A 260,401-nucleotide genomic window follows, 5' to 3' on the forward strand; every position below is an offset into this window, starting at 1 on the left:
AGCAGCAGCTTAAATCACAAGAAAGCACGCACACACATACAAATGATTCCTCCTTTGATCTCTCTTTCAAGCACAAGTATAGTGAGGCAAACACACACCTGAGTGATTAAGGCAGCATGGGGCCAATCGGAGCATTTCACAATGCTCATTTGTTACTTGCCTTCAACTGATGCATGTTACTGTCACAGATAAGGGGCTAAGATTAGTTTTTGGCATGGGCTGCTACCGTAGCCTCATTTTTATCAGCCGTGGCGATGATTGGCTACAACAGCTCTCTGCAACCCTTTTTCCCACTCTGGGGGCTGTAGAGGTTTGAATCTTTCAGCTGTGTGACACAACCAGATACTGGCTGGGAAGATGCTGACAGGAAGCTGTCTGAGGAGGAATGTCTCCGATGAATCTCTAGCAAGCACCAGAAGATAAGTACAAATACAATGGTTATTTTTGTCATGTGAGATTTATTGAAATAGTTAATAATGAAGTTAATCACCATAACATTTCCTGACATTATATCTGTACCACCATTTTTAAATGCTTCATGCGGCCAGAAAAAAATGGGGTGTTGTTTCGGGCAATATCAGGGAGATATTGTTTTTTTTTTTTTTTTTAAACATTATTTACATACAAACATTTTGGATATGGATGCCACAAATTAGGTTTTTTTTATTTGTGGCATTTTTGCATTTGAAAAATAAACAGTTTGGAAAACTGATATTTCTTTTGATTTATTGGCTGACATATGCATTATTTATCTGTCATGAGCAAATATTAGTAAATATATGAGACTTATTGATAAAGTTGTCTACTCTGGTCATAATTAATTAATTTGTTGCCACAGCTATTGCAGCTGAAAGGTGACAAAATAAAAAAGCATTTAAGAGAAGAGTTGAAGTGATGGCTAATAGCAGCACAGACAATAAATATTGTCAGCTTCAATTCCTGTCACATGAACTTTTAACTCGGCTAAAAGAGCAACTGTCAGGGCTGAAATCTTGCAGTCACATCCTCCATGAATCAGACAATGAAATTCATTATGGAGTTTTTCAGAGAGATATGCTCACTTATTTCTTCAAGAAACATCACATAAATGATTTTATGAGGAACCCAGTAGTATCATCCTGAAATTTCAGAACAAATTCCATCTGGTTTCTAAATTTAACAAACTGCTTGGAAAAAAAAAGGGCTCGCTGCTGCGTGCCAAATCAGCTGCCTGGCATACGGCCGACACTGGGTACGCACCATGGCTCCCTAGCTCGAATTCTGTCTCTCTCCTTGCCTCTATTTTGTGTCAGAGATTAAAAATAGCAAGTGGCCTTCTGCAGAATAAGCAGTTCATGGATTCTGGCTTTGGCGCTGTGTTTGCCTGGAGAGGCCAGCTGTCACCTGCACGGAGGAGGAGTGGGCCTCACCACTGATTCTCAATACACAGTGGGCTCTGGACTTTGGCTGCAGGACAAAAATGGTGTGTCTATGCATCCATTTTACACTGCTGGAAAACTTTTACAACTTTGTTTTTCCAAGCAACACAACACAGCAGTGCTAGCATGTGTTAGCAATTTAAGATGAGTTTGAATATTCCTGTGACAATTTGTTGTAGATTTGTCATGCTGGAACAATGCTCTCCCAAGGCTGGAAGGAAGAGAATCAAGTTAAGCTGCTCTAATCTGTAAAACAATCAAAGGCCAAGGCTGCTGCTTTTAGAATTAATGAGAGACCAACCTTGTGAACACTTAGAAATTAGTCAGAGTGATTTTCTGCGGATTGGGCCTCATTTTCTGGTTCATAACATTGCCATCAAACAACCCACATATGTGTGTCAAAGCTCAAACAAATGATACACCCCGTTCACAAAGTCAGCAACTATGACTGAGGAGAAGTTTTGATCAGATAAAAGTTCATCTTGTGTGGTTTCGAGCTTTAGGAAAGAGCTGACGCAAACATCAGACTTTCAATGTCACTAGTTTATCAGTTGTTTTACCCCTTTTTAGTCAAAGAAAAGCTTTCTTGAACTACTGCTGGCTAAATTCCAAATCCTAGAATTTATTTTCAATTCATTTAATGTTCTTAATTACACAAAAGAGAATATAGTTATATTATGTTCTGATACAACTGAATAATTTATCCATTACATTTATTTCAACCATGCCTCTCACTTTTCTTCCACCGTCTTTCCAAGTGCATCCTGTGCAACTCCTGGCTGAGATTCACTCCACTAGAAACATTAGTTATTTTTTCTGTGCTCAAGAGTTACTTACCAGACATGTCTGTGCCAGTTTGAATACATTTGCTCGAAAGAAAAATATCACCAAACAATACTGTAGGTTGTATATTTAGATTTATAAATATAACTAAAGATTTTCACATATAAGGCACATGTAGTCTCATCTGAATATAAACTTCTAAATGAGGCAAAAAAACAAAACAAAATAAACAAAAAACCACTGAATGGCTGGTATAATTCACCCACAAAGATAAATAGACTTCAATAGATTCCAAATTATTACACACTTTACACATTCACTACAAGTTTTGGTGGACCAGTTAAAATCCCTTATGAGAAAAATGCAGTCCTCAATTTATTGGCATTCCCTAGGAAGAGGAAGAAAGCAAACAATTGGGATTATCTTATCACATGGGAAAAGAAGAAGGGCATATTGGGACCTGGAGCCGTGGCTTCCATATTTGTTATTTTCAAAGCTACATTCTTCCTGTAGGGCATGAAGTTTCCAACTCCACTGATTTCAAGATTGTCTGTTCCTGCGCAGTAACAAGCCTGTCTAGATATAAATGCACCTCCGGCTCTGTCATCGCTGGATGAAAAGTGAAAGTGTTTTCTCTGTGTTTTATTGACTGAAACAGAGCTGTCAGGTGGAACGAGGAGCTGGTGAGCAGTGGCTACGTTGTGAGAATGCAACTAGGGATGATTAATGCAATCATCAATAATGACACAAGGCATTTAAATAAACGGCATTCTGTGACTTAAACTCATGCCACATTATCACTATGACAGCTATCACTCTGTGCACTTTCCACTGTACATGTCACCTCTGTGCCCTGCTGCTCCAGAACTGACAAAGATGCTTCTACATGTTCAGGTATGTTAGAGTCACTGTCCTGGGTTTCACAGGACTGACACTCCACCTCTGAATGATTGGCAGAGGCTTGTTCGATTGGAAGCCATGGAGGCTCTGATTCAGTGGGCAGAATGTCCAATGCCAGGGCCGCCTCTTCTCCCTCCTCCACTGTGCAACCTAGTTCTTCAACTTCGGCCCCTTCTACCTCATGGCCCGCCTCTTCCACAGGACTCCGCCCCTCCTCTAAGGCAGCTCCATCTTCAGCCAGGGTCACTATGTCTCCTCTTCTCCTGTCAATCCCATTCGTCTCCATCCCTGCAAAAGGCTCCAGACTGCTGAGCAGGGCAGGTGTGTCTTCCCTGCCATCTGTGCCAATGTCGCTGCCAGCGGAGTGGCATTCCCATGGTGATTCATGTGAACTCCTGTCGTCTGACACAACTGGGAGATGGGAGATGAGACAACTGGTCAATGTAATTGCTCAGTTGATCTGTGGTCATTAGAAAACAAGTGCTTTCGCTTTTTTCTGTGCCTCTAAATGTAAGACTCAGGGAAGGTTAGCATGTTTTCCTGTTAGCTTACAATAACAACAACCATACATTGTATTACAATCAGGGGAGCCCTTCAGGGTGAAGAATGAATATGTCTCTTATGACCTGAATGATAATTTAGTTGATGAAATATCAGAAATCCCAATTTCACACAACTCCAAGTTGACATATTAATGATTGAACAACCAACAAAAACTCTAACTTATATTATTTTTAGAAATATCAAGGTCAATATTTGCAATTTTAGTTGACAATTAATATACTTGGTTGACAAACCGACTGTAAAGGTTTCCTAATAAAACAAGAATGTGGGGTGTGGGATTAAACTTTACTCTGTTGGGGCTATACCAAGGTTTCAAATTTCAATTACCCATGTGACTGAAGTGCTTCCATGGCAACAGGCTAAATATAGAAGCAGCGTCCCAGACAACGGGACACAAGACAAGTGTGATGCCCTGCATCTCAGCAACAGCTTAGTTCTGCTTCTTTCTGCCAAAATATGCTCTCACTTTGGTGATTACTGACCCATATTTGTGGATGTGCAGGCAAAAAGGTTAAAGACCACACACAGAGTCCCAGCCATGGCCCCCCCTCACAAACACACTCGTGTTCGCACACGCACACACATGCACACACAGCAAACACGCAGGAAGAAAGCAACATCACTTGAACTGGCATCCATATTTATGCTACCCCTGCCCCCACCCCCATATCCTTTCAAAGAGAAGATGGCAGAAGTTTGTGAATGTCAGCGGGCGAGAATTTGCTTCACATTTCCAAAATGCCATGGCATTTGGGCAGCTTGAACCAATGAGAAGCAGAGTGGAGTGAAGATGGGAAGGGAAGGACTTGGGTTAAACATGGAACAAGGCAAGGAGCGTTTAGCACATACTGGCTAATTACAGTGTTTACGCTATTAGCAGTGGGTGCTCTTATCAATGGGAGAGTCTAGCTACAGACAATTACACACTCACCTTTGGGTGGCTGCACTCTGAGCTGATTGTTTGGCTGAGATGTGACGCGTGTTGGATGAAGCTCTGGTTGAAGGTTTTCATTCAGTGTGACACTGTCTCGTGTTCCTGTAAGAGCGCCAATAACACAGAACGTACAGTCATTGTTACTCTCACTTTCAAATGACAGAAAAAAGGCAAAGTTAGTAAAAGGAAGAGTTTTCAATGGTTTGCACAAATATGATGCTGAATGTGATGGCTTTCATAGAACAACTAAACACAGGAAGTGGCTTCAGTTCCCTGTCATCTGTCTTCATTAGTGATGACTGCATGCCTCTTAGCCTGACACCATATGCTACTGATAGGAGACTGTGCACTACAACCAGACATGACAGATAGACACACAAAACTATATACACAGAAGCATGTAAATCTGTAGCATGCACATCAGCCTTTGCCTCAGAGAAACCCTGTGAGCAGGCGAAACCCAGCCTGTTTCTCTGACCATCCAAGTGTGAGGCACAAAAACAAACAGATGAATGAAAACATGAATGACTGTGTGATATGAAGCATGAGAATCATGAATGGTGAATGGAAACCATATTGCTATGAATGTAGTCCATACTGTTATGGATGCTCCGTGTTGACACTGACGTGGGAACAGTGAATAGGAGAGGGGGTTGGAGAAAATTGCTATAGGTAAATAGGTATCTGTCAATAATTTCAACTGTTCATAAAAATCACTATACAAATGATTGTGACAGCTTTATGCCATAATGTCATGAAGCAAGTATCTCCTTCATTAAATTTTGAGAGCCTGCTGATTGCATTCAGACTATTCTAAGACATCCCAACCCGAATTTTAAGTTATAAGACATAGCCTGAGGGTAGTTCTGCAGACTAATGGTCAAAGCCAATAATAAGGTGGTGCTTGTTATCAGGTATGCAGAGCAAGGCCTAGACTGGGCATAGCACTGTATTTCCTACAGAGCGGAAGCACAGCTGGCAGGAAGCAGTGATCATTTGATCAGTTATCTTACCATCTCCCACCTCTCTTACACGTAATGTATATAAAAATGCAACAATCCTTCGGAGAAGCCAGACCTTTCTGCTCAACACCCCAACATACCAGATCTTAAACTATACATCATAAAAACTAAGACTGCCACTGAGACAAAACAGCTTTCCAGTGCATTCTGTATCCATCCCTCCATTTGCAATAGCTGATGCTTCATTTCAGCTTGCATTCACTAAGCATCAGGAGTGGGGTGAAGGCAAACTGGGGGGACCTATCAATTACAACTTTATCTGACTCACTGTTTCAATTTGAATATTATTGTTTTTCGTTCTTCTCACCCAGAGACAATGCAGTCACCTCTCGTGTTCTCCGGGCCTCAGGTAGCCAGCCAAGGCCCTCGATCCTATCCTGTTTGCCTTTAATATCCATCAGCCCAGGCTTCATATCACATGAAGGCCACAGACACTCACATCTCTCTCGATATCTCCGTCTCCATAACTGTGGTGGACAGTGTAGTCGTCAGGCTCACTGGGACCTCGCCTACAAATTCCCTAATAACGGCACATTCCCCTAAATGTGTTTGTAATGTGGGCAATCATTTTCAGTAATGGATGCTTGTCAGTTTTATGGCAGTGAGAATGACAGTCTCATGACAGGGCACCTCTATTCAGCTGCAGCTCCTGCACCTGACTGTCCGACTCATATGTGACACAACATCTCCCTCCAGTGGGGCGAAGATGGAACTGTTTTGTCTATTTATTTATTTATTTTTTTTTTCTTTAGATGGACTCCTGTGTCCTGCTTGAAATTGGAAGGAGTGTTTAGTTTTTACATTTTCGTCTGGTTTCCCAGAGGGTGTTGGGGGGGGGTTTGTTTACAGAAGGGGAATAGTCATGTCTCTTTGAAAATGTGAAGCATGCTACAGACATTGTACATCAAAGTGTTTCTTTTACAGACCCATACAAATGCATGAATGCGGATGCAAAAAAGTAGATGTTGAATATGTTGATGTTGAATACTGATATTTGGGTCATAAATGTGATTTTGCTCTGCAAATTCTAAAAGTATTTTTCCACTGTCTCACATACAACAGAAATATGCATCTCATTTTTATTTTGTTTGGATTGACTACAGGGTCTTGAAAAATTAAAATCAATTTCTCTTTTTCTCTCACTACACAGTCTATGATGTATATCAGTCTATTTTCTTTTCGACCCTTTTCGAAGATAACTGATGATTCAAATTCCTGCCGGTGAGATTCTGAATGAATTTTAAATGGACAAAAGAAACAGCAGTCTGCTTCCTTAAAAAGGTCTCTCTGTCCTTTAAACATTCCCAACCCAAACATTCAAATCAAATATTTTTTTTCCCTGGGTGTAAAATTTAAGACAGATCCGATGGACCAAAAGTACCAATGTGTGATATTCAGGTAGCTTGGCTCATCCAGTGGTGTCATGAGCGGACACATGAGCGGGTGGTCAATGGAGTCGACAAATTGCAAACAGTGGGCATGAGGTGACATGCTTTCTGGGTGTCTGCCCAGATTTGTCCTGGCATGACATAGCGGAGGGCATGGATGGGCTAAGTGGGGCAGAAGGAATACATACTCCCAATTCCCACAGATACACGGTAGGTCAAGCCTGAGACGCAGCGAGAGAGGAGAGAAAGAGACACTGTTATGAACATAAAACCTAATTAATGAATTTAGATTAAAAAGAGAGAAGAAGTGAAATAAAGTTAAACCAGCATGCAACTAGAATGATTAGATGAAACATCCTTAGGTTATTATTCAATATCAACTAATGAGAAGTGTAATGTTGGGAAAAACATTTCTTCTAAAATTTCTCGAACAAATTATTAATTATAGAGGCAGATAATTGTGGCACTGCTTATTATGAGTTAACCTCAAGTCTTTTTTAATATTTCCCCTACAGTGTGTAAAATCTCTTTCCCCTTCTCTCATGCACACAAATGTGCATCACGCCAATTTTGTGAATGGTGTGGAATGATTCTTCTTGTGTTATGTTAAGTAACAATCAGGTCAAAGAATATGCAGAATGATTCAAACTGAGTCTCTTACACATGGAGATTGTGATTGATGTAGTTAAACAGTTAAACAGTCATTTCAGGACAACCCACCGTTATAATCTTTACTGATGAAGGTGCATTTCCATATTCTTAAAACCCAGTTTAGTGACTTGAGAACAAAAAATGTACATTACTGTCAGGTGATTGACAAAGATTATCATTGGATACACAAACCACAGTAATTTGCATCCTTGACAAATTACTGTGCTGCTGGAGTACAGCTCGTTAAGAGAAAATGCACTGAAATGAATCACCAGTTGTTTGTTTGATACTTTCATAAGCTCTGAATGACAGATTAATTACTGTTATTACTTTGTAACTGTTTAAAAACTGAATGCAGCACAATGTTGTACTGAATTATGGAGTGATTGTTTCAATAGGGATACCGCAGTGTCTGTGTTTGTGTTTTTGACAGAAGCTTTAACACTTGGACTTGTGACGCACCTGGAAGGCTCCACAGTCCCGAAACCTCCAATGTCTTCAACTTTCTCTCTAAATCTGCAACCCTGTTTCCAAGGATCCTGCAGACCAAGGAGAAAGAGTCAGGTTATTCAGGACTAATGAATAGTGTGTGCGTGAGGAGTGTTTGCCTTGGAGGTGGAGGAGGAACAGGTAGGCAAACACTGCAAGTCTAAGGTTGTTGAATTTAAATGCTGACCCTGATGAAACAATACTTTATGCATTCAGCAGAGCAGCAGCACCATTATAATGTCTTTTGTCAGTACCTGTTGGTGTGCCTCTGGTGCTGGATGACTAGATTCTTCTCATGGATTGTCTCCAGCAGAGCAGTGGCCAGGGACTTGAGGTCAGAGATGGACTGAGGTGTGGCTGGCAGGCTGCAGCCCTGCTCTTCCAAGAGCATTTCTTGAACTGAAAAAAGGAAGGAAGGAGAGTTGGCATCAGAAAAATACAGATGAAACAGAAAGGGATGTGGGAAAGAAACGGTGGGAGAAAAGGAAATTTTTACTGAAAGCCAGAGCTGTCAGCAGGAATAAGGCCTCACATACCGAGCGTATGTTGGGTCCTAACTTGCACTCTGCCAATAAAATGCACCAATAAAACTTTCACACACACACACACACATACAAAAAAAAGATAAGAGCAACAGGAAAAACAGCATGACATGAGTAAGACAGAGAGTCAGAGAGAACAGCTGTCTACTTGGTGACACTCTCCTAACTTTAACTCCAGAGCCCACTGTGCTGCTTCTGCCAGCAACTGTCAGTCATCATGGCAGGCTCATTTCCCTGCCAGTGGTGCTCTCTACCACACAGAATGTAATTAGTAACCCAGCTGGTGACCAAGCAGTGGCTTGAAGGATTGGCAAAAAATAAAAAAAGTTTAATTCAATAATGCAGTGATTGGATAGAAACAAAGGTGGTTTAAGACAGTGATTTGTTAAAGTGAATAAAAAAAAAAAAAAACTTGATGAAAAACTAACTGATGTACTCTGAAAGCTTTTGAATAGCTTTCAGATCCGCTGCTCTGGTTTCTTGCTACGTCTAAGTTTAAAGAGAATTCAAAGTAAACTGAAGCATTTGTGTTTTCACCTTGTTTGGCAGAGAGGACTCCAGTGAGGGGACTGCTGTTTGATTTCCCATATGTGCTGGAGTTTTTTCTCCTCTCAAGAGCTGTCTGTGTGGAGGGAGAAATGAAAGAATGAAGATGGCCTTGCCATGTTTGATGAACATGTGAAATAAAAGCAGCCCCTTTTACTCTGAGTGCATTTTAATGAGAATAAAAATTTTGCAAAACCACAAAGATTCAAGACTCAAAAAAAAAAAAAAAGACTTGCCATCTGTACCTTGTACTTCATGATGTTGGATTTTAGCAGATTCACCTCCTCCTGGAGGTGACTGAAACGCTCGTGTAAGTACCTACAGTCACATCAGTGAAATTCACATCTGGTTAAATGAATTTTAGAATCTTTACAAACCATCCTCCGTGATCATTTCAGATCATAGAATGTGCATAAAACTGTGCATAAAAATAAGAACTGTTATGTTAGTGGTTTAAAAATGATTGTACCAAGACACGATAAATATTAGTAATCCATCTTTGTTTTTCTCTCACTTGTTCTCCATACAGAGGGCGTCCACATCAATGATTCGAGCATCCCGGTTGCCCAGGATGTGGTTGAGCTCTACGTTGAGTCGGTCGGCCTTTTCTCTGAACACATTGCGCTCTGCCTTTACATCCTGTAGCTCGTCTGTCAGAGCCTTCATGTTGTGCTCCATCTCCTCCATCTAAAAATAACAGGATCAGTCAAAAAGTGCTCTAAGGTAACTTGCTAAAAGGTTCAAGTGACAGATATGCTTTGTTAATGGTTTGCTAAAACAAACAGTATTTGCTGAGCGTGCATACACTGTTTTCAGCATTCAACTCTCAACTCTTCAACTGCTTTCAAATAAGTGGTACCAGCAGAACACATAGAAATCATGTGTCCTGTTGAGGAACACCTCAGCAAGTTTAAATGAGGTGAAAGTTTCACCAAAATAACACAATCCCATCCATAGTGTTAAAAAAGCAAATATGAGTGTCATAGGGGGTACATACTTTTAATACATACTTTTAATGTCAATAAAAACCACCAGAAATCTTTGTCATATCTAAACATAAGAGAGACAACCAGTCCGGTCTTATTATCTCCTCAAAGTTGCTCATAGGTCGCAATGTTCAACATAGCATATATTAACCTGACGCCCTGCTCCCTCTAGCTGGCGAACCAGGTCCTCACGCTCATGGGCAGGGAAGTGTCGCACCCCCACCTCTTCATCCCCAAGCCTTTGTCGAGTAATGGCCATTCTCAGGAGCTTTCAAAAAAAAAAAAAATCGTAAAACAATCGTAACACATCCAAGAGAGGCACTCGACTAAGTGAGGGGTAAGGTCAAAAGAGTGGTATTTAAACTGCTTCTACATCAATCTGTGTGGTGCCACTGGTAACCTCACCTTATTGTCCCCCTGGGCCTCCGCAAGCCTCTGAGTCACTTCCTTCAACTCCTCAGCATGTCGCTTCGCTCGCTCTCTTGAGTCCCTTAACAGCTGAGCTAGGTTCACCTGAGGAGGAGGATGAGTAAAACTGTTCTCCTTTTTCTGATGATAAATTCAAACTGAACATTACCAAAGGTCACAAAATACAATATTTCATGTAAGAAAGAAAGGTTGGTATAAGCTGCATGGAAAGTGATTTTTAATAATCAGAATCAGAAAACCCTCTAAATTTAATCCCTGTAAAAAGCCATAGATTAGATATATTTACCAATGTCACTGGTCAATTATTTATTGTAATTAAACAACCAGTTTACTTGAATAAATTAAGTGTACAGAAAAATAAGTTTGTGTGCATTTACTTTCCACAACACTGACATTTACTTGATGTGTGTCCTCTTAAGAGTCCTATTCCAGAGACATTTTTTAAATTATTTTTGGGAAATACAAACTTACCTGATTGCGTTTTTCTGGTGGTAAAGATGGATCACCATCCTGAGGCATTAAAAGAATTTAATAACTGGAATAAGTTTTATCATGAAACACAACTAGCATATACTTCATTATGCATAATATTAAGAGGTTTACATTATATTATATTAGGTTTATTATTACAAGTTAAAATGATTGAAAGCTTCATCTGCATAAATAAGAGCTTGAAAGGTCTGGTTCAGAAAATAAAATACTGTGCACATGCACAAATAAATAGCACCTTTAAGGTTGGACCTACTCACAATGAGCTCTCTGTACTTCTTCTTGAGTCCCTGGTGACGCTCCCTCAGCTGGTTGGCCATCAGCTTGTACTGGTCTCGTTCCTGCTGACAGGTATCCAGCTCTTTAGAAAGAATGAGCAGGGCTTCTTTCTTACTCTCCAGTTTACGCTTACACACCAGGAACTAACACAAACCCCACACACAAGGACAGAACAGAGAGCAGAATTATTATCAGATATGTTATGAAACAGTTAACTGTCGGTGCATGCTGCTTTTTAATTAACCTACTGTGCTCTTCTGTGGGATGCAAACACTGTATATTGGATAAGAATGGCCAAAATTACTCAACTGTAATATAACACCCAACCCAGATTAGTTCCCTACAGGTGGAAGAACAAACACTGGAGTCAGCTGTTTCAAGAACAGATAAAACCCAGCAGATGGAACAGAGCTAACCCTGTCAGGCCAGCTCATAACCAAATTAAACACCAGCTGGTAAGTGTGTATTTGTAGTCGTATTAGTAGTAGTATGTAGGCTTGTACATCAGCCATGATACTCCCTTATGTAAAGTTGCAGCTCATGATTATTTTGTGTATATATAGGTCATTTCACATTGCTTTTTTCCTCTAACAACTAACAACTGAAAACCTACAGTATATATATATATATATATATAAAACAAAAGCAAATATCCAAAATAACACCTCTATCAAAGCACTGATTACTATTATAGCACACTAATGTGTTCTATTATAGAGTCAGAAAAGTTAATCCAATGGAAGAACAGCCTGGATTGGATTTCTCTCCTTGAAGGGTGCTGGCTGCTTCTCGACAACAGTTAAATAAACACTCCCTGATGAAATCGCCCTTCCGTCCTGCACTGCTGACTCCTGATGTTTAATGTGCAGTGAAACTGGTCGAAGCAGGCTGATTCGTGCATAAATGTTGACGGCATCATAGCCAATGTACGGCCTTATTTGTGTTTTTAACACCCAAATGATGATCGGATCTTTTCCCACATCCCAGTCGACGTGCTCCCACAGGTGGCGTGGAGGAGGATGCTGTCGGCCTGGCAGGGGGGCGGGTTACTTGCCCCCATCAGGAAGGGTTGAGTTTGCTCTGAGGTGATGAGCAGCTCCGTCCTCCTCCAAACGACTGAGGCTGCTTCCATATGGAGCCGGGGAGCGTCCAGGGGGGCAGCCCGCCTCCCTGGACGCTCCCCCCGGCGTCCGCAGCTCACTCACCTCGCTGACGAGCCCCTGCCAGTCGCTCTCGCTCCTCTTGGAGGACTGCATGATCCCAAATATCCCACACAATGTGGACGGCAGGCCGCCTGTCTGCCTCCGACCGGGCCGCCACACCGACGCCTGCTCCGTTTGTTTATCCTGCTACGTCACTCTACGTGGCTCCGCTGTCAAGTCGCGCGGGACGAGAGAAGAAGAAGAAGAAAAAAAAAAAAAAAACTTCCGGGAGAATTCTAAAAAAATAAAAATAAAATAGAAATTTGGTTCTGCGTGATCAGTCTCGGGTAACATTCAAATAATTTCAGTATGGCTGCAGTGACTTTCAAGTAAAGTATAGGGAACGCTTTAGAAGAGAAAGTACTAATCGCAGAACATAATTCAAGTTTACTTCACAATAAAAGCCCAGTACCAGTCGGAATAAACAAGTCGAGAGCAAGCATTTGGAACACGAAAAATCAAAAGTTAAACAAACAAACAAACAAACAAACAAACAAACAAAAAAAAAAAAAACAAACATGAAAAACCTGTGGGGTCTTCCCACCATACTTAAACCTAACACTAACAGGAAGTACTGCTGGAAATATTAATCACGATTTAGTTTCAGTTGAGTAGACACGTGTAATTGCATCCATTTGAGTTGATTTTTTTTTGTTGTTGTTTGTTTTTCATTTGGTTAAATGAGATAGGGGTCTCTTATACTAAATTAGAGGAGACTTTTCCCTGGAGAATCTACTTTGTATCATCAGCTTAATGAGCATCAGTAAGTGCTAAATATGTAGTGTTGACCATGTGTTCGTTTGATGAAGAGTGCAGGAGACGTCCAAATCAATTACATATGTTTTATTTGAACACTAACAGTAAAATAGACTATAAAAAAGAGATCGTTTACAGAGCTCTGGACCAGACTGTGTTTCCCTGACCAGCAGACAACTCCAGCATCAGTTCACAAAGTCTGATGCTCTATCTTTCCCTGGTCCAGCTTTTGTTATGGTTACACAAAGGAAATGAGGTATGTGGGTGTGACTTCTTCGGGTTGCACACTTCCTCCTCATATTATCTAGCACCATTGCTGCAATCAGCCCCTAATTGCTGTTGTAGGTCCCTGTTTTCTGTGGAAGAGAAAGGAGAACAGACACAAACCATGTGTGTCCACAACCCCAGTGTATCTCCATTCAGTAATAAAAAGGCCATGATTATAATATACTGTATATAGATATTTCATATAAAACATGTAAGGGGTATAAAATCAAATATTAAAACTATATGTGATACATTCTGATTGTATTATTCATTATAAAACAGCATGATTATCAACTGTACAAAAGTATGTAAATAACATAGGGTGAGAGATCCCAACAGTAGCAACCAGCATCAAGCATTACTCTATTTCGCTTCAGTTTAAAAAGGCTGCGGTGATGAATCTGATACTGGGACTCCGAGTTTGAGGTCTTGATTTGGCATTATATCGCCGGTGGTGTCTGTGGTCTCTTCTGATTCGGACATTTCCTCCATAATGTCTGAATGCCACTCCTTGACTTTAGTGCCTTTATATACACACACAAAGAGATCAGGAAAGAGTGACATGACAGGAACTTTCTTCGCTTCGTCATCGCTGCAAACAGAGAAATAAAGTTGTATTTCAATCAAAAAAAAACAAACAAACAAACAAACAAAAAAAAAAAAAAAAACCCAATACAGTCAAAATTTGAATTTTAATCAGTTGCATCTCCGGTAAGTTGATGTTTAAATAAATGAAACAGGTATAAAACTCATAAAAACAGTATTTGTAATTAGTTAGACATCTATATTATTTTAAAAATACTTGCTTGGGTGATTGAAACCATCAACTGAAATTTACAAACTAAATTTAAGAAAAAAAGGTTTTTACTAGTGCACATAGAGGTTTCGTATGAAGCGAAGTAATGCCAGTATGTTTGCAGCGTAGGCTTTTTTGCCCTCCACCTTCTGGAGTACCTCTTGTGGAATCTATCACGATAAAAATAACAAACAGTTATATTGATGATTGAATAGATGGATGGTTGGATTCCAACAAAGAAGAAGAAGAAGAAGAAGAAGAATTCAATGACCTTTTCCCGCCAGTTATTGTAGGATCCAGCTCCATTTTTTTCCAATGAAGACATTAACTCTTGCTCAGGGTTTCGATAGTTTTTCACCTCGTCTTTGTCTCCAACCTCTCTCAAGAATGAAAGTCTCCTGAAAAAAGATTGTACATTTAGGGTGCAAGCTTGTCAAAATACAAACTTGACCTTTTTGTAAAAGGAATAATAGATGGTGATGCAGTCAAATTACAGCATTTGAAGAAGATTTTTACATTTTCCTGGTCGTAAGGCACTACAGATGGCAATCTCAACAGCCATTTGATAGATATTCATGACATTTTGTTCACACCTTCAAATTATATATCCTAATGATGCTCATGATCACAACCTTTTTTCTCATGCAAAACTGATGGTATTCTCATCATCCTCAGCTACACTGTATTTAGAATCAATTAGAAAATATGAGTATGGTAACATGCTAAACTAAGAAGGTTATATGTGATTGACCAGTCAGATCAGTGAAGAGCCTTATAAGACAAAATTGATTTTATTTCGAGTGGACCAGAAGTGAGGATGACTCAAAGAACTATAGAACTCTCAACCATCTCACGAAATAAAAATATATATTTCACCAAGAGCATCAACTGGACTCTTACTCACTTTCTTCTGGACCAAAAGTAAGGATGACTCAAGCATTCTTTCACTTTAGGTCTATTCTTTGGTTCTGCATCAATCATCCACTCGATGAGATCTTTTGCCATGACGTCTTGAACATGGTCCAAATTGTACTTTCCCTTATAAATGTTGCTTTCACATTCAAAAGGATTGCCTTCAAATGGATGGTGTCCTCCAGACAGGATATAATAAATCAGCATCCCAGCCACCTTAAAAGGTACAACACCAGTTTAACAATTACAAACAATTTTCCACCTCATCATCCAAAATTTGGATAACAGACAAACTAACCTGTATGTCACTGCTCGACTTGTATCCAACTTTATCTTTTTGTCCTAAAGTTTCCTTGGCCATCCAGTCTTTTGTTCCGGCACACCTGGTGTGATAAGTTGTTTGGCCTGTGGGCAAACGTCTACTGATGCCAAAATCAGATAATCTTGCCCTTTCTAAGACATCTGCAGCAGAAATAACATTAAGAAAGAAAATGTGCATCATAATTACAAGTAATTGTTCTTTTTTTTTTTTTTTTTTTACTTGAGCCCAGTATTTTTGTTGCACATCTTGTCTTACCAATTAAAACATTTTGTGGTTTGAGATCTCTGTGAAGAATTGGAGGAGTTTGACGATGGAGCACATGCAAACTGCTAAGAACCTCCTTGATAAGTTTCTTTTTTTGTTCACTGTTGGGGGCTGTTTTGAGATATTCTTCCAAGGTGTATTCACAGAGTTGAAGACAAAGATATCCAAAGTTCTCATCCTCTGCGAAGTCGATGTATCGCACAATAGAAGTATCATCGAGCTCTGGAAGTCGTAGCAGATCTTCTTCATTCTTCAGCAATTGGTAGTCGCTTTTAGACATTCTCTTGATGGCAACTTCAGTGCCATCCTCTCTCAGTCCCAAGAAGACTTCAGTACCTTCACTTCCCCTTGCTATGCGAAAAACTACATCATTTACATAAAAGATGCTATTAATATGGATGAGTTTACTGTCATCAATGGTCACAAGTTTCTCGAATTCCTTCCTCCATCGCTTACTGTTCAATACCCATCTTAGGGAATTACTAGTTTTCAAATGAGACAGATTTCCACTTGAAGCGGATTCCGCAACAGGAACTGCCTGATCTGCTGAAGTACTTGAAACTTCCTGATTTGGGTCTTCATGCATTTCTGATGCCGCTCTTTTGTTCTCTGCTTTGGATTCAGGTAAAGCAGTACCATCATCACATTCCCCATTGTGTTTGTTTAAGTGATTGTTCAATTGGCTGAGCTTGTGATTCAAAGTCTGATCTGCAAATGTCAGCACGTTCTCAGGCACTGAAGTTATTTTTACAGATGCGAAAATGTCAACAGCCTGCTCAACTGAAAGCAAGTTTGCAAATATACCATATGTGTAGACTATAATTTCTGGGGAGTGCTGATTGTCCACAAAAGGAGCAATTGTTTTGCATAACTTGGTAATAAAACTGCGATCCCATTCCTTTTTTCCATTTGTTTTCTCTGTTATCACATATAGTGATTTCTGAACAGCTTTCCGAATATGAGGTCCGTTGTTTGTGATAAGTTGTTCCAGTAGTTGGGGGATTACAGCCAAAGCTTCCTTAGTTGAGATTTCTTCCATTGTATTGAAAATTGCACACAAGCTCTGAATTTCACAATGAACACGCTCCTGAGGAATCTGGACAACGAAATGATCAAAATCTGTAACAGGAGACATTGTTGGAGATGCACCAGCAGATTGGAGCTCTTTAATGACATCCAACCTTCCTTTGACGGCAGCAATTTGCAGAGGTGTCAGCGGCTGTTGAGCATCTCCATTTGGATGAGCTTTTGCTTCTAACAGTTTCTTCACAAATACCAATGGTGCTTCAGAAAGTGAGACATAATGCAAAGCTGTCCATTTTTTTTCAGACTTCATGTTTGGGTCTGCACCATTTTTCAGTAGGAAGTCAAGAATGTCTTCCCTGTGATGAACAACAGCAGCAATCAGTGGAGTCATACCATCCTGCCACAGTGGACATCGGTAAACGTTGTTTATGTCATGGTTGTTGAGTAAATCCTGGAACTCCTGCAGGTTGCTGCTTCTTATACATTCTAAGATATGTAGCATTTGGGACATGATTTCTTTTTGTAACTGTAGGATGATATTCAATTCACTGGGAAGACAAACATGAGACTATTGTTAGACATTCAAATATGTAATGCAAAATTCCAATCACTATATGGCCAGTATTCATGCCTTTGATGAACATAGTTTACGTCTTACAAAACGCACCTAATTTATAGAAAATATTATGAAGTCATGTTTGTCTTAATAGATGACATATTTGGACATGTTTGAACATTTAATGTGGGAAAAAAGGCTTTACCACTGAAAGCAGAAGCAGCTCTTTGGTACCTGTCACATAGTTATGGCAACACCTCGGAATACACGGTAAGCTACATGTAACCGGAGGGAAACAGAGAGGAAGTCAACTATTCAACACACCGAAGTTCACTGTCAGACACCAGTGAGGAGATTAGGATGTCCAAAATCTTCAGTGTAGCCGATAAAACAAAGACGGATTCATAGATCATAAATGAAGCAACCTGACTTCCGTCTTCAGTCTGTAGTCGTTTGCCAACCGGCATCATTAAAACTGAGCCACATGACATATTTCATTCAATTCAACAACTAACTGGCACTGAACTTGAGTAAAAATCTTTACGCCTGGAAAGTAAAACGTATAAAAACTTACACAATGCCCAGATGATAAGATGTCTTCTGTGGGTAAAGAGGACCTCTTTTGAAAAAGCTTTGCTTCACCCCTGTCTGACTTCTATCAGCATACAGGAAGTGCAGTACTGCGCCTGCACATCTTCATGGAAAACCCTGATGAGCAAGTTTGTACTGGTTATAGTTGGGCCGTGACTAATCACTCACTTTTTGCATACACAACCACAACCCTCATAGTGAAACCTACACCCACAGAAATGTGTGGATGCTAACTATAAAGGGTGTGTGTTTTGAAAAGTACAGTTTCAAACTGAAGCAGCCTCACAAAAGCAACTGAAAACCTTGAACAAAGTGAAACGCTTTTTGAAATACTCCTTTATCATACTGTGACCAATTTTGATCTCTAGTAGTCTTTTACTCAAATCTGGGCTACTGGAGATACAGAGAAAACTCATAACAGGCTGAGCAGAAATTAAGATGTGGCTTACACCCTTTTTTTTTCATGTAGTGCCAAACATTCCAACCTTAACCAGACTGCATTCTTAAGCGCTTGCTACACTGTGCTACCCCTAAACATGATTTAATCTAGGCTGGAAACCCTAATGCGGAAATAGCTGCTATGTGAAACGCACAAAATGCAATATCAGGATAGATCACAACACAAAAACTATTGTGAAATGAATTCAACTTTGAAAAGTGTAATATAATAATTAATCTGTGGTCTCTGATGTCCCCAATTCCAACAATCTATTTACACACCACACAAAACTGGGCCCTGAGCACAAAGATATGAAATTTGAATGGGACTCCTATTCTCTCAACCTATTCTATCACCTATCCTTGCAAGAAGACAGCACCTGCCAAGAAGCCCAGCCGATGTAGCCGTGGTGAGGAGGACACGCCACCTACCCTACCAGTGCCCGAGGTAAGTTTGTGTGTGTACATGTGTATGTAAGGTGATCAGGATTCTGGCCCTTGGCTGGTGAATCACAGCATACCAGAAGACATCTTTTACTTTTTATAACATTCACAAATTCCATATTTTCTACTTAATTATACTGTAAAATTTAAAGTTATTTACTGTTTCAATTTACCGTTTTAATTTACAGTGATTCAATGTATTTACTACAGTGATATACTGTTTTTGATTTTGACATTTTCTACAGTGTATTACCACATTCTTCAAGTGCAAAAAAATTATTTGCACAAAACATTGTAAGTTCATTATGACCACATACAAGGTCAAGAAAATAATATTTTACACTTCAACCTCAAGGTGAATGTCAAATGAATACTGAGAAGTTCATTTACATTGTAAGGCCCACTGTGTTCATCTGTACAAGAAGGAAGTGATATGAGCCCGTCTACAATGTTTTCCTTTTTCATTCTGCATTCATGATGCACATTGCTCTGTGGGTGTTCTTATCTGCATGCAAGACAACTAATATTTAAATATTTCATAGTTTATAATGAACATTTTATTTCTAAGATGTAAAACAGGCCTTAGTATTATGAGGTATATTCTTAAAAACATCGGGAGAAATAATTATCAGCAAATGATCTCACAAACATACTTTCACACATTTATTTTGATACACAATTGATTAATCTTACAGTATATTTTAGAATAACATTCAATATGCTTAAAACAAAATCCTAAAAAAGAATCTGCATGTTGCAAAGCTTGCATGTTCCATTGGCCTTTTTTTTTTTTTTACATTTGCAATAGCATTCACATGGTTGGCTAGGTTCATTTAAAAAGAATTTGGCAAACACCTTTTTTTTTTTGAATGTCATGCTCTTGCAAGCTGCAACATTTTATTTATAAGTGCAAGGTTCTGTTTGCATTTTTCTGTGACAAATCGCTAATGGCATTGTTTTCTTTGTTTTATATACATTTTGTAGCTTGTTGACATTTAACATTCATTACTTCAAAGAACAGAAAGATTGAAAAAGTCTCTCATCTTAAGTAGACATATTTACATAAACCTTGTTTCGATCAGTTTTGGACAAATGATGTACTCCCTCTTTCAGATGTATTTATATGAGCTCCCTGATCCACTGATTCAGCTATGCCTCTTTTAGCGAGAGCCTAAAACATAGTTAAATTCTGTTAGTAGTCCAAAAAAAAATGGTAGTTGGTATTATTTTTTTCAAACAAAGTAGTTTCCCTGACATCACCTAAACGAAGGTCCTTTTCCACTCAACAAATAAAAAGAGTTTCTATCTACTTTGCCACTTAAAGTACCTCTGAACTGGAAAGGGTATCTAACTGGGGATTTTCTATCGATATACATCCGTCTAAGAAGGCATCCGCTACATCCAGTCCTGAATAGTTCACTTCCTAAAACAGCCACTTTTATTTACTGTATGCAATATAATCTATAGCACCTACAGTAACACTTCCCACTAAACAACTACGCTAAGAAGACTGTGATCTCAGGTCTTAGAATTAAAGGTTTGTGCTTTCAAAACATTCCCTGTAAGAAAGAAGCAAGTGGGTGTGATACCTTACCGCAGCCAGAGGGAGGCACTGTGGGTCCATCAGAACCCAGAAGGCAACAACCTGTACATTTCAACAGGGTATGAGGCAACCAAAGCTGTTATGTCCTCAGTTGCCCTAAATGAGAACAAAACAAAACTTGAAATATGATCTTTCTTTGAGATCCTGGTTAATCTTTTTGGGGTTGAAACCATCAACATTTGGGGAAATTAAACCAAAATCTATACCACAAAAATTCTTAAATTGTATTTACCTTCCTCCCTCAGGAATGTCAGCTAGATTAGCCAGGATACCATCTGCTTTTTACAATTTCCAACACTAAGGAGTTTCCCCATCAGTCTTTCTGAAATGCTCGTATCCTCTGAGTCTGAGAGGCCATGAGGATGGGTGATAGGATGAGACCATTGAGAAACAGTACAGACAACTTCAGATACTCAAAGGACTCCAACACTATTTGACCCAGCTCTTAATTATGACGGAAAATTATGTGAGAATTTCTATGCAACAGTTCAAAAACTCTGCTCTGGTTTGTTCTTTTCCTTTTGTATCTTTATTTAGTGGAAGACGTTCGATTGCAGTCGGGGCAATAAGGCACAGACCCTCACAAACTCAAGTCGATGATGATGTGCTCAAAGATCTGTGTATTCCCCTTGAAGCTGGAGGCAAAGATGAAGTCCCTGCGGTCAGTGGAGACCACAGTGAAGGAGCGTGGTGCCTGGATGTACACCTCTTTGAAGCGGTCAAACAGTTTCTGTTCCTCATCCCATAGGTAGATCTGTGAGAAGGTGTAGTCACTTCCCAGGGCCAGGTAATAACGGTCCTTAAAAGAGAACGGCTGCAGAATCATGGAGCCCCTTGAGGGCAAGGCCTGGATCTCTGCAAACTGTTTTGCACCCCAAAGCAGAACCTTGGAGTCTCCAATATAGCGGGTCATTGCCAGGTAGAGCTCCCCTTTGATCCGGAAGTGCTTCACAGCCACTACATCCTCCATGTTGGGGATCTCGCCCTGCAGGACAAACTTCTGGTTGTTACGGCTCCACTGGTAGATCACAGGCACCTGTGAGCGGCTTGCCAAGATTAGGTGGGCCTTCCCATCCAAGTCTAAGAACTCTGCATCTGTGTCACGGTACCACTCATGCAGTGACTGGTAAGAATAGAAGCCCTTGTCGTTCCATTTGTAGAGTGTGGACAGGCCCGCTTTTGAGCTGTCAGCAATCACAAAGAACCAGTCGGAGCCAATCTGAAACGCCTCAATGTCATTGGGCTTGGAGATCTTGGACACCTCAATATCCTGAAACTTGCTGAACCTGCTTTGGTCCTCATCAAACCTGTAGATGTGGGAGCCACCAAAGAGCTGAGCGACGATGACAAACACCTGGTTCTGGATGACAACTGACTTGCACCCAACAATGGACTGACCTAAAAGGTTGTGGGAAAAAAATTAGGCTGACAATATGAGTAAAAAAGTCAACAAGGGTATTTTGAAAGAGTTTACTGAGGTGATTTCATACCTGTGATGTTATCATAAGTTCTGAAGTTCATTTCGATATGGTCCCATTGGAACACCATACAGCTCTCTATGCTGGGAGCAGCGATAGCCACATATACGTCATTCTTATAACTGAATGTGTCAAGAGACAGAGACTCAGACGCCACTGACTGATGGAGGACAAAGTCTGTGAAAAGGACATAGAGAAACAACATTTTTTATACTTTAACAAGTTCTTCAAAACTGGGTTGGACAAGTTCGAAGATCAAACAGGGGAATCAACCCCTCTGCCCTCTCTGTGGAGTGCTTACTGTGCACTATGTTAGTCAGGGCTTAGTTGGCTGATGCTGATGCCAGTCAGCCAAGAGACCAGGCCAGCTGGCTCAAATGTTTCTCACCTGTTGAGATGCACTCATTGTGCAGGCTGGTCAGATCATTAAGGCGCTTGTCCTTCATGTCCTCTGGTCCAACACACACAACATCTGACACTGTGGCATTGGTGTTCTTCAGCCACGTCATCAGCCACTTGGCCCGGCAGTCACACTCAAAAGCATTGCCTCGCAGGTCCCTGCAGGGGGGAGAACCGTACGTCATTGCTACAAAACAGAGCAGCCATAGTCGAAGTGAAGAAAAAAAGAATTACATTGGACAGAAGATAAAATCTTGGAACTATTAAGGCCATTTATACTGCATCTCATGTATCGAAAATCAAACTTACAGCTCTATCAGTGAGTCCAGGTCAATAAACAGGTCCCTGGGCAAGGCTTTTATGTTGTTGTTTGCCAAAGACCTAGAAACAGCATTCATTAATTATTATGACTAAAACTACTGATGAACGCTAATCATCACTCCTTTCAAGTAAAAGGAAAAAGACTAAATTTAGATATAATGTGCAAAAGTCACTTTAATATCTAAATGCATATATACTCAGCATTGTTACATGTGCTGTACTCTGAGTAAAACAGATTCACTTCCTTCATGTCATTATTCTCTAATTATTGTCCTCTAATAAAAATCACATGAAGTAGCTAAATATTACATTTACTACATGAAACAGTCACATACAAGTGAGTCAAGTCCCTGAGTCCCCTGAAGGCATATTTGGATGCGGTCTCTATCTTATTACTCTCAATGAACCTGTGGAAAATGACAAGAAAATACAGTGAGTTTTGTGATCAGGCTGAAGAATGTCACATCTGCACCAGGTTTATATGATTTCATTTTCAGTAATGTTGGTCATTTGATTTGAAAAAGAAGTCATACGTTCCTGTCATGGAGAATGAATGTCTCAGGTACAGACATTTAAGCTTTTATGAAAATTATATGATTTATACTGTTTTGACAAAGCCATGTTGCCCTGAAAGTATATGTATTTGTTGAACAGTAAAGGCAGTAGTTGTTCTTTGAATTTCTTTTAAATACATTACTGTTAAAGCAATTTTTTATTTTTTTTGCCAGTTTTACTTAAATCAGGTTTAGAGATTGTTAGAAACTGTAACAAATACAACTCTATCTGTACTGATTCGTCACTAGAGGGCATACTGCCACAAACGCTCATTCCCCAACATCCAAACATAATCTCATGCCCGTAACAACATTCTAGTAGTCTGTTACGTTTTATTCAATGTGCAGTTTTATCCAGCTACAGCTCATTGGTTACTAGCTTACATAAATATGTCTTGAAGTTATTACAATTTATTCACTCCATGCATTAAAACAATCAATCAATGCAATAGAACTTACAGGTACTCCAGATGTGGAAGGCCTGAGAATGCATCATCCCTTATAGTTGTTAAAGAGTTTGAATTCAAAAGCCTGTGATAGAAAATTTGGATTAAATATGTTCAATCGCGACTTAGTCTGCCTCAGAACAACACAAGCAAAAAACACACCTTACCACACAAATGCAAAACACACTGACAGTGTCACTAAAAGATTTTCCTGCACAAAGGTAAGACTGCCTTTACATGAATGTGTAGCAAAGGGACCGTTATGAAGCCCCCCAAAAACCTGCTAAACACACAAAACAGGATGGAATTCATTGGGGGTGTCATCACTTTGGTTCTGTGCTCTGTAACTGCCACGCCTTTGTTTGTGCTGACATCCCAGCTATCACTCGTGGAGTATTGAAGCAGACTGACGGCCTTTGTTCAGTCCAGGACAGTAGTAGAGAGACTGCACTCAAAGCCCAAGACTTGGTTTTTATTATTTATTTGCAGGTGTCCAATCCGTTTAAAGGCCCGACCCCGACTAAACAGACTCATATGTTGCATTACTCTGTGCACATCAGCAGAAAGTATTCATAAGTAGCAGACAAACTTCATTTGTGCATGCATGTATAATGAGTGTCTGGTTGTGTGTATTGCAGCTTCATATTGTCTAATATTGGGCTGCACTGAGAATTTGCAGTGTGAAACATCACACTAAATATATTCAAGATTACAAAATTGCCAATTTGAAATGAGCTTTTAACTAAATTATTTTGACTTGAAAGGAGCCCTTGCTAAAAGTTAAAAGGAGCTAATGAAATCTTAGAGGAATGACAGGTGATGTAGTTACAGTTCTTACAGGAGCTGGAGGGAGGACATGTGAGCAAACATAGCCTCCTTAATCTCAGAGAAAGTCCCATTGATGATACTCCTGAAAGAAAGAAAAAAAAAAATGTCGAGCCACCAAACTGAAATAAAATACTGAGAAGTGGTTAACTGCACTGGCTTTCAACCTTAGCTGTTATGATGATGGTGTGCATTAGGAAATGCGGCCAGAGGCAGCTGGAATCAAACTCAATGGGACAATATTGCAGCATTTTATACGCACACTGATTGTTCCGTGCGGACTGTATGGTGAAAATATCACACGGGAAAGATACTCACAATGAATTGATCTCGTTGGGGGTAATTCTCGGGACATAGGAGGACCCGACGCAAATGATAGACTCCTTGGAGCAGCTGCATGTTGAAGGGCATCGGAAACCCTTCTTCAAATGAGCCGGTTGCGACAGGCAGCACAGCGACACGGTAAGCAATGCCCAAATCTTCAGAGTTGGCAGCATCTTCCTTGCCGGGCTCGCATGTGTGAGGTTTCGCTGAGAGCACCGATCGAGGCAGATGGCACCGCGCATTTCCACCCTGCACCATGAAATGCTGCACTGGCTCCCTGACATCAGCAAATCAGCTGCAGCTCCCCTCCGTCCACTTTCATTATTTATTACGCCAGAGCTCCGGCTCCAGTTTAACTGTTGGTTAAACAACCAACAACCAAACATGACAAAAACACATCATTATAAAGCTGCTTGCGGTGGATCTGCTGAACTGGATGTGTATGTGTTTGAACATAGCAGGCATTTATGCACACGTGGTATCATGAATGAATCCTAAGAAGTAAATGAGAAAAACCTCAGTTATAGACACAGATGTGCATTTTCTTGCCATTACAAACATGAATTGAAACGCATTTGTTCATTCTGAGCGCGTTTCCCAGCATGGGTTTGTTCGACACATGTCTAATCAGACACATCTCATAAAGGTCTCACGATTCGGGTCAAACAGGCTGAGACAGGATGTGTAGTTCAGGTTAGTATCAGGTAACATCCACATACAGTCAGCTGTACAGTACGGCCACTGCTGCAGCACCATGGACAGCGCCTCCGGGCTCTGCTGGTGCTCCCTTTAACGCCAAATCCACCGACCTGCTGAAAAATGTGTGTACATCTACCAAACTGTAGCAGATACAAACATGGGAAAACAACTCATTTCCAGCCTTCATAAATATTGTTTTCATGCATCCTGTCAGACAAACTGATATTCTTTTTGTTTGTATTTCAAACAACTTTCTGTCTTTTAATCGCCAAAATTCGATATTGTACACACGTTCAGCTAATTTCTACTGGAGATCTTAAAGATTCCATCAAAATGTAGTAAATTTCAGAATGAAATGTTCAGAGGTTTGTAGAATATAGGCCTATTATTATAAATTAAAAGCAGGCAGTAGGTTTGTCCCTACTTGAGCCAGCCTGGTAATCCCTGTTCTTTCAGTGTACTGTGGTCCTTCTTAATATGTGCTATACAAATAATTTTGCCTTACCTTCCCTCTGTGGTCCTGTTAGTGCCACTCCGGCATTCAATCATCACTGGCTGAACTTTACCTGGCAGATTCAGAGAGCCAGACGTGGAGGGCCATTTGTCAAGCAGCAACATCCCTGGGGTACTTACAGTTATGATTGAGTGTGGTGAGTGCAGATTCAAGTGGCATAATTCGACATGCAGCCTACGTTGGTGAGAAACGCTTAAAGTAAACAAGAGACAGCAACATTTACCATTTCAACGTGAAACAAACAGTAACCATAAAACTGATAACTTGATCGCATAAAAAAAAGGCAATGCAATATCTTGTGCAAGTTTCTCAGTGGAAGCCATTTTCTGATTTACACACTGCAGCAGTTTTAATCAATAAAATGATCCTTTAAAACTGTCCAGCTCAGAAAAGTGTGCCTGGCTCTCTATCCTCAACACATCTCTGCTATATCAGCAAAAGAGGTGGAAAATACAAAAAGCTGGTGACAGGGAATGGGGATGAATCAGAAAGATCAACAAACACCATTCGCTCAATATGTCTCCACATTTGCTCCTGTACAACAAATCTGCTGTTTGTTTAATTCTGATTAAAACTGGCCAGATGCAACATTTGCCTCAACTCAAAAAAGCCACCGTAAGAGAAGAGCACTTTTGTTATAACCGCCTCTGCTTTTCAGAGAGCTGCACTGTACCTGCTCTGCCACAGTGCACAGCTCTGTTAATGGATGGTGCAGCTTGGGAACCGTCAAAGTGTGCTGATACAGCATCCTTATCTGTCTCACTCCAGCTCACTTTCAGAGGATGCTGTTGCTACACATGTATTCCAACAATGACCAAATGCATTTGAAAATCCACACAGCAGCAGCACAGACACGGCAACTACAATAGTCCTTACTGTAATTTCTGCATCTGTCATAGAGTGTAGCTGTTTCAATTCCCAGAAAACACACAGCATCCACTTCATGTGTACAATGCTTTTCAAAGCAACTTGATAATACACAGCAGATGAAGGGGAGGTCACAGGGAGAACTTGGACAGTGCAGTGTCGAAATATAGATTAGTCATCAGTGTGAGCGGCTTTAGTAGGAGTCTATTTCTGTGCCCTGGGGCACTACTTTCACGACTTCCTAATGACTGAGACTAGAGTAGTGGGAATAAAACCAAAGATGTAAAAGAACAAGTCCCCTGAAATCTAAGTTCATTTGCTCTTCTTAAAATACAAATTAGCAGTTAACTACCAATCTTTTTCGCTGTTAATAAGGCATAGAGTATAAGCTAGTGAATATTTCGCTCACTCAATACACTAAAGATTTATGTTTGGTGTATTTCATTGATTATCTGTTACTTACTATATCTACCAAGCATGGAAATAAACAACCAAATTCAATGCACAGGGGTTGAGACGGCGTTAATGGATCAACTCCACTTGTATCGCATTACAATACGCAACATAAAACATGGGACAATATACTGCAGTTAGCTTAATGTATTCCTAAAATGGCATGCAGATCAAGTATGCACAGATTGGTTTCCATCAGCCAAGAGTCTCAGTTCATCTCACACTGAAAGGCTGGCTGTTTTACTGAATATTTCATCCAATAACTGCAATATGGAGGCTTTAGATGGTTTTAATTAGGAAAAATGACACTCATGAAGTGAAGACAATTTTAAATGATAGACCCATAATCTATTTTGACTTCAAATCCATAATAAATTAAAGCATTTTGACATCTTTGCAGATGCTTTCGTCTGGCTTGCTATCAGAGACTTATAACCATATGTTTTGTACGCAGATTATCGCCTCACACATTCACAGAGGAGGGATATATTCAGTGATATCAGTTTGTGTCATTTTTTCTGTAATGAACACCTGTGCACAGTTTCATCACCAGCTGTTAGAGGTGAGCTTGTGCCTTTGACCTTATTATAGCGTCTGGATTGGTAATTCACGAGCAAGCATAAAAAAAAAAAACAACAAACAGTTCACGTCAGGTAGGAAGTAAGGAACCTTAAAATCCCTCGATGTACTTCCTTTGGCTGTTGAAATATTTTATTTTGTTGCATCATTCTCATCCTCCTGGCTCGATGGCGACACTGGGGAACTGCTTTTAGCCACATTCAACTCTTTCCTCAGCGTCTTAAGGCACTTGTCAAGCCGTTTGATGCACAGTCTAACATCCTCTTGAGTGATGCCCACAGCTGAGGCAGCATTGAGGTAGGGGCAGGGATATATCTCTGAATGTGACATGAAGCCATGGAACGTGTGCCCGCTGATGGTCTGCTCCTTGCCCAGTGGTACTACCCTGGAGGGATGGAAGAAAAACAATTGAATTAATTATCTAACCTGGAACGTTTCATGATTTTAAATATGTTTTTTCCCCTCAGACTATCCAAAACGTAATTCACTTTATTTAATTTAAACTGTCTGCAGAAATATTCACCAAGTGATTCAAAAATCCCAGCAGCAAGCACTGACAAAATGTCAGCAGGTTCTCTCATCCATGACTGACTGTTCATTGAAGTTAGCTGGAATAAGCCTTCTCCATGATGATCTATTCACAGATGTTACGGTGAATGATATAATACAATGTGCACTACAAATGCTGTGCGTTAAAAGTCAAACATTAATCTGCAATTACAAAAACAACCAGTTCATACAACACCAACACATTACCATCTCTTGAGTTATTATGCCTAACTATCACCTGTTTCGGCCCAAACAGTGACTGCTAGTTTAATATTGCCCTCACCTTTTAGTTTTGTTTTAGTCACCATCAACCTCGAGGAAAATGCTAAATGCTTTCACTTGATGAAGTGTAAATACAAAGACTAATGTGTGTCAATGAAATATAAACTTGTGAAGTCAACGGCTCTAATTTTGGATGCTACAAAGACCCAAGGCCTAAACCGCAACCAGAAAAAAAAAAAAAAAAAGCTCAGGAGGATGGTAGAAGTGTGGAAGCTATTTCTTTGGTTCTTTTATTATGTAATTGAGCAAAGAGTGCATTGAAATCTGAATTGGGTTTTTAACTTTTACATCCCACATTTGGTCAAAAACTATTGAAGGGAAACAGATGAGCAAATGACCCATAACATGAAATCTCCATTTATACACAAGATAACATGGCTGTCTGTGTTGCATTAGAGTTTGTGATGATGTGGAGACAACATCGCTCTGTGGATGGTAATGGAGAAATCCAGTTAAATTAGGAGGCAGCCCTGATAGGATGGGCTGTCTAATTATCTAAAGTACTTTGTCTTCCACCATATTCAGCAGATCCATCTGCTTGATTAGTGATTTCATCTGGCCATTTTGTTGAGCAACACACAACTCATCCCCTTGTGTTTGAGGACACAAGCAAACTCAACTTATGGGACACACTTGATGTCTGTGTCTTTCCAAGCTTTGCTCATGTCCCCAACACAAACACACACACTTCCTTGCCATTGTTTTCCCTGCACCCAGCCCCCCATATTACCACAGGCAGGCCATTTATTTTGGCCATGCCCTTTTAAAGCTCTCATACCTGGCTCCTGACACTTGCCGAGTGAACAACATGGAGCCCAGCTGGGTCACTGCCTTGTCGCTGTCAGCTTGGAGACCGTCCAGACTCATGGCTAGAAGAAAGCAATACCGCGCTATTATTCCACGAAACACTTTTTTATTTCTTTTCTTGATCTGCATTAATCTTTCGTTAACTTGATACAAAAATCCGTTGCATATTGTGCATTGAAAGAAATATAGTCTTTAATATTCAAAGAAATTGAATTATATAGACAAACTATACAATTTGTGTGGAGCCAGCACATTAAGCTTACCCAGTGAAATGGGGTTATGTGGGGTGTGAAGCAATCTCTCCCCATGAGCAGAGGCCAGACTCTTGAGCTCCTGAGCCAAGAAAAAATAAATCTCCTGCAGGAAAAGCAGGCAAAAAGAAAAAAACATGAGAAGACAGAGTAAGAGACAGCAAGGGGCTTACAAAAGAACTATAAATAGAAGCACAATGCTCTTTTCACACACTGCCACAGCCTTATTTTAGCAGCAGCAGCCTTGGTTTTATTGCTAATCAAGCAAATCTCCCCAGCACACCGGTGCATGTCAACCCCCCTCCTCTCCTTCCCCTGCCTGTAGCAGACTTTAGCAGAAACTGCATGAACTTTCTCTCCATCCCTGACCAAGATCTTTCCTCACATCACACATCAGGCTCCCCTATCAATCAGGGAGGGATGTGAACATGAATGCATTCTTTTAACTTAAGCATCCATGAGTTTGAAATATGCAGAGAGAGTGCGTTGCACAGCGTTTCAAAGCAGTGTGTGGATGACTGATCAAGGATGACAGACTTTTGAACACAGACCAGTGGAGGAAGTGAAGCTGGACAAAAACAAAACCCAGCGCCTTTGTTGTTGACTACTGGCGCCAGATTCCCTGGTGAAGCGTTGCACATTAGAGGATCTGCTCTCTGCAACACTGGGGGTGTGTGTGTGTGTGTGTGTGTGTGTGTGTGTGTGAGTGTACTCTGCTGACTCATACTTTCCTAATTTGAAAGCATCAAAAAGAAAAATATTTTCTCTGTCACATAACAAACACAAACAGCCTTTTCAATGATGTCAAGAGTCTCCAAGTGTCCGTTGTTCTCTAATAACAAAGGACGACTTTATTATCCTTAGGGGAGGGGTGCTCATGGTGTAGAGTGTGCATGGCTACGACTCTGCAGACAATAAGTGTGTGTGTGTGTATAACAAAAACACATCATCTGTTGGTCCTTTTCAACATCAGGACATTTTTGAAAATGCTTACATGAGGCTGTAAATGAACCTCCGGAGATGAAATGCTTGAATTATTTAAAGCTTTTGACCCCAGGGGAGATGTGTGGAAATCACTCAGTTCTCCACACGCCATGGAAAACAGGTCCGGGACATTAATTATGCATAATTTGGATGAAGTGCAATCAATAAAGCCCTGCTGGCATCGGGTCATGTGAGAGGCCAGAGGAATTTCCTAAATGTACATTTCTTCAATGGAGTCAATTTTACAGTGTGTGTGATCCTGGAAATCACTAATAGATATCAGCACTACATTTGAGATGATTACATTTCTATTTCTGTTATCTGTGGCATCAGATGAAACATTTAGTCCAGAACATTTACAGTACATTTATGGCACAGCAGTTTGGAGGTGTGAGAATACTGCAGTGCCTCCCATTTAAAGAGGGGGATGCTGCATTGTGAGCAACTCTGCTTTAAAGCAGGGAGCCACCAGGGGATGTTTTCTGAAACTTCTGGATCAATTTTATCTTGCTATAGCAAACTCCTCCCTCTACAAAGCCCATTGCTGGTTCAATCTGAAAGTCTTTCCTCTTTAGTGAGACTGCAGGTGAAGCAAAGCTGCACGCAGACACATACAGGCACAGTCATAATGTGTGATCCTGGAATTCAATACAACTTATGTAAGCTGCTCTCTGCTCTTCAGGGGAAAGACGTTGACCTAGCATGAACAGAAGTCACTGTGCAGAAACATATCTACATTGTTCCAATCAGACCTTGTGAGAAGATCAAGCAGATACCCCACCAGATGTGTACATGCTCTCACCTTTCTTTCTGAGAGGAGTTTCTTATAACCGCTGGCTCCCAGAGACAGGAGGGTGATGAGGACATCAAGGGAGGGTGAGGCTGAGGCTCGACCTGGACACAAAAGGCCAAGAAGTGACTTTGTTTAGCAGTATCAGAACCTAGTATGGACAGTCCAGATTTCACTGTACTCTCACTGTCTGCATGACTTTTACTCAGAATTGACCTGATAATTCTTGATTTTAAGGACAATGTTGATGCTACTCTTTAATTTTGCTGATGGTCAATGATTTAATTGAATGAACACTTAACACTGTAAAAGAAAAATGAACCAGTGAAGCCCAGTAATGTAATCAAAAGGCAAAATGCAGAATGTGTGTATTCCAATGCAAATACAAATCTGCGGAAACATGCATATGCAAAAATAGAAACAGAACACAAATCCACTCACCTGGATACATTTTACTGATCTCCTGTATGAAGGCCTCATCAAAACCTGCGATTATGGCGCCACCTACTGGAACCATAAAGTTCTTGTCCAAGCTCTGGACAAAGGCATCGATTCTTCCAACACGAGCACCCTAATCAAAGACATGGAAAGACAGATTTCACTCACCTGTCACCTGTCGCAGTGAGGGGTGTTCATTAAGCGCTGTATTCAGTTACATGAGGACACAATAACAGATGCTGCTTAAAGGTGGATTGAGGATGAGAGGTACACACCTGTTCTATAAGGTGCATGCATTTGGACGACTGCACACCATACGCGTTGTTTACTATGTGGGGAATGTTATATTTGGCACACAGAGAGGCCAGCTCCTCAAGCCTTTAAGAGAAGATATTTGGCAAAATAAAAAAACATAGATTACTGCATTATTATTAGAGCTTATTGAAATCATTGTGTCAAGTATTCATTAAAAACTTGAATGACCTGTCCGGGACTCGCGGCGCAAAGCAGGATGTTGTTGAATGGACACACAGGATGCTCTCAGCTCCTAAATCCTTGATCTTGTGCTCGACCGCTTCCAAATCTGTTCGCAACTCATCACCCTCAAGAATGTTCTCCACCACCACCGGTTCAAAACCTGATCAGACAGTAAAAAATGAGATAATACAAAGGTCAGACAAGAGGCAGTGGAAGCTGTTAGATATGATTGTGTTTTCACTAGTTAAGATTATTAAAAATTCTCCCAACAGTACTGACGCTGCCAAATACTAGCCTGAGTACGAGACTTAAAGGCAGCATGACATTAAAGTGATATTACCTGCTGTGATCATGGCCTTGAAACAGGACTTCTGGTCAATGCGAGGCCAAATGATGTACTGAGCCTTTGGCCTCCGATGACGAAGGGTCAGGAAGCAGAGAGTCAAGCTCATTCCTGTTGCCATGGGAACTACAAAGCAGCTCACTACACTCCGTACACCTGTTACCCAGAAGAAACACAGCATGCTTATTTTTTTTTTTTTTTAAGACCACACATACAAATGAATGAGAGATTTGAAAGACGCTTCTATTTAGGAGACAACTAATGTCTGGAAAAATGTACGATCCTGCATCTTTGATCTTTAATTTTTGTCTCTTATGAAGCCCCTTAAACATTCTTCAAGATTTATTTTTTTTTTCTTCAACGTCAAAGCACGTTATTCTTCATCAGTCCATATTTAGCACAAACATCATATATCCTTCTGTTTATTTATTTTTTGGTTTGATAATACAAACCTGTACGCTTCAGGATGTCCAATACCACTGAGTTGGTCAGCTTGTTGAGCAAACTGGATCCTGCCGCTTTGGGCTGAATAGCAGCGATGTCCCCTGACCGTCCTATGCCATGGATCAACCTACATAAAAAAGCTGAATGTCACAACAGGTGCCATTAAACAACTTCCTAAATTTAGGGATTAGAAAAGATTTCTAGGAGTAATATATTGAGTGGAGCCTGACTGATACACAAGGTGATTTTACCTTCGAAAAAATTATTTTGAATCATTGCCTACATCAGTTGGCAAGAATATTTTTTGCATAACTCTAAAATTTATCTCTCCTGTACATCGTCCCAGCCTTTCCAAAGAGCCATTACATGCTGTAAATGAATTACAATGGAATCACTTCTCAAAATTTAGCAAATGAAACAGTAGCTGAAGATAAGTAGGAAATCCTTTGCAGACCAAACTATCTCCTCTTTGTCTGGAGTTATATATTTATTATTAGGCCAACCATGACTCCATATTTCCTTATTTCTTTAATTAGAAAATGTATTGGATCCTTATCAAAAATATTTGTTTGTCTTAAACTTGTTATTTCCTCACAAAGGTAATCATTGGTTCAGAAAACATAGATTTTGAATACAAATGTGGATAAAGTAGAGTTACTGTGATTTAAATGTAATCAGGCTGATGTTGAACACGGACCTGTAATGTCGTCTCGCCACAAGACTGGATACCACCCGGCCCTCCCTCTCCCCGACACCACAGTTGCCGAGAAAGTTATTGCTGTCCATCACAGCCAGCTCATGCAGGAAAAGCTCTATGGTGCTCTCACTCCATCCCTCCTCTGGACACTTCCCCTGCAACACACACACACACACAATGAGAAATGTAGATGTGTCTGCAGAGACCTTGAGGAAACCTGATGTCTGCAGTTGCCTTTACCTGCTCCAGTAAGTGTCTGATGAGCTGCTCGTGACTCCGACGTGCCTGAGAGCCCTGCCGAATGTAGGAGGTCGACACTATCCTTTCGCTTAGGGTGAAGTTTTCACTGTTCATTTTTTTACCTGTGAAACACAAAACTGTTAACATTTCCTAAAAATTCTCAAATATAAAGCACAGAAACAAAACTGTTTACACATTAAAATACACATTAAAACAATAAGGACTAAAGTCTGTGTATTGCCATTTTTATATCTATTGTATTTATTTCTTTTTCAAATCTGTAACTTTATAAAAGCCCAATACTAAATTGGCTGGGTTTTCCCTATAGCCTTCTCCTTTCCACAACTACTTCATCATCAGAAATGACAATGAAATGAAAATGGTTTTAGTCTCTTTGATGAGAAAGGATAGCTAGACGGGTTGGAGTTGACAGAAAGACTCCAACAACTTTGGAGAATCCTTTCTTGGCACACTTAGTTATAAATAATAGTTTAAGGCGCCAGTTTGTCGAGCATTATTGTTGATCATGTGCATCCCTTCATGGCCACAGTTTGAGAATTTCTACTGGATGCTTCCAGCAAGATAACGCACCATGTCACAAAGTAAAATCCTTTGAAAGTCATCTGAAACTGGTTGCATGATTACGACAGCGAGTTCAATGACCTGAAGTGACCTCTTCAGTCACAAGATCTGAATGGAGCACATCTGGATGAACAGGAAATATGTAGGGTCATTGTGCAGATGTGAAGGAAACATCTCAAAGGGAGTTGCCAAAGTTTCAAACAAATCAATGACATGAAGATCTGAGTGCCGTTTTAGGAGCAAAAGGAGTAAGGTACAGTGTTCCTGGTGTTATTCTGGTGTCCTTCAGGCTTTGTGCTGTCTGTTTATATCATTCCTTTTCTATTTGAACCAAGGCACACACAAGTTGTGTCACTCCAGCTTGTGTATGTATACAGATGTGTGTAACTTAGTTATCTAGTAGTAGTCTATCCCATGCCCACCCCCACAAAAAAAAATAGCAAAAGAACTGATACAGAAAAGGCCCAACTACACTGTTTCGTGCTTCATGTTTTGTCATGTTGTGCTGTTCCTGGTCAGGACAGTGTGTCCGTGATGCCCTCTCCTGGAGAAATTATGTCATTGATTCTGTTCAACTTTCCTCCTCAGCTGAGTTTCAGGAGTCTGTCGGCCTCTGGCCTCCAAACAGACACGGTTAAGGCAGTTAAAGTCCTCCCCGGCCGCACAGAGTGAGCTGGGAGCTGCTGTGTCCACCAAACAGGAGGTGCTCCACTTTAACACACTCCTGCTCGCTTGGAAACAGCCTGTTAGCCGCTCGGCTAAGCTAACGTGCGCACGCGGCCGACAGGTTTTGGATGTCATCTCTCCTACCTGACGTGTCTCCGTCCGTCAGACGGAGTCCAGACCGCAGACAGACGTGAGACAGACAGCGGGACCAGGACCGGGACCAAGACCGGGACCGGGATCAGGTCCACGACAAGCAGCAAGTTCAGCGACCACACTACGTCACATGACCGCTGAGTCGCCGATCACGTGACCAACAAAAATAACGTCATACAGCAAAGAGTCTGTGAACGAGAAATCCTGAAATACTGAATAAAAAATATCCTCAACGCTATTTAATGCGGGAAATAAAATAAAAGGTGATATTTCCATGCAAATCATTTTACTAGTTTTACGAATAAAAAAAGTGAACTTACTTATTAGCATTTTGGTTTCATTTATTAGGTTTTAGTTCTTTTTATTTACTTCGCTGGAAAGCAAAGACAGAAATAAGGAAATAAATACATACAAAATATTGAAATAAATCACAAACAAAAAGTTTTATTTTGCATGTAAATTGTTTTATTAAAATGTTCATGTAAATTTAAAGCCAGAATTATCTTTAATGTTTTTCATAAATTATATTTTTTGATAATTGATTCACATTTATTAGTAGGGAGGCTAGATTACATTAGCAGTATTGGAAGTGCTAACATTATGCAGATTGGTTGTGTTAAAGTAATTTGTACTAAAACAAAGTATTATAACACACTACAGTGCTCTGTTAAAGAAAAGTAAAGAAATACCAACTGTCAAAATTGTGTAATGAAATAAATTCTGTCCAACATTTCTCTCTGACCTGTTGAGGAGTAAAGAGGAGCATGAAATGGAATATAAGAAACCTCATTTTTTCCAGAGTAGCAGTTCAGTAACTGTTCTTTGTTAATTTGCACCAGTAAAGAGATTACAGCAGAGTATTTTTTAACATGTTGCTCTTCCAGGGAAAACTACTGGCAGCCATCAAACTCTTGAAGTTGTCATTTCTCAACATTTGATAGTTGTGCGCTCTAATATGATTCTATGAGACAGTTGGATTTGGCCATGTGGCTCAAAAGAGTGAGAACACTTGTGAAATATCACAGTACTAAATTTATGTTACAGTCATTGTTTCACATTGTCTTATGGAATAAGGTGTAAAACAAAAACTCAGCAGCACATTTTGCCAAAAGTAGGTGCAATTATTCAGAACTATTCATTTAGATAAGATCTTTAAGAATAGATCTTTTTAAAGTATGATAATAACATCTTTCCTTCAAAATTGAAATGTCCATTCATGTTAAAGCAAATGTTAAAGAAGGAACATCCCAGCTAAACCATGAAGTGTTTAACTCTTTCAAAGTTAGCCGATAGTTTAATTTCACCCTTCTGGGCTATAACTCCATCAACTTTAACTACACCCAGTATTCCCACCCAACCTTAAAATTACATTGAGCTGTTTTTTTGAACTGTTAGATCCACCATCTGTAGATGGTCTTTAAAATGACCAATGGCTAATGTGTAAGGACACAGCAGACAATAAACTCTCTGGATGTGATATTTGTCAGAGTCTTGGGGCTTTTTGCAGCAAAGGAGAGAGAAAGATGACAATTTGATGGCATAGCAGGGATTTGTACTCAACAGCTATGCCAACATCTTGCCTTCCTTCCTGGACCCATGTTCAGCCGCCGATGTGTGGATGTTTCCCATTATTCATTCATAAATGGAGGCTCATCTGCTGCCACGAGTGTCAGGGTGGAGAATCCCAATATGGCCATGGTCAACCAAAGACCACCTCGATCCAATAAATGAGGAAAAGAAAAAGAGACGTGGTTTGTTTTGTGTCAACAATGACACAAACACGAGCAGAAAAGCTTCAGGTACGGCCTCCCTACCAGGCGGAGGGCCGCCAGCTGATCCAGCCGGTGATGGTGGAGGAAGAGCGGAGCTGCCTTCAGCCCACAGGCCGATCCACCTGTGGAGGTGTGTGGGAACGGAGACCTCCGGTCCGGATCTCCCCCGGCCTAGTCGCAGATCCGTGTGTGTTCAGTGTTCATCAGACGTCAGCAGAATAAAAGTAGGCTGAGGGTGGTGGAGATAAGTCTGACTTCCACCGCCCACTGACCGTGTCAGCGGAGAGCTGCCGAGCCGAGCAGGAGGTGTGTTCCTGGGGCTGGCCTCCTGCACCTTTGGGTGCTGTCGAGGAATCCCATTGGTCAGATTTAAAGTGGGACACCACGACTTTGAACACTCTTTGTTTTTCTTTCCAAAGCATGGGAACTACAATTCCAGGTCTATACATAATTAAAAGTTAACGTATGAATTAATTTAAACGATCAATCATTGAACAGTCGAATAACAACTATTATTATGTAATCTGTAGAACTGAGCCATCTTGAGATTCTCTACTCCAGAGTTCACACACAGTTTGGCTCTACTGGTAATGTCCATGAAGCCCAGTTTACCAGAACTGTGGTCTGCTGGTCCACACCAACGGAACCATGACTTCAGGATCTGCTTCATTAGTGAGTCACACACGGTGATTCAAAACCTGTCTAGACCAGCGAGTGCTGGCCATTCAGGACAGGAAACATTTTCTGGGAGAAATCTTTTCGATTCCTCATTATAAATATATTATCCATGCAAACTATGTGTAATCTTCAGGACCACTCACTGCCTGGCAGATAAATCTGATGAAAGGGGAGTTTTTCACAGATTTACAACTGTTTAGAAAAATGATTCATGATGGTGAACTGTCACTTGGCACTAGAAAACGTCTGAGCTGTCCCACCAGAGCCAGGAATCAAAATCACCCCATTCATATCTGAGGTACAAGAAGTTTGCCATTTTATGCTGCTATAGACTTCTAATATAGGACCACAATCCCTGTATCAGAACTTCACTGGGCTAATCTTACTATAATATAGTTACATTGCCACCTCAACCAGTGCAGATAAATGATCCTCAATTACGCAATAATGTTGTCTATGATATTTTAAAACATCAGCCAGAACTGGATTGATGTGAAGACGTGTGACATCGTAGTTATTGTTTCCGAAGTTTCACTGATCAGCACACGTGAGGCCATTCCACAAGTTTTTTTTCTTTTGAAACTATTTGACTCATTTCCGAAGGTGTCGACATTTGCCACACCTGCCAACTCCCACAGAGCAAATATGTTAAAGCTGACCTGACAGGGTTAATATTTCCACTACCTACAATAGGTATTTGTTTGTAAGTATCATGGTAACTGCATTGTTTAGAGAAAAGAAAGAGTTCTAATTATTGAGATGAAGTTTAACCTGGTCTTCATTCAGACAGGTAGGCCAATAACTGACAAACTGACGGCAATGAATACAAACTCCAAGACCTATTTATTAAATCTGTCAGACCAAGCCACAGAAATTCTGCCACAGACATAATGGCTCTTAGATGGATTTGGGTCCGACAACCCCAAACAGAACAGTGTAGTTTAAGTCTGGTCATTGTAACAGTAACCAGTGACACAAAAAGCAAAGAGACATTTCTAAATCAGAATGAGGTTGATGTAAAAAGCCAGAGATGTAATCATAAAACATGGAGGCAACACAAACATGAGACAAATCATCTTAACTCTGGAGAGAATGCATTGTTTTCAGTCCCTTGTGACTTGGCTACGGGGTAATAGTAAAGGTGTGCCTTTTTAAACACACACCCAAATAACAATTACAAACATGTGATTGGATTTTTATGTACTTATTTTTTATTTTTTGGTTTAAAATATGACCTCTGGCCTGTAATCAGAATGAAGTTTCAACTTCTTACACATGATGCCACAACATTTATAGTCAGCCCCTTGTTTTGTGCTGTCCATTTGTACAAACACAGACAAAACAGGGTGCACAAAGCAGCACAAACAACATGATGAGCATACGATCTGTGGACAAGCACCAGATCACCCACAGTCACACTTGATTGGTGTGACCGATCAAGTTTTTCTTTTTACTTTGAAAGGGTCCAGATTAATATTTAATATAACGAGTAAGAAGTTCGATGTATTGAGAGACCAGATATTATTTCTATCTGTGAAACATTTGGTGTCCACCGAGGCAACACATGACAAAATGAGGCAATAATGATAAATCTGTAAAACCTTTTTAATTTAAAATATCTACTCAGAAAGGTTCTGCTGCTCAGATTTCTGCTCTTCCACTACGTTTGGTTTTATTCCTCGGTTTGTGACTCAGAAGTTGTCACAATGACCGTTGTCTACTTGCATGGCTATTATTGTGCATAATTTTTTCTGTGCTTCAAACCAAAACCCCCATCTCTCAGACATTTCTCCCGCTGAATCTGAATCACACAGCCACATGTGCAGCAGTTACTCTTCAGATCAACGCAGACCCTCTAATGAGTCATCACATGGCCTCAGGTCCACCGAGGCCTTTTTCAAAGGCTCATGAAAATAACTTCCCACATGAGCCTCCAAAAAACAGCTAAACAGGGCAGTTTTGGTGATGACTCGCCCAGTTCTGAGATATTTTTTGAAACTATATTCTCACTTTGGTGCCAAAGTCTGCCTGAGACAAGCTTCTCTGCTGCCACGCTTATAAAAGGATCAAATGAGTGTGCAGGATTTGGCCAAGAGCCTCCTCTGAGATGATTTTTGCTGAGTCAAATGCAAGCACACCCAGTAAGTAAGTCAGTGAGCAAAGTCTGGCCGATAGTGATCTGACTTGCTGAACAAGCCACCCTCGGTGCCACTAACCTTGCCCTCAGAAGCATGTGGAGTTTATCAGCTGCTGGAAATGGGCTAGAATGTCAGTTGGACTGGTAGCAAAATGAGAGCTGGAATAGGAAAAATCTGAGTCCTACATAACTCCACGTTGCTAAATATATCAAGCTGTATGCCAGAAAAAAAAAAAACAAAAACAATAACAAATAAACACACAAAAAAACCTCCTCAGTGTGTGTCATACAAAACAGATGTGTTGCTTATATCTCACAAACACCCTTTATATGTAAACTGTGCTGTTAAGTGGTGCTCTGAGGGGTAAAGGAAGAAAAAGCATGAATTGTTGCTAATAAATAAACAGAGAAACTCTGGAAGCTCCTTGATTTTATTCAATTCAATTTAATGTTTGTGAAGCATTACTTTGTAAGTATTTTTTGATCTGTGAACATTTACCCCCATTATTTCTTTTACTCAGACAAAAAAATGGTTTGGTTAATGATGAAGGTCGAGTTATACTTAAGTCTGAATCTGAATATCACTCTTTCCATGTATATATATTTCTGTGAGGACAAAACAGCTACTGTTCAAGGTGAAAGGTGACTAGAGATGATTAAAACACATACAGTCAGTCGAGGATGAAGTTCTGAGATACTTCAGCTGAAAGCTGTAAAACCCAGTAATTATCCCATTTCAACTATCAGACTTAGTAAAATAAAAATAAAGAAATATCAGCTCAAAGCATTAAATATTAGAAGACCCAGTGTTGATATTAAAGAACCCTCCCTTTCTCAGTGTTATGTAATTTTTTGTTATTAAATTTTTAATTGTTGAACTTTTTTCAACTTCAACTACACACACACACACACATGTACTGAGTCCATTTAATGTGAAATCATAAAGTGCACAGTAACTGCAACTGCCAGATTAACACAGTGAGGTCAAAGTACAATTTGTGTACATAGTGAGCTTTTTACATTTACCTGGAGCATTTTTATAATTGTATTTACACTTGATGACTTTTTTATTTACTACAAGCTTTACAGCAGTGACCAGTATCCATAACTCTGACTCGTCTTTTAGAGTTTGCCACTGACATCAAAATTTAATGTAAACACAATGAATAACGAAACGCTGAAAATTAAGCTGAACCAAACATGGAGACCTGCATGAAAATAGATGCATGGAAACAAAACGCTGATTGCAGCCCAGACTTACTATCAAACTATATTGGTTTACTGAGACATGTAGGCCTTTGCTGTCAAGTGTGTGTGACATGTCAAAATGGCTGCCGAGAAGAACGGCCAGAAGGTTTGACCTCTGCACCCACAAATGGTAAAAGGATGCACTTAAGACAAAAAGAAAAAACAATTATGTTTAAAATAACGGCAGTATTTGTAGAAAAGAGTAAGGATTCTGAAATAATTAGAGATATTTTGCGATTAATGCAGGTAAACAGTTCATTTAGCAGCTAATCATTCACAATCATAGGTTAATCTAACATAAATAAAATAAAAGTACAGCCACGATTTATTAAAGAATAACAAAATATTTTTCTGATTTGCCATGGAAGCAAAATGTGAACCTTAACTTTAGCAATAGAGCTTCAGAAATAAACCTCTTCACTTCAATTAAGTTTTGGTCATTTCAAATAATTTTAACAATATTTCAACATTTAATTTGAGTAATATCAAAACTCATAACCAAATGCTTAACTCCAGCTTCTGTCAAGGAACTGAACTATTGTTCTACTTTTATGTGTACATATTTTTATCTGTCTTCATATTTTCTTAGAAGTTCCTTCAACAATGTGACCTGATAATAATTCATTTGAGAAATATGTTTTATTTCCTTGATTTACATTTGGTCCAATGTGTGAAGTATAATGGATACACAATTCTACTTCAGTGTTTACATGACAACATCAGACTCACCTTATCATGTGTTCTAAAACAAAGCACCATGTCCACCCAGCAAAAAAGAAGACTCCAGAATCCAGGAGAAATGTGATTTAGTTTGTCATTGGTGACCAGGAGAAAACAGCTCTGCTCATTTACCTCCTTACACGCTCAAACTGGAAGGTCTTCATGTGTGTAATGATGTGATGAACCCAATTGTGATTCAGTTTGACTCACTGTTAGCAGGGCTTCAGCCGAATCAGTTTCCAGAGAAAGCCAAAGAGAAGTCATTATCAGAGTTTACGTGAAATAACATAATACCTGGAAGGGTATAACTCAGTTCTGAGGAAATACCTCCAGTAGATAATTTCAAAACCTCTTGAAAACTTAGTTGAAAAGATAAAATAATTCTGGCAGTTTACATAATGAAGAGAAAATGATTTTTTTTTCTCTGGAATACGCAGTATCAAGAGTGCACAGGAAATTACAGACCAAGTCGGGGAAATCTCAAGGTAAGATCTTAGTGGAGTTATCAGGAAAACTCTTTCAGTCCTTCTCCGGGAGTTTCTACCAAACTCCCACAAACAATACTTTGGGTCTGTTAGCACCAAATTCTTAATAACTCCATCTTGTGGAATTTCATACGTGTCTTGTCATGTTCAGAAAAAAAGCTAGCCTGACATCTAACTCACCCAAATGCTACAAGCCCCTGTGGGTTTCTGTGATATTTAATCACTGTGATCTGCTGAGTTTTTTTTTTAAATCTCTGAATGCCCTATGAGAGTTTGCGGTCCAAGGGATGACAAAGTATGGCTGGAAAATCTGACACTTCCTGGTTAAGGAAAAAATACATATAATAATAACAATAACAATAACATCTGTTATCTCACATTAATCAGAACATTTTCTGCAACAAAACAGAGTTTTACAGTTAACTGTGAAATTTTGACTAATGTACGTTCATACTGTGAGTAAATTTTAGGGAAAATATTTTCTAAATAAGGATTACAGAATTCTATGGAAGGATGTTCCAGGGATGTTTGAAGAGGCTGGAGGGCACATGTAGGTGGATCGACTGCCAGGACTGCCTGAGTTATTGCAAAATGATTGCAGTGAGTCACAGGAAAGTGTCAGTATTTGGTCTGAAGGGGGCGCCGCACTCCACAGCTCTGCATGAACTAAAGGAAGGAATTGCTGAAATGAGCAGGCAGTGAGGATTTGCCCTGGTATTAACAGGAAGCACAACATGGAGGATGTTTTCCTCCCTCTTCTGTGTCAAAACATTTATGTCAATGAACAATGGGATCATTTTCATTGAAGAAATGTTTACAGTAGATGTCTTACTCAAGATCCGGGCCGGTGTGTGTAACGTGGCACATTTGCTACAGACAAAATACTGTACGGGAAATGACAATCTGCTGTACAAGTACAGACATTATGAAGAAACAGATGATGTTGCGCAACACATGCTTAGTATTTTGATGTGGGTGATTTATCATTTCTAAATGGTCTGTATGTTGTTTTGTGATTTGTGATTGGACGTTGAGATTTAATGATGAGTGCTGGTGTTTATTAATCGTATCTTTGGGCTCACAATGACATATTTTTCATAAGCACCTTTGAAAAATTCCACAGTCTAATTGTGTCATATCTATAGATACGCATATGGTTTTAGTTTCGAGATGAGTTATCACTTACAGCTGAAAACTATTTCAGAAACACTTCACATGGGGGCTTAGAGTTAAAAAAAAAAAAACTAACTTAAAGAGAAATGCTGACAGTGACGTAAAACACGTAAACGTCTTGCATATTTGAATTATCATCTTTATTTGTTTTATTATATACTTTGTTTTACATAAAGAGACATATTTCTTTTACACATATAGATTATATGGTTAATTTTTATCTGTATATATGTACACCTTAAATTAATCTTACATTAACACCAAGAAAATAAAACATTTACAGTGCAAGAATGTTCGTCAGCGATCAACGTTCACGGTGGCTGACACTGCCACAGCCTATACCAACCTCATGTGTCAAACCAGTTCTTTTTCTTTTGTTTAATTCAACTCTCACCTTTCAGGCTCTCACACAAACATATCATGGGAACTGTGGAGAAAGAAAGTGAAACCATTCTATTATTTTTGGAAACAAAAAGTTATATCCCTACGGCAGGCCAACCCAAACTCAAGGAAATGACCGCTTAACCTGTTCACACATGAGTTTGACAATTTGGAAAACTTGCTTATTCACTTTCTTGACGAGACTTAAATGAAAATGTTGAAACCACCGGTCAACATGGTGAATATGGAGCTACGTGGTTAGCTTAGCTTAGCAGACTGGAAACAAGTAAATGGCTAGTTTGGCTACATTGGCTCACACATAATCCACTCGTTAAGCCACACTTGTTGCTTTTACTCTTTAAACAAACAAAACATTAAAAGTTGTGTTAGTTTCAGAGGTTCTGGTTTGCAAATGCCATAATCTTCAACACAGCTAAACACGCTCTTTGTGTTTCTGGTCTGTAGGCCAAGCTAAGCTAACCAGCTTGCTTCATATTTGCTGTCCAGATATGAGGCCTCACTTTTTTAGCAAGAAACTGAAGGAAAGTATTCTTTCATCTGAGCTGTGATCATTTTTGGGAAGAGCATAAATGCTCAAACACAGGAGAATCAATGCTGTAAATTAGTCTCCATAGATAGGCCTTAAATTGAATTGTTGCAATTTGGTGGTGGAAATGTACAATATGTGAGTACACCACGCACAACTATCTAACAAATCGGGTTTTTTTCCCCTGTGTATTTGTAACCTGAACCAAATGTCCGAAACCAGCGTGGCAATTTCAGTGAACACTATATTGAGGCAATGTGGTATTTAAAGCCACGTTTTCTTTCCAGAGACAAAACAGGCATGTTTACAGTTTAATCTGTTCTCATCAGTTGTCGAAAAATAAATGCTCTTGGTGCTCTGTAATATGACACAATAGGCTACCAGCATACTTCCAATGTCTGTTTCCACCCACTACTGCAAAAAAAAACAATTAAATAAGTTGAAGTGAATGAAATACAAGTGTGATTCATTTGGTTATTGCAAAAACAAGACTTCATATTTACAAAGTAAAACCAATGAGTTCTTGGTGTTCCTCTTTGAATTGATGCATAAAAGTGAACATATATATAGTTGGATAAACTCAGCTGTACAGTCGGTGGGTAGCCAGCCCAAATTCCTTGCATGCATTTTTCCTCACACATTCAGAGAATCTATTTACTATTATTTTACAGTTATTTCCTACGAAGCTGCTGTACAGGGGCTGTGTTGAGGTAAAGCGGGTGTTTCTGGCCAGCTCGAACAAGAAGGGGTGGTGGGTCTGTTTAGGATTAATAATCCCCTGTTTTTTTAGTCTTTTTTTTTTTTTTTTAAACTTGTGGGGGTTTTGGACCAGTTTGGGCAGCAAGGCCAGCAGGAGACAGACGCATGGTTGGGAGTGGTGCAAATTCTCAACACTGACACACACGGTATATTGCTTTTAAATCTGTGGTTTCCACATTCTATGTAGCTTAAAGAGAGTTTGTGATTATGATTTCTATTTCCAGTGTAAAACACACACTGGTGTATATTTTCTTTTGCAGTTAGTTGCAAAATACTGGTAGTATTACCTCTATCCATAGATAAATTTAAGGAATGGTCATTGTGTGATGACTTCAAATGCAGTTTGCACACATGCACACAAAAGCACCTTTGATTCAAAAAGAAAAATTGCACAAGTTTGATAGATATCATTGACCACACATGTTGACATTTTCTACATTGAGACTGAGCACGGGTTTGCATTAAGAAGTTATGAAACATATTTGAAAACATTTTGGTATACAACTTCTTAAATGTTGATTGGTATTATTCACCTTCAAGTGTCTTTTTTTTTTTTTTTTTTAAATGACATGCAGTCTACTCCTCGAAACTATGACCCCAGGAGCTTGACTAGCCGGTGAGTTGAGCCCAGTTCTACTGTGAACAAAGCACTACACATTGACTAATCTAAAATCAACCATGACGCTTAAACACTGTGAAGTTCTTTTCAAATATATTATTTTGACATTGACTTCATTACGGAACTTTAATGAGCTTAAAAGACTCATTCTTTTTTCCCCCAACCACTTAAAGATATTGAAGGCTAGCATATGTTTTGAGAGGCTAAACTTCAGTTAGGCTTGTTTTTTCTTGCCTTTATCAGTCGGTGCTTGTGAAGCATGAAAACACCTTTACAATCAGAACTTGTGTTCAGTGGTGAACGAAAATAAAGAGGAGCAGATTGTCAAGTGGAATCCACACCAGCTAATACTGCTAACTGTACTTCTCTATATTTCAGGAAAATAAAAAAAAACAAAAAAAAGAGGAATCTTCTGAAGAAAGATTCAGTGTTAAAAAAACCGTTAGGGGAGAGGGGACGCTTAAACCCGTCGCTCAGACTGGGCACAGGTGAATTTACAGGAAAAAAAAAAAAAAAAAATAGGACCTCGTCTGCCCAGCAATAGTCTTTGAGAAACAGCATCCCTTGTTGCTTAGGTGCAAAGTCCAAAGGAAAATCTTTCCATTCCATTCCATCAGACAGGAAACATGTTGGGAACAAAATCTTTGTCCACACTGTCTGCCATTTCCTGTCCACAAATTCCTCCTTGCTGCTGGTGACAGCATTCAGTCTCTTGAAGTACTTCAAATATGCTTGCAATTTCAGCTCAGTCACTGCATTTATTATTCAGAGTTTTTTTTTTCAGTGTATCTTTAGTTTTTTTTTCCCCCCTGCAGTTCACAGGAGGTTGTTCTCCTCAACCTATGCGGCGTAGCCTCGATTTCAGATCGTCTAGTGACAGTATTGGCATGCATAATTTTTCTATATTTGGCCGATACACCTATAACTCCCCTCACCGTCCCATTAAATAATAATCATGAATAAAAATCCGCTCAGGTTTCCGTTAACCTGCCAGGGTAAAGTCTTATGCCCTTGTAGGTCTAACTGCTCCCTGCCACCACCTGCTTACTGAAAATATCAGTAGAATCTTTTTTTTTTTTTTTATACATTTTATATTATTTCTTCATTCAGTTCTTCTTTGATTCCAGGGGTAAGAGATCACAAAGATCAGGTGAATCCGGTGGCAGACAGTAAGGATGCTTGCAGAGGTGGTGGTGACGAGGGAGAAGAAATAAGTCCTCAGACGGACACGGGACAAATAATGGCCTTGTCCTCCAGCATGACACTGACCACTAGGAAGACGAAATACAGCATGAACATGATGAAGCCGAGCAGCTTGCTCATGCGCCACTTGCACGCAGCGATGGAGATGATGACAAAAATGAGCATGAGAAAAAGGAGCACGATGGCACAAAACAGGCCGTTGGAGCTGACTTGCACTGATTTCAGGCCATTGAAGAAGGTCCAGAGGAGCCAGGGGAAAGGAAGTCTGCAAATACACAAACATGTATCATACTTCTTATTTACACAAGAGTCATTTAGCAATATATACGTACTCATCACTTAGACACATTTAGTCTTATTACGAATGCAATTCATTGCAGCAACATATTCCTGAGACCACTGAATAATAATATGCAGATAATATAATGCATAATATGACCAAAATGAGTCTGTTTTGCTTAGAGAAAACCAAAATGAAAGAGCAAATGCGGCAGCAGATGAGAATCCTATTTATGCTTATGCTGTGTACGCACATCAAAAATCAAAAGAGATTACAACGGATTTAGCTGCAGAAACTAACCAGGATTCATCTTCCGCATATTTCCAAAATAATTCTTACATTGTTGACCTGGAGCCATTTTGCCTGTACACATGCTGCTGGATTTGTTTTTAAAGTATAGATCCAGGAAAGACCGGCTTCTTTTGATAACTACAAATCTGTTAGCCTGAACAAAAAAAATAAGACCCTTCACAGACTCAAATAACTCTTAGATGGCATACCCAACAGTAATGTCGAAGATGTTGGAGCCTACAGAGCTGGATACAGCCATATCACCCAGCCCCTTGCGTGCCACAATAACACTGGTGATGAGGTCAGGAATGGAAGTTCCAGCTGCTAATATAGTCAGGCCCATAATCTCCTCTGTAATCCCAATGGTCTCTCCAACCTGTGAAAAAAGGAAAAAAAGTAAACTAAGCTTTGGGGTAAATAAAACCTAATCTTTTGTTCAAGCTATTTTCAATTTTATTGTGAAGCTTAGGGGCTGTTGGAGGTGATAAAATTTGTCAGACTCTGCTTCGAATAGGGCAGTTGTAATTATTTATGAGTAGATGGACCGTAGGATATGGTTTCATTTTAAATGTCAAGGACAGGAAATTGAGAGAAACGGTGTCTGTAGCTTTCCTTTATTATTTGACAATGATTATGTATATTCAATTATTTTTACATTGCCATGATGACCTAAAAAATAAGCAGCAGGCCTGTGAGAGCCCTTTGTACCTGATGAGCCCACCACACCATCAGGTATGAGAAGCCCGCAATCCAGCAGATGGCTCCCAGGAAGGTAATGGGGAAGAACTTCTTTGATGCCTGAGAGAAAAGAAGGAAACTAAGTCAGTTGAGCAGCTAATGCAGTCTTATCCAGATTAAGCTGATGACACACCGGTTTCCGAACATCCGGCAGCGTGAGCCACAGCGGGAGAACAATGGGCATGATGAGAAGGTAGGTGAAACGCTTGCGGGCGGATTCGGGCCATGACAGGCTCAGGGGCTGGTCCTCCTCTTCCTCATCCTCAGCCTGGGGGTGGGGGCAGCCAAGAAAACATGTAAAAATCTGATAAATGATCAGTACTGTAATGTTACAGAAATGATCCTGATAAACAATCAGGATGGACAATACTTCCTACATTTATTATTTAAATTTGACTTTTTATATTTAATTTTAAGAACATTGTGACCTGGGCTTTGTGTGCGGGTATCAGTTCAATTGTCGCATGTGAACAAATAACAGGCCATATGAGGCTGAGCTCTGAGTAACACTGAGCTGAGTCATGCTTTTGGCATGTATCTACAGGAGGGCCTGAAAAATTCATACAACCCAAGTGTCTGTTTTGCGTGATAACTTGTCCCACTGGGACCCACATCTCCAGAGAAGCTATCCAGAGAGTCAGGCAGTGGTCCTAACACAAGCACTCGGAGAGACAGAAAAGAGGAACAGAGGTCTCCAGAACTTGGTGGCAGAACTTAGATGTGCACATGCCTTCACTCTGCAGTGACCTTAAGACAGAGGAGACTGATGAATGTGATTGGGGAGATTGCACCAAGCCTGAAGGGCTCTGCCTTTGCAGTCATCAGGGGCTCATCACTACTGACTGCTGGTTCTTGCTGCACCGGCAGAACCCTGGGGTTTGGTTGGACCTGCCACTGGAATGCCAAGTGGGTCTAAGACTGTCACCTCTCTGTGGATTGCTATCAATGAAGTGTCAGCCTGACAGCCTGGACTTATATGCAAGAGTCAAATCAAAGTTCTGGTTCTTGTGAACTTTAATGGTACAACAACAAAGCCAACTGAGAATGGAAAGTTGTCTTGGGTCCCTTTGTATCCAATTATAGATAATGCTAAGCAGCCACTGGGACCTGCTGAGAACAGGTCGACACATGCAGATCTCAGCAGAACACACTGATGACTTAGAATCTATCACTTGTCTTTTTGGGTGTGACGTTAACAAAGTGTGGTAAAAATGCCAGTAAAACAGGATGGAAGACATACAGTGGGAGGAAAAACTAAAAGCAGGACAGATGTTGAAAACAGATGATGCTCAGTCAATAATCATTTTTTAACAAAAGTCATTAGCACATTAACAGCTTTAGTCACGTCAGCGAAGCGGGCCCTGAGAGTGGAGCAGAAATCTTTGAAGATGGCCACTGCACGAATCATAAATCATATGGAGCTTATCCTGCTGTGACAGCAACTGCTGTTGAGTATTGCCTGGTAACCTTGGTAATCAGAGCTGCCAAACAAAAGGCAGTGCTCGCATCACTTATGTTCAGCATCTTGATTTCTCCGCCTCTCAATATCCAGATGGCTGCATTGTTGTCTGCTAAGAGGCCTAACACCAAAAGCCTCAGGCTTTGTGAAGATCAATTCTGAGCTTAATTCATTACTTTTCATAGATGTAAAGATATGAGGTTTTCATTAGTCATACTATCTGCTGACTTCAGTATTAACCCGATATTTATAACAGTAATGGCTCCTGATGATCTAACAGAAATTCTTTCATTATGTTACAGTTTTCCCAGCAGCTTTCATGGATATGTTGACTGCATGTAGGCAAGTCCAGGCTGACATAGATCTGTACATCTGTCATTTGTCTATTTATGGTTTGCTTTACTTGCTTTCTGGACTAAAATGCCCCATAGATCTGGTTCTCATTCCTCTGACTTGGTTCCCAAATGCCAACCCTTTGTGGCCCTTCCTGCCCCGTGGTGCCTCAGTTGGCAGCGCTCCCAACTCTGAGCTTAAAGGCGCTGACTTTTAGCAGAGCTGTGAGGGTAGTAGTGACATTTGCTTTCCTCCCACCCACCCCTCCTGGGGGGAAGCGTTCAAGCTGCCCTCCTACTGTGAGGCAACGAAGCAACAAGTGTTAGAAAATGGTTAAAAAAGTGTCCATAAGCAAAACTGCAACAAGGCAGCAAAACTAATACATTAATTTGTTGATCCAACCTTTAACAGTATGAAATGGACAAATACAGCTCTGTCTGAAATCACTGTATCTTTTCTAATACTCATTCTCAATATGCTATTCACACATAGCTGAGACAAAATACACAGCAGGGCTCTAGGATGCACACAGAAGAGAGAGAGAGAAAAAAAAAAACATCACTGCACGATTCCCAAACCATTTAGAGAAACAAAGTCAAATCGATAAGACAGATAAACATATGACGCGTACAATATCTTTTCTAATTCTTTCAACTGTGACAGAGTATGTAATATGAACCATAAAAACCCGTCAGCTACATTTTCCCACTGTGATATTTAAATGATTACAGGAACTTTAAACTCTCATAAATATTCCAGTGTTCAAAGTAGTAAACAAAATGAACAAGTATTTATAGAAAGGCAATCTGCTGTGAGTCATGGACTGAATGTTCTTATCATTCATTTTTATTAAAATTAAACCCTTTAGTTTCTGCTGTTTTGGGAAATGTGACAATATATTATGATTATTATTATAATTTGTGTCACATAGCTCTCAGGGGTTTAACAACGAAAGGGGAGCTGGGATTGTGCTAGAATTCAGCAGCTGATTTTTGACCTTAACTATCCCTTTACTCCCCAATCTTGGTTGCCACGGTATCCAGGAGGAATTGAACAATTAGCATGATGGGGCCTCTGGCGGCGTATGAAGGTGTGAGCTGTTTTCAGCTCCTTCCTGGCTGACACAGACAGGTGCTCTGTGAGACAGATCTCTAAAAATAGCAGCATGTGAGAATTTGGCATGCCAATAAGCATTCAGCTCTTCCAAATTCTGTGAATCGCCACCTGGAAAAGGTGTTTCTGTTTCCATCTTTCTATCGACACATTTTGAAGCGTGTCTAAAAATTGCCTGCGTTTGAATTGTCTGTTTTTACACACAAAAAAATGTCAGCTTCGGTGGACTGATGACAGTTGATGACAGAACGATTATTAGTAATGCTAGAGTGGGATCATTCTGAGAACAACTTGGTGCAGAGGAATAGATCAATACACAAATGGACATGTTGCAAGTTGGAGCTCCTCTGTAGCTGTTCATTGTGCAGCCTTTTCCTACATGTGTCTGCATAAGTTTATATTTATAGACTGACATATAGCATTGCTCTTGGCAAGAGCTAAGTGCGACAGTATCAGTAAGTGATTGGAGAAAGATCTTGTTCTTTGAAGAGTTTTTGCTTCCAACAACACAGTGCAGTAGAAATGTTTTATTCATAGACTGGGCTCTGATACAAAGATGGATAGTGTAAGATTAAAACATGTCCCTATGGTATTGTGAAGGCCTTTGTATGAAAAGCTACTGGTCACATGGCAGCTTCTTTGCAAAGCCTTAGCAAATTCCTGCAACCCCAGATCATTTGAAAGAAAATAAAGTAAGATAAAACAGCAAGTTATGAGCCTGCATCAAGGTAAGCATCTGATTGATCCGGCCTACAAAATTTGTTTTTATCCTAAACAAAAATAATTGGGATGAGCCAGTGCATCCAACTCAGAGCTGAAAACCATTATGCCAGATAAAAATCTATTCAAATTCTGAGAAGTGGACATATAAGAAAAATTGGTCACCCTCAAGTGTGCAACTGAAAGCATCAAAACCAATTTTTCTGGAGTTATTGGCTAAAAAGCCAAATGATTCTGGCTGTCTCTAGTCTGGAAGCATCACGAAAACCTGAGTGATTCACCTTCCTGTAAAGCACTACCAATTACCATAATATTACAACAGCAAGTGATTTGTTCGTCCTATATAGTGCTAAAAACGAAATATTGGAGTTTGTCTTGGGGTTACTCTTTGTCATGGCAATGTCACGAGTGACAATGGCCAACATGTCTGTCTCTTCTGCCACCTTCCTTCTCAGTGTGCAACTTTGAATTGCTTCCCCTTTGCTGCAGGACCGTCTGCTGACCTCCCAGGTCGCCGTGCTCCACCCTCGTTGCTCACACCAGCAAAACTGCTGAAGGTGCAGGTTCTGAGACTCTTTGTTCCTGGGCCGTATGTCAAAGACTGTGTGTGTTTGTGTTGGGGCGTGTGGGCGAGTGCGTTTGTTTTGAGCTCCCATTGGCGGGGAGCAGCAGGTAAATGAGGAGTGTGATTACAGAACTCAGCGGGAGAAGGCGGGTTTTTGGCAGGACGAACTGAAGATGGGGGAACTCGCCCAAATGCATGCTGGGAAATTATCAGCAGTAGTGACCTGTGCCATAGTCAGCACAACCTTTGCATCAACTCACACTCAAGGTGAAACACAAGCACAGATGAGAGGCATAAAATATTCCCAAATAACTCTCTGACTTGGATGTCAGTTTCTGAGCCACCCAAAACAAAGACCCAGTTTGTTGGCTCAGAGACATTACAGGTGGAAAAGTTATTGAGTTTGATTACTCACTACAGTTTATCAATCTGGTGTTGTGTGTGCTCATGTAAGCGTGTTTCATTTCTTACCGCCTCCCCCTCTTGTCCTGCTGTTCCATTCATGGGCGGTGTCACCTCCACTTCCACACTGGAGCTGTTGGGCAGGTTCTTATCTGTTGGACATTTAAATAACAATGAAAGGAAAAATGACTATTTTTTTCCAGCAACAGCTCACTCGCTGGTTTTCCAAAAAAGTCATGACTTTTACTGGCAGCATTCAGGTCAGTATGTATGAATACAATTTGTACTGTAATGTTCACATCAGTGAAAGGCGGCACAAGTTGACGACCCTGCAGCTGACCTATTGGCACTGGCAGATGTGTGTGAGGCAGTGATGCCAAAACAGGAAACAACATTTCACCTGTGGAATGATCTCAACACTCAATCAGCCCTGCAAAAGGGCTGGGAAAGACCAGAGTGGGTAGTTAGTCACCCTACCCTCTGGCATTCTAGATGCCCCAGGAAGCACCCTGTTTGACTACAAGGCAACTAACAGCCCACATAACAGCCATAACATGACCGCAATGAACACTGCCAGTTTCTTCAAGTTGCAAAAATGTCGAGGGCAAAGCTGCCAGAGATGAGGGAGTGAACTACTGGCTGTAGCTCCAGAGGCAAGATAGTGGTTGGTGTTTAACACCCCTGTAAAGGCAGCTGTAGGGGGTGGTGGGGAGATAGCCCCCCCGTGAACAACATGTGAAAGGCAGCACCAGCAAACAGCCCTGCAGCTGGCCTACTGGCACCAGTGGAGGTGCACCAGCCATTATGACAAAAACACAGAACAACATCCCACCAACGTTCCATTAACATTTATCTTCAAGCTTAAAACTAATTATGACAGCAATTTAAAGCTAAATAGGAATCATTGTCATGTTTGGAGTTTCCTTTTAATATTGACTGCAATGACCAGGAAGCGTTTCTTTTTATGGTGTCCCTCTGTTTGTGGACATGAATGTGAATGAATGAATGTCGGAGGCCGCTTCTATAGTCTACCCTCATCATTTCCTGGTGGCTTATACGACTCTATTTCATTTGAGGCCAGACTTATTTAACAGCCCTTATTAAAGCACAAGGAGCCGAAAGCCATGTAATCAGGTGATAAAACTATAATTGCCGTGGAAATTGCTTTAATTGGAATGTGGTTGTCACATAATTAGAAAGATTCACAGATGGATAATATGACTTGATACAACTATAACCCAACACATGACCTCAATCCTTTGCTTGGATGCTGTGATATTACAGATAAAATGGGATATGAATCCAATCAAATGCTTTATACACTACCTTTCTGACATTAAATCTTCTTTTCCTACAGGCACCACAGACTAAATTTTTGAGACCTGAAAGACCAGTCATGCATTTCCATTAAGATGGTAATATGTTAATACGGTTCCGTTAGCATAATTTTTGCCTTGTTGATAAACATCTATGTGTCCCTTTGATTCTGCTGAGCTGACTACATTGTGGCCATGAAAGCGCTTCCTCTGGCCTCCTGTGTATCCTTTGGTCCAGTGCTCTTTGAAGTGAAAAGCACACATAAATAACACTTGCCATCGACTATGATTGATCTAAATACTGCTTGAAGACAACACTTGCAATCAATTTGGCAGTCACTGATAATGTCATGCTTGTTTAACATCAGATGAGATGCTCATTAACCATTTTGGTGGAAAAACCACATGACTAACATAAGGTATATTACATTAGCTCATGCCAAATCCTAATGTTTCAGAAACAGAAGTTTGATCACTGTGAAAATGATTGCAATTATTAATGAAAGGAATAGGTTATTATTTCAACAGTTTATATAGTTTAGATTCTATGAAACATAAATGCAGCTACGATATTTTTACCTGAACGACTTGCTACTCCATTGGCCTTCTCACTGTCCTCCACTTGGCATTTCTTTTTGGCGATCTTGTGAAGGATGGATGCCTTCTCTCGAAATTTGCCTGCAAAAGAGTAACTGCAGTTATCAAACAAGGAAAAAAGCTCTGAATGCTGCAGCGTCTCCAAAGCCTCTGGGCCTCATCTGAATCAGAGATCCTCCTCTGTCGCCTTTGACCCCAAAAAAGGTCACCTTTCAGAAACACAGGCAGGGCAGATGCTATACACGCAACTGCCATTCAAACAAAATCAACAGTCAACACGACATAGCATATCATATATTAATGATCTTGCTATGTCCTGGTCCTTGGTGGAGGCAAAGCCAGCAGGGGGAGAATCTCTTGTAAAGAGAGATCTCCCTTATGGAGGTCAGATACACTGTTATGGTTCAGTCCTCGGATCAAAAACTCACAAGAGATGTCAAATGATCACAGAAAAAAAAAAACAAAAACAAACACTTGTTTTAGCTACTTGTCAAAAATAAGTGCTTCATTATTTCAGCTGAGTGAAAAGGCTCAGAAAAAAACAAAAAAATGTCATTTAAGACATATCTGCCAGTGGTCAGAGAATTTGAACAGGTCACATCTATCTTTCCTGATAATGTTAATAAAGATGCTGTGATGCGATAGACTGAATTGACGTCAGCCATCAATTGGATGACATGACCTTATGGTTCACATAAGCAACCTGTTCTTTTGACATGATAAATAACAGCTCACAAAAGGCAATTCTGTCCATGTTAGAATGGACTAGAGATGACGAGCCATTCGCTTGTGGAAAAATTACTTTCTTCAAAATCCCTGCAGCCTGAAGCCACCTGAAAGACGAATAAACATGAATAAAACATCACAATCCAAAACACACCAAAATAGTGAATGTTTTCAGGTTTCTGTGTAAAGGATATTTAATTGTTACATTTGTTAGTGGTCCAGCCCAGGCATATTCAGCAGCTGTAACTTTCTAATTTTGATCCTGATTTGTGTCCCCGACTCCTCTGTCAAGTTGTTTTGGTCTAAAACTTCTTGTGCATCATTAACTGTGTTACTCTCGTGTATCCAAATTCAATTCCAATGACTTCCTGTGCCTGCCAGCCTTTGTATGTCTGTCCAGCCCAGTCCTAATCAACCCTCTACAACTGCAATCAATCTGAAAGATTTTTTTTTTTTTTTTTCATTTTTAGAGGGCATGGCTGATTTGTCAGTGCTTGACACAGTGACGCATCAATACATACTCCACCCACCCATGTCAACACTGTCTGTGACCTTCTGGCTAAATCATTAACCAGCCCAAGTCCCCCTCTTTCTCAGACACACACATGCTCACGAAAACACACACATGTAGTCTGGACAAAGACGGCATCACACACACTCCACTGCCTTGACGTCACTCACCTTTGGCACAATTGTCATTGACAGTTGGTTGTGTATGGTAATAAATGTGCAATTGTTCGGCTGATCCTAATGTGGGTGTAACAGCACTGTCTCTACTTAGCAGCAGGATTGGGTTTTTTGCTGCAAGAAGTCCTGTGATGCTGAAGAAATGCACACTGGAATTAATGTTTCACTCGTGTCTGTGAAAACATTTCCTCAACGACCGACAAAAGCAGAGCGCATCCACCAAAAAAGAAATGTTAACAGAAAAAAATTGGTTTAGCCTTCCGACTCGGGGGGGTGAATCACAGATTTTTTTTTTTTTATGCCCAAAGTTTAACCACTTAATACAATTAATGTATTTACAATTAAATACATTAAGACATGTAACATCATCCCACCAAATTAGCTGGATTACTGCTGAATTATGTTCTGTTTCTCGTAACTGAAGCCTAGCTGCTGTTACGAAAGCTTATCTCTTTTGTTGGCTGGTTATTGGAACTGTATTAATACAGGAATTATGCACTCCTATGGTATTGTCATTTTATATTCAGTTAAACTGGTAAATTATCTAGTCTACCAGGTTTTGCCTGCGTAGGTATGGTGTGAAACGTAATTATGCAGTCATTGAAAGGGTAACAACAAAAAAGCTTGTCACAACCTCATACTTCCCTAAGGTGCATCAATCATAAAGAAGGACCAGCTGCCTCTGTTCAGACAGAGGCTCTCACATTGACAACAAATTAAGATCTAGTTTTTCTTGATTAAATGGCTGTGTTGAGTCAGTCGGGCTTGATAAAAAAAATCCCAGGAAGTCAACTGAAGGTGCACACGCTGACAAAACCATACAATTTGCATAATGGTGAAGCAATTGCAGAGTCTTTAAAGACGAACCAACACCAGTCCTTCCCTTGCCATCTTTGAACGCTGCTCATTTTCTCTGTCAGCTCTGCCTGTTACACAACCACTGGGTGGATGAGTCACTTCAGCTTGCCAAATTCAGCAACATAAGTCTTTCGTGTGTGCACCCAGTGCTGGTGCAAGTGGAACCTCCAAGTGAGTGCTGAGGCATGAATGATGTATTTCTCTGAGATGCAGATGGGTAACAGGCCAAAAGAATAAGAAAGAAGAAAGCCTTGTGTTTTCACAGTGCGAGTGTGTGTGGCAGGGGTGGTATGGTTTCCATTTTGTGTTAAGTGTTTGTGCGTGGTTTTTAACAGCCTGTACAAGAATACATGTCTGCAGTTAAAATTTTAACCCATAAAAGCAGTTGTGGTTCTCTCAGAGAATCAAACAGTAGCACGGTTTCTTTTAAATATCTTGTTGATAAATGGAATAAAAATCCATGAAAACACTGCACACAGTAACACACAATATGTATGTACATATTCTCTGTGCTGAAATAAGAAATAAATCAAAAATAAAAATGAGAGTACAACGTAAATTTAAAAAAAAAAAAATGGCATGGCCATGATTTGCACTTATGTCAGTGAAATCTCAGAGAGGTTGTCAAACAAAAAGCAAAGTTGCACAAAATGTATGTCACAAGCAAACAGAAAAAAAATTATAACAAGCTTGGGGTGTTATTTTGTGATCAAGATGGAGAGAAAAAAAACAACAAGAGGGATGGCAGGAGCTGACTCAAAGAATCAAGTATTGAAAACTTTCAGGCTTACCTTCCTCAGTCATTGAGTGATAATATTTTAGTTTCCCATAAGTCCCAAGCTCTACAACATCACAGCAAAAGACAAGGGTAAGGCAACGAACATACAGAGAAAAGGAAGAGTAAACATGACAGAACAAAGACAGGTCTGCTGGTTCTACATCACATACTGTACAATTACTCACACAGGCACAAGGTGACGGACAGAAAGACAAGGTCTTTCAGAGCCATCACTGCATAAGTGCAAAACAAAGTAGCAAGGATTGAATTACAAATAAAAAATACATGATAGTCTTACAGTAATTCAGTCTGATAAAGAGTCTGCCAATGGTACAGACTAAGGCTGCTAGAGAAGATTTGCGAGAAAAGGGAGGGGGAGGGGGCGGTCAATACACCACTATAAAAATATAATAAAAGGTTCATTCAATGATATATTAAAAAACAAACAGAACAGTCAGAAGAATATTTACTGGGTCAACATGCAACAAAAAGATGAGTCCTCCTCTCCTCTGCACGCAAGCTTATTCAAAAGCTGGATAAGTCAGCATTTTATTTCCACAATGAAACTAGAACAATTAATTTTATTCCCTGACTCTTGCACTTCTTTGCACTACAGGAAATAGAAAGTCAGCACATCTGCACGATGAATTCAAACCTGCAACAACAGCTGAACATGAAGCAGCAGGACAGAAGACACCAGACCACAATACTCATTTGGCCGTACTCCAATTTGTCAAAGAAGAGTAGCTCACAGCTTGGGGCTTTGGCCAGTGATGAAATTAAGTATCATTTGTGCATTAACATTATCATCATCATTGGTTTTCTTTCAGTGTATTGCAGAAACAGTAGTTCAGTACAGCCTTTAGATCCCTCACCTCTAATGGGCAAGATGGGAGAACCACGCGCACGTGCCACAAACTCAGTGTAATTTGTGCTAAGTGGATGCACGTCACTGACAATGTGGAGGCAGAGATGATAATAACCTTTTCATCTTTCTTGGTAAGCCCCCTGTCGCCCTCCTTCAAAAGGTTTCTCCTGTGTCATCAGCACAAACCATCAGTATGGATAAGCCTGATGATGGAGCACTATGAGGCTATTCTCAACATGGTAAACACTAAATTTTACATCCATGCAATAAAACATGCAACTTTTTAATCCAGCACTTTCATGTCTGCCTCTAAATGTGTTTTAGTGTGAAACTCTCATCTCAAGCAAGACATTTCTAACATTGCACATGTAGTCTGTTATTATTTATAATAAACTAAAGCCTGTCTACGCCCACATGTACTGTGCTAATATTCAACACTGTGTAACAGTGGGCAACCACTCCACTCACATGTGAGAGGATTATGGCGCGAATCTCATGCCAAATGCGAAACTTGGCAGTGCTGAAAACACAATCTAATGAGATGAAAACACATCCCTTTGCAGAGTGTCTTGCTCATCTGCTGTACGACCAGACAAGTGCCTCAATCCCATATGATTAGGCGATTTGAGTTTGAAGTGCACTATCATTGTGGGCCTGCCTCTAACTCAGACTACTCTGAAGGCAATTAACCCACAACAAAAATCACACACTTGCACAATTGTATTTTGTTCACCCTCTAAGAGCAGAGAAAGAAGGAGGCTTGTTGTTGTTTACCAGGAGCCCTCTTCTCCTTGTAGTGTGACCTCTAAACCTCTGATGAGCCATGTGCACGACTGTGTGTGTGTGTGCATGCCTCTTTTGTCTGTTGGGGGTTGGGGTGTCAGGGAAATTCACTGTCTGTGCTAAGGCAAAAAGGCTTTTAACATTGATTCTTTCATCCACCCAGCACAGAGTGGCTCAGAGGGGGTATGACGTGTGTGGGTATGTGTGCGTGTGTGTGTGTCTCTATAAGTACGGTTAGAGGGATGATGGGTTAATGAGTGTGGTTGTCTGGTAACAGTTACATAACATGCTGGAGGTGTTATCATCTATCAAAACAAAATAAATGGGGGCTTTTTAAAGGCAATATCTGCTAAATATGAACCGGTCCTGATACTTGGTAAAATATATTGAAAGAATTCATGAGAAAAACACTTAGAGAATACCCTTGCTCTCTTGAGAAGCTACAACTCTTATGAATGAAAAATGTGAATTAATGTTAATTTGGAGCCAGCAGATATTAGCATAGCACAAAGATAGGAATCAAAGGGGACAGTTATCCTGCTCTGTCTGATGTAAAGATACCCCCAGCTCTTTGACTCAAAACAAACTGAGCTAAGTGAGCCCTTTCTCCCAGTTTGAGCTTCTATGCTAACCTATGATAAATAAAAGGGTGGTGTTGATGTTTTGCCACAAGTATTTACTAAAAAAAGAAAAGGAAGAATACAAAAGGAGTCTCTTTTCCCTACTGTCTCATTGCTTCTGAAATTAGAAACCTAATGTGCAAGATTTATTTACAGACATAATTCTTAAATTATATCCAGCAAAATATGACTGTACATCGATATTTTTCATGGTCATCATGAAAAACAAAACAAAACTGCATTTGCAGTATGTATCATTTTACTCCATATGTTGGGAAGGGCATAGGGCTCAACATCTTCAACAAGCCCATATCATCCTGACCCCAATATTACAAGTAATTTATTGTTTTAAGAGCAGTGTTAGACTGACAATGAAATGATGAAAACCCTTGAGTAAAGTGCTAATATATTATATCTACATAAATAGAAATTATATTTCCATTGCACAATGGGTGGTAAGCCAATGACAGTGAATACATTATTGAACCATGTGATCAATGGGGCCATGGGTCACTACACAGGCAGTACTGCTGGCAGGGCAGCAGCAACAATAAGGGGTAATTACTTCTCACACTGTTAAATTAATGGAAAGTCATGGGATGGGAAGCTTAGATTTTAAACATGGTGTAGACTTCATATTCTTTGTTTATGCACACTTAATATGACAAATAACCAGACAATCATAAGTCAACCCATACACCCAGAGACTGCATAATAATAATAATAAAAAAAATAAAAAAAAATTCACCCAGTTAAACCGTCGGACGTCACACTCTCTACTGCCTCATCAGTCTGCCCAATAACTGTACTGTTCTCCCATATTGTGTACCCAACTGACCTTGTCCTTTCTCTCTGTACAGTCCACGTTGGACTTGCATACAACGCTGGCTCAGTGAATATGGCCTAACATCAACAAAGATGTTCAAGGTCACATTGGTGCTGTGAGCAATCTCCAGTGAAACTGAGAAAGCAAATGATCTGCAGAAAAGCATCTGATGACATAGTGGGTCTGCCATCACACAGAAGTGATGTAATGTGAAAATGGGAGGAGACTGTCAGATATTGAAATGAAAAAAAAAACAACAAAATATTAATTTCATGAATTTACCACAGCTGTGTTGTGGCATTCAGAGCTCAAATCTTTGGGGGACAAATCTTATTGAAGGGCTTATTGAGTGAAAGACATGCACACAGCCGGAGCTCAAAGTGCTGTTTTTGGAGGATTGTTTCAGGCATTCAGCGAGGGCTCAGACAGCAGAGTGAGAGCCACTCCATCCTTATCCCTCCCCATCTCTTTTTGTAGTTCAATATTTGATGCTGCTCCTAAGCGATATTGTTTGTAGCACAGTGATGGAAAAAGAGATGCAGCACTTGTACCTGGAACAAACTGTACCAGACTATTACAGTGTTCCCTCCAAGAAAAAACAAAAACAAAAATGTGTGGCATTAAATGTTTATTATTAAACTGAAAGACCTTCACTTTACAGGACAAATGTTGGATGACGATGAATCTACAGCATTCCTTGATTTTACTCCATTGCCACAAATCACTCTGTCAAGCTCTTACTGATTCCAAGTCCTGACAAAAAGCACAAAAAGAAGGCTGGGGAAACAGCTCACAACTCCCAATCCTTCCAGTACACAAATTCATGAACTAAGCACAAGGTTTGCAAGTTGAGACAGTAGTAGGACACAATACTCCATCGTGTTCCTATCTGCAGCTTTAAAGCCAATCCACATTCCTCAAATACGAGAAGGGAAAGGACAATGTTAGCAGGAAAGCCCAAACCACTCATATTTATCCTCTACCTTTCACAGAGAGCAGTAGCACAAAGCAAGAACTACAAGCAGTTCACAAGAGGAGAGAGAGGATTAGGTATAATGGGGAAAACAATGCAGAAATGGTCACAGAGGGTTGATTTCCAGGGATAATACATCCACAGAAGAGAATGAGATATTTGAAGGAGTCTGCAGGGATGGACATTACAGAGTTGACATACAGCACAGCGGCGCTTGGGAAATGTGTACATATGGGATACGTCGGGCAAGAGATTTGCCTCCGGCTGTGGGAATGAAAACAGACAGATTTTTTTTGCGGGGAGGGATACAGAAATTAGAGGAGTAACTCACCAGAGTCAGCAAATTCTGAAGGGACAGTAGAAGAGAAATAGGAAGACAGAAACAGAGAAAAGATAAATCCAAGTGATATTTACTCATTGATAGGTATTATTTCAAGATTAGAAATGGTTGTTATTTCAACAGAAAGAGCCAACAGCCCATGTTAATATTATGGTTACATATTTTTTTACTTTGAGGAGTAATTTGACATTATGAGAAATATGAATATTTACTTTCTTGCTGAGAGTGTTTTGGCAGGGAGACAGGTGAGCTTAGGATAGAGATGTAAACAGTGGAACTGGGTTGACAAAGAAATCTGCTGTTATTGCACTAAAGAACTTTATATAGCATTCCTAAACATTAGCTATATATCATATTAGTTATAAAAACCAAAAATACAAATGAAGCTATAATAGATCATTAAATGTTCTGACCAGGTCTTATCCCAACATTAAATCACAGCTTGTCACTTTTAGATGTTGGGTTTCATAAACAAAGAAACAAAATAAATGCTGTAATCCAAAAATGTTAGAGTCACTGCTGGGCAGATTTTCTGACCTTCAATCAGAACTAGTTGAGCTGTTTCTTGTCTTATTCTAGGCTAAGCCAACTGTGTCCTTCCTATTTAACATACGACCATCAGATTGGCATAAATCTCCTTGTCTAATTCTGTGCAAGAAAGTGAATAAGTATATATTTCACAAACTGTCAAACTGTTAATTAGAGAGAGAATGTTATGATGTTACAAGAACTAAACCTACTAATGTCACAGCCTCTGATGACACTGGATGAAGAGACATCATCCGATAATACAGTGAAAACTGCTTATAGTGATCACATCCGTCCAGTCTACATTTAATCACTTATTGCAACAATTTCTTTATTTCTTGTGCAGTACCAGCTAATTGAAATGCATATTTATCACATGAATATAGAGTAAACTGCACTCTGTTAACAAGACCAGTTCGAATGGCCACGATGAAATCTTTAGATTCATGTAAAATACCTGCTGCAGTTACAGAGCAGGGATGATAACTGCTCACTTCAAAAGTCAAATGCAAGCAGAAATCAAAGGCACAGAGAGTGACCAGTAACATCTGTCCCTGTCTGACACAAGTTGATTGTGTGGCAGTTCATAAACTCTCTATGAATAATTTAATAGAGTGCCTATGACAGGTTACAAATTTTCTGTGAAAGGATGCAAAAATTACACAGTAAGAAGAACATCAATGAATGATTTCAACAGCATTTGTAGAAAATGATTCTGTCCAAAGGCTTTGATCCATTTGAGCAGTGGATCACTCTCACTATGATCACTGTAAAGAATTCCACTGTAGTGTGTTACAGCTGCCCATTGAAAGCAAAATCAAGTCTGTTTGGTTTGGCCACAACGCAGACTAAATGCTGCAGGAAGACGGGACCACTGAGGGAGAGAGGAGCATTTAAGCCAGGAAAGCCCTTTAAAGACCGACACACTGACAAAGTAAAAGTAGCCCTCACACACGCACACTCACACAGATGCAGGAACAGATGCACACAGAGACATGCGCACATACACACACTCACGCTACACACACCTGCCTACACTTTTAATCATCCCCACTCGTAAGTCTAACAACCCCCAGCACTAGCAGAACAACCTTAGACTTTCTCTTGAATCAGATGAGCGGAAGACCTTATTTTGAGAAATGTTGAAAAATGTATGAACGGAGTCCTGCCAGCTCCCTGTGGCCCAGCACAGCTACACTTAGAGGCTAAGAGCATACAAGGACATGCAGCACAGTCTCTGTCTTTGATGGATGCACCTGTTCACCTCTCTGCATGCTGTAAGCTAACCAACAGTGTTTTTTTGCATTAAATTTATCAATAAATGTGGACAGAACTCAGTCACTCATTTCTGGATGGGGTATAGGCCCCTTATGGTAATGCCATCAATAAATGTATTTAAGACTTAGCTTGCGTAAGGTACAAGCAGCTGAAAGCCTTCCATTATGCTTAATATAACTTTCGAAAAATATATTCAAATCAAACTGAGAACCAAAGTGTCACTCTTGTTCTCTGAGGTTATAAATTCAATTCTCACTTCATATCGTACTAGTTGTTAAGTGCATTAATTTCCTGGCAATAAATAGCCAAAAGACTCAACAGTAAAACCTAATGACCATCCGCACATTTTTGTTTTCATACCAAAGCAACATTTGCTTTGTTAACCATTCTATATCCACTTATAAGAAACAAAATATTTAGTAACAAGCAATGAATAGTTAGATGACTAAGACCAAGCCACAAACAAAATAAATGGACTGCATCAGTCTTCCGCATGCACATCTTGTTAATTTGTATGACGTCAAACAAGCAGTAAATCTTTCAGCTTACCGTCATTAGTGCATGTTGATGTCCAACTAACAAAAGGCTCTGCAAGGAGCAGCAGGGTGGAGTATGTATCACCTTCTGTTGCACATTTTTAACCGACCTTCCAACCCCCCAGAAGCTATGATTTACATTTTAATCACTGAGATGGAAGGATGAATATTCTGAGATGGGACACCTTGGATTCAATGAATGAATTGATGCATGTTAATGGGCACTTCAAGGCCTGTCATGGCACAAATTATTTTCTAAGGTGATTCATTCTAGGTTTGTCTTTCAAGGAATGTAGTAATTTCAGTGAAAACTGAAATGGTCTGTTTTTGTCCACTAATGGCAAAAGGGAAATTTCTTGTCTCATTTTACATTGTTTTACATTTAAATAGCTTTTGGATCGTGCAGTCCATCAGAACACACATTTTGGGGGAAAAAAAGAAAGGAAAAACAGGAGGAAACATGATACAAGACTGTAAAATGGCTTCAGTATTTAACAAAATATTTTATTACAGGCTGGGATACATCATCCTCCCTTCCATCTCTAATTCAAAGGGATTTCATCAAAGCGTAAAAAAATTCTCAAATTCTTCAAACCCTCTTTAAATCACCATTTTGTCCCTATCAACATGATGTTTTCCTTTTCCTTCATCCTTTTCTCAGGGTGGGTTCAAAATGAGATGGCACCGCACCTCCCTTGCTGTATTAACATATTCATCCCCTGTGCCAAGTACTGACACTGCCGTTTCACGTTCCCTTTGGCTAAGCTAATAGGCCTTCATCTTGGATTAAAGGAAAATGATCTTCCACCTCAGCTGTGCTCTGACACAGCACTGATCTTGCCTTGTCTTGTAGGGACTATTTTTAAAAACAAATCAATTCAGTCTAGGCATACAGCATGGGGGCTAAAGATGTAACTTGACATGTTCTAAGGGGCACCTGGAGGAGATATGCAGAATATTCAAAAAATGGATAACAACTTGTATTTTACTCGTATTGTTTGCTCAATGTGCATTTATTTTTTCCTAATCAAGGTTGTATCAAGGTGAAAAGTGTCTTGAATTTCCTGCATTACCAAACCGCATTTATGTAATTTCAAGACTGAAAACAAAAATGATTAAAAGTTCTTAGCAAGGTAAACGTCATAATCTACAGACCGTAATATAGGAATGTGTACAATATATTCGTGCTTCTTAGTAGGTCTGAAGACTTCTGTCTGCGTGCAGTTTGTCTGACTTTCTTACCTTCACTTAAAGGGTCTAATGTGTGAATCATCAGCTGGAAAATGCTGTTCCTCATCAAGCTGTTGTGCAGAGAGGCAGAACTACCCCCCCTCTGCAGACGAGGCCTTGCCTGTAAGAGGAGAAACAAGGCGTGAGTCGAACATCCTGCTGCCTGAGATGGGACTGAAATTGCAGAATGTTTACTCCCCATCCAAGTCCAGTAACTGGCTCTTATTTTTGTCATAAAGCAAATGCATCGGTCTAATCTAATGTAAGCACTACAAAGCTGTTTCTAATCTAAGCTTATTTAAGCAAGCACTGAAAACCATGCTGTGTTGCAAGCTTCTTTAATTTTACATCATAAATTATTATTTCAGGTATTTTGTGTTTGATTCTTGAGCATTTACAACCTTAGAAGCTTAGATTGCACGATTCATGCTACTGCAATTATTTTTCATGCGTATATGATGCTCCACCTTTGGTTATGCTACCGAAGAAATATGATTCTGTAATCCTCTTTTGCATAAAACCCTGAAGCAGAACCTGCAGCCCAGTCAAGCTATCATAAAGTATCCCAGCATCTTAAAAATATAAACCCCATGTGTTTAGGCAGGCAATCACAGTTTAAGCAACATTTGAGTTCTTTTTCCCAAACCACCCTTGCCAAGGTCGCTTCAGCTGTTCGAGCTGAACTTGAAAACTGTGGGAAATTAGGCACCGTTGCAGGTGGCAGCTGTTTTGACGTGTCTGCCTTTGGCTGCCTACAGGTGATGCATTGGCACAGGAGCTGTCAGGTGCTCATTCACAGGTCCATGTGGGTGAGAGCAGGAGGCAAGGGAGATGTGTAGACTGGCAAGGCTTGTGTAAAATCTCGGAACTCTCTGTGTGACCCTGAAAATTCACCTTCAGCTACTTTGTCAACTCACTTTCTCTGCAATATGGATGAAAACTTACCACTCTTTTGTACTTTTTGGAGGCATAGAAGCATTAGATGAGTCTCAAGCACATGCTACGTCATTGATTGTTTTTGCATGCTGTGTATAAACTGTGACTGTAAAAAAGGCGCAAGAAAACAAAGCTCTGCTCTGCACAAAGTGAGGCTGACGGTTAGAGATAACAATTGATATGTCTTGTACATAGTATGGTGGGATAAAAACAAAGTTATGCTACATCTACACAGAAACAGGGACAAACACTGAAGCAGACAGGAAGAGTGTCCATCAGACAGAACCTACCGACAGCTTGCCGTCATCCTCTGGTGCCCCAGGACTTGCCTTCTCATCCAATACAAAGAGAAGAGGAAGTAAATAGGGGGAGAGGGAAAAAAGAGAAAACAGGACATAGATGTGAAGCATGCCGCACACAACCACACAGACAAGATGAAGAGATGATAAAGAGAGACATTACAACAGAGTTAAAGTGAGGGTGATGCAAGTTGACAAGACTTGATAGACATCTTTTTCCCCACTGCTGTGCCTGCATACTCTGTCAGTCTGAGCAAGAATAGATTGTGCCTATTTGAATTTCTTAGATATTCATTCAAAAATTTCCATTTCACTCAGTTGAATGAAGAACTTTGACTTGCATCAGACTTTCCAGCATATCTGACTAGCTACACCCTGTAAGAGGTAAAAAAAGGATAAAAACAGAAAATATAATTTCACCGCAGCTGTAAAAGAAGGAAAATAAATGTCTCCCCTTGTCAGGAATAGATTATGTTTTTATAGTAAATGTAAAGCTACAGACATCATCCAACTAATTTACACACACACACACACACACACACAGTTGTCAACTGCTTCTTAAATCCAGCCACTTTTTTTTCGCGTCAACAAAACTACACTGTCAAAATTCTAAAATCGATCCCACAGTTGAGTTGTTTCATGCACTCCTCATGAACAATATATGTATATATACAGTATATATATATAGCTCAGTTTAGCAAAAAGACTGTGAGCAGGAGGAAGTGACTGTCCTGTGCAAAACTACCATGAGAAGCGTTGTATTGTGTGGAACCTTGAAATGACGCCATTGTTGCACTTTCTTATTTGAATAGATTAAACATCACTAATTTCCTTTGGATTAAGGAGCCAGGTTTTCCAGTTTTCATGTAACGCTAAAGCTCCTGGCTCCTGACACGCTCATATTCAATGTTGTGACATGAATACGTGTATAATCTTAACTGTCAGTGGCTTGCCTTGACCTGAGGGCTATAAAACGCTGAAGTGTTGCCTTGCAGGCCCAGTTTTGAAGTGCTCTCGTCCTTTGACAATCACACAGTTTTCAGCCATCATTCTCTTTTTGCCATGTGCAGGACTGTAACACAGTCTGAAACAAATGCCACTCACCAACTGTCTGAGTAGAACTTACTTCATTTCAAGAAACACTAAGACACACGTGTCAAATAACAGCTGCTTAAGGTCTATGTTTTCAACTGCAATGGAACAAATGCAAAGCTTTTGTTCAAATCTTTTCACATCCAGGCTTTCTTGCAAAGCCTATATGGGTTTCATACTGAAATGTGTGGGACATAAAAATGCAGGGAAAACATACTAATTTTAGGATGCAGCCTTCAGGCTTGGCATGCCAGTAATTCGTTCGCCTGTGAAATGACACTGCATTGGATTGAAAATCACATCCCTTGATAACTTTGCTGGTGTTCACAATCTTTCCAACAGATTTTTTGTTTTTTAAAATAAAAAATAAAAAAAAAGAAGAACATTGTTTCAGTGCTCACAAAGCGATTAATTAATTATTAGAAATAAAATCTTTCACATAAAAAACAAACCACCGTTATCATTGGGAATTTTAGCTTCCATTGTTTCAGTTTAACAGATCATAATTTACCATATATTACATTATGCTTCTGTACAGCCACATAATAACAACAACAGAAATGTTGGAGCTGAAATCAAACATTTGTGAAAACTGAACAGAAGCTGAACTAATCCTAAGATTTCCTACACATCTGTTCAACTATAGCCTGTTTTTCGCCCTTGTTTCATATCTTCAGGGCAAACCCATGCACACTTGAGGTATAATTCATCTATTTTATTCCCTATCACCACTCCAAAAGGTGAGTCAGTAGGGTTATTGGAGAACCGGTGAATGTGCCAGATAGAGATTACACAATGGGTTGATCATTAAGCCAGTGTTAAATATTATGACTAATAATCACATAGGGAGATTAGTATGTTCTCTGGATTTTGTGTGTTCTCTAATACCAGCAGCTCTGCCTTTCAGTTCTTACATAATGTCACATCAGGATCATTCTTGGAAGCGGATCAGCTGAGGGAGATAAATGTTCCTCTGCAGCCGCATGCATGTAACGATGCGCTACAGGGGCTTATCGATGAATACTGTGACATCATTCAAAAATACTTCTGCTTTCACCATTCAAATTGCCCACAGCTTAAAAGGGAGGGGGGCATGGGGACATTTGGAGGAATCTGAGCACACTGGCTAAACACTGAAAGCAGAATCTTGACTTTCGAACATTAGTAGTGGATTATCAGTCTTCTCATATGCAATCTTAGAACACAAAAACAGTCTGTTTCCAAGGGAATTTGATTTGCATTTTCTTTTATGCTCTGGCATCAAGGATAATTTATTTTTCTTTTTTGAAGCACACACTCAAGGCCTGATCCCTCAAATTCTTAATTTACTCCAGACTATACCCGATATGTACTGTCAGATACTGCTACCAGCAATTTTTAAAATCTAATGAGCCACTCTTTAATCATTTTCATCAAACTTTTGCAGTGGCTCAAATCAAAGTAGGGTCCATTACTGAGGGTGCTCACTTTAACTGGAATACAGGCAACTTTACGGCACACCACATCCTGTAATTTCGACAGCATTATTTACATCACTTGATGTGATTCTCATAAGTAGGTTTTAGAGTGACTGGATTAGCAATTAAAAACAGTAAAGTTAAACGTAAATTTCAGTGCTATAGCTATAAAGACCAACAGCTCCAGAGCTTTTTAGACTTACTTCCAAACTGTGATCATGTTCCTATAAATCAAATATTTGTACTCATTTTGATGTGGTCAGGGATGCTTTGACACTTAACCACAAGTTTAAATGTACTATAATTTTTTTTAGCTTAACTGGTACAGGCGAGTTTTGGCAGAGCCAGAAGATCCCCTTCCTGCAGTCTTTATGTTAAGATACATTCAGAATATTTATAAATAAAAGTGCAGATATGTTTAAATATAGCTTCCGGTTTATCGCTCAAGAAATAAAAAAGTTAGAGTGTAGATAAATTTACATAAAGGCCTCTTTTTTTTTTTTGACTTGCGCAAGATACACAGAGGAACCAGACTACGATTTCCACGGCTAAAGAGGGCCTTCAATTAATTTTAATTGTACCTAAAAGCTCAGGTAGAAGAAAAAAAAAAAAAACACAGCTAGATTTAGGCCGGGCAGACAGGCTTATTCAGACAAAAGTTAAAACACAGTACACCTGATGTTGGATGCAAAGTAAGCATGGTTCAGCCTGTAAAGATCAGTGAAAACTGTGCCAACAAGCTTGTTAAGCAAACTTGAGAAGTGGAATCTTGCACAGCTCCAGGCGTTTGCCTACACGTGCTTACAGTAGGCAGCCTGTCTGTCACAGCATGACAGAATACCCTTTGAGACTAGTCCGTCTAGATTTATCATGCTAAAGCAAAACTGTTGAACAGTGAGACTGAGCAGCATCTTTTTCTCTCTCTCTTTCTCTCTCTCTCTCTCTCTCTCTCTCCCCTGTTTTGCTTGGAGACGATAATGATGATCTTCAAGGAAAGAAGGGAAAAGATGCACAACAAGTCAAGAAGCCATCCACTTGCTAATTAGTAACCCCTTCATTTTTCTAACAAGCAGAACTAATTACAGGAGCTGACACTGATTTCCCACAAGGCAGTGCTCATCAAGACTAAGCCAAAATTGCTTCCTCTTACTCCCCCCTCCAATGAACCAATCAGACTCAGGCTTTTGGGAGTCAAATGCAGAAACCAAAACTGCTGTGTCATTTTTGCAAGTGAATGTAATCCCCCAAACCTGAGTTTGAACAGGCAAGTGGCACTTTCCATCATGTCCCTGTCAGTTCTTTTTATATTGTATTACAATGGAAATGTTCTCTTGTGTTAAGTGAATATTGAATTTTTGTAGCAAGAACTATAGAATACATTTAAATAATAAGTTGAACAACATTCACATCTTCCCAATGGAGTGAGACAATCATTTCTTGCAGACCTGACTCACTCTGTAGTCAGTGATTGCTGTCAGATGAGAGCTAGTTCTGATCTGCAGATGCAGATGTTCTGAGCAAAAGTCTGAATTTATTTTCTGAAGTGTGTGTACTTAGCTCTCACTGCAGCACCATCTGCCGCATTTTTTTTCAGCTCATCTTCATGCCCTGAAAGTTTTCTTGTTAAGTTAGTTTGTTTTGGGTTTAGATGTGTTAGTCCTGGTTCTGCTGTAAATGTTGAATGCTGAAATGTTTCTCAACAGTGGAAAACCAGAGCAAACTAATTGTTGACAGTATTCCGAATCTAGTTGCCCCAGGGTTATTGGCCAGTCCTGCATTTTTCCCCAGGTATTGCTCATAGGGATAATATTACAATGGTGTAACAGCCAAAGCACTTTCCAGCTTTCTCAGTATGCTGTAGCAGCCACTGATGACATTTTCCTGCATACATTGATGAACACAAGAAAAACTAGATTTGCACGAATCACCCCGTCATATCATATCTTAGTTCTGTTTTAGTTTAGCCGAAGTGCACCAATTAATTGGCTGGCGATGAGTTTTTATTCCATCTATGATAATTATTATTATCCATTGCGGGTAAGATGTCTAAACAGTTTCATAATGCTTCCTAACTCTTCAGAGAGTTGTCACACAATTTGTGTTTGTTATGTAATTGTCAATGTTGGCAAAATATCGTCAAAATGTTTGAGAGCAGTCAATCATTGGCATTTTAAATGAAAGCAAAATCTGCTGAAATCAGACATTAAAAGTCAGTGCAATTCTATTATTCAGTTTTGAATTGCGTCCCATTTACATTTTTAAAGGCAAAAACTTGCTGACAGTCACCTCCTATGTGAGGCATGGAGCAAACCCAGAAGACCCTTCTCTTGGAGAGAACCTGGAAGTGGAAATAGAACTAGCATCCTGTGTAGTCACGTTTCATTTGATTTGACGGAGTGAGTAATAAACTGACAAGAGTCTTTTCAGATGACCTTGGTGCGCCTAATGGGGGTGGGGTTGGGTTGGAAAGCAGCTTCATGCATCATTCGTCCACTAGTGATGGACATAAGTACTAACCCTGTTAGATGAGAACAGAGGGGAAAAGGCTTTAAGATAATTCCGTGTGCCCAAGAGCATTTCATAATTAGCTCATTAGAGACCGCCTGATTGCAATTACTTCCAATTTAAGGGTTTACAGTCTTAAATGTGGTCTCTGTAGTTATCAATGTCAGGTCCATCTGCAGCTGTGAGATCTATACACCAGATGATGCACAGATAGAATCGCTTTGGATTTTACAAATTACGGGCATTACATGAACGACAACTCTCAGAGCTGATGTAATGTTCAGCTGCTGCAGCTTAGTGAAGTCGATGTTCAGGGTCAAAAATCCCCCCAAGGAAGGAGTTAAGTATGTACGGGCTGCCAGTCCTCTGCCGCATCCACCCATATGCACTATTTCTATCTCATGAGGCTGTTTGTCATTTCATACACCCATGAGATAGGGATCTTGGTGCCCTTCACATGATGCTTTTACAGTGGAGCTACATTAGCTAATTCGACCCCGCTTTCAAAAATAGCTCATGATCGATAATGCTTTCAGTTTCTTGCAAGCCTCATCATTTCACCTTCAGGCCCTCCCTCAGAACATAAAGACATTCTCATTGTGAGCTTAAGGATTTCTTTACATGAGGAGTTAGCATAAAATAAATCTGGATGTATGTGCAGCAGTTTGGGGGGGGGGGGGGGGGGGGTGATGTATATCCTTAACCCACAGATCTCTTCAGCTCATATCATATCTGATGATCTTAAAGTACCTTAAGGTCCAAATGATGGACAAATCTTACAGAAATCACCTCCAGTGAGGACAGAAGTAAAACCTAGAGCTAAAGCCCCTTCAGGCTGTCTAGGCCACATCAAAAAAAAAAAGGTCACATGACTGGTCCAACTGAGATGAATCTGACACTGTTCTGTGGGGGCCAGTAGCTCTCCCTGTGCAGGATAAGGGCATCCTCTTTGAACAACAATCTGTATAATCTGTTTCAGGAAGCTACCACTCTCTCCGTTTCAGAGTCTCTTTGAATTGCTGTAAAAGAGAGACCTGGTATGTAGTACTATGCCAGTCATGGTATGTGTAAGTCGCCAAAAAGTTGGTTCCATACAGGGAAATGTAACTGGAACATGAATACTGAATCAAACTGTCCCCACCCTCAACATGAAAAGTACACACATCTGCCATCTGGGTTCCTTCTCAGATTCCCATTACCCAAAACAAATAGACTACTGACTATTTTGTAACCATCTCCCCCCTAAATTCTAAAAGACAAAAAGTAGATATAACACTTATTGTCCTCTAATATCATGTTTCTGTTTTTGTTTTCATTAATGTATGGTATGTTTATATTTATGTCCTTCTATGTTACGGTCATTTAGTGCCATGCCTTCTCTTATGCATACATCTGGTGCAAACAGTGGCCCACAGTGGACAAAGTGGTAGACTGCGCTGTCTCTCTCTCACACACACAAAGAAAAGAAAGGGTGATCTAGCGGCTCACAGTAGTACAAAGCTGAAGACCAGTGAGATGGATGAGGTGCTGTCCGTGTTGCTGCACTGAAGACACGGATTGGGTTTCTGGGGAGTGAACTGGATTTTCTCTGTATCAACTAATTGACTAAATTGATTAAATTGCTTCAGGCTCTCGATTCTGGGAATCATGGCATTAAAGTTTGAAGCACTCTTTGACATGAAAACTCAATAAGAGGTCTTTTGTGAGGGCAGAATTAATGTCGGAATCATAAAATGCTGTGAAGATTAAATGGAGTACATTTTGACCTTGGCTTCCACATTTGTTTTGCTTGTATAAACATCTCTGAAGAGGACAAACTAACAATGGATCGACTTTGTATTGATCTTTTGTGGGGCAAAAATTTTTGCACATAAGGCTACATAGTGTTTTTGATAAATGCACAGCAAATGTAAAATGTGACAGGGTGACCTTCAAACCATTAACACTGAAGGGGCAGTGAAAAGCCAGACAGTCCACTCTGATACCAAGGGAGGAAGCAAATGGCACAATAATCAATTGAAGACCTCATAAAACGGAGCCCCACCAGCCCATGTGATGCAAATGAGAACGTCATCTGTTCAACTATTACCATCGTATATAATTAAAACATATTAGTACAAAAGCAGGTCTCTGGCAAGGAAGAACAATACAAAACACAAGAGAGCGCGAAGAATGAAGACAATAGAAGAGGAACAGACGCAGCTCTGGTTCAGTCAACCCTCCACTCCAGATTTTGCAAACTCAACACTTTGTTTTGATTGGTTTATTACTTTACTCTGAACAATACCTCTATTGACTGGTCTAATGGCGCAACAACAAGGTAAAAAATAAGTACTGCCTCTACAGCAGCCGCCCCCCTTCAACAAGAAGACACAGCTGGAACAGAGGATAAAACTTGGGCTGCTCATCATCATGGTGCGATCAAAGACAAGCTTTCTGTTTTTAAAATATTGGCCTCTGGCTCCGTCTTCACTGGCCATGCTCTAGGAGATGAATGATTCTGTTTGTGAGCAGGTACAAAATTACAGCACTGCCAACAAACATAAATAAGAGAGCTCAGCATTAGTTTTTTTTTTTTTTTTTTTTTTACAAGAAAACTTTGGTTAGAAATTTAAGAATCCTGCCATCAATAAAATTTTTTTTCATCTAGTTTCCTCTATTTTTTCGCTTCTGTAATTCTTTTAACCCTCAGTGACCTTATGTCTGCACATAAACACTAGACCATTTTTTAAGCCAGTTTTATGTTAACTTTAAACTAAGGTCACTTTTCTCACAATTTGTCTTTTAAAAAACAGGATACAAACATGAATACCCTCTCTGCTTTAATACAAATGCGCAATACAAAGGAAGGACAAGGTCATATCGGATGATGCCAAAAAAAGGAATCCTACACTGAAAAGCCACTGTAATGTTTCTGGATACTGCTCAAATCACTACTTTTACAGTAATTAAAACTGAGTATTTCAACAGGATTTTCAGATAGGCTTGACGGCCATTTTTATTATCCATTCAGACACAAAGAAAATATCTGGAACAGATGCAGCTTATGATTTGGAAGGTATTTAGCAGAGCACATTTAGATTTAGTGAAAATTAGCTTGACATCCGTCAAAATGGAAGATAATCCACAAACACGTTACTACCATACTCAAAATAAACAGTTCATGCCGTTTGGCCATTAGAAATGCACTCAGATTTCAAAATCTACAGAAACTTGCTGCTGCCTGCGCAGACCCTGCTTTGTGTCCGATCTTTTAACCAAATCCTAATGGAAGATTTCGCTTCAGTGCTGCTATTTATAGCTTGGTAATGCATCTGAGATCACACCTTGCATCTCAGCAGAACCAACATCTGCCTTGATCCATACTGGCTTATCCACCATTGACAGCAGAAATCCAGTCACTTGCAGTTTAATATCCTAGAATTAACAACAAGGGTCTGAGGCTGTCTCCTACTTTTATAAACACTCTTGAAGATTTTGGCATTACTTGTCTGAATGAGCGTAAAAATACTGAAATACAATTAATTTTACTTTGGACAACAGTAGCAACTCTCCAGGTACTGATTGGTTAGTATGTTATCCCATGTGACCATGGGCCTCCTTTAAAATAAAATTTTATAGCCATCAGTGACAAGCGCCGACATCTGGTTCACAGCAATTATAACATGTAGTAGTGGAGCTTTTCACTCCTCTGTCTTTAATAAAGCCATGGGTCACAGAGAGCTGGCTAATCAGATATGAGCCTGCATCTTAAAAAGCAGCCAGCCAGTCCATCAGCGAGAGGCCGCAAACAACAGGATAAGCCTGGGCCAGCCCAATGAGGTGCTCCTGAGGACGGAGTTCTGCTAATGCTATGTATAGTCCTCTTTTAAAAAATACACAAATCTGCAACATTATAAAACTGTATCAAAAAGGTGTAGGTAAAGTCCAAATTGGAATGAAAAATAAGACTGTGAGAGTGAGGTTTAGATGCCAGATTGGCTTGGAGTAGTGTGTAATTTTTATACACAGAGAGAAAAAGAAAAGAGTTGGACAAATGATCGTATCAGTGGGACACCCACAGTATGCAAAGCCAACTCTAGTACTCACACATCTTTTGCCTCTCCAGTGAGAAGTGTTTGGAGCAGAGAAAAGTGCTACTGATATTCATATGCCTCCATCTCGTGCTGCCATGTGTGGGGGTGCATTCAGATGGGCAGAAAAAACATCAGGCAATGGGTGACCTCTTTTGGCGCGCGCACACACACACACACAGTGACCCAGTGTTCAGTCATCAGACCTTTGTGTGTTGGCATGAGTTAGCTCTGTTCCATTAAGTCACAGCACAACCAGACGGAGAAGCTTAAATGGAACAGAATGTGCAACAATTAAAGGCAGCAATACAGCAAAGTGATGTCAACTTTGACCTATGATGTCTGCTGTCTGACACTTTAGTCACCCTTTGGCATTCATGCAGAGAAGGCCGATTTGTGGAAGACATGCCAAAATAACAGAAGCACACTACAAATACTGCAAGGCCTGTAAAACTCCCAATATTTAAAAGCTACACAATAAGGGAATATTTATCCAGAGATATTTTGTTTCATATTACACTGCAATGTATTATTGTTCTTTTTTCCAGACAGACGATAGGCATTCTTGATATTTGAAGTAAGTGAAGTAATCAATACTTTACAGTGATAACAATTCTCCTAACTTTGTATTTTTCAATGGGTGTAAAAGGGATTAAATAAACTGCTAGGCCCCTATGCCAACAAGAAATTATTTTTACAGGGGTAAACATAGGCAGAGGCTTGAGTGATGTGTCACAGGAGATAGAAGAGCAGAGGTGGCAAACTAACTCACGGGCTAAGGCAGAGTGCACTTCAGATTAAGCAGAAGCTAAACACTCGTTAGGTAAACAAAGGTATTAGCCACCAATCAGGCCAGATTTAATAGATAAATTGTTCCTTCCACCATCTGTTTGGGTCAAGCATGAACAAGTGAAATCACATCATGCATGAGGATTGACTGAACTGACAAGTGTGAAGCAGGATTACTGTGAATCTGATTTATTGGGCTATTGAACTATTAGGCCTGGTGTTGGGATTTTAAATGTAATTTAGCAGTTCCAATAATTGAGACACTTCAGTACACATTAAACACTAAAGCTGAGGATTATCAACATATTCTGTACTTCATGCCAGACACTGCTCACCCGTGTTTGTCCACTATGCCCTTAATAATCATAATATGGATCTTTACTGATTGTTGATTACTGGTAGCATCCAATAATAAATATCTTGATTGTAAGCAGAGTTCATCTTCCACCTCAGATTGATTAAATTACAGATTGACATTAACTAAATTGCCAAATTATCATCATCTGTGCATTGATTTTCTTTTCTATATGCAGCAAAGAACATAAAAAAAAAACAAACAAAAAAAAAACACATCTTTTAAACCAAACTGTGTGGTCTGGAAGTTGTTGAAAAGAAAAGCCTCTGCCAGCACATTTTGCTGTGATTAAAGGCAATCTAAGCAGATAGCATTATGGAGTATTCATGGTTGTTTTCACTGGACTGAAATATGATGATGCTGACTGTTGAAGTGCTGATAAAACAGTGGCTTTAAATAGACTTAGCATCCAAAGCATAAAACTGAGCTCTGACATTTCTATTTGTGCCATATTGATAATCTTAAAATTTACCCCAGAGGTAAAAAATAAAAAAATAATACTACTACCATGGCACCTTTTACCATCAAATGTACAAGAAATAGGTCCTGCTCAGTATTTGTCATTCTGCCTGGGAGCAAAATCTTCTAGAAAACAAGAGAAACAAAGCCATCTATTTTTATGTTACCTGCAGTAGAATAGACAATATGAAAGAAACTTTTTATGTCAGAAAAAGAAAAGAGCACAAGACCAGTAGTTACATAATGAGATGAAAGTCAGTAAAAAAACTGATTGATGACTTCTAAATGCAGAACATTCCACTGTTACTCTCAGAATATCGTTTACATGGTATTTCATGGCATAACTGCCTATCGACACCACAGCACCACATTTAGGTGGGTGATTGCCTGGACTTCTGTTTGTGTCAGCAATGCAGCATACAACTGTCAGGACATCCCAATGTCATAATGCACTACGTAATCTCAGACAAGCACATTTTAATCAAATGTTAAGGTCAGGGGCATATCATCACATGACACCTAACTGTACAAACAATGCAAAACCTCACACTTGAACCGTACAGCAGGGAGGATTAAGGACACCTTGGTGCTTTCGCATGATGGTGAAATTATTAACCTAAAGAAGAGCTGCTTTCAGTTCATCATTTAAATCTAAAGACAGTTGAGACAAAATGCTCCCACAAGGTCTCTGAACTTCCCCTCAAAAAATACCTCTACAGTTTAGAAGTGATTCTAGGAGTTTTCTAGTCGTTTCAGAACCTTGAATGGTTGGCCTCCTGCCTAAATTTGTGATCTACCAACTCACTATGAGCCTAATCATTACTGAGATCCTTTGGCAGGCCCTTCAGTGTTCCAAAGCTGGGACTTGTCAGTAAAGGTGACCCCTCAGCTGTGGAACTCAGACAAGCAAACTGAGTTTCCTCTATTAAATCTATCAAGTTCCCTTTATTTAATGGCTTTTTTCATGACTAATGAGTTTTGTTGAATTGTTTTAATTATTTATCTTTTTTAATATTCATGTTTGATTTATTACTTTCATTCCAAGTTTTTGTACTGTAGGACAATTTTTTAATTTTACGTGTTACTCACTCATCCTCGTTTCCCTCCTATCAGATTTTATTGTCTTTGTATGACACACACATGCCAGCGAAATTGCCAATTAAAACTCAAAATAGCACTTGTGCCTTGAAATATACATGTCCCCAAAATGTCAAAACTTGATTAAAAAAGGTGTTTAGATGATTGTGTTCTAATAATATTTGTGCCTTTCCTGTTCTATTAACCCTGTATCCCTAAACTGCAAACTAAAAAGAGGTTAAGTGACAGTGCATTTCTTGTAAAATAATAGCTTTGGGCTAATTTCATACACTAAAGAATTCATTTAATGTTTTTTTATGCAGGTAGAAGAGAGGTGGGGTCATGGGATCTTTTCCATCAATGCAAGAGAATGGAGAAGCTATATCTGGTGTAAGCGATGTGGGAGGTGGAACATTATGGTAGGGCCTGATCAATTCTTCTGCCTTGCACTATTTTTCCCCTCATCAAAAGTTGTTTGCGCACAATGAACACACACACACACACACACACACACACACACACACACGCCTCTCTTGGCCAAAGTACCCAGAATCCATTGCTCCTCAAGGTCACCTGAGGCTTCTCTGTGCACCTCAGTTCTCCCTCCTCTCTTCCATGTTAGCTCCACAGTGAAGTAATACAGAGTTTAAGGGACCAGCAGAAAATAATTATTTCTGTGTCTTTCCAAATAAAAAATGTTATTTTTAGCATTTTGATTTACACATTGTGTGACAGAGAGAACTTCTTCCTTCCTCAAGAGTTTCTCCCAACATTGTGCAACCTGCCGTTTAAATATCCTTTATGTACTTAAAATAAATCCCTGTTTAATGAAAGCTTTACAATACAACTCTCAAAATTTCATTTCCATCTCATGTCACAAAGAAATCTAAATCTGTCTGGATAATCTCTACACCGGTATCAAATTGCACTGCAGTGTCTTTTGCCCTCAAGTGTCATTGAGGGGGTGATTGTTAAGTGAAGTAATGTACTGATTTGATCTATTTGAGTATTTTCTGTTTATGCTAATGAGCAGGGTAAGGGTTAAACCTTAGTAAAATAGGGTAGTAAAATACAGCACCCACAGTGTGGAAATAAAAAAAAACTTCCTCACAGAAGACATAAGTAGGAAGGCACAGGGCAATCAAGAAGTGCTTGAACTATTTACTACATGTGGCTCAGTCCACAAAGTTGTATGTGGTTTGTAGTTAAATACAGCGTTTAAGAGAATTCTTTAAGTAGTAAAAAAAAAAAATGGCGTCTGAGATGTCCTATGGATTTGTTTGTCAAACTGGGATGCAATTTGAAGAGTTTAACCCTGAATTACACATTTGATTGTTTTATTAATCCCACAGTGGAATACTGTATGCCATCGCTACGCAGTGCTGCCTCAACCATATTAATGTAAAACGGTTAATTTAGCTGTCGAAAATGACACAAGACTTTCTGTTATTTGTTGCATCCTGATATAATGAACATATGCAGCAGTCTTGAACCATATTTGGCAAGTGTTGCACACTGAATGATCTAAAGGGGCAGGACATCTGTGAGCACTTGGTTTCATTTGAAAATAGTCGTTGGCTTGATTAGAAAAAAAAAAAAAAAGGAAATGTAGAATTTAATGTTAATCTTGACCAACAAACTGGTTTCATTTTCATTTTTGGTTGAACTGAAGTAATTGTCTTTTTTTTTTTTTAACTGAAATTATTATCAAAGCATGTCTGACTTCATTTGAATAACAAATTAGCTGCATGATATGTGTAAAGGGATGTGTGTGTGCCCATGCTAGAGTTGACATCAAAAGTTGTTTCTATCAGCCAAAATACTAAAACTGTAATATTGCACACCTGCTGAATCTTCCACAAGGTCTGAAATTATACACAGAACTACATTTTATGTACAGATGGTGGTGGAAAGATGTGTGAAAAATAAATGCATTCTACAGTTCAAGAATCCAACTCACCTTGGGCTGTACTGCAACTTCTACCACTTGATTCCTGTTCATGCAATCTTTGACGAAGCCTTCAACATTGCCGTTGAACTTCATGAAGATCACATAGGCAGCGTAAGCCATGAGCAGTGTGATACTTTCCCACATGGAGATGAAGTTATCCAGGAAGAAGAGGATGAGCATGATCAGATCCAGGATGTAGAAGGAGACATCTCGGAAGAGTGGCCACCATGTTAAGTTGAGGATCTCCTTGGAGAAGATGGCACACATCCCAATAACAAAGAGAATATTGAAGACGGCTGAACCCACGATGGTCCCAATGCCTACATTGCTGTGTGAGATGAAGACACCAATGATGGAGGTAAAGAGCTCTGGAGCTGAGCCGCCTGCCGCCATGAAGGTGGCACCAGCGACATCATCTGAAATAGTCAGCTTCTCTGTGATGACTGTGAGTGCTGGAACAAAAAACTCGTCACACACTATGGCTAAGGCGATGAACATGTAGATCATGCCAAACATATGAAGAGCCACTGCTCCTTGGCGCCTCTCCTCAAGGGTGAAAATGTCTGGTGGGTACTCCCCCTGGCTCTCGTTGCGATCTGCTGTAGATTTCATGGCAATTGGCATGTCGGCTGAGACATTGGGGTCCCTCTGGTGTTGGGTGAAAAGTAGAGTCCTGTGGGGGGCTGACTGGGGGAGGCTCTTCTGGGGATGTATAGGCTCACTGTGACCATCTGAGCTCCAGGTCAAGGCACTGACGGAGACAGCACTAATCGCCACCAAACTGAGGACAAACCCTACGATTCGCACTGGCCTCAGCTTTTTCCGCATATACCGATAGCCCTGCCGCTTACAGCCAGGTTGATCTGAACCCATCTTAATGGAGCTTGTGACGTCCTCACTCTCAATGGTTAGGTCAGAACAGGGTGCAGGGAGCAGGTTTTACTGGAGAAAATGCATGGTGTCGTCTTCAGTTTTCAAATATGTTGAAAAGATTGTAGGTGCTTTCCAGGGTCTGGTTTGCCAAATGATGTCTTCATATTAGCCCCTGCTGGGAAATATCAAAAGAATTCAGAAAAATATTATTATTAAATGACACCTTAAATTTGAAAACTGGCTTTGAGAACCTAGGTTTACTTAGCAGATATTGACAGTGTTTTAATCGGTGACATGGTCCTTACACACTGACATACCTGAAAAGTAATTTACAAAAATCTAAATAATGCGATAAAAACAACCATCAACTACCATCAAAGAGCCATCAATATTAGGCATGTGTAACCAGGAAACTCCAAATTCTGTATGAAATGTTCACCTTAAAATGCATATTTGTATATTAAAGGCCCAGTTACTGTTCTAAAATCATCCCATTGCTCCAGCATTATCACTCTCTCAGCACACCGAAGTAAATCTAACACACCAACATACTTAATGAAGAATTTATGAAATCTTAAACCTGCTGACAAGTGTCCTCACCCTCTTAGACTTCATTTAAGTAAGCTTTGCAGCCATTTTATAGCCTTAATACTCTCAAGTTAGCTCCATATAAATATAGTAATTCACAATTTGAAGTAATTAACGCTAAATGGAAATCTCGACAGATGCAGAAAAGACAAACTTACTGGGTAGATGATTCTGACTGATGCTGGTTTAGCCATTTCAATATTCTACTCGTTTACATGTTAGACAAACAACTGGCATTCAAAAGGCGAAATCTGCTGCTTTTACCTGGGAAAAGCCCATGAAACGTGAAGGCCCCTGGTTAGCGGACATCACTTGGCTGCAGTCAGTCAAAAAAAAAAAAAAAAAAAAAAAAAAAAAAAGGTCAAACGATATAACGCTGCTGTCAGGCAGCAGCAGCAGCCACAAACACGTCCCGTCCTGTTTCACTTCTCACACACGACCAGCCTGCTGCTGCCTTTAAACCGGACGGCTCGTCTGGAGCCAGCTCCTCTGACAACTCTGTCTGCCCTTCACTGATGCCTTTGCCCTTTCACAGCAGTATCAGCGCACAGTCAGCAGCCGAGCATCCTCCCCGATCAAAACAGCCCAACATTAGTTTCCCCGGCGAGGCGCATGACGCGCGGACGGGCAGCACGCAGTGTCGCGTCTTACCTTTGACAGTGGCGAGAAAACCGCAGCAGGTCGAAAATAGGAAACCCACGCCGGTGCCCTCTTGCTCTCAATGGGCAAAATGTGACAAGTCTCCGCTCTCCGACGACAGAGGAGGAGCTTTTGGAGGAGGGGAGGAAAAAATAAAAAAAATAAAAAAACCCAACTGCTTTTCCAACTGCGCTCACCTCTCTCCGTCACGGCGGCAGCATCCCCGCCGTCTAGGATGAAAGGAGAGAAATAATAATAATAATTTTAAAAGCCAGTTTAAAATAGCTTGCTAATGTGGCAAAATGTGGTGGTGGGCTGGGCTGACCACGTAAACCGGATGGTTTATTAATAAAAGCAGTTAAGCGGCAGAGAGCGCATCCTTCCCCGCTCGGCTCACCCGGTGGGGGCTTTGGTGATGTTGCAAAGGTAGGAGTTGCCGTGGTTACACAGCAAAGACACTATTCCTGCTGATTTCTTTCATTCCTCTGATAACGGAACAGGTGGATGAGTTCCAGCTCAGCAGCTCATCTGTGTGCACGCCTTAGGTCATTTCAAGGTTAAATGATCAGCATCACTGATATTGTTCTCAAAGCCCCCAAATCATCTTCGCAATCGCAGGTCACACTAAAGTAAAGGGGTTTATTTTTCCATACATTTTTAGAAACTCACACGTTCACTTGAATGTTCTATGGTTTCTATATGAAAGTATCTCTTGTCAGCTTAGCTTCCACTGGAGGAAACAGCATGCTGGATTCTCTGTAAGGGTGTCAAAATCCAACTAACAGTTCTCCATTTAGCACCAATCTGATATTTTTGATCTGCACAAAACCCCAGTGTAAATGACAAATGGCATGGCTTTTTGGAGTGAATCCTCTGTTTGTGCAGGGAGTTCCTGGTGGCATCAGTAGAACTTGGTTGGGTTAGGAAACATCATGGTGTGGGTTCAAACACGCCCTTTTAGATCAGTAACCACATGCAGAAAACCGTTAAGGCAAACTCTGCCCATGTCGCCTCATACATGGCACAAGCAATATAGCTGTAGCAATATTATCAGTGCACTCTCCCTAAGAATTCCCAGAATGTTCAATATTTATTTAATATTAATATCAATTTCTTTACATTTTTGAACTTTCTAAATTACCAAGGGAGAGGCCAAACTAATTTTTTATATGCCAGTTTCGCTCATCTTGAAAATGCCACCAACACCTCCATCTGACACGATCATCACCCTTACACCACCCCCCAGTTGCAATGTTTCTACTAATGTCAAATGAACCCAACCCAAAATAACTTAACAGGTCAAACCCTGTCGGACACAAGCAGACATATAGATAGTCAGACATAGTATGTGTGACACTAATGGCCTGGCTCTGTATAATAAATCATGAATCATTGCCCTCATGGATTTCCCCCTGTGCCCTCTGCTCCTCTCCTCTCCTCCTGTTACCTAACTTGAAACACAGTGGTCTGAGAGCATTAACTTGAGTTACCTCAGATTATCAATAGATTTGCAAGCACTATTCACTGTACTTCATTAGCTGATATGGAACCTATGTCATTGGTGTGCATGTCCTGATCAATCAGTAATATTAAAGATCTAAGTCCAGTATTTTGGATATTTCAGGGAAACATAATTTTTGTTCTTTATCTACCATTTACTAGACAAGAAAATTAATACCACTCTAAGATATGTCACATATATGGTGAAATACAATGGTATATGGTGTAAGCTTAACCATCACAGAGAGGAAATTGTAAATAGCTTCATCCATATAATACTTTTTTGCTTTGACTACACCAAAGTTTTAAAAAGACACTCAGTGTTGTTGTTTTTTTGACTGAGTTTGATTGCCTCACTGCCTCTGTAGTACTCTTGTTTTCCAAACTTGAGCTATGGCCACTAAGCTTCCTTACCATCCAGTCGGGATTTCCATAACAATAAACTGGCGGCCAGATTTGAAGAATGAGAATTTGATTGGTGAATGCATTGATAAGATGGTGATGGGTTTTTGGAGAATTAACAGTTGTGACAATTTTTTTTAAGCTTCATGAAAGAATGATGCTGCCATCAGGTATATCTTAATTTGGGTTTTGGACTTGAACACAAATTTAATGATCATGCTTCACTTAAAAGTGACGTGACAGTTTTTTAACTGTTTAAGTCTTCCTTACACACGTGAGCTGCGAGGTTCAAATGAAGAGAGGATGAAGAGGACCAGAGGATCTAATTACTGCTGCTGTTGACCTGCATTGTGGGAAATTATAAATTATAATTTTGCCTATCAAATGAGGTCCAATCCAGTCTGTCAGCTCTTTTTCAACAATAGCCCCCGTTGCATACACAGGCCTCTCCTCCACACCACCACACTGGCTGCCCCTGATCTGGCAACATTTCCAGCATAAAAGTGATGACTGGTCACTGGTCATGTGGGTTGTGGTGGGGAGGAAGGGGGCTTGGATGGGTGATGGAGGCAGTTGTTTTGATTTGTCTGAAATCTGTGAACTGACAAAAACAACAGAAATTTCCATGCTGGTCCTGCCCCCACTCAGCCCACCCCCGCTTTGGCCCAGCAGCTAAATCCAAGCCTTTGTGTCCCACATAGTTGTATGGATTTGTCAGCAATAGGGCAGGGGCAGTGGGGGTTAGACGCGGTGATGATAACCAAGCAGGTTTTTCCGGTGAAGAGGGAAGGACAATCAACTGGAGCAATGTAATGAATTAGTCCTGTTAAACAAGTAATTTCTTACTGCAGCTATTGGCAGGCTTTTGGTCCTGCAGATGAGGAAAGCAGTGAAATTAGAGAGTCCCAAGATAAGAGACTTTTCTAGGAGACTTGAACTGGATTACACATTGAAAGCCTCATATTAACAACCCCCCCCACCCCACTGCTGCCACAAGTCTGCACAAAGAGGCTTGGACAGACCACCTGCCCCTTAGTAAAATGCAGTCAGCAAGACAGACTGAGAACAGGCACCAATAGGATCCACAGACAGTAAATAAAGAATCAACGGAGCTCTTAAAAGGGCTGAAAAAATTAATTGCAAAAGAGAAATGGTCTGACTTTTAACACAAAACTAAGACTGTGCAAAAACAGATGGGAGAGACCATTTTGGCTGAAAACCGGGAGGGGGGAGTGGGGGTGGGAATAGATGTTCCAAAAGCGATTAATGAATTGATAATCCACAGCCATGACTGATCACTAAGTGCTGGAGTTGATTAGGTGCAAGTACAGAGTGTGAAAATGACACCGCGCTTTAACTGGTGATCCATGTAAGTGCAGCCAGGATCACTAAGGTTATAAGGCCAGACAACACCAAAAACCTGAAAGATAACATTTGTTTCCATTCACAATTCATTTCCTTTTAGTCGTTTTGTATTCATCTTATTGGAATTAAAACATTATTATTTAGGGATATTATTGTAACATTTGTTTCTACGTGTTCGGATCTAAAAAAATTGTTCTTAACTCAACATAGATGGTTTAATAGGTTTTGAACCACTTTTTTGTATTTGCTCATTCGTATTTGGAAAATGTATGTGTATGTATAAATTTTAGGACACCCCCTAAAAATGATCTTCCTTCTATCAAGACTACATGTTCAAAGCACTGTGGGACTGTATTTAGCAAAAATGGTGCTTATCCTAACTGCTAATATTGCAATGCTGACATGCTGATCTACGATGTTTTTAACCAAGTTCACATTATTAGTTTTACAATTAAGGTCACTCCTTTGGGGGTCATGGTTTTATTTTAAGAGGGACAGAACTGACTGAGCCCAACGTTTATTCAATAATACATTACTATTATTATCATTTATTGAAGCAACAGCTGGTTGATTTAGATTTTGCCTGTCCTGTTTGGAGAAATAAAAAGTGAACTTGTTCTACAACATACTGGTGGGTGTGGTAGTGGTAAGAGCATGTACAACATTTTGGACTCAACTTTTAGTCTGTTGCAAAGCAGACAAAAGACAAGTTGCAATGTGTGCTAAACTTGAAATAATGAAACTCTTATGTGCCTCTATATGCCTTTTATGTCATGAATAAACAGACAAAGTTCAGCAGAAACTACAGCAACATTTTACATTTAGCTGAAAGCAGAATACATTATCTTAAATAGATTTCGCTGATGGGGTCATGAGCTTAGCTGAAGTAAAAATCCAATCAATCTTTGCCTTTTTTAACCTTAAAGCATTTAACTCTGAAAAGACAATTCTACAGAAGGCCAACTATGACAACAGAATTACATTGTTCTGTATGTTCCAAAACAGGGTAGACAAAATGTGCAGTGTGTCCTTATGACCTTAGGTAGTGGAATATGATGTTTATTATTTTAGGGATTTACAGCTGTCAGATGCAACAACAAAGAGATAATCACACCAGTGCACTGAAAACTAGAGTGTTGATTTGTGTAGTTGATTCTGTGTGAAGGTGTCAAGGTTAAATCAAACAACAAACTGACACTGCACCATATTACTTTGCTTATCTGTCATTGAGAGGTCTGATGTGAAGGGGGACAGCATTGATACAGGATGTGTGCTGCATTATAAGGTTAATCCTTTTCAACAGCCCCACAGATGGGCAGACCTGCTGGGCTGCAGGGATGAGGTTTTGGAGGGGGAAGAAGTTGAAAATCATTACTGCCTATCTAGTTATGACAAGTAAGAGGGAGGAGTGTGCTTAAGCAAAAACCACACAAAAAAAGAAAAAAAGTTGAAAAATGTTTCATGCTCTGATGTCATTAAGAAGGCAAAAGCAGCGCTGTAATCCTATTTTAATCGCAGTGGATTTATTAAACAGGAGCAGCAGGTTTAAATCTCAGCAGATTACACAGAAGGCCCAAGGAGATGTGGCGAGGGGCAGTGGGGGTTGCAGAGGCTTGCATAATCAAGTGCACTTAAGGTGATATGGTTCATCTTACTCATCAAAGTAAGAGGGAGGGGACATGGGCATCAGAGGCATCTTCAAGAGCCTTTCAGAGTCTAACCATCATGAGTTAACTGATATTTTTCTGGTTTGTGATATAAACTTTATATTGCATTGAGAAGAGGTCTTAATAATCTTAATAATTACTTTTGGCAAGATTAAGACAGAATGCTTGCAGATGTTACTCATTATTTGGATGTGAATATGTGTGTCTCAGTGTGCCTTGGAGTTGGTACAAATCTTCTTGGCACCCTTTGTAAAAAAAAAACAAAACAAAACAAAACAAAACAAAACACAACAACAACAAACAAAAAAAAACCTTCCATGTAGAACCGGTTAATCCTGGGTCATGTCACATCTGGACTTAATCAAAACAATCCTTTATCAGATCAAGTAGCTCAATATTCAACCTATAGAGGTCACCAGTAATGAAAAAAACAAAACAAAACATAAAAAATAAAAAATAAAACATTCTGTGAAAATTTAATGTCCTGCAGGCAGCTTTTTCAGAAATTGCTCCAATAAGTGTAGAATATGTCCCTCACATACAATCTAGACTAATCGGAAATCAAAAACAAAAATATTCCAAAACGCAGTTTCTCGAATCATTATTAAAGCCTATTTGTAACAAATGACCTGAAAATATCTGAATATCATTAAATTGCACAATTTAATCAGTTAAATATGGAACCACTGTCAGATGTCTTGAGTGTGTGAAGAAGGAACCCCCTTCAGCCAATAAGAAATTTTGTCTAATTTAGGCATAAAACCAGAAAATGTCTTTTTTTTTTTTTTCATTTTATGCCATTTAAACCAATGTGTAATGTGCCAACACACGATAAAGATTCTTGTGTTGTCACTGAACTTTATCTTTGCCAAATGCTTCATCCAATATGATGCCAAGCTCACCATCTGTTGGCTGAGCTTGTCAAATGTCTGTTTGTGACACACCACCTATTTGATTTGGAAACATTTTTTCTATTTTGCTCTTATTCTCAGTGGTTAAGTGTGTAGGCTGCAAATTCTAGTAAAGTGGATATTATTCATCAACATGGATGATTTTTATATTAAGAAGACTTCAAAAGCACTGAGAAATACGATGTGCAGAGTTGGATTTCGGGCAGCACAATTAATTGAAATATAGTCTGAATTCCCACAGAGCAAAGTGCAGAAACATAATGCATTATTTTTTATAAATGCTAAATGTGTCACACCATCATAGGACAGCAAATGTTGCTGCTTACAAATCATATTTTCTAGACAAAAAGAAACATTCCTGTTTGGTATAAATCACCGTATTTGCATTTTTGGTTATTGAGTAAGTGTAGATATTATTTTCTACATGACTGAGGGGAAAGATAAAAAAAACAAACAAAAAAAAAAAAACAAAACAAAACACACACCTCTGATGGGCCAGTGATACCAAAGAAGAAAGTGTATTTTGCAGAAGAATTCAGGATGGATTTTAACTCAAGGGTTTTTTGTTCTATGTTATAATCAACTAACATACATCTACATGAGTGTTTGCAAACATTTGACCATTATTGTATTTGCTCACACCTGTATCAATAGTAAATGCCATTGCCCTACAGTCCACACTGATATCCACACTAGTCCACCAGTCCCCACCAGTCCACACTAATATTGCATTGCCAGTTTTTACACAAAACAAAAGAAAAACAAAACAAGCAAATACAGATTTGCCAAACAGTTAAAGGAAAATAGCTGAGGGTGAAGTGTGGATATGCACATACATGTATCCCTAACAGCTCAAAATCCAAAGAAGAAGAAGAAAATAATTTTTCAATGAAATAATTGAGGATAACACTCACATGTATGCTAAATGGGGGCATCATATAATTTGAGCGGCAGAGCAAAGGTCACGGAGGGGTGGGGCGGGGTGGGGGGACAAAAAACTAAAATCATACTCACTCTGCCTTCTTGTAACGTCCCAGCTCACAACTACACCTATGCTGCCATCTACTGGGGAAGTCCATTTCCATTGTTCCTTGCTGGTAGAACTGGGTGGGACTCAGTAGTGGACGACTCAGCACCTCTAAAAAATAAAATAATGGACAGGATTAGGTGTGTGGTGTCAGGAAACTTTTTTGTCCTAAGTCTTGGAAACAACAACCTGTGAAATTGACTTTATGATGCCAATGCCAAAATGCCATAAACATTTTAACATCTCCAACAGAAAGATACAGCCACAGAAATTGTGGTAGGTTAAAAAAAACTTTCTTGGCAAAGTGCAAAACAGTTGGAGTATGTGTTACTTAACGAATGTAACTTTAATCTAATTTCGAGTGAAATGTAATGTATCAGCTACCTTTTTTGCTTTTATCTTGCTAATCATGTATGTTAGTTGCGTAGATAAAATGGCCTTTGATTGTTGAAATCCTAACTTGCAGACACGCAGTTCAAACTTTTAACCTTATTGGATCGGATGACCGAAAGCATTTCATGAATGAATGATTTCCTCGACACACCGGCAGGAGGCAGGAGAGGCGGCCGCCATGGGCGAACTTTAACCTTTCTCACCGGCCTCCGTTCTTCCTCTTCCGGTTACGGCGACAGCGGGTATGGCGGCGTCTGTTTTCCTCCCAAACATTATGGTTTAATAATCCACCGCAATCCTAGTTTGTAGAAGAAAATGTCTTTGATCAGAAGCAAACACAATATAGAAAACGTGTCTTTGTTTCAAGTTATGTGATAATTGTCGGAGTTAGTTGACGTTAGCGGACTTTTTAAGACATGTTGAATGGCCGGTGTCTTAAAACTGAACAGACTGGTAAAATGGCCGAAGCTAACAATTACTCTGATAGATGATGTTTTGCTCATAGTTAAGAAGTGGACTGTTCTGGATCAGGCTGGTGCTCCAGCTAAATTTAGTCTGTTTTCATCCAACATGTCGAGGCTAGCCGGTGTTGCTAACATATCGAGCTGCAGCGTAGCTAGCATGGCTAGTCGCGTTAGCTTCGTAGCATCCATGTGTCAAACTGACTGAGTGTTTTGTCTTTTTTATTCTTGTCTCTTTGTATTTAGCTTCAAGATGGTGCAGCGCCTGACTTACCGTCGTAGGTTGTCCTACAACACCGCCTCCAACAAAACCAGACTGTAAGTGAGCCTCGTCCACCCTCCGTGCTGCCAGCCGAAGGAGCCGGAGCCGCCGTTTTAATTTGATCAGACTTGTCCAGCTTTTTAACATCTCGCTGTTTTCCCGCGTTGCCCCGCAGGTCCCGCACACCCGGCAACCGCATCGTGTACCTGTACACCAAGAAGGTTGGCAAAGCCCCCAAATCAGCATGTGGCATCTGCCCAGGACGGCTGCGTGGAGTAAGTGCACATCGTGTTTGGTATGAGGGCCCTTGACTGTGTTCAGGTTACTGACTGGAACTGACAGTTTATAAGGTCTTTTGGTGGATGCCTGAGGTCTGTGGAGCTAATGCTTCAACTTTTTTGTTTTGGTCAGTCAGGTAGAATTGTGTTTGGTATGATGGGATAGTAAACATGTATAATACCTGATGCTCTTGCTGTGAACCTTTATTATCCAACTGAGTATTTCAGTCTGAAGGAACTGGATAGTTTAAAAGAGTAAGTTCTGTTGCGGCTCCAGTCTTCAGCCAAGGCCTATGGATTGTCTGAGTGTTTGTTAATGTCAGTAAGATGGATGTATCAACACTCCACAAAACATGGAAATACGCAATGCTTGCTCATGTTGTCCACAATGTGCCAGATTCACCACCTTAAAATGTTTCTTTGAATATTTTGAATCATTCAATCTACATTGTGTACATCTCCGTGTGTAGAAGAATTCTATAGTGTTTAAAGTTGCGATTACAAATTTGATGCACTGCATTCTTTAAGCTGTAGTGGGGAGTGTTTTTATTTGCACTGCTGTACCACTGAAGCAACACAAGTCCTCTTGAGATGCTTCACTATGCTTAGCACAACCATTTGAGCAGTTGTCATCGCAGTGTAAAGTCTGTATTGTTGGATACTCATGTGATAAATGGTGCATGTTTTTTGTTGACCTATGTTACACTCAAATTAACGTGCCATGATTTTTCAATATGTGTGAATGTTAGTATATAAACATTCAATATAAAGTCAAGAGTCGTATGTAAAAAAGTAGGAAAAACTCTTGATTCTAAACTGGTAAATAAGCACTGAAGAGGAATGGCGAGCTCCTCAACTTATTTTGCTCACTTCAATATACAGCTGTGTCATCTGTTTTCTTGCATGCAATTGTGTTTGATGGTGAATCAGTCAAAGTACACCCATATTATTCTCTGCTTGAAAGTAAAAGTACATCCAGAGAGTAATTTTCTTCAGTCAAAATGAGTTAGTGCATTATGTCTATCTGAGATCATGCTGCATTAAAGTGCAGTGCAGCTTAGTTTGCATACTAAATTGTATGAAATAACTGCAGTTGAGTCATTGAAAAAAGTTCTTTGTTTTGGCACAACTGCAGGTGTTTCGTATTCAGTGGCTCTGCCGATTCAGGCGGTTGAACAGATTGTTATGGTGTGATAAATAAGTATGAAGAGTAACATGTTAAACACTTTTGTCCCTTTGGAGTAGCCTTGATTCAGGGGCAGCTTGTTTTTTACCTAATTGTTCCACTACGATGAACATTTCTCTGTTGTGATCATGGCTGATGTTGTTTTAACAGATTAGGGCTGTGAGACCTCAGGTTCTGATGAGGCTTTCCAAAACCAAGAAGCACGTCAGCAGGGCTTATGGAGGTTCCATGTGTGCCAAGTGTGTGCGTGACAGGTAAGAGGAGCTTGTTTGAGCCATCACTGATAAACTGGAATGATACTGGTTGTGTTAATGGTACTTTACTACAGAAACAAGAATCATTCAAACTTGAAATCGAAACAAGCAAATTAAATTAAGTGTGCAGTCTTGGAAGAGATGAGCATAAATTTGAATGTGTAATTTGTGTACATAAACATTTTTTTCTTCTATTCTTAGGATCAAGCGTGCTTTCTTGATTGAGGAGCAGAAGATCGTCGTCAAGGTGCTCAAGGCACAGGCACAGAGCCAGAAATCTAAGTAAAATGTGTATTTGTATTGCCTCAATAAAAAATGAGAAACAATTCAGTAATGTGTTGTATGTCACTTGGGGGGGTGGTAATTGATAGACTCAAGTCTGGACGACAGCAGATGTGATAAAATGGCAAAACTGAGTTAAAAGAGATGGGCTAATGACTGCACTCTGAATTGAACATTGCATAGGGGCTAAAACACATGACTGAACTTGGAAGTTATGGTGCCATGTAGTTGACTGTCACTCTTCAGAAAGAGCTTACAAGTGTGGTTCTGTTGCACCATCGACAAGCGATTTGCCTCAGGATGAAATCCTCAGGTTGGGATCAGAGGCCACTTAAATTTAACTTAACTGACAAATCACAGCAGCTGTCCTGTCCATAGTGTTCCAAAACATGTCGATGGGTTACACTGTAATTTGGAAAAAGATTAGAAATGAGGTTAAACTGCATCAGTGGTGTCTCATAAACTGACTGCTTTAATTAAACAGCTTTTTTTTTCTGTTTTCAGCAGTATAAGTAGAAAAGACCAAGCAGGATTACTCAACCGATTTACAACAAACTTGAAGTCATTAAAATGACACATTTTGGATAATTTACTAGAAATAACTTTTCAATTAGGTATAGTTCTTTAATAAGTGTTTTAGGTCAGATCAATACTGTCGACCACAACTAAAAACAATTTACGCATTCACTTTGAAGTGGTGTTGTAGACTATCAGACCTATTTTTCTGAAAACGGATTTTCAAATTAAAATCGTTCACGCTCAGCCGGCCGGACGGACCAGAAAGACACGTACTTCCGGGACACGTCACCGAAATCGCGGCGTCGACGGACGGCGGTGGCCGGGATCACTTCTACAAACCATGGAGACTTTATACAGCATACCGTTTTCTGTGCTTGAATGTCCAAATATAAAGCTGAAGAAGCCGTCATGGCTGCACATGCCGTCTGCCATGACGGTGTACGCGGTGGTTATTGTGTCCTACTTTCTCATCACAGGAGGTAAAAAAGGCTTCACTGAGCTAACGTTTATTTCAGACAGCTAACTAGGTCCAGATCGATGTAGACTCAGGGGTTTTATGTCAGAGCTATTTTAGTGTCTTGTTAGAATAAACGTCGGATAACTGTCGCTTTTTGAGTTTGTAAATTAGCCGGCTAACATTAACCATAGCATGTAGGAGAGGATAAGCTAACGTCCCGCTAAGCTAGCAGCAGACTAATGCATTCATCTGGTTGCTTCTATGTGATTATTGTCCATTGGTATTGAAAGAGATTGAGATCAGATTCCTCGGTAGGTTGTGTTGTTGAACCATTAGTTGTTTAGTTAGCTCACAGTCTTGGGTGCATTTGAAGTTGAGTAATCAGATTGTCTAATCCAAACTTGTTCACCCTACAGGTATCATCTATGATGTTATTGTGGAGCCTCCCAGTGTGGGTTCAATGACTGATGAGCATGGACACCAGCGGCCAGTTGCCTTTTTGGCATACAGGTATGATCGATATAAAAATAGGATCAAGGGACACTACAGATCTAACATACTAGAGCCGAGAGTAAAGCACAGGTAATGCAGCCTGATCTGTTTTCCAGGGTAAATGGCCAGTACATCATGGAAGGACTGGCCTCCAGTTTCCTCTTCACAATGGGAGGCCTCGGCTTTATTATCCTGGACCGCTCGAATGCACCAAACATTCCCAAACTCAACCGCTTCCTGTTGCTCTTCATTGGCTTTGTCAGTGTCCTCCTCAGCTTTTTCATGGCCAGAGTTTTCATGCGCATGAAGTTGCCGTAAGTCTGAACACAAAGAATTTAGCTGGGCAGATTAAAGTTTAGTCATTCATATACAAGGTTTTTGTAGACAACTTCTACAACTCTGTCTTTTGTCTTTTTAGAGGATACCTCATGGGCTAAAGAAACAAACAGCACACCTAAAGAGATTTAAACGGCCAGAAGACATACGAGAACCCAAACGGATTTCAGCCAAAATAATGCTTAACGATTAAGGACTCCATGCACTGACCTTGAAGATATTAAATTTGGCTGCACTGACAGTCTGAAACTGGTTGTGTCTTGTTTCGGTTCAGTAACTTACTTTCCTCTTTTCCTCAGTGTATCATTGTACCCAATTTTCTCATGTTCATGGCAAAACCAGGAAAGGGAATCGAATAATTTTGAGGAGGAGCTAAAAGAACTTTGATGGGAGAAATGTCTTAGACACTGGAGAAATAAAAGGAAAGGAAGTTACTGGACATCAGGGTACAACTATTTCTCTGAAACACGCTTGGAGCTGTATGAATCATGTAGAGGGGGGTGGGATCTGAATGATGATCACATTGTACGTTTTTGTTAAGTCTGTGAGAAACCTTGAACCTGCCACAGTTGCATTTTTGTATGAGGTTGTGAAATAAATCTTTGTTTTCAGTCATGTAAATTTTTCAGTAAAATGTTAGCTCCAATTACTGCATTGATTCAACTACAAAAAAAAAAAAAAAAACAAAAAAAAAACAGCCAGCTGTTTGAGGAAAATACAGTCCTATGGCCTCTTTGCATTAAATATTTTGGGTTAGGGCTAGCAATGTATTCTGCCCTCCAGAAGGTGGCGCCATAGATCCACCAAGTCCCATATAAAGACAGTTTTGATCTGTCAAATCTCACATTCTCTACTAACATTTCTGGGTTCAAATATGATTGTGTCTTAAGTAAATGCTAAGTTAATTCCAGGGGTTTAAGTGTTCAGAGTTAACATTAGAACTCAGCATTTTTGGTAAAAAAAAATAAAAAAATAAATAATTCAAAGTTAGAGCCATTATTTGGCACAAACCAGCATTTCCGATTCTCCCTTACAAGACAAGGTTTTGAGACTGGTGGTAAAAGCTCATGTGATTTTTACCATCTCTTGACCCCGTATTTAAAGAGGAAGCTAATGCATTTCCAGCTGTGTGGAGATGCACATTTAAAAAAAAAAAAAAAAAAAAAAAAAAAAAAGCAAAAATGGGTCTATACCTTAATAAGACTCCTGGAACTATTAATCACATTATTATTTTCATTCCGTTTCCAGATTTAGCTACAAATCACTCCAGGAAGTATCATGTACAGCGCCATAGGAAGGCATTCCTCATTTCCCCCTGTGAAGTTTCTCCCCCTCATGACCCCTTGCAAAAGGTTCCCAAGGGCCAAACATAGTACAAGGGAAGGAAAAAAAAAAAAAAAAGTAAGGCACTATGCATTGAAGTCCAGATGTGGTCACCAAACCCTCATTGAAGCAAAACGGAAATCCCACAGATCGAGCACCTGTCCTCGCTGTTCAAGCAGAGATGGGAAATGCAGTTCCCAGCTGTATATCCAAAAGCAGAAACACCATAAACAACCTAAATCAGGATAAATCAATGCCAGAAGCTAACAGGAAACCAAAGTAATTGAACTTTATCATTGGCATTAAGAAATATTGCACAGCCAGCATAAACAGTATCTACAGACCCCTAATACATTAAGTCTACAGATGAATGGTCTTCTCAAAATACAAGTTTAAGCCATAGTCCTGCTGGAGCCAACTTTGTATATCCAATAAGGTTTTGTCTTAATATTGTGCTTCACAGTGTGACACTGTCAGGAATCCAAAAACCATTTTTTTTCCAGCTGCAGAAAATGATCTCTTTGGTGGCTTATGTTCAAATCCTCAACGAGAAAAGGTTAAACCCAAACATCATCTGCAGCAAGTAAAGTGGGTTTCGGACGTGTTCAGTTTTGTTGAGCTCTGCAATGAATGTGGTGAGTGGGTCCTTCATCTCGCTACATTTTGGAGAACAGCGTGAGATTTAAGCCAACTAAGTTTCCTTAGGGACCATGCTTTTTATACAAATTAAAAATTAGATACAGTTTCTACAACAACAGAACACCCCCACCACCAGAACCACACACACAAAACATGGGCAGTTTGGTAAATAATTGCTGACTTGTCAAATATTGTCAAGAGTACATAAGATATGCTGGCTGGCATAGTGAAAACCAGAACAAACTGGTTAGTTTTCACTTAGAATACATTTCACATGTAGCTGCTTCATTAAAGCTTACTCTGCTAGAAAGTCACCGTATTCAGTATTTTATAGTGTCCTGGTCTAAACACCTATTCCAGACTTTCAAAAACAGTAAACTGTGTTCAGAGAGTAAAGCTGTATTTTAATGCAAATGCCACACTGTCACATTTTTATATACAGATATACATTGAATTATTAAAATCATGATTCCCTGATAGCCATGGTCAAGTTAATGTTGGCCAAAATTTTGTGCACCTCAGAGTAACGTGCAAAATTATGCATATTTTTTTAAAAACCATTAGACCTGATACACTACACACTACACTAAACAAGTGGCCTCATTCATTTGCGCAATTAAAACAGTACCTGCAATCTCAGACAATGCACTATCACCACCATTATCAGATTGAATGTCAAAGGTACTTCTTGTGTTACATATGTTTTGGTTTTATCAGTTCCTAACTATATGATATAATCCTATGTTCACAAGAAACATTATGTCTTGAGGCGTTTGGTTTGGTGAGGACCTCCTTGACTGCTTCCTCTGCTGTGCACTAAACCATTTGGAAACTGGTGTCCATTTTCATCAGTCGGCATCTTGAGAGACAATTGTGAATAAATAAAATAAAAATCAATAGGGCTGAAAAGATTGGGTAAATTTAGAAAGCACCTTTTAACTTGTTGTCACAAACGACAGCTATATTTGTTATGTCTGTATGCAAAAATGTGATAACGCTTAGATCAACTTTAATCGAAGAAGCTGTCAGCTAATCTTTGGGACAGTGTTCTGAAGGGCTGCAAAGTCACACTTACCTTCATTTTACTGCATTCATTCCCTGGATTCAATGTGCTGGACAACTTCAAGCCTAATGCGTCATCAAGTTCTGGAAACAGACACAATAACACTTGATTGTGAGCTCTTTTACCAACAGGCAACTAAAACACATCATGATCTTAAAATAACGCCCATGCCAGAAAAATGACGACATGTTTAAACAGGACACACAACACTCTAAAGAGAGAGAGAGAGGGGAAAAAAAAAAATTAATGAGGATATGTTGAAAAAGTACCTGTGAGAATGAGGTCAATTTTCTCCACTACAAGGTCGGCATCCTCCATAGTGAAACACATTGGTGGTTTGAATTTGAGCACATTGCGATGAGGTCCGTCAGCACTAAGAAGGATGTGCTGTTCCTTCAGCCTGGAAGAAAAAAAACAACAATGTTTTCTCTTTTATATAATATAGCTGAGTCGCTTTAAATGGCATTTCTCCCACAGATATTATGTCGGCTTTCAAAAGTAAAGGTGGAACACTAACAATGACTCTGTTTTGTGCAGTGGTCCATGGCAGCACAGCAGCAGGCACACATGAGTGGTGTGCAGCCATAATGAGGGATATTGATTACACCTGGGCCGTTTCTGCTGTCACAAAATGGCTGTTGTGAAAAAAAGGTTTATATTGAGCCTTAATTAAATGTTGCATATTGATGGGAGTTCTGTAACAATATTCGTAAAATGTTAAGGGAATACATTTTATAAATGTTGCGTTTCCAGGCATGACACCAGGGTGAATTCATCAATCAAACATCTTTCAACTAGACAAGATGAACTGATCAAGTAATTATTCATGATAAAGTTTCAGGTTCTTTGAGGTCACGATAACAATCAAGAATGCCATAATATTACAACATATTGATTTTAAGGGCTGCATGTGTATAAGCTTGTGAGTGAAATATTGCTTGTAGTGGAGGAGGCTGAAAAGAGTGCTCACTCTTGGTAGAGAGATTAGTTCAAAGCTATTGTGAAACTGGTGGAAGTTTTTGCTTGGGATATATGCCCTTTGAACTAAAGCATGACGCATACATAATATGGCATTCTTTATTACCAATGAGTTCCTCCTCACACTTCAACTTACTTATATATGACTTCTTGAGCCTCTGCTGTAGCAGGAGTCAGCTTCAACCTGTCCTTCACAAGTTCCACGCCAACAAAGAGCCCACAACCCCTGCATAATGTGACACCATTTGGTTGTAGGGATTAACGAATGATAAGTCTTTATGTGAAAATCATTATTGTTCTCATATTATCATAGTATATTTATCTTTACAAAAGTGGAGGTTTCCTATTTGTGAGAATATAAAGGCAGCTGAGAGCTCCAAGGTAAAAATGTTGCAAATGTTGCAGAATTATCCACAATGTTTAACTGATGATCACAGAAGTGCAGTGCAAAGCCTAACAGGATGAACATCTGAGGCCAGAGAGTTACTGAGTTACATACTAGGCCAGATTTACAGGGACATAAAAGTAGTATTCTTGTATTAAAACTAGTCATCTGTGTTCTGGAGCAGCAGAAAATCTGTCAACTGGTGCTGATTTTGCACCTGTCTGAGGCCTGGCCTACCTGATATCTCCTATCAGCGGATGCTTCTCTTTCTGTTTTTCAAGCAGATTGGTCAGGTATTGCCCCACTCTGAGTGCATTTCCCTGAAGATCCTCTTTCACAATCACATCCAGGACAGCCAGACCAATGGCACACGACACTGGGTTACCCCCAAACTGAGAAATTTAAAACCCAACATAGAGAAGAGAGATTACACCAAGGTTTGTTTCACATTGCTAAGAAAGTTTTCTGCTGCTGAGAAATGAACAAAAAAGCTTTTTGATGTATTAAAGCTATCACAAAAATTATTTGCCATAGTCAACATAAGGTTTATAACTGATAAATCATTTCTTCAACACAGTCAACTCATATACTCTATTTATATATGTGAATAGATAAGATCCAAACTGCAGCATCACTGATGAGAGAGAAGTCATATTTCTCCCTTTACAGGAAATAGCTGTAACCTGAGAAAAAAATCTGGCTTGAATGTTTTTCCCCCATAATGTGAAAAACAGATGTGTGTGCTTTGTAAATTTGAACTAGAACTCTGAGTCAAGGATGAGGTCAGGTCAGTGCCATCTCTGGTCAACTTGGGACAGAAAGCGAAGATCACATAATGCTCCCTCAGTATTTTGGCTTTTTATTTGACATTTATTACAGCTACTAAACTAAAAAATGACTTTATGTTGTATTCATTGCATCAAAAAAATATAGATTTCACTTTTGTTCTCTTACTGTATTGAAGTACTCCATTCCAGATGACATGAAAGCCTCTGCCACCTCTCTGGTTGTTACCACACATGACATGGGGTGACCATTGCCAATAGGCTTCCCCATGGTGACAATGTCTGGCACAAAGTCCTCTCCCTGAAGCTGGAAGGCCCAAAAGTTGGTGCCAACCCGTCCAAAGCCCACTTGGACCTCATCGGCGATGAAAAGACCCCCGGCCTTATGGACATGTCTGTGGAGGTGCAACAAAATCCATGGGTTGTGGAAGCACCTACCTTCATGAACTTCAATTTTGTTTGCAAGCTAATTCTCAATAGTGAAAGACATTCTGATGTAGGCCTACTAAGTGTAAATAAAATCAACGTACGTACTTTGCCACTTGCTGGAAGTAACCCACAGGGGGAATGACCTGCCCACCACAACTCTGCAATGACTCAGCAATAAAAGCAGCAATCTGTGCAAGAGAAAAACACATCAGTGTTCTTACTCTGAAGCCATACTGATAAACTGGAAGTCCTTTGCATCTTTGACTTGTGCAACTGTGGGCCACTGTAGTGAAAAATGAAAATTCTTGGCAGTACATCCATTTTAAGAAGTAGAATTGTATATTTCATGAATTTGACTGATTTATACTAACATTAATGTATTTCTCCATGTGTTGCTGCACTCCTTGTCCTGTAAAAGCACATGTGCACAAACCTCTATTAAAAACTGCTTCATGTATCCTGTATAATCTCTCTGCTGACAACATGTCCCTCTTACCACTGGATGCATGGACATACCCTTGGGTTGTGCTTTTAAACATTGGATATAAGGCCAACAAGTTTGGACACAGAGAGTCCCTACACATGTTCTTGTGATCTGGGATTTGACTCTAAAAGCCAGAGTCCTTGACATGAACCTGAGAAATGTAAGAAAAAGTGGGAGGGAAAAGAGAAAAAAAAAAAGAAAGGTAGAAAATCAAATCAGCACCCATAAATAAAAGTCTAATAAAGAGAGGTAACAGTAAACCGCCAATGAAGTCCATATTTTTCATTATACAGGATTATATGGGACCACATCACAGTTTGGATACATAAAATACATCAACACAAGCTGTTTCTAGTATGCCTAAAACTAAGTTTGATGAGCACACTAGAATATGCACATGAGCATATCCTATAAGACTTTTGTTATCCAGGCCCTTTTCCTGGGAAAGAACATCAAGCAATGTATAACTACATTAAACACCTCCTTGAGGTTAGTGCTGCAACCTGGCATGTAGTAACACAACAAAATTAGACACAGACTGTACCTTGCCTCCTTTCTTGTGGACTGTGTCAATTATAGCTTTGACTTCATTGGCATAGGCTGTTGCAGGGTCAGAATAGTCTGCTCTGTATTTGCCTCTGTATACATCTGGGCTCGGAGCCTGTTCAGGAAGCAAAAAGTTGATGTGACTACAAACAAAAAAATAGTATTAGTATTAGTATCAGTATCAGTGTCAGTACATTTCCATGGTGATACTCTATACATTTGTAATATTTCATAGCAGAACAAATGGAGCTTTGGGTCAATTTTATTTGAACACACCAAGCTTCCCTTAAACTCACATTAAAATATAAACATTTGTTGTGACTTACTATCTTTGATTTGACATGCAAAATGTTACCAGAGTAAAATATGCCAAGCAAACTGACTGGCCTTTTCAACCCCATTGTATTTAACCATTTCCTTGTGCTGTTCCATGAAATTAACTATGAATCAACTATGAATGTAATGCCTTCTACCTGATCTGCCCACCATATGTTGAAACATTTGGCTACAATTGTCAATCTAGGTTTCTGCGCATCTGGAGATTTATTCAAACATATATGATGTACAGATAAAGTAGATTTGTAAGAAACGTATTGTCTTTTTGTGATGGTGTGAGAAGAGACCACAATGACTAACATCTTAACCGGAGTTTGATTCCTCTGTGTCCTATGGTCATGAATAAAATATTTAAGCTGGCAAACTACCTCGCCTCTGCCATGTAATACAAGAGCTGGGTATTCCTCAAGTTGCCTTGTCAAACTACACCAGGAACAGGGCGGGATTCACAGATTCACACATACAATGGTTTGTCCTGTCACAAGTTTTCAGTGGTTTTCTCAAATGAGCTAACAGGAATAAACATCTCCATTGCTGTCCTTATAAATATTGATATGATTTTAAATTTAGGAAGTCAGATGAAAATATCAATATCAGTGAAGCAGAGGCAGCAGAGAATGCCTTCCTCCAAAATCATCTTGGTCTAGATGTAAAGTACTTCTTCTTTTGTCTTTTTTTTTTCCACACATATACACTTGGGTCCACATGTGCGCGAGGTGTGAAGAGTCAATAGTCTGCCAAAGCCCAGTAGAGCAAGTTGATGCATGGTGTTTTGATAGTGTGCAGACGAGCAGTCAGGGAGACAAAAAACACTCACCACATGGACAAATTGATTCTGCTCAGCATCTGACAGCTGGTGGAACTTATATGGACTGATGTCAATGAGCGATGAGACGTGCCCATGGTATGCACTGTAAGCAAAAAGATGCACCAGATCATTCAGCTCTCTCAATTGCAATATTGTTTATATTATTAAAATTACTATTACAACAGAGCTAGAGCTGTAAGTTTAACACAGAGAACCAGCAAATAAAAGGACTTTCACCTCATATTATTCTTTATATACTTTCCTTTTGCTCATCTGGCATGGAACGTGTTTTTGAATCATAACTCTGGTATAGCACTTACTTTTCCAACGTGATGATGTCTTTGTGGCCACTGTACTGCCGTGCTAGTCGAAGGGCCAGGTCATTAGCCTCAGAGCTGAGGTTCAAACAGTCAAGCGTTACTCTAAGTTATTCAATCACCACAAAATACACAGGTGCACATCAGACAGATTTTCACTGCTTTCCATTTTAAGAGCATATGAGGTGACACCTGTTGATTAATACTGAGCCAAAAGCTTATTTTGTGGTGTCATATTTCTGCAAAATCAGACATTGGTTACTATGTTTTTTTTATTGTATGAGGCAGTAACATGCTATTTAAAGAGCACATTACAAAATGTCAGAGGCTACTTAGGTTCCATTTGCAAATGGCTGATGCTGTTTGAGAGGTGCAATGCCTTTCAAAACCCTTTGCTTTGTGTTATCCGTTTTATAACATCTAACAAACCCTTTACTTCCAGGTGACTCATAAATGTTCTGTCTGGTTATAAGTGTATATTGATCATTATGTGTAACATTATTACCCTGGATCAGATAATTCCTGCCTACAGTGCAAAACTGCAACAAGGGGTGTTATTACGAAACCATACCAGACTGATCCAGACTGGTCTGGATGGATCTCAAGACATAGAATGCTGAATATGTTATATTAAGATGCATTTGCTGTCTGCTTGGAGGTTATTCCAGATCAGGGACACTGATGTGGAACATTCACTTGGATGTCAATGTGCTGTCAAGGGTCCTAATTTAGCGTGAATATCACAGTTGAAGTCTGTCTGTAACAGCAGTCCCAGCTTTCTTTTCCTTGATTACAGTAAGCCTGAGACCCACACATATTTGGGTGATATACCTTTATCTTAGAGCACATTGTACTTCAGAGCAATCTTTATTGCTCCTCATAGGTAGGTAGTCCTGTTGTGGAGACTCCACCTGAGGCTATAGTTCATTACATATAAGGCATGAATCAAATACCAATTAGCCTTTGATAACTCTGGCAATGAACAAGAGTTAACTCTTAATTTTTGATATTAATACGATTAACTTCTAAGTACAAAAACATTTTTGATATCTTAACCACAGAAATAATCATGAGGGTCCATCTGAAAACATAGTATTGAGTTGAAGGGGTAGCAGTTCATAATAATTTTTTTTTACTTCTTCCTACTCCTTTTCAAACATGTTAAGATTTCTGCTGAAATCAGTCTTTTTTTGTTTATTTCATGTTTAAGCAAGTCTGTTATTTTATACCTCTATCATGCTCGAAATAAAGACTTCTGACCAACCTGCACTGATCCATATCCAAAAAACAGGTCTGTCTGTCCTACATGTTGTTTTGGTATTTGAGGTGTGCTAAAAATGTAGACATACCCAGAGTTGACAAAGTAGCACACTGACAGCTTTTCAGGGAGTGTAGCTTGCAGCCTCTGGGCATAGAACACAAGGTTATCATGCAAGAAACGTGAGTTGGTGTTAAGCAGTTCCATCTGCTGAGCTGCTGCCTTCACCACATCAGGATGACAGTGGCCCACTGAAAAACAAAAGAAAGGATGCACATAGGATTAAAGTTTAAATGAAATGAAATGTCAGTGTACCTGCACAGAAGAGAATATAAGACTGATTTTTTTTTGTTTTACTTAAGTTTCTTCATTACAAATTTCAGTGCATTGCACATATATGTGTTTACCATGAGCCACATTGTTGATGCAGTCCAAGTAGCATTGTCCCTTTTCATCATACATGTACTGGCCTTTGGCTTGGACAATCTTGATGGGGTCATGGCTGAAGAAAATCTTGCAGGACGGCCTACAGAGGAGCTAAAATTAGTATCAGCATGTGTACAAAATGTTCCTTTCTCTGGGTTTTCTGTCTCATAGTTATAATAAATCTAATAAGATATTTGGCGATATAGATACAATGAATACAGCAAAAATAATACAACATGGAAAGCACTACTGCAGCTAACAGATAAAGATTATATTTCATTAGCTGCTTAGTTTCCAATGTATTTAAAAATTAATATACCTCAGTGCTAAACTAGCCAAAAATGCATTGTGTAAAAATGTCACGTTTATTAAGGGACAAATTCTTCCGGTTTTGGCGTAAAAAAGTTTATCTCTGTGTGTCGATAGAAAGATAACTTCCATGTAGCTTAGAGGAGGATTTCAGGAGTACAGTTATGGAAAAGCCAACAAGTTATCAACTGCCATCTTCGCTGTCATTCTTCCTTACCCAACGTGCTTCTTCCTGAGCTCTATCGTCTTGCTTTTCTCAAACTTTTCCGCAGACATGCTGATGTTTCCCAGCTGCGGGACTCCTTCTGACTGCTGGCACCCGCCGCGCGCTCAACGTGCGCAGAAACAACGCGGCTTTATACTCGCGCGCACACTCACTCGCGAGTCAGACGGCTCGAAGGCGGACGGCGGCGGCACGCGCAGTATTCTCGTGCAGCTCGCAGGTGCATGTGCAGTCAGGACAGTCACGTGTCAAGGTATGCCCCCACACCTGTAGTACAGTAGTCTGAAAATGCCTGTGTGCCTCCAGCTGTACGCTGAGGGGACGGAAGCCTTCTGGGGACATTTTTTAACCTTCTCTGCATGTTCAATTTAAACTCTGGCTGACTCCAATCCAGTTAGATGCTGTTTTTGTTTTTGTCATCTTCCGAAATTTTACCACATGAATGTTAAAAAGTATTATAAAAAATGTCTAGATTAGTATAAATAAAAATGCATAAACTGTTGAGCTGTTAGTTAAAACTTGGCTTCACTTCGACTAAGTCCAATGCTGCTTGTTGATGCATCATACTAAAACAGTGACTGAGGTAATGTTTCTCCATTATGTACCTGTCATACGTAATGTATATTTTTGTTTATAGTTTTATTTATTAGTCAATTCGTAGTTTGAATATAATAAGATCAGAATATTTATTTCACCACCATATCGCCATCATCTGGCCAACATGGCCAGATGTGAAAGATTTATTCTATCAATAACAGAAAACCATATTGCTGTACAATCAGAAATACAACATTTAGTCAACTGCATTTCTGTTTTATCCTGATTGCTGATATATTCAAATCTATTTTAAAATGTATTTAGTTATGCACATAGTTATGTCTTCTTAAAGCAAAAATACCAACTTTCTGTGTAACACTAGTAATTGAACGTGGGCACTGATCAGCAACAATAAAGAGTGTAAAGTGTATTATATGATGAAAGACTGTGTTTATTTGGCTCCAACAATACAGTCATAAGAAATGTCATCTTGAAATGTTGTAGTGTGTGAACACACAAAGGTCTTCAAAGAAAATGTAAATTTTTGTGGGTAAAAAGAATGCCACACAAATGCAGAACAGAAACTGTAGAAGTACCACAACCAAAAAAAATGTCTTGAAAAAAATTACAAAAAGAGATTATTCTGTTTAGCATTTCTGCTTCTGTAACAAGACTATTTTATTTTAGTAACAGTATGGCAATAGAAGTATGGCTGCAGTGCATTGGAGGGTATAAAACTATACGAGACCAATATTCATAGGTGAAAATGTTTCTTTAAATTCAGTGGAATACTGAGAATGTGACTTAGTTAATGCTAACCAATGTGTCTATTCTTAAAGGTTTTGATGAGCTAACAATGAATGATGTATACTATGTTTCTCTGAAGGAAAACTTGACCCAGGGCATTTATATAACAATGACTAACAGACAGATGCTGGATATTAGATAATTTAGGAACTACTCACCAGCTCTGCTAATACTGATATGGAAATTAATGTTTGAAATATTTTGGCAGTTCTGCTAACAGCAGAATAAAACTAAAACCTAAGAAGGAAACACAACAATCAAACAAAAATATTCAATAAAAAAAAAAAAAAAAACATCAATAAAAAATTAGCTGCACATGCTAAAGATACAGCACCGTGTGAGAACAAATACTGTAACAAAGGCTGGATGTCAACACACAAAACTTTTCAAAAAACATTGAAAAAAATAAAACAGTAAATAATAAGTAATGGAAGAGTTTCCTTGAACACTACTGAAGGGACGGTTCTGAAGCGAAAATAAACCAACCTAAACTGAGATTTTATGAAAGGTCCACATTTATATTTGATTCTTTGTCTTCTGGTAAATAAACATTTTCTTTCCAGGTAGTGGTCTACAGGGTAGCATGACTGAACAAATGGAGCTATAGAGATCACATTTGTGTGATATTTCAGCTGCATTTGATGCTACACACATTAACCAAAGTATAAATTGCACTTATTGTCAAATGAGCACACATTTTAACAGTACATTAATAATCCACTATACATATATCAAACTACATTCAATGCAAAGAGAAGAGAGAGAAAGCGAGACAGAGAGAGAAGAGAATGAGAGCATGAGAAAAGCTGTGATATTTACCGCAGTTTTATTGGCTGGGCCTGTAAACATTCAGGCCATCAGTATTTTGCTGTCAAAGTGAGCTTCCTGACACACTAAATTAAATAAAAGCAGATGTATTCCATGGTAAGGCCTATAATCTGTAATTTGTAAAATGACCAACTTCCTTCACACTGTACCACTTGCAAAACATGCCTCGGTATGATCCATAATATGTCGTATCAACAGAGACGCAGCAGAAACTGACATCAAAAGCCAAAACAACTGAAAGGAATGCCATTTAAAACCCAAATGCCTTCATTTAAGAAAATATAGAAAAATAAATAATGTACCACTTAAAATACTTGAAACAAATACACAAATATATGCATAAAATTAAAATTGTTACATACATAAAACCCCAACAAAAATAAAGAAACCTGTTGTGTTGTTCTTGCCACTGGTAGAGGACATCAACTAAGCAGTTGTTGACTTACTATCAGTTAGCACCATTATAATCTATACAGATGTGCACCCATTGTTTATAATGATGAGATGAACTGTACAATCAAACAGTAACTGTATGGGAATAAATCTTCTCAAGTCCACCTGTGGTTGCTCCTACATCACAACAAACTGTTGGTTTTTTTTTTTTCACATCCGCCCTGACATTAAATCATTCATGCATATTTCTAATGTTGAAGAAAAAAAGAACTGTATCACCTTGCATAGCACCCACTATGTCAAAAGACAATCTGAATAAAAGGAACATGAAAAGATGAACTAACTGTTGTGGAAAAAAGAAACTTGGCTCTGATCTACTGCTCCATTTATTTTTGCTCCATCTGTTATGGAATGTGACATAACTGGCCACCAGTTAGCTTGTGGTTTATTAATGGAAATTGACTCAACTGTGTCTATGTAGCTTTTCTCGTACTGGATTAACGTGTTTTCTATATGCTTAAGACAATACATAAATGTGACCCAACTAAAGCGGTTCTATTGAACATGCTCTGCCTTGATCTAAAACACCAGTGACTGTGTGTTCAATGAAATCTGACAGTTGGTTTGTTAGAGCTGAAACCCTGAACGAAACAAAGCTGGACGTTCAGCTCGTCTAAAACAATATTAAAGATATTTAAGAAAACCATATGTGATAATTTGCGTACATGCAGTGAACCGACAACACTGTACAAACAACATCTGATACAAGTCCAGAATGAACGAATAGCACATTTTTCACGCCAGAAAATGTGCTTTGACTTAGATCAGAGGCAGCACAGTCAAGATGGATGCAATCTTACTGTATACTCGGGTGGAGCTATAACCTAATGCTATTTCAACATCCTGAAAAAACAAAAAATCATGTGAAAAACAGTGCGCAATGTGTCTTTCCAATATTCTCAGACACAGCTTAACCCTTCTGCGAAGAAAACGCCATTCCAATAATTAAAAATATGATATAAAGTTGTACATTTCTGATAAAGGAATGAATAAAAGCTTGAGGCACCAAAGGCTATTACACACAAAATACAAACAATGTTTAAGAATGAGAACAAAAAAAAAAAGAAAAAAAGAGAGAAATAAAACAAAGAAGAAAAATCTGATTGAATTCTGTTGACGCTCTCAGTCATCCTGAAGCGTTGCTTGACAGAAGAGGCAGATGCTCCAGCTGATCTCCTTGGAGATCGTTGAGTGACTTTCCTGCAGAATCCATTATCGTGCTCAGGAGGGGGTCCATGAGCAGGCCTGTCCAATCTCAAATCCTTGTGAGCTTGATTTGTTTTCCTGTCGGTACAGTGAGCCTGCCAAGTTCTCCGCTTTTGTCCAGAGACCCGTGTGGCTGTTCGTGATGATGCTGAGCCGTGAGTGCAACAGTGAAAACCTGCTGATATCATACCCTCTGCAGGCATCACAGCAATAAAGCAACAATAACCAACAACTTTACTTTCTGGGGATGTTCAGGCTACCAGCCATGGCGTGACTCCCTTGGGAAGATTAGAGGAAAGGAAAAATTACTAATTCAGAGCTGGGTTTGTTTTTTTTTTTATGTTAGTGTTGTTTTTTTTTTTTCTCTGCAGAAGGCATGACGCAACCACAACAAAACAGTGACATGTATGTACAGCACATAAATATAGTTTCAGTACACTACTCATGCTTTTGCAGGGGTCAGGTTTGCAATGTTCTGTTTTGGCACAGTTTTTTTTTTTTTGTTGTTTTTTTTTAGTCTTCTAGAAAATGGTGCTGCATAAATGGGTGGTGAGCTTGTTGAGACGAAACAACACAAAACACCTAGCGTTTGGTGTTAGAGAGCCAGTCCAGATCCCCTTCTTTTACTTCCTCCTCCTCCTCTCACGTCTCCTTTCACCCCTGTGAATCTGGCCGGGCTGCGGCACTCCAGTCTGAGCCATGCAAAGACTAAAGAGACAAGTTCTGCCACCAGCCAAGGATCTGAACGCCACCACGATGTGGATGTGAGAGAGCAGACACACACGTTTTTCCACACGGCGATGTGAGTAGAAGCAGCTTAGGGCGTGAAACTTGGGACGTTTATCTCATTTTGTATCATTGTACTCATAGACTTCTTTTTCTTTTAGACTATTTTTCCATAAAAAAAACAAAAAACAAAAAAACTATAAATATGATAAAAGAAGCATTATTTACAAACTCCATGCGTTTCAGGTTAAAGTGATCACTGCAAGAAAAACACAGAAGAGAGAATGAAATGATGATGAAAGCAATTTCTTTGTGTGGTACAGTATGAGTGAGAGTCTACACATTCAAACACTATTACATCTTAACAAAAAATAAAACTCATGCAAACAAAGAGATGCAGAAACTCACACAGAAAAACAAAAACTAAGTCTGAGTTGACTAAATATATGTATCACGCACACATTCCAGTTCTGTGATTGAAGGCTGACACATTAATCAAAGACAGTCTCTCATCGTCTTACCTTCTGCCAGCATCCAGGCATTGGTAATCCATCAGGGCCCTGTTCAGAAAAGAGAAGCAGGGGAAAGGATAACTGTAAGACTGTAAAAGCCTCCAAAGTGCTACTTCCATTATATAGAAAACAAGCGTAATTTTGAAGAATTGACAGCGTTTTATACACAAGTCCAAATCACAAAGTAGGAGAAAACTGCAGTATCAAACTTTATGCCTCGACAAACTGTCGATTCAAAACAGAAATAAATACGTCTTTTTCATGACCTGTTCATGTTAGGGTTACTCTTTCAGTCAGAAACGCAGTAAACAGGCTGATAGGTAATCATGAGCATTCTGGGCAATCACAAAGGTTTGAAGACATTAGATTCCTGGGTATTGAAGTTCTTGGTATTGTTAATCACATGTGTAGCTGCTGACTTGTGATAGCTGCGAGGCCAACTCTTTACGTAGCCATGTTGAGATTTGCAATATTACGTTAAATTCATCAGAATTGAAGTTCTCCAAAGATTTTAGAAGTAGGATGTTCATTAAAATACCCAGGAAACATGAAATTGTGAATATGACTGTGATGGTTTGTAGGCCTGCTCTTTTGATGCAGGTGCCTTGTTTACTTGTCTCTTGCAGTGTTTTTGACTGCATCTCTGAATGTGACTATAAGGTAACTTTTCTAAAATGGAATTGAATTCGTGCATGCAACACTAAGCAAAGTATATCTTATGCATGGCAGTACATATTGACTAAGTGTTGTTTTTGTTTTAGTGGCCCCATAGTTAAGTCTCAATGTATTAACAAGTCAACTGAGACAAAATTGTATGATTTGGGGACACCATAACAAAAGCAGGCATTTACCTTAATATAATGTTATGGTAGCTGATTTTAGTTAATGAATGAATATGTGATTTAATGAGTTAATATTTGTGATATGTAAATTTTTTCTTACTGCCTATGGCTGTTTCATTTCATTGTTTAATCACATTATACTTAATTACAACGCATGGTGTTTCAAGATGGATTTTCAGTGCCATTAATTTTTTTTGACAACAGTATTAGCGCCTTCATGCATTACACAGCAATGATTCAGAAATAATAACAAAAGAAAAAAGAAAAACATCATTAAATAAAGCATCAACAAATGTATTTTAATCTGCCTGAAAAGATCTAGAGCCAGAAAAACGTTTGCTTTTCTCTTCTCCTTAATGGTCTGGCCCAATTGGTACAAATACAGGAAGGGAAAAAGGAAGTTAACAGAGTAAGGGAGGGGTCCGTGCACCTGTAGCATGGGTAGCTCATCAGTAAAGGAGTCTTTGTTAGCATCAGGTTAAAAGGTAACAGGACTTAGCAGAATGTTTTTTTTTTTTCTAGTTTTAAATCAAGGGAATGAAAGGATTCAGTTAGAGTGATAGATTTAGGTATCACCTTTATCAATAATCATATGTTCATTTGGTTTACTTGCCTTGTAATTATGTATATCATCTAAAAGAGGCTGCTTGCGGTCAGAGAGTTAGTCAGGTAGTTGTGGGTGTGTGCTGTTTTGAAGAATTTATGAATGAAGTTGTACTTGTGATTCAGATAAGGTGTATTCATACTTATCAAGCTCTCAGGTCATGCAGTCTTTCAGTAATGACTGAAGGTGAGAGGCATGCATGGGTAAGAGGTGGAGGAAAAAGAGAAATACTGTACCAATTGGCATGGGGCATCCAGCCCGTCCAGACCTGGCTGCCCTGGTTCCCCCTTTTCACCCTTAAATCCCCGGGAACCCTGTTTGCAAAGATGACCTAGGAGTGTTACTGGGAGAGAGGCTGACGACTCTTAACCCCTTCATTTGTCCACTGCGGCAGACACAAGGCGCATGGACGGGGGAGGAGCTGCCCTGTGAGCTTACTGATACCACAATCCAGCCGAATTACATGTTTTTCCAGTATCTAATGATATGTTTGTGTGTTTGAATAGCAGAGTTTCAGGAAAGCAATCGACCCTGTGTTCCATGTTGCTGTGGTGTGGTGGAAGAATAGTATCGGTTTCGTCACAGGGCACTCATCCCTGTTTGGGACACGACTGCTACACGCCTGTGAGGTGATTTCCAGCTCACAGTTGGGACATACCAATGGGCAGGGTGCATCTAATCCAGGGGCACCCTGTTCTCCTTTCTCGCCCTTAGGCCCTTTTTTGCCCTTCTTTCCCTTCTCCCCCTGTGGATACAATGGGTTGGTCAAGTTAAAATCATTTTTTTTACATTTTGGACAGCACTGCTATTAGAAAGGGAGAGATTAAAAAGGGGAGGCTATAGCCCACAAAGGAAAAAGACACATCGTCAGTGTTAGATAGGAGGGGATACCAGACAATAGTGGGTATACTAAAAACATTCCTCAGGACAGGAAAAGGACAAAAGGGGGAATAATACAGCAGGGAGGAGTGGAAAACAGCTGATTGCCAAAAGGGAGGTCAAGGGCACAAAGGATGAGAAAGAGTAGCAGGGACAAAAACCTCCAGATAGACAGAATTAAATCTCCTGCTCGGGTTCAAACTGTATCCCTTCAAAATAAAACACTTGTTATAAAATGTTAGTGAAATTGAAAGATGTGAGAATAACATTTTAGTATGAAACTTCACACGTGTAATATATGCTAAGATGAGATGAAATGGTAAATGTTTGGTGTATGGTTGTATTGGTGTTTTAAAGAACATACATTAACACTCATAACTCAATTAAAAGCACTATTTTAGTGTCTGTTTATTGTGTCTGAAGTAGCATTCAGTATTAAGTTATTGGAAAATAACTGGAAGAGATCCACATTAGGATGTGTTCTGTGCTGAGAAATGGTTTGTGAATGCAAAGATTCACGGAGCATGCCAAAGTAGGTTTATCTGGATGTTACAATTAATGGGATACAGTCTACAAAATGTGCCAAAAGGGGTTAGTAAATGTCAAACAGAAAGATTAAACATTGGAAGATACAAACTACTGTATACACAAGCAAGGGAAGAGTGATCAACAGGTTTAAGAACTCAAGGAGGTGATATGTTTATGTTCATGCATGGGAACAACAGAAGAAAAGCAAATGTGAATTCTAAAAGCCTGTTGTCAATGGACTTGTTTGATCTAATGCTGGAATCTCTTTGGGATGCCTAAGAATGAGATTGGAATTGTGATTTTGAAAAATGAGATGGTAAATCATTCAAAAGTGAAGAACAAAAGCTGATTTGAGAGGACTGGTGATGGAATTTTTAAACACAGGCAACTTTTTTACATCATACCAAGCTCCAACTGTTTTGAGAGTGAATCTATTGAAAAGGCACAACTTAAAGTGAAGCCTGGTTAAACAGTGTTCAAGAGATCAGCAAAAACACAACTTAGGATGCAAAAAACATATCACTGTTTATTACTCTCAGCTTCAATGTCACCATTTGTCTCCAACTAGCTCAGTACTAAAACTCCAGAAACACTTTGTCAATTCCTGACGTTGTCCATTGACATCAGTCCTCTACAGTGTTAAGGAATTTATATCATAAATCATTTCAGCAAATCTACATCTACCTTTTCTCCTCTTTCCCCAACGTCGCCTTTCTCTCCCCTTAAGCCTGGCAACCCCTGCGAAAGTACAACTCCACTTAATTACTCTGGCTCTACTGAGCAAAAATAGAAAGGGAGAAACTCAATGGAAGGTTGAAATTAAAGGATTAATCTGTTATACTATTCTTTTTTACTGATATGCAATTGAAATTGAAAGATAGGAAAAAAATCTAATTTACAAGAAGAAGCAGGAATTTCCCCAGAGCCAATTGCAAATATCTATGCATTAAAGCTTGAGTTGAGACAAAGGTCTGTTAATTTTCTTCATCAAACATTGAAAAGTTTCCCCTGATGTCTGGAGCACCACTTAATAAGCACAAAGTAAAGCGAGTGGATTGTGGAAATTATAACCATGTAAATGCATATGGGTGACCAGTGAAATGAATGTCTAATTGGATAGGGCTTTTTACCTTTTTACAGTTCACTGATGCTGATTGTTTATTTGTTTTTTTTTAATCTCTTGCCTCTCAGAAAAATATGAATCAAGCAGACTTACATCCAGGCCTGGTGTTCCAGCAGCTCCCTGCAAATAAAAGAGCATGAGCATATCGTCACACAGCAGGAACTGCTACAGACAATATTTAAAATTTACCAAAGATGGTTGAGTTGTTGGTGAAGGTGGTTATGTATAGATTTGTTGTTAAAATCATTACTGATGCCTTCTACAGCTATTGAGCTACTGAGCTCCTTGTCATATAACTTGCTTTCCAAATCCAATAGTTTAGTTTTCATGAAAAAAAAAGGCTGCTGCCAACCCAGCTTCATAATATGATCTCCTCATCAAACCTACGGGAAGTCCATAAGGTCCTCTTGGTCCTGGCTCGCCTGATGGTCCTCTCTCACCCTGATCGAAACAAATCAGTATTAGAATCACAGGAATCACATGCAATTGTTAAAATATACTGAATGAAAAGGTCAAAAATGGATGTGTATCTTACTACGTCACCCTTTGGACCAGCAGGACCAGCTGGACCTGAAGGCCCATCCATGCCCTGCAGAGAGTGGTGTTATCATTGTGAGTTTGCATCATTTAATATAGTTGAACCTTTCAAAAAGAAAAAGTTCATTTTCAAAAAAAAAAAAAAAAAAAACAAAACAAAACAAAAAAACAGCAGATGGAAAGCAAGAATCATGTTTAGCATCCACGTATGTAGAATATATCCACATTGTGTGACCTACAGCCAGCACACAGAACTGTACACGTGCATTGGCCACAAAGAACATTTACAACACTACTGACAGTTAATGTATGAGTGTGTGTTAATGCTGAGTTAATGCAGCACGGGACAAACATGAGCCTTGAAATGCCTACTGTGACAGCTTTGTGTATGGGCTCTATCCTCACTGTGGCTTGTTCATCAAATGATACCTCGATAAGATGTGGAAAATCCAACAACGTCCTGAATAAATCTCTTTCCAGTCGCAATGAAACACAATAAAATGAAGTGACGGGAGTAAAAAGTCTGAGGGAACTGTATGGACGGTGAGAGGGAGAGAAGGAGACAGAAGTTGGGTGGTGAAGCCTCTTGGTCACATGACACTCACCCGAATTCCGGGCTTGCCGTCCAAGCCAGAGGCTCCCTGTGTGGTTATGGAGGTATGAGTGACATGAACAAGGCGGGATTAGTACCAGATGAACACTGTTATTAGGACAGGTTGATGGCAGGGTACACAACAAATAAATTACACTGTGTGTTACAGGGAGCTTTGCAAAGTAGTCAGCCCAGACAAGTGTACACGAGAACAACAAATGGAGGAGATACACAAACAAACGCACACACGCGCACACACGCACGCACGCACACACGCACACACGCACTGGGCTAAAATAGAAATGAGGGTTTCTGGGGATGTGTGATGGTATACAGGCTTACTGGTTGTAGATATCCTGTGGTGCATGGATGTACTTACAGGGAGACCCAAAGGCCCACGATCCCCTTTGTGTCCCGTTTCCCCTCGCATACCCTTCACACCATGTAATCCAGGCTCACCCTAGAACAGGAGGAATCAGGCGAAGCAGGCAGACATGAGGCACTTGCTATTCCTGCAGTTTCACATGCAAATACCCTCAAAGTGGCTCCCTTGGTTCATCCTCTTCTCTTCTAACATCCTTCAAGAAGGACTTCCTATGCGAGTCTTTGCTAAAGCCTAAAGCTACACTCTTAATGTCAAGAGTTCAGTGTTCATGTCTCCATTAGTGATAGACAGGAGAATTGAATAAGATGTTGAAATATGTTGAAAGGAAGATAAATGCTGACGCATACAGATATTTTTGCTTCAATTGTTTCCTCTAAATGAATTGGATCGGATCAGAGGTTTACTTCTGAGCTTGGGCCCAACAGGAATAAGGCCAGAAGCTTTGGAAAACAAAAGATGACCACGGGCTTCTTGTGTTGAGAGTTGGTTTTTAGTTTAAATTTAATAAAAAGTACATTGAGTTATAATATGCACGGATGGTTTCGCAACCCTGCTACAATGATTTACAAATCACACAAAGAAGCAGATATCTGCAAAGCTCAAATGTGAAGAGAGGAAAGCGTCTTTTGTGGTTCAACTAAAGTAATGGTACTAATATTTTCTTGCAAATATTTACCTTTGGTCCAGGGAAACCATGGGGTCCCTGAAAAAATGAAATAAAATCAGAAGACAACAAAACATGAGTTTGCAAATCACTGCCTGAGAATCCTAATTTATTCCTGTGATGCTTTCTAAGAAAACATAACAGGCAACTGAAGCAGGAAAATGAGACAAATAAAACAAGTTCAGCACAGTTATGTTAACATCCTTGCAGCAAAAACAGTAAGAATTGGGTTGGCATTGTTTGTTATAGGGCAGAAACATTTTCTGACTGTAGAACATTGGAATGACATTGCAGTGTCTTCTGTTTTTATGTTTAAATGATGTGATTAATTCGGATTATACCGCTAATTGTTTTTAGAAACTTACCATGGGTCCTGGTGGTCCATGGGGGCCTGGAGGCCCTGGAGGGCCAATGATCTGCAACACAGATATACATTTTTTTCCAAAATTATGGTTCAGCATATATATTATACTGTGGAAGGATTTCAACGCACATGTTTGCATTGAACATAATATTTAAAACAAAAACTGAGCATACTTATGGAAAGGTAAGCGACTTACCGAGGAACCCTGAGGACCAGGTAAACCGAGATCTCCCTTTTCCCCCTTTACCCCATTAACACCCTGAAAAACAGACGTGCCATGACACATGTGGTGCCTCTCTCATGAATTGGATCAACATTTTATCTGGCAGTCAACATTTCAGACCTCCTGAAAACCTTTGTTTCGAAAAATCTAATATTCATCAGTCTTACCGGCAGTCCAGGTAAACCAGTTGCTCCTTTCTCCCCTGAGGCTCCAGGCATTCCCATGTCTCCTTTTGAGCCTTTGTAGCCCTGAGAGAAGGAAACAAATAATGCACACAGGGATAAGGAACTATCTGTCACATACCCTGTGGATGTGTAGTTAATTTTTTGTTATATTAATAAACATGCTGGTTCAAAAAAGCTGAAGTCAGGGTAATTGTGACTTAAACCCGGAGCCATTTGAAAATGATCTCATCTATACCGGACAACGTAAGATCGACTCACTCTTTCTCCGTCGAGTCCAGGGAGACCAGGCATACCACGATCGCCCTGGGGCAAAAAGTCAGAACATTTTTTTTTTTTTTTACAAACACACTGCGAAACGAAGAAAACTTTTAAATCAGAGAAAGATCCATAAGCATCAGGAGAAGTGCAGGAAATATTGTTTACCTTTATACCCTGTGGTCCTACAGGACCAGGAGGCCCAGGAGGGCCCTGCACACAATCAAAAGCAAAGGAAACTTTATTGCCGTTAACAAACTTTATCAGACATCATCTATACTCCTACATAGATCTGCATGATCAGCTCAGTGTTAAACTCTGTGAATGACATACAACTGTATTCAGACGTGGGGAAAATGTTGAGAATTGCATAATTGACCATTGCACCAAGGTAATTTGTAATCAGCGTGAAAGATGTTAGCAATCACTTGTGAAATATGACCTGGATGCTCAGCTGAGGGACACAGGTTAGTTACATTGTATAGAGTTATAATTATTATCACTGACAGAATGATTTATTTCGGTGTTAGGATTGTGAGGGTGATTATGTAACTTCACTTTCTGAGAACAGCTACTTGCTCAAATAAATGTCATTTCAGTGTAGCAGCAAAGAATCTATCCATCTATCAATATTATATACAGAACACACCCATATGTATATTTATGTATGTGTGCATAGTTTATCACTCTAGAACAAAAACACAGACCTCACTGAATGCTTTCTATTCCTTTAAATGTGTGCACAGTCTTTACAAAACTACATTTAAGTCACGTAGTTTAAACACAAGAATGATGGGCAAAGAAAAGAAACAGGGTGTTTATATGAGTGAACCTTTTCTGTTTGCTCAGCCTCAAAATTTAATAGTTTGGATGATGAAAAGAAATGAGTAAATTAAGTTCATTTATATTTATGATAGGGATGAATGAGCTGCTGGGGAGCTATTAGACCTCCCAATGTTTGCCTTGACTTTTCAATGCACGCACTTTTTCTTTGCTGGAGCATATAATGATTTAGGAAAATGTCACAAGTACTGTAAGTACAATACTGTGACATTAAATGTCTTCACACTTTTGACAGACTTTGAAATGTGGACAGAGCCGTGATGTTAGCTAATAAAGATTGGTAAACTTTCCCATACAAATGTCAAAATAAATTAAAACAATCCAATAGTGACTACAGCATACTAGCTGGGATTTTGACCACATGTGAGCAGAGAGAATTTCGGGAAACAGACATTCAAGGACACAACCAGGACGCATGAACAGCTAATCACAAAGAAGCATTAACACAGCGCTGAATACAGTTTCATTCACTGTCAAGCTGGGTGAGAGAGCACAAATACAACAGGGCAATGCAAACTGGTGCTGGGTTTGGGTTGGGCCCATGCGAGGTAAAAAATTAATCACTTTGCGGACACAATACAGAATTGGAGCCTATTTACCGTTACTGTAATAGTGGTAATCTTCTGCAGTGGGCCAAAGAAGTGGTAAAGAGGAGGAAATGAGAGATAACATTGAGGTGACACAGAAAAGAAACCTTTGTGTCAGCATATTTTGACAGCAATATAGCCTCAAAATGAGTTTACATTCTATTGATGCAGCCTTATCTGTTACAAAATAAGTTAATGAGCATCTATTTCGCTCTATATGGCATAGTTAAGAATTTGGGATATCCACAATCATGAATAAAATTGTGAAAGACCTTTGTCATTATTACATAACAGAACAGAATATCAACACAGACTACACCTAATAAATTAATCATTTAATATTGCAGTTCGTTCTGCAAACACATACATTTTGTGGGAGCCCTTTGCATGCTGTGACTAACATAGAAGGGAAAGTAAGCAAAAGTCCAGGTTCACTGGACCAAAAATGAAAAATTAGCTGCGTTAAATCATGATTTGTCTGACCTGTAGAGCCTCCTGAATGTTTCCGTTGTAGTCGATGATTTCAGTCGCTCCTTGGTCTCCTTTCTGCCCAGGGGGGCCCTGCATATGGTGAAGGTCAGAAACCACATTTTAAACACTTAGCACCTCTCTACCACAAGTTCATGCTTGATTTATATAACGAATATTGATTGGATTGGGTTGGATGCTACCCTCTGGTGGTAATCTGAGCATGCTTATTTGAGTAGCAACTGGCTTTCTGCCATCAAAGCAACAAATCATGGGAAATAAAAGTTCTGAATGTTGATTGTTAATCAGCATGCAATGTCATATCACCATTAAAGGAGGAGCTGAATAGAGGCATTTATTTTATTTAATATAGATGCTTACCCTGGGGCCAGCAGATCCTAAGTCTCCTTTATCTCCAGTCTCTCCCTAATGTGAGTAGACAAACACAAATCTTCAAACCTCCAAAAACTGTCATTGCAACTCTTCCTACATTCTCCCATGTGGGAAAACTCATCATCCTAAATAAACTAATAGGGAAAATAGTATGATCTTCCTATTTCATCTGCAAACATAAAATTTATTCTGAACAAGACAGATTTTTGCATTGATAATACCTGGTCCTTTTAACTCCAGCAACACTGATGCTACCATGACTCTGTATGCACTGAATCCTAATTTTAGCTAAAATGATTTGCATCCGTTCACAAATTGTACTTAGCATTCATTATTACTCTTATAAATATTAATATATTAACCATATATGTTTAACAAGGATCTTGACATTATTGCTGTAGGCTAAGTCTACAATTAAATGTACTGACAACGTAAGTAATGATTAAAAACAATGATCATCTAACAGTGGAAATGAAGCTGTGCACCTTGGATCCCTTACAGAGAATGCTCGTCCACTAGATTCAAAGAAAACATATCTCCCATGCTCACCTTTGACCCCTTAGGACCAGGTGTACCAGCCTCTCCTTGCGAACCCTGCCATGAATAGGTAAACACAATCAACTTAAAAAAAAAAAACAACTTGCTTAAGCATAAACATAAAACTATAGGTTTTCATTAAAAAAAAAAAAAAAAAAAAAAAAAGCAATTCCAATTTTGCTAAGAAAATATCATCACCCCTTCTTATTTTTCCCAAGAGAGTAACACAATCAGCTTCTCTAAAATAGCCAGCTTTTAATATACCATTACTGCCAAGCAGCACAGGAAGTGTTTATTTGAACTCTGGCATTGATAAAGTAGGGCTTTCACTTTTTGGGTCTCTAATAGGTTGTGAAACAGAACTCCAGGTCATCCAAGTTTAGGCTGGAGCTTAAGCTACCTGTTGGGTCAGTGCCAGACAAAAACAATGGAAAACTCATTTATATATGGTTTACTTTTACATGGACTCTAGGGATAGTCTCGGCCTTATTACAGGCTATAATTGTTCAACCAGCTCTTTCTGATAAGATCACTCATTTTGGATGAACCAAATAGCTTTTTGCTTTTCCCTCCAAATCTGAGAACTTTCTCTTGTGTGCTTTAAGCACAGAGGCTCTAGAGGGCAGCAAAAACCTGTTCATCACAGAGTGATTGCCCGTTACATACATATGGCAGGGCACGCATGTGCACATCTCCCTGACCTTTGGTCCAATGGGTCCAATTTCTCCTCGTTCACCCTTTCCTGGTGGACCGTGGTCGCCTCTCTCACCCTGAAAAGACAAATGGGAAAACTGGAGCGAAGCCAGAGTGTGTAACCATCTGCAACCTGGACTTAACAGGAGCTGCTGCTAGAGGCGAAGTTTCACCAAAAGAGCTCTGATGTATGTCCTGCTTATCTGACATGATTCCTTCTCTTCACATTATACACAGTGCTGGGTACGTAACTTTTAAAAAGTTATTAGATATAGTTAGTTACTTCTCTTAAAAAGTGAGTAAATGAGTTACAGCATTATAAAAGGAACTAGTAAGCAGGGTGTTTGAAGGCCCACCCACCTCTACTTCTGATTGGACTATGAAATTTTACTCTACCTGAGCCAATCATCATCATTTATAATTAACTGTGCTGCTCCTCTTGGCTGAGCCGATGGTGAAAACAGTTTCACAAAATCAAGTCGCGTGCCTTCTGTAATTGCTGGTAACAATGTTGCAAAGATGGAAACAGCAATTAGATTACCTGTTACTAAAATGTACAGCTGTTATTCCCATCACTGGTTAAACAGTATTGGCACAGCTAAGGATCCTACAATGAGATCATCCTACTTGCTCAACACATTTACTCAGTGACGTGGGCATATCAATGCTGACATCGCACTATCTATAGTGTATTTTAAAGGAATCATCAAACTGTCCTATTCGTTGAATCATTGAGGAAAAATTTTTATCCTTTTTTGTATAATTTGCCTTTTGTCTTCATTTGAAGTGACTATGGAGACCCAACAGATGGTGATATGGTGATGTGATTTTATCACTGAGTGGCCAAATCAAGTGAGGAGCAGTCATTAATCAGCAGAGTTCAGTCAATAAGGCTTTGTATTTTTCTTTGCAAACAACTTCAGTATTGATGCAAAGACAGTGGCTAGACAATAAAATGTTTACATTCTTCAATAATACAAAAGCACAAAAAAAAAAAAAAAAATCTATAATCAACACACAACTGATGTGAAAGAAAGATACAAACAACAATTTTTGTGTGACTGGATAATCACTGCTGGCTCCACAGTGGGATAATGTCACAACTCAAAGGGAGCAGCAAAGGATTAGTTCATTCTGACCACTTCTAAGTGACATTTAAAAAAAAAAAAACAGAAGTTTAATCACCTTGGTAAAGTGATAAGAATGGATAATGAGACAATAAACTCTGACTTCAAGGATGATCACACTGATTGGACGAATCAAAGTCGCAGCATCTCATTGTTAGATTCTAAATGCACTGTCATGCTGAGCCGAAAATGCTTCTTATCCTGTTAGAAATTTGAATGGTGTAGTCACTATGGAAAACCTACCTTAGTTCCTGGGAGTCCAGGAAGTCCTGGCTCTCCCTGGGGACCAATGAATCCAGGCTCGCCCTAAAAAAAACCCCCAAAAAAACAAAAAAAACAAAAAAAACAAAAACAAACCAATTAGTAAATATTAATTTTTTCCACCGATTATTTTGGTGTTGGGATACTTCCACTAACTGCCATTGAGCATGGGACACATACAGAAGATGTATGAGCAACGTATTTGAAACAACAGCCATGCATCGACCACTCACACACTTGTGTGTGCTGACAACCCCACACACACACACACACACACACACACACACACACACACAAAAAAAGCACATGCGCAAACCACACATGGACACAAATGATCAGTGGCTTATTCATTTATAGCCTGGTTTCACAAACATTAATGACGCTCTTTAATGACAAGCACATGTTCTGAGGCCAATAAGTGTGAGCAAAAACCAGGTTGGCTGCCACCTTTGAAATAGCTTTCACATTTTTGAATTTGAGAAGTGAGCTTCAACCATGAGGTGTGATGCTCCATTTGATTTGATTTACATTTCACTTGATTGCAAAATAACTGGAATAAATGACTACACCATCTGTGACCAGAGTTCCCACCTAAAGTAGCTGTAGATGCTCTGAAAGCCTTTGGGATCAGTAATTTGGATATGACTTGCTTTGCAATCTTTGACATTTTTGATTGAATAAACAGTGAAGAATGTGGAGCAGAACAAAGTGCAAGCCAAGCTCAGAACCCATGAGTGCTGCGTTAGCGAAATATTGTTAGTGTCCATCAAGCATTCAGGCCGCTTAAGTAAAAACAGGAGTATATAAAATATAAAATGAAAGGGATTTTTTACAAGGCCAGCACATTACAAGCATACAAAAAGAAAAAAAAACCAACATCAAAACCAGCAACAAGCATCATGTCAGCGTGGTTTTTTCAGCATTCTTTGCATTCACATGTTATATTTCAAGCCAATGATCCTGAAATACACTGTTTCACCGTTCCCTGTTGCTCTTTTATGACACAGTAACAAAATAAACAAACTCCTGAACTATAAGAATAATGAGAACATTAATTAATAAAAAATGTTCCCTTCTTAAGTCGCAGTATTTTTGACATCTGGCAGTGCGCCTCTTGATGCCACTTTCAGGAAGCAGGCTGAACTGTTTTCCAGGGTGGCAGTGGTCTGATCATTAATTCATAGAGCTCTACTGGATTCACAAAACTTAATGAGACAGTTTTCTCGCTGACTTGTGGCATGTTTAGATCCAAAACACTGAGTGTTTGGCCTTGTCAATTTGCCTAAGCTCCTTACTTTTCACTGCAGCGCTATTACTGAGGCGCTTCCACTTGGAGATGCAGCCTCGCTTTCTTGGTGCAAATCCAAACAGCAGGAAAAGCAAAAAAGATGAGACCTTGATGTGTCACAAGCGACACATGACAACAGGTCGGCTGCGTTTCGGTCTGAACTCTGCTGCAGACAGGCTGAAGCTGATGGACAGGGATGACAGGGGGAGGTGGGGGGGGGGGGTGACTCGGGGTAAAAACAGCAAAGCATTTACCTTTATCCCTGGGAGTCCAGGCAGCCCTGGAAGTCCTGGCTCTCCCTACATAGGAAGAGTGTGACATGTTACAGCCAAGCCAAGCTAAGCTGAGTCAAGCCTCATCTATAGGCTCTTTGGGCTTCTCTTAGTTCTGTGAGCTTTACACTCTGGCTAGCTGTTGCTGTAATTGTGAAAAGTGGCCTGCTATCCATGAGTGTATGTTGACTGTCATTTTCTTGCAGTAAGCACTAGCAGAAGGTACTGCACATGCATTTTCATACCAACTCATGCAGCCATGGCTTCACAGCAGGATTAGTGCTTGTTATAACACTCAACCCTCCACAAAGTGCAATAGAGTTTTAGTTTTATGATTTTATTGGTTTGGGCAGGTGTGAAAAGTTCTAGTTTCTGGAGGGAAAAAACTGTCAGATATTTTGGATTAAAGTTGCAAAAGCTTCTTGAGAGAGCTGCAGTGGCTTCAAGGTCATTAGCGTTTGGCAGTGCGAGAAGCTGAGAGTTGGCCTTTTCCCTCGTTACCAAGGTCGGTTCTCCAGACTTCCATTAAACATCATGTTTGAGTAACGTACAGTCACTTAATCCAACTGTAGAAAAATCACAGGTCAAGTTCCTTTTGAAGCCTCTGTGAGACTTTCAAAACAAAATTTCTGACTCTAGATAGTTTAACGCTCTATTAAGACCATTGTATTTATGGCATATGAAAAGAAATGATTTGCACCGCATGAGAACGATCTACTGCAACAGCACTTTGGGGATCAGACAGAGGGCTGTAAATATCCATTTAGGCTAATGAAAGCATTGCAAAGTAATGAATGTCTTTCTAGTGCACTACAACTTCACCAACACTTGCTGAATGCCAACCAAATGTTAATATCTACTTCGAACGACGACTCAATTTGGAAATGGCAGATATAATGAGTCGTGATTTATCAGTGCATCAGCACAAGCAGAAGGTCTGAGAAATGAGAAATAAGATAAAGCAGTCAAAAATTAGTCAGGCCGTAAGTGTTTTCTTTGCAGCACAGCGTAAAAGAAGATATTTGCTACTGTCTGTCTGGAACCGGTTTGTCCATACAGAGAAGGGAAGAGAGGGGAAAATTAATGGCGTGCAGCACTTGGGATTAAAAAGTGTAATTAAATGTGGCACTGCTGCAATCATGGCAGCTGGGACATGTATGGTACTTTATTTTTTCAGGAATACAGCTCCTCTTCTTCTTCTTCTTTGTTTTACTGGCATCTCATCAGTAACTTTTTCTGCGACTAAATATTCGCATGATTTCCTTTGCTTCTTGAAAACTGAGTGAAACACTAGAATAAGAGCTGGATGGGGAAAAAAAGAAATCGAACCAACAAACATTGCTTGAACTGCACAAAAAATGTGCAGTGGAACTAGTGCAAAAAAGTAATAGGATGACCTGGCCAGACTCTGACACATACAGGTCGCAATAAAATAAAGCAAAAACATTCAAAAGCATCCAAGAGATTTAGTATATCCAGAGGTATTTGTTAAATACCCGGGACCTAACACAGGCTCAGACCTACTACCAGGCCAAAGTAAATGTAAAACGAGTCAGAGCACTGTGAAGTACATGTCAGGTTCTGCTCCCCCATGTACAACCATCCTTATTACACTTTTACAAGCGAGGTTCAAATAAGTTTGAAATGCTTGTGTCAAAACGTAAGCTATTTCATCTAGCACAACAGACTCGAGCTTCAGCTTCTCCATCAGAAATATTCAACATTTACTCACAGAGAACCAAAGAAATGTGTTCAGAGAGCTGCTGTCTGCTGGGCATTTTGTTACTGGAGAGTCAATTATGTCATTTCAATATTATCTTTTAAAAAGAAACTTAAAATCAACAAACACCATATTCGAATGGATATAATTAAGGTTAGTCTTACTGGATGAATCACTGGTTAACCCATTTCTAACTGAATCTATATGCATGTATCCACTGTGGCTCAGCATTACCTTTTGTCCACTTCGTCCAGGCTCTCCAGGTTCACCCTGCAACACACGCAAAGAGGTTTTCAGCTGTGTTGATCATCTATTAATTCTTCCTTGCACTGGTCCTTTTAGGTAATAGTTTTCATTGATGAAAGCTAGCTTTACCTGGTTAACTGTAATCTAGGCTTGAGTTGTTGGCATTTGGTAGTATGTAGACATTTGGAGCTATAGTTTCACAAACTTTCACTATTAAATAGCATTTGGATCCGTTTCCCTCCTCAGCTGAATGGGTCACGTCGCTTTGAGTAGTTATAATGAGTAGATATTTATTGAGACTGTTCTGTGATAACTCGTTAATTTGAATGGTAGAAACTGTAACTGCATGGAAATGTATCTCCTTTAATAACTTTCAACAAAAGGACTTAGAGTTAGCCTTACCTTGATGCCGGCAGCAGAGGAGCCTGCATCTCCCTAAGGAAAAGGTAAAAAGAAAAGTTAGAGATATACAAGGTGGGAAAACTCAACTCCAACAAGTCCAAAAGTGACCAGACTCATTGAATCTTTCTCTAAGGTCGCAACAGGAATGAATATTAATGTGCAATTATTGTTGGAAAAATGAGAAAGAAGCCATCGTTTACTAAAACAATGCAGAGCATAATTTGCTCTGCATTTACTGATGAGTTCGAGGGAAAAAAAAAAAAGACAAGAAAATCCAATTAGTAAGCAAATTGTCTGCCACTCTGAGCTCAGATTTAATGTACCTTGTTACAAATGTTTGAGAAAGCATTTTCATTACTACAGAGCTGGGAATCATTTTGTCGTTTTCACATAGTCAAATTGTACAGCTGCATACTGGTAATAACACGAGGGGTGAAAACTGACCCGGTCGAGAAGAAATCCACACCAGCACAGGACGTGTGAGGCCTGATGGATATAATGCAGTAACAACCCCCGTTCCAACCGTTTGTTTCATTGCATTTCTTCAGGTAAGGGTATTCAATTAGGAGGCGACAAAGCTACTGAAATTGCATTTTTCCAGCAAAGTCATCCAGACATCCACAACCAGGCTCCTTTCTTATGGACTGCATTACTACAGTGAAAACAGACATTAAACAAGAGGCCAATAAGTATAATTATGGGCGGTTGGTGGGAAAAGGGAGTGGGGAGAAGGAGACGGGGTCTGTAGCTCTAGCGTGGACTGCGGTTTCACTACACATTCGCCTCATGCTCAGAAGTTGCTGAAGGAATGCTTCTCGCCCTCAGCTTTTTATGGGAGTCATTACGATGCATAGCACACAAGGCATGTTTAATTGCAGCATTTTTTTTCCTGCAGACAATAAACCGTGTTACTGTTTACAGCTGGGTTTTGTTGCACACTGAACCGCCTCCATCCTTATTTTCAAAACATATTCTGATTTGTGTATGGCCATTTTCGCACATCCTTTTTCATTTTTAGGGGCACAGATGAGCTGAGAAGAAACAATTGGAGGGAATGAAGTGAAGACATTTTTGGTCACACTTAAAAACAAAATGGATGTCATGTTGTGGTTGACATAAAAAAAAAAATCATTACTAAAGAGGAAACTTTATACTGAGGCTCATTATTCTGGCCTGTATGTGTCTTGAGTGGATAATTATTTCAACAAAACAAACATCAAAGAAGGAACTGGTCTACACCTGTTGCTTTTTGGCAATGATATGTAAGAATGTCGCACATATGTACTTAATTTTTACATCTTACACACACAAAAAAAAAAACTTTAAAAGATCTCACCTTGTTAAACTTGCAATCAAACTATGGACTATATGTAAGCATAATTAACTTTTTTTTTTTACCTCTCAGTAGGATGAGGTCATAAAGAGCTAACAATGTGAAAAACAACAATTTACAGCCTGGTTACACACTTTAAATTAAAAAAAGCCAGAACGCTCCATGTGAAAACAAAGATCAGAGAGCGCTGCACTTGCAATTAACACTTTAATCCCCCGCTGCTGAACTGATAAACACTATTGGCATTTTCTGCCACAACAAACCTAAAGAAGTGACATGAAGTCCTAGAACCAAGCGAGAGTTTTCACTGCTTCTAATCTCTTCCAAACGAAAAAGCCTGAGACGGAAAAAGTGGTGGAGCTGGGAGGTGAGTTGAGGTGTGGCACAAAGTGCTGAAATGTCCCAACTGGGCCAATTACCATGGTGAGGCTACAACTTGTGATTTGTGATTTAACCGCAGAGCAGCATGGAGAGCTGTCACCACAGCTCCACTTCATTACAGGCATCCAAAACTGTCACTGCATATGGCATTTAAAGATAATATGCCTGAAGATCTTATAATGAATGCTTGGTATATTAGGCCTTTTTCCAGATGCTTGCCTGAGGAGAGCGAATGAGGTGGAGAGAATTAATCAGCAAGGAGTGACGCCTGAGCTCAGCTGTGACAAATGTAACCATTAAATGCCACCACAGCGTTCAAAACATGACTCTTACTTCATATTTGGTCTTTGGCAGAGATGACCAGATTCAGCAGCCTCAGCTATAACTGACCTCTGACACTTAGTTAGAATATATGCGAGGCAACTCAGATTATGATTAGCTCCCAGGGCTAAGTGTACCTGCCAAGAGCTGAAATCGGTCCAGTTAGACAAAAATTTGGACTGGATCTTCGGATTCGAAATTCATACCAACCACTGTGCCACATCGGCTACAGCCAAGCACTCACAGCCTGGAACATCCCAGAGCCAAATCAAGAGTTTACTTAAGTTTATTATTTTTTTAAAACCTTTAAAGAATTTTCCTATCTGTGAGGTTTGACTTTTCAATGAGAAGAGCCACAGTTAATTTCACACCTAGTTAAATACTTAGGCAGAACGCATCAAAAGTAAATGGTTTAGAACTAAAGCTTTTAACTGTGGTAATGATTTGTTTTAAAGGGGGCCAGTGATGGACATGCAGAGGCTGCTGGAAACATTTCACTTCACAGCTGATGATGGCTTATGAAAGCAACACAGCAGGTAATCGGCCACATAATGTATACTTGCTGGAAATAAGAACATACATTTACTCAAACATTGTGCTGATTGCGAATTTTAAAACAATTTGTACTATATGTATTTGAGAGCTATAATTAATTCTGACTGCAGGCAAAGAAACAAAGCAAAAGTTTTAGAGATAAAGTTATTTTCTAGTTTTTATGTCGTCTTTAGTTAGCTTAAGCTAAGCTAACCTGCTGCTCATGATCATATTATGTTCACTTGCGATCAAGCAAATAAGCATGCTTGGGGGGAAAAAAGAAAAGAAAAAAAAAAAAGCTAGAACACCCCTTTTATTGACAATGCATTGAACCAAATTTTATGTAAGTGGTTGTCAAACAGCGAGCCTGACCCTTTTGAAGACTCTAAGCAAAACTAAGCAAGGAAAGATTTCACTAAATTAATACTTTTTCTAAAAAGATCTGAGCTCACCCTCCTCCACCCCTGACAAGAACATCCAGCTCATGGTTTTATCATTTGAACATGTGATTTGTTTGTCATTCAGGAGCCAAAGTGTAACATAACGTTCTGAGCAAAAGAAAGGAATTTTTGTGTGTACATACTATACATACACTTGAGCCTGCGCGTAACACTGGGCATATCAGTCCTGTCATTTTGTCTCTTTCACACTCCACAGACTCCCTCCTCTCCTCCTCTTTCAGTCAAAACAATCTCCCTTTGTATCATGTAAAGTCTGGTCAGACTGCTCATGTTGCCATTTCTCTCCCACTCCTGCGCTCCCTGAGGTTTCACTGCTCACCATAGCAAAGCTTTCACTGCCTCACCTCTCACCCTGTGTTACCACACTTTCCCTGCAGTGTGCTCTGTATATTGTTAGCTTTGGCATAGTCTGTCTGGAAGATTGTAGATTTCCTCCAGTTTGCTGTCCCTCTATTCTCGACTTTTTTCCTCTCCATGTAAAAACAATAAAAATCAGGGAAGGGCAATTGATCAGACACAAAATTCTGTCGTCCACATGATGACAGCAGGCTCAGCGTATGGAGTGATGAGCAATTTTCTCCTGTGGCTGATCCCATGTGTGTCTATGAGAACTTCCACTAAAGAATAAATCAGGCCTCTGTCTGCCTGGAATATGTTATACTCATCTGGATGCATGTCTTGATTGAAAAGCAATTACTCCTGCCATAATATGTATAAAAACTTTACATCCTGACACTGACAATCTGAGAAGATGATGTAATCCAATCCTGCTAATGAAAAAAAATCTTCTCTATTTCTCTGCTTGCTTTTAGTTTTGAACGATGAATGGCAGGTGACTCGCTGCAGAAGTCTGGACATATACGACTTAATTCCAATTCTTTCATTCCTGCAGCGAAACCCAATCTCTTTTCTCTCTGTCTGTCATTTACCGCGCTGAGGTGGACCAGATCAAAGCCGTGCTTGAGCTGCAAAGTTTTATCGCCTGCACTTTCCCTTTTGTTCACTCATTCTCCACAGATGATATCCTGCATCTGTTTCGCTCAAATGGTGTCTTTCTTGGCAGCTGTGTTTGGCAGTCAAAAAAACCCTCCCCCACTCAAACAAAACAAAAGAAAAAACAAAAACAAAAAAACAAAACAGAGTACCCATAAAGTGAGATGTTATCAAAGTTGTCCTCTGCTGAACAGCAATAAATTGGCGATGACATTTTGAGTACACTGCTTCTGCCTCGCTGCTGGTCTACCAGTAGCATTTATTTTTTACCCAACCGGGTATTTCTAGAAAAAGAACACTTTTTTGGAACCATGTTACCATATTTGGCAATTTTCAGGACATTTTCTCAATTACCCCATAAGTGTGAGAAGATGAGTCAACATTTTCAGTCATTTGTTACGTAATTGATTTGTTTCTTATTTGCTTTCGCAACTTTGACGGGCAAAGAGGCCTGAGATCTGCCAGGAAGTCACTCAATAAAAAAAAAAAAAAAAAAAGTAGTGATCTATCTTTATAACTGCTGCTTTAGCAAAATAACAGCAAAAGGCAGCAGCAAGGCCGTTTTTCAACAAGATTCATAATCTGCCTCTGGACATGACGTCAGAACAAACCCAACACAAAAACCTTTTCCTGACAATAAAAGCTTTTATGGACAGGCACACTGATTTTTTAGATGAAAAAAAATTTAGAAAATAGTAAAAAATTGAAGTCCACATTAAGCACGGAGGCTGCATCCGGTTCCTGGGTGATTGCTGTTGTGCAGCCTTGACTGCAGCTGATGGCACTTGACCTCTGCTACTTCTGCTGCTGTGTCTCGCCACAGATCTCGTCTCAGATGGCTAACATTAACTCTTTTTTTTTTTTAGGTTTTTCGGCCACAGCCAGACTCTGCTGTTTCTTTGAGCCAGCTCCAAGACATAAACAAAGAGAATGACAGGTAAAGTGGAATTTACATACCTTTTCCCCCATATCGCCTTTCGGTCCGTCTTCGCCCATATCCCCCTGTGATGAAAACACACAGAGATAATCGTGTATAGCTTATGAGGCTGCATGAGTATATACATGAGACAGATGAGAATCTAAAACCTACAAATATCTTAAAACTGTTTGCCAGATTAAACGTGCAAACTACACAGTAGGTCTTTGACAAATCTCTTTGTGATTGAATGCACTTTAAAACAGCTTAATGGATGCTTGCGCAAAAAAAAATAAAAAATTGTGCACTCCAGCAAAGATGAAGTGCCATTGGTGTACATGTTAAATTCACTTCTCACAAACTGAGTCATCACACATGGTTCAAATATGACTGATTTCAAGTGATGTAATACACTCTGTGGGGCATAATGGAAGTCATAAACTCCTGGCAACAACTGTGAAAAACTTCACTTCTAAATTTACAAATTTTCCATCTTTGCACGATGAAACAGATTGAGTGTCAGGGCCGCTTTTGGTCACGCAAGCAGCGTGGCTCTGTGGAAGGTAATGCTGGCCAGCAGGTCAGCCTTCCTCTTTGGTCCAGATCAGTACAGTTTTAATATATCTTTATACACAGTATGATCAGTTTGCACTGAACTGTCTCCACATTGATCTGAATGGATTGTCTCCATTGCCTCGATTGATCCGTGGACTACTGATCCTGATGAGCTGGTAATGTTCTGACTTCTCCTCTGGTGTCACCTTGATATTTGTAGTTAAGATCAAAAATGCCTCAACAATTAATTGCTGGTTTGTCATTATGCCCGTGATGCTTCACAAAAGTGAGTGTTACAGATATATTTAGGGCAAATCACAGCCAAATACAAACAAATACACAGCCTCAAAGAGCCGCAAACTCTCCTTGATGTAATACTTGCAGTTCTTTAAATTCATGATCCCAATTTGAAGGTTACTTGCAAATCCAAGGATTTAAAGTGAAACGCTGTGTAATGTGGTCCTCACACAAACAGTTTTTATCTGTTAGATGCTAACACTGTGCCTGCTGGCTCTTTAATTATTAACTACTGCCAGAAACAACAGTTTATATTAACGTATCTGGCTCCTCTTGAAATAAAAGCTCGTAGCCCTTTGGACTTTCCGTGCCTGCTTTGGCAGGAACAGATGATTTAAACCTTGTACATTTAAAGTTATATAATGAGCAGAAACTCCAATTTCAAACAGAGTTTCTGTCCTTAGTTTGGAAATGAAATGATTAAAAGAGTTTCTATGACACCAAACAAGTTTCAGGAGATGAATTGTTGGTTACTTTACCATCTATGAATCTAAATGTTGAAAGTCAAAAAGATTACTACCAGCAAATCAAAATCAATTTCTTTTAGAATTTTCTGGCTGCAACTTTACTAAGCAGGCAAAGAAGTCCCAATATCGTAAAAGTCTTCTCTCTGCTTCTTTATGATAAAATCCTTTTCCTTTTCTCATTTCAAAAAACTAATAGAGCTTGTTTGTGATTTTCTGCGCCACGTATATTTGTATCATAGTTTTGTTTAAAAGGACCTTAAGGATGTTATCTTTCTAGCATTGTAATCTTTTGAGTAATTTTCCGTAGTTGGAAATTCAGCCATTACTTCCATTCATCTAATTCTCCAGACACCTATGATGCTGTGAAAAATGGTTGCTAGGAGATTGTGAGCGCAGTACAACAGTCACCAGGTGTAATAACGAGAGGAAACAAATTGAGAACAACTGCCTGAAGGCAGGTTTTGTGGTCAATGAAACACAGCGAGTCACTGCCACCCTCCGCGGCGCGTCATTCTCAACTCGTCTGGGTCAATGTTCACACCTCCCACCCACTGCTGTCTAACAACAGTGAAAATGGTCACCAGCAGAATTGGGGGGTGGAGGGAACAAGGCTGTGTTTGCTCTCTGAGGCTATTGTGTGGGTGCAGTTTTTCTCCAGAGTTGGAGAAATTGGGTTCATTTTTGTGACTCTCTGAATCACTGACGGCCAAATCTCAGAAGGGAGTCTCCTTTGAAAAACAAAAAAAACAAGCTGCAGTGGTGAGAATTAAAGGCAGAGGTTCTGCCATTTTATCACGATGGCTGCATGATGGAACACTTGGTGGGGTATCAAGACTGATGGTAATAATAAAGTTTGGTGATCTGAATTTGCAGATTACCTTTTCACCTCGCTCTCCCATTTCACCCTGTTGGGAAAGAAAGAAGAGTGTTAGACACAGGAAAGCTCAGGGGGAGGTGGGTTCAGTTGGGGAGTTATTGCAGCCACAAAGGTCAGATTGTATCTGGGGTTAAATTCATTTTAGATTAGAGAAATCGTCTCATGGCTGTCTTCTCCTCAGACACACCCTCAAGTTCCAGCATTTAAAGAGTTTTAAGTTTTTTTACAGCGAGTTGTCAAAAAAACAAACCAAAAAAAAAAAAGCAAAACAGAATTTTTCAATTAAAATCCATTTTAGGTTCAAATATAGCATTAAAATCACACAAACAAATCTTTGTTGTAGTGTCTTTTAACTGATGAACATGTGAAAATAATATCACAGATGGATGAACGTTTTCCAAAGAGAATATAAAAAAACAAAAAAACATAAAAGGTGGTATGTGTGACGAAAGATTAACGAAAGATTTTATTAAGAATGGCCAAAAAGCATCATAAAAAAATTATGGTGACAATTGGTTGCGGTGTTCAAAAATGAAAGAGAAATGTTTGTTGTTTCTTGAGGTTGCTTTGATGGGAAAGGATGGAAAATTACGCTAAACTACAAAAATAGAAATAAGATTGCTATGAATTAAAAAAATAAGAGTGCACAGAATATTTGTGCATCAGACCTTGGCTCCGGGAATACCGTCCAGTCCTGGTATGCCAACATCCCCCTACGGACAGCATGACATACAAAGTTGCTGAATTGAATGTGCTGCTTTAGTGCGTTGCCCTCTGATTTAAGGTCAGGAAAAACGTTTAATATTTCTCTCTGAACATAGATCACCTTTAACCTTAACAGGGGTTCTGCTGGTGTCTTAGCAGGAGAGCCCATAACTGAGCCATAGACAGAGCAGTTGGAATGGGTTTTCCACTTGTTAATGTACAGCTACCATTAAATAAATACCATACAATTCCAAAAAGTACAAAATCTAAAACCACAAAGTGAATGTAGAGAGGATAAACAGGCTGATTGGAAGCTTAATTATCTCTGCTTTGGCTCTGAACATGAGCAAAAGAAGAAAGCCAAGGCCATCTGATGATTGCCAGTTCACTGTTAGTGTGAGACTGAATCCCTTGTTCTCAGCAGCTCTGACTGAGGAGCCAAACTCAGTTCATCCTTTGCCAAAACAATTAACCTGATGACCTCTGCAATCCTACCACATCATTAGCCTTTTAGAAGAGCTGTGGCTATTCCTCATCCCAGACACACAACTTTAATCGAATGATTCTGATTAATGTAACCAGAATGGAAAATAAAGCAATCTATTATTTGGATTAAAATAAATGTCAATGGGCTTCTCGGTATTATGAGAGTTAATGTATATATCATTCATTTTTCTTTCCCGCCCTTCTTATTTTTTTTCCATCTTGAGTGTTTTACCAAAACGCTTTGATGCTTCCTGATGTATTCTGCAAGAGGCCTTGTGGGAACAGAAGTGTGTATGACCTGTGCACACCCATACTACACCCTAGTGGTGCAAGTCTTCATAAACGTTGGAATCCTGTATCATCTATCAGTTCACATATGGGATTCATTCCCATAATGATGATGAAGTCTGATTAAAAATTCCTAAACTGGGTCTGATAAGGTTTGCATTAGTGATCATTCTCTTTCGGAGGATATCTCTCTCAGATCAAAATGAAGTCTGCCAATCAACCTGTCACTGCTGGCCGCACAGCCTCAACTGCAGAAAGAGTTCATCTTTCTGCATGACTGACACTTGCATACCAGAACCAATTCTGTTTTATAACTGCATTGCACAGCATTGGAGTTCTATTTCATGGGCACGAGAAAAGCCGACTCCTTACACGAGCATGGAATTAGGCCTTCAGCTTTTGCTGTGTGTATTTCAGGATGGCTTTCCCCTCAAAATGAAACTTCTTCACTCTGGTTCCCATTATGACCATGCGTGCTTCTCTACTCATATCTTTATAAATGTGTGCTTCAAATTAGAAAGATGATGCCTCTGAAATCATCTCCTCATCCATTCTAGTCACTTGTACCTTCGTTTGTTCTGGAATAAATGCACTTTTCCATTTTTCCGCCTCTGTGGAACACCTGCACTGTGTCTCCTTTATTCGGTTTGAGAATGAAATGCAGAAATGAGCTGAGAGTGTGAGCAGATTCACGGGCAGCTCATGACGGTACTTTGTGGTTAGGTCTTGAAGATGCAGCCCAGGGGATTGCTCCTAAATAGGATGGCGGTTTCAAATTGTCAGAATGTGCGGTAGAACTTTTCTAATATGAAAAGTGCAGCACATGGCCAAAAAAGACTAATGAAAACTCTAGGTTAACCTTTTGAAGATAAAATGCTTTCAGGTGTGGATGGAAGTTGGCTCTCTGAACTACTTCTTTTGTGGTTTTTGTGAGTGAAGCGTGATACCATGTTCAGCCTGAATGTAGAAGGGCTTGACGATTTAACTGGAAAAGTTTAGCATTAAGAATTTGTAGCAGGTTTAAAGTGGACCCTGCTGCCATGAGAAGTAGCCCCAACAGCTTGTTCTCAGACAAAACTAAAGTTAGAAAAATTGGTACCACAGTCGCCAACTGTGGTGTTTGTATGCACTCACCTTTAGTCCATCAACACCTGGGATGCCGGGAGGCCCGAGTGAACCCTGGGACATAAACACATAGGCCTTTAGGTGTCACCGCACTAAAAAATGACACTGGGAAAAGACTGAACATTGGACACTGTGGAGTTACTTATACAGTTAGTATAGCAGAAATTCAAATGAATATGTGGCAATGGACTTTGTCTTTTGACCCTGCTACTCAGTGCTTAAACCTCATCCTGACAGACCCAACAGTCCAAAGGAAACATAAAATCAAATGCAAAAACTGCTGTAACAAAACTGCAGTTCAGTCAAAGGTCAACAAAGCGAATAAACATATATGCGATTAAACAGCCTGAAGAAGTCCTCCCATGCTGTCTATTGCTCCTAAGCCCACTTCCCTGTGTGTGCAGATCTTAAACAACCAGGCCAGAATAAACACTGGATGTCATATTTTAAGATCGGGTGGGGAGGCGGAGGGCAAGAATAGGTGTAGAGAATAATTGTAACAAGCTTTAAACTGCAATAAAGTTTTAAAACAAAGCTTTATATATTGTATAGCTCTTATGTTTGCATGTTCCCCTTTATCTCATAAAAACAAGATGATTAAAACGCAGAGGTTGTACCAAACATGTAATAAACTCTCCTTCTCTCGCACTGCTTTGTTTGTGTTGGCTCTGTGCTGTCTCATAATATAAGTAATTTACTGTAATCATGATCTTCTTTACAGCTGTATCAGAGATTTGGGAAAACAATTATATTTACACTTGAAGCAATGAAAAACAAAAGTATTTATTTGTTTTGAATAATTTTGGCTGTGCTTCAATATATACCTATGAGTCTGCAATACCTGGTGAGGAGAATAAAGAGTGGATGACATAAAAGTGGGGGGATTCATAATATATAATGTCCCTGCTTTGATTACTTTAAATATATGATCCCTCTCCATTTTAGATCATGTTATGACACCAAAGGAGTCATTGAGGTGATGAAACATTAGTGATTGCTGATGTGGGCCCTCTGCTAAACACCACACAGCCCCAGCAGCAGATCTAATTGAGTAGCCTCGGGCCTGGCTTATGAGCCATTAACACGGCGGTGTGTCATTGTTGACCCCTCCACACACACTTCCAACCCACCCCATCCCCCCCACTACGCCGACGGGAGGCCGTGCCGACAGATGACAGCACAGACAGGAAGTGTCCGATTGGGTTACATTGAACAAACACTGGCAGCTACCTGATGGCTGGATAAGGTTTACATCTGTTCCTCACATCAGCGCCGCCAGGGACCCGAAAGCCTGTATCACAGCACTTAGCTCCAGGGTCTCTGTTCTCTGTCTCCCACTCTGAGTCACTCTTTTCCTTTCCTTCCTCTCATTTTTTAAGCCTCAGCCCTTCTGTTCTCTCTTAATGCAATCTGACCGATATTTGTGCAACTTGTCCAACAGGTAGTATGAAATCCAAAAGAGTATCCTATTGGTAAAGAATTTCCCTGTTGGTTTATGAATTAAGAATTCATAAAAACTGAGGCTCATAAGAGAGAGACTGAGTCACTACAGTGTGAAATCTATTTTTTAAGCCAGGGAATCTCATTTCATTTAATTGAAAAGAAAAGTAAAGAGTATCAGTGGAACAAAGAGCTTATGGTTTGTTTGTTTTTTTGACTCACCTTCTGCCCTGGTGGCCCCTCAGGTCCCTATAAACGAGAAAACAGCGAGAAGGAGAGAGCGAGTGGAAGAAAAATAGAACAAAAGAGTCAAGATGAAATAATATGATTTGCCCAGCCAATGTGGTCACAGCAGAGACTGGCAAGGCTCTAGTAGGATTTCATTCAGTGAGCACACTCCCTTCAGGCAGAACAGAATTACAATCAATCCCTTGTTTTATTTTTTTTTTCCTCCAACAAAGAATGAAAATCAACTCACTCTGTGCCTTATTTTCAATGAGCTGCGCCATAAACATGAATCACTAACGAGAGCATGAATAACTAAATCTTTTATGGTTCTATCTTTTATGTTGATCTCTTGCCTTCACTTTAGTGTCTGTAAAACCTTGCCTTGTTTGACTGCTCTACATCTTAAGTCCACAGTCCAACACTTGGAGAAGTTGATTACCTAAGTGCTAAGTGCTAAGGGCTTTCAAAGCATACATGTTATGCTGGGCAAAAAGACATCACATCGCTATCTGAGATATTAGCCAGTGACAGATGTGACTGGGAGGACAGTTTCTATTCTAAACCTTTGTATAGGTTACCACAGGGAAGCTGGAGCCTGCAGAAAAACAGCAGGACTATTTCATGAATAAAATGAGAAAGCAAGCCTAATGTTCGCTCCCTCCATGTCGGCTTAAACTGGACACTGTGCTACTGCAGTACCCACAGCAGTTCATCAACACCTTCACGCTTGGCTGTTATGGCACCTAGTGCGGGCCAGCGTTTTTCTCACTGTCAGCTCAGGATCCACAGGAAATGGAGCCATTTGGCTCATCATGTATAGTTGGGTCGAGGCCAGGCAGACTTTATGTCACACAAGCCTTCGACACCAACAAATTTACTTGCCTTCCTCTTGTTGATGCAGTATAATTGGGAAAAAAAAAAAAAAAAAAAATCACAATCTGGTCTCCTGTTGTGAAAGCTTTGTGCGCCTATATTAAAAAAACTGGCCAAAAAGGACACACTCAGGTTGAAAAGTTTGACTGTCAGTGCAAATTTTTGTGAGGAAGAAGTGGAGCTTGGTGGCGGCCAACATATGCCTTGTGGCCAAAGCATCAATGGATGCTTGGCTCAGCGAAAAGGACAATAATAATGACCAATATTCTGAGAATAAACCGTTTCGTCTAACTTCCCAGTCTTGTTTCTGGTGATGATACAAGATGATCAGAAATTCTGGAAGCTAAAACTTTCTCGGTTTCTTTTTTTGACCCTTTGACCAAAACTAGCTTGTGAAAATGCTGCAGTTCTCACATTTGTAGAAATGGCCCACACAATTGCAGCTCATTTATAGTGCATTCCATCTGCACTTTTAACAAAAACCTCAATGAACAACTTTCATTATCCTTGCCAACCGAGAAAAGGTTTTCCTCCTGCTTGCTTTTAAGAGTCTTTGTTAACTATCCTCAGTAGGGTTTGGTAAACATCTTTATGACCCACTAGGTATGTGAGAGCATGTGCCACTCGCCTGAGCACTAATTAGCTTGGCTACATCTGAGAGTGCTCAGGGGCTACTGACTGAAAAGAGTTTTCAGTCAAGAACCCTTGAGGAAGTCTTAGTCCTGCTTCTTTTGTTCTCAGCTTTTGGCCCAGACTTTGAGAGAAATTAAAATTGTGGACCATTTCAAATTTATCATGAAAAACAGATGGAATTTCAACTAAAACTGAGAATGACAGCACATGCTCAGCATATTTCAGCTATGCTCCTTCATTTAATATTCGGAAGAGGTAAAGATCTATAAATGTGCAATGTCAATGTGATGCCTATTGAACTCTAGTATCCGAGCATAAACACAAAGCACTGAATGTTTGGCGCTTTCATTCATGACAAACAATGAGGCGACTGCCAGGTCAATTCCCACACTCTGGTGGTTGAACCCTCAGTCACTTGAAGAACTTCCAGTGAGCAATTCTTGCTCAGCATCTACAGGAAAAACATTTTCAAAGTACAGAAAAGCTACATGTTTGGGCTTTGGGTACACATTAGGAGCTTCTGGTCCAAGCTCCCATTTCACTTAAAACCCCCTTTGAAAAAGGCTTCACAATGTTTTGTTACTTTCGTTCAATTATGGTGTTGTAAAGGAAACATTTCTTTGACAGTCTGGGTCTTATTGTCTTAATTTGCCCAATGTTGCTGCAGGTTAGCATAACACTGTGCACACAACTATTATTGCAGAGCTTGAGGACAGTGTGTGCTTTATTTAAACTATGCACTTCCAATTTGTAAGATCTTGCAATTATATTAACTATACGCTGGCATCACAACTGTAAATAAATCTGTGGAGTATGGCCACCAAGGTACCTCCAGGTTCAATTTGTGGGTAACTGACTGTTAGCCTTCACCAACACTTAACTGTAATAAACTTTGTGTGTCTTTGCTACTTGTTGGTGCTCTGTGGTCTTGGGCTTTTGAGTTGTATAATCACACACATGCCACACAAATATTATATTTCTGCAATTTATGAATAAATGTTTTCCTCACATTGGATAAACTGACACCCAAACACTAAGTTTTGGTAGGAAAATTTGACTTAAACTTCTAACAAATGCATAAATAGATCAGCTACTTTATATATATACATATATATATATATATATTTTTTTTTTTTTGGTAAAGTGACGAAACAAAAAGGACTTGTGCTACATTTGGACTAGATGTTTTCTATCTGCACTTCCCGGGCAATAAACATGACCCAGTGACCCTGGCATTAATGCTGGTTAAAGCCTTGCCTATATATACACAGCACTACCCACAACTATGACAATAAGATCCAGGTTGTAACAGAAAAAAAAAAAAAAAAAAAAAACCCCAAAAAACTTTCCCCTTAAGAAAACACAGATTTGTCCCACGCAAAAACGCTTTTCCCCATTGACTTTTGCCACAGCATTGTTGAATACCACAGAGCATGTCCTGAGCCACTTACGCACATCTTTGCTCCTCATGTTTGGCTCCACATTAAAGCAAAGACTTTGTCAAGGACACAAAGATATTGTAGGTATGTCCTTATTATACAGGCATATTAAGAAAATGAGGTCCCCTCCATCCATGTCTGTTGTGCATTTCAAAAAATATCTAAGGTCAGTCCCCAGTACTTTGTGGATAGTTATGGAATGAATAGGATGTAAAAGGGAACCTATAATATAATGGAAACAGCATAAAGCAGTTGGAGGTTTCTTCAGCAATGGATGAAGAATCCATACAATACTCCACAGGACATTCATATTTAGGCTTTTTGAAGCAAAATCAAGTTCCAAAAAAAAATCTGTGTGCTGCCTGCCACCTTTCTAAAGCTGAAGTCCCCCTTAATTTACCCCAGAGACACCTCATGGCACTGATGATTTTGAATTAAGCCCTGAAAATATTTTCGTTTTCGTCTCCTTCTTCCCACCTCCCCCCTCCTAGCTGCGCCACAAGAGTTTAATCCTTCTAACCAGCACCATATGTCCTGAAAGGCTGCTGGAAAACTCTGGAATCTGATTTTCCCTCTTCAACAATAGCATCTACATCACCAACACTGCGCCGTATTGAGTGGGCGCTAGCTTATAGAGCACCGCAAAGGAAGAAAAAACGTTGCGTACAGGAGTGATTTCAGAGCCCATTTGTTCAGATCTGCATGTGTAGATCACAGCTTGCCTTTTCCACTTACTGCACAAAGGGAAGCTCGCTGCTCTCGCCACTTATGCACATCTAATTGATATTGATTTTCAAAGAACAATTTAAGGGTGTGGTGTTTCTGTTTATGGATGCAGAACTTTGTTTTATTCCCTCTTTGGAGAAATAACAGAAACTTTTTTCCTCTAATCTATTGCCTTATCTTTTTTTTCCCCCCAGGAGACAGTGAATAAAAAACTGCTGCAGCCTGAACAGAAGCTCTCAAACAAGAACTCCACTGTTGTTTCAGTGGCCACATCAAGTCTTTTTGCAATCTTTGTGATATGCTTATCTCAAGCCTTTTTGGGGGATGGGGGGGTTGATGTTGACATTATTTCTTGTTAAAAGTACATTAGTGTCACACTGTGTATATACTTGTGAAATACTATGCTCTCTTTCAGCAATTACAGTGAATGAGCCATTTTTTATATAAAACTCATTATGGGTGGGATTCACTCTTTTGGAGGAATACTCCAGCCACTGCCATTAAAAGTTGTCTAAACACTAGAGACTAATGGGAGCATGACTGTAATCATTTGTTGAAAATTTGACATTTCTGAAATGAATTGATAATGGACCAAACGCAGAATGAAAACCACCGACAACAAAAAGGCAAGCAACGAATAATTAAAAGCAAAATAATTACAAGCCAAAGACTTGGGCAACAGCAGGTTATTAAAACCTGAAAATGATTTATAACTTAGCTTTAAGCTCCTCTTACTCTCTGGCTAATGTGTGATTTATTTTACTACAGAAGCCTCGCCATCCTTTAGTTTCTCTGACCAAATTTTTCCACACCGTGGAAGCCATCTGAGCAGATGGAATCAGAGAAGAAAGTGCTTGATAACACCTCCTCCGTCAGCTTTGCTTACCCTCTTCTGCACTTGTGAGAACTGACATCACTGAAGACTCTGCCTACCCTGGAATTCGGCTTGACCAGTTCAACGTAGCTTTTATGAGGAAACTTTAATCACATGCTTTATTTGCTGAACACCACAAGTGGTATCCAATTGCTACAGCTTGTCCCTACTGTATAAGGTTCTGTGAGAGACAGCACATGTTTTTCAATGCCATCATAAAACGTGTCATAAATGTTCACAGTCGAAACCACTTGAATTTCTCTCTAATTAAAGTATACTTCCAAAAATATCCTAAGTGGCAGCATCTCTGTTTGTAAAGCAGTTTGTGTTTATTTACCTTTTATTTTTTTGCAAACAGTTGTGTGGAGAATAATTGCATGGCAAGACTTCAAGCCAACTGTGACTCTGCAGCTGACATTTCAAACAAGTGAGTGATGCTGAATTGTTTCCTAGAATTGAAGATGAGACACAGATCATGGAAAAAGTCTAATTCCAAAAAGGAGAAATGGGTGCTTACCATGAGTCCTGTTTCTCCAGGCTCCCCTGGATCACCCTACAGGAAATTTAAAACAATCAGTAGTGTTCAGAGAAAAATAAGCTGAATAAACACAGTCCTTTCAACATTATGGCTGACTTTCCCCTTTTTTGTGTGTGTGTTCTTAGGTCACTTTGGTGCACATGTGCCAAGTTGCCAAGCAGAGCTCAGTATTGTTCTGCTCATATAGCAAGTTGGCTGGGAGGCATTTATCAAGCTGTGCCACCTGCACCCTTCACAGTCTCTGCCCAACATCCTCGTTCTAGTCTGTGCTACGGCCTCAGACCTGGCTCTTGGATGTTGGATCTTCCTCCAGGTCTTGGGGCAGATATGAGACATATGCCATGTCCAGATTGCTATGCCAAACTCCTGCTCGTACATTATTCTGTTTTTGCCTCTTGGTGACATTTACAAGACATTTCTTGCCACCCTCCTTCTCAGTATTTCACAGCAGGAGAAATAAATCATCAGAGAAATATAGCAAGAGAAGTTTAATTTCTCGGGAAAACAGCTATTGCAACTGCAACTGGAAGAACAGAAAACAATAATGATCAAAAAGTTGCGAAGAGGCAGATAAACAACACTTTATATTTTTCTACACCCACTGTGAACTCTGCCAAGTCAATAAAGATCAGCTGGAGCCCTGGGGAAGGTTTTATGGCTGAACATAACTGACAGGCCTTTTCTGTTTCTTTTTTCTCTCACAGGCAGAGTTCACATAAATTAGTGTGATGCCAGTGACAGGCTTAAATACATGGAAAATATTACTTTATAATGAAAACCAACCAACTAATGTAATGTAAATCCAGACAGTAAAGCATTTTCCTGGGGAGGACATGTTGAGCTAAACACATTATGGCAATGAACTGCAACATAGCTTGTCACATCTTCATTGGAAAAGGTTTTCATTGGAATAAACCCTTCTGGGAGCAAGTCAAAGCTAGTATTGAATATCATTTCATGAAAAGTTTATGTAGTTTGGAAACAATGCAATATTTTAAAGAAACAAACAAAACATTTTGCTGATCCATTCAGATTACAGGAGATAACCTCTAGTGAAACAAATTTCCATGTCTGGTAAAGATCAATACTTACTGGGAGACCAGGTACACCTCTGGGCCCATCTTTCCCTGTGTCCCCTGGAGGCCCTCTCGGCCCAGGAGGACCCGGTGGCCCCGGAGGCCCAGGTGGTCCAGCTTGCCCCTGATCTCCCTGTGTAAAATAACATTTTTCAACATCATTATACAGTGATTTTGTTGGTTCCACTGAGACTGGCGCCATGGCAGTTAAATGATAATGAAGAAGAGAGCAGTGAGATGATTTGGTGGGTGGGGGGCTATGGGCTGCCTCCATTCAAAACATGGAGGAGAGTTGCATTTTGGATCTTCGGGCTAAAGTTTGCATAAACAAGAAGGTTAAAACTGTAATTGTTCAGATTTATAGCTGAAATATAAATCCATAAAAATGCATGCATTCCTAAATGGACCTCACATGTTTAATAGGGCTTGTGTGTTGGGAACAGGAGGGGAAAAAAATAAAAAATAATAAAATCACATTTGTCAGTGCAGTGCTACAATAATCAGAGGGGAAATAGATTGAAATGTGTGGCCCATTATTGTAAAGGATTATATGAAATTCTACGAAAATGTCAATTTTTTTTTTTCATTCAAAATTTTCAGAAAGACTATAAAAGTGCCTGTGACAGGTCTGACTGAAGCTTTGCATGCAAACTGCAGAATGGCCAGAGAAGTGATTCGGTGAGACTTGGCACGGTGGACAGGAAACGAGTAGAGACACAGCCACTACCTTAATGAGCCGCCGCTTTATGAGCTGCTGGTCAGCAGAAAGAAAGCCATGAGTGATCTTAGGGAAGACCATCTGAGCAGGTGTGTGAGGTCAAGAGGTCGTAGGTCAGAGGTGAGAGAAGGTTGAAGAAGGATGAGGTCCCAGAAGAAGAAGAAGGAGGAGGAAGGCAAATGCAAAAAGAAAGATTTTGTCAGAAAGGCTTGTGTTCATGAACCCCAGTCCAGCGCCTTCACACATGGGGGAGGAATCCATGCTTTTCCAGCATGGAGGCGGTTTGCTTCGGAAGTCTGGGCTTATTTTTTGGAGCCAGTGACCATAATTACCACCTCAGGGGTGCAAGGGCGCCATAATGGCCTCACAGTCCCCGGAAAAATGGGAATTCCTCCTCCTCTGTGAAAGCGCTGTCAGCATCATCATCATTGTGCCCGCTGCGAAATCAGACCCCAGGAGCTGCACGCACTGACACCAGCCTGGATCACCCTCTGAGCTGAGGTTGGTATCTAACTATCTAACTGTGTCTTTAAATGCTTAGATTATTCCACTAGTGTCCATTGATTTAAGTGGCTTCATCCATCGCTTAAACAATCCTGAGGGCCAAATTGGTGGATTTAAGGATTTGTGGTGAACCATGGGCATGTGCTTGGGGGAAAAAAAAAAAAAAAAAAACAAGAGAAAAAAACCCAAGACATTTTGCCACTTTGGTTCATCAGGTATTTCTTCTATTCACTTTAGAATCAATGGACACAAGCCAGACCATGTCTTTGGTTTCTGGATGCTTATTCCTGTTCCAGTCCGATACATATTACTGGGCTATAAAAGGCCACCTTTGCTTTCGATAGGAGACCTGGCATGTAGCATGGAACAGAAATCTTTTGAGTGAAAGACTGTGGAAGGGGATAACAATCGACTTGCTGTGATTGATTTGATGGGGTTTTTTCTGTGTCTACTCTATCATCAGGCTTTGAGGAAAAGCAGCCGACACTGATTTACTCTCAGTGTGTACTGCAGAGGGGTCGGACTAAGCAGCTAGGCAGCACCGCCACCGACAAACCTTGACAGTCAGGATCTGATTGCTGTGCAAAGCAGCCAGCGTAGGGAGACCAGGCAATCCCTAAAGGAACAAACAGCAGAACATGGCACAACACACGCATGACATTCAAACACTAGGTGAACAAAAACAGATAAAGGAAGGAAGGAGATGTGCATCTTGCATATAGGCCATGTTACAAATTTGTCAACTAAGATGTAAAGTTAAGGTTATTTTCCTAAATATCAAAAGCCAATATCTAATTTAACTGTCAAGCAAAGAAGTTTGAGGACCAAATATTTCAATTAAAGAAAAAACATGGTAGACATTTCCTGAAAAAAAAAAAAAATAAATAAAAGAATATTCAGCACTTAAACAAGTCCATGTTTTTGCTCCGCCATGAAACACTGGTACTGGAGAATATGTCAGAGTATCATAGCTCAATAACCATTTCCCGTTGTTTTCATCCAAGTATGCAGAAGGAACATTTATAGAGACAGTTACTGTCGACCCTAACATGCCGGTAAATTGAGAGGCCGTATTGTTCATAGAGTTTTGGGGGACATCAGAGGCCTGAGATGTTTGCTGGAAATTCAATCAAAACCGATTCCCTCGTCACCAATCTTCATGACAGATGTGATCCACTCATGAAAACAGAATCAAAGAGTAAAGCATCAGGCCTTCTGCTTATGAAGAGGGGACAACGGTTTATAGATGAATATTAGCCTTGATCTCAGTGCAAGAGCATTGATATATCATCAGCTAAACATGGCCTTAAATGTTATTCTCAAATGAATGTACCCCCATTAAGTTTTATCATTTTCAGGGATATTCTCCGTATATATGCTTTCATTTTATTGCACAGCCTTGCATGTCTGTGGCCTTATTGACAAAACTTTTACAATCACAGCTCCATATAAATGTCCGCCGAGACATGATTTGATGTTTGCTAAATCCCTACCCTGGGCAGCGATTGTCCAGTCATTGCTTTGCAGCAGCTTGGGAGGTTTTCAAGTTTGGGGAGGTCTGTCAAGTCAAACCAGTCTTACTCATTATATTTACAGATTATTAACAAAAGCAATATTCAAAACTAGCACATCCTCCTCCTTAGAAGTTCTTCTGGATGCTATTAGACTTCAGGATAAAGTTAGCAGCTCTGTCTTGATCTGCATTTGATTTGGGGAAGTTAACACTCCAGCAACCTCAGCCAACCTTTCCCAAGATAGTGTTACATTTGCCAACACATAAAATCGTCCTCATTTTAAAAGCCTTTTGCCCTGTAACATTAAAATTAAAGGCACATGGTTTTGAAAATATGGACGAGAACTTAAGTTTAGAGCAAAAACTGTCTGACCTTTCAATCCCAGTTATCATACCGAGAACAGCAAACAAAAGCTAGCTCTGAGATGCACAACAGATTACAAGATCCTCGCTTTAAAAATAAGTCACACTGGAAACCGTCCCCTGCTTAATTAGCTGGCTAGAAAGAGCTGATAAACAGAACAGGAACAGAGAAAGTTCTCATTCCACATGGTATAATCAACAATAGATGCTGGCTAGAGATTGGAACATTTTGTTTACTACTCTGTGAAACCAAGCCTTTACTTTTTAGAAATAAAATATGGCTGTATCGTTTTAAATTTCTGATGTACAGTAACCATTGGGGGTGGGACTAAGGTTGCACCATGCACGTTGTTTTTCTTGTATTTATATATGTACTGCAGGTTTTGCGCCATTGAGGAAAAACAAAAAAACAAAAAAAAACAAAAAACAAAAAACAACCTGAACGAACTGATGAAAGTTCCTCTCAAAAACTGGCACACTGACATCAACATGCCCTGTAAGAGATCAGACTCACTCAATGATGAAGATTAAGATAAAATCTGGTCTATCCAAACATGGATTTGGTGCCATCCCTCTGGTTTTCCACAGATAACTCAAAAAGTTAAGTACATGGCTTTCAAGGCAGCCTGATTGAATTTGGGCCTGGTGCAGAACAGAGCAGTGGATACTCTTACAATGCATACAATAGCAATTCTGTGTTTAGCTAAGATAGAAGAAAAAAAATATTTCTCAAGTTATTTACAACCTCAAACACGTTAAGGACAAAGAAAAGGAAAACCAAACGCTGGATTGTGGTCTGGGGGAGCGGACAATACAAAGAGTCCTGGCATAATAAATGTGGTGTGATGTATCTGCAGGCTGGCACAGAGCTTTATGGGCTGGTGCATGTTTGCTTTTATGATCATTGATACATATGCTGGCGAGAGACCGGAGAGACGCTGCGGCCAGGTCGACAGCATGTTGACAAGCTTGCTGAACAATGTGTGTTTGACATGTAGGGCGAAACAAACTGAAATGGTTATCTGACCAAAATCCAGCAGTTCGATCTTTCCCTGCAGGAGACGGAGAGAAGCTGGACGAAGTGTGGTTCGTTGCTCGCCCTGCGTTGCCTCTACGCTGACGTCTACGTGTGAGAATGATAATGACATGAAGGTTGACAGCGAACTCTAACCATTCACAGATTGCTTTGTTTTGCTTTTCTCCTCCAAAACGGATGTTGGTCATTTGGTGATGAGCTCTATTGCTATGTATTTGCTCGCAGCAAAATCACTGCAACTGTAGTAAACAAAAAGTTAGATACAAGGACAATCAGCAACAGCCGTTATAGGACAGATGCCAGAAACAACATTTGCCTGCCCACATTAAGGATCCTGAGCAACTACAGACTCTGGCATTTTCTGATACTTATCAAAGAGTGGATTTGCAACTGTGTTTAGCGATGTCTTTGGTGCATTTATGAGTAGAATAATATATTAATTTCAAGCCTCAGAATAGATATTAGTCTGACACATCAAATTTATCTCAAGTGAATTTCCTTTGAGACTTCTGATTTCATGTGCAAGCAGTATGCTGTAAAACGCTCCTTTGTTCACAATTGAAAAGTCAAACGCTGGAAATAATGCAACCACACTCTTTATTTTGGAAGAACACCGGGCAACTTGGTCAAATCCCAAGATGTGTGAAATAAAGCACTGGAGAAACAAGGAAAGGTTTTTTATATATATATGTATAATCTCAGGAATGTTTCCTGAAACTGACCCAGGAATTCACCAACCTTTACTTGACAACTGGAGCTCATGTCATTGCTCAAAAAGACCACACACCTCTCTTTGTGATGCACATAGCCAATCGACTCCTGTAATTACATCCCACCAGCAAAACTCACATTTGTTCGTCAAAACTCGCAAATTTATTATTTGTTGCTTGGTTAACATTTGACTTTTGGAGGTTGCCATCAACCCTTGGGGTCAACAAATGGCTGACCTTGACATGTGGGGAACAGGCAGAGGACGTGGTCATCTGTGTGCCATGTGGCGACGCTTGCACATCTTTCACCACAGAGTTAGAGACACAGTGGCTCTGACTGGACGCCTTAAAACATACATGCAGGCCAAAATACTCGAAATGATTCGAAATGCAAATCTGTTTAGATTTGTTGAAATTTGGCAGGCTGCAATGTGTAAAGGACACATTCGTAACATGTGCTGTTATTTACATGCTCTTCCATTTGGATTTGATCAACTCTACACACAGCCAGTACTGCGCATGAAATGAGCTTCATTTCCAGCCGGATAGATAGAGTCAAGGTCAGACAGCACTTGCCCTGTTATGCCTTTGTTTATTAAGGAAATCTTTCTTATTCTGTTCCACTACATTTACCTGCTAATCTAATGTGCAAAGTCAATATGCCATTCCGGGGAGGTAATATGATTTGGTGGTGACCTAGACTGCTTTAATGCCTCTGCAGTCTTTCACATGTAACTGTTACTGTGTGTTACTTTGTACCTATTAGCGGACTATTCTGCTGTAATTGTTAATTAATGAGATGCTATCTGAAAAGGGACAGTTTATTTATTTACGCCACAAGACAAATAGGACCTGGCTGGTCCCTGTTACAACTCTGTCAGCCACGCTGCTGTTTCCAAAGTATAAATCATTTAACTGATGAAGACAGATGACTCCATTCCTGAGGTTAAAAGGGTACAAATTACGACAAAACCCAAGAAATTCTATCCAAAAGGAGAGAGTTTACTACAGTCAGTTCAACAAGAGACTAAGAATATTTCCTGTCTGTTGTGGCGGATCAGTTCTTGCAATTATGACGATACTTTCTACATCATCAAAAATTAACTCAGGTTATCACAAAGCTGGAACTATTTAGGCCATCTCTGTGAACTTAGCTGTCATTTGAGGAGAGCGCATACGTAACATTAGATGTATCACTCTCGGACCACTAATCCAATTTTGCAGGGAAAGTCGTTTGTGTTGACTTCTAAATCATAAAAAAATGCGGTGCTTTGACACGCAAAATTGGCCCAGAGGAGAACTGACAGAGTTAATTGTGAAACCGGTAATGTCTGGGTCGGTGCCAGTACTGAATTGGGTTCAGAAACCACTTGAGAGATCCCTGGAGTTCTGGTGACTAGACAGACCTCTGTGTTGTAGTGTTCTCCTGTCCTTGTGCTCTATATGCTCTCTGCACTCATGGAAATCCATTGCAGGCATTCAAAGCGCCTTTGACTCCGTGCAATCTGCTTTTGATGACGACAGCAGGCACAGAGGAAGTGAAATGTCTGTGAATGTGTGACCCGGTTAATGCAATCTAGTTTAAACAATCCTGTGCAGCCACAGTCTGTTTTCTTCAGAGAATGTTCATTTTTGAGAAAAATGAACGCTGTGCTTGCTGTTAAGCAGAGATAGAGTAATTAATTTCAGAATCTGTTGAGCATGAGAAAGCACTCACATCATCACCATTTAGAAGCGTTACTGTGATAGACATGTCAAACTACAGAGCTGGAAATGATGAAAGCTCTGAATATACCACGTCACGTTGAGAAGTGGAGTGACTCACAAGTAATTATAGAGAGAACTTGTTGGCTATTGATTCTAGATGAGAGTGAGCATTTTGCTTTTACTGGTGCAACCTGTTAAATTTGAACACAAAGATAAAAAAAAAACAAAAAACAAAACACTTTTCTCTGCTTATCGAAAAGTAGACCGCTGTGTACCTTTCAAGGTATCGTGCACATTTTCCTGCATATTCTTGTTGTAGAAATAAGCAGTGGTGAAATGTTTGTTGTGTTTGGCCAGTTGGGAAGAACACTATCCCTGGAATTTCATGCATCTCAAACCTTTTGCCCACAATTCTGCTGGGGGAGACACACAGTCACATACGTCAGCTAATCACAAGAAACTGGAGTAAACCGCATACCCGTGGTCCTTGGTCGCCTTGATCCCCCTGAGGAAGACAAGGAAAAAAAGAGTGTCTTAAAATGCAATGGTCGAACACACATTGAACTCTCACCCACACAAAAACGAGTATGGTGCCAATAATAAGCAGAGGCTCGCACCAAAATCACTGAGGCATAATTCAGAACACATTGATAAAGAAAAATAATACAGGAACCCTCAGCTATTCATTGTGGTTGACAGTAAAATCACTTACGATAACAGGGACTGACATGAATTCAGTATGAAAGAAAGCTAGAGAGAGCAGTGGTGTGAGGTTTGGTGGGTTTTGGTGAGGGGGACTGAGTGTGGGTGAACTTTGTTGCCAGGCCAGATTTTTTGCCCCAGAAATGATTGGCTCTCTGCCTTTTTTGGGGGTAGATGTTTGGATGGAGAATGTTCCTGAGAATTTTGGTTTTGATTCAACCTGCATGGTGAAGATTGCGGGTTTATTACATTACAGTGAACCAAACCAGAAGTTGACTTTTGTTTGAAATAAGTGAAGGAAGAGCAAATGTTGGACCCTAATCGGTCTAGAATGGCCTAACTGAACATCCCCACATCATCTGAGTTAATGTGCTCTGTTCTCATCATGCTGGAGTTAAAACTTTACCGCAGCAATAAAATGAGCCCAACAACTTATCACACATGGAAAGGAATTTTGCTCAAACAAGCATCAACGCTCCGCCCAAACATTTTCAAATAAAACTACTCCCAGAATTTTTGTACAGTTTTCATTGGGTAGTCACTCCAACACCGGATTTAACAGGAAAACAGTTGCAAATGGCCACACTGATGAAGGCTTCATTCACTGCGGCTGGGAAAGAATGAGCAGGTTTTTTGGTTCACATGTGAAGCATGAACATGCATCTAATCATAACATGCTCCACATTCATCACAATCTGGTTTTTAGAATTCGTCCTTGTGACCTCTAGTTTATGTCTTAACGGACAAAATATTTGAAAAATTGATTTACGTTTGCCAGGAACATCATTTCAGACCCGAGGACATGACCGTCAGTTTTTCACACAATTTCATTGTATTTATAGTTGGGTTTTTTTTTTATATCTGAATAATCTTCAAATAAATTGAGGTTACTTCAGTTGTCATTTCCTTCATATGAAATATGAAAAAAACATTTGTAAGGAAGTTGTAACAGGCCTTGATCCTATCCGGCATTTAAGAAATATGACCTATACTGTATGTACCCACCACTTGTTTCAATTGTACATGAATGAATGAATGAATGAATGAATGCAGCTTTTGAATCTTTCATTGCAAAGCCACAGTCACACATTTGTCCCCAAATCTTGCAGACTTATAAAGAGACAGTGTGGTTATTTTTCATGCTCCACTGCTGTTTTATTGAGGAATGCTCAGTGAAGCATTTAAAGGGTTTCAACTCCAGTTCTGGCTTTCAGTCATTAAAAGGTCTGTGCTGTGGATTTGTGAACAACAAGAGAATTTAAATATTCAGACTCTCAGACTTGAGGTCAGGATAACTTGAATTTGAAATATAGCAGGAAATGCAAGCTGAAACTCTTTATGGACAAATTAAGTGTAGGGAAAGCAAAACTAAGACTTTTATTATCTTGACCTGTGAAAATATTCAATGGGCTAGATATATTATATTGATGAATTTCCCACAATTCTTAAGGAACTTGGTGAACATTTTGAGAAATATTGACAGTTGTGCCAAAAGTTACATGAGGAGACTGACACCCCCATGTTCCTGCTGGGCCCCCAAAAAATAGAGTGGTATCAATCTTCTCAGTACTTCTCTTTTGAAGAAAGTGAAAGCACATCTCCTAAAACATCAAACAATTCCTTCCATCAATACATCACTGACAAGATCTATCAAAACAGGAAATTACTCACCTTTTCACCCTGCGGACCTGGAGGACCCTAGAAAGAGAGAAAAATGCCAGTTCAAACCATTTTATACACATAAATACAAACAATGTCCATGTCAGCTTGATGTAATCCTTCTGGTGCAATGGCACTCCATGGAATAGTGGGGGGGAGAAAAAAAAAAAAAATCAATCTTAGGTGACCAATATTGTTAGTCCTGAGCTACCAAAAAAAAAAAAAAAAAGAAAAAAAAGACTTGCACATTGTGAACTTTGAGAGAACTGCTGAAATCACAAGATTAACAAATTGAGTTTTGATGAAACTAACATTGTGTACTTTTTGACATCACTTTCATCATTTGATTAAAACTTGTCACAGACTGGGAACGGGTACCTTATGCATTGTAGACGGCCGGGCTTATATAAACATACAATTAAAACCAAAAACAGGCCCAAATCAAGTCCATGTTTATTTCAAGGATCGAATCCAGCAATCTTTATCCAAGCACTGGAAAGTACAGATTGTGAAAACACAACTCTGAACAAGAGGAACACTTCTTTTTCGCTTAAACGCAGCAGTTTTTGTAAGCAGCTTTGCATCCAATGTCAGTCAGTCAGTAGGCAGGGCTCCTGGGTGGGCTTGGTAAAAGATCGTTTGCGAAGTTGGAAATTTAACAGGAAGATGTGCATCCGTATGCCCGGGCCTAATGAGTTTGAGTTCAAAAACAGCATTTCTAACATTGAAGGATGGAGCTCAGTGTGCCGGGCTGTTTCTTCTTCTGAGGTCCGACGTTTGGAAAAAGCCATCTCTGGAAAAATCAGTATTAGATTGGTGTCAGCGGAGTGAATAACTGACCACCCGCTTTGCTTCACGAGCCCCTGGAGAAACTGAGAAAGATTACTGTGCCAATGTTAATCTGTATTTCTAATGAAAAACTATCCGTTGAACATATTTGTTAGAGACTACTTATTTTTCCTTGTCATGGAGAAAGTTAGTGTTAGAGACGAAGCTGAATCATCTGCACTCACTGGAAAGAGTCGGGAAAATGTGTGTGCATGTCTTCCACTAAATTTGTCATTGCTTTGGTAACTGCTAGTTGTGTGTATCCTCAGGTAAAGAGAACGAGTTGTTCATCCGTCGACAACTCCAGCCATGAAAATAATGCGCAGCAGCTACTTTCCCAGGATTGTGCTGGTTTGTTTCCAGAGATATCAGACACAGACGGAAACACCCTGACACTAATCCATAGATTGATGACATTAGGGTAAGACCAATGTTTGGATGCTGTTCCTGTGAGCTTGTAGGCCAGACACCCAGAATTACAGACACAGACTTCCACTGCATTGGCACATAATACCATGATCTGAAAGCAAAATGCCTTAGAGGTTGTCCAGCAGTTTTCCTCAGCCAATATCTACCACACTGTTCTGAGGCAAGAGCCGTGGCCAGGTTTCTGCCTGCTCAGTGTCTCTGGACATTATTTATGATGCATAGTTAACCATCTGTAGTATTTTGTTTATGTTTAGTTGTGCATATGTTCCCAACTGGAGCTGCATTTGGCTCTCCGTGCCTTCATCATGATGATGTGCACCTACACAACAAGCAAGTGGAGTGCAACTGTGCCCCCTTCAACAGCAGCATACAGAGGCTGACACACACACACACATCCGAGGAGGTGGTCTTGCTGCTCACTTGACTGGTCCTACAAAGAGCCACAGCGCACTTGTAAACACAAAATGTGCCATTATGAAAACAATGTTTCAGATTGCGATTCCCTGGGGGGAAATAACACAGGCAACGTATTGGACTAAAATATGACTTTTACTTTCATAATGATGCAGAGGCATTCCACAGCGGCTAAATAAGTTTCCAGTGTGATCCTGAAAATTGAGGGCAGCTAAAGGAAATCAGTCTGGGCTTTCTTTGGAAGGAAAATTGCCTTTGGACAATAGGAGTTTATTGACGAGCTGTTACTGCGAACATAGAATGGCTGCAACAAGAAAGCACATTAATATACCCACTGCAGCTTTTTGCAAAAGCGCATTGTATTATGTCTGGCACTGTAAATTACATCTTATTGGCACACAGTTGCTGGGCTAAATGACCAGGCACCCTAAGTTTGCAGAGAGAAAAATTTGTATGTCTTAGCGCATCAATAAATTCATATTGTGAAGCGCAGCTGCTTCATCGAATCCTTGCTGAACTTCCATAACAGGGCAAAAAAAGTATGTCTGTATTTTGGTTGTGAGGGGAGGAATGGAGAGAGGTCACAGGTGTGATAGCCACAAGTGATATCCTTGATAAGAAACGCATCGAAATCACTGGCTCCCTGTCGAATAAATTCATATTTTACCCATTTCATCAATTAGCTGTAGCCGTTTTACCTTCTAGCGTCCCTGCCCTCGAAGCCTGTGGTGTTCAAATGTTACAGTTGACTACGTGTGATGAAACAGTTTTTCATTTAAATTTGAAATTATTTTCAAATCATTTGAATTTGCCAATTTGCAACTAAATATGTAAACCACATCAAGCTGTAGCAGCGGCAGATGTACCCCCAGGGTAAACATACTCCTGGCAGGGAATCACTATATCAGCCATCCAAACTTGATATATTACAAATGTTAAATTGAATCATTCAATAAAAGATTCAGCAAATATGATTGACTCAGCCGCATTTACTGATTTGTACTTCACAATAAATGGCACGCTGCTCTTGACACACTTATTCACATCTTGCTGATTTTCCTCTTCGAGCTGGTTATAAAACATGTGGCAATGATTTCACTGCGCAGCCTGCACCTGCTCATTATATGGCCCATCATTTGTACATCACTTGGACAGACTACATCCACTGGAGCCTTCCACAAGGTTTAAGCGTGTACAGTGAAGGTCTTTTATGGGGGCTATTAAACAGTTCTCCTGCAAAGATGGATAGGAGAAAGCTGCACTAAAGCAGACCTGCAGAAGGTATCTATTTGTCAAGCCGTCGCTGCAGCTTTGTGGTTTCAGTCTGCCCAAAAGAAGGCTTCTCATCAGCACCTGTGTATGCTTTTCACATCTTTTTTACTGCTTCTGCTCTGGTACTTTCTCAAAAGCAGCCCTGGAGCAGGTGGTTTGTGGCTCATCAGCCTGCTAGTGGTGTTTCAGCAAGTTGGTCTGTTAAACATGACTAACCATCTTCAGTGCCATCGCCACCTTTATATTCTAACTGCACCAGATCCTTGAGCGGCCACATGCATGCGAAAAATAATCTAATGTTATGCCAAGCATAAGAAGATATGAAGCCACCTGTAGTGGCCAGATAGCAATGGAATAATTTTGTCTCCAGGAACCTTCTACAGTGCACCAAGATGTAGTCCATCTCATAACAACTATAATTATATGTGTTGTTTCACACTTCAGTTTCTAAACAAACATCAAATAAGGTGCTAGTTTCAAGCTTTTTTTTTCTCCCTACGTTTACAAGAAAGCAATCGTGCCCATTTCCAAAAAAAAAAAAAAAAAAAAATCTACATTTAGTGCATCTGAAATTGTTTCATTGTTGGCACATTTTCCAGAAAACATTGGCGAAGACTACTCCCAGAATAAATGACGGAAAAAAGATTCTTTCTCGTGTTAGGACGAACAAATGGGTACTGCCCCGAAGGCTAAGCCCCATATCCCCTTATTGAAAATGACACACATCAGGTTGATGGTAAGCCTCACATCTTCAGCTGCTTAACGCTGCACACCCTGCTGTCAAACTTCCATCACAAGATGATTTGTAACAGAATAGCCTGTGTGTATGACATTATCGAGTTTGTGGACCACTAGATGAAGTTGGAGCATTTATTTTTTTCTACCCAGATACATGTGTAGCCTCTCATTCCATACCAAACCATGACCACTGTCTCCTGCAATGGTCCAAATGAGCTGTTGGAATATGAAAAAAAAAAAAGAGGAAACTCCTGCCACCTTTAAAATGGAGTGGTGGAGAAATATGGAAAACAAAGTCTACAGGGATACATAGAAAAGGGGCAAAAGGGAACTGGAGCCAAATCTACAAGCAAAACAGAGAACGTGGTAATTCATATTTGAAAGTATAACTTACTTAACTTCATATTACAAGGAAAGAATGAATGATGTTCAATAAACCGATCCCGGCACCGGGGTACATTTCATATGTGGCTGATTACAACCGAAAATGTCTATGTAATGTGATGCAAAGAAGACAGAACTGAGCTTAAGCTGCTGCAAATATCAAGTCCTGAGATCTATTTTATTTGCATAGTTTTAAGGATGGTTTTTGTATGTAATGTCTGTATCTTTCTTCGACATATGTGTCTGATCTGTAATAAAGACAATTCATCTGGTGATTGATGCATTTAAATGCTTAATTTCTCATCTCACACCAAGTTCCCAGCTGAAAAGTGTCTGACTTCAGTCAACCTAATTTCAAATTGTTTCTCAAAGAAGCCCAGACGCTGAAGAGCCATTCTTCACATTCCTACTCTCCTATAATTTTCTGGAAACATGATGGATGAAAGCGAGACACTGCCTTGCCTGACTGGGTAGTGTGAAGAGAGCGGCTGGCTCACATCCATTGCTCTGCTTGTTGTTGACATGAGCAAAGTATTTCTTGTGGGTTTAGCTGTGAGCTGCTGGTACAATCTCATGAAGCAATTCGCTTAATCCAACAAGATGCAAAAAGTCAAGAACATGGGATCTGCGTGTAAACTCTGTCTGGGCTTGGATGTATTCGTTTTCATCGCAATGACCTGTTAAACCTGTGGAGGTCGAGGAAATCAATCCATCAAGCGGAGCTCACATCCTCACTGGAGAGCGCGGGCCAACTGTGTTGGCAGCAGTTGCTGTAGCCCGGACTGCCGGACACATGGAACCAATCACATCACCCTGGAGCACTGGCATCTCTGAGAGCACAGGCCAACAACTACCGCTTTTACAACCTCATCTTTATGAGCATACGGTTTTCTCACACGGCTACACAATATGAATAAACATGTGTGTACACAGGAAATTAAGCAAAGAAATCCTGCAGGCTCAAAGTGTTGAAAAGGAATGAGTAAGTGAAGAGGGGGCAGGTGAGGAGTGGTGCTCATCACTAATGTGGGAAGATGGCCAAAGTAGAGGGTTTGAAAGGACTAAGCCCTGATTTACGCACTCCACGCACTCAAACGATGCATCGTGTTTGCCATGTTTCAGGATACAAAGGAGTTGTAGAGCTGGAGTTATTTTGACCTGGCTTGTCACTAGAAGTTTTGTAGACTTTGGGAAAAACATTTATTTACTTTCTTCCCCTTGAATTTGATGAATGTTTATGGTAAATGCGAAGCTCCTGCCAGCAGCTGATTAGCTTATTGTAGCATTAAGACAGGAAACAGGAAATATATTTGCAAGACTATTCACAAGACATTTTCACCAGACTTTGGCTTCAGTTAGTGTTAATACTTTGTTCCTGCTTTATTTCACTTCATTACAAATAACGTCTAACAATTTTTGAACTTTTCATTTATTTCTATGTGTGGAAGTCTGGTTAAAATGTCAAGTGATACCCTCATGATGATTACTATCCCAGTTCTGTATATTAGAGCAGTATTGACCTTCTCATTTAACTGATTGAGCAAGAAAGCAAATTTCCCAAACTGCTAAACTCGTGGTTTAAAAGCTTATAATCTGTCAAAAGTGGGCTATTTTTATGAATGATTTTCTTTGCACTGTTGAATACAAGTAATGTAGCAGCCAGTCTTTTGCAACATTTGCCATTAAGTAAAATGAAATATCCCATCTGGCTACAAAAACATAAAGAAAATATACCAATGCAAAGAAGAGAAATGTTTTCAAAATACAAATTTTGCAATTTGCCGATAAAATCTGTCTGTGGGCATCATTGAAATTGAAATGCTTTCAATTTCAAACATGGACAACCCTGGAACTGAATAAAATACATCCAGTAAAAACATATCTATACGTACACCTCCATATGTTACTTCTGCATGGGAACCCTCAGTCATATTACCCTGGGCCCCGGGGGAACTTTTTTTCATGGCGGGAAACTAATGGAGGACAGGGATGTGAGTAATCAGAGCAGAATGGGCAGGAACAGATGACCACAAGTGGCTGGTGCTTGTCGGGGGAATCTGTATGCAGAGGTTAGGCAGGGATAGGAAAACCACACTGGAAAACTGACTTGGGAATGGCATCTGGTTCCCATATCTATAGTGTATCACAATTAGCCAGCAGAAAATGACTTTAATGTGTGTCTATGTGTGCCTTCTTGTTGTATGTGTTTAATGTCCTTGCGGGAGCTGTGAACTGGGGAAAGTGAAACTCATGGTGAGAGTGGTTATAGGAGCATGTTGGCCATATGTAGTGACAAGAGGCGGATTGTATATGGAGGGAATTCTTAATTCAAAATCTCAGTTCAGGGAGGGTCTCATCACGCCTGGAGAGAGGAGACATTCAAACAGCTCTAATCAAATTGCAGGCATAAAAAGTCAAACATTGACGCCAACATTTTTTTCGCTGCAATACGTAAGCAAATTTCTGACCCACAAAAATCCTGTCGTGGATTTGAAATGTTGAATAGAGGACAACGTTCCAGCTGGAAAAGTATTTCTTCTGTTGATTCAATTAGAACCACATACTGGCCGCTCTACATTTCTCATCATTTGATGTTATGGGCTGGAGGAAAATTCCTCTTAACTTTTCTCTTCTCCTTCGACAGTGCTACTTCGCTTTCTCCTCTAAGGTAGTGACTTTGTTTTCGCTGCGAGGACTCAGCCTGCTCAGCCAACCAAAGTGCAATATGGACTGCCTCAAATCACTGCGAGTAAACCTCATGCTTGGCCCGAGTGCTGCCTCTCATCATTTTGCTGACGGACAAGCTCCAGTGATGGACACGGTGTTAGCAGAGGACTGACATCCAAAAGGTCAAACTCTTAATGTTGTCACATCCAGTGCCAGTGGGCCCTTTCAGGCACTGCTGCCCTTATGAGCCTGAATAAATGCTGTCATGTCAGATAGATCCATTTGCAGTTTCTTGGTGCCAAAGAATGTGCGTGCGCACTCATGTCCTCTGTGCTGCTCCGATACTGTTAATGGGCAGTTTCTGTTTTAATCTCACAACATGCGACCGTGCAAAGGGTGGAAATTAACACATCAGATCAAGCAGGGCCTCTTTCTACTGGAGCCTCACTCAAGATAAACTGACACCCTTCCCTTGTGTGGTGGGCAAGAGTGATCAAAGTTCGGCTGGAGTATGATTTATTAACAGGTGTGGAGCTGCAGTGCATAGCAGGTGAAGGATGAAGGGAGGAGAGAGCGGCTGGGCTCCTCTGAACCCTTTAGTGCAGCTTCCTAATTCATATATTATAACAGATCATCCCAAACCTGCAGCGCTGGAATCTCAGCCGGTGAAGAAGAGAGGTGGAAACTACTTGTGAAATACAGATACAGATGTAATCAGCTATATTTACGTCATCGCTAACGTGGCGGAACTTTTGCAAGGTCCTGTGTTGCGCTGTGGCCGGCCTGGCTTCAGACACCAGTGCGGTGCGGCGGCATGCTTAGTGGACTGAAGTGGGTTCGATATTTCCAACATTGTATCATCTTAAAATATTTCCCCTCCCTTTTTTGACCAGATTTCAAAGCATGCTAGTTTCTTTTTCTGTCTGTATAATTTCAATCTAGTGTGGCATAAAGTCTGCGCTAAAAATGTAGAGCCAGCGGGTGGTGTTAGTGGGTACTCAAGTGCAGCTCAGAGATGGTGTTTTATGCTTGATTAGTGCTAAATGGTGTGCACACACGGTGGTGGGTGCTCAAGCTTGATGTTTTGACACAGGCCACCCTTGAAGAACTGCAGAAAGATGAGTAAGACAGAAAAAAACGGGAAGCAAAAAGCACAATCGTCTCTGCCTCAGCTGTCTTTTCACAGATTTCACTGACCTTTCCAAAGTCTGCATTAAAAATATTATTATGGTGCCAGTGGCGGGAGGAGGATTACTCCCCATGTAGTAAATAATGAGTTACATACCACTTCAGAACACATCTGCAACATGTCGCTATTAATATTTTTCCATTGTCTCTGGAGGACAAGAAGCAATATCCAACCAGTCACCACTTGACAGCTAACCCTGTGACCCCCACGTCAAACACAAACAGTAGTAAAGAGGGGGGTAACCAAAACAAATCAAATCATTTTGACATCGAATTGCCAATCATGAGCTAGCAACGAAGATGTCTTCCTGATGAGGTTTCTCTGTGTGTCTGCAACCACAGATCTCTGCCTGTTCATCAGCAGCTGATGATTAACGATTAAGACGCAGAGGCCTGTAATGACTTCGGCAGCGGTCGGTTTGTTTGGATCCAAGGGCTATGTACAACTTATGCAGTGTTCCCGGCGTTATGAAGGGAGCTGTTGAATATTCATAGCGACGGGTCCCCTGCCATCCCCCTGGTGGGCATACCAAATGAGAAACCACATTAGATCCCTTACGACTGCCTTTTATGGATACTTTTTTTTTTTTTTTTTTTTTTTTGGTGACTGAGGTTTTTTTTTGTTGTGAAACAGATTCTGTACTGCAGTTTTTAAAGATTTGTCAGTGAAAATACAATCACTCACTCAGCTGTTTTTGCCTATATTGCAAATCAGTGCAGAAAGACAACTAGGAACTAACACTTTCTGCAACCTATAATAACTGTCAGTGATTTCTGTCAGGTACTGTGTGAGCACTGGATTTACTAAAGAACATTTGCAAATCCAACCTCTCCTACTGTATGGACACCTCAGGAGACACTTGTTGGAATTCAGTGGGCTCCTGAGACATCTCTCAGTACGATTTTATTTGTCAGATGTAAAGCTTAGTGAGAGAAGCTGAGAAGCGAGACCACCTGCACTTACTTACATCTCAGAACCCCAGAAGTGAGTGTCTGAGAAGGCTCAGAGGATTAACTTACAACTTTTACAGCTCAGTCGGCCCATGCCATTATACCGATTCAATCACACTGGCCTATGAACAATAAATAATTTTACCATACACATACGTACGCACACACACAGTGCCCACTTGACCCAGTTATAAACAGGATTGTCACAGTCTCTGGTACTTGTGCATGGATGTATGGGTTTGTCTTCATCATTGGGGAAACTGAAGTTTTCCATCTGCGAAAGGGGAGTGCGTCTGTGGTATAATGAGGTGAGATAATCCGTTCAGCTTCAGGGAGCTGGCAGGGGCGTAGGCTGGTAGCACAGATCTTACAAAACAGACTGACCATGGAAAAGCATCTGTATTCAGGGAGCGTTGGGGGGAAGAGATTATTACAATAATAATAATAATAATAATAATGTTTAGTGCAACTGAGATTTCTGGAAGCAAATTTGTTCTCATCCGATCTTATACATGAATTTTGAAGACATAAATTTGGACTTGCTTCAGGGTTTTTACGTGGTGATTCTTCTCTGGTATCTGGCCATGGCCATACAGACAGGAGAGTAGTAGCAGTCATTTTTCCCAGCTGGATAGTCAGCACATTTCTCAAAATGTCAAATAAATCCCTTAATATGACCTTACGGTTTAATGGCATTTTTTCTCTTGTATAAAAATTGTTCTTGACTTTAATCTGGATGTGTGGAAGTTGTTGCTGCGCCATCCTGCAGTCATGTTTTAGTGTTACTGTTGGAATTTTTACCTTCACATGGTTATCGCTGTTTTGGGAAGATGTGAAACAGGCATACTTACAGGGGGTCCTGAAAAGAGAAAGGGGAAAAAAAAAAAAAGAAAAAAGAAATAGTTAGTGTGTTTTCAATCAGTGATCACAAAGACTCAGCTCATCAACGTTCCACCAAAACCACAAATCCAAATAAGAAAGATGGGAAAGACACTCTCGCTGAGAATAATTATCTTGGGAAGAAACATTTCACAAAGATACTCCTCTTCCATGATGCCTTCATAGACTCAAGTCAAAGAGACCTTGTATTTCAGACTCCCATGCATCTTTGCACCTACGGTACATTATTAAACCAAGATTTCTTTATATCTATTTTCCATGCAATCGGGCCAATAATGACCACCAGGCCTGGCAATCACATTCAACATTTGTAAGTGGCTTTAATTTCACAACTACAAGGGGTACGGCGTCGTTAAAAACTCCCCCTGCATATTTTGTGAGGTGACACTCGTCTGTTTCCCAATTACTGCAGCTCAAGCACTGTGTGTCAATGTACTTCAGGGCTCCCCAGAACCCTGCAAATCAGTTTAGGTCTTCAAGTTCTTATTAAAAAGGTACCCAGCTGCTTTTAACCTGAAAAAGTTTTTTTTTTTTTTTTTTCTTTACGAGTTCTATGTCCTTGAACTGTTCTTCTTCGTGACCAGGGGAAAGTGCAAATCGCTCTTGCAGCTGGGGTATTTAAGGAGCCATATTAGAAGCTCACTAGGCTGCACTTCTGCAGCGTCATTTTATGGATCGCTGAGTTACAGTAGACCACTTAGCTTTTAATAAACCCACTCCACTGTGAGTTCGTTTTGACGTGTTCCACTGTGTGGAATGGCTCAGTGCAGTACTTTCAGCTAACAATAATGGAGGGGGGGAAGCTATGACAAGAAATAATATCATAAAAAAAACATTCAATTTAGGGTTGTTAAAGTACTAAGTTTTCTTCATGGCTGTAGTGAAATTAAGTGGAGTATTTGCTGGAATATCATCCGTGTAAAATCAAATTATGTATACCATCTTGTGAAATAATCCACCGTTGAAGTTCCAGAGTCATTCACTGTCATTTGGTCCTTTTTTTTTTTACATTTCTACAAATTTTTAACCTTCCTCCTTAGAGCATGACTGAGCTCTCAGGTATTGTACTTTAAGTAGCTTGTGATCATGGAGAGCGTTGTTATAATGCTCTGCAGTGGCACAAAGGTAGCACAGCTGCAGAAGGGCTCTCCAAGTTTGTTTTTTTTTTTCTATGACGATTTATCGCGTGGGGAAAAAAAAAAAAACAAAACAAAACAGCTCTTCTTCATACCTGAAATTCATGCACCGCTGTAAGGCTAAATTTTCAAGCTTCCCAATTTGAGGCATCAATTCCTCCTTTTGTGAACTCAGGTACATGAGTTACAAGAACTGATTATTCACATGGGGAAAATATGTAAGGAAACTTCTCACACTTTCCAACACTGACCACCTGCTAGAGCAGTTTGAGGCTGCGCTTTGACTGCTACAAAAACTTTTCCTTTCCATACATTACCGGTAAACAAACAAGACATCCTAGTGAAATATCCCATTCATTTTTAACGCATTGGTAAATATCACTGTGTCTTTTTCCTATTTGTTCTTTGTTGAAGCCAAGTCTGGGCGAGAGCCTCCGTCTGCAGATGAGTAACTGAGAGACACCTTGCTATGATTTTGTGGGAGTCTTGCAGCAGTGGTTTAGTTACTTTTGGTGAAAGCAAATCATGAACTAAATATGCTTCGCTTCAAATACCACCAGTACCGAGGACTTGTCAAGCACTGGATTTATCTGTTGTATTTTTGGGTTCACACAGTATCACAATGTTTTGCAATTATGCAGCCCAGTGGCATCACATTTATTTGTTTTCAAAATGTTTTTAAGCTTCACAAAGAATTTAGCTTCTCATTTCACCAAACATATCCAGACAGAACATGTACTACACATGATTGCGAGGATGAATAAGCACTTTTAGCGCAGTCCCTGTTGTCATTTTTAATTAGGCTCTCTGCACACGTCTAAAACATTAATTTTGGAATGCCATTTAGATGACATGAACGCTTTCACATGAGCTGCACAGAAGGAACACGGCTCCAGTTTCTCTGAGGAGGCAACATTTCAGCTTGACAAACTTGAGCCAAATCTGTGTGATTTGACAAACTTCTGCCCAGTTCAGTCTGTTATTTGGAGCTGTTACATAGAAGGCTGAAGCCTGCCGTGCCAATTGTTACTCAGTATCCCCTTGACAGACCACTGAGCGACTCCAGTACAGACACTGTGAGTAAGATTGTTTGCTTGTTTCCGACTGACTTTAAGAGGAAGCCCTTCATATTCTCTTGCTGGCCATTGAAAGAACCAACTGTCTTTGCACAGCGGTGCCATTTGAAATATGCTGGCGGCACGGTGGATGTTTGTTGGAAAATGAAACGCTGCATAAACAAAGCCTGGTGTCATTTCAGATGTGCTGCCAACCAAAACAAGGAACTGCTGTCCATCTGTCATTTGATTTCTCTTTTTTTTTTTTTTTTTTTTAATCTTCCCTGGCTTTCGAGTGAGACATTGGATCATTTCAGTCTTACATAAGAGAGCGCTGAGCCACACCACACTGATACATGTCTCAAAACACTGAACATGGTCATAAACAGGATTTGAAATTAATTTGGCAAAATCAAAAACACAGGATGTCAGAGTATCTTGGATATTTAAATGATAGCTCTCAGCTGAATCAATTCGATCCCCGTGACTTTAAAAGCAACAGCTGGATCCGGTGGTACAACTGGCAGCTTTTTCTCTTCCCTCACAGACACGGTGTTTCAAGTCGCTCCCTCATCACTTTGCCTCGTCTCTCCAATTTCTTTCTTTTTTCTTTTCTTTTTTTTTTTTTTTTTAAACAAAGGGCAGTACTTTTGCTCTAAAGCCCTGGCTGCGCTTTGTCACACCGCACTCTCAACACAGGAACGCTGCCACACTCCAGTGTCCATTATCACTTTCACTATCAGGTGAGCTGGAGTGTGGATGCAGCTTCCTGCCAAGTACATCTTCCCACTGTGAATTCAATTTGTGGCAAAGCACTCTGTGAGAATGTCACCACACAACACATCCCTCTCCCGGATACTCCAAGGGCCCAGCTCAGCCAGCTTTGTCGAGTCAGCTCAACAGTGTATGTGCGGAAGGTGGGAGGAAGAAAGGCAGAATGGAGATCCTGAATGCAATGAGACAACTTCTTGCTGAATTTGTGACGGCCAACAAGCGTGGGATTTTCTATATGCTGAGGCTGAACACAACTACATCATCATCCGCACTGCAGGTGGAGCATCTTGAAGTTTAGACACGGACATCATCAACTTCTACAAGTTTGGGCATCATATGTTACTTCCTCAGCACAACCCAGTTTTTCTGTCAAAATCTCGTGTTTCTATGGCAACTGAAGCTGAAACAACCAAAGCTAACATTGAAACCACCAGGCCACAAATTACACATCTATAACCTATTTTGGCCTCCAAAGATATACAGTGTACTTTTACACGATTGGAAGTGCAGTTTGATTTGCTGATGTCCGACTGAATTATTCCTTAAACGTTTCTGGATTGAGACGACAGGAATCTTTGGCCACACACAAACACACAAAATGGACAGAAACATACATACCAGGTTCTCCATTGCGGCCTCTTCTTCCTCGCTTTCCCGGAGGTCCTGCAAAAAGCAGAATATAATACATTTTAGTCAGTATGTGTTTGTATAAGTTTCAATTCAAGTAAAAACCACCCAACGGCAGGATCACGAGCCACTGCAACATATTGTATTTGGACTACAAACATCTGAAAATCTCATGGTTCATTAAGTATTGGGTCTGTATTTAGACATAAGCTCAGTTGAAAAAGGGAAACAAGAACTCAAGTGCGCCCCATTCTGTCATCACTGTATCTCTATTTTTAATTTGTTTATCTTCTTGTTTATCTGCACATGCTTTCCTGTTTGCCATTTTACTGCCAGCACTATCAATCTGCTGAGGCTCAGCTGGAAAACAGAAACAATTACACGCTTTGTCAGGTTTTATGTGTTGAGGACTTGACTGGATTGTATTGTGCGCAGGTGAAAAAAGAAAACATTTGGAAACTGGGAGCATCTATCCCAAAATGACTTCCTTCTCCTTCTCCTCCCAGCAATACATGCAGTCTTTAGTTGCTGGCAGCTGGAAACAAATTTTCAGGCATTGGCATTTTGTTTGCTCTGTGCTCACGAAACTGGGTGCATTCAACATTTATCCAAAGGGTGCGGCTGTGACTTTGAGACTGTCTGGAAATTAAAAGTTCAGCCCTTGTTCTACACTTTCACAGTAGCATGCTCCACCTCTGAGGAGGACGTGTTAGCCTGCTGTGGAAAAATAAAATCTGAAAGGGAAAATTGCACTTTCTACTCAACATAAAAGTAGCTGTCAGAGATTGGAGGTCAATGAAACTAGGAGGACCAATCTTCCCTGTCTGGTTCAGAATCACATAAAATATCCAGATCCAATTTCAGACAGCAAAAACACTGAAGGGTTATTATGTAAAATCACTTTGAAAGCTGTATTCCCCCCCCAGACTGGCAAATAATAGGCCTTTGATGTTACATTAAGGATTCTAAATAATTACAGTTGTGTGATGAGGATGGATGAAAGATTCTGAAAAGACGGCACAGCTCAACACAAATGCTTGCTTTAAGGTGGTGACTTTGTGACACAGATTTTGTGAGCAGCTGAAAAACTGTCCTAAAAATACAAAATAACAGATTACTTGTTTTAAATGAAATAGCCTGCCCTTACCTCCCACCCCAGCATGTTCGAAAACCTCGAAAAACCTGTTTTTTCTACTCCACTGTCCTTTTTGCAATTATTAGCTTTGCTACCTGTGTGTCTCGATGAGGAGGGAAATAATAAAGGGAAATAGCAGCAACAGAGTAGACCAATGTCTTTTACGCAGCATTTGGCTGATTTATGATCCTCCAGATGTGTCACTGGGGTGCAAAATGCTGGATTATGTTGCACAACTCTTTGTATGATGCTTAGTCCTCAATTTGATCCCACTGTTTGGCTTCATTTCAGTCTCCAACTCTGCTCCCTTTGGACGAGTTCCAGGATAATGTCAAATGCTGCCAGCGAAGGGCCCAGCCTCAGTTTAAAGTATGTAACCACAGGTGGAGTTTGACTCCCACTTTACTATGGCTCACATCAACCCCTGTTTCTCCATAGGTTTGTTTTCGGAGGTTTTAAAAGAAACAGACGGGGGTTTACTGCACTTGGCAGTCGGTTCATTATTGCTCACTTTGAAATGACACTTGACACCTTTGAGTAGAATATTTTGTACAATACAATATCCTCTTAATTTCACTGTTATATTTTTAACAGCTGCGAAGAAAAAACTCCCAACATGGGGGTTGCTAGTCCAGACAAAATATCCAACATAATTTTCAGCGATCATCTGGATTCACAATATTCAATGCAAAGTTTTCACTGTGGTTGTAAATTGTAATGTGAGATTCCTATACAACCTGAGTGTACCAGCAACATTGTAAGGAGACAAACAAGCCAGCAAAAACACTGCAAAAATACACACAAAAAAAGTGACCAATTATTATAAACTCTAGATGAAATGAGGAACACTCAAAGTTGGTTCTGGAGGGATGAGAGATCTTAAGCAGCCTGTCAGGGAGAAACACGATTCCTGTTCAGAAACAGTGGACTGGCCTGGTGTTTTCTCACAGCATCCCAAGTACAGTCATGGAACACTGGTTTCAGAAAAAATATGGCGTGGAATTTGATGATGAGGGTCAACAGCTATGAACAATCTCTTGAAACCTTTTCAACCTTTTCGTAGATTTGTGAAATAAATCAAAGGGAACTTGACATTCATTCAAAGATTTGGTCACACAACAGTATGGACCCTGTGGTGATATATATGGTATTCTTATATTCTGTTATTTGGTGGCTTTTTTGTTTCAGAAAATAAATAGCTGAAATGATGCATAATGCATGACCACAGAGACATCATTGTTAGTGCTATTGGAGTTACAATTAGCTTCCCTAGCAGTATGGCTCTAGGGACGGCAATTTTGGTCTGTCGGTTCATCTGTTCACCAGTTTGGCCCAGGCTGAAATATCTCCACAATTATTGGCTGGATTGCCAATAACTTTGTGACAATAGTGGCTCACATGCAATGTCCCCCAATGACTTTTCCTCCATCATGAATAATACATTTTGTTTTATGGTTAAGTGTCCGAAGCATGCTTGGGTATTTTTAAAAGCCCCCTATTAACAAAATGCAACATTGTTATCTCTTCATTTAGCCCATTATGAGGTTCGAAGTTTACTTGTCATATACCTGATACTTATACCGTATACCTACAGAAATGCTAAACTTTGTGGTTGGAGCTAATTAGCTAATATGAGCACACTGACATGCTAAACTACTATAATTTGGTCCTGATGAACAGAAGCATTGTTGGCCTTGCAGCGTGGACAGAGAGATTAGATTAAGCGATGAAGCCTCTATAGATGTGGGACAACTGCACAGTTCCAAACATCCATATGGGATCAAATCATGTAAATCAAGAAATGGCTTTCAGACACTTCTTAGTCCTACTACTGTATGTCAAATATCACATCTTATTGTGAATTGCTGTTTTGAAATGGCAGTTCTCTCGTCACCAGTCGTGCTCACTCTTATGTATTTTTTGGTTTTTAAATTGTCACATATAAGTTGACACACTGCTCGAATCCCACGAATTGTGACACTTCTGAAAAATCATCATTGTGCTTTTAAAGATGATGGTAATTGGTTGTGACATAATGGCACTGAGTTAGCTCTAAGAGCAGCAGGAAACCATCAGCACAAAGCTTTCATGTCTCAAAATTTATTCGTTTTCTTCTTGTTCAGGAATAGTCAAAGAACATGAGATTTTTACAATCCACAGAATGCTTTTGGTCCAAAATACATATGAGTGGTCATTTCACTGTTGTTTGGCACAAAGGAATCTCCTGTAATTGGCAGTATTGTGAAACATGCTGTTCTTAGGCACAGCAATATTGTTTTTGAATCCTTTTACTCATGTTCTTCATTACAACATCATTTCAAAGTTACGCATTGCTTGACATAATAAACTTCTTGTTTATATTTCGGGCATTTGAGCTAAGTTTGCATTTTACCTCTATCCATCATCCATAAAATATTGATTGGCCCAGGACAGTTAACACCACTGCACCTCTTCTCACCTTCCCTCAAATCAATCAGTTTCATGTAAACCAAGACTGGCCAGATTCATATACAATACCGGCATTGTTTCAGAGCTCTATAGTCATAATCACACCACTAAACCTCTGTCTAACTGATGCAGCTATGCCTTCGAATAAAAGTCAGCCCTAAGCCAAAAATAGCAAACTGGGTACCAGCTCCAGCCTCCAAAATAAATTAGGTTTGAACAGAATTGGCTTTTGGGTTCTCAGCAAGCTCCACTTCACCTTTCTGGGTGAAATGAATAATTTCAGATATTCTCCATAAGAGATCCATTTTTCAAATAGTTTCAAGTCCCAGGTTGAAATGTTATCAGCTGAAATATAAAACTCACTGTATTCTTAAAAAGACACTTGCTGTGATTTTAGTGGAAATGAAATGAAATAACCAGAAGAAGAGGAGCGGGAAACGTACTGTTTGTTGTGGAATGATATAAATGGCATTTGTTAAAGGACACAGCGTCACATTACATGCATCATGGAAAGGGTAAGACTTGAAATCACATGTTTTCAAAATATGAAAAGCTGCATTGAGAAAGGCTCCAATTTCTCAAGACCATGCAACATACACCTACTTCTTGAATAGAACATAATGACAAGCATTAAAGAAATTCAGCTTTTATTCATCTACACATTTTCCATGGTCCATTTTCAAGCTATTTTTCCTTTTGAACTGTAAACAACCAGCCTATTTCCTGGATGCCAAAAAGCCACGCCGACCTGTCCGTTTCCATATGACTCACAAAAGTACAATGGCCTGCATGGATGTTTGAGAGAAATGTTGTGGCTGTAAAAGACTTCCAGTGCCAATGTTTTGAAAAACTGACATGACACATTTCACTGATCTTTGGTTCCGTTCTGGTTAATTTCACGCCAGGAGTCATAGGTGCCTCAAAATTGGCTTTTAAAATGTGCAGCAGACATTCTAAGGGCACCTGACTGGTGTAGTTTCCGTTTGCATAGACTTAAAAAAAAGAAAAAAAGATTACTTTAATTGCCCAATTTAAAACGAGGGAATATGTGGCAGGGTTTAGCAAAATTGTCAGGTTTAATTGTGATGTGAAGTAAAGTCTGCTTTACTATTGTGTTGGCAAAGAAGTGATCATCTTTTAAAAATCCCCGACAGTATTATTCAAACACCTGTTTGGTATCATCAGAATTGAATGATCAGCTGTGAAACATATAATGGGCACCTCGAAGTGGCTCCAACTAGCTTGTGAACTTGGATCTTGGGCTTCAGTCGAGTGACTTGTTGATCGATGTCTTTGCAGGCCCTCCAAGTATTTTGGATGATTTAGTCAAAACAGACTTTAATATAGTCAATTTAATTCCACAACATGGATGCATGAGTTTATTAAATCTGGCAGCTCTTGGATATCCAGGTCAACAGGGCTAAAGCTATACAAAAGCAGGCTTTCTACTGTTCAATCATTTGTTACTTTACAAGTACATTTTTGTGGAAATGTCTGGCAAAGAGCATAAAAAATGTGATCCAACATCCTATTGCTCTGCATGACAATGAATAAATCAATGCATAAAATGCTTATTCATGGAACACTGTCCACCATCCAAGGGAAAAATGGAAATGGAACCGCAATTTTACAATCAGTCTCATCCTTGAATGTCACTGTTCTCTTCATCTTCAAAAGGGATTTGTATTGTTGTCAGAGTATGCAGCCTTGCCAGTAAAACAGCTTTGGAATATGAGCACCTCTCCCATTGAGGCAAGTCGACAAAAATACACTACAGACTACATAGCTTACTGAAATATATGAAAGATCACTTCTGGGAATTTACTTCACCTCAAGAAACTAAAGCGCTCCCTCTAAAACATGAAAGAGCGAGAAGAAAGTACATTTCTTTTGTTTCTAGTCAGACGCAAGCACTTTGTTTATTTCAACTGTGAATCCACAGTTGCTTAAAGATTGAAACTGATTACTTTGAGCTAACCATTTAAAACAATTACCAATAACTTTTAATGAACTGATTTTACTTCTTTGTTTTTTGTTATAGTTTCCGCACTACCGTACTCAGCACATGTGTGCGACCACGACTGTAAATAATTACACAAAACAAATAAAAAATAATAAAAAAATACTGAAAACATTCTGAAGTCTGCATCTCATTTAAGCAGGCCGTACCATACAGTCCGATGAACTCCTGCACTGACCTCTCAGGTCTGTAAGATGAAGTGGGACTTTAAAATAAACCCCATCTGTGTGACAGCATCAAAACAAAGACCTAACTCTAAAGTCTGGGAACTGATAACGGAGCAGCAAGATGAAGGAAACTTCAGACTCCTCTTAAGGTCATCTACGTTGGGTATTTGAGAAAAACAGGAAAGTCCCTCTTGGCCAGCTCCGGAAGAGATGCCCTTTTGGCACTCTAACTGCCTCCTTAACTACTTTACTAATCCCTCAACTTCCTCAAACCCTTTTGATTTAAGAGAGATGTAGAGACAGAGAACAAAGAGTTTGCAACTTAATAGGGTCAAGTTCCTCATGAGAGCAATTGTGTTCTGCTTATTTACCATAAGAAAAGCACACAATCTCTTTAATGGTTGACACAACTTTAGACGAGGTCAAATTCAGGTTGCATTGATGCACACAGTACATACTTCACCACAGGATCTTCTTTTTTCCCCCAACATATTATCATGAGATGTAGGTTAGCTTCACTGGTGTCAATGAAAGCTCAACTTTCGGAAAGTGAAGGGCTGTTTTTAAATGCCCGACGCAGCCAAGTTAGCTTGTATCACTAAACTACTTCAGAGAGCAAGTAACCCTTTTATCCACAGTCTTTAACTGCCTTGAAATGCTGTTTGTGATATTTTCCTTACAAGTCAAAAACGAGCCCTGGCTCGTGATTCAAACTTGTACGATGAGTTTGTTTAACCTGTGTAAAGACTGCTAAGATACTTTTCTTTAGCTTTAAATCCAGTTCTTTGTTGCTACAGAGAATTATGGCAACATAACACCAATTTCTGTGGAGGAATTTGGGGCTTATTTTAAGACCCCCAAGATTCACATTTGAATTCCAATGAAACCTAGAAAAACATTGTTGCAGACGATATTTCACATCATTCTTTTATTCTGTGGTGTATATCTTCATTATCCTTATTTCCAACTGCACTTAACTCCCTTGCAACCATTTCCTGTGTAAATATAATGATTACAGCCATTTCCTTAATAATTCTTTGCAATTATATTTAATCTCTTGCCCAGAAAAGAGACCATTGTATCCAAGTTTTACATTTGCTCCGCTTATTTTGTCACCACATAAAAACTTGTAGTGTTTCATTAAAGTGTGCATTCATACATACAGCACCTATATCCATGTTTATCTTCTATTCAGTGAATACGTTTCACAACAACAAGTTTCTTCAGAAACATATTTGTATTTCTCTGAAGTGTTTTGCTATATGTAGACATCCGTGTGTTTACTTTGCTACTCATGAGCGTATGATTAGTTAGCTGAAATTCTACACTTTGATTGGTACAACAGATGTAAAGCAAGACATCTCACTGATTAGGAGCTGAATTAAATCTAACACAGTCGTGAGAGGTAATGAACAGTGACGCCTGCTCCGCAAGCTCTAATGAAACCAAGCTCTGCACTATTCAATTCCAGGACATCATCAAAACACACTTCTGATACAGTTGTGAGTGCATGCTCGTGTTATCATTATGTTAGACTCAAAGCAAATTCAGAGTCAACAGGAGACCTGGTAATGCCAGATAGTCCCAAGACATCAAACAGGAATGAGAAACAAATTGCACAAGACAGCATTCATTATCATGCTGAAAGCAGCCACTGATTAAAAAAAAAAAAACAAAAAAACAAAACAACTTAATGATGCATTCTGTGCAGTCTATATGTGTACCCTGAATAGTAGTCATAGGATGTTATCAACTTGAAATGAATTCATTTTTCCACCCATCCCTGATGAATACTGTGCGTGTGTGTGTGCGCGTTTGTTTGTTGGTCCTGCACCATGTTTGTCCAGATGCCAGCTATCACTTCATTAAACCATGAGTCAAGCCATTAGGATGTGAGAAATTTGTCTGTTGCTGCAGGCTCCATTAACGCTGCGTCAAGCAGATTGTAACTAGTATTAAAAATGCATCTTTCTCTCCCTTCACATACAGAGCAAAAAAAAAAAAAAAAATACTTATACTGTCCATACAAGACCTATAAGAGTTTAGTCAATGGCAGCCTGTCTCAAACCCCTAAACAAAGATGCACACTTATTCAGACAGCCGCATAGTTTTACAGATGGAATTGCCATAGAGCAAGTTGGTTGTGTGTGTGTTTTTTTTTTTTTTTTTGTCCTTTGTCAAATCTGTGCACACTTGCCCAAAGAAGAGAAATGACAAGAATATGACTACACCTGGCAGCCATGCATGGATCATCTATGCTTTTGCTCCGGTTCAGTGTCAAGGCTGGAAAGCTACCGAGGAGGAAGCAGGGCCTTGGAGAAAGTCTTTTCATCACCTTCAGAGATCAATGTGTTTTCCTCTGGCAAAGGGTGAGCGCTGGGATACTTGAGACCCACCCTGTGTACTGTACGCTGCAATTATCCTTCCCGCAGTACTGACTGCGGTCAAAATGGAAGCAGAACACACTCCCTGATGAGGGGAGGTCAGTAATAAGCCAATCGATTGGCCAAGTCCCATCACTTTATGCTGTGAGTTAAACTGGCACAGGCAGCCATCCTGACAGCTCTATCAGAAAGCTATGCTGCAGACATTTCTGCGAATGTAGCCTATACTTGCACGCGATGGGGTGTTACTTTTGGGTAACTTTCTAATATTGCAACGAGAAAACTGCCCGAAAGCCAAAAAGTTTCATTTCATGTTGAAAATGAAAAAGAAAAAACCCAGAGCGGGAAATTTATGGTTACATTTTAGTGTTAACCAAGTACACACGTGTGCATGTTCAGCCACTGCAGAATCCTCCAGATAAATAAAACTGAAATCTAATTGTCAAAGTGTCAAAAGCTAACAGTCTCGTCACCTTTCACTGAATTATGCTGTCGTCCACAGAGGCGACAGAGACAAGGCAATGAATAGTTTTAAAGATTAAAGGCTTCAACACAGGTGTTGATTTGAAAAAGCAGCAGTATCACATACTCAAAACGAGCCAATATTGACCAAGAGTTAATAAACCCACTTAGCATAAACATGCAGTTGGGAAAGCAACCTGACGAACATTGATCAGCCACAGTGACGGATTTAAGTTTCTGACCTGACTTCACTGGTAATCGATCAATACCACCAATTAGACCATGGACTGCTGGATTGCACACGACAGCAAACATAGCTCTTGTGCTATATTTAGTAGTTACTACAGGATAAACTGATTTGATTACTCATGCCGATACAGTCCTGATTTATCCTTCGGATATGTGACACTGCGGCATGAAGACAGAACAGGAGACCTTTGAGTCATGCAGCCAAATGACTCAGGATCAGCCAGAAGATGCTTTTGAAGATCACTAAGGGTGTGTTTAGTGAATACTGCACCATGCATACTGATGGTCACATGCACCGCATCACACAGACCTGTGTGTTTGAGCGAATGTCCTTGTGTGTCTCAGTCCTCGAGTGCTTCAGTTGCTCAAATACTTGCAGGAGCATATCTGGTCAGTCGAAGAAATTGTCCAGCAGGACGCCAGAAGACAAATGGGACATACAGTGCATGATTGGCATCAAATGATCCCTCTCCTGTTCAAGTTCAGACGAAATACTTTGCCTGTGTTTAAGACCTCGCTAGCTATTGAATGTCACATTGAAATCATGTGTAACCCTATACCTGCTGCCAATGGATGACAAGACTGCCGGCTGACCTTATCAACGCCAGGGACTTGTGAGCCAGTGTTCATCATGTGCATGTGTATGTGTGGTGTGTGTGTGTGTGTGTGTGGATGGCTTTGGAGACATTGGGATATATAGTGTGGACCACAGGGCCCAAAGTTCTTCAACAAAGAAGAATGGAAAAATGTCAAATGTAACAAAATCTTTAAACAACTGATCACATCTGGTTGTTTACCCAAAACAAATAGCATCATTTCATTCATGAATTTTACAATTGTCATACAATAGTCCGAAACTGAAAATACATTAAATATAGATTTTTATATTTCTGCTGTGGACAATTTTCAACCATATACTGCTTCCCGTTTTTGCTGCAATGAGCCATTATCCTGATTGTATTTCCTGGTGTTTAATAATTAAAAAACTAAAAATAAAAATAATCGAACAAACCACCAACATTTTCTTACTTAGCTGTGTGGGTATCTTACAATGCAGCTAGCTCTGCCTTTATAGGCTTTGAGGTATGTGCTTGTCGTCCAATACAATGGAAGTAAAATGGAATTTATTTTAACATGCTCAAAGCAGCAGATGTTTCTCTACGAAAATACAGTTCCAATGAAAACTCTTCGGAGTAACCAGGATATTCCTTCTGGAAAGACATGTTCCTGCTCTATTTTTAAAGGCCCTGAAAATGTATTTTCTTCATCGACTGCCACAGTTAAAGCAGCTTTGGTTATTTTATAGGAGAGATTTCTGTCAGTGCTGTTTCTGGCCCAGCTATTCTCTCTGGTTTGAAGTGGGTGGAAAAAAAGTTGCTTTCACATATTTTTGTGTTCATATTAGCATTTCGCAAAATTATGAAACAACTGTAAAATTGCTTTGTACTCATGTCTGAAGATTCTCAATCATCCTTGTAATGGCTATCCAAGAGGTTTTAAATTGCCAATTTGAGTTGGTTGTAGGTATTTGACAAATACTACATACTTGAGTTTAACTTTTCTCATGACAATGACCAGGCCAATCAAGACCTCATGGAGACTAAAACTGTAACTGGATTTCCTCATCAGCCAGCCAAATCTGAAGGAGTTTCAAAGATAAAAGAAACTTCTCTAAATGTCTACAAAGTCCAGTTGTACTATGAATTTAGTCCACCATATTTCAGCGTGAAATGTATGCTCTTTATAGTTATACAGGACAATGGAATGCAAATAGAAACATTTAGTGGCCGTCACTTGCTGAATTAGTAAATTAGGAAGTGATTTGTGTGGACTGACCTTCAATCGAAACCAAGACTGTATCAATTTCACATTCTGTTAACCTGCAGTTTCACTGAGCTTTCCATCCCTTTTGATCTGCCCTCTATGGTTGTGAGTGCAATATTGTTCTCTCAACTGTGTTTTTATTTCCAGCTCAGTTTCATTATCGGTGCACTTATCAACCAGCCTTGGTGGTCTAATGCTGGTGTTTACTTGAGCGTTGCATGACCCATGCTGGATTATTCCTGCAACGGCCTAAGCACGCAAGCATGACAGGCACCGACTCTTATGTCATGGATACCCCATCTTGTCAACAGTGAAGGAAAATGTATGATAGAGAGGCTGTGAAGGGTTGGGGGGGTGTCTCATAGAAGAACAGAAGGATGAAAGATTTAAACAGCAAATGGAAAGTTTAGTGTCGAGGGCAAAGCCTCTTTGAATCGGTTGTTGGATTCACTGCTCATATGAAAGTCTTCAGACAGGGCAGTTGTTACGGTTGTTACACTCCAGCAGTGTGCAACGGACATGAAATGACAGAAATCTTTTTATCATCACAGATGAAAGAATGAAGAAGACTGACGTTAGCGTCTGAAACAAGATTTTCATCGAAATGAAAATACTCTCCGCTGCTCGGAGCGGCCTGCACTGAACAGTAAGTGCCAATTCAGCCCCCTGCTGGGCATTGACTCCAGAAAAACACAATCCTATTTTCCATCCAGCCCTCCAGCCAAACATAAAATAATGGCACAGTATGTCAAACCAACTGTGGTATTATCTGAAAATATGAAGTCCAGCTTGCATTGAGGCCTCATCCCAGCAGACCAGTGGGTGCCAACAGGCTGAGACAGGAGGTTGACACTCCAGTAGGACAGTTTGGTCTACTGTTACCAGATGCTGCATATGGTTATCAAAACAATGGTCTACATCGTGCAAACATGAATAAATGGTGAAGGTGCCAACAGAATAAAATTGAGGACTCTAAATCACAAATTCATTCACAAAACCTTAACTAAACTAAAAAACAGCACAGATGAGCTCAGAGAGAATGCTGAATGCTGCAAGTGTCTCCTAAACCTTCATGGTCCTGAGTGGAAATGAAAATAAAGTGTCATCATTGGGCTCTCAGCCTTAGACTCATTGAGAGTCAGCCATCTACCAGTTTATTTTCCAAAATCAGGAAAAGCCCTCTGCTGGGCTCTCACACATGAGAACTTTTACTTTTGATTCTAAATGAGAGCCTCAAAATTACTATATGAAAATGAAACACTCTTATTAGAGATTATTAGAGACCACAAACTATGGTAGTAAAATAAGGTAATCTTGCCATATGGACTTTCAAGAAAATTTTATATACAGCAAGAATATGGAACACGCAGCTGAGGTGCAATTCTGAGTGGAAATTAATAAGAAAAAGCCAAATTCCCTCTAAATGAACAAGGCTGTCGTTTTTCTAACCTCTGTCAATCTTTCCATTAAAAAGAAAAAAAACACACACACACACACAAACCACAGCACCTTCAGTTACTTTTGTGAGCCATTAATAACTCTTTAATGAGGGTAATTTTTTTCACAAAGCAATCACAGTTCCTAGCAGGACCTTCCTCCGGAGCTGAGTCATAGCCGACAACAACAAGCTTTATATACACCTTGTTCATTTTTACTGCAGTACATGGCGTAAAAGCAATTTCATTGCATCCAGTCAGGGGAGCCTTATGAACAAGTATAAAAGTTAATTCACTCTGCTCACTTCTTTTCAAGGTTAACATTTATTCAGCAGAAATTTCACAATAACCTGCGCATATTACTGCTGAAGCAACTAGTTAACAAGGTAAGGATTAAATCAGGAAAAACTTCTCAATAATCAGACATCTAGTTGTCGATTGTATAATTCTTTCTTCGGGCAAATTAATTTTTCTTTTTCACCTTCTCCATCAGACTTGCATGTCAAATAAATATGAAGCTACAACAGTTGATTAGCTTAGCTTAGCATTAAGGGCTGGAAATGGGCAGAAACACCTGGCCCGTCCACCTCCCAGCACTTCAAAAGTTTGTGGAATATTTCTTGGCCGCATGTAGTGACTTCCTAGAGTCACTGAACCCGGCCAAGAAATCATCCAGCCCATAACGCCCAACGTCCAACTGCAAGTTGTCAGATCAAACCAAGACTGTTTCTTTCTCGGAGGCAGACACAATAATGAGCTTTGAGAGAGCATAGCATGAGACTTTTATAATCCAGCTGTGAGTTTGACATCACCGGAGCACCAAAGATCCGAATCTGCTGTAAGCAAAACCAACGGCAAAGACCGTGAACCACGGTTTTCATGCTCTGAGAAACATCAAACGCAGGCCACACGCCACCATGCAAATATAATCAAAACATTTGGAAAACTTAATGTAATATGAGAAAACGCATTAGTGTAATTGCATTAACCAAAATATTTGGTACTGAATGAGACTGTTAGATAAAGAGGCGATGGGCATCAAGCTTGTGTTTAAAAAATAAAATAAAAAATAAATAAAAAACACAAATCACGTGCAAGGGGACACTTTCTGCCATTAAAACAAAGGAAGGCAAGAAATGGTACAAAGCCAAATGAAAAATTAGCTTGAGGAAATCTTTCACAATCCCTTGAAGTTCCCCAGAAAAGACAACAAAGTGTGTTTTGATAGCGTTTGAGCAAAGTACCTCTGCTTCAGGTTTCCTCCTTGTGTGTCAGTCAAACTGACCAAGTCAAAGGTCAGAGTAGGAGGAGGAGGACGGACTGAGCCTCTCGGGATCATTTGTAATCCTGACCTGTGGTTTCAGGTGGTCAAATCGCCACAGTGGAGTTGGTGGTGGGGCCCAGTTCATCATCGGTACACACTGTTCTCATTACAGATTTGAACCTGAAGGCTTTCAACAAAGAAGTTGCAAATACCCTCATGCCAGCTTGCTTGCCCTGAGGAAATGGCTGCCTCGAAAAATCAACATCCTGCCACTTTTTATATATTACATATATCTACACTTATGTGTGTTAAATATTTCTAAAACTACCCATATAAATACTATATATATGCAAGTAAACCTTGCTATGATCTTGCAGGACTTTTGGGGGAAAAGTGATAAAATGCAGGTTTTCAACCTGAAGGCTGTCACTTGAAATCCCCAGACTGTCTGTGAAAATACAGTATGTGCCGAGAAAATAAATGAGAAACACTTTTCCCTCCTTCGCTAATTTCTAAGTTTCCCTGAGCGAAACACTTAACCCCAAACTGTTCCAGTTGAGCGGCTCTGCAGCCTGATAAAGGACTGGCCAGCTCACAGGTGAGATCGCAAAGTAAACTGCTGCTGACAAGGAGCCAGATGAAGAATGCTCAGTGGAAAAAAACATATATAAATTTAAAAAAGAAAAAAAAAAAACACCTCAGCTCACTGTCAGCAGTAGTAGTCAGTAACAGCCTATCTTTCTGGGAACCCCAGCTTAACATTAAGACTGAATTTGGGGGAATTGCTACCCTGGTTCAGTGTAAAGGTAACAAAATCCATTAGACTGAGAAAGCATTAGGTCAAATTTTGTGATATAAGCATTTATAAAATATGGCCTGTCTGTTTTTTCCTCAGTCAGACAGCTGCTGGCCATGGATGTATTTTTATGAGACAGATATAAGCATACTGTATATGGCCATTTCCCAAAATGTCCAACTATTCCTTTAGAGAAACATGTGTGAATTATGATCATGGCACATGCTCCTACAGTTACATGCATTGTCAGGAAAATGATTAAAGATGGCATGAAATGGCATTTCCAAATGCTGAGCTCCTGTACTCAAACTTTTCCAGTAAAACATGCTCATGCTGTTTGGACAGGACAAAGCGTGAGCAGGGAGGTCAAGGTGAAGCATGGTAGCATGGAAAGTGACTCAAACACCCTGGAAATGAGTCTTCATAATAACTTAGACTTGCATCCTCAAATGATTTCTAAAAGGGGGGGCAAGATGAGCCACTTTCTGTTATATGCTATGTGTACACGCTAACATGGGACAGATTTTTCACATTTGCTCTTGACTTTTGTCCCTTACGGTTAAGTTTTAGCCTTAAACAAATACAGCCACTCAGCTAAACTACGGCATCTGAATGAGCTGGTGATATAAACAGATTTTGTGGTTTGGGGCAGGGAGCACCTTCTTTGGCACACGGTCCAGCTGGCAGCCATACCACGCCATCAAAGCGGTTATGAGAAATTTGCAGACGTTTTAGATTAAGCCGGACAATCATCTCCTCTTACATCTCATTTAATGAGAGAGATTATAAGAGATCAAGCCTGTGAATCCATTCTACTCCTTCATAAATCATAAGAAGACATGCAAGATTTAATTAGTCCTGCTCGCTTAACCTTAGTAGCACGGAAATTGCACACCAGCCCAAATACTTTGAGCTCTGTATGAGAGGTATTTACAAAAGAGATTTGAGAAGGCAGGCTGTACCAGTAAATGGCAAACAAACTAATAACCATGGCCGAAAAAGAAAGGAGTCAAGATTGTTATTAGATAAACAGTGAACGAAACCAGCAGTGCAGTGGAGGATCTTTGGGTGAAATGGCTTATGAGAGGAACCTGGATGCTATTTCCAGGCCACCCATTTGTTACAGTCTAAGCCAAAGTAAAAATCCTACAGCATACAATGCGGCTATTGAGTTCCTGGATGGGGCGGTGATAAAATCTATTCTTGTTTAGAGCTCATGTGTATCCAAGATTGCATTCTATTACGTTACCTTCATGGTATAACAGGCTGCCACAAAAATAGTAGTACTGAGAAACACAAAGGCAAATAATTTATTGACTAAAGCAGCTCATTTTTAATGTTCTGCTCCACTAATAATTTTTTTTTCTCCCCCAAATAAGTCTTGCATGTGTACAGAGAATTGAACATGCATGTTTCTTTCGCCTTTCACAAAGCTTCTGTTTAATCAAAACTACAAAGCTTTTGGTCACGTCATTAAAAGACAGCAGAACTAGGCCAGAGATGATGACATGGAGGAAACTTGAAAAAGAAACATTATGGGTGGAGATCAGATTTGGTTTTCTGACCAAATAAAGTAAACGACATCTCTTTTGAGTGCCCCGCAGTTCCCATTTCCAAATGCTAATGGAAATAAGTTCAGACAGTAGCATGTGGATGTTTCCTGACTTATCGTTGGGCACCAGTGAGACCCCAATGCGGCATGTGTACACTTTCCATTCACAGGATAAAGGAGGCCGTTTGCCTTCAGCATCTTAATAAAGAGGAACATTCTTAGAGATGCTGCGATAACAGGCAGCATTTTTTGATGTCTGTTCTTTGAAGCAGAGGAAAATCATTTAGGCTATGGTTTGTGTTGACCACTCCTGAAAATAGGCCTAATAAAAAAAGTCAGACAAAATTTGTATCGTTTGGCTGAGATCAAATTCTATTTCCTTTTTAGCAATAATAAAAAAGAAAAAAGAAAAAAAAAAAAAAAGGGGGAAAAATACTTAATCCAAACGGTGGAAATTCATAGAAGAAAAGAGTGGGTTTTATTTCTGCAAACAGGGCACTGATTGTTAGTCTGCTTGAGTCAATTACTTGTGCAAGTGGCAGCATATTGTTCACATTACAAATGCCATGTTACACTGTTTATTGCTGTGTATGTTCCATGAGAACTTGTCACTGCCTTGCACTTGTGGGAAGCAGATTAAAGGCAAGAGCGATGTGTTACTGTACTCCTAAAGAGGGGTTCAATTATTCCAAGCCCGCATGTGAAGATGTTCTGGTCCAGATTCAGTGCCAAGCCATCCTTGACAATTCTCTCTGAAATCTATCAGCCTCTGAAGCCGTGGTATGCAGCATCTATCTGCTGTCCAACATGCACAGTTCTCACAGTCCTCGTCATGCACAGCGACTGCGTGTGCACGAGCGGTGTTGTCACATGCGTGTGTGTTGCTTGGTTAACTGCCTGTGATGTTTTACATACAACACCTACGCTGGCAGCCTGCACTTTCCACAGGCTCCACTTTATCAATCATTACTGGAGGAGAGCCCAAACAGAGGCCCTCAGCGGTAATTTCGGTGGATCATTTGGTGCGTGCTAAGGCAGTTGTGATTTACGTAAACATTGAACGCTTACAGATGGGCACTATTAAAAACAGGCAGCTGAGATGTTAATCTGGTTGATCCTGAAGGATGTGTCTGGCTTCAAGATTTAAATGGTCCAAAGATGAAATATTTTATCTCAGATTAAGAGTTTCTACATAATTTTAACTTGAATAATGAAACATCTAAAATCAGTTTGTGAAGGGGTCAGAGCAAGACAAATGTTTAGCTTTGCTTGAAAAGCTTATTCAGTGTGATTACATTTTATTCATGATTGTAAGTCATGACCTATTCAATGTACTTACATTTATCAACTACGTCGCTGTCAAGTCATTTTACAAGTAGTGGCTGCTCAAGGTTTCAAAGTGTATCTGAACCAGTGCATCTCATGTAATACTGCAAATTAAAACTTAATTAGGGAGCTGGACAGAACCACCAGGACCATTTCCTCCCTTTTTAGTTTTTATGTTGAGTTAAACTAACCTGAAATGGAGTTAGGCACATCGTTTTCAGATTTATGGGGGGTTGCCAACAATTATCTCATCCAGGTCTCCCCAGAAATGAACTAAGTAAAAAATATGAAATAAACCCAAGTCATCTGGGCAATACATGTCGATTCCAAGTTAATATATATTGTTGTGGCTGTTCCCATACACCCTGTTAACTTTTATTTTCCGTCCTGCTGTGGTAAATGGATGAAAAAATATTTGGGAGATTAAACACCTTGACAACATCAACATGATTCCTGGGAGTGTAACCATTCACCAAATCAGACTGCGGCTGGCTGGAGCCCTAAAATACAGCTGCATTGCTTCGGACTTCCTGAAATGGGACAAGGCTGGGATGGCATCAGCTGAATTGTTGGAGATATCTTTGATACCCAAATTCCTACTCTGACAGCCATATTGTTGACATTTTTTGCCCAATTAACTGCAGGTTGTCAACAGACGGCTTTCACGTTTCAAAGATCGTCTCTGCTGGTGTCAAGAGACTATTAATGTTTTATTCAGGTTTCTCTGCGCTTTAATTTTCTCGTTGTACTGATTAATTAATCCTGACAACCTACAAGTAAAAACTGGTTCTCTAACTGAATTTTTGAGAGAAATATCCATATCGCAGAACACAGAACACCAATTGCGGTATTAGCAAGCGGGAGAAGTAACTACCGACGCTGTGGTTTGCTATTGTCAGCAGAAGCACCACCATAATGGCTGTCAGGGAAGAGATGTTTTCGAGCTCATCATGTTAAACTCATTCTATGACAGCGTATCATATCCCATTATATTCCTTAACAAAGGCTCCTGCATCAAATACACACACACCACACTTTACTGATCCTGTGGGAAACCTCGTCTCAGCTCTCACTGTTGCTGGTAGTTTCACTTCTCCCCATAGGTTCACCCGCCATTTTCAAAGATTTTACCATTTCCAATAAAGCTTGGGAAACTTTGTTGAGCTTTGGACTTGGCCCAAGAAAGAACTTGTCTGATGCATGTATACAGTGGAAGCACAAGTTTTTCCCCTCCCATACTACAGTTGCAGATGGTGAGACCCGGGCTTGTTGGGCTCCCCTGTGCCAAAGCTCTGCCAGGGAGGCCCCTTTGATAATGAGCCTTACACACAATTTACAGCCACACTACAATAATCCTGCAACAATGGTTTCCACATAACTTTTGATTGAATGGGCCTTTACTGGCAGGGCCAGGCTTGAACTTTGCTAACAAGTGGCCTATGGCGGTGTTTGCCAAAGTTTACCTCACTGGACTGTATGACGGTTGGTACGTGCATGATTGTGAGGGAAAATTCAGACAAAATTCTGAAAGCTGCCACAAGCTTATTGGAAGTGTATTCAAACTTCGCTGAAATTACTACATTTTGTGCATTTCCAATCAAAATTATTCATCTTCATTCAGCTCGAATTAAATCATAACTGCCCATAAAGTGGCTGTTTCTGCTCTTCAGTTTCGATCTGGATTAAACAAACCTGAAGAAAAGCCTTTATGGCCTTTAGAGGTTTATGTGGTGTATGGGTATAGGCTGATGTTTCCTTTGCAGACCAGGTGAGGTGTTTGCATCCATTTCCAGACTTCCAGCCCTAAATTCAGCTAGCCAGCTACTGGGAATCGAGTTATATTTCCTTGACATGTGTCAGAGTGGTATTGATCTCCTGGCAAGAAAACAAACAAGTAAACGTTGAACTTTTGCCGAACATACTTTGAATCTGTGGCTGTGTTCCCAAAGAGTCTGATGGATAACGCAGACAAACCCAACACAGACATTGCAAAGTTCAATGCAAAGTCAGCACTATGGTTTCTCCTACGTGGAGATAAATTTACCCAAAGTTCGTCAGCGCAGAGGTCAAACTGTTAAATCTGTGTCAAAACCTCACAATAGTACAGTTGTTCCCTGTTGTTGTACAATCAGTAAACAGCTCAGTTGTTATCCTGTCACATAAGATGTAGGACATGAGCGTGACATTGCCAGAAGACGTTACACATGTGAAACTTTACCACAGAGGGTAAGAGTACACCGCCGGCATGAAAAGCCCCTCAGCCGTTGTTGTGTGATTTGTGGAGAGGGTATTTGGACTCAGATCACGGGCCCTGCTTTAGGTTGTGTCGGTGCCAGGCGCATGATGCAAAGGAAAAAGAGGCGAGGTTAAGAGAAGGGTGTGGGAATTCAGAGCTCCATATGCAGTCTTCAACATAAGCAACCTGTCTTTACTCAGCGTTCACCCCAGTGACAGACAGTAGGGTTGTGGTGTCAGTGTGGAAGCACAGAAGAGGATGTAGGTGGATCTGTCTTTTATCACGACAGAGTGGCAACCTCATGGGAAGGCTCTTTGTCTGATAAAGTGGCCTTGAATGAATACAAAGCATGAATTACCTTTTTTTTTTTAAACATCTTTGACACAAAGGGAAGAAGATTTCACTGAGAAATTTCTTAATTTGCTTCATCATATTTCTGAATAATGTTCTTCCCCAGTCATGAAGCGCTCAGATGACACATTTGTGGAAGCAGATGTCAGACAGCTAACATTTCCCATACCAGAAACATTTCCTTTTTCCCCTCAAAATTTTCCTTTCTGGAAATACTTTGATCCTGTCTTGTCCACCATCGGTTTTCACATGTGCCAAATGAATAGGTAGAGACTTCTTGGCGTTTCCAGCCCCTGGACAACTTTTAAAACAGCACTGGGCCATGTCCTGGGTGTATTTTGAGGAAGCCGAATAGACAGGTGCTTCCCATGGTGCAAAAATGCAGGACACTAGGGAATGCATGAGGGGTTAGATGCTTCAGACAGGTCACAAGCTGTTTTGACTTTCTGGACTCTTAGGCAGGTGGTGACAGCAGTGTGTAAGCAAAAGGGGTTCTTCCCTTCACCTCAAACCTCTGAGGGGCACACTGTGGATGAGGAAAACAAACTTATAGACAGACCGGTTGGACATGTGGGTATAATCTTCACCCATCTTCATTCTCTTGATCCTTGTCAACTCTCATTCGTCCAACAAGTTATTCCCATGTCTGATTTTTATCTATCGTTCCTCAAAGCTTTACTTTTTTATTTTGCCGTTTTAATAAAATAAGCATCAAATTTGCTCTTGTCTGACTTATGTTTATCCTCAAACACACAGCTCCTGAATCATGATAACATTAAATAAAATCCCTCGGAACAGCTATTGAGATAATAATAGCTGGCCTTGTAAAACATCAAAGAAAAGTACTTCAACAAAACCAAGCCATTAGGAAAAAAACATTACCGTAGTAATCAGAGCTCTGATTACAAATTAAAAGAAATATGATGAACAAAATCATTTTTTGGTGATTTAAGACTCATCCAGTACTTTAAAAACTGATTTAAAAGTTGATTATATGACTTGAACCTACAGTAAACTATGCTGCAGTGTTTGCTTTGCATCAGCTCTAGACAGTAAAACGCTGTTTGTTTTTGGCTGTGACAGTTACACGCAGCGTTTTGGCTGCAGAAAATAAAACTTCAATATCTTAATTTATCAAACATTAAAAGTGTGATTGAAATCCAATTTCTATTGCAGGAAATACTAAACCTGCCTTGACATTTCAATCCTCTCAGGCAATTGCTGTATTTTGTCTTCGGCTTTTTGCAGAGATAAGGAGCCATTGTGCCTCCACCAAGGTAATAAAGTGCCAAATCATCCATCCTTTCCGATGCTACAATACAGACCGATGAATAAGATGACAACATATATAGGCTGTACATGATACATTGGACTAAAGTTAATTTGAAAATGAGGTGGCTCCAAATGGTATCTCTGAAGCATAATAAAGATGAGGTATTTCATCCTCTTGATTCTCCCCAGCACATTCAGGTGACGGGACCGTAACACGGAGTCAGGTTTTAGAGATTTCTGATTTGAATATTTCTGCGGCGGTGAAGAAAGAGTAAGGAGATGATATTTGCCCCGTAAGCACTGATGTTGTCATTTCATGGAAATTAGACAGCAAAGAAGCAAAGAAGAGAGAGAAGAACCGCGCTGATAAATTCCTCTCTCATATTATAAATAAAATGCACAGAAAAACAGATTATCAGTGATGAAAGTTGTGCATTAATCCATTTCATGAAATATTTATATTCATATTTTAAATATTCCTAATATATCCTGTGTGAAAAATGTGAACATGATTATTTAAAACCTTCCATGATGCTAGTACTGGAAAATAACTGGGAATTCTGCTCAAAACTATCTATGAAGCCAATAAATAACATTTGTATCAAAATGATATGAAATCTTCCCTCCATGACTTCAATGGTATAGAACAATAAGAAAATATGCCTATAGCTGAATACAAATACAAATGTCTTACTAAACTATGGATGCAAATGTCATGAAGCATCCTAAAGCTCGAACAAAGAGAAGCTTGCAGGAGGCAGACCCAATCCTGTACGTGAATGACTGAGAAGTACACTGCAAAGCAATTCAGCTACAGGTTGGCTCCAAGCATATCTGTGGCGCATCAATAAAAAGAAATAAGCATATCATTAACTCTCCATTTTCAAGCCAGTGATGTTAAAAAGCTGAAACAGCTCATCTCTTGCTGACATTCATCAAGCATGCAAAACATTATATAAGTTAAGACAATAATATACCACAATCAGCAACTCTTAGTGATCCTTTGGGATGTCAGCGAAGATTGAATCCTTATGACGGAGTCAACACAATCCAGAGCCACCTACAGAGGAGAAAGGAGAACCGCTTCCACTTTGAAGTGGTGTTTGTGGCCCACTTGATAATAACAAACAGCAGTGAGCGGAGAATCACAGCAGCTGTTTGCCATGTACAGACACTGCAGCAGTATCCCACTGAAGCTGTCTTGAATACAGCAGTAATCAGCTACGCTGGAAAGAAAGTGTGCTGATGGAAGATACATGTGCAGCAGCAGCATTGTGAAGAAATATGTATGGACACAGCAGGGCATCACAGCTATTGCCCCCGTCGCACTGGGAGCAATAAGTCCTCAGTCCTCTGTGCATCTGTATGACGCACGGACATAATCATAAAGGAGCAGGTCTTCATGTTGTATATGAACAAAGTAAGCAGGGCCAACAATGGAAACTATTTACTTCTACTTATAGATGGGATTTACAACAGTATTCTGTTTTTGACATAAAAAGAACCAGAAAGCATTTCTCAGCACTGCAGTGGCTGCTGCAACTGTTTTTCACTTCTTGTAAAACATTAAAACGAAAGTCACCCTTGTCAGTTGATCTTGAATGCAATTATATATTAAATGATGTCTGACAAACTTCGATCGCCAGCAAAGATTAAGACGGTCCCGTCCACTGTACAGGAAGCCAATTAGTGTTGCAATGTTAACACTGATATTGCAAGCTTGATTAAGTCCAGGCATGTGTGTATCGATTGCAGCGAGAGAAAATCCCAGAAGACTTTCTCTCACATTTAGAGTAGTAACCACTGCCTTTCATCAGAATTACTAACACAGAAAAATAAGAGGAAATGAGGCAGCGTCTTTTACAGTGATGGTTTGGAAGTTGGTGCAGTAGAAGAGAACATTGTTGTCTTTGTTCATAGCCGTGTTTATGTTTTAAATTACAACCCTTTTTTTTCCTCAGGGTTTGGAAGTGAATTTCAGAAGTGCACTTTTTCACAGAGACCCTTCACAGACCACATGCTCATCAGAAGAGGAGGGGACATACTGGAAGTGCAATAATCCCCCCCAAAATTACCATTACTGTTTTGTAAATGGTCACTGGGACAGTAATTGGTTGTTTATTTACCATATGTGATAAAAACAAAAAAGCTTGAGCACTCTGTGAGCCTGATGCCCACAGCAAATGAGGGGTCAGGGATTGGAGGGCAGCATGCTTCAGCGGAAGACAAGGAAGAGGGGGATCATTGCCAACGCATGCTAGCCTCAGAAAAAAAGAGGATGGATAAACAAAAGAAGGCAAATGGGATAAGCAACATAGGTGAGAGGGGTCACAATACTGAAGATCAGCGTAGGTCCTGTGGAGCCCAACAGCACCTTCACATAACATGTCTCCATCGTAATACTGAAAGATGTGGAGATTTGTGAAAAAAAATGGAGGAGGACTCATAAAAGCACATTGAAGGGGAAGTTTTAACAAAACAGACTTCTGTCTGATTCTGACACAGGAAAGCACAGTGTGCGGGGGGGAAAAAAATAAAAATCAGCAAGGCTATAAATCTAGACAGAGCGACAGTGACAGTGGACAGAGGAAACAGGCCTGATGAAGCACAACATTTATGACCATTTCCCTCCCACAAAACCAAACTAATTTGCTAATTGCAACCTCCTGTTGCCTCTTACATTTTGGTTTTCCTGAAGCGCAGTCCCACTGATTTCACCTCACCTGCCCTTTAGACCTGCACCATCTACTTCTCTTACACTGAGCTGAGGACAGCAGCCACCAAAAAAAAAGACCACCAGCACGTCCTTAGCGAACTCTTTTTGGCATGTCAATTATTTCACAGAAACTCTAGAATGCTGCAGTTTCTTACAGCCAATTTAAAAAAAAAAAAGCAGTTGGAGCAGTTGATCACCCTCATGCCACACATTAAGATATAACCAAATATCGATTCAAATGTATGGGGGGGGGGGGGGGGGGGGGGGGTCAGATCATAGGAGGCAAACCACATTCATTCCAAAGAAAAGTATATTAAAAGGTTCTTCCAACACATTTGGAACATGACAGGTCAACCCAGACGAGGTTAACTGTACCACATTACAAAAAGATCCTAATTTTCCCACCACTCCACCGTGATAATTGCAGCAAAGAAAAATGTTATTGTAAAGTGATGCTGTGAGCACTTTCAATGACCGTAGGAACCCTGTACTCACACACCAATAACACTTGAGGAACTGTAGTAGTTAATTGGTGAGCAGACATGTGTTTACTTTGCAAAGTGAGAAGGGGATTGGGAAATTATCGACAGGCAGGTCTGCTGGATTGCAGACTGCCCTTGAGCGCTCGGATGCTGGCGCAGGGACTGCACAAGTGTCTACTTTAAATTCAGGGTAGTTTGCAGATCATTAAGGTAATAGTCTCCAGTAAGTATACATGGTATGGACAGAAGTGGGAGGAAACAAGAATATATCTGTCTGTCCAAACAGAAAGTGGGACCAAATGAGTTCATGTGGAAAAGGTTACAATTCCACAGCTAAATGTGGGATTTCCAGGCTCAGAGAGGTGCTCCAGTTGACTGGATAAGAAGTGGTGAGACTTCCAAAATGTGGCGTATACAGACAACGCATCACCATAAATGTCCAGCCTTAATTTGGTTTTGTCAGAATATGCATTACTGCTACTCTCGTGTGAATTATACATTAAACTCTGTAACCTCTAAACCTTGCATGTTCAAAAAGCCCTGTGTAGAAATGTACAGGAGGACTATTAATTACCAAATAAGTGGGCTATTGTTAACCTGAGACTAGTACATAGCCCTCAAATCATTCTGGTGACCTTTGACCCTGTAAACGGCACAAAAATTTTCCTCACGTTCAACTGCTGAGGCCATTTAACTTCCAACCCTGATCCTACCCCAGTGAAAATACTCTAAATGCATCAGCATGTCAAATGCATGTTAAGGTGCATAAATCTAGATATGTGCTAAAGCTGGTGATGGAATATGGAATAAGCCTCCTCCATCCAGAAGAGGAAGGAGTGGAGCCTTTTCATAGTTTACGCAAAGAAGTGCTGAGCTGAACAAAAGGTACCTCAGTTCAGACAGCCGAGAAGGATTGGAGAAATGTGTTTGACATAAGAGGAAGGCAAGCTTTGACCCTTTTTGCATCAGACTGCTGATGCATTAAGAGATATGCATTGGGAGGCAGCAGGCACCTAGAATTAATTCAGGACTCCTCCAATTTGGTTGGCAAAGCAGGTTCTTGTCTCCGGCATTGGCATATAACTCACAAATTGAAAGGCTTTAAGGGGAAAAAAAGAGGCAGTGGTACAAATAGAAACAGCCTTCCTCCAGAAAAAAACATTTCTGAAGTAGCATCCTATCCCATCGAGTTCAAAATGTTTCTACTTCAGCAAGAAATTTAAGTGATGCAGTAAAGCAAAAACACTGATCAGCTTTGGGATTTCCACCATGTGCTGGATTGGAAGGATGAACCAACGACTACAGCTTGTGGCTTTTCTGAAGTGGATGACTCCATTTTGCACACAGAAAGAAGCAAGCATGCAGTATAGTATGCCTACACAACAAGCTGAGAATTTTTTTATGTTATCTATTTATCAAAAGGAGCTGGCCTTCACATCTCAAGGAAAAAAAAAAAAAAAAAAAAAAAAAAAAAAAGTTGAGTTGAGCGGCAAACTGATTCTTCTTTGATTCTTTTCCATGATCAATATTTACTACAAAGAAAAAAGCTGGGTACAACAAATCACCCTATTTTTCCAAACGAAGTGGAACAAGTCACAACTGATATATTGGGGGGGGGGGGAGTTTGTATTCAATGTCATTACCCAACACTCCCACATTGCGACTCACTGGGCTCAATGACGCACACCAAAAGATATTAGACATTTATAGACATTTGTACGTGAGAGCACGAAAAAATGGATCCAAGTTTCCGTCTCCTACTTGACAGCATCACTGAAGTTAGTCGGACCTTGTGGTGACATCATGGTAATAAGTGTAATAAAAGATATTTGCTGACTTTTAATTGGTGCTTCCTGAAGGAGCTTACTGCTCCATTGCTGTTGGAGGGGGGGGAGAGGGACAGTTTTTCAGGCGACGGCTGGTACAAGTCATTAGAAGCCACATTCAAAACTCAGGATCATTACCACTTTATTCCCCTTCTTAAGATTTGTATTCATTTAAATTAATTATGAGATGTGTAATGGCTGGACGGCGGTGCACAGCTGTTGACTCTGGCCACAGAGGCAGAAATAATTGACGTTCTCAGTATTGACTGCTTTTATTTGAACTGACGGGGGGCCAGCGCACGTTCGCCAAGGCCTACCTCTGGCACTGCACTGCTTACATCTGGGCCTGATTCATCAAGTTATTTGCATCAAAGTGCAACAATGTGCAAACAAGTATAATGAACAAAAGGAGCCCAAGAAAATGCTTTGGATGATGCATGGCCTGCATGAAGTAAATAAACCGAATGAGGATACAACAAGGTAATTTAGGATTCTATTTTTAAATCCAGATGCTTATGATCTCAAAATCCAGCCTTTAATGAGTCTTGATGACAAAAGATGGAACGGGGTCAATTTGAGCTTTGGCTCTTTCTGTGGTACAACACAGAGGGGAAATGGGGAGGAGTCCAAGTTAACAAACTTTTTAGAGCTTTTGTGAAAAGCTTTTTGAATTTTTATTTATTTATTTTCCACAGAAAGGCCTACCCTCTTATCCTGAAGCTTCACTAACCAACAATGTCAGAGATACTAAATATCCGCTGATGATTCAGGCAGCTTAAGCCAGAACTGTCACAGATGCAGCCACATTATTATATCATTACGAACACTAATATTTCGTTGTTCAGACAAACTTGGGGCCAAACTCAAGAGGTTCATTATTTTTCCTAATTTTCAGGAGGAGACGTTGAAAAAGTCATGGACTGCTGCAGAGCTGACTCTGGTATTGATGGATTAAAGTCCAAAAAAACGGTTCAGAGAGAAACCATAATATTCTTCAGACAGAACATGTTAAATCATGTTGCCACTCAGCTAGTCACTGAAGATTGCTTTAGGATCGTTCTATTAAACAAATAAATCCTCTCTCTTCATGCATGACCATCCATGGCTGGGTCTGTTTGAAGTAAAACAGCTTGTCCAGGGGCTGCACAGTTTGTCATCTCACATTTGTCACATATTCTCTTCCTGACCTTATCGAGACTCTAATTTTGCATCATTCAATTGCAGCAAGTGACTATACCAAGCAATAAATTGGAAGATTGTCTCCTTTGCCCAAGATAAAATTTAAAGAAAATTATCATGAACTCTACTTTTAAATCTGAACATCTGTAAAAAATCATATCCAGTGTCTGATGGTTGGTTCGGTTTGCTCGTTTTTTTCCCCGTCATTATTTCATTACAAGAGGGATGAAGGTCTCCTCTCTTCTTGAATACAGTGCAATTATTCCTGATGAAACGAGATGCTTTCCTGTCGCAAGCTTTTTACATCTGAGAAATGTTTTGGCATTTTTGACAGGGGAGGGGACGCAAGGACGTTACTGAAGAAGGCCACACAAGAAGGTGTGAAGGAGGAGAAGTACGACATATAAACATGTGGGCTCCAAACAACAACGAAACCGTATTCTTCGACAGAGAAGCATTCAAAAATGAAAGAAGTTAACTCACTACTTAAAATAAATACTGTTCAAACAAAATTTAATGCTTCATTTAAAAAGCTTTGGGACCATCTTGCCCCTGTGGCGCTCGTCACACGCTGTCTGCACACTTGGAGGAGTCGGACTCCAAACTAATTGTATAGCCTGAGCAAAATGCACGGGGCTATAGGGTCTGGCACCGGCATTCAGCGCATGTGACACCAGCCACGAGTTGCCAGCTGAAAGCCCTGAACTGCTGTGGGCAACGCAGCTTGGCACAAGGCTGAACAGGCACCACCGGCATCAAGCTGCTCCGTGACAGACCAATGCTATTCGGCTGTTAACAGGTCCCCAGCTGGCGTCTGCTTTGTGCTGTACATGTTAGTCTGGTAGCACGCCACTGTTTTGGTCTGTGGATGTTCACGAGCATGCGTGCAGCATGGATGATGGCATTGAAGTGCCAGGGGCCCCCTCCAGCACAAGCTGCCACCAGAATAAAGAAGCAGCAGCGAGCATTTATTTAGACAGCTTGTGTCTGCGACAGGCGGATTGCGGGCCACAAGCTCCGGGGCTGCAGGGACAGAGTGGGGCTCGTTTGTACACACACCCTGTGCATGGATTGGGTTACAACTAGATTAGAGTCTGGGACTGGTAGCAGCTTTGCCACTTTGCTGATGGGGTTTTTCATGGTCTGATGCAGCATTTAGCTCGAAAGCGCAAACTAAGCCCTGAGTAACAGACAAATGTATTAACATGTTTGCATACATTTTAGTGCCTTATTATGGTTATTAGAGTGAACTGTGGCTTTTCATTTTATTTTTTTTTTAATTTTGGAGATATGTCTATGGGAAGCTGAAACTTTTCAGTGGATTAAAGCTTTCTCATCTCCAAACCAGGAATGGGTGGTGGGAATGCCAGAGGCTTTGGTTCCCTTCCCAAAGCCTTGTTGGGTCACCAGTAACATTTAATGAATCACTTGAGGTGGCTTCAAATACAGGCAGACAGGGCCTTGATGGCATCCTACTGAACTCCCCACCACTGATCACACACTACACCACGCTCATGAACCCCAAAATGAGAGGCTGTGGATGCTGTGGAAATCTTTCCAGGAACCAGTTTACACCCTATACTTGTCCTGTTATGTTCTCAGCAGCACAGCAGTGCAATAATTCATATTAGTATTTTACTTACTTGCTCAACTAAACAAAGAACGCCCTCGTGCTTTGTGACAGTAAAGTCCTACAATTGATCATTTCCTGTGAAAACAGCATAGAGCACATGATGCTGTTGTGCTGCATAACATACTGAGAATAAACTGCAAGTCAATGGGAAGGGGGCGTAGCACTAAAACAATATTCTTAGGAGACAATTAATGCCAGAGCATCTCACTGCGAACAGAACTTTGAAAGCTCCTGCTAATGAGCATTTTATTCAAAACACAATTGACCACAAGAGGTGAAGACAGCTTTAATAAAAAAAAAAAAAAGGCATCAGTATCTACTCAAATATCAGTATAGTCAGGCCAGTATTGCTTAAAAAAAAAAACAACCTGCTGACAGGCCTGTGCTGGAAGAAAATTATCTATCGGCAGAGCCTTGTTTTCGTAAGCATGCAACATAAAAATGGCTGTAAAAATTGATGAGCTTTATTTTGGAAGTGGCCAATTTGCCGACAGTGAAAGATGAACTCTAGCATAAAAGGGTTTCCAAGTTTTGGAAATTTTGGGTTGGTGAATTTTCTTAAATTTGAAACGCAGAGAACAATGCAGTATACCAGATCACCGTGTGCTGTGTTGGCGACAGGAAGTGTGCACACGTAGGAAATAGAAGGGTGCATTCGTTAAGGAATTGTTTAACGTTTCCTAACTATAGCTAAATTGCATCCTGTGGCATTTCGTTGATGAGCTCTGATATTCACTCCATCGTAAACCATGGTACTTACATAACAGTACAACTATATCAAAAGCATTTTCTGGACTCTTGGCAGTGACAGTCAGGAGTGCTATCATTAATTTCAATGTCAGGTCATACTCATTAATCACATCTTGTACTGGACCACAGTCATTTCCCTGTTTCTCATGTATTGCCATGGGCATTTGTTGCATTTGAAGTTTCGTCCCAGGGAAAAAGTACAGCATTAAACAGGAAAACGCAGCAAAAACCAATGACAGTGGCTTTTCTCATCAAAATCAGGATCTCAATCACAAGGAATTTTTGGCCGGTGGCTTCTTTCTAATCATCGCTGGCAGGATTAATGGGAGGAGACAGAGCCCATCAGTTTGAACCTTTGCTCATCTGCATGACTGGCCTGGCTGGCTAAATTGTGTTGATGCTAATGAGTCAGAGCAGGCCAAAAACCGAAATAGCAGGAAGAGAATTAAAAAAAAAAAAAGAAAAAGAATCATACGGAACAAGCATTTCTTTGTATTTCTTAAAGTTTATCCTGATGGAAGACACCAGTCAACATTAAAGGTTGTATTTTTTCAAATGCATTTAAAGAAAATGTTTTCTCATTTTGCCTAATCTGTAACTTGAGGAGACAAAATTCATTGCCGTTGCCTAAACAAATTCCACCTGCTTAATCTAGTAGTGTTTTTGCTCAACTCTCAACTACAGCAGCTACTCAAAAACCTCTATACTGTCACAAAATGCAAACTTTGGTCAAATAAGCACACCAACCACAAAGTCCTCCTGCTTAAACAACTGCAAGGTTTCTGTCATCACTTTCCGAAACAGCCGCCATCAGTGGGTCACTCTAAAACCAACTGAAGAGCATCTTGATCTGACAGCTGCACGGAGAAGGTGCTGCAGGGCTAATTTCAGGCAGCCAAAGGGTAGAAATACAACACCACATTATCCCCAATTATCAAATCACATCGAGAGCACATTGTCCACTAATCAGAAGGTGTGATCTTTGACTTCCACTGGCTGCATGTCAACGTTGTCTTTGACAGCTGTTCAATCAGGGGGCATGTGGCGACTGAGTGAATGGTGGATGTGACATGAGGTAATAAAATGCTTTGATTGGTCTCTAAAGACTAGTAGAGGGCTACATACCAAGTGCAGCCCTTTTATTTGTTGAGTATTATCATAGTCTCTTAAAAGCATGTGCAGCACATTGTCTGCAGTAGAAGTTATGTGTAACAATAATGTTTTCTCCTAAACAACACGACGGTGGAATGGTAAAAGAACTCACTTCAATGATACAAGACATGCTTCTTTCAAGTCTCTTAATGTAGGAAGAACAGCTCTCCTATATTAGTCTCATTTCTAAAAGTTTTCTTAAGAAGAACTGCTCACAGTTTCTCTCTCAATAGAAGCTGCTGGCAACGTTGTTCGATTGCTTTCAATTGGCTTAGCTTGTTATGCGGGTGCTGACAATGCCAGAATTAATGACTCCAACTTCACCCATATTACCCTGTCATGTGTCAACAATAAGTGGCTTCAGGCACGGAGTAAACCCTTGGAGGAAATGGGGACATGCCTGTGCTGAAGCAGGGAGAGCAGAGCTGTGATTAGATGAGCTGAGGCGCAGCCAGCTGCCGTCTGTCTGGCTGCCACCTATACCAACAACTCTGTCCAAGATGGAGAGGAGAAGAAGAACACAGTCCTCCAGTTCCTCCCCTTTGGAGCTGTTGTTTGTGCTGTCAGTTCAGTTTTAATGGAGTGGGACAGAGGCACAACAGCCAGGCAGACATTGTAGATTGGACTTTGCAGATGGGGGAAATGGGGCCAACAGGAGTTGCCACCTAACTGTCACCCTTCTCAGGATCCAATTAAGAGATCATAACAAAAACCAGGCTCTCTGGCAACAGGAGAAGACAGCTTTGTTAATGTGCTCCAACTTCATGTTAACCACCTCTACTCTCAATGTCCATATAATATCTCATTTATGTTTGGAGATCGTTGATTGAACATCTTTTAAAGGCTCATATGATGGTTTTTTCTTTTTCTTTTTTTTTTTTTTAAGTTTCCAGAGAAAAGGAATTTGCTATTGAGCAAAATACCAACTCAGCATTTTCTGCCTATAGCTCTCATCTATTGGAGATGAGCTATGAAAGCTTTCCAAATAAATGTTACTATTCAGATAGCAAAGAGTTCCCCAACTTTCTCAAAGCTTATTATAACCTGGAGATGAGTTACTCCTGACAAGAGCAAGGGAACATTTTGGCTTGAGTCAATCTCAAAAACCACAATCCTCTAGGTGAATTCATGTCAGTCTGAAAACTATTGCTTTTCAGGGCAAAACATGGAAAATCCATTTGTGCATGTACCTGATTTTGCAGAAGAGAGGCAAAAGCATTTCCGTTGGATGTTATTGTCCAAATTGTCCAACAGTCAGCAGTATAACCCATTTTTCTCTGAATAATCCATGAAGTCAAGTATCTCAGAGACGTTCATTAAAACATTTTTGACAGCCCATCTGGGAGAGTTCAAAGAGAATACTAATGACCGCATTTACGTTTTTATTTACATTAAACACCATGGGGTTTTACTTTTATTTCAACAAGGAAGAGAATTCTGCACTGGCAAGGGGATAAAACTAATGAAACATTGATGGAGATAAAGGTTAACTGTTCTTAGCTGAGGGACTTTTGATGACTAATTGATTGGGCATAAAGAACAAAGTGACAGTGTGTCCCTATGAAGGAGGAGGGGAGTAGTTTTGTTCTGTGCAGACATGCACACATTAATTAGCAGATGAACAAAAGTGCCCACATGACAGATGACATGAGAAAACTGATTTTCTGTCCATTAGATCTGTGTGGCATTTTGTTCTTTATGAGTGTGCAGCAGGAGCTAATTAACCAGACATATTTCCTCCTACTTGGTAACTCAAATGACTTACCAGCCAGTAATGTCAAATCTGTCACATTTACATTCCTGCTCATTTGTGAAAATGATCGCTGTCAAATATAAAAAGGATGGAAAAAAAGTTAGAGAGCAAGGCTCAAATTAATATTGATGCAGTATACCATACTGCTAATTTGCTGATTGTACGTTAAATGTAACATGTGATTGTCAAATACACATATTAATCCCTCCATCATCTTAAAAATAAACTCTCCTTGGAGGACACCTGACACGACAACTGTGTGTGATGGCAGGCTGTGGTATGCTGAGAGCTGGTCCAGCATGAGAGGAGCCAGCGCGCGCCTCCCATTTCAAAGCCAAAAGGAGCCGATGGCCTGTTGTACTCACCGGGGCTATTTGAGAGAGATGACCTCTGACCCCATCCCCCACACCCTGATCACATCCCACTGTGCATGCTTTCAAGTGCTCGACCCCCGAGCCCCCTGGGCCGTTCCCTGGGCTTTAAAGTGCGAAACATGTATCGATTACCCAATTCCTCATCTGAGCATTGCCGCTACTTTAGACGTCTCTAAGAAGCAATATTGGATTGCAGTTTTATCATACTTACAACATACTGTACATATCAGCATTTTACAAACACTGAGATCACGTTGGCTGTCTTGGCCAAAATATATCGGCAGGATCATCGCCGTAAATGCCTTTAAGTTTCAATCTCAAATCCCCCCATCTGCAGGAAATCATAAGTTGTTTTAACCTTGGCCTCATTGCTGCACCAGCTCTCCCTCTGGCCTCACTAGTGAATTCATTAGTCAGTGAGTGCCAAGCATAGCTCTCTGTGCCAACGGTGTGACTTGCCGAGACTGAATATGGCACCCTCACAGCTCTACTCACTGAGTTACATGCGTGCAGTGAAGGCCCCAGCCCAACAGGTGGCATTATTTATAGTGGGCTGTATGGAAGTGAGGGCCAGGAGTGACACAAGGAGAGGTCCTAATAGACACTGTAAGAGGTAAGACATACAAGGAGTTTAAAGGCAGGGAGGGAAATGTGAGGGGAGACAGCGAGCACACTGTCGAAAAGATGATAGATGGTGGTGCCAGGATGTAGAGTGACTAAGGAGAGAGGCACATGAAGTAAACAGAGGCTCAATCCGAGAGGAGAAGTGATGCAAAGAAGGGGTGGGTGAGGAATCTGGGAGAGGAGGCAGAGATTTAGCAACAAGAAGTTTTTAACTGCTACAAGCTGCTGCGTGCACAGCTCCGTCCCTGCCCGTAGCTCTGTCTGCTAATTACTCAAACCAAACACAAATTAGTCATTGCTTTGACATGTGTGGCAAACACACTCACGCTTCCATTTTTTTCCCCATATTTTGTATGTTTAGAAGGAACAAATGAACCTTATAAATAATCACAACAGCTTTTTTTCCTCCCTCACTCGGCTCACCACCGTTCACTCCAATAACTTGGATATTTCATACTAAATGTTAGCATATCACATAAAAGCAGTAAAAAAAAAAAAAAAAAAAACGAAGACGGGATCATATGCATTACTGCAATCCACAATGTAATGACCATATCAAGCAGATTGATGACATTAGATTCTGATTGCCTTAGTTGGTGTTGGTCACTGCCTAGATGGCTGCCAGAGCCCAGCAATTAAGTCCCAGGATTAAAAGTCTTCTGAATTCATCCCTTAGTCTCTCTCGTCAGCATTAAAAGCAAACCAAGCCCCACCTCCCTCCCAAATATTGTCATTATCCATTTTGGTGCTTCTCAACTTGACTTTGCTGCCAAGATTTTTTTTTTTTTTTTCTTTCCTTTGCAAAGTTAGAAATCAGGTCTTTTGCATAGTGAAACACTGGAGTAGAAGACAAATGCCAAAGGTTTGAAGGAAACCCAATATAAATCAGGCTCCCCTCTGAGTTACTGCATAAAATCTGGGGTTTTACGTAAGAAAACATGCTTCCCCTGTGGGGGGATGCAAACAGATTTGCTTGCGTTATTACCCTTTGCTGTTTTTCAGTTGAAAAGTAGGGTGCAAATTGCTAATTAAGCAACGCAAAGCTATAGAGCACAAGAGCTTAGGCAGGCCTTAGACTTCCCATCTCTGCAATGAAAACATAAGGACTGGGAGATGATGGGTATTTAACACTCGCAGTGGAAAAAAAAAAAAAAAAAAAAAAAAAAAAAAAAACCATTAAAGGTCTGTGGTTTTCAAAGACTTACTTTATGTCCCCACTCAGTACTTAGTGGCCTTTCATTCGAATAAACTTGTTTATTTGAATTACATCTTAATATACATAACAGCTATGCGCTGCAAAATGCTAGCTCAGCTTTCCGAAGAGGTTCACTAATGGTAGTAGACGGCGACATTTGCAAAACTAAACCACAACTTCTGCATTGTCACGTATCATTTGTTGGGTCCTTACACAAATATTTTTGTCCATAAATTTACTGAACTACCACTTAAAAGCCTGCATAGTGGGGAAAGGAAGTAATCTTATTAGTGTAGCAATGATATAAAGTGATTTGACATACCTGAAGTCAGTCAAGGCGATCCAAGACAAGCAGTTTGGTTTTCCAGCCAAGAGAGATGGAGAGAACAGAGAAGGAAGCAGAGCAAGGTCAGTATTTTCAGAGTTAAATACACTTTTATTTCTTAGTCAAGCAGCTTTGACATCACTTAAAAGTTAGGACTTCTTCAACTCAGACCAGCGAGTGTGCAACAAACTGTCAGTTAAACATACATATGACATTCCTGCGCTGTCAACACAATTACATTCCATGTAGGAATACTGGTGTTCTGTGGGATTATATTTGAAGCGACAGGTCTTAAAAAAAACTCCCAGAGTCAAAATTATATCTTCTTAGATCCATTTCCAAAGAGACAAAGGGAGGATTCGCAAAAGCTAATGGAAAAAACACGACTTCATATTTGACAAGTACACATCAACCTTTTCCTTCCTTTCTCGTCACATTTTGGCATTTTATGAATGCTGTCGAAACAGATAAGGATTATGAGTTAAATATCTGGCTCACCCATTGCAACATGATGCAAATGTATAGGATAGTGGGGTCATGGGGGGGAGTGACAGCTTCAAATATATTACCTGACAGTGACAATTATCCAGATGGATTTGTTGACACTTTTTTTTTTTTTTTTTACTTGTGTACAAGGCCTTTAAGCCATGCTGTTGACAGAATACATAAATACACGTGACACTGACTAAATACAAACAATCCCACAATTCCATCTGGTGAGCATAGTATATGTTAGAAGCACAAAGACGGTGCTTCCAGATATAGGTCAGAGCGGTTGTTTCCGCGGCCGATTCTTGCTGGTACTACTGTGCTTTGTCTGGGAGACGGCCTGTGTGAACTGTATGTTTCTGCTCACTACCCGTCTCTGAATGCAATAGGTGTGCAGGATCCAGAGAGGTCATACCCTTCAGATATAGCTGTTGGCTTCCCACATTTTACACTCCATGAGCGTCTACTTATTTTGTGCATGTGCGCCCAATTTACTGCTCATTCTACCATGTTTATTCCTAACTATTTTGTCTATGTATGTTTGTTTCTACAAGGCAAAGCATGCTTGCAATAAGCGATTAACTAGTTTTTCTTCAGATTCCTGCAGTGTTCCACTAGGCAGAGCGAGCTAATTGATCTTTGTACTGCTGTGCTTTCACAAATCCATGGCTGTCTGCAAAAGGCAGCTGTTTACACAGAAAGCTGCACCCTATACACGCTACATTAAAAATGCTATTCTGTGCCTGACTAAGGGGCAAAGCCTGCAGATTGTCTCTGTCAATGTGCTGTTGGCGATTGGCAGCATCGCAGCCATGAATTTGAAATACAAGCAAGAGGGCATCACTCCAAACTTTCGGCTTCGGGTCATCGTCAACGTATATTTCTGCTTTAAGTAGCTCTTCGAGGTCCAGAGGTTTCAGGAGACGTTCAGACTCCGTCAGATACAGGTGAGCAAAGGTAAACATTCAAGCACCACAAGAGATGATGGTTTGGCAAACTCACTTAAATTAAGCTCTGAATAATTTCATCCTTCAGACCCCCAAATTTGTTCAAAACGATTTAAGTAATTGATGGAAAAAAAAAATGACCACTGTCTTCAGAAAGCGGATTAACTGCTTCTGAGTTATTGTGACAATGATTATGACTCAGTGAGACAGTCAATAGTCACTGCCAATGATCCATGAACCCACAACTAAGTTCATTCATGAGATCATTCATGGCTGCAGCTTCAGCTCTTCTTAGTTTAGTCGTAGGAACTTGGAAATGCTAGCTTTTGAGGAAGACAACTCATGTTAAGGTTCCCTGAACTTGCAACCCTTTACTACAATAAACTGCCTTGAGTCTTTGTGGTACATTTCAGTGAACTGTGTTTCGCACTCATTCATGACACGTGCGGTTTCATACAGTCGAGAAAGAGTTCCAGTTATTCAGCCTAGCTGTGAAAGAAAGGCCAAACTTTCCAAGTCTGTGTTTGGATCTATGGTTTGGGATCAGATGATGAGTTAAGCTGCCAGTGGGCAGACGCAACGAAAGAAAAAATATGCACTTATCAATTTAGCACAGACCAACGAGCTACAGAGGCACTTGCGCTTTACATAAGGGTTTACATATTTCACAAAAAGTCAACAGTGCCAGATGCTTTTAAGATGCACTGTAAATCCCATGTTTGGATTCCTAATATTTTCTTGTGTTTATGACCAGTAAAACCTGCCATGGTCTGAATTTGCTAAAAAGGCTGGCTCTTTTTCCAAGCTCCAGGGTGCAAGACACTCTGCACTACATTTCCATTTAGTTTAGAGCTGGTTTGTGGTAAACTGCCAGGTCAAAGCCCGACTTTGACCTCATTTTTCCTGCTTCTTTTTTTACTGTTGTAAGGCAATGGATCCAGAAATCCAACTACTGGAGTTTAACTGCTTCATTATTGAACTATGCAATCTTGTTTGCGCCTGCCAAACTTGTATTATGGCATATTTTGTACGGTTTTTGAAAATTCACAATGTGCTCTCTTTTAACTTTGGGTTAAAAACAGATCTATGAAAATTTCAGCACAAAAGATGCCTAAATTCACCCTTATTCAATTTAATTTAATTTAAATTAATTTAATTTAATAGAGTGAGATGTGAGATGAGATCTCACAACATCAAACCCTCTATTACAAAGCAGTCCGATGCAAATCAATGCAGTACGGTCCCACCACCAGTTTCACACGCACTTTTCTCTTCAGAGAAAATTATGACACATTTCGTTTCAGTAGACAAGTGCCACACAGATTTGATTTGATCATGGCTTAGTCACATCTGCAGGCCCCAAAAAAAGTGATAACGTACAACAAAAACCGATGGAAAATCCTGCGCTCCCCTTCAAATAAATTCACAGGCCATCCTTGGATCAGGTTGTAATGCGGGGTTTAAACTGCATTAGTCTCATGTTTGAGCAGCTAGCTCTCAACGCTAAGAGGACTTTCATCATGCCTGGGTGACGGAGCCAGTAATTGAGTGCCCTCTGCCTTAAAGCAAAAACCCACATGATGCAGCTACACTGTACCACTTTGATTTACATCTCTTCATTATGTGCAAACCCCACCCACCATGGGTTAAATTTGTGGGTGCTGAAAATCCATCTGGCCTGATCGGTCCAGGGAAACTTGTAAGAGGATTGCCCTGTGGTAGTTGGATGACTACACTGCTCCACAATCCCAGTTGTCTGAACCGGATGGCGTTTCTGAGCGGCCAAGGGCAGAGTAAACAGGAGGAAGGGGTTGGTTAAACTTCTCTCCATTTTCCTGTACCGCTTTGGTGGGCCCTTTCCTTTCCCTTTTGATACTTTCATAAATCAAGCGCAAGCTTGGTGGATCGAATAGTGAGTGAGTGAGAGAGAGATCAAGTCAGAGAGTATGGGACACCCGGGAGGGGAACAGCTGTCTTTGAGATTGCTCCAATGTGTGAGTGCAAAAGAAAGAATCCTTTTGTTTCCACGCGGTTTGCCGCTTCACCGCGGACCTTTCATCTGCACGGTGCAGACAAAGGACCCATGCATCTCGGATGAGGCACAAACCTCAGGAAGCGCGTGCAGGAGAAGTAATGAGTAGGGAGGGAGAAAGCATAAATATGTTCCTGGAAGTGAAACAGCATGTACACGGGAAGAGAAGTGGTTTAACTAATGTTATTACTGGACACTGGACTCCAATAGACACCAGTGAATGGCTTAGAAATCTCAGTGTCACAGCCACATTGTAACCAGTTGCTAAAGAAATTACTGCTGGATTATCACGTTTGGGAGTTCCTTATTATTTTTTAAATGCTTTGTAGAAACAGCATTCACTTATCCGATGTTGATACTTCTGCATGATGCCTTCATTTATCATCTCCCTCAAAGCTAAGTCATGTTTCCTCATGGAATGAAGAGGGGACAGCCGAAGGAAAACAGGTTTCACCACTGAAAATAGATTGAATTACATTTTGGAACAGCACTGTTGTAACCCCATTGCTGCTGTTTTTTTGTTTGTTTGCTTTTTTCTTTTCTTAAAAGAACCATAGCACTACAGATAGAGTTACCAGCTTCATTGTCGTCAATAATCTGGATGACAGCTCATGCAATCCATTGTCTCCCTTTGCCCACAAACACCAAACGGAAACTATTATGAGCCGCGCAGAAGGATTAGTTTTAAAATTTGCATTGTGCACTCCAAAAAACGTTTGCGACAGAAACTGACACATCTTATTTGTTTCAGTGACGTTTCCAAATATACCAAAAAACTTGCAGTGACAGATTCTCCTCATTACAGGAAGTAGTTTACAGGCGCCGTTAATTTCATTCAAAAATCCACTTAATTCAGAGATATGACTCATCATATATACAAACATTTTATGCTGCATTAATTACATTACAATTGCAAATTCAAGCTCTCCATTCAGCCAGCTGTTTTATGCTTCAGAATAGGATTCAGTATGATGCTGGTTTTGTTCAACAAATGTCTTGAGTTCTAACTGATGTGGGGATGAGGCCACCAGATGTTGGCTGCCGTCTTGAGTTGAGGATGTTGAGGATGAGTCCTAAGTGCTGACTGTCCCTGTGCCTTTTTGTTGAACTGGGCCACAAAGACCCAAATATTTCCCTTCACATTCTACCTAAAATAAAAGGAAACTAAATGTGAAGGTAGGAAAGGGCATTGCTATTTACACACATTGGGAAACAGTCTAAAATAGATGTATGACAGTGCATCTACACTTAAGATATCCGATACCCGATTTTGTATTCCAGCTATGGCTGACATCTTCAAACACTAAATGCTAAATAAACAAAAAATACTCACGTTTTTATAAATTAGTACAAGCTAAATCATTCAACAATATTTCCATAATTAAGATGGGACGATTTCACTGCAACGTTTTAAAACTGACTTTTTTCATGTATTGGTTCATGCGTATGCAGTATGCTGGTTGCATATTTGCTGTTTTGTGATAGTTTATACACACACAGACACACACACCTGTGTACAGGGATAAGCCATGTTAATTCACTAACAAATGCTGCAATCACTTAAGACTGAGTGCTTTCCTTGTAAGAGGAGGGTAGTCCACTGCTTTTTCAAAAGGAATGCTTCTGCACTGCTCCATGAAATATTGTTTATTATCATTATATTGCACTTGTCAGACATCCACTTGTGTGGCCTTCAATTCTTTCTGGTTTTGTCAAAATAAACAAACGTCTTCAACGAAACCCTGGCAAGTGGCTCCCTTCATCTTCTAAATAAAGACCACTACTGCATGCTGACACTTTGTTTTCTTATAAAAGAAAGAAAGCAAAGTTTGAGGCAAGCAGCCCATGTTCATCTCTTCCTTTTCCCAAATGAGCTCCCAGTGGAGCGCTGAATGAAAATATATATATATATATATTTTTTTTTTTTTTTTTTTTTTTGAGTACTACATCATTTTGAAGATAACTGACTTCTGCTCAGGAGCCACAAGACTCTTAATATAAAGACTCCAAACACACAGCAAACCTGATTGAATGAACAATGGACTCAATATTTTATGTTAGCAGTGAATTAAATGACTTTATGCACAATGTAGAAGCCTCATCATTGCAGTTGTGTATACTATTTATCCAGCTACTCTAAAGCAATCAATTCATAAATTAAAATAGATTAGGAAGGATAAACATGTTGTTGAATGTCTTAATTAACTGTCTCATAAGTAGGTTGAGAAGAAAAATTATCAATTTCAATTATGAATGTGACAATTGGACCATTTTAGGTAGGTAGGTAATTTTTTTAAATAGAAATGCCTTTAGTAAATACAGAAAAATACACCATTAAACAATTCCAATTTATTCTATCTTGTTAGCTGGCCACCATTACTTACAGTAGCTGGATATTACTTGTCTGCAAATATGCAGGGCACAGGCACAAGCTAAAGCTAAATTTGTTAGAATTAACTCACTTTTCAACGCCATAAATTCAAATTTTTCTATAATAGCAATTAACATGCCCTTGCCTGAGGCTACACTCAAATATTCAATTAGTTTTATTTTTATGTGCGTGGCAGATATTTGTGCTTACAGTAATTTATATGCTGATACCTATTGCTGTAGAAACAATTCCATGAGAATGGGGCACTCAAGGATACACCAATACTGATACCGACAATGACGAAAGCTGGTGGTAAAAAAATAAGTTGCATAATGAGTCTGGGTTTATTTTACTGGCTTGAGTAAGCATCTTGGCAGTGCATAAAGAGAATTGGGCTGAACGCCTGGTTAATAATTAGTTTGAATTACCGTCGCTGCAAACAGGTGAAACTCAAAAAGAAAGACTCATAGCACCGAAGTTATTTCCACTCCTGACATACAAAAGACATTTTGCATTTATCCATTTATTTCTCAAAAGTTGCACAGTCGCTAGCATTTCAGTTTCTAAACAAAACGAAACGCAGTCATGCTGGATTTTTCAAAAATATTGAAACAAAGAGAGGAAATACTGCGAGGACTCTCAGTGAGTAAATTGGATGGTGTGTGTGTGTGTGTGTGTGTGTGTTTGTAGAAGGAATGGAAACGGCTACCCCTTTTGATTTATCAGTTCTTCTGGCACGCAAGGCAGCAATTTATCAAGTTAAAATCTCATAACACAGCTGAAACTGTCATAATGCAGTTACCTCAAAAGTCATGTAAAGCAGATCCAACTTGAAAACTCCCCAGTGATTTTAAACTTTATTTCCATGTATGTAAGTCATAAAGGGGTGGTAGGTTAATAAGGTCTGGAGTACGTGCCAATGTTTTGTGTATTCCTGCAATTGACTAAGCTGACTAATACAGTCCGCTGATGTCTTCTCACAGAAGTAGGAACAGAACTGCAGGAAAGGTTTGAGCCTTTCTTTCTGCACACTTCCAAGTCCATGATCAAGTCAGGGATCACATTTTTCATTATCAGAAATTACTTTCTGATATAATGGATTACTGTAGATCTTAAAAAGGTATGCTGAGTCATGGCACACTTTTATGAAGAGAATGCACCTCATTACTCAGTGAGTCACAATAAATAAAAAAAATTATAATAAAGTAATAATAATAATAATAATAATAATAATAAAATGCAGCTTGAAATTACTGGAAGGGCATCTATATGCCACAATCAAATGAGTAACCAATATACTAGTCTTGCTGCAACAAACAATTGTGTTCATGTGTTAAACTCCTTTCTTATTTAAATCAATTCATTAATTGATCTTTAGTGTGTCAGGAAATAGAGATTCTATTTTTTAGAGAAATTGGATTTGTCCAATCTAGTGATACACAAACTTTAGAAGCTATTGTGATGGTGACTGATTTGAGCATTTGAGAATAAAAAGCATTCATTTTTGGTATTCGCTCATTCCCCGATCAATTTTACCACGATACCATCTCCCACCAAGATAACTTTACTGCTGCTGTTAAAAAGTTCAACTTTAGAGTTCTAAAACAATCCGGGATTCACCCTTAAAGTCTGTCATAACACAGACATGTTAGGAAGACAGAGCAACTAGCTATACAGAAGCAGTAGAGGCATACACAGGGCTTCTCTGCAGGTGAAGCTAGTGAATGAGCCATCTTGTTTTGGTTATAACAACTCTGTGTCACTCACTGATATAGGATTGAAGCCGCCTATTCGACAGTTGTGTGTTCACAACACACAATAGATACTGGAGGGCTGGGTCAGCTGTTGATTCAGACATGGCACCTAAGCTATAATATAATACGACAACCCCTTGTCTGTTTTTGGCATCACAATGTATGGGTCTGCACATGGGAACCTTGACTGTACTCACTCTCACCATCTGTCCACTACATGTCATAAGTGAGAGGCACCCTCAGTGGCAGATAATAAAAGTTGTGTATCAGAGACACACACTTTCATTGATAGATATAAATTTTTTGGCTTCATGGTACTACATGTAAACCGATATATGGGTGACCTAATTAACTGGATCTATGTATCTATGTATGACTATCTGTGTTGGTATTTGTCCTTCGGGCATCATGATCAACAGACTGCACAGATTTATTTTGGTATGTTGTGTAATGATGGTACAGAAGATTAAGCATTTAATATGTCACTAAATAGCAGGTGTGAATACTGGCTGACTCAGCCACTGAAGCATCCTCCCTGTTCTACTCCAATAATCTACCCTCTGATGTTGATCCAGCAAAAGCACTTGAAGAATAAATACATGCTGCAAACATAGCTTGTGTAACAGCATCGCCTTTTCATAAATCAAAATGAGCAGTTCCCATGAGGACTTGTAGCCGTTAGTGTCAGCAGAGGCAGTGATGAAAAAGATCAGGATCTCCGGTATCCTGGTGCCAAGCAGAGCAACATGCTTAGTTGACACTTGTTTGTGACCTGGTTCGGTTGTGACACCTGTGACTAATGGCCCTGCTCTTCTGAGTAACTTTGTGCGAGATGGTAAAATAGAGAGATATTTCTTTGGTAGTGGTGACAGATCTCTGATGAGAAAAAGTCAGAAACAGCGGCTCCTGTGTCGGATTTATTGCAACTCCACAGAGCCCCCTGCAACCAGCACTTCGGGTAACAAAATGGGGTCCAAACAGCAAGGTACGGCTTGTGGTAATAAGAAGAAACATGGCTGTGCTCACGAAAGGGCCATGTGGTCAGCAACAGCCAGTTGAGGGCTGATGTTGACAGCTTTGAGGGGTCTGAAACCGAAAACCTTGTCAGTCAATCCCATACTTGGCTTGAGGGGTGATGACGGGAAGTGGTGGCAGCTTGTTGCTTTATTTTACTTTCAAAAAGACCTTTTTTTCCTGAATGTGTTCAGCAAACCATGAGCAGAAGGAGCTCTGTGCCCCTTTAGGACTGAGGATCCTGCAGCATCTTTCCCAAACCGATGGGACAAACACCTGTGATATCATTTTACATTACCATATGGTGATAACAGTTTGGGTTACACAGAGTCTACAAAAGTGTCCTGAAAAGAGTGAACAAAGTTTCATTTGGGCTGATTTCAACTGGACAACTAATGTGGCTCTTCCATTAATTGCCTCATTTACCAAGTGACACAAGACAAACTGGTTAAAGGCCTTCTGCACTACCCTGAGTCGATTAGGCAATTTCGGTGTACTCAGTCAAACAGTGGCTAATTTCCTCGCCATTAATCACAGCGGTCCTTTTGCTGACAGAGGGGGAGACTCTCACTGATCATGGAGATTAATGTGCCTGCCAGAACATCTTTCAGTTCCAGTCACAAACAATGGTCTTTCTGTCTTATCTCTACTAAGGCCTGCAACATTTTACACATAGCATTGATTACCTTTGATACCAAATTTAAAAACGCATTGTCTCAACTTAATGCCAAAGACAGCATGTACGTCCACACGTCCACTGCAACTGCATACAAAAGAGAAGCCCAACGCCCTGGTAGTTTATGCGAGATATATTCAGGCTTGCAATGGTGGTTAAGGGCTGAAATGTCTAAACTGGGCCCGGAGCCTACAACGCCACCGGTCATTGATAATCTGAAAATGAAAACTATGGAATAATTTTCGCAAGTCTCTGAAACGTTTCTTAAAATGCCTGAGAACAATCAAAACACACCTCAGATGTTGCTAAATTACATTTAACTCAACCACATGAAGAAAACTTCTACCCCTTTTTAAAAAAAAAAAAAAAAAAAGCTTGTTCGAGTGCCAACAAAAACTTCTGCTAAGAGCCAAATGTGGTCCATAGGCCCCTTATTGGGCAGCCTTAGTCTCAACAAAATACCAAACTAGACAGTCAAAAACTCCCTCCAATGAGAGCCGAGGGCCAATGGAGTGTAGCGGCCATGATAGCAGATATTTGAATGACTAGACTCCGAACACAAGCTTTAACGCCAGGCATTTCAGACACTGGAGTTACCAGCTGCTCTCGAAACTTCAATGGCAACCAACTCCCCCAGCAAAGACACACAACAAATCTCAACTTCCCTATCAAATCCGCCCCTTACACACACACACACACACACACACACACACACTCAAAACACTTGATACCACAAGCTTCAAATATGGTGGATCAGGGCAGACACAAATAACTCCACCAAAGGTTTGAGTGATTCAAGCAGACCCAACTCCACTGTGGCCACTTGTTCACTCTCAGCAGCATCACCAGATGACAGGATGTGAGCCAGACTGTCTCACAACGCTTGCGACACCTCTTTAAGGGCCAGATCTTCTTTCAATCTGACAATATGACTCGAAAGCAATTTAATCTCTAATTTAAATTTAGCCTCCTCAGGATTACGGTGCATCCAGCTTTTGTTACACTACCATCAGCATGTTAACATACTTATAATCAAAATGCAAACATGCTGATGGTGGGCAGGTGTAACATTGACTGCCTCTTTTTGGTGTGTTGGCACACTAATGATGAACCTGTACATGTAGTCATTAAAAGAAGAGTCTTAAGATCAATAGGTCACTAAGATTCATCCTCTTATCAACTTGTATTTGTACTGCAGTGAACTAAAAATGCATCACGTGCTTTTCAAAAACGAAAACTAGTGAATGAGGTGACAGGAGTCAGAGTTTTTCAGCCAAAAGGTCACATGTCAGAAGTTACTTTTTTTAAACATACTACAAATGCTTAATGTTTGTACAGATGTAAGTAAGGCTTGCTTGGTACAGTCCCCAGCAACAAATGAACTTATTCTTATTATCTTATTCAATATCTTTCAAAAGTTGCAATATGATTCAACTAAAAACAAAGTCATTCTTTAAAAAAAAAAAAAAAATGTATCCTCAGTAATTTGGATACATGACTTGAGACACCTCGATGTCTCCACCAAAGGGGAAATGGATGAATATGACTGTACGTGGAGCTTCTGATGTGGAGAGAATTTTTTATAATTGAAATAGTAACAGGATCAGGATACTGTACGAGACAGAAGAGCTGGCACTGGAGGAGACAGCCGTTTGTGGGGACAGGCCCTCACAAAGGCCTTCCGTCGTGAGTCAACAAACATGCCGTCTCATGAAGATGACAAGGCCCCCCATCAAACATGTCCACGAACAAAGAGATCTTTGGGATGCTGACAATGTTGGCCTTTCATCGAGTGGGCATGGGAACGGGCAAAAGTCCACTCGACATACACCCCCACTGGACCCCAAGCCTCAACTCGTTGCCATGGCGGTAAAAATGCTAATCGAGCAATGCCTAACAAGAGACCATCATAGGGCCATTGGCCAGAAATCAAAATCATATGAAAATGTGCCCCATTATCTCAGCTTAAAGATGAATGTGATCAAGGAGATGGTGGGCACAGGGGTCGTAGAGGAAAGGATGCATGAGAGGCAGTAAAGGGAAGACATCAGAAGGGTGGCAAAAAAAAAAAAAAAAAAAAATGAAACAAGAAAATTGTTCACTTGCAATTTGGCCATTCAATTTCAAGCTCTATTAACTAGGTGATAATGGAAGACTCAACCTGGAATTCTAAAAATCACAAAAAGGTTTGCTACTTTATTGTTTTTCACATATCCAAGGTCAATACATCAGTGTGCACAGACAGACTGTGTATGCTTGGAAACCTCTTTACCTGCCATGGACAAAAAGACTCAAAACATCTGCAACAGCAAACACTCCACGCAACAAGCACCTACACAACATGTCCAATGGAATGGGACATAAATTGTATGATTTAGATTATAGGGATAAATTCATGTTTTGTTTTGTTTTTTTTTTTTAAGTTCCAAAATCCCCTGTGTATCTTTAGAGATGTTTTCTATTCACAAAAACTCTCCATCATGGTTTAAATTTGATTTTTGCATACAGCCATTTTCCAGAGTTTTATGGGGCATCTCTTTCCATGGGCGGAGTACCTTTGATTTGTGGCTTTCATAACCTCGGCATAATGTCGACCCCTAGCTCCCCTTCGTCAAGTTTTCTGCTGCTGCTGGACCTCAGATTGTGCCAGAGACACAATACTCTCCTCAGGGCTTGGACTTGAGCTCACTGTTGGCAGGGATTTGGTTCTGGACACTATAACCTGCCAGCAAATTTGGGTGGGCAGCTGGTAGTAACCTGAGCTCCATACGAGCAACGCCAAGTTCTAACTCGGTGCTGTCCCTGAGGCACTGTTTCTAACCTTACAGCCTGGTGCCCAACCTCACTGCGACTGTCTCCACGCTTTAAAATGCCACACAGACTGCATTGAGCACTTCATAAAAATGCAATACTGGAATGCGCTTGTCTTGAAATTAGAATGAGAGGCGTCATGGTGCTTTCTAGATGCCTCAAGATGAAGGCGTTTGAGTATTTGAGTGAATTTGGGGGGCGGGGCATTATTCATATATGCATTATGCATGAAACATTTGCACATCTGCGTGGTCATCAAAACGATTTGTGCTTCAAGCTGATAAATCCCAATGTGTGCTAAGAGCAGATGATTAACACAACAGTGGAAATGAACAGTTTAATCATTCCCTGTCGCCAACACTTCTGGCATGCAGTTTCTCAACTGTTTTTACAGGTGATCATAATATTTCATATCCCAGGCTATGATAGCAAGCGTCAACACAAAGTACAAACAAAAAGGAAAGAAAAATGTAAATATTTGTCTGATGAAGAACATGAATGTGTTTAATGTGTTCAAGTAAAGAAACTGTAAAGCATCAGCTCTGACTGGCAGCCGTGCACAGTATGAGGTAGTGTTCTGAGGGTGGCACAATGCGGTCATGTCTGCAGGCACTTTCTCTCCAGTTGCCTTCTGTATACAACTTGATATCCAAGCACAACAGGTTTGAGCTTTGTCCAGTCTCAGGACCCCAGCGTTTACAGACAGGATTGACTCATACCATCACCGCCGATCTTATGTCATGACGACGAAAGGGTGAGATTTTGCGTGCAAGTAACTGGCTAGAATGATCTCAAGTTGTTTATGAAGTGCTTAGAGATCCCTCGAGAAAACTAAAAACATTTGAGCAACAAAGCCTACTTCACATGGGGATTACATGGCATGATGTGCAGGTTGGACCTGGATGAATATCCATGTTTCTCTGAGTATCATTAACAACAATAATAACTATGATCTTTAAAGCACTTTCACCTGAAAGCGCTATATAAATAGAGTAAAACAAAATAGATAGAAGCAATAAAACAGATAAAAAGAAGGGTAAAAGAACAAAACAATACAATAAAAGAAAACAGTAAAGATCAATAAAAAGTGGAAAAGGCAGATAGAAACAAAAACAATACACAACAGACTATGACACACAAGCAATAGAAAACAGACGGGTCTTTAGTTTTAAACACCACTGCACACGCCCCTCTAATGTCCAGTGGAAGATTGCACATTGGACATTACACAATCAGATGACCTCTCCTCAGTTCACTGGATAGTGTACATTTGTTGTGTCTACAGCAAAGTGACAAACATCATACATCTTCTTTATTTAGGAGACTGATCAACTGGAAAGTGTTCTTTGCCAGCCAACTGTGTGCACACAAACACAAAACCAGCTTTCAATATTTGCACACTATTGTGACCAACAGGCGACAGTTCAGTCCTCTAAAGCATTGAATGGTGGACATGAAATAATATAGAAACAAAATGCCACAAGCAACTAATCTGTGTGTTCAGGCAATTGGACAAATCATTGAGTTCCACCTGCAAGCATAGTCTATGCCTCTTTCTGTATTTACCATCCTTAGTGTCAGGATCTTGCCACTTAGTGTTTGGTACAGTGAAATAATGCGTGTCATTTCGCATTACTATATGAAACCAGGGCTTGCTGGAACTTTGTAATATCGTGGGATTGTGTATAAACAGCACGGCCCATTTCACATGTCATTTAATGCCATTTTGGTTTGGGTTAGGAGTTAGTCAGTAGAGAAATAATGTGGCATGAAATGACGTGAAAAAAAAAAAAAAAAAAAAGCACAGCGATAGTGTGCAAAATGACTTAAGGAAATTGGTGTGGTATTCACACAGCATTTAGTGATGCCAGGTTGGCAGGACTGTATATTAAACAAGTGCGCTAAAACTTTCAAGCTCAGGCTCTGTTAACATGCAAAAACACTGCGGCAGTATTTATTTATTTTTTAAATCTATTTTTGACCGATTTTTGGCCTGCATTAATGCTAGTCCATCGATGATAGTTTCATCGCCCTCCTTTCTTTGGTGATGAGGTGGATGCCTTGGTTGATTTACTCTACATCTATATATAATTTGTGGTTTACTCCCATGTGATATTTGTTTTAAAAAGGAGAGACATTTTATACCTTCATTTTGATGAGTAAGTAGAGAGGCCGAAGCGAGGGGAGAGGGGAGAATGCACTGCAGCATAGGTCCAAAGCTGGAATCAAACCCACAACACTGCAAAACAATCACAAGCGCGCCAACCGCTTAACCACCCGCTCTGCTAAGCATATTTATTTTTTTTTTATAAATATACCACAGATTATTGCTTTCAGTGTGATTTTCATGAATGGGCAGGGCATCATTTTTTAACGCAACTCTCATATTAACATCCAGCATCATCAGATCACAGCCTAACTTGGCTTACCCACTCTGATCATGTGGGAATGTTATGAAACATTGGCTGTAGCTCATAGACTCTGTCTGTCTGTCTGTGTGTGTCTGTCTCTCTCTCTCTCTCTCTCTCTCTCGTGTAGTGGGTTTGCTAAAAAAGGAAAAGTACACAGCTTCTGTTGTTGCTCTCATGTTCACAGCTGTCCACGCCTAGTTGGCAGACATCAACATTCTCTCCAAACAACACCTTCTCCAGACCTCTGTGCTTAAAACTCAGTATTTAGGAAGCACAATGACGCTTGTCTGATTAATTTACTGCAGAGAGTGGTGTCATTCTTTTAAATCTGAGGTGCTTGTACAAAACATGCCAACATATGAGAAGAAGGACCTCTGTAGTCATGAATGTTGGATAAGTGGTGCTAAAACTCAATCGGTCATGTAGTGCTTTACACACTTGAACTCAACTACACACAGAAGTGTTATGTCACTCTGCTGCAGTGACTTTATTGCAAATGAATGAATTAATAAAAATCATATTCTGAGCAATTGTTTCATTAACTAGACTGGTACACTTCCTGTCGAGAATAAATCAGGCACTTCATTACACATAACCCATCTGTCTGCTTTGAAGATACCACACTAACTGTACCTTCCTTTGAAATTCACCATTTAGGTTGTTCCTTATCACAGTGAAGAGGCAGATATTTCATTAAATTTGAAAAGTTTCTTGCATACATTTTATTATTCACAGATGGGGGAGAAAAAAAAAAGAAAAAAAAAGAATCAACATTTGCTGAGAGACTTTTGGTCGGTGAAACAGAAAACTACAGGGGATCCCTTGGTTTACTCAGTTCAGCACAGTTGTTGGGAGCTGGTGTCTCGTCTGTGTTTTACTGAGGACGCCTGCTTGAATCAGTGCACTTGAGAGCGAGCTTTAAGATAAATACAGCAAAGGTACATGGAAGCCTAATTTCAAGAGATCGAGATCATGGCAGAGATAAGCAGTTCCCCTACATGTGTTCAACTCATCAATCATCCCCATACATTTGGTAGTCGAGCGAAAGCGGGTAATCAGCTGCTAGTGTGACTGTTGATCCTCAAATTCCAATAGCAGGTGTTAGTGAATGACCCAGTTCACTTGATTGGGTTTTGTGGGTCTTTACCACATCACTTAGATGCATGTGTCCACATATGAAAATGAGCATATTGTACACTTGTGCAGCTGTTGCACATGGGGCTGATTGCAGAATCAGTTCCGCGCTACAGGTTTTCTCATTGAGCTCTCCCCATTATCACCTATAACCCCTGCTGGCATCTATTGCAGAGGACGGATTTGCACAAAGTTAGCCTGTGGGCATCTTACTTTCCATCACAGCCCAGTCTTCAGGTTAGCTTGGTGCTGGTAACAAGAACCTGTCATGCTAAGCTGGACATCATCTATAAGCACATTTACATGTTCTTAAAAGTCTAGTATTACATTTCACGCCATTAGATTCACAAAGCAAAAAGTTTCCTCGTTGCAAAATGTAGCATGGGCCATATAGCCAAGGATCTCCCAAGCCTGGGGTTTGAGTGTGTGGCTTCAGCAAACAAAAGAAGTATTGATTACACCATACTGGGTTGTTTCTCCCTGATGGTTTCTAATAGTTCCCACATTGTAAACATTTCACCGCAAGCCTTCATTCACGGAAATGTTTCCCCAGAAGAAAGGCCTGTCATTGGCATCCGTCAATCCCATGGTGCAGGGGTATGTTTTGGCCTGGCAGCGCTGGTTAACTTGAGAGCAAGAATGAGAGCAGGATGGAGGTGGAAATGCTGGACTGCCGAAGAGGAAGACAATCTGTGTCCCTGCAGCTACCAAGCACAGCGCATCGACAAGTTCCACAAGATTTACAAAATGTGTTCAAGGCCAAGGTTTGCACCACAGACAAAAAGAAAATATGCTCAAAGATGGAAAATGTTCTATTTTGGTTTCTGGCAAAAAAAAAAAAAAAAAAAAAATCATAACACTTCATCTTCTATATAACCAATGACACTTGGGTCTCTTGGCACCTTTTCATGGACACTGAAACACTGGCATCTCATACTAGTTTGCTTATTTAAGGCCATTTTGAGAAACTATATATTGTGTGCACCAGCCAGAACAATTCAAAGTCGAGATAGAGCGAGAGTTCATTCAATGTCGTCACCAAAAGACAAATTTGACACTGGTGTTTTTCAAAATTACCTGGTTTACAGAGATGACCAGAGTTTGGTTGCGATTTAAAGCCAGCTGGAGACTAATCTCCTCACTTACACTGCCACCTCACCAGCACACAACATGAATGTGAAGGCTGGATTTTTTTGGCATGCATCTCATTCTCCAAACTTTTTTAGAGCAGTGACTGCAGTGTGTGGGATCCTTCCAGTAACTTACACACACTTGTCAGCTTCTTTCAGCTAAGATAGGAAAAAATAATAATGGCAACAATTATCTTTCTCGTTCATGCTGTTTCTGATTAAAAAGGACCCAAAGTCTACTGACCTGCAGATGCATGTACTCTACTACTGTATGACAATGAAGATACTGCAAATAGCATCGTTAAGATTTCTTTCAGCACCATCTCTCTTGGACCTCAGCATGGCAACAGATGGGCCGAAATCTCATGTTTCCCCCTTGTTACTATTTCAGTCTCATGTGTTGTTCTTTTGCCAGCCTCACAATCACACAAGAGCTCTCTAGGGTCAAAGGTCTTGTCCATACCAAGGGCACCAGACCATGAAGAAATGCGTACCCATTTCCCAATTTCCACTTTTGTTTGTCAACACTGACCTGACGTCAGAGCATGGCATCTGTGGCATCTCCAAAGAGCCTTGAGGGTTCGAAGAGGTGGCGATTAATAGATGAGCTTTGGGAGACATCAAACATAACTCAGCCGTCTGTCTCTGAGGCATGCCCATCCCAAACAGCAGAGTCTGTCTGTTCGCCTGGCCACCCACCAGCACGCATGTCTGTGCTTTGGCAGTTCCTGTCATCGCCAAGTGGCTGATGAGATGGCACCTGTGTGAAGCGACCTGAGGTCAATGTAACCTGGAGTGAAGCCATCAGCCGGCGTTTATCTATTAAAATCCCATGATTTCAAACAGACGTGCCAACATGATAGCTTTGATTAAAATACACGACAATAAATCAATGTATGCTGCACATTTGCCCGGGCAGTGTTTCCTTTCAGACTGAATTACAGAAGCATAAAGTTTGATGAGCCACAGCTTGCAAACAGTTAATCCGAAGCTACAGTACCACAAAAAAAAAAAAAAAAAAAAAAAAAAAAAAATTCTACATTTTTATATTGAACCGCTGTACTCCCTTTTGTGTCCAAATTTACAATAGTTGCCAAAACTCACAAGCCACTGGAAGAAACCTGGGTATTAATCACTGCTTGTCGTTTCAGGTTGGTGAAAGAAAACACCCTGACACTATTCTGTAGCCAGTGGAGCAGAACCTCCAAGGATATGAACCTGAGGGTTTTCTTGGCTCTGGGGCCACAAAAGAATTGCCATGACATAAAATTACTTGAAAAGTCCTCGAGAAAACATAACATGATCCTCCAAGATCAGGGTAAGGACCAGTTTAGCTGCTGCAAAAACTGAGGTGGCACAGGACTTCTCATCGGGCCCGTCAGGCATTGCAAAAGACACTATGAGACGGACCACTGCACAGCTGCAGGGCAAGTGGATTGTCAAAATTTGCCAACACAAAGGTGACTGTTTAAGTAGAAGGGGAACTGGAATATCTATACAGAATAGAGTGAGAATCCAATTCTTCAAAGTATTTTATATAGTCCAGTCTCGTGTTTTATAGGGACATATTTTGTGCTACATGAGCTTGTTATTGGGGGTTTCAATGCATCTGACTAGAGGAGAGCATTAAGTATGTCATAATATAAACACGTGATCAGTCACTCTTGATTTTAACAGCACATACTCTGCTTGACTGGCGATACAACAACCAGCAATGGAGGACAAATGGAGGAACCACACCATGCTGGAACATGGGTAATATCATGCACAATATGGTTGCCGTATCCTATTGACACCCCTCGAGGGTAAACAGACACTGAACAGAAGGAACGCGCAAGCCAGCCTTCTAGCCCCCCCGCCCCCCGTCATCTGTTTTCAGTTTCGCTGGCCTTTTCTTGGCTAAACAGCAGCAGCCGGGACAGGCCCTGCAGCAGAGCGCCAACACTCTCACCTTCCCTAATCCCCCCTCACCCCATAGCCAATCCGGAGGTGCTGCAGACATGCACCTGTCTGAGGGGATTCATTTAGTGTCATATATATATAGTAGACCCTAGTCCCTCACGAGTCATGAATAGGACATCTTGACAAATCATGTGAATGAGTTACTCCGTCTATGAATCAATCCCTGAAGATCCCTGCTCTCATACTTTTTGAAGATATGAGAAATATTTTTCACCCTCGGCCCCCCCACAATCTACAGCTGGTGTAACGTGCAAAGAAATGCACTGATAAAGAGAGACAGGAAGCAGACTGCAGTTAACTGATTTTATACATCAGTCCCTTGTTCCTGGTCTTGAGAAGTACTGCAAAGGTGAAAAAAAAAGTTGTATAAAGCCTTCAGTGGCTCCACAGTGAGCTGTATGCAGTTTGACAACAAAGGCTTTACATCAGTTGAGACATTTTGAGGCTAAAGACAAGAAAATTGAGGATAGAGTCAGACAGAAGTGAGTCCACCAGATCACTCTGGGCAACTCCACATCTCTGTTTGAGGTTTGTGGTTTCAGGCTAAAGCAGCAACTGAAGTGGCAGTCAAGCTGCATTGTGGGCAACACAGGCAAATTATTGAAAAAGAAAGAGAGGAAAAAAAAAAAAAAACATGAAATAAAAAAGACATGCTTCATTTGGTTCTGCATTTTTATTCTTCAACGACCCATTGTGAGTCTGACAAAGCCACAGGACTGGAATATACATACAGCGCTCCTTTATTGTGACAATGCAGGTTTGTCGAAAAGAAAACTCCACAGGGGACTTATTAACAATGGGCAGGTTTTCAAAAAAACACTGCTACGACCATTTTCTGTCAATTATTTTCATGAACAATCTTAGACTTCACATTCAAATTCAAAGAGTAGAGCCATTTACTACAAGTCTGATAATTGTATCAAATATGAAGGAGGAATATTCAAAGACAACTGGACTACATTCCATGTATGAGCCCTGGGCTTGTGTCAGCTTAGTGAACATCTATCCCCACCACCACCTAATTTTAAGGAAAAGGTGTTAATCCCTCATTTTGGCAGCCATATACATCCATTGGACATGTGCCATGCTAATCCTCTGTTCACTGATTGCTACGGTTTGTCTGGTTCTTCAGGGGAATCTGGCATTCTTGTTCAAATATTTTCTGATACTTGACCCAGCGGCCCAAAATTCAAATGGCATACTTTAATTTATTACATGCCTATAATGTAATGCAGGCCTGATAAAATTTAAACAGAACTTATCTCAGTTAAATCATGTGCTGAATAGAAACAGTCTGAAAAAGCTTCCATGTTCCATGAGTGCAGACTGAACAAATAAAATTAATTTGACAACAATGTATATATTGCACTATAAATACAGTTCGTTCACATTCAAAATAATGAATGAGTGCCATGAAAAGAAATAAGCCCTTTTTTTTTTTTTTACACTTTGAGCTCACTCAGGTGAAATAAAAATCTTTGAACCACAGCTAGAGGCCTTGTAACCATTAACCATCCCTTGAAGGCAACTTCTGGCTTAATATTATTTCTAAGTGTCATTTCTTTCCTGAACAGAGCTGCTGTTGTTTTCACTGACATGCGAGGCGTGCTGCATTCACTTAATAAAGCATGCTGACTTCCTCGCTCCCCTGTGTGCCTGCACAGCCTCTCGGAAGACTGTGGAGTGTGAGGAGGAAGGAAGGAGGCTATAAAAGGACACTAAAAAAGATTGCGGCGCAGGAGAGCCGGCTTGGCAGTGCCCTGCTTGGCTTGTTTACTACAGTCTCCCACTAAAGTGGAACCTTAGAGCTCAAGTGTGGCTGATTTGCTTCGCATGCAAGAAGGTGTTTGAAAGCTAATGTGGCACACTCTCCAAATTTGAAACTCGACCTTGTTGTCGCTCACTAAGCGTTAACGAAAGATTGTCTGCCTGCAACTCAAGTGGTCTGATTGTATAATTTAGTCATGGTTTTCTAAAGGCTGTTTACTTTAGGAGTCCCCACTGCTTCATATTCTAACACACTTTTTTTTTTTCATTCCTGATGTTTAATCTTTCACACTGGTGTTGCTTTGCTGCTCTGGAGGCGTAAAACTCGCAGAGCTATACTTCCTTCTGTAAATTTTATAGAAACTCCCTCACTGCAACTAACGTTGTGTACACTTGGGGGAAGAAGAAAAAAAAAAAAAAAAAAGGTCTACTGCGATTGAGTCAAGACACTGTCTTGTCCTGGAGCCTGTGAAGGAGGATGGTTTCACTGAGCAGACAGGAGCAGGAGCAACGACCACATGAGAGGCTGTGATGGAATCCCCTCAGTACACACTGCAAATCAAAGTAAGGCCAACTAAGTGTTTTTCCACTCTCTTTTAAGAGAAGGACAAACCTAGACACCACTAAAGTCTGGTCTCCTGTGAAATGTCTTCAAATTTTTATATATATATTAAATACCTGCTCTGTTTCTGGTTAATGAACGCAAAGATCTTGCTTGCAAAGACATACAAAGACACCACATGTTCAGTGTGTTGGAAAGCAGTTTCTATTTCCATTTCTAGAAAACCATTCATTCTGATTCATGCTTTGGGCCAGCTGGCACATCTTAAGTCCAAGCTCTGTCGAGAATGAAACAAAAACAGTCAAGCTGCTGGGTGTCAAGCCAAAATTAATGAGCTGAAACATGCTAAAAAGTCACACAGAGATATGGCGAAATTTAGTTTGGTGATAAGTCATAGTGGATTCTTGTGACTTCTAGTGACACCTTACTTTATTTTGAGTCAGTTGACCAATGGGTTAAAGATAAGAACCATCAAGTGTGGTTTCATTCTTGCCACAATGAAATTACAGCCAACAGACCATTTAATAACACAGCCACTAAGGGTTTGTGTTACTTTCACAAAATACGACAAGCACATAGCGCCAGCTTGCACACATCCATGACATTGCCTGGGTTCACAGACAAGCTTGCTTCTGTGCAGCCCGGCTTTAGATACAAAAAACAGAGTCAGCTTTGATACAGAGTGCAAATATTGACTCCTCCAGGACAGTTTTACTGCGGCCTGGGGTTGAAGGGGCGCAGACCTCCCCTGCTCCCAGTCAAGCTCCCCACACCTGCTGTGGTCAGCAGCCTTGTTTACACCAACACTAGTTGGATATGTCATTTTGGGGATGCACAGACAGACACACACCCTCTTCTCTGTTTCATCTCCAACCCAGAGTTTTTGGAGAGTCTGACAGGGCCTACTTTCTTGGCAAGAACTAGGAGCCATGCCAATGGCGTGTCTCGCTTGAGTTTGAATTTCTACACGCATAGACAAATGCGCACACAACAGCCAAACAAGCTACAAGGCCTAGCTGACATTTTCAATATTTGAAGACATCAATATGAGGCAAAAAACCTGAGCTGCTTCATCTCTGCGGTGTGGTTAGAGGTCCAGAGGCTTGTAATGAATGTGGCGAGTGCAGGTAAAATCCCAGCTATCCGTGACAACACTGTGTCATCAGCGAGTCCAAACCAATCATTAGATGTCACACTGCCACATCGCTTTGCTCACTGGAGAGAAAACACACTAACAGAGGGAGGATTACTCTGGAAGAAACCTTTTTCGGGACTTTGACATTTTGTCACAGCAGATAGGACAGTGTACCATTTACTATCATCAAAGCTCGCTTCACAAAGAAGGCACAGTAAACTCTCAGAGGGTCAGCTATTTTCATGAGCTATTTAATGTGGCCTCCAAAGACATTCATATTATTTATCATTCTGAAGTGTCACAGAAAACCACTTTGCAGAGGGCAAGCTGAAAACCCAGTTTGTTTCCTGTGTTTTCCCTCTAACTTTGAAGCAAAAAAGAAACAAAAATCCAAATAAATCTTTTTTTTTTTTTTTTAAATACTGAGGCCTTTTTTGGGGAGGGATTTAGTGACCTGAGTCTTCTCATGGGGGATCCATATCAGCAGTGCACACACAGGCTTTTCCGCTTAAAAACAAAAGTGGGCTTTTTTTCCTGCCCACCAGTCTGTTTCTGTGTTTGTCATTTGCTGCTTATTTTAGTCACTTTTTTTTTTTTTTTTTGCCCCTCGCCTAGTAGATAAATCCAGTCAATGGCTGTAGGTCCCAAACAGCTTGCCTCCCCATGCTCGCCTTATTGAAACTTGGAGAGAGCCTTTGAGAAGAATAAAAGAGCTGATTGGACAGAATGGAGCAGGGGCCGCCTTGGTACAGGAAGGGATAAATGTCTCTTGTGAGTCAGGGACTGCTTGTAAAAGACTGATTTTGCTCCTGGTTTAAACAGCTAAATATGTCTTTTATGTAGAGGCTGACATTTGCGAATGGAAGCGAAAGGATTTCTGAGCAGATACCTCCTGTCAATTAGAGAATGTTCTGGCTCGGTGTATCCCATCTTTGCAAGCATGGGGAGATCTCATTTGAAGAGTGCAGAAGGGGGGGGAGAAAAAAAAAAAAAAAATCCTGGCAGCCCAAGTGCAGACAGCAGCACAAAGAGGCGATTTAAGTGAACAATTATTAGGCCGCAGCAGACTTGACTGGTTTTTGTGCACATGGGAAATTCTTTAGCACATGGCAATTAAACACGGGTGGTTTAGGAAGAGCCTTGCACATGACCCAATTTTGACACGAAGAGACGATGAGTTGGGTTTGATGATGCTTTGGTGACTTTTGCGTAACCTGTTTTATGAGCGGTTTGCTTCATTTTGGGACCTATTAGCGTTCTTTTAAATTTTTTTGACCACGGAAATATTGATATAAAGCTCAGGGTTCTTTACACTTGAGCTTCATTGATATTTTTAGGCAAAAGTAGTGATAACTTTGAAGGCACGAGAATTTTCAAAACATGTAATGGATTAAATCCTATAGATCCACATTTGAGGTTTCGGTTCATGGTCAACATTTTAGGTTTACTTGTTTTTTTTTCTCTTCCCAGTCGGATTTGAAAATCTATTTTCCTCTCAGCAGCTGGCTAGTTTAGCTTAACATGATATTAAATCTGACAACTTTTCCTTTAAGATGAAGGTCAGACACATGCTTTTTTCAACTTTGCCTGCAAACAAAATTATTACTGTTATTACAGTCCTCCTCTGTACCCAGGTATCGAGCACAATCAACTGTGTCCTGTGGAAACATATTGAGCTTAGGAGAAGTGTATCAAGACAAACATACGCAGAGTCACTTCACCCAGCCAGCTCCCAAATACAAAAATGCACGATAATCAAAAAACAAAAATAATCATTTTAAAAGATTTTTCCATTTCTACACAAAACTAAACGCCAGCCCAAATTGGGGGTGCATTCAAATCCATTTTTAGAAAATCGTGGGCTTGGTCTGAGGGCCTGTGCACGTGCGCACAATCTCCAGAAAATTGAGATACGTGGGAACAGACATACGAGGGGCTTTACAGATCTGCCAAATGCATGTTTCCCGTTTTGTATGTACACAGATTTCTACACCAAATACACAGTTTTATATGTTCAGCCCCAGATCTGGTGAAGCATAAGTAGTCTTGGTGCCTCTCGCGTTGACTTTGGCCAGTACACACTAATATGAGAACAGGACAGAAGGGAGCGGACTATGTGGAACAGTGCTTAGTAAACTTGAAAGAGAAAAATGTGCTACAAGCCTATTTGTCTTGTCTTGCAAGGACTCAAAAGTTGCCCCTGAGTGCTTACAGTACATCTTAGGTTCTCATCCGTTCACTTGAAAGCCAGCATGAAATCACAAATACAAATCTCTCTCAGGAGAACTGTAGATTCTGAATCATGACTTCCATCAAATGTCTTGAAGTACGGGATAAATGCAGGCTTCTTTAAAGCCTGAACAGCCTGCACAGTTATCAAGCCACTGCTCCATACCTGCTGTTGATATAACAGCAGCAGCAGGGCAGTTTTCAGCCTAAAAAACTTTGCAGCTCTGACCCCTGTCAGCACTGTGCACTGCCTCAGGCAGCACCTCTCACAGGTAGCTTAATAAACAGCCCTCTGATTCGGTCTTGCTTTGCCACCACCAGTGCAAACAACAGGTCTACTTTATTATTACTCTACTCTAGTGGGAATGAGCCATATTAATGAAATGTCATTAATGTTATTCAACTCAGGAGACTCGTCTCAAACTGCAGATGGATTTAGGACTGACAAATGTAGATTTATGGGTATGACACACAAGTAAAGTACCTCAAATCCTATGGGACTCTGGGAGAGAACAGGGAATAATATGACATAACTCAGTGCAATTTAAGATTTCAACCAAAGTATTGCAGACGAAACCTACACCTACACCTATTGAGACCTAACATTTGGAGCAGCACAGATGATTTGCCAGCTCCTGCCAACTGACCTTCGCCTCAGAAAGCATGTCCAAGTTCATATAAGTGGAATGGCCAGCAGTGCATGAATAACTGCTTTTAGAATAACAACTGTATGATCAAGTTGATATAACACGAGGGATTTGACTGCAAAACCCACACGTGTGCATGAGTTTCCCTCATTTATTATTTTGCATGAAAGGCATGGTGGAGCTGACAGCAAACACATGCCGAGTCTGAAATTCAGTGGTAATATTTTGGGTGTTACTCTGTTTATGAAATATTCTCTATTGGTTAAATTGATATTGCACATTCATTCAGTATTATGAGAAAGACAAATAAACATGGGCCCCATCTTACCCTGGGGACCAAAAGTATTGTATCAAGTTCAAAAGGGCTGGCATGTCATATTTAATTAGATGAAATTAACATTGTGTGAAGCCATTTCTTTTCTCTGCAAATTTTTTTTCCTGTGATTAAAAAAAAAAAAAAAAAAAAAAAAAAACCATCTATAATAGGAAGGTAATTCATTTTGAAGGTCAAGGGGCTGTTTAAAAGAGAGAAAGGCATATCTAACTGAGCCACCTCAGATCACTCATGCTGTCACTCGGTTATCTGCAAAGAAGGGGGCGTCCATTGACATTTTTATTTTGTCAAAGTGACAGTAGCGATAACCTTGGCCACACACTCTTCTGGATCGGTGCTTCTGCATAAAGACACCCCCTCCGAATCGACCATACCAATACTGCCTGTGAGATTTCAGCAGGTTTGAACCACTGCTTTGCTCCAGCTTCAAACATCATCATTCATCAAATTCGACACAGACAGCAGTAAGCAGTGAAAACACTTGGGGGCCTACTTGTGAGACTATAAACATTTACAGTGCGCTAAACATTTAAGGAGCAAGGATGGCTCCAATTAAGCAATGGATTTAATAAAACTTTGCTCTGTGCACAGTTTCTCTTTTATAAAAGGGCTGCTGAGACTATTCATGGGTGTAAATTAAGCTATAAACCACGCAACACTGGATATGTTGACCTACAATATGGCATCCGAATATGATACACTTGCACACTGTACTCTGCATTTCAGGTGGCATACAATTTGTGACATGCATGGAATTCATCCGGTGCAGGCTCCACCTGAGACATCCTGCAGCTCCAATGTTGTGTGCCAAGCGTAATGTTCTGTGTCACATGTTCTGCGGCAAACGAACCCAACATACCAACACAGTCAATCTTTGACCTTTGTACTGCAGTAGCAAGAAAATAATGAGAAGCTCACGAGATGGGAAACTGCTTGAGATAGGAGTATGGCTCATGGGAGGTGGTTCATTAACCTGGATCCTCACGTAACGTCATTGTTGACTGGTAGAGAGTGAAAAAGGTCAGTTGATGTGGGGCAACCCATCACTCACTCTGTTTCACAGCACTCACTGTGGCAATCCAAAATCTGTGTGAAACATGGACCATAAAAACTCTGCTGCACCGACAAACTCAGCAGAACAGTAGCTGATCTGTACACTACTAAGAGATTTAGGTCATTTCCTACATTAAATTAATACCAATGAATGTATTCATACGACACCAAAATGGTGAACACTTAAAAGGAAACTTCCAAAACTTCTTGTGTCTGTGTATCATTTGGATGTTGCAGTTGACAAAAATTAGGGTATAGTTTCAAACTTGTGAGGAAAAATGTATAAAATATGCATGAGGTATTTTCAGATTTACAGTCTTAACATTTCTATTCATTGGGCCCATTTCATTAAGGCGTAGCAAACACCACAGCTTGAAAGCACAAAAACAACTCAACCTCAGTCAACAGCATGAATCCAGATGAATGGCATTACCAGCTGAGAGGATCGCCCTCTGTATATGAAAAAGATGAAGGAAAACAAAACCACCATTACCTTCTAAGCTTAATAAATGTGCGTTTCAAACAGCATAATGAACTGTCACTAGGTTCAACTGAGCCACCTCCCTTGGTTGCTATTCTTAGTTTTGTCTGAAGCAATCCTTTCATTGTGGATGTGATGCTGGAGCAGGCGTCTCATTTATAACTAACAGCCTTTGATTTTCACAGCTTCAGCTAGTGAGCCACTTAACACCACTCCGGCTCAGCATTTCCATCTGATCACCAATGACCAAGAACTCCGCAAGAGGTCTTAATACATGAGGACAATGACTAAAATGGAACACTACATGCCTGAGTTGACATCACTACAATCTCATTCCCGCCCATCAAAGTAAAAACGTTTATTTTGAAGTTTGAAGGTGGCTCACTAAGGGATGGCAATGATGTGTGCTGACATGCTCCGGTCACATATTTATGCCGCAGCGTCCCAAACAAATCCCTCCATCTCAGCCAAGAAATTAGACAAGCCTATTTTCAGACCTTCATATGCAGCATTAGATCTGTTTATCAAGCTGTCAAAAATTACAAATCAACCAGCCGTCTAGCCCGTTTGGCCCATATCGTATGACCAGCCAGTTAAATTAAAGTGCAAGGTTGTCTGTCTCACCGCTGGGTTTTCCAGGCCTTAACTGTGGCTTACACAGCTGTTTCTACCCCTTCTTCATCAGATAAAAAAGGGAGAGGCCCCTCAAAGCAAGCGCGTCAGTGCAGCGAGGAGACCATGAGGCAACTCTCTGCCTATCAATGCGTCGTTACTGGCAGGCATGGCAGTTGCATTTTCATTCACAGGCATGTTAAATTTGGCAAGTCCCAAATAACCATATTGTTGACTTGAGCCAAATTATTTAATTGCATGTTAGCTTCATTGCATGCTAAGGTGGGAAAATGCCTTCATAAACAGAGGAAAAATTGTTATAAGCTTTAATTAAAAACCGCATTCCACACCATTTTTAACATCAGAGCTGGTTGGGAAAATTGAGAATGAACGGCTTCAGTCCATTTGTTTCATGCTTTGCTCCATGTCTTAATTTAGAAAATAAAATTAACCAAACCACAATAACTTCAAAAACCTTTGCCACTGGTAATAGATTGAGTTACAAAAACTTCACTGGAGGGACTACAGGGTGTCACGCATGGCTGTGAGCGGGTTCATCTGAGAGTGTGCATATTCTGTCATCCAGTTGTGTCCATGGGTGTGCAACAGCCTGTTTGTGAGTCCACATGGCCTCAAAAGTTTGAATGATGTGTTTACTACCCTCTCAGATGTACAGAATGACTCATATTTCATGTCACATTTAGCACATGTTTGGGGAGGATGAGACTGGCCCCTGATGTAAAGGTTGGGGCGGGGGGGTGGGGGCACTAAACAAACCGACAAGATCTCAAGCAAGACATTCCTGAAGCTTAAACTGAACATAGAAGGGAACATCCAAAGAGCGGGGGCAGGGGGCGAAGAGCATCTTCTTAACTGACAAAAATACTGGATGTCTAGTGATGTGTAGCTCAGCGGAGAGGAAACAGTCTGATCCAACTGTTTGGGCCGTTTGATTTTCTTTGAGTCTATCCTCTTGGTGACGGCCCAGGGGAGTCTGGGAGCATAGATCATCTGGCGAGCCGCTGGGCAAACCCTTTCTTGCCTCCATCACTTTTTCCACTTTGAGAAATTGCCTGAATCTCTGCTGTCTTTGTGTAGCTTCAGGGATTGCTTGCTTGGTTTTGCTGGGAGTTGGTGGTTTGAAAATTGAATAGACGGCTCTCCGAAATGTTAACTCTTATAAATGTTTTGCAGGGAGTATAAATAAATGTTCAGAGAGGATTACAATTAATGCAGCACTAAGTAGTGTGTAAATTAAACAAAAAGACTAAAAGGAGCCGTTAGTAGATTCAAGGAAATTCATCCAGAAGATGAATTTCGGGACTGTTAAATTATTTGAGCAGATAAAAGTTTTGTTGTTTTTTCCTTCTGAAAAGGGATTATATTTTGAGTTTTGAGAGAATGTAAGAGTATTTTTTTTTTTGCTTATTAAAAATTTTATTTGAGCCTTAAGTTAAAAAAAAAAGGGGGAGAAAGAGATACTACATTGAAAATCTGTGTAGAATGACTAACATGCCAATATCAACAAAACCTAAATAATTGGCTTTTATGTGTGATTAATGATTGTTATCCCTCCCAAGGGGCATGTTATTTTCAGTCAAAAGCCACAGCTGGTTCCAAGGTTCAGTTCACTCCTTGACTACAGTGACATCTGTTAATTTAATACATCACGGTTCAGAAATAATGTGTGGGTGGAACTTTTGCACATTTGAAAATGTCATATAAACAATATAATGAAAGTAGTTCAACTATAGTTAGGATAGTCCCTTACAGGTTTAGAACTAAAATAAGGAGGAACTCTGTCAGGCTGGGCCCTTTGTGATAAAAACTTAATATAAACGCTGCGGTTTGATGCTGGTCTCAGTCTGTATGGGTACAGTAAATGTTACGCAAACCAAAGCTTATTTTTTAAATTTATCTTGTTAGGGATGCCCATGAACGAGGGCAAGACCGTATTAACTATACTTTGCATGTGAGGCACACGGTAGTGAAATTATAGCTTCCTGCTGTGGCACGTACCAGTCCTGTTTCTTTTTTCTTTCCCTTTTGCACACCAGACTGTTTTATTTGTAGTGCCTGCTCTTATTAGGCTGATGGAGAACAGAGCAGCAGCATCTGTGCCCCTCACCCATCATCCTCCATGCATGCTCTGGCTGAGAGGCCTGGGGCATAAAGCCACAGGGAGTGAGACGGATGGGGGGGTAGGAGGGTATGAGGTGAGTGCCTGAGGGGTGCCTAGTTTTCTTTGCTTGCCTGCAGCCACGGATTTCCATGACATAGGCGAGCGTTGGCATCATCATACATCAATAGTGTTTTGAAACCATTGACAGACAGTGGAAAAACAAAATCATTCCTGCAATCAAAACAAAGAGTCAGAATTGTCATGTAGAATGGCATTGGAGGCTACGTTTCCTTTTATAAGAGACATGCCAATCATGCCTTAAGTGGAAATACTGACAATTGATGAAATGTTTCACCAAGAAGCCATAAATTAGAGAAGCAGGTAAAGTAAATTCAAAAGCTTAACATTAGCTTAGATCATTAGGGTTTTAGAGAAAATTCCTCAGAGGTGGTAGAGCCTATATAAGTGGCAGGAAAAAAAATACCATTGTGAACAGTACACCAACTGTTCCTGGAGGGTGCCACATTGGAGGAAGGTGCCCCTTGTCTATTAAATTTTCTTTTGAATACTGGTGGGTCAGGGATGAGTATGTGGGCGCACAAAGGGAGGTGAACTTGAGCCGTCACAAAGGAGACCTCAGTGGACTTCAGAGGGAGGATGAGTGAAACTTTCAATCCAATGTCAGGGGGCACCCAGCAGATGAGACCGAGTCTGAGAGACGTCTTTTGTGGACGATTTGCCACCCAGCTCCGTCAAAGAGGCAGAGGATTCAAGCCACTGAGGCCACTGAGAAGGCGCATCAAAGGGGACCCACAGCAGTGATTTCCCTCCTCAACTGGAGTTCGCAGGGCAATGAAGGGTTAAGTTGCACCAGTGCCTGGAAAGAGCCCCTCGAATGAACCCGCACCCAGATCATTGCCAACGCCCCAAATGCAATACTTTTTCATTCTTATGCTCAATATTTGAATTTGGTTCCATGCATGATACAAAGAACGCATCTGCATGAACACACTTAAAGTATTATTGTCTTCCTTCAAATATGAAGTACAACTCAGAAAAACCATCAGAAAACCATTCAGCCGTCAAAGAAGTTGGGTGACATCATATAAAGCTTTATTATAGTCCTATCCTAAGGGCACAAAACCGCACAAAAGAATTTTGCACCACCTTTTATAATTTGAATTTCATTGCCCAATTTTAGCTCCATTTCAGCTTTCTATGACTCCAATTCGTAAAGGAGAAAACATGAATTTTCTTCCAATCCAGTTTTGTGTTTGGAACAAACACAAAACTGAGGACTATTCTTTTATTCAATTGTAGGGCGTGCTATTATGTTGTGGTGATGGAAACCCCTTCATACAACTCCAAGTAGTAACCCTAGGAGCAGCCAAGACAGGATCTCCAGGCTTCCTTCTTAATCCCACACAAAATGACGATGGAGGATCACCGCCAGGAAATGTTCAAGGACACATGAGACGGACCATTAGGCATGAGCATTTCAATTCTGCTCCCTTCCTTTGGACCTGTCTCCTGTTCACCCAGCCTCAGGTTCTTCACTCTCCAGCTGAGTACTGTTGTGACGCTCATATTAAAAAATAAATAAATAAATAAATAAAATCACGTCATCTCTTCTCTGTTCAGTGTCCTCTCAGGTTAATGTACAGTAAAAAGAGGAATGTGTGCCACCCTTTCAAACCCGATAGTCATTACCAGTGCTTTCAGCTGATATGCCTCATCATCCCTCATCAAAAATTGCTGTGTCAAAGATATAAAGAGAGCATCTGTGTTATTTCCAGCATCCGGCACTTTATAAGAAACCTTGTGAGAATTGAAAATTAGGGAAGAGGCCCAACTTGTGATGCTTCATCATCATAAATCATGTTATTAATTTATTGGGACTGATGTAAAATCTAGGCTGAATGAGCCGAGCTTTTCATGCATGTAACGATCTGTTGCAAGATGCTATTCATCGTGCAGAGTACATTATGCTCATAATTTACATGTAGACTCCTTTTAAGCAACTGAGGAGCAATCGAAATCTTGATTGCCTATTCATCGTCTCTTTGAGGCACAGCTTCCCAGGTTCCATCTTTTCTCCCTGGACTGACTTAATGCGCACGAAGACAACCTAACCTGACTACTCTAAATAAAAGCAGCTGGCCACAGCAGCTACCTAGAGGTCTGCTTAGCTTTACCTAGCACTCAGTAATTACTTGGTCATTAGGGCACCTCCCAGCACCAAACCACACAGAGGGCTTAATTCAAAAGCTGTTGGTGATTAATTACCAGTTGCCCACTGAGCTGCTGGTATCTGAGGGGATTGACACAACTGTAACTGTATCAGGCCACAGGGATTACACACTTTGTTGGGGGGGGGGGGGGGGGGGGGTATAACCCATTTTGGTTACAGGGAGATGAAAAGCGATGAATAGATGGTGTGTGGTTGCAGCTATCTGAGTGTAGATTTGCCTCTGGTGAAGTGAATCAAATCTAAACTCGAGAAAGAAAAACAGGTATCACTGCATTCTACTTCAGATTTGATTTTGAAATCCAAAGACTGCCATGTGGCTGATATGACCCCCAGCTGCCCCCTTTGCCTTTGACAACCAGTATTGGGTGTTTAGTGGGGAAAAACAAAGTCCAGCACATTACAAGCTGTATTTTGCGGTTTTCTCAAGAGCACTTCAGCTGGTGTTTAGCTGCCAGACTTTTTGAAGCATAAACTTCAAGAAATGCTGATGGGGATGTAAAAGGGGGGGGGGGGGGGTAGGTGTATAGGTTAGTAAACAGCGAAAGAGCAAAGCACCAGTGCTTGCTGTATGCACATTTTATTATAGTCCCATTAAACAACAGGCCTGCTTTGGAATGCAGATCCCAGGGGAGGAGAAGGTACACAGAAAAAGGAAAAACAGCTGCCAATGCTGAAACAATTATCAGAAGGAGACTTGCTTCAGAGAGTGGCACACTGGAGGGGGTGTGGCTTCAGACGGTTTCATATTGAGTTGGTTTGACAGGTTTTCTTTTCCCCTAGACCCAAGGCTATTTCCGCCAAATAAACGGTGTAAAAACAGAGTTTCAAACTCCAGATAAACTGACGAGGGATTAACATGAAACACGCAAGTCTACAGCTCTGAGCCTGTACTTCAGTAGTTGTGCTGAAGCACAATGAGGTAAAGGTTAACATCCAAACATCAAATTGCTCCTGCTCAGAGTACGGATGAAATCAGTGGGAGAGGTTGTATTTTGTTACCCATTTGGTCATAAACAAATATATTGTACTGATGGTGGTTCTAGATGAAGAGTTAAGGGATCAAGTGCTCACAATTTTATTCAAATTAGATGCCAAGATATTTCACTCCAAAGGAGAAAATTCAATCTGAAGAGAGATTTTTTTTTTTTTAAAGAAGACTGAATAATATTGTCTGAACCAAACTTTCCATCCAGAAGAGTTGGTGAGACTTTTCACTAAAAACTAAAGTGTTTACTTGCTGGTCTGGCTAAAAGGACAATTGAAGCACCAAAGTCAACCGTATTCATCATTAGAATTTGTTTCCCCAGTCTCAGGTTAAGAGCCACATTATCAACCTGAGTGTGACAAATCTTCAGAAGCTCATAACTAACGGCATAAAATGAAAAATGGCGCCAGCAAAACGCCACCATACTATGCATAAATAAAATATACTTTAAGTTCACAGGAGACTTGATCTGATAAAGATGGCACAAATTCCCTCACATTCAGAACCAACCTATAAAATAGCCTCAAGCTATGGGCCATTGCTCTGTCTATGCAACCACTCCATCTTCTTTGGCAGCAGTAAAGTGAGGACTGTGAAAAGCACATTATAGTCCTCTCAAAGAAAAAAAAAAAAAGCCACATCTGAGCCATGGGCTGTCTGTGGAACAGAAGAGGGGATAAATATTGAGTGAACCCATTCAGCATTCATAAAGTAAGAAGATGTTTGGCTTGAAAACGCCCTCTACAGAGCATTACTGAAGCAGGGTACTATACACTTACACCGCATGAGCACTACATTATTAAATACACTCCACATTCTTGAAAGTATACTTATGATACATGTGTTTTGTACATATCCAGAGCTCAAAAAGGAATGGATAAATAGTGGTCATGAAACAATGCAATCAGATTTCAGAGGCGGACTTGTTGCCAGTTTCCAAGAACGAGATTGGTGCCTCCTTGGGTTGGTTTGGGCATTGTTGTGCTTCATTTGATGTGAAATGTATTCTTTGTTTTATTTCTGCCTTGAACAGAAATGTGGTGGAGGTGGGGGGGGGCGGGGGGGGATAGGAATTGAGAACAGAGAGCACTGTGATTGAGAGCGTCTCATTATGGTTAATACTTCCAGTAAATTTTGCTCATTAATTTAAACATTTTCACTCAGCAGATGACTCATTCGTAATTGATAAACCACTTGAGAAAACTAAAGGAACTGTGCCATTCATTCATTCATTCATGAGTATCACTTTCAGTGGTCTTGTTACCACTCACCAATTTTATCATCACAGATGTAATAATCTGTCTGTGTATATATTCATGGGGATGATTTCTTTGTTTTCCCTTTGACAGAGAGGTCAGAGATCAGGGTGAGGGGATTCTGTGGCTTTGGTTGGGATTTTGCATCTTCCTCAAGGACACGTCAGCCCTGCAGTGCAGATGCTTGATGACACCTGGATTGTCCATCTAAAAAGATCTGACCAAAGTGCTATTCTGCTCTCTGTCACAACAATGGTGTTTCCAGAGGGGTCACCAACGCAGTGTTCACACCAACTGGATGACATTCCCAGCTGGCGCTGACTGAAGCTGTGCAGGCGGATCCCTCTTTATCGCATGAAAAGATGTGAACGCACCTCATTGTCAAAAGAGCAATCTTCAGTCTGATTTCCTTTTCTCTCATTTTAAAAACAGGACTGAGCATCCTTTATGAAAAACCTTCAGGATTCTCACAAATGACTGGCAGTCACAATGTCAATAGAATTTGCATTCATGAATATATTTCACATGAATATCTGGACTAGACGACGAGCTAATGTTTGACCATCCTCTTGTCTAGTGGCATTCTGGAGACACAAAATGTCACTTGTCGTCGCTCTCCTGTAAAAATTATGCATCTCTGCTTAAGAGCCATGAAGACCACTGCTTTGTACATTGTTCTGATAACCCAATTTCATTTTAATTACGACATGCAGCACACAGAATAATTTGTGTTTTTCCAGTTATGTCTGACAGTGATGCACAATAGTGACGACAATGTTGCCGTGTAACAGTCAGAGAAAATTATGCAGTGCAGTTCAGATTATGCAGCACTCCCTCTGACATCCTAATGCAATCTCCCACACTGATGCACTGACTAGCCCAACCACGATTCCGTCCCAAAACGATCACACTGACCAATACTAAAGGAATAAATGTTTCCATCTACTGGTGGGAAACGCGCATTTCATGCGCTTTTAGGACATGCAACATCACAAGTCAAACTTCTCAGCACCTCTATGTATAGACCACTGTTAAATACCTTTCTTTCTGTTAAGCTTAATGGCCAGTCAGCTGTTTGCATCCGTCACAGCAGGCCTATCTACGCCATCCAGGCTAAGTGCCATCAGTTTATTTCAATCAAACAAACCGCCAACATCTTCTGAAAGCTCTCAATCCACCACACATCACCTCTGATCTGAGTCAACCCGCTTCAAATCCAATGCCTCACACTCACATGTACACAGTGCAATGAGGGGGGGGGGCGTAGTTTGGCTTACCTGGAGGACAGTTGCATTCAGGTGACGCTTGTCTGGCGGTCCGAATCTTAACGAAATGTTCATAGGAGCGCTGAAAAATGAAAAGAGGACACCGTTAGGATCCGTGTGTGTGATCTTTTTGAGTGAATAAAGTGTTTGTGTGAGAATTTCTGCGGCCGTTCGCTGAAATTGTGTCTGCTCGTTGGCAGCAAGCAGCTGAAAACAATTAAGTCATGCAGAGAGCAAGTGCAGGAGCCCGTCTTACCTGCGAGAGCAGCTCGTCCACTCTTTTCTGGATCAGTAAATTGAAATCATCCAAGGAGTAGCTGGGGGCTCGGATAAACGCCTGCTCACCGCTCCCGCTCTCCAAATCCACAACCCGGCTCCTGATATCAGAGGCGTTAATGCTCAGGAGAATGCAAAAGGCGATGGACGCCACGGAGCACAGTGATGAGATGATGTTGAGCACTGTTGTGCGACAGTGTTGTCGCTTCTGAGGCGCCACTCTCTCCATTTTTTCCGCGCACTCTGATGCCCCTCTCGCCTCGACGGTCTCCATTTAACTGGAACTACACGCGCTGTGGGGAGCAAACTGCATCTGGCGCGGAGTCGCGGATTGATGGCACGCCGCTCTCCCTCTGAGTGTGTGTGCGTGCGTGTGCGTGTGTGTGTGTGTATGCGCCTGCCTCCGACGCTGCGTTCACGTACAATGACTTGGTGGCGGCAGCGACAGAAAGACGTGCGGTGCCCCAATCTGCTCCAGCCAAAGCCAACTCAACCTGTCCGGCGGCGCGTCGGGCTCCTGCAAACTTGTTGCACCGACTCTTCGCACGGCGCTCTGATGCAGAGGAGGACGTTATTGTGCACCACAAAGTAGACAGAGAGGCTGGGGGAGCTGGAAGGCAGCGCTACCACTCACTGTGCAACACGCTCCCCCTCATTACTGCCTCAAACACGCCTCCAATCCGCCCGGACTGATTAACATAATTTATTGACCCGCTCCTCTCCCTGCCTCTTACACTCGCAGCAATTACTGTATTCCTGTGAAGTCTCCGGCCGCGAACCGACAGCCCGCTGTGTAAAGAGGCAATAAGCTTCCTAGCTGCGTTTTGTAAATGAATCTTCTGCATTTTAGGGACATTTAAGATGATTAATCATTCATGCTTTTCATAATTTGCTTAAAATGTACTGCTTATATTTGCTGTCACCGTTTTGTGTCAACGTCGACGCAAAGTTTTATCCACGGCGCTGCGTAAATACGCACGAAAATCTTAAATATCCAGGCGTCAGTTGGACTAATGCACTGTGCAACTGTGAGAAAAAAGAGTGTCTTACTGATAGCCTGCTTTTAATAGACCTAATGTGGAAAGAGAGGGCAGAGCCCAGCAGTGCGGTGGCAGATATGCGCCCGAGGCATGGAGCGAACCACACGGTCTGTCTGCTGTGCGGTGTTCTTGTACAGATCAAATCCATTTCGCTGATTTGTGTGATAGCGCGAGAGAATAAGTGCGCACAAACCACTACTGACATAAAATAGCAGTCTGGTGTTTGCAGGGCATTCTTTGAAAACGCCAGCAGGGTTTTAATAAAAAAAAAAAAACGGAAAGAAAGAAACCAGAAATACAGAAGTGATAAATAACTACAAACGTTTCTGCACGTTAGGGCAGCTCGCTCAAATGGCCCGGTGATAATCTCGTCTATTTACTAGGCTTTGGTACTGTTTTACATCACCATCAATATAAGTGTTGTCTGGTGTATTAATTCTGAAGGGCGTGCAGAGCGTCACTCCAAGTGTGAGGTACTTTTAAACTCTTTTCAATCTGCAGCAATAACATCACATCTGACTTCCTCCACGGTCCGCTCCTTTCTACATACCAAAATCCACTGAGTGATTTGAATTATATTGAGTGAAGAAGTCGGTTTTGCATATGCAGTCAGAAATTCTTAATGGGAGAGGACTGAAATATCCATAAACCCCAGGAGACCTCTGACTTCTTATTGTGAGATTCCTCTTTTCAGCCTCTCCACATTTTAATGTTCCTCTGTGGAAATGTCTCCACTGCAAATCACTCAGATCTCATTGGGTGGGGTCTAAAGGGACAACTGCACGCAATTCTGAGTTGGCTTATCGTTCATGAGAGCCATGTTCACGTTCCCAGAGTCATCAAGTTAATACCTCATTCTAATTTATAGACTAGGAGCCTACTCAGTCCATTGACTGTAAAATCAGACATTATAATCTCTCTGGCTGGTCATATTGAGCAAAAGGGAGGAAAACATCGAGACACATCCATGATAAGGAGATAATGTATTGTCTGTATTGTTGTCACACACTAACAAAATCTAATTGGCACAAGTGAAACTAGATAACTTAAATGTGGCACATCAATGAGCTGTGAAAAGCTTATTGTTTTTACCTGACAAGGCCTCTTCAGGTGGAAGATGGCTGGCATCTCCCTCAGTCTGTTCATTCTGCTTCACCTGTTAGGTCGGGACAAATGACCCTCGTGTAGTTCTCATTGACAGATATGACCCCATGAGATCCATGTGATCAGCCTGAACTGATTAGTCCCAGAGGCCAAGTGAACTGAGCCAGAACTACACACACACCCCCTTTGTGAAATTTAATGGAGGCTCAGAGGCTTAATATGTTTCATTACATATGACTAAGAATTAAATGAAATGAAGTTAACTGAAGTTAAATGAAGAGTGATCAAAAGGCAAACAAAATATTGCTCATTGTCTGGATCAGATCTTGATCTTTCATGTCACATATGATTGGTTCCTGCTGCTGTTGAAATTTAAGAAGAAATAAATTTTAAATATAAGAATAACTTCTAGTTGAATACCATATTACAAACAACGGACACCAAAGAAAACTTATGCTAACATACATAACATGAACGGGACGTTTTTTGGGGGGAAGGGGGGGAGTTGTGTTGCTGTTGTTGTTGTTTGTTTTTTTTTTGCTTTGGACGCCATCTAGTGGTCACATATTACCATGACATCGATCTTTTGGATTCAACAGCCCATAATTCAGTACTTGAGAAGAGCAAGGTCACCATGGCTATTTCCTGTCTGCAGAAGGAGGAGGTCAAAGGGTCACGACTCCCGTTACCACCCCGATATGTGAGTGTGTGTGCATACAGGCTTATACACCCCACTACACACTCCCACCTCTTCTCTCTCTTTTTATTGGACCCGACTACAAAGTAACAGATGGAGTCCCGCGTCCAAGTCCGGCTGCCAAGTCAAACGGCACCTTGCTTATTCAGCATGTTCAGAAAATAAAACACAATCAGGCATCGTCTGATCAGTATAATGCGGCTGAAGGTTACAGCTCGGAGTCACTTTCAAAAGTGTAATATTACCACAGGGCATCCTTTGGAATCCTCTTTACGCAAAAAAGCGCATCATCACGAGCAGCGTCTTCGCCTTGGCAACGGACCGCATCTGAGAATAATACGGCTGTGTTTATTTTTAGAAGGTCTCCCCTTCAACACAACACAACACACACACACACACACACGCACGCACACAAACATACATACACACATCACGTCCCTTCTGTCAATAATTCATGTGCTGTCAGCCAGCAGCTAGGAGCCAAGGAGCAGGCTGAGCCAATGGACGCAAAAAGCAGACGCGCAGGACGAGGAGCGCATCCCGAGCACAAAGCTCCGAGGCAGCAGAGTCCACAGCACAGGGCCGCTCAACCAGCGACATCCATGAGGTGAGCTGATCTCTTCTCACCCCCGCCCCTCTCCCAAATCGGTAATATTTTCCTGATGTGGTTTTGGGTGAGCTCTCCCAGAGCAAAACACAAAATACCAGAGATCTGGTTGTGTTTTGTGTTATATTTTTATGATTATAATTTTCCACTGGAATGCAGGCACGGGGCGTTTTTTATTGTGTATGTCTGAAATATTGACCAGTCAGCGTTACTCCTGCTGGGGTCTGAAGCTTCTTCTGCAGGTTTTCAACTCTGTCAACGAGTTAGTAAAAATGAATTAAAAACATGTGATCAGTAATCTCTAGAAAGAGGTAGCAAGAACTTTGGAAGCTCTTGAAATACTGACATTTTATTTTATGATGAAATGAAACCCTAACCCTCCTAATCAGAAACCACTTTGACAAACTTAAATATGCAATTAGGAAAAAAGAAGTGAATAAGAAAAAAATGTAAATTATTAAAAATAAAACAGTTGTGGCTGGAGACTGGGAAGTTGCACAAACAGCAGAAAGCCAAGGAATTGTATATCTGGATGGCCACAGGACAGAAGGAAGTTTTCTGTAAAGCCATTTGAATTGCCTTGTTTAAATTTGCTTCATTTACTTTACTGTGTGAACTTGTCCTAATGTCCAGAAAGTACTGCGGCCGGACACAGGTCTCCACAAAAACAGAGTACCAGGACAGGTTCCTCCCTCCCCACTGCTACTTGACCATCTTCACGTCGACAAACAAAAACCCTTACCATTCTCTGAAGGGAACCAGTGCTGACATTAGCACTTTCAAGTAAGTTCTTTGTCACTGGTACATGTTTGAACTAATGAATAAACCACGTTCCGTACACTAAAAACTACATAATGAAAGCACATTTCATGATGCGTGTGTGCTTCAGGTATGTAACCTACAAATGGATGAAAACCCCAACAAAGGTCTCTCAGCCAGCCTTGCCACCCAAATTCCAACCGAGATGCAGCAGTGCTCCAAACCCTCACACTCGCTTTGTCGAAAACCAGGAGGACTACACCTCAGTGTACAAAAGTAAGTGGCCAGACAAAGATATTGGTAGAGACATATCAGACACATAAAACAAAATATATCCACACATGGATCAAAACTCCCTCTGCCTTATTTTCAGATGATTTCCAAGCATGGAAAGCAAATAAACGTCAGCCTTACAGGCTACAGGACAGCTTGAAAGTCAACCAAGGATTAGTTGTCCCAAAAAATGCTTCCAAAGAAACTCACTCCCAGAGAAATTCTTTTCGAGTGGATGCAAACTGCAAGCCAGCACCACAGGAGCAAGAACCACAACCATTTGAGAGCATGACCAGCTACAGATGTGACTATATCCCCCATCAAGTGCAACCCAGGAGACACAGGATGAAACCCATGAACCGAAACAATACGGCTCTGCCATCTGAACGTGCGGAATCCTTTGGGCCAAAGTTGGCATACCACAAAAACCAAGAACTTTTGAATGAAGCCAGCAAATTCTTTGAGCAATTCAAGACCTGGTCTCTTGAAACCAACTTTCATGGCCAAGGTAAAGCCAAAGTGTCCAGTCCACCAGCAGACCGCCATGGGTTTCTTTCCATAACACATGCAGACTACACACCACATGAGTACCAGCACACCAAGCCAGTCCTGCCATCTGTGCAAAGCAGCGAGAAAATCAAGGAGCCTTTCCCCACATTAACAACCATGAAGGAGGATTACAAAGCTTGGAACACACCACGACGCATGCCCATTATCAACAAAGATCAGATGGAATGGCCGAAGAAAACCCCCATCAAGGTGTGCACACTGAAGCCTGCTGAGAGCTGCAAAACAAACCCAAAACTGTCCAGCCTCCATTCTAACCAGGAGGAGACTCCTGTCCATAATTCAAACTGTGATGCCACAGAGAAACATCAAAGTGCTGGTGAGAATGGAGTATTTTCCACTTTTAGGTGCATTTCTACAGGTGATGAGGAAACCAGGATGCTCTGGTCCACCTGTTTTGACAAAAAAGGAGCTTGGCTTGACAATGACATTTGTGAAGATGACACGGATCAGACCCAACAAATAATCAGCACCATGGTTGCCAGCCAAAGCTGAGGCTTTCTAAAGAAGTCTCCACTGATGGGTTCCTAGCTTTACACCAATAAAAGGTATTAATGCAACAGAAATGGTGACGTAATGGCAGCTATTTTACACTACTACTCATCTCAGAGTGTTATGTAAGCTAGAAAGCAAAAAAGGTGGGTAAACAGCTTTTAATACTAAAAATGGTCTAAATCACAATTTTGTATCATATTTAAGCCAGAATTCATTAAAGTGGCCTCATGCCACTGCCTCCTTTATTTTGGAAGAATTTATGATTGATTCCATACAAACTGCATGAGAAGCACAAGCATGCTTTAGACATAAAATATGAAACAGTGCTGTCATCAAAAAAAGAAATTTAATAATAAAAAAAAAAGCAAAAATTATTCATGAGGAGTTATTGTTGACCGGGAGCAATTTCAAATCAGTAATATTTACATCATACACAGAATTTTCTTTTTTTTTAAAAAGTCTAAAAAAATGTCAAGATGCATGGCAGCATTCCACATTATCATAAGGGCTTCAGTGCAAAAAATAAAATAAAATAAAATAAAACAAAACAAGGGGATGTTGCAACTAATTTACTTCTCTCAGTTCTCTTCCAACTAAATACATATTGACCCCAACCCCTTCAAATCACATCACAGTTAAAAGTTTATGGTTGGAAAAACAAATACACTTCTGCAGGTATCAGTCTTCTTGGAAACGGATGTGCTTATGGGCCTCTTTGGCTCGGGCAATGATGATTTTTTCTGCTTTGGATATGAGCTGAAGTGTGACAAGAAAATAAGAAATGGTGTGTGACAGTGCATAAGGAAAATAGGCGCAGATTTAACAGTAGTGGTGAACCAGTGTCAAAATCATTCCTGGAGCAAATCCAAAAGTGGAGTGTATTTACAATAAAATACTAAAAATATAAGCAATTCTAATCACAAGTTTTTTGTACACTCTGAGCATTCAGCAACATATGTAACAGTGCATGTAAAGCCTTTGTCATAAATTTCAAATACCACATTTATTTGGATTGCTTATAATTTGTGTGATTACACGACTTTCTGTAAACATCTTGTTTACTGACTAAAAATGGAAGCATGCATGTGTGTGTGTCCCTACTTAAACTTTAAAGGGTAGTCTTACCTTCTCTGTGCCTCTTTTCTTTTCTCTTGGACGATTTAACTTGACCTGACGGTCGACTAGGATTTTCTGCCAGTACCTTTGTTCGTGGTCACCTTTTAAAGAAGGAATCAATTTATGTTCATTTATGTTAAAGTTAAAAACATGCACACACAAAAAAATTAGAGAAGCAGATAGAGGCTGTCCCAGTGAGTTATTCTGTTCATCAATTATGGAAATGAGTGTGCAAGATCAATCATCCACATCGTCTGCTCATTAACAATGTAGGTATGTTTGCATGTGGGTTACACCAGAGTGCATTCCCCACTAAATGGATTCTACCTTGAAATATACAAAGAAAAATGCATACCTGTAAGAATATCAAGTTTCCAGCTGTGCTCTTTCTGTAGCTCTGCTCTGACATCACTAACAGCTTTAGCTTCCTCTGGGTTGTGAAAACGGATGTGACCCTCAGCATCTCCCTCCAAGATGTCAATGTATGCCACAGGAGATATTTTGCTGAGCACATCCTACATACACATAAAAAACAGGACTGAGCTCTAATCCAGTATGGGGATTCTTCAACTACCTTTGCTGAAGGCCAAGTACAGCACAGAATGGTAATTGTATGTAAATGTGATGAGTTGCACTGTACTTTGATGAACTTTCTCGCTGGTAATGGCTTGTTGTCTGTAATCTTTATGATGACACCACTGGTAAACTGAGGACCCTGGTTGGTTAGTTTTTCACCTTTGTTGCTTTTCACTAGATGAGAGATAAAACACACAAACCAACATCATTACATTAAACAAAATACTATAGTGTTATAATGTACAAGAAACACATTTTGCTCAAGTCCAGGGCAAAGTTTGCAGCGGAAACCTAAAATGCTTGCATTTCTGTTTACTTTCTAATATATTGGCATGACACTGCTAATGGAAGGCAAATTACCCCAGCAGCAATTCTGAGTGTTGTATTGCCTCTGTGCATCAAACCTTAATGGAAAGTTAAAGCATCAGTTGTGTTTTCTCCCCAAGTCTGTACAGTCTGCACTTTGTCCACGGTGGCGACAAAACTCACTGTCCCCATCTTGACGATCACTGTCTGTCTCCATTAGACTCTTCTCCTCCTTGTGATCTATCTTACTGATACACTTTTTCAGGGATGCCATGCTGCGCTTCTGCAAGGTCAAATACTCCTCCTTCAGTTCAAGCCAATCTTTCCTTTACATGGGCAAAAGATAGGGAAACATGTCAAGTAGTGTGCTATTTTCTATTATTTGCATTTTCTTGATGATGTATTGTATAAAGAAAAAGGGATCCAAGATTTTACTTTGATAAAACCCGCAGTGGGATGACTTCCTCCCCAATTTTCAACTTCTCCTTGTGCTTCTTCTTTCTCTTCCTCTTTGCTTTAACTGTTGAGTCATCTCTGTTTTCTTTCCCTTCCTCAACACCTCTGTCTGTGTCACTGTGAGATGGTGAATCTGAAAGTGGAAAAACATAAAGCTGTGGTTTCATTCCTTTAAAGATATCTCATCATGCTTCGACACAAAAAGTAAAACATTTTGATTACTTACCAGCTATTGTTATTCCTTTCTCCTTTTCTGCAAATTCACTAATACTGGTTTTCCTTATTTTAGCTGGTAGGTCACTGTCTGAGCCTTCAACTGTCTGTGACCGTCTTCGCTTTTTCTCTGACAATTTCCCTGCTGTCTTCTGAGTGCTGGCTACCTCTGGTTCAAAGCTCCCTGCTGCTGAGTGCTTCACCTTTTCTTCTGATGGTTCCGCTTCCATAGGGTGTTCTTTGGCTTCTTCTGTAGTTGTTGGTAGCATGGCAGCCTCTTTCTTTTTCTTCTTCTTTTTCTTTTTTTTTTCTTCTTCTTCACCTGCAGATCATTAAGGTAAAGCGGTGCAGAGTAAAATTGTTGATACAGAAATAAAGTGCAGTAATATTAAATAAAAGAAACACCTCAACACTTCTCTGATTGTAATACATTTCACCTGATGGTGGATTGTCTGCTGGCAGAGTAATCGCCTTCCTACTTCTGGTCTTAGGAAAAATCCCTGGTTTCCTTGGAGCATCTTCAGGGGGGTTGTTCAGCATCTGCTCCAAAAAGATCAAAATTTCCCCAGAGTTTTCTTCCAGTTCCAAAAATAATGACTGGACTCAGATTAATCAGAACATGTTTCAGGCAACTGCAGCTATTTATAATAAGTTTTCACCTCTATGGCTTTCTGTGCTTGCTCCTTTTTTTCAAACTCAACAAATGCAAAACCCTTGGAATCACCAGAGGACTTGTATCTGGGGATGCTCACATAAACCACATTCCCACATTTTGTGAATACTCTTTCTATCCAGCTGTGTGTCACATCCTTGGGCAGAAGTTCCTTGTAAACCAAAAAAGAAAAAAAAATACAATTGTAATATTTTGATGTCCAAAACAAATTTTCTGACCAGCTGGTAACATTTGAGAACAACTGCAGAAAACATTTCCTACCACATAGACTGTGCGGTTGTCTGTGTCATTTGGAATGTCACCAATCGGATGTTGACGCCGGACTTTATTGCCTTCCAAGTTCACCTGAAACAAAACAAAAATAATTGTTGAGACTTGATAAATCACAAAAAACATTGAGAAAATGATGAGGTGTTTGAATTGACAATACAGTACCTCAACAACAGATGAATTTTTCAGTGCCCTTGCAATCAGCTTTGTGTCAGTTGTCAGCTTTTTCATTCGATTGAAGCTTGCCAAGACAGATATGTCAACATCTAAGACACATTAAACAAAGTGTTATGTGTTGCTTAGTTCAATAAAAAAAATTTGGTGATTTCATATCAACATTTACATTTTTATCCCTAATACACACCTCATAAAAAAAAAAAAAAAAAAAAAAATCACATAATATGTTGAGAATGTTATAGGAAAGAATTTCATCCGTTTCATCATCATTTTAGCTTCAGCTGAGGAATGCTATTGCACTAAACAAGGACTGTGATATTGGCTCCATGTTTTGAGGCACCAATGCTTTTAGAAGGTACACATTTACAGCATTAAAAATAATTTCAGAAACCAATCCTCTTACATCCATTGTCTGACTCGTCAATAATTTTTCTCAGAAAGCGATCCTTGTGAAGGTTGACATCTCCGAACCAGAACTCCACTTGCTTCTTCACATCACCCAGCAGCTGTTTGACTCGAGACCGCTTCTTCTTCTCTGTGTCCTTGTTTTTAATGCTGGGCTTTTTGGCACCAGCACCATCATCACCTTTCTCTGTATCAATCATCCTCTGGGTGGAACTGAAGAAAGACAGAAAGGGTTTCATTGTTTTGTTTTTTGGATGCAGTGCATAATTATTACTGCAGTTAGAAGTTGTGGTATCAATAAGACTGACTTTTTATTCAATTTAATTGAATACAGAACGAGCAATTTCAAATTCACAGCACTAGGAAGCAGTCTTTCCAAAGAATAAACAAGTCAACGATGAACACACCCCTTGAAATCTCGTTTTTGTAGCATTAGTAAAAACAACGTTAGCTTCTTACTTAGCACGTTTACTAAGTTGGCCGTTTACGTTTCAGCTAGTCGTCTGTTAGCCGTCACGAGCTTCGGCTAATTGCTGTGGAAGTTGGTGTCAATTAGTAGGTGGGGAATATTTAAAATACTTCAGTCGTGCCGAATGCATTTCTAAATCCCTCAAATCTCAGCTTGAAATTCATACGACATGCTAACATACAAAACTGACCTCATATGACACAAAGAAGTGGTCCAGTTTGACGGTTAGCGCGCACAAAAAAAAAACAAACAGCAGCCTGCCGAGTTGGTTCGGTGAGACGTCGCAGAATTAATTCGTCATCAGAAAGGTCACAGTACACAACTTCCGCTGACCTCGACCAAAATAAAGGCAACAATTTATTGCCAATTTTTCATTGGTTGACAGTAGATTTAGTAAAATCTACTATATAGATTTTTAATATAAATAATTGAGTTTATTAATTATATAATGGTGTGCTCCGTAGAAATAATTAACTGATATGATTTATGCTTTTATTTGTAAGAGAGACATCCGGAATCCAGCCGCTTTCTCGTTGAGTGTAACTTCAGTGAAAGAGGAAAGAGGAGAGGAAGGTATTGGTGGAGAAGGGTCTGGAAATAAACCAATAAAGCAGTGCACTAACCCTAACGCTTCATATCAACAAATATATGATATCAAAAATGGAGCAAAGTACAATCCGGGCAGCGGCCGGTTAGCTCAGTTGGTTAGAGCGTGGTGCTAATAACGCCAAGGTCGCGGGTTCGATCCCCGTACGGGCCACAAAATCGTTTTTGTTTTATTTTGTGACCCTCTCATCTGACTCATTGCATTGTAGTATGAATTAAAAATTAGCTTTTTTACAACAAACTTTAGTTTTTTACATGAATCATAGAACAATTTTTCCTTTTGTCATCAAGGCATTCAACATTAAATCGACATTTCATCTGTGTTTACAGACAAATTGAGATAACTGTAGACTTCTGTTCGTCAGAGGTTCAGAACATTTTCAAACTTTTTGAGCTTTTTCCATGTAAGGCCCTCAGTGCAGGGCTCAGTCAAGTGTTTGATAAGCTGTGAGATTGCATGTAGAAGGACTGACACTTTGCACACTTACCTTCACTCACGGTTTTTCTCACACCATTTTGAGATCAATTCCCCCCATGACTCCCACATGTGGTCATCTGTGAAGTTCACAGTAATACTTTCTCAGGTGCGCCAGGACTCTGGCACATCATTCCACATGGCCCTATACAGATCGCTTCATCAGAAGCCTCAGGTGGAAAAAAAAAACTAAAGTGTTGAAATATAGTTTAAAATTATCAAAGAAAGAAAAGAAAAGAAATACACTCACACAACTTGTTCCAGCAGATATAAGTCACTGAGTGAGAGCAGACCTCTGGGGCTCACTTGGGTTGCCTCCATCCTGTGAAAGCACATAGGCAACTTTAAAGAAGTATGTCCTGAACCATGTTGGAAATGTTTAGCACCTGCAAAAGCAACAAACCATCAAATATCAAACTATGTTTACCATCTGTGCCCCATGTGTGAATTCAATCTAATATTTTGCTATTCTTGGGATATTCTTTTTATTAATTTGTTCTTTTTTATCCCAGACACATCATACTCAGTGCTTACATTCATGACCTTTGAGGGGTGGCACCAGAAATGACCATTGTCATAAAGGTTGGATCATCCACCTAAGTCTCACTCAGACCTCTGATTTTTCATCTGGCTCAGCCACAAAAACATCTACATCACAGTTGTTATATTGTTGTCCGGTACTTTAGAAGGGTGTTTTATTGTTTGTTTTCACAAGTTCAACTCTCTTAAGTTTGTGGGTTTGTTGATCGGATTAAGGTCTCTGTCGGTCATACGGATGATGAAATCAAATGCAAGATGGTTCTCTCTTCTATTAAAATCAAACAGCATTTTCTGCACCAGAATGTTTTTTGCAATACCAGCCATTCCTAGAAGAACAAGGTCCTTGATAGGACGCTTGAAATTTGTGCTTGAAAAAGGTTTAGTTGGTAAGGTTTGCCTATGTACAGCTGACTTCTGCTGTAAAGATAGTGACTTTTGTCTTTATATTTGCACCTTGTGTCTTTTTAACTCAATGTCCTGCTCTGAAAAATAATTTTTCTCCCCTGTCGAGTATTGTGGAGGAGCACGCTCTCAATCCTGTGCCTGAGGACATCTTTATGCTTCTGTCTGGTTTATTGTACTCTGGAAAGGAAAAAAAAGATGGATTATGTGTTGCGATATATCGGCGTTGCCAATAACCAAAATTCATAGCAAGTAGAAGCTCTTGCTTAAATTATATATTGAGACAGTCAGTTTTTATTTGTATCATGCCAATTCACAACATATGTTATCTCTCGGCATTGTTCAAGTAGATATTAATAATATACATATGATACTATCACAATGGTAGGCCTATGGATCTTTTGTAAATCATTCATCTGCTTACTATGAGCTGTAGCTATCGTTAGCCATCGTACATACATATTATAGTCTATTTGGTAGAAATATGGTTAAAGTATATGACAGTCGCTGATGAATTCGATCTATTGCATTTCTATTGTTTATATTCAGACCAATGCAATTTCATTCCAAATACATGCTGTAAGTCAACATTATTTTTCCAAAAATAAATCATGGCATGTCTTAGGTTTCTTTGCAACATTGTGTCTCTATGTCCTGATGGTGATGCCTGTTAATAAAGAGAAAAACTTCTCCCCCCCAGTCTATCCAACACCTTACTCTTGCCCGAGGCTCCAACTGACACTGCACCTTCTCATGGCCGTCAACAGTAAACACTCCCTGATGTCGAACAGAGAGGGCCCAGGAAACACAGTGGACAGGTCGGTCAGTTTAATGGCCCTGGTATGTGGTCCAGTATGCCCAATGGCCAGTGTGACCCTGCTAATGACAAACCTTATTATAAGATAAAAGACGAAGGCAATAATGAGAAAACTAACCAACCAAACAAACATACGGCAGCATTCATCACAACAAACAGGTTGTGAAAGGAATGTATTTGGTTTTATTTAATGATAAATCAGGCATGAGCAGAGCAACACATCAAGTCACCAGCAGAGGGTCCCCATCACATGCACATCAAATACTATCAGCTGTCAAATGAATATTTAAAACCCACCCTGTTATTATTTACAAAAGTATGCACAAGAACAAACAAAATAAATAGTTAAAGAACAAGACATATATCTACATAAGTTAAGAGCATAAGTAATATGTCAATGATGTTTTCCTCTCATAAAGTCAAATAATCACACCTCAATGAAAGGCCAAGTAGTCTCCTCATGTAACTGTTGCACTTGTTGATGAAGCATCATGGATCTCCAGACATAATATCAAAAGTGCAAACCCAATGCAATAATGTCATTTTGGTACATTAATTATGATCTTTAAAATTTCCCCACTGTGGGATAAATGAAAGATTTTATCTTATCCAAAAAATAAAAAAACAAAACTGCTTTAACCAGTATAAAATATGACACAGAGGTCATATTGACATATTTTTTGTTCAACTAACACTGAATTCTGTCTAAAGCAGAACAGCTGAAAACTGTGTTTTCTGCCCCCCTAAAAATTAGAGCAAACAGTAAAACATGATTTGATAGAATTTATGGGGGGCAATTACGCTCAGTTTACACTTAAATGTGCTTTAACACTGCAAAGTGGTTAAAGAAACATTTTAACAAACATCTTTACAAGACATATCAAAATCAGAACATGAAATATATAAACAATGTAACCTTACAAACTAGAAAAACAACATAAAAGAAAAAACTCTACAAGCCATGTTCTCAACAAAGACTTGGACGAGTTGAGTGCAAAATTTCAGACACCTCCATTAGTGCAACCCTTGTGAGATAAATCTTTATCATGTCCTAATTTCTATTCTGCCAAAATACAGGAAAAACATCCTCTTCAAATGACTTGACCAACCACTGCTGTCGACATGTGCTAATTAATGACCTGAAATGGTAGCACAGATCATCATCTATTTCCAAGGTGGCTAATATCAAATGTATACCATTTATCAAACATTAGCTTTTTAGTCATGTAAGCTATTTCCCATTTGCACACAGAACTGTGCTGAATTTCAGTTTTCAAAGAAGAGTATATCCACACCGCATTGATAAAAGCTTATGTAATATCTAAATTATTTAGCAATACTGTTTTGAGAGATCTTTACAATAAAGGCAAACAGGCAACTATCCAGTGGTTATCACAAGCTCAGCGGTCAGCACAGAATCCCCGGACATCAGTTTCAAAAGTCTATTTCTGTATTGTATGCTACTTCTATTGCATGCTGGCTGCATAATAATATGCACTCTATTTGAGACATGACGTGATGGTACTACAGTAGAGCATGGGGTTTTTTTTTTAGGGAAACCCTGAAACAACAGCGCACACTATAAATGTAGACAGGTTTTGTATAGTTCTGTTTTATAAGCATTCCCTTTTCTGCAGCAATGCAGTCACCATGTTTCTATGCTCAATGAAAATGTGTCACTTTTGCATAACTTAGGAAACGAAACGAAAGTCTGTCTTTAAAAATACAATAAAAAGTGAAGTAAAACTTAAGCCTTCATTGACACGGAACTCCTCTCAAAACAATATTTTCTAGTTCAAACCCACAAGTGTCATCTTTGAGGAAAGTAGATCACAGCCACTCCAGGTATGACAGTCCAAACATTGGCCTATAGTCAGGTCTCCTCATCCGAAACCCCTCAGCGAAGACAGTTGTTGGTTTTAGGATGGGGCATAGAGGTTTAAAATCTCTGTTGGAACCCTCCCTGACCTAGGCAGGTTGTCCACAGTCCTCATCTCGTGGCCCTTCAATCTCAGGTGGTTCGGCAGGAATGACAGCAGCGGCTCTTAAACTGGGGCAGCGGGCAGAGCTCCAGCTGTCGAACCTTCTCACAGTACCTCGTGCTGTCTCGACACTCTACTGCTGGAATACAGAGACAATACAGTTTTCAACATATACTCACTGGAGGCCTAATCTCTTCCCAAGACAGAAAAACATTTTGTGAGAGGAAACATCTCAAGTCAGGCTAATTGAATCAAGGAAATAATGTATGTACTTCTTTTTGACACCCTGGGTTAAAAGGTCAGTTCTTCTTTAAAAATATTCTATTGATATCACAATATGATGGAACCAATTGTTTCTAACTTGAGATCAGTGTAATTGTTTCTTACCTCTTCCACAGGACAAAATGTTGCATCGCTGCCAGCTGGGGGGGCGAGGCCTCCACATACAGTGATGTTCTCGTGTAGCTTTTCCAGTTCGACGGTGTGCGCAGGTCACCTGCCGCGACTGGAAGCCATGTCGTCCACAGGTGGCAGTGCACTGTGTCCATGGCCCGACGTGCCAGTGAAGTGCACAACTCTCTGTGGAGCAGTTCTTCAGAGAGCTGGGCCTGAAAATAGGAACACAGACATTAGACATGATACTTCAGCGATTGGCCGAAACAGGAGGCATTTGTGTATTTTCAATATTACAACAGTCACCAACAGTAGAGAACATCCATTCAATCGTGTTGGGGTGTCTGGATCTACCTGTGGAGTCCGCTGCACATCCTGTAGGGCACTTTACTCCCATTTGTGTTTTGGCAGTAAACATGGCGGTGCTGGGTTGCCAGATTGGGACCTATACACTGGCCATGGCACTGACGGGGAAAAAAAAATATTGAAGCACATTCAGCTTTTAGTACATTTCAAATATTCGTTCTAAAAACTAAGCCACATGTTTAGTTCACTCTGTAAAGTAGTACTGAGGTGTGTTTTTAAAGACTAACCATGGCACAATTCTTAAGACTGAATTTGTCATACAACACTTAGGAAAGATGTGCAGAGAAATAGTTATACCTCTTTTAGACTGTCTTTCAACATTTGGCTTCTAACAGCTAATAACAGGCAAACAGCGAGTTTCCCCTTTGAATTATTTTGAAAATGAAATTGATCCAAGGTGTCAGTTCTTTAAGGGTGCGGAAACTACCATTAATTAAATTGGCAGATTGCCATCTGCTCAAGCATGTAGACTCACCGGCCCCCAAGAGGTTGCGGTCCATCTGGCACATGGCAGAAGGTTGCATACCCGAGTGTCAGAAGGTCTCCTGGCCGTTTCAAGGCAGAGTTGGCTCTCTGCCTCCCTGGACTTGCCCTCAGGACCCCTCAAGCAGCGGATACTCCTGGTCTGGAACCCACCTCCACATGTGGCTGAACATGGTGACCAAGGATCAACTCGCCACCTAATCCACCCCGCCGCAACACAGGAAAAAGAGGGATAATGTAATAAGATATATGTCTAATATGATTATTATCTACACTGTGAGATAATGAGCTGCATTTACATATTTTATTAGAGGAAATGGCAGGGGAAAATTGGGAATTGTGTACAAAAGAGGAGAAGCAGCGATGTACCTGAGGAGACAGCCTTGTCCAAGACACAGCTCTGCTGATTGGCTGCTGTTTCTCTTCTCAGAGCAAACTGCGCCATTTGCTCCCATATTGTTACAACTTCTCCCTTTACCAGCTGAAAATGCATCAAATAAAATACAGTATGTGTGTCTATATTGTTTTTGGATATAAGCAGACATCAAAACAAGATACTTGTAACTTTTTTAATATGTTGCATATACCTATACTGAGAATCTATGTCTGGCTATAGATTTACTCCTTGAAATTGCAATAAATTAACAAATAAACACCAAATCAAGAGATATCACTTTTTACCGCAGGGATATTATGAAATTTATTGAAGACATTAAGGAAACTTATCACAGTGTTAAAAATCTCCAAAGGTCCTAGAGTTGTGAAAATGCAGTATTAATGCTGCTGACTTCAACATGTCCCCAGTCATGGTGATTTCAAGAGCTCAAACCTTTTTCTTTGACCTTCTAAAGTGGGTCATGGTTGGAAATCGGCAGATGGGTTGTTCTTGTTTTGAAATAAAGTATGTGCTTTTCATACTTCAACAAGAATTGTATTTACAGACAAATTTTTCTTCCTCTCTCCATTGTTTAGTTTTTCAGAAGTACACCCACCTGATACGGCCTTTATATGTCTTTGAGTTAAAAATATAAGAAAATGTGCTTTTGACATTTTTCAGCACTTTTAAGTCTCTTTATCCTTTCCATTTAGATTAGGCAAGTGGGGTACTGCCTCTTAATCTCCTTTGAAACATTGCCTGGAGCCTCTAATTGTTATCATATGGGGAAGAAAAGAGCTGGAGCATCAGGGAACCCACAGTGGCGGTGCTTTGATGGGAATACGCCTTATTGTACTCAGAGGAGACTTCGGACAGCGCAGCTTATAGGTGACCCGGGCTGTGACACGCTCCAGACATTCCCCATCACTGACTCAGCCAGATGAGCCACTAGGGTACGTAAAAGCTTACTGTATATCTGTGGTTATGTCTGGGTGTGCTTGTTTCTTAGTTTAAAAGAATGCTTTCCTAACCTCCAAGTCTGAACCGCAAAAGAACCACACAAATTACTATAAACTGGAACACATGAAAGTATATTAGGGCAAACTCAACTTGACAGTGGGTTAATACTGATGATAACATTTGTATGCGTAGGAAAAAAAAAAAACCTGTTATAGTCATGATTGCTGATTATGGAACTTCACTGTAGCCAAATCACACTTAAGAAAGCTCAAGAGGTTTTTGTAGTCTGATTAATTTTACCTTGCACAGAGCCAGACAAGCTGTTTCCCCTGTTCTCAATCTTTAAGCTGCACTAAGTTACCATCAGCCGACTCGACAGGAGAGTGGGAAAACCTTTGTAGGTTTGTCATCATTGACTCAGAACAGTATCTTTGAGCCACGGTTAAGAAAAAAATATTGACAAGCTTCGAACGTTCATCAACTTCACCTGTAATCTGCAGCCAAGATGAAAGAGATGCCGATCCAAGGCGATTCCTCGCAGTGCAGGTGTACAAACCCTCATCGCCTTTGCTCGGAGACTGAATCCTCAGGGAGCCAGTGGGCGATAGGCCTACTCTGCCAACACAAAGACAAAATAAGCACTGAATCTGAGAGTCCTGTCACAAAACGGCTCAGCTACTTTCAAAAACCCGAGTCTGCAGTTTTGTTTATGCCTTTTGCATGAAAAGTTACATTGAGGAGTAATTCTAACCTGCTGTTGTACACCAACTGTTTTCCATTCTTTGTCCAGGTTAGGGATGGTTCAGGGTTTCCCAGGGCCTCACACCTCAACTCCAAACTAGGAACAGGTTTCTGCAGCAAAGCTGGCACTCCCACGTGAAATATAATTTCAGATGGTGATACGGCTCCAACCTTCCTGGGTCGTTGGATCATTACCGGGCTCCTTGGTCTGTTTGTGTGGACTTTCGGCTTGTAAAGAGTCGGCCCTTGCGTGGAAGATTCTGCACTGTCTGGAGGGTGAAGAGTAGAGTCATTGCTTTCACCTTGTGTCATAGTGAGCTCAGTAAGCAATTGAGCGATGAGTTGGTCCTCCCGAGGTCCTCCGAGGCTGTCAGAGAGGTTGTGTATGATCTCATCTAGCCTGTGGGTATCAGCAATCAGTACGACTGGGCTGGAAAATTCCGCACTTACTCTTTCCTCCTCTAGGGTCGACCTGTTCTTTTCACTGGAGTGTGGTTTACCAGTAATGTCCTTTTCATCTTGGACAGAGCCTTTGAGCTCAAGCAAATGCTCAACAAGGCTGTCATATTGGTTGAGGGAGATGGGCAGCTCCTGAAATCTTTCTCCTGTCGAGGCCACATCTGGCTGCCCAGGTTTTTGTTGCCGATCTGTGAGAAGCCAGGACTCTGGAACAGAGAGCTTCTGCTTGCTGCCAATAATCTGTAAAATAAAATGTTCTCGGGATTGACCTACAACGCAGGTGTAAATCCCAGCATCAGACGCACGAACCTGTTGAATCTTCACATATCCCTGTGGCGTTATGAAGAGGTGCGGGTGGTTGGCCAGGGGCTGCCCTTCCTTCAGCCATCGAATATGGCCTTTCCGTAAATGACGAGTTGGGCAGCGAAGGACAACAGTAGTCCAGGGCAGGAGGTAGCCATAGCCGCCAACTAATAATTGTAACTTTTTGCTCTTCCTCCACTGGATGTAGACCTTCTTCTGGGTCAGTATGGTGGGTTCAGGCTTGATAGAATCTGTGAATAAATTAACAGCATAGTTTTAATCTTTTTGTCAACTTCTAGTCTTTTGGCATTAGAAGAGAACTCAGAGGCTCTTACTCTCACAGAGCCTGAGTGAACATGGTCGGATTCTGGTGGGTCTGGCAATTAAGGAACAGTTCTTTGGGTCTATGGTCCAATATTTTCCATCCTGCGTATGTTTCCTGCAGATGGCCTGCAGACTCTGAATACCATTCCCGCATGTCACAGAACACTGGAAAAAATTATATTTAAAATGAAATTATCAGATCCTGCTAACTCTATATTTAACATTACGCTTAAATTTTGTCTACTTTAAAGAACAGGAGGGGTGACTTGAGCAGAGCCTACCTGGGACCATTCGGATGTGACCCAATGAGGTGGGCACTCTTGCTTGGCACAGGGTTGCTGGTTTGCAGGGCTTTTGGAAAGGCAAAAGGTATCTGGTAATTCCAGGATGCTGCCATCTGCCAGCCGCTGTTTGCACAGGACCTTCCTCCGCTGAACCCCACCACCACAAGTCTGGGAGCACTGCACAAATATTGAAGTAGTAGATGTGTCAGACTAAATGCAAGGCCAGATATTTATGTTGGTGAACTTCCTTTTACCTGTCCCCAGTCGTATGTGTCCCACATTGGAGGGCAGTCAAAGCGGTTACACGCTTGGAAAGGACTGGGCTTGGGGCTTTGACAGTCTTCAGCCCTTAAAACTTCAGTATGGTTGCTGCCCCGAGTGGGCCGGTGAGTACAAACCACATTGCGGGTCATTAAACCAACCCCACAAGTAGCAGAGCATGAACTCCAATCACCTGTTTCCCACCTGTCAACACAATGTTTATCATGTAATTAGACCATGTTCACAAATTTTTATATGTTCTTTAAATCACATCTTTGAACTGAACATCATGCTGGAGTTTGTCTTTTCTGATTTTGACCATATTTTTGCTGGAAGAGCTCAATTAAGAATTTAAATTAAATGAACCACTTTGCTTGCCTGGGAGAACTCTCTTTTTTTTCCACCTATTAACCTTGACAGTCACCATACTTCATTCCAACCCTATAAAGGAACCTTTCTTATAATCCTTGGAGAGGACACTCTTGCAGACCTATGAATATGTAACATTATGAAAGTGAAATTCATCAACGTGAATATGAATAAAAACAAGTCATTCAATGTGAGGGGAGTTATTCATGGGGCTGAATTCGATCCATCAAGTCTTCCACTGAATTCAGTAATATTTGAGATATCCCTAAGGGATTACTTCTTCCAAAACACCAATATACATCAAAGTTATCACGGCCATTTAATTCCAATCTTGACGATGATGTGTGTACCTAGTTGCTACACTTTTAAAGGGATCTAAGAACCTTGATACTGATCAATATGACAGCAACTCAACTTTTTGCCAGACAGATTAGGTGATATTTCAAATCTATTCGTATTTACTCAAGGGTCCTAGGACTGAGTTGAAGGGGGAATGGAGCTTGTTTCTGGAGCGGTTCTATACCCAAAGCCAAATCTTATGGCTGTTTCCCCTCAGAGGGAACAGTATCCAAAGAGTGTAGCTTAATATGGGAGGGTGAGGAGGCCTCAGGGAGGGAGCGAAGGGCCAAAGGAAATAAGTCCAATACAGCGTTTGTTGTGCCTGAAAACAACTCTCAAGGCCTGGAAAAACAGTGAAGGACATGCTGCAAGCCTCTGAGTTTTCAGATCGGAGTGTGAGTGGTGGGATACCGACAGTGCACACGGTGTTAACTTGAAACGTGTGGTCTACCGCGAAATCCACTCACCGTTTCGCCACGGCTCACATATTTTAAACAACATGGTATTATGCTGTTTAAACATTCTGGTATTTAATGCTGATGAATTTCATGTGCCTGCCTTGCTAGAAGCAGTTAACATTTGCAATTTCACATTTGGAATTAAAGATGGACCATCTACTGCGTTCTATATTCTGTAGCCTGACATTTATTTTACTGCCACTATCAGCCAAAAATTCTTTGTTTGTGCAAGAAATTTATTGAAATTCAGAAAAAAATATTCATGACTCCAAGAAGATTTATTTAATTTTTATTCACGACTACACTTGAGCTTCCCAGTAATATACCCTAAAGACAAAATTAATCTTTTTATTGCCATTACTAATTTGGAGAATTTTTCAATATGATATATGATCACTTGTAGTCATGAATGTACAAGGCCAGTTATCTGCACCAGTTTTTATTTTTTAAGGAAATAAGTATTATATATTCTTCTACTGATAAATTCAGCAAAAAAAAAAAAAAATGCCATTCCCATCTCAGTATAGAAGGTCACTGCCACTGACCCCTGGTCCCTGCTGTGTCTGATATCGAGTACGTTCCACAAGCTCTCCGACTGGCTTCATTTCCTGCCCTCAGTGATTCAAACTCCCATTTCTGTGATTCTGCCAATCACATGGACACAAGGCCTAAATGACATTAAGTGGTTTGAGCTGTGGTGGAAGATTCAAATTTTTCAAACTTGATTCAAGTAGGGTGATGTGGCTTTTTTGATAGTCTGAGATTTTAGTAGTTTCATATGGAGGACTGGATGCATTGGGGATCTAGGAAATGTTACGTGACTGTCCCAGTTCCTTATATTGCATATTTTGCCGGCTTACAGTCTTGGCAAACTCAGAGAGCTCAGTCAGATGTTAGTCCTGTTTTTAATTAATATTTTCTTCGTGAATGCAACCAAAATCTTTTTTTTTCAAAACACATTTCCTTTCATTCTTACTGCATCCATCGTTCAATTCAATTTTGGTGTTCATGCACAAACGATTGAAACAATGTCTAAATTGAGGGCTTTGCCATACCTGGGTGGGCAGGGCTGAGTCCTGCAGTCCTGGAGGAGCTGTGGGGGCCGACGGGAGCTCACACACATGCTCTGGTCTGCCAGCTCTCTGGTCTGCTTGTTCAGACAGATCACAACAGCCTCCTGCACACCTGTGGTGAGACAGCACAGTATAGCGCACTCACTAAGGATGACCAAAGAACCATGAGCACTGATACACAGTTCATTCAACAAATTTCAACTTTTACAACATCAAAATGGACATGCTTGCTGTCCTATTTCCCTCTCAAAATGTAGAACAAAATTGCAAACACATTGTACTTGTTAAGCACCTCTTACTCACATATTGTACTCATACAACATACTCACAGGCTGTCTAGATATGAGGCCCCTGAATGAAAGCACGCAATGGTTATATCTAATGGGGCACAATGACCATTAAAAGAGTACAACCGCCGGCTAAATCCCAGATTTCCTTTGGATTAACTTTAAGAGTGTGATGTCTGAAATCTGAATAGAAAAAAAAAAAAAAAAAAAAAAAAAGTCGTAAAACTTGTGAGTCTGCCTCTAATGTTGGGGATGATAAAAGTGAGGCAGGCTCTTCAAACGCCACAGTCGCGTGATGGTCCACAGGAGCACAGCCCTCAGGGTGTGTATGTGACATCCGATACCAGTCTGTAATCATCCCTGGATGGGGGTTTGTTGGGTTCGGTTGAGTGCACGTACAAAGAGACATTGACAAAAGCATATGCCCATGTGCAGAAATTAAGTTACACATGCACACTCAAGCAGGCATTTACACCCATATACACAACACAGGCATACATGTTTGGATGTGGAAGAGGGGAGATTAAAGTGGGCCTCAACGAGTGTTGGCAGAATGTTTGGGAAAGCTGTCTCCGTCTGTGGCAGCATTCACTTCTGCTGTGAGAGTCGATGACGTATGACCTTTAGGGTTAAATGGATGGCGTTCCATCTATTATCATCTAACAGCATATAACTAACTTCAAAGTCCATAAAGGCGTGGCCTTTGTCATCCCCCTCACATGACATCACTGGTTACTGCTAGGACTTTTAAAACTAAGACAAATTCTGTGACACTAACAGACTCAGGTTTGCTTGCAGGATTTACACTTAATGCA

The 260,401-nt window shown here is 40.2% G+C and overlaps 12 protein-coding genes and 1 non-coding gene across 20 annotated transcripts; 4 read left to right on the forward strand and 9 right to left on the reverse strand.

The window, feature by feature from the left end:
• Positions 1 to 2,318: 2,318 nt before the first annotated feature.
• ccdc149a (coiled-coil domain containing 149a) lies at positions 2,319 to 12,771 on the reverse strand. Of its 2 annotated transcripts, none has more exons than XM_029526246.1 (12): positions 12,626 to 12,771; positions 11,402 to 11,563; positions 11,124 to 11,162; positions 10,629 to 10,736; positions 10,375 to 10,491; positions 9,752 to 9,924; positions 9,483 to 9,555; positions 9,229 to 9,313; positions 8,404 to 8,548; positions 8,123 to 8,199; positions 4,597 to 4,701; positions 2,319 to 3,512 (listed from the first exon to the last, which is right to left on the reverse strand). In XM_029526246.1, exons 1-12 carry the CDS (start codon positions 12,674 to 12,676, stop codon positions 2,986 to 2,988), a joined length of 1,662 nt encoding a protein of 553 aa, XP_029382106.1. In that variant the 5' UTR covers positions 12,677 to 12,771; the 3' UTR covers positions 2,319 to 2,985. The 2 variants fall into 2 exon arrangements, with proteins under 2 accessions (XP_029382106.1, XP_029382107.1); XM_029526247.1 differs by having other exon boundaries at positions 11,402 to 11,482; positions 12,626 to 12,770.
• A 685-nt stretch (positions 12,772 to 13,456) lies between these two features.
• Positions 13,457 to 18,205, reverse strand: LOC115058954 (serine/threonine-protein kinase/endoribonuclease IRE2). Its single transcript, XM_029526522.1, has 7 exons — positions 18,096 to 18,205; positions 15,931 to 17,513; positions 15,652 to 15,815; positions 15,346 to 15,569; positions 14,713 to 14,839; positions 14,514 to 14,611; positions 13,457 to 14,237 (listed from the first exon to the last, which is right to left on the reverse strand). The coding sequence occupies exons 2-7, from the start codon at positions 17,474 to 17,476 to the stop codon at positions 14,024 to 14,026; spliced, it is 2,373 nt and encodes a 790-aa protein (XP_029382382.1). The 5' UTR covers positions 17,477 to 17,513; positions 18,096 to 18,205; the 3' UTR covers positions 13,457 to 14,023.
• Positions 18,206 to 20,776: 2,571 nt separating this feature from the next.
• lgi2a (leucine-rich repeat LGI family, member 2a) lies at positions 20,777 to 25,185 on the reverse strand. The gene is made up of 8 exons (XM_029526482.1): positions 24,939 to 25,185; positions 24,634 to 24,705; positions 23,809 to 23,880; positions 23,131 to 23,202; positions 22,784 to 22,855; positions 22,464 to 22,633; positions 22,088 to 22,252; positions 20,777 to 21,995 (listed from the first exon to the last, which is right to left on the reverse strand). The coding sequence occupies exons 1-8, from the start codon at positions 25,115 to 25,117 to the stop codon at positions 21,178 to 21,180; spliced, it is 1,620 nt and encodes a 539-aa protein (XP_029382342.1). The 5' UTR covers positions 25,118 to 25,185; the 3' UTR covers positions 20,777 to 21,177.
• Positions 25,186 to 26,512: 1,327 nt separating this feature from the next.
• sepsecs (Sep (O-phosphoserine) tRNA:Sec (selenocysteine) tRNA synthase) lies at positions 26,513 to 35,893 on the reverse strand. The gene is made up of 12 exons (XM_029526528.1): positions 35,751 to 35,893; positions 34,359 to 34,480; positions 34,119 to 34,273; positions 33,430 to 33,548; positions 32,975 to 33,133; positions 32,641 to 32,794; positions 32,433 to 32,535; positions 32,161 to 32,290; positions 31,732 to 31,823; positions 29,958 to 30,051; positions 29,666 to 29,756; positions 26,513 to 28,441 (listed from the first exon to the last, which is right to left on the reverse strand). The coding sequence occupies exons 2-12, from the start codon at positions 34,470 to 34,472 to the stop codon at positions 28,189 to 28,191; spliced, it is 1,464 nt and encodes a 487-aa protein (XP_029382388.1). The 5' UTR covers positions 34,473 to 34,480; positions 35,751 to 35,893; the 3' UTR covers positions 26,513 to 28,188.
• Positions 35,894 to 47,496: 11,603 nt separating this feature from the next.
• Positions 47,497 to 82,192, reverse strand: slc24a2 (solute carrier family 24 member 2). Its single transcript, XM_029526948.1, has 11 exons — positions 81,330 to 82,192; positions 67,553 to 67,601; positions 66,339 to 66,447; positions 62,746 to 62,760; positions 58,358 to 58,408; positions 55,278 to 55,376; positions 53,452 to 53,534; positions 48,924 to 49,058; positions 48,761 to 48,850; positions 48,262 to 48,428; positions 47,497 to 47,746 (listed from the first exon to the last, which is right to left on the reverse strand). Exons 1-11 carry the CDS (start codon positions 82,190 to 82,192, stop codon positions 47,497 to 47,499), a joined length of 1,911 nt encoding a protein of 636 aa, XP_029382808.1.
• An 8,661-nt stretch (positions 82,193 to 90,853) lies between these two features.
• rpl34 (ribosomal protein L34) lies at positions 90,854 to 93,455 on the forward strand. The gene is made up of 5 exons (XM_029526403.1): positions 90,854 to 90,926; positions 91,392 to 91,463; positions 91,583 to 91,682; positions 93,022 to 93,125; positions 93,327 to 93,455. Exons 2-5 carry the CDS (start codon positions 91,399 to 91,401, stop codon positions 93,409 to 93,411), a joined length of 354 nt encoding a protein of 117 aa, XP_029382263.1. The 5' UTR covers positions 90,854 to 90,926; positions 91,392 to 91,398; the 3' UTR covers positions 93,412 to 93,455.
• A 754-nt stretch (positions 93,456 to 94,209) lies between these two features.
• On the forward strand, positions 94,210 to 95,895 carry ostc (oligosaccharyltransferase complex subunit). 2 transcript variants are annotated; one of them, XM_029526479.1, is made up of 4 exons: positions 94,210 to 94,405; positions 94,800 to 94,893; positions 94,992 to 95,189; positions 95,294 to 95,832. In XM_029526479.1, exons 1-4 carry the CDS (start codon positions 94,267 to 94,269, stop codon positions 95,310 to 95,312), a joined length of 450 nt encoding a protein of 149 aa, XP_029382339.1. In that variant the 5' UTR covers positions 94,210 to 94,266; the 3' UTR covers positions 95,313 to 95,832. The 2 variants fall into 2 exon arrangements, with proteins under 2 accessions (XP_029382339.1, XP_029382340.1); XM_029526480.1 differs by lacking the exon at positions 94,992 to 95,189 and having other exon boundaries at positions 95,294 to 95,895.
• A 1,571-nt stretch (positions 95,896 to 97,466) lies between these two features.
• On the reverse strand, positions 97,467 to 105,611 carry etnppl (ethanolamine-phosphate phospho-lyase). 2 transcript variants are annotated; one of them, XM_029526363.1, is made up of 13 exons: positions 105,515 to 105,611; positions 104,970 to 105,088; positions 104,654 to 104,813; positions 103,308 to 103,382; positions 102,997 to 103,090; positions 101,842 to 101,958; positions 100,919 to 101,001; positions 100,554 to 100,779; positions 99,837 to 99,991; positions 99,351 to 99,440; positions 98,506 to 98,636; positions 98,249 to 98,319; positions 97,931 to 98,032 (listed from the first exon to the last, which is right to left on the reverse strand). In XM_029526363.1, the coding sequence occupies exons 1-13, from the start codon at positions 105,571 to 105,573 to the stop codon at positions 97,931 to 97,933; spliced, it is 1,482 nt and encodes a 493-aa protein (XP_029382223.1). In that variant the 5' UTR covers positions 105,574 to 105,611. The 2 variants fall into 2 exon arrangements, with proteins under 2 accessions (XP_029382224.1, XP_029382223.1); XM_029526364.1 differs by lacking the exon at positions 99,351 to 99,440 and having other exon boundaries at positions 97,467 to 98,032.
• Positions 105,612 to 109,225: 3,614 nt separating this feature from the next.
• Positions 109,226 to 237,542, reverse strand: col25a1 (collagen type XXV alpha 1 chain). Of its 5 annotated transcripts, XM_029526313.1 has the most exons (38): positions 237,066 to 237,542; positions 236,822 to 236,891; positions 166,440 to 166,484; positions 162,808 to 162,815; positions 153,098 to 153,124; positions 151,203 to 151,229; positions 145,952 to 146,011; positions 144,901 to 144,972; positions 144,190 to 144,306; positions 143,077 to 143,112; positions 138,009 to 138,035; positions 136,356 to 136,400; positions 134,411 to 134,455; positions 133,744 to 133,770; positions 131,588 to 131,632; positions 126,608 to 126,640; positions 126,194 to 126,229; positions 124,222 to 124,266; positions 122,662 to 122,724; positions 121,300 to 121,368; positions 120,611 to 120,655; positions 120,050 to 120,094; positions 119,684 to 119,761; positions 119,213 to 119,236; positions 117,939 to 117,983; positions 117,774 to 117,818; positions 117,498 to 117,578; positions 117,304 to 117,366; positions 117,109 to 117,159; positions 116,756 to 116,782; positions 116,074 to 116,154; positions 115,708 to 115,743; positions 115,101 to 115,154; positions 114,953 to 115,006; positions 114,659 to 114,685; positions 112,694 to 112,780; positions 110,599 to 110,637; positions 109,226 to 109,629 (listed from the first exon to the last, which is right to left on the reverse strand). In XM_029526313.1, exons 1-38 carry the CDS (start codon positions 237,357 to 237,359, stop codon positions 109,603 to 109,605), a joined length of 2,100 nt encoding a protein of 699 aa, XP_029382173.1. In that variant the 5' UTR covers positions 237,360 to 237,542; the 3' UTR covers positions 109,226 to 109,602. The 5 variants fall into 5 exon arrangements, with proteins under 5 accessions (XP_029382173.1, XP_029382171.1, XP_029382174.1 ...); XM_029526311.1 differs by lacking the exons at positions 134,411 to 134,455; positions 145,952 to 146,011 and adding an exon at positions 114,127 to 114,180; XM_029526312.1 differs by lacking the exons at positions 109,226 to 109,629; positions 134,411 to 134,455; positions 145,952 to 146,011 and adding exons at positions 109,674 to 110,336; positions 114,127 to 114,180.
• A 3,616-nt stretch (positions 237,543 to 241,158) lies between these two features.
• On the forward strand, positions 241,159 to 242,627 carry saxo2 (stabilizer of axonemal microtubules 2). The gene is made up of 3 exons (XM_029526949.1): positions 241,159 to 241,316; positions 241,423 to 241,568; positions 241,666 to 242,627. Exons 1-3 carry the CDS (start codon positions 241,159 to 241,161, stop codon positions 242,625 to 242,627), a joined length of 1,266 nt encoding a protein of 421 aa, XP_029382809.1.
• Positions 242,628 to 243,181: 554 nt separating this feature from the next.
• On the reverse strand, positions 243,182 to 247,566 carry larp7 (La ribonucleoprotein 7, transcriptional regulator). The gene is made up of 13 exons (XM_029526404.1): positions 247,479 to 247,566; positions 246,818 to 247,032; positions 246,403 to 246,503; positions 246,229 to 246,312; positions 245,954 to 246,118; positions 245,732 to 245,834; positions 245,308 to 245,616; positions 245,061 to 245,214; positions 244,809 to 244,951; positions 244,384 to 244,493; positions 244,099 to 244,258; positions 243,753 to 243,844; positions 243,182 to 243,383 (listed from the first exon to the last, which is right to left on the reverse strand). The coding sequence occupies exons 1-13, from the start codon at positions 247,481 to 247,483 to the stop codon at positions 243,306 to 243,308; spliced, it is 1,719 nt and encodes a 572-aa protein (XP_029382264.1). The 5' UTR covers positions 247,484 to 247,566; the 3' UTR covers positions 243,182 to 243,305.
• A 408-nt stretch (positions 247,567 to 247,974) lies between these two features.
• trnai-aau (transfer RNA isoleucine (anticodon AAU)) lies at positions 247,975 to 248,048 on the forward strand. Its single transcript has one exon. It is a non-coding gene; the product is annotated as a tRNA-Ile (tRNA).
• Positions 248,049 to 250,295: 2,247 nt separating this feature from the next.
• Positions 250,296 to 255,014, reverse strand: LOC115059059 (ADAMTS-like protein 1). Its single transcript, XM_029526653.1, has 5 exons — positions 253,722 to 255,014; positions 253,345 to 253,549; positions 252,858 to 252,967; positions 252,498 to 252,718; positions 250,296 to 252,249 (listed from the first exon to the last, which is right to left on the reverse strand). The coding sequence occupies exons 1-5, from the start codon at positions 253,895 to 253,897 to the stop codon at positions 252,140 to 252,142; spliced, it is 822 nt and encodes a 273-aa protein (XP_029382513.1). The 5' UTR covers positions 253,898 to 255,014; the 3' UTR covers positions 250,296 to 252,139.
• Positions 255,015 to 260,401: the final 5,387 nt, after the last annotated feature.

This window comes from Echeneis naucrates, chromosome 18 (genome assembly GCF_900963305.1).
Source record: "Echeneis naucrates chromosome 18, fEcheNa1.1, whole genome shotgun sequence".
Taxonomy (NCBI): Eukaryota; Metazoa; Chordata; class Actinopteri; order Carangiformes; family Echeneidae; genus Echeneis; species Echeneis naucrates.

Bases quoted from the DNA above. Each gene is read 5' to 3' on its own strand.
- ostc (XM_029526479.1), top strand. From the start codon at position 94,267: ATGGAGACTTTATACAGCATACCGTTTTCTGTGCTTGAATGTCCAAAT. The intron at 94,406-94,799 runs GTAAAAAAGGCT...TTCACCCTACAG, and splicing joins CTACTTTCTCATCACAGGAG to GTATCATCTATGATGTTATT. The intron at 94,894-94,991 runs GTATGATCGATA...TCTGTTTTCCAG, and splicing joins GTTGCCTTTTTGGCATACAG to GGTAAATGGCCAGTACATCA.
- LOC115058954 (XM_029526522.1), bottom strand. From the start codon at position 17,476: ATGTCCCAAATGCTACATATCTTAGAATGTATAAGAAGCAGCAACCTG. The intron at 15,816-15,930 runs GTAAGACAAGAT...TTTCTGCTGCAG, and splicing joins ACCACAAAATGTTTTAATTG to ATGTCTTAGAAAGGGCAAGA. The intron at 15,570-15,651 runs GTTAGTTTGTCT...GTACCTTTTAAG, and splicing joins AGTCGAGCAGTGACATACAG to GTGGCTGGGATGCTGATTTA.
- ccdc149a (XM_029526246.1), bottom strand. From the start codon at position 12,676: ATGCAGTCCTCCAAGAGGAGCGAGAGCGACTGGCAGGGGCTCGTCAGC. The intron at 11,564-12,625 runs GTGAGTGAGCTG...GGTTTGTGTTAG, and splicing joins GGCAGGGGCTCGTCAGCGAG to TTCCTGGTGTGTAAGCGTAA. The intron at 9,925-10,374 runs GTTAATATATGC...TGTTATTTTTAG, and splicing joins TAGAGGGAGCAGGGCGTCAG to ATGGAGGAGATGGAGCACAA.
- larp7 (XM_029526404.1), bottom strand. The intron at 246,119-246,228 runs GTAGGAAATGTT...TTGGTTTACAAG, and splicing joins ACAACCGCACAGTCTATGTG to GAACTTCTGCCCAAGGATGT. The intron at 245,617-245,731 runs GTGAAATGTATT...AATGATCTGCAG, and splicing joins AGCAGACAATCCACCATCAG to GTGAAGAAGAAGAAAAAAAA.
- col25a1 (XM_029526313.1), bottom strand. From the start codon at position 237,359: ATGGAGACCGTCGAGGCGAGAGGGGCATCAGAGTGCGCGGAAAAAATG. The intron at 144,973-145,951 runs GTTTGTCGGTGG...ACACCTGCTCAG, and splicing joins ATCAGATCCTGACTGTCAAG to ATGGTCTTCCCTAAGATCAC. The intron at 116,783-117,108 runs GTAAGTTTCTAA...TCATTTTTTCAG, and splicing joins ATGGACCACCAGGACCCATG to GGACCCCATGGTTTCCCTGG.
- saxo2 (XM_029526949.1), top strand. From the start codon at position 241,159: ATGTCCAGAAAGTACTGCGGCCGGACACAGGTCTCCACAAAAACAGAG. The intron at 241,317-241,422 runs GTAAGTTCTTTG...TGTGTGCTTCAG, and splicing joins GCTGACATTAGCACTTTCAA to GTATGTAACCTACAAATGGA. The intron at 241,569-241,665 runs GTAAGTGGCCAG...CCTTATTTTCAG, and splicing joins CTACACCTCAGTGTACAAAA to ATGATTTCCAAGCATGGAAA.
- lgi2a (XM_029526482.1), bottom strand. From the start codon at position 25,117: ATGCTGCCAACTCTGAAGATTTGGGCATTGCTTACCGTGTCGCTGTGC. The intron at 22,634-22,783 runs GTAAGTTTGATT...TCCCCCCTGCAG, and splicing joins CTGGACTCACTGATAGAGCT to GGACCTGCGAGGCAATGCTT. The intron at 21,996-22,087 runs GTATGAAATCAC...ACAACCTTTTAG, and splicing joins AACTTATGATAACATCACAG to GTCAGTCCATTGTTGGGTGC.
- rpl34 (XM_029526403.1), top strand. From the start codon at position 91,399: ATGGTGCAGCGCCTGACTTACCGTCGTAGGTTGTCCTACAACACCGCC. The intron at 91,464-91,582 runs GTAAGTGAGCCT...GTTGCCCCGCAG, and splicing joins GCCTCCAACAAAACCAGACT to GTCCCGCACACCCGGCAACC. The intron at 91,683-93,021 runs GTAAGTGCACAT...TTGTTTTAACAG, and splicing joins GCCCAGGACGGCTGCGTGGA to ATTAGGGCTGTGAGACCTCA.
- slc24a2 (XM_029526948.1), bottom strand. From the start codon at position 82,192: ATGGGTTCAGATCAACCTGGCTGTAAGCGGCAGGGCTATCGGTATATG. The intron at 67,602-81,329 runs GGTGAGTTGGAT...TCTCTTTGTATT, and splicing joins GAAGTTGCAGTACAGCCCAA to GGATGAGAAGGCAAGTCCTG. The intron at 47,747-48,261 runs GTATGCCATCTA...GTGTATTTGCAG, and splicing joins ATCTTCGACATTACTGTTGG to ACTTCCTTTCCCCTGGCTCC.
- sepsecs (XM_029526528.1), bottom strand. From the start codon at position 34,472: ATGAACAGTGAAAACTTCACCCTAAGCGAAAGGATAGTGTCGACCTCC. The intron at 33,134-33,429 runs GTTTGTATTATC...TCTGGGTAACAG, and splicing joins GGACATCCTGAAGCGTACAG to GTGTACGGAGTGTAGTGAGC. The intron at 32,795-32,974 runs GTAATATCACTT...CTGTCTGATCAG, and splicing joins CAAGGCCATGATCACAGCAG to GTTTTGAACCGGTGGTGGTG.
- LOC115059059 (XM_029526653.1), bottom strand. From the start codon at position 253,897: ATGTCTGCTTATATCCAAAAACAATATAGACACACATACTGTATTTTA. The intron at 252,968-253,344 runs GTGAGTCTACAT...TTTCCCCGTCAG, and splicing joins CCGCAACCTCTTGGGGGCCG to TGCCATGGCCAGTGTATAGG. The intron at 252,719-252,857 runs GTAGATCCAGAC...TCCTATTTTCAG, and splicing joins ATGTGCAGCGGACTCCACAG to GCCCAGCTCTCTGAAGAACT.
- etnppl (XM_029526363.1), bottom strand. From the start codon at position 105,573: ATGTCTGCGGAAAAGTTTGAGAAAAGCAAGACGATAGAGCTCAGGAAG. The intron at 101,959-102,996 runs GTGAGTGTTTTT...CTTCCTGAACAG, and splicing joins AGAATCAATTTGTCCATGTG to GCTCCGAGCCCAGATGTATA. The intron at 98,320-98,505 runs GTACTTTTTCAA...GTCTGTTTCCAG, and splicing joins AATTGACCTCATTCTCACAG to AACTTGATGACGCATTAGGC.